Genomic DNA, 283,366 nt, shown 5'->3' with positions numbered 1-283,366 from the left:
GTTTCTATAAAAAATTTGGATGAAAGTTGAGTGCAATGACCTATTTGTTATTTTTGCATACCACAATGAGCTCTTAGCACATTTTTATACTACAAGAAGTTTATTGCAAATCGGTGTAATCACGTGGACTCATTTTATATATTTTTTTTTCCAACTTTTTTATTTTTTTGGGGGAGGGGGTATTTGGAGTATGTGGCTTCATCAAACAATGAACTGTGTTTACCTTATGTGCCACCCTAGAGTAGATATGATCCTCAACAAGCTAAACTTAGAGTTTGCTTGAGTCATGATGCGGGTCTTTCCCAATCAATTCATCTTATTCTACAAAGAGTTTGCTGCACTCAACAAGATTGAAAATCTACTAGTTTGAGTAGCACAACAAAGCTCATTATGACAACTAAAGAGAGAAACCAAATAGAACCTACTCTTCAGTCAAAAATAGAATATTTGACAAATTAATCTGTATATAGTCACCATGGGGGATTTTTTTTTTTTAACGAGTATCCTAGTATTTGCTGATTTGTTAATAGACAAAATGGTGATAACTACCTAGTTCCTCAGACCCAGGCTTCAACCAAAAGGTACTTCAAGATGTTCGGGAATAGTCTGCAGCAGCACTAAAGGCAGAAACCAGAGCAGCCATCCCAAGTACCTGGGTCAAGTTTCGTGTCCTAGCAGCAACAGCTGCCCCTGCTACTGCACCCGCAACCAAGCCATTCACCTGTCAATGGGAAAAGAGAAAAGAAGAAACTAAGCATTATGCTTCATTAGCTCATCAAACTGCCATCCATGTTATAAACATTGTTCTAACTATTATCAGTGTCCTACATAGGCAATCATGTCAGGCCAGAACAGGCAATAGTATGTGGATGGTAGTTCTTGCGACAAACACACCCAAACATTAGAAACTTGAGCTACCATTTCATGAGATTAAACAAAACAAACTTTCAAGACCATAAACTTGCTAATAATTTTGTTTTTGCATAAAATTAAAAGTTTGGGCCCTCTTCAGTAAGAAATTTACTAAGCCATGAACCAAGTGTTAATATGCTTTTGGCCATGAAAGTATAAAATAAGGTGCTGAAGGACAGAATAATCATGGAACATATATCCTATAGTAATTTCAGTCAAACAATCACCGTTATTATTACTTTTGATTGTGATCATTAATTAGTGGGAAACATATGTTTACTCCCTCTCCTGCAGGTCATTCCGGATCCTTGCCTTTTGAAGATTCCTTTTCTTTAACCTTGAAAAATTAGAGGCTCAATTTCCTAAAATTCGGCACATGAATGACGCAAGAGACTCTTATCCAAATGACTGCATGAATATGATGGGCTTGCCTATCAAAGGCCTACCACATGCCAACCACACATAACAAGGTTTGTAAAGTAAACATCTCCTCGTTGAAATCTATAACTAAGTCTCAACAAGACATAAGAGAAGAATCATAATGATGATAGTCTCTTTTAGCCCTCTAGAAGTTGCCAAGGGCAGAAATTCTGTTTTCAGTCCACATAAAAATTTAGTGTTGCATATTAACCATTGGCATTTCTAATTATTTTCACATGTCAATACCCAATAATGAAGCTACAGCAGAAAACTCATGCCAGATGCCCTAGCAGATGTGCTATGACCAATGCTATTATGGATGTTCCTTATGTACTAGTGATGAAAGTCAGGACCTTACCAAAAGAAAAAACTGTGTGCAGTGCATTAAAAAAGAAAAGAAAAAAAAAGCTCATATGATATTTATCTAAGTACATACAGAAATTAAAAAAGAAGACTCCCAACCGAATGAGATGACCTCTTCTCTCGCTGACCTTTTCCATGATAAATAAATCTCAATTAGAAAGAAAGAATTCTAAAGGATTTTACATGAACTTCCTGTATTTGGTTCTCTTCTCAGCTCATTTAACCTTTACCACTTTGTGTGTTTTCCAGCTTTTCAATGAATGAGAGGTAATATGCATGCCTGATTATGAGCCCCCATCATGCTGGAAATTTAGGTGTGGAGAATTTGAAAAAGGAAGAAAATGGAACATAAAAATGTTGGGAATCACTGAAACTCAACAGTAAGGCAAATGTTAATTTACCTTTCAGACAATTATTGCCTCACACTCATCACATAATAAGTTTTGCAAAGGAACTCAAGCAATTTGTCCTTAGGATACAATACTGCCTGGTATTAATGGCAGGTTACAAATTCTGAACACCAATCTAAACTAAAAATTGTGTAACAGCAATGTCAATTTTAAGTAAAATGAAAGTGAAATACCAAATGAAGTAGCACTCACTATTATAAAAGAAACGAAATGGTGCATTTCAACCATCATAACTATTGAAAAATACGACACTTATTGGCAGTTATTTGAGTTCAAAAAATTAGAAAGAAATGACATGTCTGTTTAACGTCAAAAAGACCAAATTTTGCAACAAAGTGCAAATTATGCAAACTTCACACTTGGTCACTGGGTGACACCAATGGCATGTGTCTATTCTTATAAGCCAATTTAATCCTTGTGACATATCCACTTACAAAGCACCAAAAGTTCCCCTTCCTTTCAAATGTGGTACAAACACTAAGAACACAAGTGGAGGGAAATTTTCATAAATATTATTTGAAAACTTATTTTTTATTGAAATAATCTAACACATCAGACTACCTAAAGAAAAGGAATACCAAATAAAAAAAAAATAAGTTCATGATATTGCTCATTCATACACAGCCTCTCAATGTCTTCATTAAGTAGTTCAAGATTCGAATTAAAGAATCTTCCTTGAAAAATTAGTGTCACCCCACGTGGGTATAATATTTTATGCACCACGATCTCCTATCATAACTAAAGGAGGATTCCATCCTCCCACAGAATAAAGGCCTAGAGAGTAAGTAATCTAATGCATATCAACAATGTCATCATGAAGCATTTACTTATCAAAACATTTTAGACAATTTTCGATAATGAATGTGCGAAAACAGAATGTATACAACTAACCCAATCGTTCCTTCCCCGGTATTCTTGAATTCCATAGCGAGAAACAGTATAAATTCCAGCAACAAGTCCTAATGCCCGAATTTTAAAGTGTTAAACGCAACAAACATGGCTGAACGAACTCAAACACTACCAAACAACATACTCAGAGAAACCATGAGTTTAATTACCACATTGAAAGCCGAATTTGCCGACTGTCTTTGCCTGCGTATAATTATTACCAATCAACAAAAATCAAACTTGAAGAACAGACCATATGCGCCTCAATTGAAAGAAACATAAAAGGAAAATCACGTACCACAAAAGAAGTACGAGCAACTCCAGTGAGTCCTACAAACAAAAGGAACTAAAAAATTAGAAGTAGGGAAAAAAAAAAAAAATGAAGAAGAAGAAAATTTAATTAGAGAAGCACTGAAGCAGTGAGAAAAATTACCCAGTTTACGAGCATCGTACGGACCGATACACAAGCCCCATAGAGCACCGGCCTGAATATATATACATAGGATTTCAATGATTTTAGTGTAGCAAAGAATTTATTGACCCAAAAACATATCGGTGTACTTGTTTAAGAAAAAGATCGAGTTTTGGTACCGTTCCGACGCGGAGGATGGAATCAACGGCGAGGGAGGAGCAAGGAACGACGCCGTGGAGCTCGTCTTCCATCTCTCATTTCCGATTCTTCCCTCTTCTCCTCTGATTTAGCAAAATCAAACACGAACAGGGTTTCGTCCAGTTGTGCGAAGTACCTGATTCTATCCTGAAAACGACGTTGTTTTTAAAACGCGGACAATTCAGTATACATACACGATTTGGGCTGGAACTCTGGACGGGCATCTTTCTCGAGGTGAAGCCCAGCCCAAGTCCATCTAATATTCCATGTCAAAGAAAACGACGCCGTTATTAAAAAACCTAAACTCTCCATCCAAACCCTAGGTGGCGCAGGCAGTGAACATTTTTATAGAATAGAGAGGATCATTCACACCCGCGGCTTCTGTGCCTCTCTCTCGCTCGCTCGCACGGTTTGTAATTGATCGAGTGAATCGCAGCGAAAATGAGCCGCGGGGCAGCAGCGGTGGGGGCGAAGGGGAAGAAGAAGGGAGCGACGTTCGTGGTCGACTGCGCGAAGCCGGTGGAGGACAAGATCATGGACATCGCCTCACTGGAGAAGTTCCTCCAGGAGCGCATCAAGGTCGGCGGCAAGGCCGGTGCTCTCGGCGAATCCGTCACCGTCACCCGCGAGAAGAACAAGATCTCCGTCACCTCCGACAGCACCTTCTCCAAACGGTACAAGAAAATTGCAAAACTAGATTGCTTGATTGCGATTAAATCAAATTTGTTAGATTTTGCATTCTTTCTAACCAACCTTCGTGTTTCTCAGGTATCTCAAATACTTGACAAAGAAGTACCTGAAGAAGCACAACGTGAGGGATTGGCTTCGGGTTATTGCTTCCAACAAGGACAGAAATGTTTACGAGTTGAGATACTTCAACATCGCCGAGAATGAGGGCGAGGAGGAAGAATGAACATCTGGTATTCAGTATTGAGGCCTCGTCTCTTTTATATTTTTCTCTGCTGTTTGATCTATCCAGTAGATGGGATTGTTCTGTGATTTTTTTTTTTTTTTTTGAAATTCTATGATCTCTTCAAAATTTTGTACTGCTAATTCTAGTTATCGCAGTATTAGATCTGGTTGATGCAATATGCGTTTCTTTCTGGAGTTTTGACCATGAATGCTGCTAACTTGTGTTGTTAAGGATTGTGAGTTTGTGTCATCCCATTCTCTATTTTTAGGTTCTTTTTAGAGAGATGTGTTGGCATGGGCATCCTCTATGTGACTTTTTATGTGTTGGCCACTTTCTATTGCATGACATTATGCAATTGGAGCCACAAGGAAGGCATTGTCATAATAGAAGACATCACTGGATTTATGGGATTCTTGTAATGGAATATCATTCTGGGAAGGCTTTTAAAGTTACTGTGGATCAAAACTAATTAGTGATTCATCACAAATTTAGTGGTGATTTTAAAATTCATGTCCCTAAGTGAGAGTGGGAGTGTGTGTAGCATTACTCATTTACACAATCCTTGTTTGTCTAGTTCGTTTTTTTTTTCTTCAACATTTCCATATGCGTCCATGTTGGTGCCACGGGTGTTTAAGTAATAAGAGTTAAACGACACGAAGACCAATAGAGAAACAACTGATTGAGGTAGGAATGCTATCAGCATGGCGTCCAAAGGCGCCTATTTAGCCACAAAATAGGCGCAAAAGTTAGTATTTTCCGGCCGGACGGGGTGAGAGGAGAGATTATGAGATAATTGGGGAGATACGCAATCAACTGTCAGCTCCAGGTTGGAGAGGGCAAGAAGCACAGTGGAGGAGTCTCTGCAGATGGCACTAGGGGTGGGCACGGGGCAGGGCGCAGCGGTTTTCCGCCCTTTTTGGCCCCGCCTCGCACCTCTATGGGTTGAAGATTTTCGACCCACAAACTGCACCTAATAGAGACAGTTCGTGCGGGGCGGGTATTTTTGAGTGGTATTTAAGTAATTTTGATTTTGTTTTGTAAAAAAAAATTCAAAAAAATACTGGTTTTTTTAATAAAAAAAAATTAGATTTATATTTTTTTGTAACAGAATCTTATGTATGCAAAGTAGAACTTTTGTTTTTGGGGATTTCATTCTGTTTCAGAGCCCTTTAAATTTTGGTCCTTCAACATGGTAACATGTATCTTTCGATCGTTCCTATTTCCATATAGTAACGTTTTTCATGAAATTAGTCTTGTAAACTAAACCAAAAGCCTCATTTCAATAATTAATAGAAAGTTTTGTTTTCTTATAAAGATAAAATTCTAAGAAACATGATTTTTATTTTCTCCCATCAACAAAGCATAATGAATCAATGATAAGAGTAAAAAGCTTTAAAGCTGTAGTATTTCATTATTCCATGTCTTCAATTTTCTTGTCTTTTTCAGAAGTAATGAAGAGATTATTTCAAATATCAAAACAATGAAAATATGTACAATTTAACATCCCATGAAATTGAACCATAAAAATTGTATTTTCCACACAATGAAATGAGTCCAGTAGTTAGTAAACAACTAAACATGCAAAAAAAATAATAGTCCACTAGTTAGTAAATATGCAAAAATATAATAGTGAACCAAAACAAATTAAAACAAAAGGAAGAAGATGAAGAGAGAGAGAGAGAGAGAGAGAGAGATTCCATGCTCTAGCCTTCTAGGAAGCTCCATAACTTGCAAGGCTGCAACACAAACAAACAAATCCTAAAGTTTCAACATAACCAAAATGTCCAAACGAAGCTAGTAGCACACATAAAATTTAAGTTACATAAAAAAAACTAAAAGATAGTAGTAGAATGCCAGAATGCAACTTTAGTCTTCTTCACTCTCCACTCCTCAGTCTTTACGTCACTAATCCCCCTCAAGCAAAATATTGATGTTCTTCAAAGTTATTTTTACAAAGAATGAAACCAAGAAAAAAAAAAGAATTACATTCTCGATTGAAATCAATAATTAGAATTTATAAATAGCAAAATAAATGAAAAAATGAATAATAGAAAGCTTACCTAAATCAAGCTTATAACTTTTAGCATCTTCAACCATCTCTGTGTCACTGCTTAGGGGTTTTGAACTTAACTAGTTTTGTGCACATACCAATGCTTCAATTGTATTTGGGGCCAATAAACTTCGAAAAGGAACCAACACACGCCCTCCAGTACTAAATGCTGACTCTGAAGCAATTGTTGTAATGGGAATGACCAATACAATACGTGTTATCTGGGCAAGTACTGAGAATTTGGTTGAATTCATCTTTCACCAATTTAAAATATCGAAATTTACATTTAGTTTTTCAACCTCCTCCATCAAATATCGATCTATATCCGATTTGCAATGAATATCACTTTTAGAAGTTAGGTACTTATGAAACCTATTCATGAAGTGAAGCGAAATGTTCTCAGTTTCTTCTACATTGATTGAGGAACCTTGAGGAAATGCACTATCATGTTCAACTTGAGATGAACTCTCTCCAACATCGAAGTGATCATATAATTGCTGAAGGTTGTGCTTCAATTTTTTCACAATTTTATTACATTGCTCCTCACTAAGAACATCTTTGAACCAATATTCTAATGACCCTAACTTGGTTCGTGGATTAAGTATAACAACAATAAACATCAACACATTAACCCTATCAAGATCCCCCCAATACTTATTGTACTTCGTCAACATTTTCTCCACCATAGAACTCAATATATAATCACCACTCTCACTATAAGCTTGTAAATGCATTTGAATGCCACAAATTTCTTGAAAATACATATTACATGTCACATACAAAGACCTTGAAAGTTGCATTGTAACTTCTTAAAAAAGTTTGAGAAACTTGAGAAAAATCCTAATACGAGCCCAATCATCATAATTAGGTCTCAAACATTTTTTACCTCTTTTTTCATCAAACAACGAAGAAACATAATTTCCATCGTGCTATTCCATTAGTTCAAAAGCACTTTGACATTTTTCAGCACCTTCCAACATCTTAAATGTAGAATTTCATCTAGTTGGAACATCAAGGCATAACAAACCCTTGAAAGTAATTGTTTCTCTTTCTATACAAGTCTTAAAGTTCTCAAATCTTGAAGGAGAAGACTTCACATATTTCACAGCACTTCTAACCTTCACAATTGAGTCATCAACTTCTTTCAAACCCTCAGACACAATTAGATTTAAAATGTGTGCACAACACCTCACTAAATCATACATATCTAACTGTGACAGTGAAAATGTTACTAATACCCCACTGAATCATATATATCTCAATCTTTTGTCCAATGGTCTTACCTTTATGACTAGGAATTAAACAAAAATTTAAAACCCTTTTGTGCAAGTTCCATTCACTATCAATCCAATGAGCAGTGACACATGTAATTAAGGTTCTGCACCGAAGTCCAACAATTAGTGGTAAGACAAACATGGGCACCAGTTGTCAAAAACATTGCCCTCAACTTTTCGTTCTTAGGCATAAAAAGCTTAACACAATCCATCATTACAGTATAACAGGAAGGGATTAAAAACCTAGGTTCAACTGTCTTCATGGACTCCTGAAATCCATCACCTTCCACAAATCTAAATGACAACTCATCCATGATTATCATCTTAGAAATTGCTACCCTTATTTTTGAAGCATTATATTTAGCAATCACAAGATCCCCCTCCCCCCCCCCCCCCCCCCCCCCCCTCCCACTCCCACTCCCACTCCCACTCCCACACCCACTTGTCCTTCTCTCTTAGCCTTAAAACTTAACTTTGGTTGGGACTTATCAAACCTATCATAAATTTTTTTGCAGCTTCTCCTGATATGTTGTAGCATGGATGGAGTATCATGGCTTCTAGGGTGACAACTAAAGAAACCCCCACAATAATTACATTTTGATTTAGGATCCTCGGGATCACCCTCCTCTAATTTTGTAAAATGTTCTCAAACCGTTGATGTAGACTCAATTTTTTTAAATTTTGGTGGGAGAGCTGAATTAGGATTTTGAGGGCCAATAGTTGCTGTAAATCCAACCCCAACACATTCAACATTATCATTATCAATGGGAGGCATGGTACTATCCAAAAGACTAGGCCTAGATGAAGTAGAACTAGAACCAATGGTCTTATGACTCTTATTACCACTACTTGAATTACCATCCATGACTTGAATCTACAATAACTGGGGAAAAAAAAAAAAAAACTATAATCAATAGCAGCTAGAGCATAAATTGATAAACATATGCCAAATGATATGATAAGCAGGAGATAAGATTAGAAGCAGTTTCTGATCTTCAAGTTAATCGAAAAAAAAAAAAAAACCACAAAAAAATAAAATAAATTCAAGTGCACAAAAGCTCTCTAATTTGCATGCTAACTGTACAAGTAAAGCCTTCATCAAATGCGATATATGGCTTGTGTTTACAATGAAAAGAGAGAAGAAGGATTACTGAGAGGGCTATGGCGAACATATTACAAGAATCTCTGCTAATGACCATCCAATGAACATATTACAACGAACGTTATCTGCTTTTTTTTGGGTGTCCTTCGGCTCATTTTGAGGCAATCAAGTTCTAGTGGTGCAGTAACATTTAGGCAGAACATCTCGAGAATCCAAACAAATTGTAAAGTTAAAAAAGCCAAGCAATCACCACAGAGAAGATTGGTGAAAGACATGAGAGGCCAGGGCTGTTGTTATATGCATAGAACTTTTTTTTTTCTTTTTTTTTCTTTTGTAATACCTGATATAGCAAGTTCATATAATATGAAAATGTAATATACAATCTAAACTCCATACATTCATAACAATCTTAAACTCTCTAGACTCATAACAAGAACAAAATATTTGATATATTTTGCTCTATCAAATCTTACAGTCTTTCTAAGCACTCAAACAAAGACAACCACCTAGAAGAAAAAAAAGAAAAAGAAAATAGAAAGCATATAATACCTGCAAATGCAAACCTGAACAAGATCCGTGATTCCGTGAGCTTTGATTCTCTGAAAATACCTGCAAACCCAAACAATGAAGTGAATGAACCACCGAACCAGCATGAAAACCAATAAACCACCAGAAAATGGAAGAGTCTAAACCCTAGAAATTATCAAAACGAAGAAAGTAGGGATTGAGGAGTGAGGATGGAAGGAATCCGGACTTAGGGCTTTGGGTCTTTGGTTGAAGATTGAAGAAGAAGAAGAGGTGAAGCTTAAAAAAGGTTGATGAAGAAAAAAGATTGAAGAAGGTTGAAATGTTGAATGGTGAATCGGTGATGAAGATTGAAGAAGTGGCACTGAAGAGTGAAGGGTGTGCACTGTGTAGCACAACACAGTGAGGGAAAAAAGAAAAGTGAAGGGCTGAAAGTAGGGGTGTACAAACGGAGCGGTTATAACCGCTTTAAAATTGCTAACTGCTTATAACCGCTAATCGCTTTTAAAAGCGGTCATAAATAACCAATAACCGCCTAGGCGGAGGCGGTTAGCGGTTATAGGGTTTGGGAAAAGCGGTTAATAACCGCTTATATATATTAAAATATTTTAAAAAATTAATAAAAACCCTGGAACTGGGGAGAGGGGCGTCATTTTGGGCATTCAGCAATGCCCAAAACGACGCCGTTTTAGAGATTATATAAATTCATATTTTAGGTTTAGGGTTGGATCAGTTTCTTCATTTCATTTTCCTCTCTTCACCTTGCGCCGCTCGCCCTGTCGCCCAGTCTCTCGTGAGTCTCGCCTCCTCTCTCGTCTCTCCTCCGGCCTCCACTCTCCAGCGCCGTTCGGACCTCTTCGCTCATCTCGTCTCCGCCGCCACTGCTACACTGAAAGGTTCTTTCGTTTCTTTCGTTTCTTTTCTCTGTTTTTTCTCTTTGATTTTTTGTTTCATTCGTGTGCCTTATCTGACTTCGATTTTAGCGGTTTTGTTCTAGTTTTTGATTGGGGGATTGCTTTGAATATTAGGGTTTGATCGAGCTTTGGAGAAGTATGAAATTTTCGGAGGGGTATCTAGTTTTGGGTGAAGATCTTTGTATTTGTGGTAAGTGTTCTAGTATTGGGATTGCTTTGAATATTATGTTCATGTGTTTTTTTGTGGGAAGAAATTTCTTTCTTTTTTCCTTCTATTTTGGTAACCCTGTAGATGAATTCATGCCTTATGTATGTGATTGATTATTTAATGGGTTATTTTCAAAACGTACAGTTAGGGTTCATTTAGTTGTCACAAATGAGAATTGAGATTATGTGTTCTTCTTTTGTTTACCAGTACAAGAATAGATAAAACTTTGCGATTGTTAGAATTAGACCTGAGAAATGAATATATATTTTTAGAAAATTATTGCGGTAATTTGATCTGAGAATAGTTTTTAAGTAAATAGAATGAAGTGATTTTATTTTATTTCCTTTTCTGTTTACTGGATTTTGGAAGATATTATTTCTTCATTTTAGGGTTTATATTTTTCATTTTGGGTTGTTGTTTACTGCTTAGGTCAGAATCATTTTTTGTTGGCATTCAGGAGTTGGAGGAATTTGTGAAAAGCTAGGTAAATGTTTGTAAATTTACTAAATTAGTTGAAACTTTTCATTTGTGCATTTTATTATTTATGAAACTTACTTTTCAATTAACTACCACTTCTTGTTTTGTAGATGACGATCAATCAAGGACCGAAGTGGACTTTATCTAAGTATGTTAGTACTTAGTAGTTTTTGGACCTTTGATATTGGATTTGTAAGGTTATTTAGATTTGTAAAGTTTTGAATTTTGTATTTGGATTTTCCAATGTTTTAGATTTGTATTTGAATTTGTAATGTTTTGGATTTGTATTCGGTGGGTTTTGGATTTGTTATGGTTTGTATTTGGATTTGGATTTAGAATTTGATTTTGATTTGGATTTGATTTTTTTTTTTTTTAAAGATTTGGATTTGTTACTAATTAGAAACTTTTGGATTTTGAATTTTTGATCTCAAAATCTGCACTAAAATGGCCCAAAAAGTGGTCAAAACAGGACAAAATTGACCCAAAACAGGCACTAAAACCGACCCAAAATGGGCCCAAAACCGGCCCAAAACCCATCTTCAAAAGCGGTTATATAACCACTGGTTATGTAGTCAATAACCGCTAACTGACGGTTATTAAATAACTGCCTCCGCCTAGGCGGTTAGCAAAGAAGGTTGGTGAAATACAATAACTGTTAGGCGATTAGCGGTTTTAGCTAATAACCGCTGGTTATAACCGCTTTTACACCCCTAGCTGAAGGGCAAAGGGCGCTAGGATTGAATTAGATTTAGGTTTTCTTCTTCTTCTTCTTCTTTTTTTTTTTTTTCCCCCTTGATTCAGGGTGGGGCGGGGACCCGGTTTTTTTAAAACACTAAACCCACAACCCGCCCCGCACGGATTTGTCATATTAAGACCCTAACCCATAAAAAAACCGAAAAAACTTAGTCCTCTGTGGGGCAGGACGGGGCGGGACTAGTGCTGTGGGTCGGGGCAGGGATTGCGGGTTTTGCACACCCCTAGATGGCACCATTCAACATGAAATGATTTTCATGCTTCTCAATGATTGGTGCGGGCAGAAAATATTAGTGAAATGATTCATGTTCAACTTAAATCTGTTAACAAAATTGGCAATAGGATTAACCGCTTCAAGCATTTGCAAGCAAAGTAAATTAATTAATTTTTTTTTTTTGTGTGGAAATCAAATACAAAAGGCAAGTAAAAAAGAAAATGCATAATTTCCAACCCATAGCTTTCTTGCAATTTGCTCATGAAAAGAAAAAAATTGCAATAGAACATGGAGTACGAATAATCTAGACTACAGTCTATTAAGAAAGCAACCTACTATCATAATTCTCTTTGCTCCTTGCACTTCTTTCTTGCTTGGTTTCTCCTCTAAATCTACTTACCCATGCCAGTTTAACACCCATTAGCACACACAAAAATGACTAACAGCAGCGTAATTCTTATGTGCAAATCAAATAAACTCCTCTTTAGGAGGCTACTATATGTCAAAAAGTGAAACCTATGACCCTCTAAATGTTGTTCTCAAGCATGAGGTAACTCTAATAGGACTGGACCTATGGTGCTGCCATCAGTTTTTGCCCTTGGTATCTTTGTAGACTCTTAAGATCTTGTAGATGTCTAAATTTTATGTCCACACACATTTCTTATAGTTTTTAAAAAGGATTTTGCAAAGAACTAAAATACATGTCCATAGACATTTATGCAAAATTCACAAATTAAGCTTGTTTGGCATCCAAGCTAGTCGGTCTCCCCACATGATTTTTCATTCTTTCTTCCATTCGGATCCAGAGTAGGAAGCATCATATCTTTCCCCTGTAACCATTTTTCTCATTCTATTAAAAAAAAAACTAGTAAGTCTTTTGGGAGCTACCGAGCTAACACCTTAAATTTTTTAACACCATAATGAGATAATTGGGAAAAAAAAAAATGATATCTTTAAGAGTTTATCAGTGACAAGGGCTTTGTAAAAGCAACTACATACTTAGACAAGTTGGCCATCTACAAGCTATATAAGCCGCCAGAAATTCACAATGTAGTGTCTGACTACATGCTTAGTTGACGAAGTTTTCCTCCACGATTGAAGAAAATGTTGAAGACAATAAAAAAAAAAAAATACAAATAGCTAACTAGCTAAGGACGACGTTCATAAAATTTTATTCCAAAAGGATTGAAAATAATTTTACTCGTTGAAATAGTATTTTCGACGGCCGGACCGGCGACAAGCCACTTTCAAAATAGACAAAATGGTTATCGAAAATCCGCTAGTCTCCGGAAGATCGAAGATACTCTGATACTTAAGTCAGTACATTATTTAACAAAATAACTTTTGGACGGTTGTCAGAAGGCGTGCTTGGAGCCGTATGATCAATGATGCAGTCATTTTCTATGTGGTGGGGTTGTGCAACTATTTTCCACCTTGGGAAAAATTTGAGTATTCCGCCTTTAATTTCTCACCTAAACATTTCTCATCCAAACAAAAAGATTGACCCATTCAAATAGGGTGTAAATTTGGTCACCCCATTGATGAAAACCTCAATAATATAGGAAAGTCAGTTGAATGCTAAATGAGCGATAGGCTGTACTTGACACCGACAAATTTTAGGGGGTCTCGTTCAAATCAAGAATGATACCGACAGTTATTTGTTAAGGTGGAGGGTGGGATAAAAAGTACACAATATGAGAGTAATGACTATACTTTTACCCCCACTTTGTTAATGTGATATTATTAATTACTTCTTAAATATTTTAAAAGAGAAATGTTAAATGTTATATTTTTATCCCACGAGGTTAAAGTATCGGTCCCAACTAATTCTTAAAATTTTTATGAGATAAAAATGTAGATTCTAGTATTATTATTATTATTATTTTTTAATAATGGCTAATCGAATGACTAATTCGTAGTATCAAATCAACAAAAGTGAGATAAAAATATGGTTAACAATATTTTTCTTTTGTATAATATTCTACCATACAAATGTTAGGTTTTCCCAAGACTTTTTTTTTTGTTCAAAACATGGTTCCACACCCATGTGTCACGTTCAATGCTTGACTTACAATTACACCAAATTAATTTTAAATTTTGACCTCTTTCAGAACTCTTTACAATACTGAAAGCCGACACAATTTTCAAAACGTTTTGAAAGCGAGAAAAAGAAAAAGAAAACAAAAAAGTTGACATTTTGGGGTACCACAAATGTGACTTGTCGGAGATCTTGCAGATTATTCTAAATTCTCATTCTATTGTTTATTTATTTTCTTTAACTTGTTTACGTAGATCTTAGACTTTTTATTTTTTTAAATGAAGTCTAAGACACGTTTAAAAAAAAAAAAAAGACACCTTCACAAAACACCTCTTTTTTTCTTTTTCTTTTTTTTTTTAAAAAATTAATAAATAAATATTGTTCATGTTTTTGTGTAGAAATTATCTTTATACATTTTATTTTAGGTTGTGGAGTGGTTGATAATTACATGTAAGAAGATAAACGTCAATGGTTGAAAGTTTTGGTAGGAGTGTATGAACGTTAATGGCCCTTGTCTACACGTATGGTCAAGGGCTTGTTTTGGCAAACTTCCTTGCTTGTTAAACACATAATTCCATTGTCAAATGAGTAACGTTATTTTATTTATTTTTTGACATGTTCAAGTAAGAGGGAGATGAGAGATTTGAATTAATGACCTTCGCTTCATAAAGCGTGGTTCCTAACCGATTAAGCTACCATTTGGAGGCAGTAACGCTATTTAATAGACTTATTTATAACTGTCATATAACTGAATAATGTGGGAGTAAAAATTAGTCATTGAATCAGGGTTTTTTTTTTTTTTTTTTTTTTTTTTTTTTTTTTTTTACAACTCCTGATTTTAATGTCACGTCATCCAATTATACGGCAGTTGTACATGAGTCTACTAGATAGAATTACTCTTATCGAAAATATTAGTTATTCACTTTTCAAAACAAATCAGATTTTTTTTTAAAAAAATAAAATAAAACACTTCCTAAAAAATAGCACAAAATATTTTACGGTAAAGTCCACATATCCCTTTCAAACTATCACCTAATTAACAATATCTCTCCAAACTCTCAATTTGGATAATGTCTCCCCCCAAACTACCAAAAATTATCAACGTACGTTCCCCCAATGATGAAAATACCCTTAATAAGATAATAATAATAATTTTTTAGGGTTTAGGTGTGGATGTTGCTAATTACATATAAAAAATAAAAATAGATGGCGTGTGGTCCCTCGTTGATGCCTAACTCATTATGATGGTGGTTACCTTGGTGGCTCCTAATCTATTTGGTGACAACCGTATGGTACCCTGCCTGACAGCCAAACAGTAACCTCTACGACCATCTGACAACTCCAAGGTGGTGGCCCTAGCTGTTATTGGTAGCCCTGCGATAATCGACAACACGGCAATTTGGAGGTCGTTCTGTGGCCAACAAGGCCATATGGTTACAACCATTGTGGAGCAGCAACTTGTTTTTATTTTTTCTTTTTATATTGTAAAAATATTTCTCAACCTTTTGTTTTTAATAAATACTCTTAGAAACTGTACCAAATAAATTTTATTTTTGTAAACCTCACATACGACATGTTTTTCAAATATAACTTGCACCAAATCAATTTTCAATATTTTTGCCTTTTTCAGAACTCTTTTCGATTATCGAAACTTAAAACAATGAGTAATGCAACATATCATCCTCTTGTTCCTCTTTTATCCTTCCAAAACTTTTTCAAATCAACAAAAAGAAAAAGAAAACAAAGTTGAGAGTGTTTATATAGGATCTGGCTTGTGTCCAGAGAAAATTAAGCAAAAAACATTGGATTTTGCAGAAGAACCACCATATGGGTATGGAATTTTGTAGAATAAAGTTCAAAATTTTGTGACTCCCATGGTCTTGGACCATGTTCTTGCCTTCATCAACCAACTTTTATGCATCTCTCTCTCTCTCTCTCTCTCTCTCTCTCTCTCTCCTGAGGCCACTCTTTTAACTTGCTCGAAAAGAGTCACTGTCGTCGCTGACATCACTTCCAGTGCCGGAGCGGCAATGACTCCTTTTCTCCAAATCGATGTTGTGGGAGATTTCTACTGTTGACATGAGCATCCAATGGCTCAAAATTTTTTTAGCTTCGAGGTCTGCAACTGTTTGTTTGAGTTTATATATGAAAGAAAAATCGGAGAAATTTAAAGGAGTGGGTATTGGATTAGGTGACCCATGTTCAACTCCATTAATGTTTGCCACCAAATAAATTATGGTACACCGTGCACCCAATTGAAATTTTTTTATATGAGTCACAAAATTTCAAGCCAAGACTGAAAAATGCATAGCAGAAGTGAAAGAACAGAGTAGGATTAGACAGTTTTAAGGAGGTAAAGAATTGTGTCTATGAGAGAGAGAGTACTCTTCAAGCTTTTGATGAAGTCTTTTGGATTGAGGCGCGGCAGGGAGGGAACAAACTCGTGTAGTGGGTGAACAGAGAACACAAGATTTCACTGATAAAGATGGACGGAAGAGAGAGGTTTTACGGAGGAGAAAATTAAGGAGAAACAGCGATAGAGGGAAGAGAGGTTGACAAAAATCTTGCAACAGATCTAAACCCTTTAGTTAAATCTGAGCCGTTTAATTTTCTTACAGCATGTGTGCTGTAGTTTAAATTACAGCACACAAGCCGGATCCGTTTATATATATATATATATAAGAGATATAATATATTGTCACTTTTAGACATAACTTCTGACCACCTTTACCCATATGATAACTTTTACTTTTACTTTTTTTTTTTTTTTTTTTTCAAAAGTTAATTTTTAAATGATGTGTCACAATCTCACGTGATCTATTATTTTAAAAAATGTGCCACAATCATATAAGGAGCTCATGCATATGGGTCTTATCATGCATAAGTCCCGTTAATATATTTTAATTGTATGAAAATCGTACAAAAGAGAGTTGTGAATCTTATAATATTTTGGTTGCAAAGTTCAGAGTTTCGCGTATAAGTCATGGACAAAATCTGAATTGTAACCCCGGCCAATACAGAGTTGGCGTTGAATAACTCAGAGATCTGGTAGGTTATTCTGGGATTCTCATTGAATTGTTTATTTATTTAGTGTAACTTGTTTACGTAGATCTTAGGCTTTATTTTTTTAAATAAAGTCTAAGACACGTTTCAAACAACATGCCTTTGACTAAAAAAGTAATTTTATATATATAAAAAATAAAATAAAATATTTTACTCTTTTTTTTTTAAATAAATATATATAATGAAGAATTAGTACAAGAAATTATAACAAAAAAACAACAAACAAAGCAAATTATACAAAACGATAAAATCAAAGAAATTCAAGATCATGACAATGTCAAACAAAATTTAGTTGATAATGAATTATTCATTAATCTTATAGATAGAATAATCTTTCAAAAATGATATGTTGAAGTTACTTTAATTATTAATACTGAATTTCAAATTACAACTATAGCATTATTAGATTCAGGTGCAAACATGAATTGTATACAAGAATGAATTATACCTACAAAATATTATGAAAAAACAACTGAAAAATTGCATCAAGCTAGTGGAACAAGATTAAATATAGAATATAAAATACCTAATGCTCATATATTGTAATGATGGAGTATGTTTTAAGACTACGTTTATTTTAGTAAAAAATATCACCTCTAGAATAATACTAGGAAATTCATTTTTAGCATTACTTGATCCTTTTATAAAAACAGAAGAAGGAATTAGTACTGAAATTATGGGAAAGAAAATCTTATTCAGATTGATTTTAACTCTTATGTCTAAAGACATTAATATATTAAAAGATACTTTCATATTGCAAGATATTAATGTTATTTCCAAACAAATAAGAAACAGAAAAGAAAAACAAATAATGTTCTTAAAACAAGACTTAAAACATCAAAGAATAGAAGAACAATTAAAGGATTCATTATTACAACAAAAAATTAGAAATTTTCAAGAAAAAATAGAATCAGAAATTTGTGCTAATATTTCAAATGCTTTTAGGCATAAAAAGAATCATGTTATCCAATTACCTTATGAATCAAATTTTGATGAGAAAACAATATCAATAAAAGCTAGGTCTATCCAAATGAATTAATAATTAATTAATTATTATTATTATTATTTTTCGGGCGTTGAGGTTGCTAATTACATGTAAGAAAATAAGAATAAAAAAGCTAGCCACTAGTGGCTGACTTGACTCATGATGGCAGCAACCACCGAAGTGGCCTCAAATCAATTTGGCGACTACTGTCTTGCTGCCAGACGGTGGCCACTAATTAAGGTCATTTTGTGCTTCGATGGTGGCTTCCACGAACGTCTGACAAGCTCGACTGGCGACCCAACAATGACTGCCTTGACTCATGATGGCGGCGGCGGCCACTGAAGTAGCCGCTAATCTATTTGGCCACTATTGTCATGTGGCCAAACGGGGGGCACCAGGATCGTTTGGCGCATTGACAGTGGCCTCTAGGAACGTCTAGCAGGCTCGACAATTGCCTTCAAAATCGTCTAACGGGTTGACTGTGGCTACCATGACTCATTATGGTGACATCCACTGAAGTAGCCGGTAATCTATATAGTGACTATCAGGGACGGAGCTGGAAGCTCTTACAGGCAGGGGTTATGGGCCAAAAAAAATTTGTTGGAAAATGCCAGTAGGCTAAATTTTTATTTTTTTACCTTATAATTTTTATTTTTACCTTTTTTTATTTTTTAAAATTTAAGGGAGGATGGTTATACCGGCCTCCCTAAATCTGTCCCTCGTAACTATTGTTTTGTGGCCAGACAGTGGCCACCAAGATTGTTTGGCGCCTCGACGGTGCCTCCATGAATGTCTGCCAGGCTCGACAGTGGCCTCCAAGACCATCTCGCGGCCGGCCTCCTATACTGTTTGACGGCCTAGCAGTGGCCTTCAAGACCGTATGACGACCCCATGGTTGCCACCAAGATTGTTTGATGACCCCAAGGAGGCTGCCAAGATTGTCAGATGACCTAGAAGTGGTCATCAAGGCTATCTGAAAGTCCCGTTGTGGCTGCCATGGCCTTTTGGTGGCCTAACAGAATCACAAAGGTCGTCTGGGGGTCCTGCAATGGCCACCATGTGTCACCATATCGCCACCATGGTGGTTGCTGCCGCTGTGGAGCACCGACTTTATTTAAAAAAAACTTGTAAAAATATTTCTCAGCCTTTTGTTTTTAATAAACACTCTTCAAACTTTAAAAAAATATTATTTTTTAACCCCACACACAACATTGTTTTTCAATTGTGGCCCATACCAAATCAATCTTTACGCCTTACATTTCTAAAAACTGTTATACCAACCGCGTGCATAAAACAAAAAGAATAGAAAGTCGAGATTTTGTCGTACAAGTCATAGACAAATACACGTTACTTGTAACTCCAAATAAAGTTGGTATTGAGTAACTCCGAGATCCTGGATCCTGTACATTATTAATCTGAATTTTCATTGAATTTTGTTATTTATTTAGTCTAACTTGATTAAGTATATCTTAGACTTTATTATTATTACTAAATTCCAAAGTAAAATGCTGCCATCTAATTATTGGAGCTTAGTTAATCCCATGATAGCGATTCCATTTATTAAAGACCAGGGGCGGAGCTAGGATTTAGGAGTTGGGGGGGCCAAATTGAAAAAAAAAATTTGGAGGGGCCAAAACTATAAAAATAACAAAATTTAGGTGTAAAATTAATTAATTATTTTTTTTTTTAGGAATTTTTTTTTTTTGGGGGGGAAACCCCTGGCCTTGGGGGGGGCCAGGCCCCCCCAAGGCCAGGGGTAGCTCCGCCCCTGTTAAAGACCATCCAAACAGCCTATATGCTTCTCAAATAAGGGTTTCATTTCCTTCATTTGCAGCACATCAATGTAGCTGAATCACCTTGCGGCCAAAAAAGGACAAAGATTTTCTTTATTTTATTTGGAATAGAGAGAAGCTATTTCATAGTCAAGATTTAATGTTGTTGAATTTAACTGTATAAATAATGACACATAACCATATATATATATATATATATATATATATATATGTTGACATGTCATTCAAAAAATTGAAATGATGTGTCATCATTAATACTGTTAGATGTAACAACATTAAATTCTGATCATGAAATTACTCCTTGAAGATGATCATATTCCTATCAAAAAGTGCATGTAATTTTAGAGGCCATCTTCTTGTGGTCTAGTCATATGCAGGGGTGGAACTGCCCTTGGCCTTTGGGGGACAAATGTCTTCCCACAATTTTTGAAAATATTTAAAATTTTATCTAAATTTTATATATTTTTATGAGTTCGACCCCCCCCCCCCCTAAATTAATTGTTTACCCTTCAAAATTTTCTTTTTTAAGTTTTATCTCCTCTCGTATCAAATCTTGGTTCTCTCCTTGCCATATGCAATATTACCTTAAATGGCTTGATGAACAAATTAAGAAGCGGCTGTCAATTATTCAAAGACTTTGAATGGCTATTATTAGGGGTGGAGCTACGTTTAAGCTTGGGGGTTCCATGGCAACCCCAAAATTTTAAAAAACCCTTATAAATATATTACTTTCGATATTCTGGCAACCCAAGATTGCAGACTTGACAGATTTCTACTCTAATGTAAGGTCGCTTTCTAGTAGCTAGCTTTGAAAAGGATCATAGAAGATACATAGCTTCAAAATAATAAAGATGGTTATACAAGTAGGAGTGGGCAAAATCCTAGCAAACCCGCAATGCCCGACCCGTCCTACCCCGTGAAGACCAAATTTTAGGTTTGAAACCGTGGATCTAGGTACAAAATTAGACTACCCATGCAGGGCGGGGCGGGTCACGAATATTAAAATTTTAAAATTGCGGATACCCACCCCGCCCTGCATGTCTAACACTAAAACTAAAAGACCTTAAAAAAACCCTAAACTACCCACTCCTAAAAAAACCTAAACTCCTGAGTCCCTGGGTCGCATAGCCTCAACCCCTCAATACCTAAACTACCCGCTAATGATGATGTTGTTCTTCTTGGCTACTCATTGTTCCTCTTCCTCCTCCACCTAATGAGAAAAACCCAACCACTGTTCTTCCTCTAAGGCTGATCGGAACCTCATTTGTGACAGACAATCCATATTAGAAGCTCCACTCTCTCCAAAAATTTACAGAACCCAAATATAAAAATGGTTATTCTTCAATTCCTCTTTTTTCTGGCTTCTGTGCGTGAAACTTTTTCTCTTTTGTTGAAAATTCATCTACTGTGTGCTGTATATGAGTGTTGTGTATATTTGTTCCTATTGTTTTCTCAAGTGAGTTATGTTTGTGAGTTTGTTTTGGTGGTGGTATAGTTGGGTAAGGGTTAATTGCAGCTCGATCTAGCCGGTCAAGGAAAGACTTGGTAATTACTAGTTAGTATATGGCAATATTAATCCAGCCATGAACAAAATACCTGCCCCGTCTTGCTTCAACCCGCCTTGCCTAGCCCGAGACCTGGCGAATATTGCACACGTTTTTTTGTTCTTTATGTGGTGTTATCTTTTTTTTAAAAAAAAATAATAATAAAGATTTTTTTTAAAAAAAAAAAAAAAACAAAAAGAAAAAAGAAAAAAATAGCATAAGGCACTCTTAAGTACACATGAATTACCAAAGCAGCTTACAACAAGAATAGAAAACCCAACAACCCTAAAAAACTCAAGCCCTCAATCCCAAAACCTTCGGGAGGCCTCAACGCTACACTACATGCGCCTTGCTTTTTTTTATTATTATTATGTGATTTAGCTCATAATTTGTAATATGGGTAGAACTGGAATTTTTTTTTTTTTCGAACCCCCACTCATACACACACACACACAAAAAATAAAAAAATCCCCTAGCTATCATGCTAATACGTGTTACTAAATTGTGAAAGAGTTATAGACGATTTGTAGGTTTAACGTTACTCTTGTATTAAAACTTTGACTTTAATTAGGAAAATAAAATTTTGAACGAGTCATATGAATTATGGAATATTATACTACAGTCCATGATGAATGAGCTGGGGTACTTTTCTATGACCTACTCCTTGACCATGAGCATGAGCCTACAAATAAGAAAATTACAAAAATTAAATCGGATATGAATACAGACCAAGTCATGATCCTGTTACGTGATTTTAACATTACATGTTTGTTTTTTTTACTGTCTAACCTATATATATATATATACCTGATCGATCATTGTAATTCCATCCAGTTCTAACCATTTCTTCCGGCCAGTTCCAATCTTGATTCTCAGTTTTTGAGGTGGAGAGATGAGTTCTGCTTCTTCAATTGCATCTTACAAAAGGTATAGAAATGCTTAAATCGATCATTCCTTATGAGCCATCCTAGCTAGGTGTTTAATTAGAGAAATATTATATATATATTCTTTTAATAATAACTGTTTAGAGTAGAAACAGCAGATTTAATTTAGTTTCTATGGTCGTTGTATTGTCTAATGCCCTTTTGAGCAGTTTTAATTGCCATGCATCTTCAGTTTGATTTTACACACATATTTTGATAAAAAGTTTTGAAATATAACTTTCTTTTTCCATTGGCAAGTGAGACTACCACCTAAATAGGAGCTTGGTCCAGAATAAGAAATGATTTTTTTTTTTTATATATTTCTTGTACATCACATCAACAAGGATATTTCTTTTTTTGCTCCTACAAGAAGAAGACTACGAAAAAAGAAAGAAAAGGGAAGGCTAATATTCTAATGCATCTCTTTTTATTTATTTTAAAATTTCTTTGTATTCTTTTTGCACATGAGCAATTTACTCAGACTATAGTTCTTTTGAGAGAAAATTACTTAATTATTTGATCCATACAAAGTGTTAATAGTTGTACCAAATTGATCCTAAGGGTATCAAAAATATCCTGAAAATTCGTGGAGTAAATTATTAATTGGTCGAAAATGGTAGATATTGCTCAACCGTTCGACAGGAACCGTTAATTAAATGAACACGTGGATCTGCATTATAATCGATTGTTGAGTGACACGTAAGCATAATAAATGTCGTTATAAAATTTTAGTTTTACTCTAAATGAAAAATTAAAAATAAAACACAATAAGGGGTTGCCTTTCACAAACATTTCTGATCACTAGATGCGGGGTAGTCAACCACCCCTACGGAGGGGTGTTGCCAACCACTCCCCTTGGAGGGTTGCCTCTCTTCTGGGGAGAGGTGGCCTCTTTTTTTAAAAAATAAAAAATAAAAATGTTTTTTAAGAGTGCTTTTTGTTTATTTCATTTGAGGGTGAAATATTGATTTTAAAATGATAGCAAGTGATGAGTCATTAGACTTATTATGTGTCAATCAACGATTAAGTTAGTTGTAACTTTGGATCTACACGTCCATCTAACGGTTTATGTCAATCAATTGGATGGCAAGACAATTTTAGACAGACAATTTATACCATGAATCTTTAATGTTTTTTTTTATACCCCATAGTTCAATTTTATATAAATAAAACCCCAAGAATAATATAAATAGTACTATTTCCTTCTTTTAATGATTTCCTGAACCGATGGACGTCCTTGATTTTCAGGCTAGAGGGGAAGGTGGCAATTATCACTGGGGGTGCAAGCGGGATTGGAGCAAGCGCTGTGCGCATATTCCACGACCATGGCGCCAAAGTTGTCATAGCCGACATCCAAGACGACCTCGGCGAAGCCATTGCCAAGAACCTAGGCGACGATGTCTGCTACATCCACTGCGACGTATCAAAGGAAGACGACGTCAGCGATCTCGTGGACGCAACCATTGCCAAATACGGAAAGCTCGACATCATGTACAACAACGCCGGCGTCCTAGACAGCGCATTTGGGGGCATTCTGGACACCACGAAGGCAGACCTGGACAAATGCATCGGCGTTAACTTGGTCGGAGCTTTCTTAGGAGCCAAGCACGCTGCGAGAGTCATGGTGCCCCAACGCAAGGGTGTCATACTGTTCACTGCCAGCGCTTGTACAGCAATAGGAGGGCTTTCAACTCACTCTTATGCCGCGTCCAAATACGCTATATGGGGCCTGGCCCGGAACCTGGCGTCGGAGCTTGGGAAATACAGCATAAGAGTGAACTGTGTTTCGCCTTTTGCCGTGCTGACCGGCATGAATTCGAAGGGAATAGATGCAGATGATTTTGCGAAAATGGAAGTTGCGGTGAGCGCGATGGGGAACCTCAAGGGAGAAGTACTTAAGGCGGAGGGCATTGCGCGGGCTGCGCTCTTCCTGGCTAGCGACGAAGCCAATTTTGTTAGTGGACTCAACCTTGTGGTCGATGGTGGATTCAGTGTCGTCAATCCTACCCTCATGATGATGGCTGATCAAATTGTTTCATAAAACTATTTTTCGAGAGGGGACCTGATAATTGCATAATAAGTTGTGCACAACCTGTCGTGCACCCAGCTTTTTCCTTTCGAGAGACTAACGTTTTTCATTTACTGTTTTTGCTGCTGTCATAAAAAATAAAGGAAAACTGTTTTTGTTTCGGTATTTATTAATATTTTCAGATAAATTGATCGACATGACCGACAATAATTCTGTGAAATAATTAAGAGTATATATAATTTACAAGTAAGCCGTTGTTTGATTAAATTGAAAAAATTAGATTTTGTACTTAATTTTAGGCTTGTACAAATCGAGCGTTTATAACTTATAACCACCCCATAAGTACTAACTACTTATAACCGTTAACCGCTTTTGAATGCGGATATAAATAATCGCTAACCGCATAGGGCGGAGCGGTTAGCGGTTTTAAGGATAGGGGCATGCGGTTAATAGCCGCTAACTGCCTATCCTTATATATAAATAATATAAATATTTATTTTATATATTAAATATACAAAATAACTTCGATACACAAAGTTATACTTGGGATCACAATTTATTATCAATATCTTAAAATCTGCAAAAAGTTCAAATCACTACCTTTGAGCCTTTAAATCTAAGATTTTGGTGCCTTGTTCAATTTTTTTCAAGGTCCTACGGTTCATCTTTAAGCTAACAAATTAAGGGGGTTTGATGGAAATCTCATCGGCCAAATGAGTTTTTGAACTGGTAAGCTTGTTATGCAATTTATACCATTTTCTTTTTTCAAGTTCATTTATGTATATGGATACATAATTTTTTACACTTTTGTTGGTATATATTGTTTAATTTTACAGGGAATGGAGGATTATAGTACCTTTGTCAATGGATACGATATAGACTCTTTCGATTACTTATTTGATAAGTCTATTTTTTAAAAAAAAAAAATGAAAAAAACCGGCCCAAAAGTCCACATATAAAAAGCGCTTATCAACCGCCAGTTATAGGTTTTAATAACTACTAACCACCTAAGCGTTGCGGTTGCGGTTGTTAAAATTCAATAATCGCCTTGACGGTTGCAATTAGCAATTATTGTCACTGCAACCGCTTGTACAACCTTACTTAATTTAACTATGGAAAAAGTTCACATATTCCCCTTAAAACTATCACTCAATTGACAATATCTCCACCAAACTTTTAATTGGGACAATGTCCTCCACAAACTACAAAAAAATGGTCAATATCTCTCCCAAGACCAGCAAAAAAACAAAGATGACCTTAAAATTTTTTCAATAAAACAAAAATACCCCTATAATTTTTTTAAAAAATAATTAAAAAAGATTTTTTTTAATATATTTTTTAAAACGAAAAATTTTAATTTCTTCCCTTTAATCATTTTATCAATTAATATTAGTTTGTAAAATTAATTGTAATAAAAGATGTATTACCCGGATGGCACCCAAAAATAGATGTATAATTGTATGCCTATTTATGTCTGCGAAAAAAAATGTAATGGAAGGTGAGCCTTGCCTATTTTTACTATTATATTTTTTATTAGAGATATCCTTTATTTATATATTTATCTTTTCCCTTTTGTTCCTTTTTTCCTTAGTTACGGCCTTTTGTGGGGATTGGTCCTTTTGGACCCATAGGATTGGGGCAAACTCATTTTCAGGCCTGTCAATGTTTTGAACAAGGTTGGGCCACTAATAACAAAAAGCCTGACATAAAAGAACAACCCAACCCATGATTCATGATGAACAACACCCTTGCCAGCTTCGAGAATTTCTTCTTAGAAAATCATGGTTTCAAAATTTAAGAATAATTTAGAAACATTATTTAAAGACAGATGAGGTTAATTTTCTGAGGATTTTTATTGGCCCGGTTTGCTAACCTCTTCCCTTTTTGAGAGATTCTCAAAAATACCCATACACCCATACACATCTCTTATCTATTTCTTTTTCAAATTTACCACTAGATTAGGAGTGAAAAGGTGGACGGTTAATAACTGTCTTAAACCGTATAACCACTTTTGTAAGCAGTTTGAACAAAAATATTAACCGCCGCCTATGACAAGACGGCTAGCGGTTTTAGGGTAAGCGAATGAGGTTACAAACCGCTAACCGCCTACCTATATATATATAGGTTAGAGGCAATAATCGTCTTTTCACCCCTAATTAGATTTATAGAACTCGCATTGAGTCCCGCAAACTCAATGATGAATATACAAATTTATTGTATGAAAATTTGTAAGCGATGATTAGGAGGTAAATGTCTAACATGTTCATTTCCTTTTTCCGTTTTCTTCTTTGAAAAAAAAAAAAAAATCAAAACATTAATAAAACACAACTTACAAAATATTAACAAAACATTTAAAACTCTTTTAACTTTGATGTCACATTAAAATATTTTTTTAATTATAAAACAAAAAATACTTTTAATAAGATTCATTGAACACACCCAATTTTGTAAGACTGTTAAAAAAAAAAAAAAAAAAAGAAGCAGTAGAATTGTGAGAATAAGTGAGATAATCAACATCGCCTACAATTATTTGTTCAAAGTGTAGAGAATTTGAGTGATTAATTATGATAAATTACTTATGAGACACACATGACTGAATAAGTGGTTGAACATTCTAATTTTCATTTGAGTCAGGACATGTTAGTATTATTGTGCAATTGTTGTGCAAAATATATAGTTATGCAGCACATTACATTAAAAGAACCAAAATTTGAACCAAATTTACAGTGGAATTTTTTATTGAATAGTACTAAGATTTTATTGATGTAATATAAAGTAGAAAAAAATTTAAATTTTTTTTGTAAGAAAAAATAAAAATATTATGTATTATTTTTTTTTTTAATCCAAAACTTAATTGTATGAAGATGTAAAAAAAAAACAATATAAAAGATATAAGTGTATCATTTCTCTTAGGTAGTGGTATTTGCTTATCACTAAATGTAGTGAATCTCTGTATTGGATAAAATAAACAAAAGGATGAAGTGTTTGAAGGTTCATGTGAGTGAGGTTATCGTTAGTGGTGGTGCGAACGGTAATATTTGGAACTGTCAATCTAGTTAAGTCTTGGAAAAAAGGAAATTAAAGTTACAAATTATTATTAAGGTTTAATTTTAGGGTAAATATATCATAAATTTTTGAGTCAACGCGTGATTCTCACTTTTTAAAATGGGATAATTGCACCGTTGGTCCCTGTGGTATACCATAATTATTTTTCACTCCCTATGGTTTAAAAAGTTCATGGGAGGTCCTTATGATATGCAATAATTACAAATCGATCCCTGGCGTCAAATTCTGTTAAAATTTTTAACAGATTCCGTCAAATGCCATGTCAGCGCCACGTGTCGTCATCTTATTGGTGACACGTGGCGCTGACATGTCTAATTTTAATAAAATAATATAAATTTATTTAAAAAGTAAATAAAAAATACTTATTTTTTTTTTTAAAAAAAAGAAAAAAACAAAAATGGGGAAAGGGGGTGGCCAGGCCACCCCCAGCCCATAGGGGTGGCCGCGCGCCACCCCCAGAGGCCGCCTGGGGTGGCGCGCGGCCACCCCAGTGGCCGGGGGTGGCGCACGGCCACCCCATGGCCATTGGGGGTGGCCTTCGGGCCACCCCTAGATCTACTAAGGGTGGCCCGATGGCCACCCCCGGCCACTGGGGGTGGCCGCGCGCCACCCCCAGAGGCCACCCTTAGTAGATCTAGGGGTGGCTGGGCTACCCCTTCATCTTTTTTTCTTTTTGTTTTTTTTTTTTGAATTTTTTTGAATTTTTTTTATAAAAAAATAAGTATTTTTATTTATTTTTTAATAAATTTATATTTTTTTATTACGGTAGACACGTGTCGCCATCTTATTGGCGACACGTGGCGCTAACGTGGCATTTGACGGAATCTGTTAAAAATTTTAACAGAATTTGACGCCAGGAATCAATTTGTAATTATTGCATATCACGAGGACCTCCCATGAACTTTTTAAACCATAGGGAGTGAAAAATAATTATAGTATACCACAGGGACCAACGGTGCAATTATCCCTTTTAAAAATTAACTTTTACTGCTTAAATTTTTCGTAAGATTTTAATATAAACAATAAATTTCATAAAACAACTGCAGTACTAGATGAAGGGGAAGTGGGAAGAAGGGAGAAAGCAAAGTCTCTCCCTTTTTATGACATTTTTTTATCCACCTTTTTAGTCATAATTCTTATTCTGATTCAATACTTTATGGAACTTTAAAAGAAAGAAAAAAGTTGCTGGAAATGAAGATTCTGAAGATATAGAAAAATTGGAAGATCTTAATTCTCATATAGAAATTAAGATTTATTTGTGGGAGTTTTTATGTAATGGAAGTTTGGTTGAGATTTTTCATGTTGATTAGAAGGTGTATTTTTTGAGATTTTGTTTGGTCAGCTATTGTATTTTTGGTGTCTTTTTTTTTTTTCGGACAATATAATTGGTGAGTAGTAGTTTTGTTATATTAATGATTACAATTATTTTATGAAAATGGTAGTGCTCTTTAGGTGGCTGATGCTTGATTGAATTATATTATCAGATTTGTGTTCCTGGCCTATTGCTAGTGCATACATGTTTATGAAAATGCAATGCGCAATTTGCATGAATGGGCTTTATTTTAATAATTGATGGCCAGTTTCTTTTAGGTTAAGTTTATCACACAGTAGGATTCGCTAATGATAATTTCATTTAACACCAAATAAACACAACATTGTGATCAATTTCAAAGAAAATGAAAAAATATATATATAAAATAAAAAATTAAGATACCGGTGATGATCAGGGCAGCGGTGCTACGGCGTTGTTGGAGGGAGTCGGTGTCCCCAACCAAAGTAGAGAGAGAGAGAGAGAGAGAGAGAGAGAGAGAGAGAGGAGTGGCTGGATCAATTGAGAGAAAGGGCATATATTATATCTACAATTAATTTTATGGACGGTTTGAATAAACAGTCCATAAAATTCCAGACGGTTTGAACCAAACCGTTTGGAAATGTAAATTTATGAATGCTCCAAACCGTCTATAAACTTATAGACGGTTTGGTCCAACTGAAGTCCCAATTTGCAGTTGAATTCCATCACTTGCAATGCCACTTGGGCTTTTGTTATACCGGGCTCCTGCCTTACACATATGGTCGGGCATTTAGCTGCAATCACTTGGCCTTCATAATCTCATGCAATTATACCAATACCCAAACGTCTATTTTTTGAATCAGTGGCCACATCCCAATTTATTTTATACATACTAGTGGAGGGAGCTTTCCATCTTTCAGGGACAATAGCTCCAAGAATGATCGAAGGCTGTACTTCTAAGGCATTAACGTTTGTAAACTCTTTTAGGGAGATAGCTGCTTCAGTGATCAACTTGTTTGGATGACTGAACTCCTCCCCATGCATCACAGTGTTACGACGGAACTAAATTTTACGGTTTATCACTGCAAAAATATCCAACTCTTCTTTCGTGCATCTGTCCATCATACTCCATAACCTCTACAAAAGTATTATCATTCACTATGCTCTTTTGTGTCGTAATATTACAAGCACCCCATACATCTTGTGATGAAGTACACACCCAAATGATATGGTAATTCGTTTCACTCTCCATCTTACAGAAAATACAAAGGGAATCTAGAACAATACCTCACTTTTGCAAATTTGCTTTTGTAGGAAGGATATTTTTGCATGCCCTCCATAAAAACATTTTAATAGAATTTGGTACCTTCATGCCCCATAATAGCGTCTAGAAGTTGCTCGTTTCAGAACGTATAGAAACATCCCCTTTTTGCCTTTCGATAGGATCCGATAAGCACTCCTTACAGTGAAATTGCATGTGGTGCTGCCCCTCGAAAACGAAATATCTTGTGGACAATATCTGCTCAACGAAATCTGGGAAATAATCTCAGCCTCTTGGGTCCAGAAAATATTTTTTAACAATTTCACATTCCAATCCCTAGTATCTTGGTCTATGAGTTCTACAAATTTGGCATGTTCTGAAAAGGATCTCCTTGTCGATTGAATAGCATAAGTCGTAGGTAATGGCAGCCATTTATTGTGAAATCTATACAATTAATGTCTTAAGTGTGGCCTGCACACATGTGAATAAGATAGCGACTAACACTTCAATAAAGAAAGTGCAATAATGAATATAAAATATAACATAATTAAAGTCTTTCAATTATTGTCAAATCTATACAATATCATAAGTCTGACTTTATTAATTGATCATAAAAAACATTTCCAAGCTAGGTGGCAGTGATAAGATTTTAATTCATCAAGAATGGCATTATTGCATGTTGAGATTTCTTTTATATATATATTGTGTAACTTATGGCTAAACTCCAGAGTCATGGTTGAAATCATATTAATTAACGTCTCCAAGAAGTAGCTCAATCGGCTGGAGACTACGCCTCATGAAGCGGAAGTCACTAGTTCGAATCATTCCTCCCCCTCTTGTGTGGACATGTAAAAAAAAAAAAAAAAAATTAACGTCATGAGGTCCAATATGCAAGGACAGAGCAAGAAGCTCTTGTGGCCAGAGGCCAGTAGCCAAAAATATTTTGTAGTAGGAACCGGTAGGCTAAATTTTTATTTTTTACCTTTTATTTTTTTTTAGAAACTTTATAGTTTTTTTTTTTTTGTTGAGAAATTTGGGGGGGGGGGGGGGGGGGGGCATGGCCCTCCGTCCCTGCCAACATGTGCAATATTTAATTAAATTGAGAAATAAATTACAGAAATAGAGTTCGAACTTAAAACTTTTACTTTGATATATACCAAGTTAAATAACCACTTGAATCAAATGTTGGCTGTAGACCGACAGGCCAAACCTCCTTCCGTGTGGATGCATGGAGTTGCGCATGCCCTTCAAACCCATGTGCTATTGGAGCAGTACTAGTGTTATTAGCCGTAGAGAGAAGAACATTGAAAGGGTGAGCAAGAAGAATAAGTAAAGGAAAGAGGATACTTTTGTGGTAGCCGTGGGCATGCATGGATAAGCAACAGTTGGATTGGCAGCAAGAAAAGAAGGTCTTTGTTGTACGTGTCACGTTGTTATCCATTGCAAACCTGCTGTTGGATGGCAAAAAACGGTAAAGGACAATAATTAGCAACAACATGTGAAGATATATAGGATTCTTTGTGAATAGAAGTTTAATTGTAGAATTTGTTGTATGTAGAGGTTTGTAGTTGATTGTGTAGTTTTGTTTGTACATGAAAGGTTGTAAATAACTGCTTTGGATTTGTAGCTTAATTTGGTTGTATATATGTAGTTGGCTGGATAGTGTGTAAAGGTTGGGAGGTCTCATGCACACTCCAACCATGTATTTGTCCCTTGTGCTTCTGCCCACATGACACTGGCCATGGATAGTGCCAAACTACCCAAATGTCAGGATTTTGCTAATAGAAAAATGTAAATTTAATCAATATTACTTTAATATTTCTCTTCACGTGTAGGCTTAAACTCTATTTTAATAGTTAGATGAAGCCTAACACGTGAAATATTTAATTGAAATGGAAGGTAAATAAAGAAGTTAAGGTTCAAATTGAAAATTTTTTACTCTGATACCATGTTAAATTACTAGCTACTTGTCTTAAAATCTTAAAATAATAAGAAAAAATAAATTTAATTATTTAATCAATACTTTAATCATTTCTTTTTATATTTTTAAATATGTTAACTTGATCAGTATCCAAGTAAAAGTAGCCGGCATTTTTCTTCATTTCCAAAAGCAGAAGATGCCTATAGCTTGATTCCCTCGTCGGTTTATGCACTAATAGACAACAATTATTCCATTGGTTGCATGGTTTAAAAACTAATTTGTATTATTACCTAAATATTGAAACTTGAAAAGCTTTATATATATATATATATATATATAGGTTGCAAAGTTGAGAGTTTCGCGTACAAGTCATAGACAAATACACGTTACTTGTAACTCCAAATAAAGTTGGCATTGAACTACATTATTCTGAATATTCATTGATTTATTTATTTAGTCTAACTTGATTACGTATATATTAGACTTTATGATTATTACTAAATTCCAAAGTAAAATGCTGCCATCTAATTATTGGAGCTTAGTTAATCCCATGATAGCGATTCCATTTATTAAAGACCATCCAAACAGCCTTTAAGCTTCTCAAATAAGGGTTTCAGTACCAGCATTTGCAGCACATCAATGTAGACAAATCACCTTGCGGTTAGAAAGGGTCAAAGATTTCCTTTATTTTATTTGGAATAGAGAGAAGCTATTTCATAGTCAGGATTTAATGTTGTTGTATTTAACTGTATAAATGATGACACATAAAGTTATAAACTATATATATGTTGACATGTCATTCAAAAAATTGAAATGATGTGTCATCATTAATACCGTTAGATGCAATGATATTAAATTCTGATTATAAAATTACTCTTTGAAGATGATCATATTCCTATAAAAAAGTGCATGTAATTTTTGGGGCCATCTTCTTGCGATCTGGCCATATGCAGGGGCGGAATTGCCCCGGGCCTTTAGGGGGCAGATGTCCCACCACAATTTTTGAAAATATCTAAAAATTTACCTAAATTTTATATATTTTTATGAGCTCAACCCCCCTAAATTAATTGTTCACCCTTAAAATTTTTCATTTTTTTGTTTTATCCCCCTCGTATCAAATCTTGGTTCCCCCCTTGCCATATGCAATATTACCTTAAATGGCTTGATGAACAAAGAAGCGGCTGTCAATTATTCCAAGACTTTGGAATGGCTATCATCAAGGGCGGAGCTACGTTTAAGCTTGGGGGTCCACAGCAATCTCAAAATTTTTGAAAACCCTTATAAATATGTTACTTTCGATATTCTGGCAACCCCAAGTTTTTTGGCAACCCATGACTGCAGACTTGACATGTTTCTACTTCAATGTAAGGTTGCTTTCTATTAGCTTTGAAAAGGATCACGAAAGATATATAGCTTCAAAATAATAAAGACGGTCATACAAGTAGAGTGGGCAAAACCCACCCAAACCCGCAAAACCTGACCAGACCCGCCTCGTGAAGACCAAATTTTAGGTTTGAAATCACGACTCCAGGTGCAAAATCAGACTACCCATACAGGGCAAGGTGGGTCACGGATATCAAAATTTTGAAATCCCGGATACCCTCCCCGCACGTCTAACACTAAAACTAAAAGACCTAAAAAAACCCTAAACTCTCGAGTCCCTGTGCTGCATAACCTCACCCCCTAAATACCTAAACTACCTGTTGATGATGATGTTGTTCTTCTTGGCTGCTCGTTGTTCCTTTTCCTCCTCCACCTAATGGAAAAACCTAGACATTGTTCCTCCTTTAAGGCTTATCGGGACCTCAATTGTGACAAACAATCCATATTAGAAGCTCTACTCTCTCCAAAAATCTATAGAACCCGAATACTAAATGGGTTTTCTTCAATTCCTCTTTTTTTTGGCTTCTGTGCGTAAAACTTTTTCTCTTTTGTTGAAAATTCATCTTCTGTGTGCTGTATATGAGTGTTGTGTATATTTGTTCTTACTGTTTTCTCAAAAGCGTTGTGTTTGTGTGAGTTTGTGTTGGTGGTGGTGCATGTTGTTGGGTAACGGTTAATGGTAGCTCTAGCCGGTCAAGGAAAGACTTGGGTAGTTACTGGTTAGTGTATGACAGTATTAATACAGCTATGAACAAAATACCCGCCCCATCCCACCCAACCCGTTCAACCCGCCCTGCCCAACCCAAGACCTAGCGATTACTGCACACGTTTTTTTTGTTCTTTCTATGGTGTTAATTTTTTTTTTCTTTTCTCTTTTTCAATATATTTTATAAATAAAATATATTTAAAAAAAAATGGCATAAGGCACTCTTAAGTACATAGGAAATATACACATGAACTACCAAAGCAGCCTACAACTAAAAAAGAAAACCCAACAACCCTAAAAAACCCAAGCCAATCCCAAAACCTTTGGGAGGCCCCAACGCTACACCTCATGCGCCTTGCTTTATTATTATTATTATCACTACAAAAATTTTCAATTTTAGTAACCTAGGTTTACTAACATGCAAAAGCCTTTTACACGTTAATAAACTACAGTAACGTGAAATTAGTGGCGTGATTTTCACGTTCCTAATCCCATAGTTACTAAAATAATTTTAGTAACGTCCAAATAGAGATCACGTTACTAAATAGTAACGCATAAAAAAATGTACGTTAGTAAATATATAGTAACGTGCAAATTAAACGCTAGTAAACATAGTAACGTGATAATTTACGTTGAACGTTACTAAGTCTAGTAACGTGCAAAACTGTTGTACGTTACTAATTTTAGTAACATGCAAAAGTGTTCCACGTTATTAAAGATATATAAAAAAAAAATTAAAAAAATATTTTAGTAACGTGCACCACTTTTGCACGTTACTAAATCCATGTAAAAAAAATTTAAAAAAAATAAATAAAATAATGGACGTTACTAAGTTCCAATATAAAAAAATAAAAAAAAAATAATAATTTAACTTGTAACGTGTTGTATTAGTGTCAGCACGTTACTAAAGTATATATCAAAAAAAAATTTTAAAAAAAAAAAGAAAAAAAAAAAAGAGAAAAAGAAAAAGAAGAGAAGAAGAAGAAGAAGAAGAAGAAGAAGAAGAAGAAGAAAGACGACGCAGATGGCTGGGTCCTTCCTAAAAAAAAAAAAGAAAAAAGAAAAAAGAGACCGAACAGAGATGGCTAGCTCCTTCCGGTGTAACTGAAAACCAAAAAAAAAAAAAAAACGAAGAAGAAAGTGATGCTGGCTCCTTCCGGTATACCTGAAAACCACAAAAAATAAAAATAAAAAATAAAAAAGGAGAAAGTGACGCCAGCCAGCTCCTTCCAATGTACCTGAAAACCAAAAAAAAAACAAAACAAAAGAAGAATATTCTATCACCAGTTCATGCCCAAATACAAAGTGACGCACATATATTTGAAATCAGATCAAAAAATACATTTGCTTCAAAAAAAAAAAAAATATAAGAAATGAAGGTACTCAAGGGCGAAGAAGCAGAAGGTTTCTCATTCTGTCTCATACAATGCAACCTTCATAACTGAAAAAGAAAAACACAAAAATAAACCAAACAAAGAAAGAAAAAAACAGATAAATATAAATATTTATTTAATTAGCAAACAAAACAAAGCCAGACAAAACAGAAGAACCAAAAGACGGAACCAAAGAGAAAGGGAGGGAGGGAGAGAGAGAGAGAGAGAGAGAGAGAGAGTGAGAGAGTACCTCGTGGGAGAAAGCAAGGAAGCTTGGAACACATGGGGAGAAAAAATGGCTGGAATTGGTGTTTTAAAAGACCCAAAAAGGTTGGAATTGTTTCATGTCACGCGTGCAGATGACTAGATAAAATTTAGATTTTAGTAACGTGCAAAACCCTTCTGCACGTTACTAAAGCGTAGTAACCTTATTTCAATCATGTGATTTTCAGTTACTAAAATAATTTTAGTAACGTGGAAATCATCACCACATTACTATTTAGTAACGTGGAAAATTTACACGTTACTAAAATTTTAGAAAAAAAAATAATTAAACTTTCGGATGAGGCGCGCGCGGGACACGAAATTTTCTTGTCCGCGCGCACCATACTTCCCCCCAAAAGGCTCAGTAGTCACGAGCTTTTTTTTTTTAATTAACTTTTTTTGTATATATATATATATATATATATATATATATATATATATATATATATATATATATATATATATATATATAATGGTATTTATTCTTAATTTCATTTATATTTTTTAAAAAAAGAAAAATTACTTTTCTTTTCTTTTCTTTTTTTTAAAAAAAAATTAATAAAAAAAAAAAAACAGTTTTTTCTTTTTTAATTTTCGTTTGTTTTCTTTTTTCCAAAAAATATTGTTTTCATAATTATTAATTATTTTTTCGTTTGTTCTTTTAAATCAAATTCTTTCTCGTTTTTTAATTTTTTTTTTTTTTTATTTTAAGTTAATTTTGGGTTTTTTTTGAAAAAAAAAAAAAAAAAAAAAAAAAAAAAAAAAAAAACGTCTTTTTTTTTTTGGTTGAATTTTTTTTTTTCTTTTTTTCTTTATATTTTTTTTTCGAATTTATAGATATTTTTGTCTTACTGAAAAAATACATTTTTGCCTTATATAGTTTGTTAAACTAACATATTAATTAATTATTAATACTTACTATATAACATATATCTTATAGCTAGTATATACTAACTATAAAATATAGTTTACTTAAAAAAAGAAAAGAAAAAGCTATATATATATATATATGTATAAAAACACACATGTATCACATTACTCATGGTTTACAGATCAGATTGGAGCAATACGCTTTGATCGATCAGATATTCTATCGATCTTATGATCCTATCATAATCGATCGGACTAGTACTTATTAGGATCGATCGGACGTTCGATCGAACCTTTACTGTGTTAAGTATGATTGATCAAACTCTATCACGATCAATAGATCATTCGATCATTCATGATATTCGATCATTCATGATAGATCTATAAGATCAATAGATCATTCGATTGATCATGATAGATCAATAGGATTGATAGATCATCCGATCAATCATGATAGATTAATAGGATCGATAGATCATCCGATCGATTATGATAGATCAATAGGATAAATAGATCATCTAATCAATCATGGTAGATCATCAGATCGATCAATCATGGTAGATCAATAGGATCGATAGATTATCCAATCAATCATGATAGATCATCCGATCGATCATGATAAATCATCTGATCAATCATGATAGATCATCCAATCGATCCATGATAAATCATCTGATTGATCACGATTGATCAATAGGATCGATAGATCATCCAATCAATCATGGTAGATCATCCGATTGATCATGATAGATAAATAGGATCGATAGATCATCCAATAAATCATGGTAGATCATCCCATCGATCATGATAGATCAATAGGATCGATAGATCAATATGATCGACAGATCATCCTATCCATCATGATAGATCATCCAATCGATCATGATAGATCAATAGAAGCGATAGATCATCCGATCAATCATGATAGATCAATAAGATCGATAGATCATCCGATCGATCATGATAGATCAATAGGATCAATAGATCATCCAATCAATTATGGTAGATCATCAAATCGATCATGATAGATCAATAGGATCGATAGATCATCCGATCAATCATGATAGATCATCCAATTGATCATGATACATCTATAGGATCGATAGATTATCCGATCGATCATGATAAATCAAAAGGATCGATAAATTATTCAATCAATCATGGTAAATCATCCGATCGATCATGATAAATCATTTAATTAATCATCCGATCGATCATGATAAATTATCCGATCGATCATGATAAATCAATAGATGGTAGATGATGATAGTTCATTATTATTTAGCGAGGTGTTAAATTTGACACGTCATTAATAATTTAAATTTTAAAATTATTTTTTTATACCAACTTAGTAACGTGCAAGAATTTTGCATGTTACTATTTTTGTAATGTGCAAGAATTTGAACGTTACTAATTCAATAACGTGCAAACAATTTGCGTGTTACTAAATTTAGTAACGTGCAAAATTAGTCAGGTTACTAATTATTTAAAATTTTATTATTTTTAAAAAAATTATATTGACACAATATTTAGTAATGTGCAAATTTTAGAACGTTACTAAATAGTAATGTGCTAAATTTTGCACGTTACTAATATAGTAACGTGGAAAATTTTAGGGTTACTACTTTAGTAATGTACCAAATTTAATAACGTGCAAATTTTGCACGTTACTAAATAGTAACGTGCAAAATTTAGCACATTACTATTTAGTAACGTGCTAAAATTTGCACATTACTAAAGTTTTTAGTAACGTGCGAATTGTTAGCACGTTACTAATATTAGTAACCCACCAAAATTTGCACGTTACTAAAATCGAAATTTGTTGTAGTGTATGTGATTCAGCTCAAAATTTGTAATAGGGGTGGAACCGAAATTTTTTTTTCGAAATTTGGTAACACCTATTGATCCTGAATTTTTTTGGCTCCTTTCCAAATCTAAAACTATTGTAAGGCTCATTAAACACACCATATTATGCATATATACGTACATATAGAGATAGGTCGAGTTGGAAACTAATTAACTGGAAATTAATTAACTATACCCTTTTTCATTTTTTTTTTCTTTTCCTTTTCCAGGAACTTGGCAAACAATAGATTCAACGGATCCATCCCCAAGTCCGATCCATATCGAAGAAAAAGAAGTTGAAATTAGTGTAAGTTAAATGGCACTGAAATTTCAGTTATTATTTTTGGTAGGCATTGTAACAGTCTCTTGCATTAGATTATGTCTAACTTATAAATCTATTTTTTGCAAACTGTTTTTGTGTTATCTTTTTATTTATTCATTCATTGTAATTTTGTTTATTCTCAGGGTAAAAGGCAATTGTCTCGATGAAATGGTGCATGCACTAACAGTTGAAACTCCACCGCCATTGATGATGATTAATTCCACCGCAACCGAACGCCCCTTCACCTTTTATTCTCAGGGTAAAAGGCAATTGGCTATCATGCTAATACGTGTTACCAAATTGTGAAAGAGTTTATTGATGATTTGCAGGTTTAACGTTACTCTTGTATTAAAATTAAACTTTGACTTTAGGAAAATAAAATTTTGATCGAACGAGTCATATGAATTATGGAATATAATACTATACAGCTTGCCCATGATAAATGAGTTGGGGTTTTCTACGAACTACTCCTTGACCATGAGCATGAGCCTAGCTACAAATAAGAAAATTAAAAAAATTAAATCGAATACGAATACAGACCAAGTCATGATCCTGTTACGTGATTCTAACATTAAATCGGATATGCATGTTTGTTTTTTCTACCGTCTAACATATATATATATATATATATACCTGATCGATCATTCTAATAACCGTGCTTCAATTCCATCCACCAGTTCTAACCATTTTCTTCCGGCCAGTTCCAATCTTGATTCTCAGTTTTTGAGGTGGAGAGATGAGTTCTACTTCTTCAATGGCATCTTACAAAAGGTAAATAAATGCTTAAATCGATCATTCCTTATGAGCCATCCTAGTTAGGTGTTTAATTAGAGAAATATTATATATATATTCTTTTAATAATAATTGTTTAGAGTAGAAACAGCAGATTTAATTTAGTTTCTATATATAGTCGTTGTATGGTCTAATGCCCTTTTGAGCAGTTTTAATTACCATGCATCTTCAGTTTAAATCACTGATTTTACACATATATTTTGATAAAAAAGTTTTGAAATATAACTTTCTTTTTCCATTGGCAAGCAAGACTATATACCACCTAAATAGGAGCTTATCTAGAATGAGAAATGATTTTTTTTTACGTCTCTTATGCATTTTTAGACATTTTTTTTTCTAAATTATTATTGGATCTCGTAGGACCTACAAAAACTCACTTATATAATCCTACAGATTCAATAATTAATTAAAAAAGAACTGTACAATATATATATATATATATATATATATATATAACATGTTTCATTGAGAATATGCTTCACAGTATTTTACATATCTTTTGCTCCTCGCTCATCAAAATAAATAAATAAAGAAAACATAGATTACACAATACATCTATTGTTGACGAAAAGAAATTTCATGTATTTTGTTCTCGGTGTTTTTTTTTTTTTTTTTTTTTTTTTTTTTTTTTTTTTTTTATCTAATCTATATAGCTCTCGTTCTTAATTGTTAATTAGAAACTCTTTTGAATTTTTAATTAGAAACTCTTTTGAATTTAACTAGAAAAATGTTATTTTGCATTTTTGGGAGCCGGAAAATCAATGGAGTAAATTATTAGTCGAAAAGGGTAGATATTGTCCAACCGTTTGACAAAAACTGTTAAATGAACACATGGATCCATGTTATAATCAATTGTTGAGTGACATGTAGTATAACCGATAACACACCACCGGTGAATGTCGTTATAAAATTTTAGTTTTACTCTAAATTAAAAATTAAACATAATAAGGAGCCACCTTTCATAAACATTTCTCACTACATGCAGGGTAGTCAACCACCCTTATGGTGAGGGGGGCCAACCACTCCCCTATGAGGGGTAAGTTGCCCCTCATCTGGGGAAAGGCAACCCCTTCTTTCTTTTTTTTTTGTTCATTTCATTTGAGGGTAAAATATTGATTTTAAAATGAGAGCAAGTGATGAGTCATTAGCCTTATTATGTGTCAATCAACGATTAAGTTAGTTGTAACTTGGATGAACACGTGCATGTTTATGTCAATCAATTGGATGGCAAGACAATTTTAGACAGACAATTTATACCATGAATCTTTAATATTTTTTTTTTATACCCCATAGTTCAATTTTATATAAATAAAACCCCAAGAATAATATAAATAGTACTATTTCCTTCTTTTAATGATTTCCTGAACCGATGGATCGGACCTTGATTTTCAGGCTAGAGGGGAAGGTGGCAATTATCACTGGGGGTGCAAGCGGGATAGGAGCAAGCGCCGTGCGCATATTCCACGACCAAGGCGCCAAAGTTGTCATAGCCGACATCCAAGACGACCTCGGCGAAGCCATTGCCAAGAACCTAGGCGACGATGTCTGCTACATCCACTGCGACGTATCAAAGGAAGACGACGTCAGCGATCTCGTGGACGCAACCATTGCCAAACACGGAAAGCTCGACATCATGTACAACAACGCCGGCGTCCTAGACCGCCCATTTGGGAGCATTCTGGACACCACAAAGGCAGACCTGGACAAATGCATTGGCGTTAACTTGGTCGGAGCTTTCTTAGGAGCCAAGCACGCTGCTAGAGTCATGGTGCCCCAACGCAAGGGTGTCATACTGTTCACTGCCAGCGCTTGTACAGCAATAGGAGGGCTTTCAACTCACTCTTATGCCGCGTCCAAATACGCTATATGGGGCCTGGCCCGGAACCTGGCGTCGGAGCTTGGGCAGTACGGCATAAGAGTGAACTGTGTTTCGCCTTTTGCAGTGCCGACCGGCATGACTACTGCGAAGGGAATACATGAAGATGATATTGCGCAAATGGAAGTTGCGATGAGCGGGATGGGGAACCTCAAGGGGGAAGTACTTAAGGCGGAGGGCATTGCGCGGGCTGCGCTCTTCCTGGCTAGCGACGAAGCCAATTTTGTGAGTGGGCTCAACCTTGTGGTCGACGGTTGATTCAGTATCGTCAATCCTACCATGTTGATGGCAATAATGCCTCATCAAATTACTCCATAAAACTATTGCTCGAGTGACGTACGTTTTTTTTTTTTTTTTTTTTTTCCTTTTTCCGGGATATATTTGTGGCAATTTTTTAGCGGCAACACCAAAGTCGCTCATAAGGATCACTCATTAACAGCGACCTCTAAATATCGCCGCTAATGAGATATTTTTAGCTGCAACTTTAAAGCCGTCACTAAAAAGTTCGCCGCTAATATGCAAATTTCTTGTAGTGTGTGAGCATCGAGAGATTTGTCATACTAAGCAGTCAGGTAATGGGGTTGCACATTTGCTTGCTAAACAAGATGTTTTTCTTGATTCTGATAGGATTTGGTTTGATTGTTTTCCAAAGTGTATTCGAAAAATTGTTGCATCAGAGCTTTCCCCTCTGGTTATATAAAGCTTTATGCTTTTGTTTGTTTCATAATATTTATGGAATTGGTATCTTCTTTTAAAAAATCAGGGGCATAAAGGTTATTTCACCTATTTTGACGTTTGATTTAACACTAAACCCTAACAGATGTAAAACATTGCATCAAATTAAAAGTTCGAGAGGTGAAATTGAGAGTTTTAAAATTTTAGAGGGTCTTTTCAAAACGAGTAAAAGTTGAATGGAGTTTTTATTTTATTTTTATTAAAATAAAAATAACTTGGCCTTCATAATCTCATGCAATCACTTGGTCGGGCATATGGTCGGGCATTTAGCTGCAATCACTTGGCCTTCATAATCTCATGCAATTATACCAATACCCAAACATCTATTTTTTGAATCAGTGGTCACATCCCAATTTATTTTATACATACTAGTGGAGGGAGCTTTCCATCTTTCAGGGACAATAGCTCCAGGAATGATCGGAGGCTGTACTTCTAAGGCATTAACGTTTGTAAACTCTTTTAGGGAGATAGCCGCTTCAGTTATCAACTGGTTTGGATGACTGTTCTCCTCCTCATGCATCACAGTGTTACGACGGAACTAAATTTTACGGGTTATCACTGCAAAAATATCCAACTCTTCTTTCGTGCATCTGTCCATCATATACTCCATAACCTCTACAAAAGTATTATCATTCACTATGCTCTTTTGTGTCGTAGTATTACAAGCACCCCATACATCTTGTGATGAAGTACACACCCAAAGGATATGGTAATTCGTTTCACTCTCCATCTTACAGAAAATACAAAGGGAATCTAGAACAATATCTCACTTTTGCAAATTTGCTTTTGTAGGAAGGATATTTTTGCATGCCCTCCATAAAAACATTTTAATAGAATTTGGTACCTTCATGCCCCATAATAGCGTCTAGAAGTTGCTCGATTCAGAACGTATAGAAATATCCCCTTTTTGCCTTTCTATAGGATCTAATAAGCACTCCTTACAGTGAAATTGCATGTGGTGCTGCCCCTCGAAAACGAAATATCTTGTGGACAATATCTGCTCAATGAAATCTGGGAAATAATCTCGGCCTAGCTCTTCGGTCCAGAAAATATGTTTTAACAATTTTACATTCCAATCCCTAGTATCTTGGTCTACGAGTTCTACAAATTTGGCATGTTCTGAAAAGGATCTCCTTGGCGATTGAATAGCATAAGTCGTAGGTAATGGCAGCCATTTATTGTGAAATCTATACAATTAACGTCTTAAGTGTGGCCTGCACACATGTGAATAAGATAGCGACTAACACTTCAATAAAGAAAGTATAATGAATATAAAATATAACATAATTAAAGTCTTTCAATTATTGTCAAATCTATACAATATCATAAGTCTGACTTTATTAATTGATCATAAAAAACATTTCCAAGCTAGGTGGCAGTGATAAGATTTTAATTCATCAAGAATGGCATTATTGCATGTTGAGATTTCTTTTATATATATATATATATATATATATATATATATATATATATATATATATATATATATATATTGTGTAACTTATGGCTAAACTCCAGAGTCATGGTTGACATTGAAATAATGAATCATATTAATTAACGTCTCCAAGAGGTAGCTCAATCAGATGGAGACTACGCCTCATGAAGCGGAAGTCACTAGTTCGAATCTTTCCTCCCCCTCTTATGTGGACATGTTAAAAAAAAAAAAAAAATTAACGTCATGAGGTCCAACATGCAAGGACAGAGCAAGAAGCTTTTGTGGCCAGAGGCCAGTAGCCAAAAAAAAAAAAATTAGTAGGAACCAGTAAGCTAAATTTTTATTTTTTACCTTATATTTATTTTATTTTTTAAAAAAAACTTTATAGTTTTTTTTTTGTTGAGAAATTTGGGGGGGGGGGGGGGGGGGGGGGGGGGGCATGGCCCTCCGTCCCTGCCAACATGTGCAATACTTAATTAAATTGAGAAATAAATTACAAAAATAGAGTTCGAACTTAAAACTTTTACTTTAATATATACTAAGTTAAATAACAACTTGTATCAAATGTTGGCTGCGGACCGACAGGCCAAACCTCCTTCCGTGCGGATGCATGGAGTTTCACATGCCCTTCAAACCCATGTGCTATTCGAGCTGTACTGGTGTTATTAGCCGTAGAGAGAAGAACATTGAAAGGGTGAGCAAGAAGAATAAGTAAAGGAAAGAGGATACTTTTGTGGTAGCCGTGGGCATGAATAAGCAACAGTTGGATTGGCAGCAAGAAAAGAGGTCTTTATTGTACGTGTTACGTTGTTATCCATTGTAAACCTGCTGTTGGATGGCAACAAGCGGGGAAGGACAATAATTAGCGACAACATGTGAAGATATATAGGATTCTTTGTGAATAGAAGTTTAATTAATTGTAGTATTGGTTGTATGTAGAGGTTTGTAGTTGATTGTGTATAGTTTTGTTTGTACATGAAAGGTTGTAAATAACTGCTTTGGATTTGTAGCTTAATTTGGTTGTATATATGTAGTTGGCTGGATTGTGTGTAAAGGTTGGGAGGTCTCATGCACACTCCAACCATGTATTTGTCCCTTGTGCTTCTGCCCACATGACACTGGCCATCGATAGTGCCAAACTACCCAAATGTCAGGATTTTTTTTTTTTTTTTTTTTTCTAACTATCATTTGTCTTAAAAGCTTAAGCTAATAGAAAAATATAAATTTAATTAATCAATATTACTTTAACATTTCTCTTCAAGTGTGAGCTTAAACTCTATTTTAATAGTTAAATGAAGCCCAACACGTGAAATATTTAATTGAAATGGAAGATAAATAAAGAAGTTAAGGTTCGATCAAACTGAGAATCTTTGACTCTGATACCATGTTAAATTACTACTTGTCTTAAAATCTTAAAATAATAAGAAGAAATAAATTTAATCATCTAATCAATACTTTAATAATTTCTTTTATATTTTTAAATAAGTTAACTTGAGTATCCAAGTAAAAGTAGCCGGCAGTTTTATATAGCGAGTAGCAGAAGATGCCTATAGCTAGATTCCCTCGTGGGTTTATGCACTAATAGACAACAATTATTCCATTGGTTGCATGGTTTAAAAACTAATTTGTATTATTACCTAAATATTGAAACTTGAAAAGCTTTATATATATATATATATATATATATATATATATATATATATATATATATATATATATATATATATATATATATATATATAAAGCTTGTAACTCCAAATACAAGTCATAGACAAATACACGTTACTTGTAACTCCAAATAAAGTTGGCATTGAACTCCGAGATCCTGGATCCTCTACATTATTCTGAATATTCATTGATTTATTTATTTATTTATTTAGTCGAACTCGATTACGTACGTATATCTTAGACTTTATGATTATTACTAAATTCCAAAGTAAAATGCTGCCATCTAATTATTGGAGCTTAGTTAATCCCATGATAGCGATTCCATTTATTAAAGACCATCCAAACAGCCTTTAAGCTTCTCAAATAAGGGTTTCAGTACCAGCATTTGCAGCACATCAATGTAGACAAATCACCTTGCGGTTAGAAAGGGTCAAAGATTTCCTTTATTTTATTTGGAATAGAGAGAAGCTATTTCATAGTCAGGATTTAATGTTGTTGTATTTAACTGTATAAATGATGACACATAAAGTTATAAACTATATATATGTTGACATGTCATTCAAAAAATTGAAATGATGTGTCATCATTAATACCGTTAGATATAATAATATTAAATTCTGACCATAAAATTACTCCTTGAAGATGATCATATTCCTATAAAAAAGTGCATGTAATTTTAGGGGCCATCTTCTTGCGGTCTGGTCATATGCAGGGGCGGAATTGCCCCTGGCCTTTAGGGGGAAGATGTCCCACCACAATTTTTGAAAATATCTAAAAATTTACCTAAATTTTATGAGTTCGACCCCCTAAATTAATTGTTCACCCTTAAAATTTTTCATTTTTTTGTTTTATCCCCCTCGTATCAAATCTTGGTTCCCCCCTTGCCATATGCAATATTACCTTAAATGGCTTGATGAACAAAGAAGCGGCTGTCAATTATTCCAAGACTTTGGAATGGCTATCATCAAGGGCGAAGCTACGTTTAAGCTTGGGGGTCCATGGCAATCTCAAAATTTTTGAAAACCCTTATAAATATGTTACTTTCGATATTCTGGCAACCCCAAGTTTTTTGGCAACCCAAGTATTCAGCAACCCGTGGCAGTACTGCAGACTTGACATGTTTCTACTTCAATGTAAGGTTGCTTTCTATTAGCTTTGAAAAGGATCACGAAAGATATATAGCTTCAAAATAATAAAGACGGTCATACAAGTAGGAGTGGGCAAAACCCACCCAAACCCGCAAAACCTGACCCGACCCGCCTCGTGAAGACCAAATTTTAGGTTTGAAATCACGAATCCAGGTGCAAAATCAGACTACCCATACAAGGCAAGGCGGGTCACGAATATTAAAATTTTGAAATCCCGGATACCCTCCCCGCACGTCTAACACTAAAACTAAAAGACCTAAAAAAACCCTAAACTCTCGAGTCCCTGTGCCGCATAACCTCACCCCCTCAATACCTAAACTACATGTTGATGATGATGTTGTTCTTCTTGGCTGCTCGTTGTTCCTTTTCCTCCTCCACCTAATGGAAAAACCTAGACATTGTTCCTCCTTTAAGGCTTATCGGGACCTCAATTGTGACAAACAATCCATATTAGAAGCTCTACTCTCTCCAAAAATCTATAGAACCCGAATACTAAATGGGTTTTCTTCAATTCCTCTTTTTTTTGGCTTCTGTGCGTAAAACTTTTTCTCTTTTGTTGAAAATTCATCTTCTGTGTGCTGTATATGAGTGTTGTGTATATTTGTTCTTACTGTTTTCTCAAGAGCGTTGTGTTTGTGTGAGTTTGTGTTGGTGGTGGTGCATGTAGTTGGGTAACGGTTAATGGTAGCTCTAGCCGGTCAAGGAAAGACTTGGGTAGTTACTGGTTAGTGTATGACGGTATTAATACAGCTATGAACAAAATACCCGCCCCATCCCACCCAACCCGTTCAACCCGCCCTGCCCAACCCGAGACCTAGCGATTACTGCACACGTTTTTTTTGTTCTTTCTATGGTGTTAATTTTTTTTTCTTTTTTCTTTTTCAATATATTTTATAAATAAAATATATTTTAAAAAAATGGCATAAAGCACTCTTAAGTACACAGGAAATATACACATGAACTACCAAAGCAGCCTACAACTAAAAAAGAAAACCCAACAACCCTAAAAAACCCAAGCCAATCCCAAAACCTTCGGGAGGCCCCAACGCTACACCTCATGCGCCTTGCTTTATTATTATTATTATCACTACAAAAATTTTCAATTTTAGTAACCTAGGTTTACTAATGTGCAAAAGCCTTTTACACGTTAGTAAACTATAGTAACGTGAAATTAGTGGCGTGATTTTCACGTTCCTAATCCCATAGTTACTAAAATAATTTTAGTAACGTCCAAATAGAGATCACGTTACTAAATAGTAACGCATAAAAAAATGTACGTTAGTAAATATATAGTAACGTGCAAATTAGACGCTAGTAAACATAGTAACGTGATAATTTACGTTGAACGTTACTAAGTCTAGTAACGTGCAAAACTGTTGTACGTTACTAATTTTAGTAACATGCAAAAGTGTTCCACGTTATTAAAGATATATAAAAAAAAAAAATTAAAAAAATATTTTAGTAACGTACAACACTTTTGCACGTTACTAAATCCATGTAAAAAAAATTTAAAAAAAATAAATAAAATAATGGACGTTACTAAGTTCCAATATAAAAAAAAAATAAAAAAATAAAAATTTAACTTGTAACGTGTTGTATTAGTGTCAGCACGTTACTAAAGTATATATCAAAAAAAAAATTTTTTTTTAAAAAAAAAAAAAAAAAAAAAAAAAAAAAAAAAAGAGAAAAAGAAAAAGAAGAGAAGAAGAAGAAGAAGAAGAAAGACGACGCAGATGGCTGGGTCCTTCCTAAAAAAAAAAAAAAGAAAAGAAAAAAGAGACCGAACAGAGATGGCTAGCTCCTTCCGGTGTAACTGAAAACCAAAAAAAAAAAAAAACGAAGAAGAAAGTGATGCTGGCTCCTTCCGGTATACCTGAAAACCACAAAAAAAAATAAAAATAAAAAATAAAAAAGGAGAAAGTGACGCCAGCCAGCTCCTTCCAATGTACCTGAAAACCCAAAAAAAAAAAAAAAAAAAACAAAAGAAGAAAGTGACGCACAACTATAGAAGAAGAATATTCTATCACCAGTTCATGCCCAAATACAAAGTGACGCACATATATTTGAAATCAGATCAAAAAATACATTTGCTTCAAAAAAAAAAAATATAAGAAATGAAGTTACTCAAGGGCAGAAGAAGCCAGAAGGTTTCTCATTCTGCTCATACAATGCAACCTTCATAACTGAAAAAAGAAAAAACAAAAAAATAAACCAAACAAAGAAAAGAAAAAAACAGATAAATATTAAATATTTATTTAATTAGCAAACAAAACAAAGCCAGACAAAACAAGAGAAGGAAGCCAAAAGACGTAACCAAGGGAGGGAGGGAGAGAGAGAGAGAGAGTGAGAGAGTACCTCGTGGGAGAAAGCAAGGAAGCTTGAAACACATGGGGAGAAAAAATGGCTGGAATTGGTGTTTTAAAAGACCCAAAAAGGTTGGAATTGTTTCATGTCACGCGTGCAGATGACTAGATAAAATTTAGATTTTAGTAACGTTTAGAAAACCCTTCTGCACGTTACTAAAGCGTAGTAACCTTATTTCAATCATGTGATTTTCAGTTACTAAAATAATTTTAGTAACGTGGAAATCATCACCACATTACTATTTAGTAACGTGGAAAATTTGCACGTTACTAAAATTAAATTTTAGTAACGTGGAAATCATCACCACATTACTATTTAGTAACGTGGAAAATTTACTAAAATTTTAGAAAAAAAAATAATTAAACTTTCGGATGAGGCGCGCGCGGGACACGAAATTTTCCTGTCCCGCGCGCACCATACTTCCCCCCAAAAGGCTCAGTAGTCACGAGCTTTTTTTTTTTTTTTTAATTAACTTTTTTTTTTATTCATAATTTTCATTTATATTTTTTAAAAAAAGAAAAATTACTTTTCTTTTTCTTTTCTTTTTTTTTTAAAAAAAAAATTAATAAAAAAAAACAGGTTTTTCTTTTTTAATTTTCGTTTGTTTTCTTTTTTCCAAAAAATATTGTTTTCATAATTATTAATTATTTTTTCGTTTGTTCTTTTAAATCAAATTCTTTCTCGTTTTTTAATTTTTTTAATTTTTAATTTTTAATTTTAAGTTAATTTTGGGTTTTTTTTTAAAAAAAAAAAAAACAAAAAACAAAAAACGTCTTTTTTTTTTTGGTTGAATTTTTTTTTATTTTTCTTTTTTTCTTTATATTTTTTATTTCGAATTTATAGATATTTTTGTCTTATTGAAAAAAATACATTTTTGCCTTATATAATTTGTTAAACTAACATATTAATTAATTATTAATACTTACTATATAACATATATCTTATAGCTAGTATATAACTAACTATAAAATATAGTTTACTTAAAAAAAGAAAAGAAAAAGCTATATATATATATATATATAAAAACACGCATGTATCACATTACTCATGGTTTACAGATCAGATTGGAGCAATACGCTTTGATCGATCAGATATTCTATCGATCTTATGATCCTATTATGATCGATCGGACTAGTACTTATTAGGATCGATCGGACGTTCGATCGAACCTTTACTGTGTCAAGTATGATTGATCAAACTCTATCACGATCAATAGATCATTCGATCATTCATGATAGATCTATAAGATCAATAGACCATTCGATCGATCATGATAGATCAATAGGATTGATAGATCATCCGATCAATCATGACAGATCATCCGATCAATCATGATAGATCAATAGGATCGATAGATCATCCGATTGATCATGATAGATCAATAGGATAAATAGATCATCTAATCAATCATGGTAGATCATCAGATCGATCATGATAGGTCAATAGGATCGATAGATCATCCGATCGATCAATCATGGTAGATCATTTGATCGATCAATCATGGTAGATCAATAGGATCGATAGATCATCTGATTGATCATGATAGATCAATAGGATCGATAGATTATCCAATCAATCATGATAGATCATCCGATCGATCATGATAAATCATCTGATCAATCATGATAGATCATCCAATCGATCCATGATAAATCATCTGATTGATCACGATTGATCAATAGGATCGATAGATCATCCAATTAATCATGGTAGATCATCCGATTGATCATGATAGATAAATAGGATCGATAGATCATCCAATAAATCATGGTAGATCATCCCATCGATCATGATAGATCAATAGGATCAATAGATCAATATGATCGACAGATCATCCGATCCATCATGATAGATCATCCAATCGATCATGATAGATCAATAGAAGCGATAGATCATCCGATCAATCATGATAGATCAATAAGATCGATAGATCATCCGATCGATCATGATAGATCAATAGGATCAATAGATCATCCAATCAATCATGGTAGATCATCAAATCGATCATGATAGATCAATAGGATCGATAGATCATCTGATCAATCATGATAGATCATCCAATTGATCATGATACATCTATAGGATCGATAGATTATCCGATCGATCATGATAAATCAAAAGGATCGATAAATTATTCAATCAATCATGGTAAATCATCCGATCGATCATGATTAATCATTTGATTAATCATCCGATCGATCATGATAAATTATCCGATCGATCATGATAAATCAATAGATGGTAGATGATGATAGTTCATTATTATTTAGCGAGGTGTTAAATTTGACACGTCATTAATAATTTAAATTTTAAAATTATTTTTTTATACCAACTTAGTAACGTGCAAGAATTTTGCATGTTACTATTTTTTTAATGTGCAAGAATTTGAACGTTACTAATTCAATAACGTGCAAACAATTTATGTGTTACTAAATTTAGTAACGTGCAAAATTAGTCAGGTTACTAATTATTTAAAATTTTATTATTTTAAAAAAAATTATATTGACACAATATTTAGTAATGTGCAAATTTTAGAACGTTACTAAATAGTAATGTGCTAAATTTTGCACGTTACTAATATAGTAACGTGGAAAATTTTAGGGTTACTACTTTAGTAATGTACCAAATTTAATAACGTGCAAATTTTGCACGTTACTAAATAGTAACGTGCAAAATTTAGCACATTACTATTTAGTAACGTGCTAAAATTTGCACATTACTAAAGTTTTTAGTAACGTGCGAATTGTTAGCATGTTACTAATATTAGTAACCCACCAAAATTTGCACGTTACTAAAATCAAAATTTGTTGTAGTGTATGTGATTCAGCTCAAAATTTGTAATAGGGGTGGAACCGAAATTTTTTTTTCAAAATTTGGTAACACCTATTGATCCTGAATTTTTTTGGCTCCTTTCCAAATCTAAAACTATTGTAAGGCTCATTAAACACACCATATTATGCATATATACGTACATACAGAGATAGGTCGAGTTGGAAACTAATTAACTATACCCTTTTTCATTTTTTTTTTTTTTTCCTTTTCCAGGAACTTGGCAAACAATAGATTCAACGGATCCATCCCCAAGTCCGATCCATATCGAAGAAAAAGAAGTTGAAATTAGTGTAAGTTAAATGGCACTGAAATTTCAGTTATTATTTTTGGTAGGCATTGTAACAGTCTCTTGCATTAGATTATGTCTAACTTATAAATCTATTTTTTGCAAACTGTTTTTGTGTTATCTTTTTATTTATTCATTCATTGTAATTTTGTTTATTCTCAGGGTAAAAGGCAATTGTCTCGATGGAATGGTGCATGCACTAACAGTTGAAACTCCACCGCCATTGATGATGATTAATTCCACCGCAACCGAACGCCCCTTCACCTTTTATTCTCAGGGTAAAAGGCAATTGGCTATCATGCTAATACGTGTTACCAAATTGTGAAAGAGTTTATTGATGATTTGCAGGTTTAACGTTACTCTTGTATTAAAATTAAACTTTGACTTTAGGAAAATAAAATTTTGATCGAACGAGTCATATGAATTATGGAATATAATACTATACAGCTAGCCCATGATAAATGAGTTGGGGTTTTCTACGAACTACTCCTTGACCATGAGCATGAACCTAGCTACAAATAAGAAAATTAAAAAAATTAAATCGAATACGAATACAGACCAAGTCATGATCCTGTTACGTGATTCTAACATTAAATCGGATATGCATGTTTGTTTTTTCTACCGTCTAACATATATATATATATATATACCTGATCGATCATTCTAATAACTGTGCTTCAATTCCATCCACCAGTTCTAACCATTTTCTTCCGGCCAGTTCCAATCTTGATTCTCAGTTTTTGAGGTGGAGAGATGAGTTCTACTTCTTCAATGGCATCTTACAAAAGGTAAATAAATGCTTAAATCGATCATTCCTTATGAGCCATCCTAGTTAGGTGTTTAATTAGAGAAATATTAAATATATATTCTTTTAATAATAATTGTTTAGAGTAGAAACAGCAGATTTAATTTAGTTTCTATATATAGTCGTTGTATGGTCTAATGCCCTTTTGAGCAGTTTTAATTACCATGCATCTTCAGTTTAAATCACTGATTTTACACATATATTTTGATAAAAAAAGTTTTGAAATATAACTTTCTTTTTCCATTGGCAAGCAAGACTATATACCACCTAAATAGGAGCTTATCTAGAATGAGAAATGATTTTTTTTTACGTCTCTTATGCATTTTTTAGACATTTTTTTTTTCTAAATTAATTATTGGATCTGTAGGACCTACAAAAACTCACATATAAATCCTACAGATTCAATAATTAATTTAAAAAAGAACTGTACAATATATATATATATATATATATATATATATATATATATATATATATATATATATATATATATATATATATATATATATATATATATATATATATATATATATATATATATATATATATATATATATATATATAACATGTTTCATTGAGAATATGCTTCACAGTATTTTACATATCTTTTGCTCCTCGCTCATCAAAATAAATAAATAAAGAAAACATAGATTACACAATACATCTATTGTTGACGAACAGAAATTTCATGTATTTTGTTCTCGGTGTTTTTTTTTTTTTTTTTTTTTTTTTTTTTTTTTTTTTTTTTATATCTAATCTATATAGCTCTCGTTCTTAATTGTTAATTAGAAACTCTTTTGAATTTAACTAGAAAAATGTTATTTTGCATTTTTGGGAGCCGGAAAATCAATGGAGTAAATTATTAGTCGAAAAGGGTAGATATTGTCCAACCGTTTGACAAAAACTGTTAAATGAACACATGGATCCATGTTATAATCAATTGTTGAGTGACATGTAGTATAACCGATAACACACCACCGGTGAATGTCGTTATAAAATTTTAGTTTTACTCTAAATTAAAAATTAAACATAATAAGGAGCCACCTTTCATAAACATTTCTCACTACATGCAGGGTAGTCAACCACCCTTATGGTGAGGGGGGCCAACCACTCCCCTATGAGGGGTAAGTTGCCCCTCATCTGGGGAAAGGCAACCCCTTCTTCTTCTTTTTTTCGTTCATTTCATTTGAGGGTAAAATATTGATTTTAAAATGAGAGCAATTGATGAGTCATTAGCCTTATTATGTGTCAATCAACGATTAAGTTTGTTGTAACTTGGATGAACACGTGCATGTTTATGTCAATCAATTGGATGGCAAGACAATTTTGACAGACAATTTATACCATGAATCTTTAATATTTTTTTTTTATACCCTATAGTTCAATTTTATATAAATAAAACCCCAAGAATAATATAAATAGTACTATTTCCTTCTTTTAATGATTTCCTGAACCGATGGACCTTGATTTTCAGGCTAGAGGGGAAGGTGGCAATTATCACTGGGGGTGCAAGCGGGATAGGAGCAAGCGCCGTGCGCATATTCCACGACCAAGGCGCCAAAGTTGTCATAGCCGACATCCAAGACGACCTCGGCGAAGCCATTGCCAAGAACCTAGGCGACGATGTCTGCTACATCCACTGCGACGTATCAAAGGAAGACGACGTCAGCGATCTCGTGGACGCAACCATTGCCAAACACGGAAAGCTCGACATCATGTACAACAACGCCGGCGTCCTAGACCGCCCATTTGGGAGCATTCTGGACACCACAAAGGCAGACCTGGACAAATGCATTGGCGTTAACTTGGTCGGAGCTTTCTTAGGAGCCAAGCACGCTGCTAGAGTCATGGTGCCCCAACGCAAGGGTGTCATACTGTTCACTGCCAGCGCTTGTACAGCAATAGGAGGGCTTTCAACTCACTCTTATGCCGCGTCCAAATACGCTATATGGGGCCTGGCCCGGAACCTGGCGTCGGAGCTTGGGCAGTACGGCATAAGAGTGAACTGTGTTTCGCCTTTTGCAGTGCCGACCGGCATGACTACTGCGAAGGGAATACATGAAGATGATATTGCGCAAATGGAAGTTGCGATGAGCGGGATGGGGAACCTCAAGGGGGAAGTACTTAAGGCGGAGGGCATTGCGCGGGCTGCGCTCTTCCTGGCTAGCGACGAAGCCAATTTTGTGAGTGGGCTCAACCTTGTGGTCGACGGTGGATTCAGTATCGTCAATCCTACCATGTTGATGGCAATAATGCCTCATCAAATTACTCCATAAAAGTATTTTTCGAGTGACGTACGTTTTTTTTTTTTTGGTGGCGATGTATATTTGCGGTAACTTTTTAGTGGCGACACCAAAGTTGCCCCTAAAGATCACTCATTAACAGCGACCTCTAAATATCGCCGCTAATGAGGTATTTTTAAATGCAACTTTGATGTCGTCGCTAAAAAGTTGGCCGCTAATATGCAAATGTCTTGTAGTGTGTGAGCATTGGGAGATTTGTCATTCTAAGCAGTCAGGTAATGAGGTTGCACATTTGCTTGCTAAACATAATGTTTTTCTTGATTCTGATAGGATTTGGTTTGATTGTTTTCCAAAATGTATTCGGAAAATTGTTGCATCAGAGCTTTCGCCTCTGGCTATATAAAGCTTTTATGATTTTGTTTGTTTTCATAATATTTATGGAATTAGTATCTTCTTCTTAAAAAGAAAAAGAAAAAGAAAAGAAAAAAAAGAAAAAAAAACATTTGAATGGGACTTCAGAATAATCTGCAAGATCTCCGAGTTACTCAATGCCAACTTTGTTTGGGGGTTACAAGTCACATTTGTCGTACGCCAAACTCTCAACTTTGTTTTCTTTTTCTTTTTGTCGCATTGGAAACGTTTTGGAAATTGTTTCGGTTTTTAGTATTGTAAAGAGTTCTGCAACTGGTAAAAATTGAAAATTAATTTGGTATAATATTTTGTTTGTTTCGACGTAAAATATTTTCAACGAAATTATTTTTTTAAAAAAATAATTTTTTGGTGTTTGTCGTACGAAAAAATCATCAACGGAGTAAAATGAAATCCAGCACATTCGGCCGCCGTCGCCAGATTTCGACGAACTAGATTCCGACCAAACTAGCCGGAGTCTAGTTTGTCGAAATCTGGCTATTTTGGCTGGATTTCGGCCTTATTGGTCAAATCCCGACCAATTTGGCCGAAATCTGGTCTACCGGAATTCAACTGTTTTGGCTGGATTCCGACTTTACTGGTCAATTATAACTGTCATATAATTGATGTGATAGTAAAAATAGCCCTTAAACAAAGGCTTTTTTTTTTCTTTACAAATTATGATTCAATTACTAATATTTATTGTCATACTATCCATTAATATGACAATTATAAAAAAATTTACCAAATAACAATTGCTCGTTATGAACTATATATAGAGAGAAATGTTGTTAATGGTGCTTTTATCTCACTTTAATTTTGTTGGAGTAATGCTACATATCACTCTTTTATTTTTCTTTTGTCATTCCAAAATTGATATGACTCTTAAATTCATTATTGGATCAAAATTCAATAGTAGTCTATCATAAATTCAATGGTTGAACAAATTTCTCTTTATATATAGTTTTCATTTGCAAAAAGTTGAATGAAATAGGTGCTATATATTCTACAAGAAAAATGTTAGGTTTCTCAAGATTTTTTTCTAAAAATTTGGTTTCAAACTGATGTGTCATGTTCTCATCACTTTATGCCTTTATTTACTAAAATGACAAATCACATGAGAACATGACACATCAGTTTAAAACCAAATTTTTGAAAAAAGTCTTGAGAAACCTAGCATTTCTCATCCTACCATATGTTTAAGTGTTTAACGAACTTAAATATGTACCAAAAACGAATTGATTTAGATGAACCGGTGAAGACCATAATATCCTAAAGAGACCATAATATCCCGAAGGCAGCAGTGTGCCAGTGTGTCTCTCAATACTTGATAATGTTGAACGATACAGAGAAGGAGAACAGTACTTCAGCAGTGTCAACGGTTGAAAGTTTTGGTATGGGTGTCTAGGAACGTTAAGAGTAATACTACATATCACCTTTGTGTCCTTCCTTTTGTCCTCCCAAAATTGATGTGTCCTTTTAAAATCACCATTAAATTTATGATAAACTACTATTGAATGTAGCACTACAAATTAGCCATTAGATCAACCATTGTTAAAAACAATAATAATAATAATAATACTAGAGCTTAAAGATTAAATATAATCCTGACCAGTACCAATCAGTGCATAACAACCAAATTCCATACCTTACTCATACGTGTAGCAACCAAGCACCCATATGTATCATGTTGAATCTAGAACGATCAACGACCCAGGAAAGTGAATGTGCAAGAAGTCTAAGTGTCATGCGATTCAGATCTGAACACGAGAGACGACGGAGGCTCGGTGGTTAGACGGTCAGTGGCCACCATAATTTTCGAGTTGTGAAACGAACAAATCCCTTGGAGGACCATTTTTTTTTTTTTAGTCGTATATATATCATGCAAGATCTACGGTGAGGAGATCTGCAAATGTATTAACTATTAAGAAAAAGGCAGAAAATAAAAGAAATGAAAAATTCACAGAATCGTTGGATCGAATGATGGCATTAACCTATTGCTCTGATACTAAAAAAAAAAAAAAAAAAAACTGAAAAGAAATTAAAATAGAGACAAGAGAATTTTCACGTGGTTTGGTGGCTACCAACTGTCTAACCACCGAGCCTCTGTCGTCTCTTCGTCTCTCGTGTTCAGATCTGAATCGCATGACTCTCAGACTTCTTGCACATTCACTTTCCTGGGTTGTTGATCGTTCTAGATTCAACATGCATGATACATATGGGTGCTTGGTTGCTACACGTATGAGTAAGGTATGGAATTTGGTTGTTATGCACTGATTGGTACTGGTAAAGGTGGTGTAGTTGCTGTAGTTTGAATATATATATATATATATAGTAAGGTATGGAATTTGGTTGTTATGCACTGATTGGTACTGGTACAGGTGGTGTAGTTGCTGTAGTTTGAATATATATATATATATATATTGATGATGTGAGAATGGGTAGTCAGGTATACTCTCGGGAAGATGAAATGGTTTTTTTAAAAAAAAAAGAAAAAAAAAAAAAAAAAAAAAAATTCGGTTGAAAAAAAAAAAAATCAAAAGAGGCCGGCCAAATTGCCAACCTTATGCAAGTCCTTTGTTGGCCCAATTGTTTGGTCTTGTTAGTCCAATTATTGACCGAGACTCATCGTTTAGTCTTTGTGGTATTGTTCAAATCCATACCTATTTTAGCTCATAGTTGTCTCTTATTTTGGCCCATAGTTGGCCTATCTTTTTGACATTTATGATATTATTTAAAACTCATGCCCATTTTAGTTCATAGTTGGCTTTAATTTTAGTTCATAGTTGGCTTATTGATATTTAAGGCGCATCTACAATCACCGTCGCCGACCGCCTCCAGTCATTACCGTCGACTGTTGTCGATCGTTGTTAAAAAAAAAAAAAAAAAAAAAACTTATTGCAAACTTAAGCTTCTAGAATCCATAATCTTTGCATCTTAAGTTTAAGGGAGGATGTTAGAGTATATTTGGATTACCCTGAAGTTAGGAATTTGGTGATAATTGTATTTTCTTTGATAAATATTAGATTACCTTGAATTTATAAATTTAATAATATTAAATCACCCTAAATTAAGGGATTTGATTATGATTATATTTCATTTCTAAGCTCTATAAATAGAGCTTTTTGTATTGTACACTCATCAAGTAAATAAGAGTATAATGTAATCCATTGAACTTTATCTAATGGACATAGGTCATAAATCAAAACATGTAAAAATTCTTTTGTCTCTATTTTATTATTTCCACACTTTATCTTTATTTTCTTTTAAATTTATATTTTCTTTCAAAAACTGTATTTTTATTATACAAAAAAATCCAACGGTTACTTGGGACTAATACTTTTTAACGTGTGGGATAAAAATGTAACTTCTAACATTTTTCGTTAAAATATCTAAGAACTAATTAACGGTATCGCATCAATAAAGTGGGGTAAAAGTATAGTGATTGCTCTTATATTGTTTACTCTTTAGCCCACCCTCCACCTTAACAAATAACTTATGAGAAAGGCTGCTGGTATCATTCCTGATTTGAACGAAAAGCTCTACTTTTGAAAAGGCTTGTATCTCCTAAAATTTGTTAGTGTTAAAAGATGGTAGGACTTAGAAGTCTATTTACAAGTATAGCTTGTCGCTCATGTAGTATTCATCTGACTTTCCTTTATTATTGAGGTTTCATCAATGGGGCGCGCATATTTACACCCTACTTGGATGAGAAATGTTTGGGATACAAATTAAACTCACAAGACCAAACAATTGATCAAACGACTCCAAGCCTGTCTTGCGACAAGCATCCAAAAGACCATTTTCATAAAATCTCTCATTAAAAGGGAATTCCTCTCTAAAATTGGAGACACTCAGATATGCCCTTTTTCAGTGTAAATTTTTTCCGTTAATTTTTTTTTTTTCTATTCAAACATGGGAAAGGGGGAGGGGATCAAACAATCCAACCGAACCACAACGGAAAAGGCAGCAAAATACAAACACAAACAAGTAACAGTAGACAATGGTAATTATCTATGATTTCAGAAAAATCATAAACGAGCCGGGCTTTTCCTGGGGCCGCATTAGGCGGTTTTAAATGGCAAAAGGACTCAAAGAGCCCCAACCAAGAAAAACAACAACCACCGAAAGATGGATGTTGCTAAAGAACCACTGCCAAAGACCGGAGAGGATCCGTTGGTGAATAACGAAACCCAGTTACAATAATCTCCTCTAACAGATCAGCTTTCAAAGAAACTGTGAGATTATAACCCAAACCACAGAACAAAAGCAACAAAACACAAACAAAAGTACCAAAAGAACCCACAAAAGTGTGGGAAAACAATAGAAATACAACAAAACAATAGCAGCGGCGGAGGAGAAGCTTGCACTAAGATGGATGACCTGCTACGCGTCGGCGCGTGAAACCCACTCGCCAGCGAGTATGATCTACTCGCGGGCGCGTGTGGGATACGCTCCGGCGCATGCAAGCCGGATGGAGACGAGATCGATGTCGGATGGAAAAGCGGTGAAGCCGAGGAGCACTGTGGTATGGCGCGTTTGAGGGTGGGACTTCTAGAAATTGATAGATCTGAGTTTGAAAAACCCAAATCCAAAAATTTCAAGAAGAAGTTGGATCTGCCAAAGGGAACAGTTGAGGGAAGCAAAATCCGACAAGACGGTGGAGGAGGAGCCGATGATGCTATTATTGAAAGGGAAAACCTCAAAAGAGGTAGATAAGGCCTCAAAAGAGGCAGGTGAAGCCTCGGAGGAGGCTGGAAGGGGAGGAGGAGGTTGTGAAGTTCACAACCTCCTCCTCGGTAGCCATGACCAACAGAGAAGCTTGCTTTAGGAACATGAGAGAGAACGGAGAAATTTTGTCAAACAATATACTATCTTAAGCATCGGAGTGTTCTCGGTCTCTCGAGGACTAGCGGATTTCTGGTAATCCTTTTTTTTTTTTTTTTTGTAGATGGCTCGTTGCCGGTCCGACTGTCAGAAATACTATTTCAACAAGTAAAATTATTTTCAATCTTTTGGAATAAAATTGTATGACCGTCCTTAGCTAGTTAGCTATTTCTATTTTTTGTTTGTCTTTAACATTTTCTTCATTCATGGAGGAAAACTTTGTCAACTAAGCATGTAGTAGACACTACATTGTGAATTTCTGGCGGCTTATATAGTCTTGCAGAAGGTCAACTTGTCTAAGTGTGTAGTCTCTTTTACAAAGCCCTTGTAGTCTATATATATATATATATTAGAATATAGACTTTCTTATGGTTCTAAGACTTTATTATACTTTTAACTACTTTTTTTTTTTCCCTAAAAGAGGCTCAACTTTCTATCATCTAAGCAGCACCTTCGGGCGGGATCCAAATGAGATACTAACCGAGCTTCCTTGTTACTATTTAAGAGTATTTCTAGTAAGTTCACCGAAATAACTTTTTATCTATTTTGATAAGTTAATTTGATGAAAATACTAACTTTTGTGTATACATAGTCTGAATGAAGGTACAATCGAGCCTCTAGAAACTCCTTTATATAAACACTTCTTCTTGACGAGGTCTGAACAAGGGTCTTGGACTCTTATTGGCTCCGTTTGAAAACTTCTTACCCTCCCCTCCCCTCCCCTTGGGTTTATTTTTTTTTGAATGATTGAAAATTAAAATTGATGTGATATAAAGTTGAAATAATTTATATGAAAAAGTGAAAAAAAAAAAAAAAAAAAAAATTGTATTGTAGTGAGTTTTTTATTTAAAAAGTAATAAATAAGTGTTGAGATAATATAAAAAGTGAAAAAAAGTTAAGAATGTTTTGAAGTTAATATTTTTTGGGAGAAGTGAAGGGAAGGAGAGGGGAGAGGAAATGGGTTTTTAAACGGGGCCATTATCTTGCACCCCATCTGGACGGGACTTGAAGGTTGTCTGGAAGATCATCGTGCAACTAAAAAGTCATCCCAATTCAACTCCTAATACATCAAAAACTCCTCTAAATTATACAACTCATTATAGTCTATCATGCATGTAAAAATATTAACTTTTTACATAACATTCCTCCATATTTGAGGGGAAAAAAAAAAAAAACACCCTAGTTTTTCTTATTTCCAACAATGCCACCAATGTCACAACTGAGTAATGGTAGTAACAATTTTATTTTATCGTCTTTTTATACTCTTAAAATTAAGGTGACTTTTAAAATCACTATTAAATCAAAATTCAAACACCAACAACTTCTTTACTACCAAAACTACAAGCAACAAGCACAACATCTTATAAATGAGATTCAAAGAGAGTGGAGAAGTACACCTCTTGAAATCTCTCTTCCTTGAATTTCTTGCAGATACTCCTACTTATTTCATAACTCTCTTTTACAAACCCAAGAGTTTTGTTGTAAAAACTCAAATCTAACAACCAGGGCAGAGCCAAGCATTTGGGATTTTGTGGGGGGGGGGGGGGGGGGGGTAAAATTAAAATAAAATAAAAAAATTAGAGATAAAATTTTAATTTTTTTTAGGAAAATCTTGGGCATTGGGGGGGCTTGATTGGGGCTAGCTTTGCCTATGCTTACAACCTTCTTAACCAAAAGAAATCGGTTGTGATATTTTCTTCCACCGGATGGGTCGGTTCATAGCCTAATTTTTTTTACTATTGTTCATGTTGTCGATTTGGATGGGTTTCTTAGCTCAACAGACGAGTCTACGTCAAATGCTACGTCGTTCCAGCACCTTTGTAACACATGGAGATCTCCTCTAGTTTGAATGAAGATATTGGGTGTGTTTGGTAAAGATTGCTGAGTTAATTTTTTTTTTTTTTTGAGTAATCGTAAGAAATGATTGATGCGATATAAAATAAAAAGAATTTTTATGGAAAAGTGAAAAAAATTTTGTATTGTAATAAATACAATGTACTTGTAGTGCCATGGCGAATGTTAGGCCAATTCTAGGCCTTCACGTATAATTCATTCCCCCCCCCCCCAACGGGGTCACTGCATGTGACTTAGTGTGGGTCTTTTTTTTTTTTTTTTTTTTTTAACTTTTCTTTTTCTTTTTTCTTTGCCTTTTTTTTTTTTTAATTTTTAATTTTTAATTTGAAAGTACGGGTAAATTTGAAATTTTAAAAAAAAAAAATCGGGAGCATAAATGTCATTTCACCTATTTTGACGTTTGATTTAACACTAAATCCTAACAGATATAAGACATCGCATCAAATTAAAAGTTTGAGAAGTGAAATTGAGAGTTTTTAAATTTTAGAGGGTCTTTTCAAAACGTGTAAAAGTTGAGTGGAGTATTTATTTTATTTTATTTTAATGTTTAATGTTATTTATAGAAGCCTTTGACAACTACAACTAATCGAAAAGCACCTTGACCGAAAAAAGATAAAGGTGGTGAAGGATCACGATTCTTTACAAATTCATCCTTTACAAATTCAATAAAATTGTATATTCTCAAATGACGTGAATTCATGCCATTTATTGCATCGAATGACGTAAAAAATACTTCCTATTAGAAATATGAAATGTTACTAATAAAATTGAGTATATTTTCATCAGGTTCTTGCGCTTTACATCGTGAAAAAGCTGTGAACAAAACATTGTCTTTTGATTTACTAAAAAAGAAGCGTATCTTCAAAAGTAAATAAAAAATCTTTTTGAATGAAATTTTTTTGGATGCCTCAGTAATATGTCCAATTTTTAATAGGTATAATTTTTCAAGCCGTTCGAATGGTGAAAGGATTAAATGGACTGGCTATGGCCCAAATGGTTATTGGAAAACTAACCTAAACTAGAATTTGAGAGATATATTTTTTTTTTTTCATCTCCCTCCTTTTTCCGCTCTCTTTTCAAGCACTAAATAAGAGTTATTGCACTATATCTTTACTATTTAAGATTCTCAAAAATTTGAATGTGTAGCGTTAATAAGGTTTCATTAAAAAGGATCATTATAATCTCGTCCGTCAAAACTCAAACATTAATAGAGAAGTAGATTGTAACTTAGATATCATAATTGATACTTTAAATGCGTCACTTGGCAATCCTTGAACCACTGCTTTTGGTGTCAGTTACGTCTTATTTTGCTAGTGCGACTTAAAAGCCTAATTATATTTTGTAGCCATTTGAAAGTATACTTACTCATATTGGTTAAATTATGTGGATTTGATTTTGTCATTCCACAGTGCTGGATTTGTTTTTCTCCCACTACCAAAAAAAAAAAAAAAAGCAAATTCTGGACGGTTTTCTAAAAATGCAAAAAATCCGTTCGGGAAATAAAGTTGCGAAATGGATTTCTAGACGGTTTGAGCAAAACCGTCCAGAATTCCAAATGGTTTGGACTAAACCGTCTAGAACTAATTATGAACGGTTTGGGAAAACTGTCTAGAATTATTTCTAGACGGTTTAGGACCAAACTGTCCAGATTTTGTAATTTTTTTTTTGTCTGGATTTATTAGTTAATTAATTTTTTTTTTTCTGTCGGGATTTTTTTTATATATATATATTAATATAATTAATTATAAATAATATTATTTTCATTATATTAATTTTCGTCAACGACGGAGAAGACGGCCGGCCAAATCTAGCCTAAAAAATGCCGACGGGTTTATCGACGACGGAGAAGATGACCAAATCTAGCAAAAAACACCCAAATCAAATCCAATCAAAACCAGAGGCAAGGTTCATGCAGAAGAAGCCCCACAGGTTCACGCGGAACCCACCGCTGGCAAGCTGGGGCCCCATGGCTCCGACGGTTTTCAAGGCCATCAAGGAGAAGGATTGGGTCTGTCCTAGGTCGATCTTTCCAGTGGGAATGAACATTAAATCGACTTGGGAGCTGGAGTAGAGGAGCTGGAGGGTGCTGTCGTAGTGGGAGAAAACTGATGAAGAAGAGGCCGATGAAGAAGAAGCCTTTCCCCCGTCGACTTCCTCCAGGTAGTCTGCGTTTGTTTGGGAATCAGATCGGCTCAATTCAGGGGTTGGAGGGTTAGGGTTTTGTATTTGTTTGTTTACAATGCACAGAATATTGGGGGTGTGATTTTGGCTGGAAAATTTTTTGGCTTTCAAAAGAAACAGACGGTTGTGATTTTGGCTGGAAAAAAATCGGATAGATGTGGTGAGATTTGGGGGCATCACACGAATTGATGACATAGCATGAGAAAAAATATTTCCAGACAATTTCAAAAGAAATCATCTGGCACTGAAACTTTATGGACGGTTTGGTAAAAACCGTCCATAAAATTCTCTAGGAATAACATTTACAGACGATTTCGGAAAAAAAAGAAAAAAAAAAAAAAAAAGGGTCTATAAATTTACAGACGGTTTAGTTAAAACCGTCTAGAATTTTATAGAACGGTTTAATTAAACCGTCTATAATAAATTTTTTATAAACGATTTTCAAAAAAAGGGACTGCAAATTTTGTTTTCTAGATGGTTTCTAAAACCGTCTATAAATACTTCTTTTTCTTTTTCTTTTTTTGGTAGTGTGCACGATGTGGTTCTATATATGAAGTCTGTGTTCTACATTGCAATAAGCATTCTTGGATGAATGGCAAGTGGCAACCCTCGTCTCAACCACTACTTCACACTCTAATCACAAATCACCTTTTTTAAATTCAATACGACACGTTTGGAATTTGGATCCTCTCCATTTGAAATGGAAATGATTATTTCTATTTAGTGTAAAAATGATGGTGTAGTTGTCTTTTCACATTCTATGAAAAAAGTAAAAAGACACTATATCTTTACTGTTACACTAAATAGAAATAATCTTCTCCATTTCAAATGGAGAAGATTCTTCTTGCATGTCTGACAGGTTTGTGCATCAAAAATTATAAATAGCAAGAATAAAAATTGTAATTAATCCTACAAACTAACCATGTTGCTGACTTAAATTCAAAAGGCTTAATTTGATTTTTCATTTTAGCCTTTAGACAACTTAATACAGAAATTTTCGAATTGTTAGTTAAAACTTGTTAGAATACAATCTAAAAGCTTTGAACATATTCCGGAAAATGACTGATCGTGAAATATATCAACTTGTTCATGAGATATTATCATCTGTCATTAAACAAAAAAAAATAAAATACTGTATTAATATATAAGTTGCTCAAATATTGACTGACCAAATTAAAATATATTTTATATATATATATATATATATATATAGATACCTGTCCGAAATACTCTTCATCGCAATGACGTTTCATCATTTGTCTCCTGAACTTCATCGGTACAAAGGGACCATCTTCTTCTTTTGGTTGTAAAGCTAACGGAAGTCGACTATGAGGAAGAGGGACGAAAGGAAATTTATTTTATAAATGATATCTCATAATTAATTGTCGGAATTTTTTTTAATTTAAACAAATAATATAAAATATTCTTTTTTGTTTTTCTGAACAAAAGATGTCTCTTATATAAATCCTTAGAAAACTGAGATCAAAGAGTATGAATATAGAGTTCCCTGCAAACAATATCATAGATTACATTTGAAATTTCTTCCAACCATGTGGCATGTAGTATCTACGACATGAGTGGTTTCTCACGGGCTAAACCATGTGCTACTAAATTAGCCTTCCTTTTGACATGTACAAATTTGAAAGACCTCAGGGAACCTAAGTTAGATTGAATATCTTCCACAAAATGGCCATAGCTAGCAAAACAAGGGGCATCAGTGTTAACTTCCTTCACAATCTGTAGTGCATCCCCCTCCATAATAACATCAAAATAACCCAGCTTTTTGCAGAAATTTGTAGCATATAACGCTGCAATTGCCTCAGCAGCTGTAGAATCCGTGATACATGCAATAGTGATGCTACGGGCACCCAATACTAGCCCTTTGAAATCATGTGCAATCATGCCCAGCCCTACTCTCCCCTTGGCTTTATCAAGACCAACATCTCAATTAACTTTAATAGTACCTGATGGTGGAGGTTGCCAACATACACCATCCTGAATGACATTGTTGTTCCGTGGGCTCACCTCTTCCCTTGCATTTGATCTATTGAAATCATGAAGTAAACTAGTTGCTTCTTGAATGATAAGAGTAGGGTGTGTTAACTCCCAGCCACCATGCACAACCATGTTGCGCCTAAACTAGATTTTTCGTGTTATTATCGCCCACAAGTCCACTTCTTACTACACAGATCTCTTCAAAGCCAGCAAAGTGGCAGGAAGTTGTTAGAGTTACACAAGTGGTGGGCAGCAGGGTTTCTGCATTGATGAATCAGAAACTAATGGAAACCTTTACGGTAGAGGAGATCAATTCAGCTCTGCATCAAATGGCACCTCTCAAAGCATTAGGACCGGATGGATTCACCGCTTGTTTTTACCAACAAAACTGGGAAGCAGTGCAATTAGAGATATGTAATGCAGTGCTTCATTTCTAAATACTGGTTAGTTGGATAAAAATATTAATGCCACACACATTGCCCTCATACCCAAAATACGAAATCCAACCAGTGTGACAAAATTCCAACCAATTAGTTTGTGCAATGTGATATATAAGCTAATTGTGAAGGTATTGGCCAATATACTTAAAGTGGTTCTACCTGATATAATTTCACCTACTCAAAGTGCATTCATACATGGTCGGTTGATTATTGATAATGTATTAGCAGCATATGAAACCCTTCATTCAATGCAGACACGCTTATGGGTCAAGGTAGGCTTCTTGGGCTTGATATGAGTAAAGCGTATGCTAGGGTGGCGTGGAGTTTCCTGGAAGTTGTGATGAGAAGACTGTATTTCTGTGATCAATGGTTCAATTTGATAATAGAGTGTGTTCAGATTGTCTCCTATGCAATTATTGTTAATGGCCAACCAATGGGAAGTATATAACCAACGTGGAGAATTCGCCAAGGAGACCCATTATCGCCTTATCTCTTCCTTTTATGTGCATAGGCACTTAGTTTCCTTATCAATCATGCAGAGAGGGGTGGGACAATTATTGGTGTCCCTACATCCAAAAGAGGCCCACGCCTCACTCACCTCTTTTTTGCAGACAATAGCTTGATTTTCTGTAAGGCTAACTCGGTGGAATGGAGGCGCATGCTGAAGATTCTAGAGAAGTATGAAATCACTACAAAAACACCTTCATTTTGACGCGTGTCTACAGTACCCGTTACTGTAGACACGCGTCCAAATTGACACGTGTCATTTTAGACACGTGTCAATTTGTGAAGCCGTCCAAAATGGACACGTGTATGACATACACGTGTCCATTTGGACACGCATATGCAATACACGTGTCCATTTGGACATGTGTATTTCATATACGTGTCCAAATGGACACGTGTATTAATACACGTGTCCATTTGGACACGCATATGGAATACACGTGTCCATTTTGGACGCGTGTATATAGACACGCGTCCAATTGGACACGTGTATTCCATATGCGTGTCCAAATGGACACGTGTATTAATACACGTGTCAAAAATTTATTAATTCGCCAAATATATATTAAAAAAAAAAATTCTGTGTTGTATTAATTATTTAAAAAAAAAAATCAAAAAAAAAACTCCTTACATTATTAATCATACAAATCTAATCCAAAAATACGGTGTAGATTACCCTAACCTAATTTACATATTGTACTATATGCTATATGTAAATTTGTTGGTTGGAATTTATACTTTTTAGGTTCCTTATTTATATATATATATAGTATACTATTAAGCACGTAAACCCTAACCTAATTTACATATTGTACTATATGCATAATTATACAAATTTGATGCTAAATATATAATTAAACTAAATAGTTTAAATTAGGGTTTAGTTTTGTACACCATCTACGTTTAGAAACCAAAAAAAAAAAAAAATTAAACATAACAAAGTTAAAAAACCTATAATTAATACTATATATATAGATATGCATGCATGTAAACGGTTTAGAAACTATATACAGTAACCTTTTTATTTATGTCTATATATAGTAAATGCAATTATTTTTAGAGTTCTGCGCTACATAATGAATTAAATACTTATAGTTTAGTCCCTCGTAAATTTATGGCTATATATAGTACATACCCTTAGGGTTAGGGTTTATAGCATATAGTATATACACTTAGGGCTAGGGTTTATACCTATATATAGTATATATACTTAGGATTATGGTTTATCGATATATATAGTATATACACTTAGGGTTTGGGTTTTAGGGTTTATAGGTATATATAATATATACACTTAGGGCTATGTGTTATAATTTTATTGATTTTACGTTTAATGAATAATAATGTCAATATATTTTTCACGTGTCATTATTGTACACTTTTAAGTATATATATATATATATATATGTTAAATCATGAGCAGTTCAAAATTAGATTGTTCCGATATATATATATAGTTATAGTTATAGTTATAGTACATTTACTTAGGGTTTAGTTTTATAGCTATATATATATATATATATATATATATATATATTATATACTTTTGGATAGAGGATTAGGGTTAGGGTTTATGACTAGATATAGTACGTACCCTCATGATTAGAGTTTATAGCTATATATAGTCTAGCACTTAGGGTTAGAGTTTAATTTTATGGTTAGGTTTTAGTTTTTATTTTTTATGGTTTTAGGTTTTAGTATAGTACGTACCCTTAAGGTTATAGTTTATAGCTATATATAGTATATACACTTAGAGTTATAGTTTAATTTTTTGGACCATTAAATTATTATTTTTTAAATAATATATTTATTTCTATATATAATTATTTTTTATTATATATATAGATATATTTATTACTTTTTAAATTAAATACAATTTCTACTATGGGGGACGTGTATTTTAGGGTTAGGGTTTTTTTCTATATATAGTACATACAGTTAGGGTTATGGTTGTTTGCTATACAAAATACATACACTTATGATTAGGGTTTATATGATGAGTTATATATATATATATATATATATGGTGTACTTATAAGTACGTTAACCCTAACCCTAAACTGACATATTGTACTATATGCATAATTAAACCAACTTTGTGAAGCATATATGTAGACCCAAAAAAATAATAATAATAATTAACATGAGTTCATGCAGTGCATGTACATGCAGTACATGCATTGCATGAACTTAGGGTTGCATGGGTTTATATAAAATAGATATAATATATATATATATATATATATATATATATATATATATATATATATATAGCATGTGGAGACGTGTATTTATAAACACGTCTCCAACTGTTTGGCCGGATGCCGCGCGGGAATTCTCCCGCGCGCCACCTGGCCAAACATTATATATTATATACGTAAAACTAATTAATAATATAAATATATATTATATTATATAAATTATATACTTATATTTATATATAAGAAATGGGTAGCTTCCAGAGGAAGCTACCCATTTCTTCTCTCTCGCTCTCTCTCTCTCTCTCTCTCTCATTTCTTCTCTCTCTCTCTCTGTCTCTCCGGCGAGCTCAGCCGGCCGGTGTGGTGAGCTCCGGCGTCGTCACGTCTCCCTCTCACCGACTGTCTCTCTCTCACCGATTCCCTCTAGCTCTCTCGCTCTCTCTCTCTCTCTCTCTCTCTCTCTCTGTCTCTCTCTCTCTGTCTCTCTCTTTCTCTCTCTTTCTCTCTCTACTGGGACGTCCCTCCGGCAGGGGTTGGCTAGGCCGTCGGTTCCCTTTCCTCCGGTCGGGTCAGTGGCTCTCTCTCTCTCTCTCTCTCTGTTCAGTCGCCGGTACTGCTCTTAATATATATTGCAGATAAATTTAGTGTTATATATATATACATTTGCTAACTTTTTTTTTCTTTCTCCATAATGTATATCCGAATATGCAGGTATATATATAAAGAAGGAGCCCTAAATCCACAACCTACCGTCGACAGTGAGTAATTTCCCCTTAAATTTGTATTTCATTTTTTTTTTCAACATGTAAATGAAATACTGATTGAATATATATTGTAATAATTTTTATTGTAATAATTTGGACATTTGTTCTTGATTGATAATTGTAATAATTTTTGGACTGTGTTATATTTTATTTTTTCAATTTTGCTGAATCAGTGTAAGCTTAAATTACTGTTTTTTTTTTTTTTTTTTTTGGGGGTTTTCTTGGAGTAGGTATTTCATTTTTGCTATAGTTTGTGTTTTTTTTTTTAACAATGCTGCATGTATTTTTGTGTTAGTACAGATTTGATATTTAGAAATTGTGTAGGCGTTTGTATTTTTGTGTCATTTAGTGTTATATGTATTTTTATTTTTTTGAAAGCCATGTTCTTTTTTGCCATGTTGTGTTTTTTATGTTTTTAATTTTTCCTATCCTAATTTTTTATTTGAGAGGTTATATATATATATATATTTTGAATGTGTTATTATGGATTACAATGTTTTTTTGTTAGTCAAACAAAATCAAACAATGTCCGATATTAGTTTAACGTTATAAACCAACGATGACACTTTTGAAAATAATAAATGGGAACAACCAATAAAATGGGTTTGAATAAAAAAAGAAAAAATATTAAAATTGACCGTCTACTTTTTAAGAAATACTTAAACTCCAACCCTAAACTTTATATCTTCAAATCATAACCATAAAACCAACACAATAATAAACCCTTAAATAAACTTTGAATCCTACACGTTCTTAAAAAAAACCCTTACCCTAAACTCTAAACCCTAAATCGTAAACCCTAAAAAAAAAATTCCTACACTTAAAAACCCTAACCCTAAACCTTAAACCCTAAACCCTAAACCCTAACAAACCCTAAACCCTAAAGCGTAAAAAAAAATATCATACACTTTCTAAAAAAAGAAACCCTAACACTAAAAACAAAAGTCCTATCCTTAAACCCTAAACCCTAAACCTTAAAAAAAAAAATTATCCTACACTTTCTAAAAAAAGAAACCCTAACACTAAAAACAAAAATCCTAACCTTAAACCCTTAAAAAGAAAATTTCCTACACTTTCTAAAAAAAAAATTCCTAACACTAAAAACAAAAATCCTAACCTTAAACCCTAAACCCTAAGAAACAAAAACCCTAAACCCTAAACCCTAATCCTAGATCCTTTAAAAAAAAAAAAAATTCCTACATTTTCTATAACCAAACCCTAACCTTAAACCATAACGAACCCTATATCCTAAACCCTAACAAAAAAAAAATCCTACACTTTCTAAATTTATACCCTAAACCCTAACAAACCCTAACCCTAAACCCTTTAAAAAAAAAAAATCCTACACTTTCTAAATTTATACCCTAACCCTAAACCCTTTAAAAAATAAAAAAAAAATCCTACACTTTCTAAATTTATACCCTAACCCTAACAAACCCTAACCCTAAACCCTTTAAAAAAAAAAAAAAAAATCCTACACTTTCTAAATTTATACCCTAACCCTAACCCTAACAAACCCTAACCCTAAACCCTAACAAACCCTAACCCTAAACCCTTTAAAAAAAAAAAATCCTACACTTTCTAAATTTATACCCTAACCCTAACCCTAAACCCTAACCCTAACAAACCCTAACCCTAAACCCTAACAAACCCTAACCCTAAACCCTTTAAAAAAAAAAAATCCTACACTTTCTAAATTTATACCCTAACCCTAACCCTAACAAACCCTAACCCTAAACCCTAACAAACCCTAACCCTAAACCCTTTAAAAAAAAAAAATCCTACACTTTCTAAATTTATACCCTAACCCTAACCCTAAACCCTAACCCTAACAAACCCTAACCCTAAACCCTTTAAAAAAAAAAAAAAAAAATCCTACACTTTCTAAATTTATACCCTAACCCTAACCCTAACAAACCCTAACCCTAAACCCTAACAAACCCTAACCCTAAACCCTAACAAACCCTAACCCTAAACCCTTTAAAAAAAAAAAAAATTCCTACACTTTCTAAATTTATAACCTAACCCTAACCCTAAACCCTAACCCTAACAAACCCTAACCCTAAACCCTAACAAACCCTAACCCTAAACCCTTTAAAAAAAAAAAAAAATCCTACACTTTCTAAATTTATACCCTAACCCTAACCCTAAACCCTAAAAAAAAAAAAAAAAACCTAAACCCTCCTAAACCCTAACAAACCCTAACCCTAAACCCTAATCCCTTACAAACCCTAACCCTAAACCCTTAAGAAAAGAAAAAAAAAAAAAACAAAATCCTACACTTTTTTTTTTTAAAAAAAAAAAAAGCCTAACCATAAACCCTAACAAACCCTAACCCTAAACCCTTTAAAAAAAAAAAAAATCTTACACTTTCTAAATTTATACCCTAACCCTAACCCTAAACCCTAAACCCTAAACCCTAACCCTAAACCCTAAAAAAAAAAAAAAAACCTAAACCCTCCTAAACCCTAACAAACCCTAACCCTAAACCCTAAACCCTAAACCCTTACAAACCCTAACCCTAAACCCTAAAAAACCATAAACCCTAAACCCTAAACTCTAACAAAAAAACTAAAACCCTAAACTCTAACCATAAACCCTTTAAAAGGGAAATAAATTCGTACACCCCATGTTGCGTGACATGCTCAACTTTTTTACACGTTTATTTGTTTGACGTATGATTTGTCTTGTCCTCTTAACCCTATACAGAGGAATATGGACAAGTCTTGGATGTCAGCACCTAGGGGTACGACAACGTATAACGACGGGTGTAGGGCGTTTGTGACATTTGCCGTTCGTAACTGTACGGCCGTCGATGGAAAAATTTACTGCCCATGCAAGTATTGTCGAAATAACCAGCGTCACACTCCTGATTACGTTCTTGCCCACCTGACTGGAGGTCGGGGGATGAATCCGGGATACCATTTGTGGTATATGCACGGTGAGACTACGACTGGATCCGCTATTCCTGGTCAGTGTTCGAGTTATCACAGTGGCACAGAGGCCGCTGACCATAGCACTGAACATGGTGAAGTCACAGAACAGGAGGGTGTCGCTGTGGAACAGGATGATAACATGCACGCCATGTTGCGTGACGCCTTCGGCGTGCACGATGTTCCTGAAGCCGCAAGTACTCTTCCGCAACAAGTTGATGAAGATACGTCGTGCGAGGACGCATTGAAGTACCAAGAGCTGTTAAAGACTGCCGAGAAGCCCCTTCACCCTGGTACAAAGCACAGTAAATTGAGTGCTACTGTACACATGTACAACTTGAAGTGCGTTGGAGGTATTAGTAACAAGATTTTTTCAGACATTCTGGAATTCATCAATCAGTTGTTGCCTCCTTGCGATGAGGCATTGCCAGATAACACGTACGAGGCGAAGAAGTTCCTAAGTGGCATGGGTCTGGGGTATGAGAAGATTCCGGCGTGCCGTAACGACTGTATGTTATTCTGGAAAGACAATAAAGAATTAGATTCATGTACCGTATGTGGAGAGTCTAAGTGGAGGGCTGATACACATGTAGATGATGATGGTGAGATCATATCAGCGAGAAAAAAACGCCCGGTGAAGATCTTGAGGTGGTTTCCACTCATCCCACGGTTGCAGAGGTTATTCATGTCTGAGCATACTGCGCCCCATATGAGATGGCATGCAGAAGGCCGCACTAGGGATGGCGTATTGAGGCACCCGGCCGACGGTGAGGCATGGAGATCGTTCGACATTTTACATCCAAATTTTATGGCAGAGAGTAGAAACGTCCGGCTTGGTTTGACAGCAGATGGATTTAATCCATTTGGGAACATGAGCACATCTCACAGCACATGGCCCGTAATGCTTGTGCCGTACAATTTGCCACCTTGGATGTGCATGAAACAGTCGTCCTTCATCCTTTCCTTGGTTATCCCTGGACCGAGCTCACCAGGTATGGATATTGATGTTTACCTTCAGCCATTGATTGATGAGTTGGTGGAACTGTGGAATGTAGGGGTACGAACATTCGATGCTTCAAAGAAGGAAAATTTTATTATGCGATCTCAGTTGATGTGGACGATAAACGACTTGCCAGCGTATGCAGATTTATCAGGTTGGCCTAACAGGGGTGCGAAGGCATGTCCTTGCTGTATGCAATCGACGCGTTCTATACGCTTAAAGAACGGGTGCAAATTTTGCTATATGGGGCACAGGAGATATCTGCCGCCTGAACATCTGTGGCGGCTTAACAGGAGGACATTTGACGGTACCGAAGAATTTGCCAGCGCACCGATTGTGCCATGCGGATACGAGGTTCTCCAACAGTTGGACGGAGTTGCGTTTGGAGATGAGACCGCGGGTAAGAAGAAGAAACGGAAGAAGCGGAAGAAGGGTGCAGGGAGTTCCGATGTTATATGGAAGAAGAAAAGTATATTTTTCAGATTGCCGTATTGGAAAGACAATTTGCTTCGGCACAATCTTGATGTTATGCACATAGAGAAAAATGTCATGGACAATATACTTGGCACTATTTTGGATATAAAAGGGAAAACGAAGGACAACTTGGCAGCTCGGTTGGACTTGCAGGAAATGGGGTTGAGACCTAAGTTGCATCCGTTCACGGCCGCCAACGGTAAAACGTATATTCCCGCTGCCTGTCACACAATGTCTAGAGAGGACAAAGAAAATTTTCTGAAGGTTCTTCGAAATGTTAGGGTCCCGGACGGATACGCTTCGAACATTTCACGATGTGTTCGGCTCAAGGACCGTACAATTTCTGGCTTGAAGAGCCATGATAGCCACATACTGATGCAACAGCTTCTTCCAATTGCACTGCGTAAGTCATTGCCTGATAAAGTGGTTAGACCTCTTGTGGAGATTTCTGCATTTTTTAGAGGCATATGCTCAACAAAGCTATCACAAGAAGATATGGACCGACTGCAGGGTGACGTCTGTATCACTTTGTGCAAGCTAGAACAGATATTCCCTCCAGGGTTTTTTACCAGCATGGTCCACTTGGTTGTGCATCTTGTGCGCGAGTGTAGACTAGGCGGACCCGTGCAGTATAGATGGATGTACCCGGCAGAGAGGTAAAATTCGGCGTAATATGTAAATAAATATTTTTATTTAATTGTAATCCTAATTGACGACAATTAAATTGTCGTGTATGTGTTTAAACCAGGAGTCTGGGGAATTTCAAAAATAATGTGCGCAATAAAGCAGCTCCTGAGGGGTGCATTGCGGAGGGGTACATAGCGACCGAGCTGGTAACGTTCTGTTCAAGGTATCTGAATAACGCACCAACATTCCACAACAGACCTCAGAGGAATCCTGATGGATCCAAGGGAGCGGGCACGCGTGTTACCATGAACCGGTTGATAATGCACCAGATTCATCGTTATATTGTGTTCAACTCTGAAGAGTTTCACAATTTGCGGACGTAAGTAGTCCTAACCTTATATTTAGCAGAATTCGAGTAAAAGTATTAATAACAATTATTACATAATTGTATACGCTGAATGTAGGATGCACAAAGACGCGCTTAGGCGATCATGCACTAGGGGTCGCATTACGGAGGCTCTTATTGAAGCACAACATCATGAGCAGTTCTGCGAATGGTACCGTGCATATGTAAGGAAATAGTTGTAAATTTTAAATTGGATAAATTTATGCGGGTTCAGGATTATAACCCAATGTGATGTTTACTATTTGTAATTAAAACATAGGTCGATGGCCTGGACGATCAACGTAGGGAGGAATTGGGCCACAAGTTGGTTATGCGTTGTAGAGGGCTAAAGGAGACAGCGGTGAAGTACAACAGGTACGTGGTAAATGGAAAATTATTTCGCACGCTTGCTCATGATGTGGGAAGGAGGACTCAGAATAGCGGCGTCTGTGTTCCTACCGTTGAAGGCGAAACGTACTACGGACAGTTAACCGATATATTTGAGGTCGAGTACTATGACAGGACTACGTACGTCTTATTTAAGTGCAATTGGGCAGACCCCACAATGGACAGAGGATTCACAATAGACGAGTATGGCCTAGTGTTTGTCAACTTCAATCACCTCGTCCACAGGGGAGAACAGATTCAGGACGAGCCGTACGTGCTTACATCTCAGGTGGATCAAGTATTCTACGTAGAAGATGGAAGGAACCCAAATTGGGTTTGTGCGGTTAGGACCAAACCGCGCAACGTGTACGACGTTGGACAGGGGGATGGGAGTAATGAGGATGGTACAACCTACCATGAGTGCGTACCGCTCGTACTAGCCACTGCTGACCTACCAGATACGAATGACGAATTCGAGTACGACAGGCCCGACGTAGATCCTATTGAAGCTCCCGTGATACAATGATTGATGTATTTGTTGTGAGTATAATTAGCTTGAACTCAATACACTTGACTGATATATATATTGCTTGTACAATTCGCTTGTACTGAATACAAATTTTTATTAATTGTATAAATTTCGCTGTTCTTTAGTATGTTCATTAAAAATATATTAAAAAAACATATTCTAATTAATTTGTCTGCATTTGTTCGCAGGTATTGATGGACCAGAGACCCCCTCATTATGCGTATCGGGCACCTAGCCCACCCGTGCCCCTCATGACCACGCCCACTGTTTCGACGGCATTGTATTCTGCAGCGTGGCCACACCACCCAGACGGGCCTTATAGACCATTGTTGCCGGGTACGGTGGCCGTGCCCACGTCAGATCACGGACAGAGCAGCACAGCTGGACCTTGCAGCTCTCCATTGTCGGAGCTGCCGACATTATCTCAGATAGGGTTCACCCAACCGGGTAACGCATATCGATGGTGGCTGCGAGAAGGGATGGGGTCACAGGGTTATGCGCCGTACTTTCCGTATACGTATAGTGGACCTATGACGTGTAACCCTGATAGTGAGACGCAGGATGTAGGATTTCCACTGTCACAGACCGGGGAGATGCAGATGCCGGCTATGGGGTTGGGACAGATACCGGCACAGGCGGCGATGCCTGGCCAGATTTTGGGGCCGAGACAGATGCCAGCATCGGGGGCGAGTCAGGGCCCGGGCCCGAGACAGATGCCAGCATCGGGGGCGAGTCAGGGCCCGGGGCCGAGACGGATGCCAGCATCGGGGGCGAGTCAGGGCCCGAGGCATGTAGAGAGCCAGATGCCTTTATCTGGTGAGAGCCAGATGCCACTTTCCGGTGAGAGTCAGATGCCACTTTCCGGTGAGAGTCAGATGCCACTTTCCGGTGAGAGTCAGATGCCAGATGTGGGGGGGAGCCAGAGTACCCATGAGGAGGACGTTGCGATGTTGGGTACCGATCAGTTGGCCCCCGGTAGTCCCCAGGATATGGATTCAGATGATGATCAGCAGAATCCACAAGCCGGAGGGGTTGGGGAGGAGGTTGCGGGCGACCCAGCGACCCAGCACATACGGATTGAGCAGATTCGGTTGATGGGTAAGTACATATTTAGACATCCTTAAAACTCATATTCTCTTACCAAATTTTTGTTTTTTTTGTTTTGGTTTTTAAATAAATAAATATTTGATTAGAAATTGTTTATATATATATATATATGTTCTTTAATCTTATGATTAAATTTTTAACATTAATGTTGAATATTTCTTTCATTAGGGTACAACCCAGACGGGACCATTTATTATGAGGTGATTGACGACCCAGCGAGAAACTGGGTCCTCCCGAGGGGTAAGAAGGTTGTATTGCAGTACAATGCTGCTATACAACCTGTAGGACGGGCCTGCAATCGATTTCGGCGGGCTGAGGGCAAGATGATCAGGAGTGGGTCCTACATACACATGCGGGACGAATGGGCGAAGGTAAATAGGCAGATTAAGCAGGCAATGTGGGACGCGCTGATGGTATGTCTATGAATATAATTTAATTATTTATTTGAATTAAACTTGAGATTAATGTATTTCTTGAAGTTTTTAAACCTATAAAAATGTGTTGAATGTGCAGGAGGAGTTCTATGTACCTGTATCAGTAGACGCGCGCAGGGCACAACAGGAGGCTTTATGTGATATTGGCCGTAAGCACCGCTCGTGGAAGTCGAGGTTCAAAACCAAACTACGTATTAGAGACGGTGACACGCCCGAGATTATCCGTGCGAGAATGCCAGACAATTTTTTTGGCAACTATGACGCAGAAGATGTAGAGTTCCTGCTGAGAGATTGGTGCCGTGAGCAAAAAATCGTATGTAAGCCAAGAAAATGTTGTGGTTTTTTAATAACAGTTTATTTAATTTTAGTTTTAATTTAAGTGTGTCAATGCTTACATTTTTATTTTCATGTTAAATGCGTAGGCAACCTCTGAACGGATGAAGAGGCTGCGTGAGCAGAATGACCTTCCTCATTGTACGGGATCTAAAAGTTATGCCAGATTTAATCACGAGGAGGTATGAAAATATATATGTTTATGTTATATATATTTGTTGATAATTGTTTTTATTTTTATTTATACTATTTTTATCGCTATCTGTTTCTTATATATGTCAACTGCATGACGACAGACATGTACATCTGGCACGCCCCCCACTCGCGCCGCGTCGTTCGTGAAGACCCACACAAGGAAGGACGGCACTCACGTGAACGAACGTACACGGGTCCTATGCGTATGCTACTGATTTAATTTACTATTATTTTTAAAATTATGTGTGATTTGTCATTATTCAATATATGACTTGTTCATGTTGACGACGTACAGGAGAGGATGACGCAGAGTTTATCCAGTGATCCAGCCGCCACGCAAAGCGTCTCCGCAGACACGGTGCGTTGGGCACCGAACGACGCTTACGAACAGGCGGTTGGGAGGCCTGAGTATGCAGGGAGGGTTCGGCAGGTTGGGCCGAACGTCACACCTGTTCGGGGGACATGTTTCTCATATAGGCCTCGGTCACAAGGGGGACCATCTCAGGGCACGTCTCGGGATTGGGCCGAAAACACTCGGAAGATGGAAGAGATGCAAGCGGAGCTACAGGCTGAGCGAGCGAGGAATGACCTGTTGGAGCAGCGCCTGCGACAGGTTGAGGTCTTCATGTCCTCCATGGGAGCATCAGCACCATGTCTTGGTACGCCTTCACCTGCACACGTAGGTAGTACGTCGTCTGTTAGTAGTGCATCTGCAGGTATGATTTATACTGTGTGTAGGAAAAAATTACTTTCAATTTATTTTAATTACCCCTTTAATTTTGCAAGTAATATTATATACTTTAATTGTCTATATGATTTGCAGGTAATTCGACAACGGTTGGTACGTTGTCGCCTGTTGGACGACGGCTGACCCAGCATTCCATTGTCGCTACACCTTCGCCCGCTACACCATTCCTTGCTCAGCAATCGCCGGTTGGCGATAACACGCCTGGGACGGTACCTCCTCATTCGCAGGGACGCCCTTCAGATTTGTAGATATTTTGTGTAATTAATTTTTATGTGTAAATATTTGCTTAGTTAACGAATACGTTATTAACTTATGATTTGTGTAATATTATTTTGTGTAGTTTTTCTGTAAAATCAATATTTTGTTATTTGTGGTCGGAAATAATAAAATTTGAAATAACTATTAAAATTATTATACCAAATAATTTTAAATAACCAATACCAAAACTAAATTGAAGAAAAAAAATCCAAATTGGGTTTTTTATTTAATTAAATTTTTAATTTAATTAATTAATCGTATTTTTAATTTAATTTAAAAATACAATTAAATAATTAAATTAAAATTTTATTTAAATGAAAAATTCAATTTGGATTTTTTTTAAAAAAATATAACCAATTTGACACGTGTATCTAAATACACGTGTCAAAACAAGTTGACACGTGTATTGAGATACACGTGTCAAATTTGACACGTGTATCTCAATACACGTGTCAAAGTGTTTTGACACGAGTATTTAAAATACTCGTGTCAAACGGTTTGACACGTGTATCTTAATACACGTGTCAAAACACTTTGACACGTGTATTGAGATACACGTGTCAAATTTGACACGTGTATCTCAATACACGTGTCAACTTGTACACTTAATGTCGTGCACATTTGACACGCGTCTTACGCGTGTCAAAGTGCACGTGTCTAAATGTTTGACACGTGTACAGCACTGTACACGTGTCAAAATGCACGTGTCAAAGTGCATACATTTTTGTAGTGAATGGCTTCGGGCAAAAGCTCAACATGAGTAAAACATCTATTTTCTTCAACGGGAATACCAGCCAGGCAAAGAGATAAGAGATCACCTCCTTATCTAGAATCCAAGCTATTAACAGATATAGGCCCCGTTTAGTAATCCCCTCCCCTTCCCCTCCCCTTTCCTTTGTGAGAATTTTTTTGTTGTGTGAAAATAGAAAGTGATTGATGTGATATAAAGTAGAAAGAATTTATATGGAAAAGTGGAAAAAATTTGTATTGTAGTGAATTTTTTTATTTAAATAATAATAAAAAATTATTGATGTGATATAAAAAGTAAAAAAGAAAAGAATGTTTTGAATTTGATGTTTTTTGGGAAAGGTAAAAGTAAGGGGAGGGAAGGGAAGGGGAAGGGGAGGGAGTTATAATACCTACCTTAGTTTACCTGCCTTGGTTGGAAGGTCCAAAGTTTAAACTTTTCAAAAAATAAAAGATAAAGAGTGGCAAAGAATCAGCAACTGGAGAAAAAATCTTTTGTAATTTAAAATAGGGAAAATTGCATCGTTGGTCCCGGTGGTATGCTATAATTATTTTTCACTCCATATGGTTTAAAAAGTTCATGAGAGATCCCTGTGGTATGCAATAATTACGTTTTACTCCCTGGGTCGATTTTCCGTCCACAATTTTTACGGAATCTGTTAGCCCTACACGTCAGCGACACGTGTCACCATCTTATTTGCGACACGTGTCCATCTTAATAAAAAAAAATAAAAATTTATTAAAAAATAAATAAAAATACTTATTTTTTTTAAAAAAATTAAAATTAAAAAAAAAAAACAAAAAACAAAAAAGGGAAAGGGGGTGGCCCAGCCACCCCCATAGGGGTGGCCGCACGCCAGCCACCCTCGGCGGCCTCTGGGGGTGGCCGCGCACCACCCCTTTCCCATTTTTGTTTTTTCTTTTTCTTTTCTTTTTTTGTTTTTTTTTTTGTTTTTGAATTTTAATTTTTTTAAAAAAAATAAGTATTTTTATTTATTTTTTAATAAATTTTTATTTTTTTATTAAGATTGGACATGTCAGCGCCACGTGCCACCAATAAGATGACGACACGTGGCGCTGACGTGGCATTTGACAGAATCTGTTAAAAATTTAACAGAATTTGACGTCAGGGATCAATTTGTAATTATTACATACCACAGGGATCTCTCATGAACTTTTTAAACCATAGGGAATAAAAAATAATTATGGCATACCACAGGGACCAACGATATAATTTTCCCTTTAAAATATCCTAATCCTAATAGTCGTGTAGACATAGACGTAGCATATAATAATAGTCCAACTTATAATGCTTGAAAAGCATTAAAATTTGGTAGTTGTGCTTGCATGAATGCTTTTAAATTTTTGTGTGCTTTTTAAGCATTAAATGACTGTCGAAATAGCTAAAAAGCTATTTTGGTGAGGCAATTTGATGAAAACACGCAAAAATATTCTCCAACAGCTTCATTATTATAAAAAAAAAATTTGGTTCGTGAACAGTACTCACCAACAATAATAAGTATTGTTTACTTACCAAACCATTAAAAAACTATAAAAATTTGGTCATTTCTCTCTCATTTTTTTTTTCTCACGCATAACTCTGTTTCATTCTACAATGTTTTTGTCACGCCCCCGTTTTGGGATATAAGGGAAACGCGAACTTGAGCTATAAAACATCTCTATAATTTAAAACATATACACATTTTCCCAGGAATAGCACATGGCTATATTTCATTATAAGAATATATACATAGTAGTTCTTTAATTATTACATCTCATTTCTAGGAATTCAAAATAAATATGTACAATACAAAAGTTAGACCGATCTTTATCGATCTATTGCTCTTAGGGGTAGGGTCTATGACATCCATAAAGAAAAGACTTTGGTCTACAGTATCATCTGAAAAGATTGGGGGAAAAAAAAAGGGTGAGTTTGACAACTCAGTAAGGAAAACACAATAACAAAAGTGTAATTTTCTTTTCAGGAATTCTAAATAGAATTCAAATAATTTAGCAAATAAAGAAACAGTTAAATGACATACAATTGTAGAATGGTGCATGAATCATTTATGCTACGTGTAAGTTTTAACCTCCCTTAAAACCAGGATAGAATTCAAGATAAAAATCAGATAGAGAGAATGCAATTAGATTAAATGTACAACAATCCAATGTGTAAGTTTTATCCACCCTTGGTCCAATATCCGCTAATTAACCATGAGTGGCGCTCGTTTGGCTCGTCTCAAAAGACGACTATGAGCCCATCCTGTCGTCACAGGGGAGAGCCGTACCGGGTTGGGAACTTCCTTAGGTGAAGGCCACCCCGGCTGGTAGCACACACTTTCGTGCTTCTGTGTGTTTGCCATGCTACCCTATGAAACTATGAAACTGTGGAATCCGGATATCCATGACATGGTGCCGCGGGGGTAAAACTGTGTGCACGTGAAACATGTACTATGAAATCAACCTTTGCTCATATGTAATATATGCCTTTGAAAACTATGATTCATAACATATACTATGATGACATCCTTTGATCATATGGTGCATATGTAACACATATACTATGATATCATCAACTTTATTCATATGGTGCACATACTTTGAAAACTATGATTTTACATGTATCAAATATAAACGAAGTATGATTACATGAGATTCCAATCACATCATATGACAAGAGCATTATTATAATGGTGATATAAAAAGACAAGTAATATTAAAAGAGTTTAAAGAATTTAGAAAATCCCCAACTTTTTCTTTTAAAAAAAAGTTTTATTAAAACTTTGCCGGGGTTTTGAAGTAGTGTTTCCCTTACCTGGACTAGCCATTAGCATCAAGGTCGAGCTTTCACCTATTTTCTTCTTTTCTCGGTGGACCGAAGGAGAGTGAGGGGGAGACTTCTATTTTCTGTTCCTGGAAATTGAGAGAAGAGAGTTGCTGCTGTGTACAGAAATGAACGAACCAGAGAGAGAGAGGAGTTCCAGTTTCTGTAGAGAAACAGTGAAGAAGAAGTGCAAGTGATCGAAAGGGCTGCACCTCAATATATATTAGCTTCAATGGTGGAGATTGCATGGATCACACTCATCCAACGGCTGGGGCTGCAACTTGGGCAGCAAGTTGTGATGAAACATGGCAGATTGGGAGAGCTGCACGTGGCGTTGGGTGACCACAGCGAAGGGATAAGGCAACGTCATATGCTGAGGTCCTCTTTGTATTAAATTAAGGCGTGTAAACTGTTTATCATGTATATGTGGGTTGGGCATCTCGTGAAGGTGAAGGCTGGCTGGGTTTTTAAAACATGTGGGCTGATGTATATTGCTTCATATGGGCTGTGCTAGATTCATGAATTTATAAAGAAATAAAATTGGCCCACAATTGTTAGAAATCAGTTTTCGTCCATAACAGGGGTATTATTTTGCACGGCTGATTTCGTATCCTTAATGAAATTCAAAAATTATGAAATTCGGAGGGTAGCTAAAAGACTTCGAGACAAGCGTTTTGGATTTTGAATCAACCAAAACGGAGTTCGTTTGACCCTATTTTCATTATTCTAAAATTTAAGGTCCGTTTAAACTTTTATTAAACTAAAACAATAAAGGTTCATTAGTAAATGAATATTTATTTTCATAAATATTCATATTTTAAAAAAATACGGGGTATTACAGTTTTAGGCAAACAGTGTATTTGTTTTCTCTTAAACTACCATATTTCCGCACTTTAGATATCCAGTGACATACAAATTTCTTCTTCATATATTAAGAATTGAAGGGGCATGTTTTGGTGACAATTTTTTTAAAAAATGTTTTTAAAAACATGCTTGCGTAGGTTTTTTAATTCAAATTCTACTCAAGTTTTACCAAACTTTTTTCAATTTTGTCTCGGGTTCTCTAAACCATCTAAACATAATTTTAAAAAACAATTTTTTTTTTGTATTCACAATTTTAAATATATTAAATAATAATGTAATGTAATACAATACAAAATTTTAAAAATATGACAATTAGAACAAGACAAATATTAAAAAATATGGCCGTTAGAAAAATACAAAAATTCAAAAAGATTAAATACAAAAATAATAAAGAAATCATTAAAAAAATATTATTTAAATAGAATAGTGATAGTAAATAGTTAAAATGGTGAGACTAGCGGGGTGAATTAAAAAAAAAAATTTAACTTTTAACTATTATAACTAGTAAAAAAGTAGTTTTTGACCATTTTATGCTCCGTTTGTTTCGACGTAAAATGGTTTCCGTCGTAAAATAGTTTCAGGGAAGTTATTTTTCAGAATACCATTTTCCGTCGAAAGCATTTTCCGGTGTTTGGCACGTACGAAAAATCGCAAATATTTTTTTATATTTTTATTCAGTCATATTAACTTATAAAAAACAATTTTTATTCACAACATAAAAATATTAATGTAAAATAATATAAAAATCATCGATGACGAGATTCGGTCACTGACCGACAAGATTCTGACTATTTTTACTTGATTTCGGCCAATATAGCCAGAATTCGAGATAAAGGCCGGAATCCGAACAGTTTCGTTGGAATCTGGGATAGCCGGATTCCAGCGAAAGTGGCCGGATTCCGGCACAAAAGGCCAGATTCCGCCATCTGGCCAGATCTGGCCAGAGAGGCCGGATCCCGGCAGGCTGGCCGAATTCCGGTCAGATTGGTCGCTGGAATCTGGCTGACCGGATTCCGGCGAAGGTGGCCAGATTCCGTCGCCAGATTCCAGCGACATTAACCGGATGTTGGATTCCGATACCGGCAATATTTTGATGGTGGTCGGCTGCTTAAACGTGAAGGTCGACTGTTCCGTTTAAAATAGATCGACTGCGTCTGGCGTCTTCGGAAATTGATTTACGCTTTTAAAAAGCATAAATCATTTTCCGAAATTTACTAAGTATTTTTGGTCAAACAGAAATCATTTTCCGGTTGACTATTATTTTCGCCCCTACCAAACACCGGAAAATGCCGAAATCGTTTTTCAGAAATCATTTTACGCCGAAACAAACGGAGCATTACTTATCTTCCATTTCACCAACCTTCTCCAATTATTTTTGCTATTTCTGTGTTATTTTTTTTTTTCGAACTTCCTGCTACGTCTGTTCATCTCAAGACCCTCTTTTACCATAGTTACGTCACAATATTTTTTCAATAGGCCAAAAAAAAAAAAAAAAACTCGAGGTATTTCTAGCTAGACCAATTGAGTTAGTAAATTAATGGGATAATTGCACCGCTGGTCCCTGTGGTATGTCATAATTATTTTTCACTCCCTATGGTTTAAAAAGTGCATGAGAGATCCTTGTGTTATGCAATAATTACAAATTGATCACTGACGTCAAATTCTGTTAAAATTTTTAACAGATTTCGTCAAATACCACGTCAGTGCCACGTGTCGCCATCTTATTGGCGACACGTGGCGCTGATATGCACATCTTAATAAAATAATATAAATTTATTAAAATATAAATAAATATACTTATTTTTTTAAAAAAAAAAAAGAAAAAGAAAAAATGGGGCAAGGGGATGGCATTTATAGTAGAATTTCTTTCGATTCTTTTAATATTATTAAAAAAAAAATTACTTCTTATTTATTTAAGGGACATATAATAATTTTATAAATTAATTTTAAAGAAATTCTTTTAACCTTATCCATCATTAAATGGCATCCCGTAATTTTTAAATTTGTAGGAAAAAAAAAAGGATCCAACAAAATCGCGTGGTAGTCTCGTTAAATACTCGAACTAATTAAAAGAATTATATATTTAAAATGAAAAACTCAAATACAAGTCTATTTGTTTTTTATTTTAATAAATATATTAAGATTTCTTTCTCTACACCTGTCCCATCGCCATGATATTTCAATCAGAACTTTATGAATTGTGATAAGTTTACAACTTATATATAAATATTGTATATATTCAATAGATATTTTTTTTAAAAAAAAAATCAAATTATTAGATAGGTAGAAGCCATATTTAGAAAAACAAATTTAATAATTAATTTAAAAAAATTAAAATTGTACAAAAAAATTATACAAAATTTATAAACATATCAAATCTTTATTCTCATATTCTCTGCTAAAATCCGTCCTTTGATTTTTCTGCAGCACGTTAAAAGAACAAAAATCTGAACCAAACTCTGACTCTCTCTCTCTCTCTCTCTCTCGGTACTCTGAACCAAAATCTGTCCTTTTGATTTCTCAGTTGGTCAACATGATCATTTTTTTTTTTAATTTTTTTTGAAGCAAATCTTTTACTGCCGGTCAATATATCATTCACCTGCAGCAGTAGCATACTGGGTGAGGCTCTACAAATATTATTAAAAATATATATATATGAGGCTCTACAAATATTATTAAATATATATATATATATATATATATATATATATATATATATATATATATATATATATATATATATATAAAATAACAAGCGATTATTTTATTAGTGTTAGACATTGCGTCTAATGAAATTTTTTAAAATTTTTAATAAAATTTGAATCATGTAAATTTAGCCATCCACAAGAATCTTTAAATTAATTTTCATACTAAATAAAGTGATTTATAATTTAGATTAACCAGAGAAATTAATTATACAATCTTTTCTTTTAAAAAAGGTGAAAAAATAATTTCAAATCTCCTATTAACTCAATTATTTATGATACATTTACCCAATTTTTAATTTGCAAAAAAATACTGGGACTAAAAATTATTTATTTTTGGGGCTAACAAAAAACAATTAATATATTTAAAACTCAAACTCAAATACAAGTATATTTATTTTTTAATTCAATAAATATATTAAGAATTTATTTGTCTACAAAGGTCCCATCGCCATTATATTTCTCATATACTCTTTTGACCAAAATCTGTCTTTGATTTTCTGCAGCAAACGCTAAAAGATTCAATTTTTTTTTTTTTTTTTGTTTTACAAAACATACGAGTATTTTATCGATTAAAAATTACGAGTATAAAATTTTTATATCATAAAATATAAAGTTCTGCAAAATTATAAACATATGTTATAAAGTTATAAAGTCATAGATTCAAACAAAATTCTTAAGTGTTATCTATAACTTTCATCTTCCGCTAATCAATGTACAAAAATAATTAAAGAGCATATTTGTTCTGAGCAGACTAAATTTAAGACAAAGGTAGTCAAATATCCTAGAAAAATTTACTTAAACCGGCCGTGAGAAATAACTTCTCACAGTGAACTATCTAGGTTGTGAGAGATAACCCCTCACACCGAACTATTCAGGCCGTGAGACATAACCCCTCACACCTGACTAACCTTCATCTTATAGATCGTCCATAACGACAGATCTATGGAAAAGAAAACTCTTATTCAAATAAAAAACATAATCACCAAACAACAACAATAGTCATGAATGATATGAATGACACAATACGAAAGTAGATGGATACATAACGAAGATGTTAGAATTGCTGATTTGGTCAAAGAACACTTATAAACAAAAGTAAAAATTAAAACGAGAGAGAGAGAGTAGTAGCGGAGAGTAGAAAGAGAATGAAAGAAGAGGAGAGAGCAGCCTCTTGGATCTGTTTTTTTAAAGTTTTTTTTTAAAAAAAGAACCAAAATTTGAACCAACTTTATAGTGGAATTTTTGATTGAATAGTATTAAGATTTTATTGATGAAATATAAAATAGAAAAAAATTTAAATTTTTTTGGAAGAAAAAATAAAAATATTATGTATTCTTATATTTTTTTATTAAAAAATAATTAATGTTATATAAATAAATATATAATATTTTTAATTTAATTTATATATAAAAAAAAAAATTAGAATAGTTTGTGAAAGTGTTGTACTATCGCTTACAGTCTCACTGGTCTCCTCCAAAATCTGTCCTTTTGATTTCTAGGTTGGTCAAGAAGATCCATTTTTCTGAAGCAAATCTTTGACAGCAGACCAAAATCTGTCCTTTTAAAAAAAAAAAAAAAAAAAAGTTAAAATGGTTGAAATTAGGTAAAGAGAAAGGGAAATGCTCTAGTTCCCAACTTTTTATCCCAAAAAGTGGTTCCCAAATGATGTGTCATCATCCCATGAGATGATGACACAAATCCCAAAATGATAAATCACATGAGATTGTAACACATCATTTGGGAACCAAATTTTGGGAAAAAAATTTGGGATGTGTAGCACTCCTCAAAGAGAAATGATGATATGTTTACGGCTCTTACATTTATTTATTTATTTTTAATTTTTAAAATAAAAAATATATATAATAGCCATGTCATATTAGTTCTGAGACAGTTGTTGCATAGATAAACTGACACGTGTAAAATAATATAGTAAAACTTTAGTTTTGAAAAAATTAATAAATGAAAATACCATTTCGATCTTCTTTTATAATACAAATACCTCCTATGATAAAATTAAAAAATAAAATAAAAATTTTAAATCATAAAAATGTATAATATATTTAACCTCAAATTTTCAAGTTCAATTATAATTTTATTAAATATTTAACTACATTTTTTAAAATCACGCTTTTAAAACTGAAGGCAAATCTAAACGGATTGTAAATAATAAATAATCACGGCCGTACGACGCCAATAACCAGAGAGTGAAGCTGTGAAGCCGTTCTCCATCTTCAGACCTCCCTTGCCACCCCGACACCCCGTGCTACGCCTTTCCTCCCTACACCCAAAATCGGCCATCTGAGAGCTCCTCAATCCGACTGTTCAACGACCCACCATCTACAGACGAACAACCGGCACCACCTAAAGCCAACTGGCAACCGAAGACCCACCCTCTACAGGGGTAACGTTTCCCTCTTGTCCTTTTGATTTCCTCTGTCTAATTTCCCTACACCGTGTTTGGTTACAGAACCAGTTTCGATTTTTTGTTGTTGTTGTTGTTGCTTGGAATTGACTTGCGAGCCTTTGGCCATAGTTGGAACTTATTTCATTTCATTTTGTTTTCTGAATCTTCGAATCAGCTTGTTTAGAATATTTTGCTTAGTTTCCTCTCTGTGAAATCTGTATTAAAAATTAGTTAGTTTTGGTATTCGATTTTCTTGTGGGGTTGGATTCTCGATGGGTGTGGCTGTTGTTGGAGGTTTGATTTTTCTCTCTAGTGGTTGGGTCATTCTGTTTCGGTTTAGTTTTGTAGTTTTGTTTTTGGGTTGAAATTTCGGATTCTTGACCGTGAGGCATCGGCGACGAAGGTTTCGGTCAGTGCTGGGATTATGAACTTTGTTGGGTGCTGGTGGGCTTGCAGGGCAGTACTGGTTTGGGGGCAGGAGCCGTGTGTCTGATTTTCCTGGGGTCAGGGAAGTTGGTTCTTGGATTGGTGTTTGGGAATTCGTTTGCGAGGATTTTTGAGTCGGTATCCGTTTTACGAGCCTGGCTGTGAAGGCTTACTTCATGCGTCCATGTTACGTGATGAATTCATTGTGTCCAAAGCCAATTAGCCATTAATGGACGTCCGGGGTTTGGTTGAGATAAGAACCAAGAAGGACGTTTCAGTAGAATGCATCAGAACAGCCGTGAGGAGGGATTGGCCCTTGAAGTGTCAAAGCTGTTTTTATTATTCTTTCTTTACAATTTACCTATCGAGGCCCATAACAATCCGATTGGAATTTTTGGGGTGCTTTTGCTTTTTGCTGGGATTGAGTTGGCTATGGCTTGTAGGGATATGAACACAAAGGAAGAGTCCTTCGTGATGTTGCTCTGTGCAGCGTTTTCTTTGACAGGGTCTAGTGCTGCTTTGGGTGCGGGATTTTGCTCTTCTTGCTACTGAAATTGAGGCAAATGGAGTGTTCTAGTTTTGAATTTCTCAAATCTGAGTGTAAATCTTCGATCGATAATGAAACTGCTAGCATCATTCCCCAGAAGTTTTGTTTGTTTAGGCTGGACGTACTGGGAGATACTTAAAAATAGAAGCTTTAGTGTTTGATTTCTCCTTGAAGGACAACATTAAACCGAGCTATTTTGATGACTACATAATTGGAATTAGTTTATGTGGGACCTTCTTTTGGTTAATCAATTCCACCCTTTGGTTTTCTACTTTGAATGTTTGTCTATGTATAAGAGCTTTGCAAGGATGATTTTTTTTTGATAAGTAAGAGCTTTGCAAGGATAATCTGTATATCCAATGCTTGTTATGACACATATCATGCATTTGATTTATATAACGTAATCTGCCCGTCTTTCTTCTGTTATTATAGCGCATGGTTTACATATTATGTGTGTTGGCCTTTTTAGAACTTAGTCTCAAAGGAGATATGTTAAAATGGGTTTTTTGGACCGGTGCATTTGAGTTCTTGTGATGTTGTTTGGGTGGATATTAGGGTTGAGTAATGATACCTAACTTTTTGTTCTCTTTTGGATAGATTTAAGATAATAATGTCTGCAAATAGTGATGCATCTAGTGGACCTCCATTATGCCACTGTGGAGTTCCTGCTGTTTTAAGAGACTCGACAAATGCCAATTTTCATGGCTGTGTTAACCAGGAGGTAATTTTTGAAATTTATTTATCTTTTGTTTTTCTTTTATGGTTGGTAATTTGTGACAATTATTTTATTTTTAATTTATCATGTAGAAACCTAGTGATTCTGATTTTTTTGATTGGGCTGAGCCCGAAATGTGCCCTTATGGAAAAAGATTGGTGGAGGGGCTGAAGGACAAAGAAGAGGGAATGTGGGCTGAAATTGATAGAGTTGAAAAATTGATGGAAATAGAATTGGCAACATACAAGGCGAATATGGAGGGTCAATTTGCCCAATTCCGGGCTAGGGCGTTAGAGTTGTACCAAACTAGGGAGAAATTGTACAAATTTAGGGAGAAGATGTACAAATCTAGAGAGAAGATGTACCAGATTGCCTTAGTTATTGTTATTTTGCTTATGTTATTTTATGTTAAGAAATGATTGTTGTATAACTCTTGACACAACTGCAACAACTTCTTTTCAAATTATCTATTTGATCTGTTTTCTTACAAGGAGGTCCTAAATATCTAATGGTTGATCTTAAAAAATGTTGTTAGAATTGTACTAGTGTTGTACAAAAGTTGTAAACGTATAGCGGATCAGTGGTAGTAAGATGATCTTAAGATGACATTAAGAATTGTACCCTTTCATGTAGTCTTGGGAGCACCCAATTTAGGAATTGAACCATTCGAACTATGTATGTGAGTGTGTATGTATGTATGTGTATTTGTATTACGTTGTTAGTATGAGATATTTATAGAGGTATTTTTATTCATGTTACACTATCTACCACAGGTGGGCCACTATAGTTCTGCCCGTATTAGAGATCCAAATTTTGTGAACCTTATGGCAGGCAGTTTTGCCAAAATATGGTTTGCAATCATAATTGCAAGAAAGAGGTTGTAAGAAGCTTCTTCAGTGTTTCAGTTGTTTTGGTTTTCATAAAAGTTTTAAATAGGGATACAACCAAGAGAATAACAATTAAAAACTGGAAAATTATAATGATAACTCCTAGACTCTAACACTAACAAAACTTATTAATTCTAAACACTATTGAATATTATATATCTTATCTTAAAATACTGATAAGAAAATTAATCTAAAATAAAATCTAATCCCTATTTAATAGCATTTTACCTTCATATAATTTCTACTTTATCATCACTTTATTTCCTTAACACTTTCCGAGCCTTTAAACTTTGAGAAATGCAAAAGGTATCAAAATGATGTGAAGCTTATTTATTGGTATCAATAACATTTTTTTTAAAAAAAATTAATTGTTTTGATCTTTTCTAATGAATTTTAGTACCTATCTATTGGTAATAGATTTGATACCCGTATAATTTTTCTAAACAAACCAACATTTTGTGGACAATGATAGTTTACCTTTGTTATTTTATTGTAACAAAATTATGGTTTAGATAACCGGATGCATAATTTGTTGGAGAAGAGTTTTGACTCGTATAGACAATGTAAGGTTTTGACTGTTTGAGTAATGTTATACATTACCCTCATATTTCTCTCGTTCTCCGGTCTTACGTGGCATGATCCCCCCAACTAAAACCCTAATCTCTATGCATCAAATTGTATAAAAGACCGCACCAAATAAGCTTTGGGGATGGGAGGAGATGGGGATCCCATCCCCACAGCTTTCTTGGACATAAATTCTAGAGGCTGGTCCACTTTTGACAATGTTTTTTAAGGTAGTATTTATATTTTAAGGAAAAAAGCAAATGGATTAACAAACAATTCAAAAAACTCAAAAATTATTTATTTTTATGTCACACATAATTAAAAAAGAAAAAGAAAAAAAAACACCATTTAGCGTTACTAAATGAACCGATTTAAATTGCTATCAATTTTTATTTTTATTTTTGAAAAATAAAATAAAATCGTGAAACTTCATTCATTTTGCTCATAATCGGCTATGAATAATTTTTTCACTGTAATTCAATCCTTGTCCAGTCAAAGATAGCTGCCTAAAGCGGTTGCAATTATTCCCTAATAATTACAATCGCAACTGTTTATACTCAGTCCAATAAAGTAAGGTTTTAAAGAAATTAAAAATCAATTTGGCATTGGTTCTAAAAAAAAAAAAAAAATTATCTAATTTTACTTATAACAAAAAAAATTCATCTAATTTCTGAAAAATATCAACGGTTCACCGAAGTCAGCTCCTTAACATGTTGTACTTGGCGATGAATCCAACGTTACCTAAATTCAAACCATTTCCGAGGTTTCATCAAAACAGTAATTTGCCTTCAGCTCTAATATTGGATTTTATGCTACCTGGATTGAAGCAATGGAATTTAATTAAGGGCGTTAACCTCGATCTTTGATGATAACTATGCAAGAGTGATTTCAAAAATTCATATTTCTTTGGCGCCAGAAACCAAATTCATATGGACTTTCTCTATCTCTGGTCGTTTTACAACCAATTCGGCTTATCTTGCCATCAAGAATCACAGCACAGCTCCTAAGCCCTTACCGGTCTCTTCATCATGTTGGAAGGACCTTTGGAAGCTGAATCTTAACGATGGGTTGAGGCTATTTCTTTGGAAAATTGCATGGAATATTCTTCCAACTAGGGAGAGATTAAATGCAAATTTTCAATCTTCAAACAGTACTGCTCAATGTCCTTTATGCAAAATTGGGCAATGTGATCTACTAAGAAAGTCAATCGAAGTACAAACTTCTGTGCCTCACTGTGGCACGTTGGGTTGCAGCCAGAGTCAAAATTGGCCGCATTCCCTTTAATCCTCCTCCTATTCCATCAATTCCAATTGTCGGCGGGAATGATCTACTCTTTGTTTAGCTTGAAATAATTTTTTTTTTTTTTTGAAGAAAAATTACTAATTTCATTGATAACAAAACATCAACCAAAGTAATAAGCTCTACAAAATCAGAGACGAAGACTTTGATAAAACAACCTCCCGAACGCCGTCAAGAATATAACCTAACCAAATACTTTGATTAGTATTGTGAGAACTTACTTGTGCTGGAATATGTGCAGCCGAATTTGCCCTTCTTTTGTTATGGTAGGTTTTCCAACTAAGAAAATCGACAAGAACTGCTTGAATGTCCGCAATAATATTTCCATACCTGCTCCAATTCTCACATGTACGGTTAATGGCATGCACCACAATAAGAGAATCTCCCTCCAAAATAATTCTTGTAAATCCCCAAATCCTGCAAAAATTCAACCATTTGAAACGCCACCATAGCCTCTCCAACCACCGGTTCAACTGAGATATCTACTTGTAGACAGAAAGCAGCTTGTACCTTCACTTGAAAATCACGCACAATACCTCCATAACCCAACCTACCATTTTTTTCATCAATGGCAATATCCCAATTTGCCTTATCGTATCAGGTGGAGGTGATCTCCACATAATCTCTTCAGCACTATCACTCGTAACCTCAGCATCATGCACCAACGTAACAGGTTGCATATCAGCCTTGTAATCTGCAATGTGGTTTTTTGCTATGAGGATCAGGTCGTTTGGGTGAGCAAAGTCCCCCTCATGAACAACTTTATTTGTTTTAAACCACAATTGCCTGGCCCCCTCAGCATACATATCAACTTCGTCAGGTCTAAACTCAACAAACAAGTACTCCAAAACCTCCACAAAAGAGTTACCTGAATCCTGATGTAGAGCACTTCTAAATCTTTCCTCCAGAACTCCCCCAAACATCAGAGGTTGAAGGATACGACCATAACACATGAAAAATAGTTTCCTGTTCAGATTTGCAGAAAATACAGGAAGTATCCAAAACCATGCCTCTGGATATTCCCTTATTGATTTGCTAAGGGAAATGTCTTTCTAATAAAGAGCATGCACAGTGTCTTTATTTTTCCTGCTCAAATTGCTGTTAATTATCTCTATGTTGTTTTTCATCTGTCCAAGTTATTTGTTTTTCTACTTACTTTGATGAATTTTGGCTAGTATTCCATTAAAACACACTGGGCTTGTGTTGACCAAAAACACTCTGTATTTTAATTAAGCAAGTTTTGGAGTAGTAACTTGAACTACTAGTTTCATGAGACTGAACAGATATATTGGTTCCATATATTAATTTAGACCGGATGGTGGTGGTCTGATTGGTCAGGTGTTATTGCATTGCCGTCCCCACAGTGGCTGTTGTGGATGGGTTAATAATCATGGTTTTAGTCCTAGTATGGTCTGCAATATTGGTCGTCAATTGTTTTAGATTATTAGTTTATTTTTTATCATTCATTTTCCTACTGTTATGGGCATAATTCTTTTGAATATTCAATTAATTGGGGCATTTTCTATCTTCACTTTTATAGAGATAACCTGGTCATGTTTTAAGAATAATAATTATCTGTTATAGTATTCTTGCTATAGATGTTCGTTACTATTATCTAAGAAGCCGTTTTTGAGATATGTGCAAATTGTTGATTCTGAATGTTGAAATTTAATAGTTATAAGACAGAATTTAATTTTCCTTTGGATGGTCTCTAAAAATAATTTTTATGGTCTAATCTAGGTAGAAGTATCTAAGAGTTGCTAAGGAAATCAAGGGAAGAGAATACAACACCGAAAAACTCCCCAACAAGATTTTGTTACAAATCTTTTGAGAAAGTGTTGGAAAATTTTATAAAGCATTTACTTACGTGATTTTTAATTATTTCAATGCCAAGCTTTTATTACCCATAAATTATTATTCAAGAATTTTATGCATAAATTACAGTTATGAGTAATTTATGATTAAGAGTATTTTAAAGTTATGATTTATACATAATTACAGTTATGATTAAGAGCACTTCAAAGTTATGATTCATGCCTAATTACAGTTATAATTAAGAGCATTTGAAAGTTATGATTATGAATAGAGTATTCTAAAGTTTATAATTTATACATGAATACATTTTTGAATGAAAAGATGATCTAAAGTTTAAAATCTGCATATGACTATTGTTATGAAAACGGCTCATACAGTTTTAAAGTAAAGTGTACAGTTATAGCAGAGCTTACAGAATTACAGAAAACGTTCATGTGCAGTAATTGTTTAATCTTGAGGCACTATTACAGTTATGATTGGTACCATAGAGGGTAGCATGTCAAGCATACCAAAAGATGGTGTGTGCTACCGGCTAGGGTTGGCCTTCACTTAGGGAAGTTCCCCAACTCAGCGACTCTCCCCTGTGACGACAGGCTGAGTCTATAGGTCCTTGGGACAAAAGCCAATATGCTTCGCTCACGGCTAACAGCGGTGTAGAGTTAAAAATGGGGAAACTACAGTTTTTGAGAGAAAATAAATGAAAAGAATTTACCTGATTATTTATAATTTTCTTCTGCCATTATTTTCAATTTCTGTTATAATTGTTAATTATGTTATTTTATAGCATGTTTTATTTTCTTGGTGTTATAATTTCTTTTCTGAGTTGTCAAACTCACCATTCTCCCTTACAACCCTTTCAGATGAAGGTTTATATCATAGTCATGAGAGCGGGGGTTCCGATGAGACTCTTCGTTATTAGCGACCCGCAGATATGGCCGTATCAGTGGGAAACTTGGACCCACTGCACAGTCGATTAGCAGAGGGTGTAGCTATAAGTAAATAGTAGCAGTTTAGTACATGGGGACTCCACCATTGACACGGACCATAGAGCAAATAGATTGATGTAGTACAGTTTTATTTTGTTTATGTAACTGTACACCTTACCGTCTTTTACTTATTTATGAGGATATTTTAGCAACTATGATTGTTAGCTTTTGTAATTACCTCCTTACTTTTGAAGTGTAATGAACTATTAATTCCAGTATAATATTTTTGATACTGTTAATGATAATAGTATAAATATTTCTATTATTTATGTCTTGGGCTTCTTTGTCTTGATTTTTTTACGTAGACTCACTTAGTTCGCGTTCTCAAAACAGGCGTGGCACTATATTTGTAAAATTGATATCCTCATCCATATATCCCACCCGTATAAAATTTTCAATGGTACGACAAACCTCTTCACCAATAGAGCCCCAATTTTGTTGGAAAAAAGCCGCATTAAAACTATATATCCGGACCTGAAGACTTAAAAAGGCCCATATTCAATAAAGCAATACTAACCTCCTCCATGGTGCATGGCTGTAAAAGAGCAGTGGTCATAGCAGGCGTGATGTTCCTTTTAATACCCGAAAGGCACCCCACCAGTCCTTCGAGTCTTTGAGCATAAAACAAGTTCTTAAAATAAGACAAAAACGCACTTTCCACTTCCTTCTGATCCGAACAAACCACTCCTTCAACGTCTTTAATATTCTTTATAAGGTTACACTTACGCCTTTGGTTCAGAGCAGCATGAACAAATTTTGAATTTTTATCACCGTGCTGCAGCCACTCAAGTTTTGACCTCTAGCGCCATTTCAAATCTTCAGTCTGCAGATGGTGAAGTTGTTCCATATCCGACTCGTCACCCACCTCTTGAAGAGCCCCCAGTTCTTTTGTCTTAAGCCCAATAAGATAAGCTGTAGTGTCAGCATTTCTTTTTCTCCATTGAAGACACGCAGTCTGACTATTAGTTAGTTTTTCCTTCAAAGCCCCCCCGCAAATCCCCACGATCGATGAGATTTTTCTTTCCATACCTGCTTCACAATCTTTGGAAAACCTTCTTTCTTTTGCCACCATGCTTCATATCTAAATCTCCTTTGTCTACTTTTGTGGCCACTAGTCCACCCAAGTAAAGAGACAAATAAAGGAGTATAATCTGAGGTTCGTGTAGTTAGGACTTCCACCGAAAGCTTAGGAAACTTTGTGGCAAATTCAATATTGGCAACCGCTCGGTCCAGACGTTCATTGGTAAAATAGCAATCATGGCGTTTGTTGGACCAAGTATAACGAGAACCAAAAAACACAATATCACAAAGTTGACAATGCTCCAAAGCATTTTTAAAATCCGCCATTTGAGTATCCGAACGAGTTGCTCCCCCCGTTTTCTGACTCATCAAGGATTTCATTAAAATCTCCACAGCATATATTTAATGGCATCCTTGCCAATAATTAGTTCAGAAATCAATTTTCCCACCATATAAGATCTACCACAAGAAGCAAGCTTTGGCGTCCCCTGATCAATCGCCTCCACCCCCACACTCCCTTCCTCCGAGAGAGTAAACTTCTGCCAAAGGTTCGAAAGATCCTCCGCCATTCCTAGCTCCCAACAGAAAGTTCAACCTGAATGAAAATGAAATACCCAATAAAGAAAGTCCACCAGAACGACTATGAGACACCAATAAAAGAAAACTAACAAGGCCGAGAGCTTCTTCTCAATCCCAAGGGATGAGAAAATTTTCCTTTCTACACTCGGGTTTCAGAGAAGCCCTGTTTTATAAGCCATTGGCCTAGTCATGGCCGTAGACCTCATTTGGTTTGTGGAATAAGCCCCTAAAATAGAATAGAAATAGTCATTCTTTTGTTTGGTCGGGGTCTATTCCATGTGGGAATAACTATTTCCTTACGAAGAGGAATACCTATTCCTCTAAAAAATGAGAGGAATGGCTATTCCTAAAGGAATAAACTACATTTTCCAGAAAATGTACCACTTATTGTTTTCTATTTTCTTTCATTTTTTTTTTAAAACAAAAAGAAAAAAAAAAAAACCCATTTACGGTGGCCTGGCCACCCACTAGTTTTCAATTTTTTGTTTGTTTGTTTGTTTGTTTTTTTTTTATATAATTTGAGTTTTTTTTTCAACTATTTTTTAAAAAAAAATAAAAAAATTAGTGGGTGAGTTTTTTTTAGTAATTTTGATTGGATTCCAATTAAAGTATATAAGTTGTTTCCAAACTAAAGAATATGAATAACTATTTCATTCCACTATCTTTTATTCCTGGTAATAACTATTTCATTTTTCAATAGAATATTCATTCTGCAAACTAAACGAGACCTAGTGTTTATAATCTCTTTTTCAAGTTTTTTTTTTTTTTTAGACAAAAAAAAAAAAAAAAAAGTCAAGCCACTGACGTCGCAACGGAGATATTTACATATTTTCTTATAAAAAAGTAATTTGGTTGCAAATGAAAATATCACGAGAGATCTTTGCATATTTAATTATTTATTCAGGCTAAGATCTTTTACGTAATTCAATTTCACGTGATTCTTGTTTCCTCAATTGTTTCCTTTTCTGACTTGGACCACAACAAAATAATAGTTTATTAATAGTAATTTGCTTCCAATTAGCAAAACGACCTTCTCTCAAAAGACAAAAAAAAAAAAAAAACAAAAAGACCCCATCATAAAAGTTTTGCACTTTCTTCTTTTTATTTCGTACTTCTGGAAAGACATTTTACCCCGTTGTCTCCGGCGCTCCGGCCACTGATTGGGCCTCAGGCGACCGTTTCGTTCGCGGTTTAAGCGGTGAGTGCATCCGTAATCTCTACTGTTTCATAATTTTTCATGCATGTAGATTTCATGCTAAGAATCAAAGATTTTGCATATGATTTCGTTTGGCTGAAGGACTTCATTAAGTTAGTAGCTTGGAGTTTTATTTATTTTGGTGGGTACTGAAAATGGGATTTGAATTTCTATTCAAAGAGGTTATATTGAGCTTAGAAGTGGCAGTTGATAGCCTCATACAGTGGCTATTGAATTGGAGCAACCGAGAGACAGATTTGGTTACATATAGAAAGAAAAAGAAATGCAAAACCTTCAATGCATACTACCCTTTTGGTTTGCTTGATCTAGTAACATCCATGTTGTAGACTTTTTTGGGTGCTCTTTCACCAGTCCCTTGATTTTTTTGATTTATGGTCATTCTTACTAATTTGTAGCTAACTGCTTTTGTCTATCAGATCTTGTTACTGTTTTCTTGGAGTCATAGATGTTGCATGCTTGAACTGTGATTCAGAGCTTTTTTAGATGGCCTCTGCACATAAGCAAATTGTAGAAAACATAGCTGGTGTTTCCAGCATTCTTGGGCTTGAAAAATGTGAAAGCTACTTGCTATTTCCTGGTGAAACTACCCTTGGGGATGGTTTTCGGGCCTTATTATATTTTCTAGGTCTGGCTTACTGTTTCATTGGATTGTCAGCTATAACTGCTCGATTCTTCCGCTCTATGGAAAATGTTGTGAAGCAAACACGGAAAGTGGTAGAGATAGATCCTTCCACTAATGCTGAAATTGTTAGATATGAAAAGGTGTGGAATTACACGATTGCAGACATTACCCTTCTGGCCTTTGGGACTAGCTTTCCTCAAATATCATTAGCCACTATTGATGCCCTACGAAACATTGGTGAACCGTATGCTGGAGGTTTGTTTTATAACATTGTTTCTTTCCTTTGTAGAAATAAGAAAATAGTTCTGGAATTTATGCCAACTTACTGGACTATATAACTCTTCAGGATTTGAAATTTATGTTGCATATTCAAGGTCTTATTTTCCTGTACCATACTTCTATGCATACCTCTTCCAACTGATTTATACCATTCTCTATTATTATAGGATGACAAACTAGGTAACAGTCCACTACATCAACAAGCTGTTTATTTTTGAAAATGTGAATAAATTCTCTTCAGATGTCCAGCATATTTGAAGAAACTAGAAATCCCTCTCTTCCCCCCTTGGCCTCTCCCCCTCCCCAGCTGTCCTTGATATTTGTGTTTGTACATGTATGACTCTAAGAGATCTTATAATTTGCTTCTGAAAAATATGATCCCTCAAATTCCTTTCCTCCATTCCACCACTCAATAAGGGACTGCACTGAGATAACAGTAATGATGAATGATGTCACTATGTGATTTATTTGTCTTCCTCTTTAAATTGTCTTCATTTTTTACTCAGTATATGCATAACATTTGTGATGAATACTTTTCCTAGTTTACATATTTTTGACATTCTGTATAATATGTAGGTTTGGGTCCTGCAACACTTGTTGGTTCTGCTGCATTCGACCTTTTCCCCATCCATGCTGTTTGTGTTGTAGTTCCAAAAGCTGGAGAGTTGAAAAAGATATCTGATATAGGAGTTTGGCTAGTGGAGCTCTTTTGGTCTTTTTGGGCTTATATATGGTTGTACATAATATTAGAGGTAATTTAAAGTAATTTTATCCATTTTGTGAGCCATCGTGATTTTTTTTTTCCCCTAGCCACAAGCATGTTGTACAATATATTTCTTCAGACGAGTTCTTTTTTAGCTCCTAAATTCTTTGATATGCAAGTAAGTGGTTCTAATATATGCTCCCATGTGTTTTGGCCAATGGCTATATGTGCATATGCAGTGCCATAAATTGATTTCACCTAGGCCATGCTAGCCTATGCTCTCAATTATTGGCCATCATCAAAACCACTCATAACTGGTGATATTTGAAATTATAGCTGGGTTCCATTAGAGGGGTACAGTATCAATAGGCATAGGAGGTGATGATCTGGTTGTCTTCTTTTGACCACTCTCCATGGAATTGGTATTTTTTTACCTAAAAAATGGATGATTACTTTGATTGTGGCTGACATGTATCAAGAACTCTGTAAAGGAAAGACATAACATCATGCTGTAGGTATGGACTCCAAATGTGGTTACCCTGTGGGAGGCCTTATTGACGGTACTGCAATTTGGATTGCTGCTGACTCATGCTTATGCTCAAGACAAGCGTTGGCCCTACTTGTCTCTTCCTCTGTATATTCTCTGTCTGTTTATCTTTTATAGTTTATAAATTTTTTTTCCATTATGGGACTTGTGGTCTTCTTTTGTGTTTTGGCTGTAGTCAGTGAGTTTACTCTGGTTGGACTACCTTGATTTTCTGCCTCTGAGTTTTTCTGTATGTCCAGGGAAAGAACTGAGAGGCCAGAGGACTGGGTGCCGTTGGAAGCCACATCACGCAAGTATGAGGGCAACGCCTATAATGAGTACTCTGAGACAAATTTTGGTGAAGATGAAATCAGGGACATTGTTGATATTTTCTCCATTCATTCAACAAATGAAACGGGTATGTGTCTGACATGCCTAAATGTGATGAAATATTCTAATTAAGGTAATGGAAATTTATTGCCTGAAACTTTCTAAAGTTTTTAATATGAAGGGGAACCATTTCTTCTTACTTTTAACAAGAGAAATGTGACTTATTTTGGGTGGAATGGTTTACTAATACTGCAATTTAGGTTTCGTTTTTCTCGTAAATGATCTAAGATTTGGATTTGATTTTGGAATGGTTATAGGATATGATGATTTAGGTGCAAGTCTTCTTTTCTTTCTGGTCTGAGATCTGACTGGTTGTTATTTAGGAAAAAGATGAATGGATTGAAGGGTAATGGAGTCATTTATTTTGACAAGAATGAAAGATGTAGCTTAATATATAGTCCATGTGTATTACATGGATTTTGTACGTTATAGAGGGCTATTGCCAAGTGTTTTGTAGAGCCAGGTCTACATCAATCAACATTGATTTTCATTGGTACAGTACCAATCATAATCATCTAATTTTTATTTGATATTAGAAGCATTCACTTCTCTTATATTCCGCCAAGAATAAGGCTCAGGAACTCTTTTATTTGATAGGCGTTTTGGGTATTTGGTGTCATTTGCTTACTTGTCCAATTTTTTTGCTTTGCTTTGTTAGGGTATTCAATGGCCTAAACCTTAGAAGGAGAAAATTGGAAACAGATTTTTTGGATTGTGTCTATTGTAAGAAGAGCATGAAGATAAAGAAGGATGAGTAGAAGCTCCTTCCAATTAGGGATAATATGACTAGGTCTGGATCAGTGTTGAGATGCATGTTCATTTATCAACAAGGTATTAGGTTTTATGACATATGTCGTCTATTTTGATGAAATTGTGAATAAATTGTGTCTTTGTTAGTAAATACACATGAAATGGAAGGTACTGCAAAATTGGATTAAAGTTCAAGTATTCAAAAGCCATGAAAATTTGTGAGGGAAAAAGAATGAGGCACGATTACTTCTGTAAAACAGTGCTTTGTTATGCATCATAATGTTCTGGGACTTCCTATTTGTCCAGCATCTTTTAAACCAAAATTTTGATTCCTCCATCTGAAAGTTTATGTATGCAGGTCAAGCGTATCAAAAAGTGCCTGGAACTTATGATGTTGCTGAATGCTCCAACAATAATGTCCAGAACAAGAGCAATTTAGAAGATTCTCATGTGCTCAAACTTTGGAAACAGCAATTTGTGGATTCACTCACGGTATCATATTTCATGCTTTATATGTTGAATGCTTTTAAAACCATCTTAGTTTACATACTGTTCTTCTTTTCCCTTCAACAGAATTAACCAAAGTACTTTTTGGAGTGTAACTTCCTTTGAATCATCTTCTTATTTGATTATTTTGAAAGAGTGTATAGAATCTTACCTCACTGATTTAAACATCTAATGCCCTGCCTTCAGCTTTCATATTTTAAATTGCTGGCTAGAGATACAGCTCATTTGAATTATATTAGATTGGTTTGGAACCTGGTACTTTTGTTTAAATCCATTAGTTGGGTGATCACAGGGATGTGTAGATTTGACTTTTTCAATTTACTCTACTGAAGTATATTTACGTTTAATTTTTTAGACCTTCCAAGTATCATCATTATTTTCTGGTGAATAATTATTAGTTCCCTGAACAGTTGGAAAGCACAGAATCAAGAAAACTGAACAATGTCTATCTGCGACTAGCAAGAGTTTCCTGGCAGTTGCTTCTTGTACCATGGAGACTTCTGTTTGCTTTTGTGCCTCCTTATCAGATTGTCCATGGTTGGATTGCCTTCATCTGCTCTCTCCTTTTCATCAGTGGGATAGCTTACATTGTAACTAAACTGACAGATCTTATAAGTTGTGTCACAGGTTTTCTTCCTCTCTAAACATAAAAATCCCAGCTCCCTTTATGTGGTTGATGACAAATATAACTGCTTAAAATAAAACCAACATCCCTTTTTTATGTTGTGTTTTTTCAGGAATAAATGCATATGTCATAGCATTTACAGCATTAGCAAGTGGAACTTCGTGGCCAGATTTAGTGGCAAGTAAGATTGCTGCCGAACGTCAGACAACAGCGGACTCTGCCATTGCAAACATCACTTGCAGGTGTCACTCTCAATTCCAATTTCAGGCCTCTTTTACATATTAATATTAGGATGTGGGATAGAAACCTGATTCTTTCAAGGAGGACGTTTCTGGATGATATTCCAATGGTTAAACTGAAGAAATTTTCTATCCTTCCAAGTTTCTTTTAAGCGGTTGAATACAATTCACCAGGGTAGACATTACTTGTTAAACGTCAATTATGATCATTACTCCTCATCTCATGAGAACCATCAGAGACAATACTGTATATAATTGAACTCTATTCTTCTCTGTTGGTTCTCATTAAAGTCTATTGTTCTTGCCAAAAAAAAAAAACCCTTAAACCACAATGTGACTATTGGTATTTGAGTGATGTGGTCAAATAGTACAATTAGTCAATATGAGATATACAACTCTAGACGGTACTGCTCCCATTTCATTCTTCTCTAGAATTGCGTATTTTAGTTTGATTTTCAAACTAAAAGTTGTAGTTTGTCTCTTCTCTTCTCTGTTTGACCCTTTTCAGTCCAAGGGGGGAGGGGAGAGTAAATGTTGCAAGGGTCCATGAGTAAAGACTTTCAATTCACTGGCCAAGCTAGTGGATGCTATTCTAATGCAGAGGCAGTGTGGCATTTGTCAGCTACTCATATTGCTCTTTACCTTTTTCTTTTTGCAGCAATTCGGTGAATATATATGTTGGCATCGGCATTCCGTGGCTGATTGATACGGCTTACAATTTCATTGCATATAGAGAACCGCTGCAGATCAAGAATGCAGAGGGACTAAGCTTCTCTTTGCTTGTTTTCTTCTGTACTTCTGTAGGATGCATTGGTGTGCTGGTATTTAGGCGTCAAACATTGGGAGCAGAACTGGGAGGGCCAAGGCATTGGGCCTGGATTACTTGCGTTTACTTCATGTTGCTTTGGATTATTTTCGTTGTGCTGTCTTCCCTCAAAGTTTCAGGCATCATATGAAAAGATATCATCAATGTTTCTTTTCTGTCTGGTCCCTTTTCTTATTTCTGGGACAAAACTTGAAAACTGCCACAATATGCGCAGCTTTCTGTGCTGGTTTCACCCTCTACATTAAGTGTTACCACAAGATCAGAATCCTATTGCTGGATGGCGGGCATTGATAATTTTGATCAAGCCGGGACAAATGGAAGTCCACCATTGCCATTCTTAGAAGAATTGTCTGAGAAGATATATGTTTCTTTTGATTCATCAAAAAAAGATATATGTTTCTTTTGATTCATCAAAAAAAAATATGATTCTGTAATTAAGATATGTGACAAGACATAAATATATGACAAGATGGTCGAAAGGTTTGTAGAGTAAAATTGCTCTCTATTTTTTTCTTTTTCATATTGTCCAACAAGAATAACATACACTTGATGCTTTTTCTTCAAAAGATTTAGTTTAGTGGGTGAGGGAAATTCAATCCCAAGAGATACAAGATATATAACAAAGTGCACATTTAAGGCCAGTGCAATAGCTAGGGGTGTCCATAAGAGGTGGCGAAATCATAAATGGGCTTTTCGCTTTTTGTCTCCGCTACTACTTTTGAATAGTCAGAATGATCTCCGACTCTTATCATGATAAGAGAAATGGTAGACGCACACTCATCCGGCACTCCCAACCTCTGACTTGGAGATTTTCACTGTTTTATTTTTATTTTTAGTGTTAAATACATGTCTGGTCCCTGAGTTTTGAAAACTGTATTTTTTAATTCTTGAGTTTTAATTCGCATCACACATGATACTTCAATTTTGGGAAATAACCGAATTAGTACATCAGTCAAGTTTTTCGTCCAAAAACTAACGATTACGTGTCAATTTTTTAAGTTGACACGTGACACTATATAAAAAAAATAATTCAAAATCTTTAAAAATTAATTAAAAAAATAATAAAATTAAAAAAAAAAAAAAAAAAAAAAAAAAAGAAGCCCCCATGGGCAAAAAAACGATCTTGAATTATTTTTTTTTTCTTTTTTTTTTTTGTCAACGGGTGGCCCAAAGGAGTGGTTCGGCTACCCCAAACCGACCAAGGGGGTGGTTGCCCCCTTGTTTTTTTTTTTTTTTTCAATTTTTTTTTAATTTTTTAATATATATTTTTTAATTTTAATATATTTTAATTAATTTTTAAAGATTTTTAATTTTTTTATATAGTGTGACGTGTCAATCTCAGATGTTGACACGTGGCAGCCCGTTAGTTTTTGGACGAAAAATTTAACTGAGGTATTAATTTGATATTTTTTCAAAATTGAGGTACCATTTATGATGCTAATTGAAATTCATATATTAAAAAATAAAGTTTTTAAAACTCAGAAAAGAAAAAAAAAAAAAAAAAAAAAAAAAAAAAAAAAAAAAAAAAAAAAAAAAAAAAAGTGTTTAAGCCTTACTTTTAACAATCCGCCAAAGAAGCTCTGAATTTGAACTGACGTTAATTGACACAGAAAATACAACTTTGAAAGAAGGAAAACGTGAAACAAGAAGTTTCTTCAATTGATGGGCGGAGCTCTTCTTCTTTCTTCTTTCTTTCTAAAGAAAGCCCAATGCTATACAGACACCCCCTCTCCTGTTTAGCGAAACAAAAAACCCCTCCTGTTCGACAGAAAAGATGATGTGTTGAAAGCTAGAAGCTTGAAAAAAACTCTCTTATCAAACTATGACTGTATTTTTCAACTTAGAATTGTTTTTGTTCTCTTTTTTCCAATTTGTTTTGGTTCATTGCATGAGATCTGCTCATCTGCTGTTGGCTCTTTTAGTATCATTCCTATCGGCAGCAGAGTACCCGAGGGAGCAGCGGCAGAGTTCTAATTGCGCCGATGTGTTCTCTAATGCAAGTTGTCGCACTATTGAGACATTTACGAGATTAATTTAAGAGGAATATAAATTGCTTCTTATTATATTTGTTAACATAAAAAGCGGGAACTTTTTAATTCAGACCATTTAAGACCAAAGACCTGCAGAGATATTTGTTCATCCTCTCCAACAGTTACCAGAAAGTTGAGTTGCTGATTTTATAGACAAACAAAATTTGCATCAATTTCAAACCATGATGTAACTTCAATATAGGATACACAATAATGTAAAATAATTAGAAGGGAAAAATGCAAAATTGGTCCATTTGGGGTGGCCTTTTTTTTATGCTTTGGCTCTCAAAGCATGAAACTTTGAGAGCCAAAGCTTTCTTTGGAAGAAGGAAGAAAACAGATTGCACAAACGGATAGAGAGAGAGAGAGAGAGAGGAGATTTCGTTTAATCTCATTTCACCTTTTTTTTTCAAAGTCATGTCTCTTCCGTGTCGGTTAAAGTTAGTTCAGCATCAACCTTTCTGGTGGGTTGGGAAAAAAAATTGTTAGCGAAAGGGAGTATGAGGTTGGGAGTGCGGGATGGGTGTGCGTCTAGCATTTCTTTTGATAAAAAATAATTTTTGCCTGATCTCTACCTTCAAAATGTCGGAGGTAAATTTAGGTGGAAGAATGGAACGACTTAGGGAAAGGAGGTGGGTTCAAATTTCTTTGGAAACGACGAGTAACCTCCGCCTACTGTCGGAAGCTGACCCGCCGCACAGGTTGTTGACGGATCAGCGGTTGGGATGCCAAAATTCTGCACAACCCTAGCAATGGGACCAAGGAGACAGCTCTGTCCAACATGCAACAAGAGTGGAAAAAGAACCCATGAGCCATTAGACATATCCTCTCCAATCAACCACGCCTAGACCGGGCTCTGTATTGACATGTTCTCTCTGTCTCGCTCTCTCTCTGCAATTGGATGCCAATTTGGTGAAAGGATATCCTGTATAAATTATTACTGGAAAACATATTTAAAAGGAATTAATATTGAAGGACTGTTTCCGAGGGTTCAGGCAGGAATTCCGTGGTCCAAGCTGTGGTGGATGAGGCTAGGCCAAGCTAACTTTCAAAATCAGGTCACCTAAAATTCAATGTACATTCATAAATCAATAATTTAAAGGAAAATGTTAGATTTACAACACCAACACAACAAGAGTATAACACCCCCTCACATGAGGGTGGGGGATGTTGTGCACTTATTGTGATGGTGTAGTGCAGGAATCAAATCCCCGTTGGCTATTTATAGTGCTTCCATCTTACATGTATAAACATGTGAGTGTATGAGAGGTAAAACTACAAGTTATATAGAATTTCATTCATTGGTGATTGAACCATATATTTCTATGAATATAAAGAATGAGAAGCAGAGCCAAAAGGATCTGTTATTCACAAGAAGGCACATGAACACATAAAATGTTTAGAAGGGCAAAACTAGCCATCTCTAGAACAATGCAAAGTTTTCATATTCAATCATTTATTTGGCAGCCAGAAAAGTACAAGGAACAACGCTTTTCAAACAAGCCTACTCCAACATCTATCAGCTACATCTTGGAAAATTATAAAGAAGCACAAGCAGCCGACATCCCAGAACAAATGTTTCCCTTTCAATTTTTGCAGGTCATTTTCTTGCTTAAGCCAGGGCACCCGTACAAGCTGTGGCGGGAGCAGCTGCAAGCTGTTTTGAACTGTATTTCTTGGTAATGAATCTGCAATTAACCGGTGATGTAAAACATCAGTACGCTGGAGAGAAATTAAACTGACATGATTCAACTTCAATTAAGCCCACTAGCTTTCCAGGACAACGGAAGTTAAATCACTAATGATCCATACTCTTCTTAGAAACCAAAGGTATACCATGAAATAGGATTCAATTATGAGAGCCACAAGGTATGGCAGGTTTATCAATGCCAAGGAAACGTGAGATACTATTATTAGTGCAAACCAAGCATTATGGTCAGTAAGTTACCTGAAGAAATCCCTCCACAACAACTCATACGTCAACCAGCTCATTCCAGTATCAGGTGAGCCACCATCATTCCGGTTTGAGGAAGCAGAAATAGTTCTAGCAATCATATAATATCCTTGTCAGATAGTGAGTACATAAAATATTAGTTTAAAAAATTACAGCATCATCAAAAAGAAAGCTAGAGTGAGACACACCTGGTAGCTGTTTTCTTGAGCTCATCAAACATAGAGCGGGGAGAGAGGCATCCCATGGCTAGCCATGGAGAAATTTTGCATGAAAAGTTAGCACCATATATGCTGTCATTGCTGCCATCCTTGGTCCCCTTGTGTGGTTGTGCTTGGCACTCAGTAGCAAATTTTTGAAGCCTCTGAAGTGCTTCAGTCTCACCTCCCACCATGGAAGCATGAGCAGCTGGCTTTCCATCCTACAGGACATAAATGACAATAATGTAACCGAGTTAGATTTCTACAGAAATAATGATTATTGAATACTTGTGGCACTATGCGTCATGAAAAACAATAATGTCTGCAGTTTAGAGGAGCATGCTAAGCAAAAAGGTTGCAACAGAATAATAGAAGCAAGTCAACATAGAAGATCTAACATGTTGGTGAAGAAAAATGTTAAGGGATGAAAAAATTTAAAGTCATGAGTTTGATGCAAATGCACCCAACGCAAGCACATCCTATACAATTATAACAACTACTAATGCTGTGGGAAAAGTATGTGTTTAATTTAAAGGCAAAAGCACAAAAATAAAGGAGCGAGATCTAATAAAAAAGTAGAGGATATAAGGCCATCGTACCCAGAGGAGTACCATGTATTTTGAGACATCCAAGCTTCATCCTTCAGTAAACAGTTTAGAGCACAAGAAAACCTCTCACATTTCAACTCAATATAATCAAGCAACCATACTCTCATTTCCAAGTGAACACGGTCCATTCCATTTTCATCCTCATAATGCATATACTTCCCAAGTTGCATTTGTTTCACTGGGTTTGACCACTAGTTTTGATGCATATTTTTTCACACCTCATAATTATTGTATTCTAGCATTTCATACACCATAGTTAATGACGAAAAAAGTGTCACTTTATGATTCACATTGTATGTAATACCATTCACTCTTTTGTTAAGATTATTAGCATTTTCTGACCAACTACACTATATTATAAAACGTTGAAAATAGACGTCAACCATCAAGCATAAAATTGTTCACATTTTCAATTTCATCTTCTCATTATATCCTGCTAAAAAAACTTATCCGTTTCTCCTTAAATCACAAAATCGACATGAAAAATTCAAATAACAGAAACCATGTATAACAGAAAAACAGAACGGAAGTCCTACCTGACCAATTGTCGCCGATGGGTTAAGCCCCAAATCCACCAATGACGGAATATCTCCGGGCTCCACATCACCACGAGCAGGCATCCCCTTCACTTGATCCAATGCCTCAATAGTCTTCCTGACGTCCAAGCCATTCACTTTCTCCCTAAACCCACCGTAGTTCGCTGGCATATCTTCCAGCTTAAACGGCAAGTCGTCAAGATGGTACAAAGTACTACCCCAGAAGTACTTGATCTCCACACTCTCCTCCTTCATCGCCGCCTCAATCTTTTCCTCTGCCTTCACCTCGTCGTGAGAGACCTCTCCGTGAGCATACACAGCGTCAGCACCTACCGCCTTCGCCAACTCAGCCAAGACCGTCTCGGGCTTCCCAATCCTCACCACCAGGTCCGACCCTTTTGCCTGGAGGTTCTTCCTGAGGTCGGATACCGACTCGATCAAGAATGACGCGCGGTACGGCCCGGTCTTGTCGAACCCGGAAGACGATTTCCCGTAGTCTCTCGGGTCGAAGCAGTACACGGGAAGGACCGACATGGCCTCGTTGTTCGCAGTGTTGAGGCATTCATTGTCGTGGACGCGAAGATCGTTGCGGAACCAAACGATGGCAGCTCGACGAATTCCAGCCCCGTTGGAAGGGTCTAAGGGCCGGCGAGGACCGAGAGAGAGAGGGTTTTGTAGGGGATTGGCTGAGATTGTGGACTTGAATGAGAGTTTGGAGGGAGTGGGAGAGAGGGAGGTGGTGGAGAGAGAGAGGTGGGCGAGGGAGGAGGCTTGGGTGGGGACCTTGACTTTGCTTGGTAGGTGGGCAAACAAGGATTGGATTTTGGGTTGGAGGGTGAATGGGGTGAGGAGGATTGTAGAGAGAGAAAGAGAGAGTGAAGCAGTGGCGAATGGGGGTGCGGTGGTCTGGTCTTTGGAGGGTACAATGGCAAGTGGGTTTTGTTCTTCCGAGGATTTGGTTTCTGGGTTTTCAAGGGTTTGGGTCTTGGGATCCATTTGATTGAGTTTTGGAGGAGAGGTGGAGAGAAGATGGAGTTGGAGATAAGGGATGGTGTCTCCTCCGCTGGTCTGGTTTGCTCTTATTTGTCGCTGTTGTTGTGCGGGAGATTGTGAAGGTTATCTTGTCATAAGAGGAGGGTTTTAAAGCAAATTAGTTGCAGGCATTTGTGTCTTAGTTTATCTATTTTGTCCAACTTGTGGCTGCACCTAACCTTTTTCCACTAACTTTCAAGTTTCAACCCTCTTAGCCTTCGGTCTTTAATGGGTCTTGGGTGTTTTTGAGAATACACCTTGGGGTTGGTAGGATTCAGAACATAGTATGCAGCGATTTTTCTTGGTAGGTACCATTATAATACGAGCAATTATACAAATAATGTTGTGTGACGAAGAGTAATTAGCTTAATTTATTCTCAAAAATGCCTTAAAAAGTAAGAGATGTGCATGATTTATAAACTTCACAAATTAGGAAAATTCCGGCAATGTGGGACTCTTTGATATGCTCCTTCAGTTGTGGCATTATGGCCAAACACGTGTACAATAACAAAGGAAAATCACCCAACAACCCTGTGAATTTGCTCTGATATCATATCAAAAACAAATTGACCTAACTCATCATCAAAAGATAGACTGAGAGATGAGGGATGCTCATGGCTTATAAACTTTACAAATCAGTGAAATCCTGATAATGTATGACTTTTTGATAGACTATACATCAATCTCAATGAACTGAAGCATCAATAACAATTAGCCTTTGAATCCATCTTTGTTGAAAAATAAATAAAATTAAGGGCTGATGGATATTATCACATCAGCTGGTGTGAAATATATCACTTCAGCTAGTTTGAAATGGGTGTGAAGTGTTAAGAGGAGTAAAATTTCTAAATACACTTAGACTGCATAACTGCAGATTTGTTTATTCAAGAATTGTTGTTCGACTGGCAAATAACCATTTGGGTAACTGTATTTCGTATACTTTGAAAGCATATGACTGCTGGAATTTTGGCCACCTAAAGTTCATCACCAGAACAAGATTCTTTCCTTCACTTCATTTCCTGGTCACCATTGGAAGCTTAGATCGTGGGGAATAATGAATATGGCCCAGCTTAGCTAGGTGGTTGATGGTTTGGTGCAATGTCAAACATTAGTTGTGAGACAACAATGATACTGGCTTCATATTTTCTTTCGTCTGGATGTGGAGACAGTGAATTATATGAGCATCAAGGTGGATATATATTGCATTCATAATGCTATGGCTTTAATAACTCCACATGTATTGACAACCCACCCCGCCCCTCTTTTTTGGGCAGGAATATCTGAGGAGGGGGATTTCTTGTCTTCCCAAGCAAGAAGTTCCTTCTCTGCCCCTCTCTTCTTTGGGGACGGATTCCCTCCAGTTAAAACCAAATGGAGAGAAGTCGGTCATTTATAAGTGGAAGGCAAAATTGTCAAATAAAATATAAAAAAACAATTTTACCCTCCACTTATAAAGGACCGGCTCCTCTCCAGTTGGTTTCAATTGGAGAGGATCCAAATCCCTCTTTTTTGAGGAAGAAATAATAAAAAATCTAAATCTTACGATTCGACCGGACAACTAGTGCTATAAGGAGGCTTTTTTTGTTTGCAAAAGGAATTTTTTTATTTTTTATTTTTTTTTTACCTATCTAGAAGTGTTACATATAGATAGCTTTTGAGACATTTTATCATAGACTACCGTGGACCATGAACCACTTACCTTAAAAATAAATAAAATTTTCTACACTTTTAAAAGCTATGATGCACTTTAAAAAGCTACATATGTATATGAGGATATGAATCCATATGTATTATAATTATGGGAAAAATACTGTTCTAATCCTTGGGGTTTTAGCATTTATGTTTAAAATATGTCAAATCAATTAATAAAATGTAATCCCTTATCAAATTATTCACTCCATCCTATTCCTGTTAGATGTTTTGATGTTGGAATCTCACGTCCTATCCAATAGTATTATGACACGTGTATATATTGTACAATCAGCTTTACTATGTCAATGTTGATTCTCACATCATTAAAACGCCACACAACTAAATACAATGACTTGTTGTGTCGTGTGCGCATTACGCACCATGCGCATTGTAACATATTGTGTACATTAGTACATACATTGACTTATTGAGAATTTGAGACCATTGAGCGGGACGATGGCAATCCCATTTCTCCATCGTCACTGAAGATCAGCCACCAATAAATGGACAGGATAGTGGGCTTCGCACGTGCGCCTGCCACTGCTATCTTACGCCCCCCATCAACATGCGCCTCCAAGAAAAAAATCAACGGGTTGAGAGCAAAACTCAGCGATGACAATGACCCATTACTCCAAACTGCTATCAATGCCGCTTCTCTTCGTTTCCAGGAGACCCGTCGACCAGGTAAGCTCATAACTCTCTCTTTCTCTTTCAGACATTTTATCGAACATATGACTGAGGATTTAAGCAATAGGTTTGTATTGTCGTATGGCATTAGCTACATCAATTACAATGTGTCGTTTCTGCATTTTGTGGGGCCTTCTCTTTTGTTAGATTATAGGCCGCCATGTATATTTTCACCACCCAGTAACATGTTTATGGACTATTCCGGGCCATTTAGATGAACCTGAGCAAGTTATTTTAGTAGCTGTTGGAAAGTCCCACATGGTAAAGTGTGGTTTTTGCTAGGCAGTTTTTTACAAGGTTGGTCTCTCCTCTTCATAACCTGACCTTTTGAATTGAGAGTTCTAACTATAATCTGTCTCTCATCTAGCCCCCCAAAGGAGTGCTCAGAACAATCAACTTTGCATGAATGCATTTATATATGAAGAGCAAAGTTTATATACCCCACCAAGAGATTCTCCCTGAATACCAAATTGTTTCATTTTTCTCCATGGCATCTCTTTCAATTTTTTTTTTGTTTTTTTCCCCAGGGATAACATTATTCTTTGACGTTTCACGTGTTATAAGATGTTTTCAGTAGAGGAATATCAATGTGATTATTGCTTGCATATGCAGAGCCTCTTTTTGTAGATCCATATGCGGGTTGCTTTGTTCCTCCTGATGTTCGGATGGATATGAATTCATGCTCGCACCACTACTGCCTTGCAACAAAGTACATCGATGACAAGTTGCTTCAGACAGTGAACCATATTGATGGACTCAAGCAGGTATATGTTTAATCAAAATAATGGTTAATTGTGTGGTTTTCACGTCTGCGAGGTTTAATAGATTTTATTCTTATATGGGCAGGTTGTTTTGTTAACAGATGGCATGGACACTCGGCCGTATAGGCTTAGTTGGCCGACTTCAACCATTATATTTGATATATCCCCCGACAGGGTATTCAAAGGAGCAGCAGAAAAGCTTGAAGGTTTGTCTTGTTTAGCCAATATAAGTGGCTTATGATCTTCTTACAAAACTAATAATCGTATTCACTTGAATAAATATTTGCTTTTAGTTTAGAAAATTGTAGTCAGCCCATCAAACTGTGGTTGATTTCATCTGGATCCAGTTGCTTTTGTATGTCTTGGAAATATTTAATGTGTTACAAGAGCATTACAATTTTTCATGGACATCTCATGTCATTCTTGAATCTTAGTGAGCTCTGACAAATCAAGTTTCTTTAATACGCCTGCTTATTTTGGGTTTTAAAAAAAGAAAAAAAGAAAAAAAAAAGCAGTTCAACATCTCTGATTTTGTTAAAAACTATTAGGTGTTGGGGCAAAAATTCCAAGAAAGTCCTTATTCCTTCATGTTCCATTGGAGTCCTCTAATATACAGCAAAGTCTCCGTGCCAAAGGATTCAATGGGAATCAGCCAAGTATATGGGCAATCCAGGTGATTAAGGCTTTTAATGTTGGCAACAATAAACAATTGAATCATTTTCACCAAGAAACTAGATATTTGGGGTGCTTAAGTAGGTGAGACAGTCATTTTTGTTTGTTATTATAGGGGCTGCCTATGATGACTTTGGCAAGTTTTGAAGAGGTGTTATTTATTGCAAGTAATTTGGTCATAAACGGATGTTTTTTCTTGGGAGAATTGCCGGCCTGGTTGACAGAAACTGATATTGGAAACAAGGTCAGTTTGCTTTATTCGATCTGAATAAAATGTAGTGTAGTTTCGACTGCTTCGCTTCCTCAAGAAAGACACCATCTCTTTTCTGGTGTTTTGCAGTCAAGTACAAGACAATGGATGGACAAACTATTCATGAGCAATGGCTTCCGGGTGGACATGATTAGCTACGAAGATGTTGCAAGGAATTTAAGCAAGCAATTAGCATCAGGACAGTACAAGAATATACTGTTTGTAGCAGAACAATTGCGGTTTTCTGATGATCAGGTGAGACTGCTAGTTTCCCACTACAACAGTTCACGGTTTATTGCAGAATAATTGTGGTTTTCTGGTGATCAGATGAGGAGAAACAAATCATGTTTTCTTCCCTATCGTTTTGTGAAAAGTCTTATTATTCCAAGCAATTGTTTTTCTTTTCTTTATTTGTATTTTTAATGAATTTTCTTTTCGAATTATTCCCAAAAAATTTACTTTGTTGTGTTGTTGCCTCTAGTTGTCTGAATTTTTCATGATCCCAGTCTTTAATCTGAGGCTAAAAATATTCTGAATGCTGACTTCAGCTCTCAAATATTTGCAAAAATTAATTTATAATGAATTCCTCCTTTGTATGTTTGCCCAATAAAGCCGCAGATATAATAACAAAAATACAAAACATAGAAGTTTCTTTTCAGTGCCAGCTTTTATTTTGTGTCTGAAATCGTTTGCTATCATATAAGTTTTGCAATGATATGGGGTTAATAGAATTTGTTACTGCTTCCCAAGAACACCAAGTTTGCTAACTGAATTCGATATGCTTACGTTATGTAAAATGTTATGGGCTTGAGTTATCTAATGGATATGCATTTTCATTTTCAGATGGAAACTTGGAGGAGAGAATTTCAAAGGGTGGAGGAGCAAGGGGATGAAGAAGGCTTCGAAGAGCTCTAAATGTGGATAATTAATGTCTTGTTGGAGCTACAAGAACATACATTTTTTTTTTCCTCGTAGATTTGCTTTTTATGCTATGCCACCACGCTGTAAAGCATTTGGCTTTGCATTTTATGAATCTTGCCTCTTGTATAGATTTTATTTTCCTTTTTGTGATTATTTTTTTCTTTTTTCTTTTTTCTTTTTTTCTTTTTTTTCAGGGAAGGAAAATTCCATTATATTAAAAGAAAATTACACGGGGTGCCAAGATTTACCAACACAACCAGTAAAACTGTAAAAGCAAAACAAAGGGTTTTTAGTTTTTTACAAACATCTAGTGCAAACCAAAGTTAAACCAAATAAAACTGGAAATGGGTAGAAGCCTGGTCTAATAATTTCTTGGCACAAAAGCCAAGTGAAGGGCCACCAATGATGGTTGTTTTTCAGCTGAAGCCAAGCAGACTAAGGCGTCAAGGTAGCTGCCAGCGCGAGGAGGTAAAAGCTTGTGCTGGTGACCTATAGTAAAATTCACTTTTGAAAATTAGCTTGCAAGGAGAGAGTGTCAAAGAGTTTATATATACATAGTTAAGATTATATTTAAGCCATCTAAGACACTGACCAGATGTCCACGGTAACTCACTCTATCAACACTGACCAGATGGTAGTCATTTTTCTCTTGACAGCTCCACTCATTTATAAGCATTCAATGATTTAACATTATGTCCATACATAATACAAAAACATTTTAATCCAGCTTATAGGTAGTCTCCTCCGTGAGTGCCGCAATCCATTCAATTCCATACTCGATGTTGTAGTTGGCTATAATACCAAATAATACAAACTTCAAGTAAAACTCATTTTAATTATATACACATGGTTAAAATTACACTTAAGTCATATGAAACATTTAAGATCGTAACAGAGACCAGTGGTGAGGACATGCGAGGAAAACACGCGCCGAAGAAAGTAGGAGGGGATAACGGAGGTGAGGCGGGGGCCGGTAGGGGAGCAGGGAGTGGTGGTTGTGGTGGCACGAAATGGGCGGAATCTTTAGTGAAATCGGAAGAAGAAGAAAAAGAAAAAGAAGAGAAAGGAAAGAGAAAAGGTGAGAAGTGAGGAAGGGAACTGGGGAGAAAGGAGGAGGCTGGAGGAAGCTCCAAGTTATTTTGGATAAAAATATATTTTGAAATGGAATTGGACAGTTTCCCACTTTGCTCTCTATTCACTAATTTTATACATATTGCACGTGACCTCCAATAAGCATGAAAAATGCTACCCACGTTATCACTCACATTTCTTGACAGAGTTTTTAAAATTATTATTAGATCACAATTCAATAATAATTCATCACAAATCTAATATCATAATTTTAAAAATTACATTAAGGAGTCTGAGTGAGAGTGTGAGTAGAATTACTCAATAAACATCAACCTCCTAGTTAGCATTCAGAAAGACAAAGCTATTGCCATTTTGAAGAACAACTTCTTTCTATCTTATTTATGGCATCCGATACAATTTTTTTTTTTAGAAATGCTAAAAACTACATTTTTATTCCATAACTATTTCACAATACTAATGTGATAGTCTAAACCATCCTTTTAATCAATCCCTTGTTTTTATTAAAAAAAAAAATCAACAATTGGTTAAGACTGTCACATCAGCATTGTAAGATAAAAATGTGGTATATGAGACCTTTTTAAAAAAATAAAAATAAAAAATTGAATCCAAATTACCGATTTCCCTATTCTTTCCTTCAATCGGTTAACATTTTCTTTTTATTTTCTTCTTCTTTTTTCCCGAATATTACTATGGGAATTGCTAAACACTCTCGAATGCACACTCCCTGATGTACTAATAAAAATCACCGTTGAATTTTCGATTGATCACTATCAAAATTCAATTGAGTTTCATTGCCACACTGGAAAATGTGTACTTGAGAGTATATGTGTCATTTCTCTTTTACTATTAGCATGTCTTTTTTTATTTTTTATTTTCTTTCTTTTTTGAAAAAATTTATTTTAGCCCCATGAACTATCACCACATTTTCATTTACACCTCCAAACTTTAAAAAGTGGCATCAAGGCCCATGAACTATCATTACATGTTAAATTAGACACTTTTGTATTTTTCTATCCAAAATACCCTTGAAGTTATAAAAAATTAAAAAACAACCCTTTGAGAAAAAAAAATTAAGGGAGCCAATATGAAAAAGGGCTACCTCTTTTTGGCATTTTTTAGTTTTCCCTCTTTTTTGTGTAATTTTTTAATATTATTTTTTTTGGTGCCAAATGGTAATTTTTTAATAACTTCAAAGCCATTTTGGAGAAAAAAATGAAAAAAAAAATAAAAAAAAAAAAATGTCTAATTTGAAAAGCAATGATAGTTCAAAGGGCTCTAATATCACTTTTTAAAGTTTAGAAGTATAAACGAAAATGTGATAATAGTTTAGAGGCTAATGTATATTCCCCTATTTTCTTTTTCTTTTTCTTTTTCCCTCCAGGGTCATTAGCATCTAACTGTTATTGCTTTGTCCATCCCATCTAAGAAAGGAGTTCCTTTGGCCACTTTTGCACCTATCTCTCTCTCTTCCCTCCACTTCATCTCCTTCCGAAACCCCCACAACATTCTTGTCTGCACCCCTTTTCAGGGAATAATTTATATGGTATAGGACAAATATGAATTTTTTTCCACATTCCTAGGTCTGCACTCCTTTTCACTTGAGGTCTACTTGTCTGGTACATAAAAAAAAAAACAAAGGTCTACTTGTCTGGTACTAATCCTATGCTTGAACGCAATTTACAATGGCGTACATAAAGAACTTAGATCCAGATGAAAGGCAAGCTCCAGCTTTGAGACGAACCCCTACTCCAGATCATGCTAGATGAATAGAGAAAAAGTCTAAAACAAAATCATGCTTGTTCTTTTACCTCAAACCCGGCCTTCAACTCTCATATATCATTAAAAAAAAAAAAAAAAAAAAAAAGGCTATTCGTCGTGTTAAGCTACAAACCCATTGAAAATTACTCCTATACATACATAAATCACGTATTCATAAATGAATAAAAAAAGAAATTCTTAGTTTAATTTTGTATCTACACAGAGGGAGAGACATAGGGAGGGGTGACACCACTTGATTGCCTAGAGTGATCACCAAAGAGTCAACGTTATGCCCACAAGCACAGGCCAACTACCGTACCGGCAACGGATAGAGTTTACCATAAGACCAACAAGCTCAGCGCAAGAACAAGACCTGTAGCCGCTACCAGAATCCACACCTCACCTTCAAGATCCATTAAGCTAAGCCAGCTACCAAAAGCCCAAGGAAAACCATTAAGGCTAACCACAAGAAGCACCACCTAAATGTCAAATGAAATGGCCCCTAGAGAATCTAACTTTCAGACCAGCATTAAATAAATAATTTCCACAAACGGATTCAGCAGCACTCACATGGCAGTAATCTTGAATTTGGCAGTAAGCAACTTGGACTTGACAGTGAAATAATGCTATTGTTGATTTAAAACAGGAATTGCTGGACGTGGTCTAACCACATTCAGCACACCTCTTGCAGTTGCCTGTTGAGAGAGAATCAAATATTGACAGAAAATTCTAGGGCTAATGTTAAGAGTATCTAGAGGGAAAATTCATAAGGGCATACCTCAAAAAAGGAATTGAAGTTTAGACGCAAAAGAAATCGTCGCAGAAATGGAGCTCGTTGACTACCAGCAAGCCTGCTACTGCGCAATATAGTGTACAGGGAGTTTGACTTCTTGTTAAATTCCTGAAACAAAAGTATGAAACCATTAAAATCACTTACAAAAAGTTCAATTGGTGAAATCTTGGAGAACGTGTTATTTGGTAGACACAGTGGGGCCTGCTCTTGCAATTGATAAATTTAATATAATTTTTTTAAAAAAAATGCTTATATCCATTTCAATAGATCAAAGAACCCCGTACTACCTTCAGTTGGGTTGTGTTACGGAGCCCTTACTTCTTGGACATTAAGTTTGTGTTATATATAAAAGAACACAGAGCACAGCACATCTCCAGTTACGAATTTGTAGGCAAACCTTTTCCCATTGGTTTTTTGATTTATATATACAAAGCATGATGCATCACCATGATCTGCCCCAAATGTGAGCATCACAGCCATTGGTATGTCTAATCTTGTCCTAATAATAAGTTCTGTAAGTACACTCAAACAAACATGGACACAGAGGAAAGGGAAAGAGAAATGGAATAGTGGGATGGGCGCAGCAGATTTTTTATTAACACAGACAAATTTTGGAGGTCTCAACTCCTCTGCAATCATAAGCCTACACATACTGCATCAGCCAGCTCTCAGTTGAACAGGTTACAACTTTTAATGTGCACTGGATTTCCAGTGATTTTGCTTAAAAGAAGCACAAAATTTTCATGATATGCAATGGTCATATCTCTCATGTCACAGCTGCAAGGATTGCAACAATTGCAGGTTTTCCAACTGGATTATCTCAAGAGAAATCAAAAGAAGATGAAATATCCTATAAATAAGCTAAAATTATGAAATGCAGCTTCTCAAAGAAAATAAATGAAGACTGAAAATTCTTCCAATTTTATGTACAAACACCTACTGATTGCAGCAGCAACTGATCAGAAGTGAAGGTAGTAGAATCACTAGAAAAATCTGAGGCACAAGCTGATCATTTTACACATCTTGTAATAAGTAAAAGTTTAAGACAACTGGGCCGACTTAAATTGATGGTTCAAAATCAAGGCATGCAGAAAACCTTTCACTTATCTATTTCCAAATATATGTTATTATATGAATCCTTATTTCTGTATCTTCATTTAGCAATAAACACTACTTGCAATATTCATACATTATCATATAGAAGAAATACAACCAAGGTACCTCTGTTATATGTTCCAGTTCAGATGTATTTGAACTGCTTTCTTGGTTTTCTATATTCCAACAAAACTGCAAGCACAGTTTCATAATACCATCCAATATCCTTGACACAGATCCAATATCCAAGAAAGATTGAGAAATTAAAGCTGATAAATACCTGCACGAAATTTTAGGATAATGTAAACATTAGGCTATAGACAAAAACATAGGGACAGAATATAAAACTGACGATCAAACTATCAACAACAACACTAATGTGGAATAGAGCACCAAATTAATCAAGCAAAGAGGGAAAAGTCGAAGCTGCAGTCATGAATAAGATAACCACAAATGGTTGGAAGAGATGCATATGCAACTTCTTTTTAGTATATAGCACGCTTTTTCACTCTCTGTCTTCAACAATATCAGTAGTCAATGATATCTAACTGAAAAGTGAAAAGAAATGAGGAAAAAACATAGAACTGCACACATGCGATGAACGCCAACATGGCATTGCCTTTTCCAATTAAGGTTCTTTCTCAATTATAACAGTAACATGCCGTAACCAATTCTATTGAACATCTTTATGTTATTAGTGATTCCATACATTTTAGACAATTTAGCAACCAAGAGTTTCCAGAATAACATACAATATGATAATTCAGAAGCAAGACAAATCGTTCATTTTACATTTTTACTTACTCTTGATGAAAGGCCACAAGTTCAGTAAAGTCATGAGAATCTTGAATATGAGCTTGCAAAACATTCCATTGAGATTCTATAACATCCACCTACAATAGCAAACATGAAACTTTTAGAACATAAACAGAACTCATCAATGATCAATAAGCATAGAAAAACCACAACATTCAAAAACACTTATTGACTCAAAGAAGAGAGAGCATATGATTTACTTAGTTCTTTTGTTTTTCTAAACAGTTACCAAACAAGAATTGGACATTCAATTCTCCATATTATTCTAAGAGCAATAACAACTGATATGAAAAGTCTAAACATCAAAAGTAATTTAATCAAGTACCCAGTCAAACAACTTATGCAGCATATTGATATAGAAAATAGATAAGAAAAGAAATTATATTGGTTACCCCATTGTCCTATTTACTGCTAATCTTTTTTCATAGCTAGTTCATGCTACAATAGGCAAAAAATACTTAGGATACCACAAACTATGGTTTCTATTGGTGTGCATACAGTCCATATGTAAGTAAAAAATCAATATAGCATCTGATACTTGAGACAATTGTACGGGTCATTGTTTACAATTACTGTGTATGTCATACTATGAATCTGGGTCGGATGCTGTATCTATGTATCAGCCCATACCTCACCATGACCCTTAATGCCCATATTGAGTAAACAGCTTAGCATATACATGAATAACTTTTTCATATTTCCTTTTTCTGTACAATACAGTAAATGTATTAAAATGTTAAAAACAGTACACAATACTATTCCTGCATGGTTTATTCCAATATCTAAAAAGACTAACATACAGAAATGAAACTCAGAGGCATCAACAATGACCTGGATATAAAATTGAAGATTTCTGATCAAGAATGCCATATGTTCTCTAACACGCCACATTGGTCTAAACCGCTGTCTTCGCTGCTGAGATACTGGGCAATTTACACGGTCATTCCGTTGTTTAGCAAAATCTGTGTGATCTTGATGCGTCACAGAGGCCCATGATTTCTCCAACTCCATTTGTGTCCGCTTGAGCCGCAGCAAATATTGAAAGACCCTGCGATACCTGGAGCACACTAATTGTTAACACGTGTACAAGAGGATAGGTTAGCAGTAATCCAGTACTTCTGCAGCTAAAGCTCTTTATTTCAACAGGATCCTTTTTTATTCCCTCCTCTAGAAGACAAAATTTGTAAGCTTCTTCGACAAGTTCCAAATCCATCAGCTAAAGTCAAAAGAAAGAAAGAACGAAAGAGAGAATGGCATCCGCAAGTAGCAGGGCAGTAGAATCTTACTTCGAGAGCACTTCTTGGGTGAAAAACAACTCTAAGGGCCAATCAACAGAGTATTCAAGAGCAATGCCATCCCAGCCATCGAGGGAAATTTCAGAAGCATTTGACAAAGCAGAACGTGGGTTTCGATCTGTATGGTCATTTGCCTTTGGTGCATCTACTTGAGAGGATTTGACTGTGAATCCAAATGAAGGCATCCTAATAGTAGATATATGAATGAGAACATGATGTTCAGCAAACTTTAGAATGATGTAACATGCCTGATAGCAAAATGGCTAAACAAACAAGCTTTAAGATAAATTACGCTATGAATAGTCTATATTGGATCTAACCGCAAGGATACTCTAGAGAAGTGTTTGTCTTCCTCACTGAATGTCTTCAATGCAGCCTGCATTGTGAGTAGTACCTAATAATTTGTTTTCAAACCATTAGTAATAAATTGGGTAAATTCACTTTACACCCCAAACACACCCAATTTGCACTTCAACCTCCAAACTATGACTCACTGCAACTTGGACTTACAAACTATCAAAGTATACTGAGTTACCCCATATGTCAGATTTGGCCGTTAGTTTGGATGGACAATGTCACATGTGACTAGCACGTGAGTCTGAGCCATTTTTACGCATATATTTTTGTGAATGATAATTTGTTAGAAGGAGAAAAGCTCATGTACACAAAAAGTATAGAAGAGAAGCAACCATCCTATTAGGGTCGAAAATCTAAAAGGTTAACAAGATCTACAAGATTAGAGGAGGAGAAATTAGGAACAAAATTTACAACACAATCTAAAAGGGCACTCAAGAAAGAGGATTTTAGTTGAATCACATTAGACTCGTGGTCCTCGAAAAGACATCGATTTTTTTTCTCTCCAAATGCTCCACAATAGTAAAGTAGGGATGACTTTCCATATGGCCTCTTTGAATTGTCCCCTCCCTTGTGTCTTCCAACAATGAAGTAGCTCCACAACATTGATAGGCATTACCCATGAGACTCCAAATAAGGTGAGAACCAAATGCCATATCTCGCTAGTAAACTCACAATAGTTTAGGAGATGGTTTACGGTCTCTTCACTCTTCTTGCAAAGACAACACCAATTAACAAGAGTAAGACCCCACCTCCTAAGGTTATCAATCGTAAGTATTTTACCCAAATCCATCGTCCAAGTGAAGAAAGAAATACGAGGAGGAGCCTTCATCTTCCAAACGCTCTTCCAAGGAAAAAGGGAAGACTCACCAGGCTATAATATGTTATAATAGCTCTTCACTTCAAACCTATGATTACAAGCTAGGGACCACAACATTTTATCGTTTGCCTCTCTCATAAGGGTTTTCAAAGAATACAAAAGATCGAGGAATGAAACAAGGGACTCAAGCTCCCAATCCTAGACCGCCTTGAAAAAATTCAGGTTCCAATGGACAATGCCGGAATAGTCCATGTAATCCGACACTAAAGCCTCTTTGTCCCAAGCTATAGAGTAGAGTTCTGGGAAGAGGGACTTGAAAGCCGTCTCTCCACACCACACATCTTGCCAAAAACTAAGCCGAGATCCATCCCCTACCCTGTAGGAGACCAAGTTTGAAAAACGCCCCCAACCATTTCTAATATTCCTTCAAAGACCCAACCCATATGACGCTCGAGTTTCCTCAAAGCACCAACCCCCTTTCTGGATCCCATACTTCTCCGCTATCACCTGTCTCCATAAGAAATTCTCTTATTGTGCATATCTCCAAAGCCATTTACCCGCAAAGCTTTATTAAAAAACATGACGTTTTTCACACCCAACCCTCCTCTAGGAATTGGGGAGCAAACAGTCTTCCATTTCACTAGATGGAGCTTACGCTCTCCATCAAAGCCATTCCAAAGAAAGTCCCTTTGAATGCTCTCCAATCTTTTGGCTATACTAGCTGGTAAGTGGAAAAGGGACAAGTACATAGGTAAGATGGAAAGCGTGCTCTTGATAAGGGTTAGGCAGCTACCTCGAGACAAGTAGATCTTCTTCCAACTAGCCAATCTTTTTTCCATTTTCTCAACTACCCCATCACAAATAGCTTTTGACTTGAAAGGAGCACCCAGGGGAAGACCCGAGTATTTCAATAGCAGGGACGAAATACTATAATTTAGAATGCCAACCAATTCTTCTTGATTTAGTACTTGACCCACCACAACTTTCTGACTTCCGAAGATTGATCTTCAAACCTGAAATAGCCTCAAAACACAGAAGGATATGGCCCAAATAAAGAATATGGTCTCGATTTGCATCACACATAATAAGAGTGTCATCTACAGAAAGAAGGTGAGAGATCTTCAAAGAGGTTGTGTTATGGAGTTCAACATGGAATCCAGATAAATAGCCCCCACTCGTAGCTCTAGACAGCATCCTACTAAGAGCCTCCATGACAATCACAAAAAGGAGAGGCGACAGCGGGTCCCCCTTGGCGAATACCTCTGGAGCTTGCAAAGAAACCATGAGTACCCTTGATCAAAATAAAGAAACAGATTATGGAAATACATGCAGATATCCATTGCCTCCCTTTTGAACCAAAGCCAAGGAGTCCTAACAAATAGGAGAGGAACTCTCAGTTGACATGGTCATAGGCTTTTTCCAAATCCGTCTAGCACAACACACTTGGAATTCTAGATTTCAGCCTACTGTTCAGACATTCATTGGCTATAAGTATTGAATCTAGAATTTGTCTCCCCCTATAAGAGCATTATGATTATTAGAAATGAGCGAATCCAACACCCATTTCATTCTAATAGCAAGGACCTCAGCCAAAATCTTATAGACACTTCCCACCAGGCTAATTGGTCTGAAATCCCCTACTTCCAACTGTCTAATCTCTTTAGGAATGAGCGCTATGAAAGTAGCATATGCCCATGTATGAAACGACACCATTTTAGTAATGGTGATTTAAAAAATAAAAATAAAAAGAACGAAGCGTGGCAACCCCCGTCTGAAGCAACGGGATGGCCATGCAGCCACCCCTCTATTCAAATGGGAGTAACCACGTTGTGCCACCTCTTTTTTGTTAAGGGTGGCCATGCATTTACCCCTCTATTCTTGCTTCAAATTTTTTTTCTTTTTTTCAAATCACCATTACTAAAACGTTGTCGTTTCACCAAAGGGCAAAGTAGTCATGTCAAAGGGCTCAAACACACATGCTCGCCATGTGTGATGTTTTTCATCCAAACTAACGATTAAATCTGACGTAAGTTAACTTCGAATATTTTTGTAGTCTGTAGGCTCGAGTTGCAGTGAGTCGTAGTTTAGAGGTCGGCGTGCAAATGAGGTGTTAGTTTAGGGGGCATAATATAATTTATCCTAATATATTTGAAAAATATGCAAAATGAAACAATGGACACTTCAGCTACATCATTGAGTATAATCACATGCATTAGAAATCATCTCATGCTAACTTACAAGCTGAAATGGGACCATAAGATCAGCTTCAGCAGTTGACTGGCGAGGAGGTAAACGCATCAACTGGCGACTCTCCTCAAGAAAGCACTAGATAAACCATCATGTTTTGTAAACAATTAGATACCCACAAGAATTCAATTGAAATTGCATATATGTCCATCTGTATAAGTATTGTGCCTCATGAATAGTAACTTATATTCAACCACATACGTATTAGATACAAGCTATGTTTATAAACAACAGAAATCCAGGCACAAAACAAGCAAAACAGGTTCCACTACCTATCATTTGTAAAATTCAAAATTCATAGATTTAAACTATCATATTTTAGTATAGAAGAGATAAAAGCAAACATTGACTACAAAAATTGTCCTTGTCCCTTCATGGGGTTTAAACAAATCCAAATCAGACATATGGAAAAAGATTCTCTGCTTTGCACAACAATTTCACAAAGAGCATACTCTTTCTCTTGAAGGCTACATGTGCATATCAAAACGCAACAATCATAAAGCATATACATGAACTAAACACGTCAGTTCTATATATGACGCAGCAAAATTCAGCTGATCACAAGCCCCAAGATAAAACATAGAATATGATATCTGTAAGAGAAGTTTGAAGAAAGGGACTAGTGACACGATATTAACCTCCCCATCATAACATCAATAGCACAAATATCACTCGTAAGAGTTTTCCTTCAACTAAAATGCAGAAGGGAGAAAAAAACAGATTTTGAGATATTGTCCATCCTTACCTGGAAGAAGTCTCCTTTTGCTAAAAGAAAATAGTCTTTTAGGGCCTTCAGGTGACCATTCAAGTCAGCACGTACAACCACAAGCTGCAGAAACAGACGGATACTTTTAATAGCTGCTTCATAAGATAAAAGTACAAAATTTTTGTCCGATTCCAACCTGCCAAAGATGACTGGCTGCAATAGTTCGAATCGAGTCAACAGCACACTCAAATGATCTTTTATGAAACTCAGATGATTCCTGCACATAATGAACCAACTACTTACCATTTTAATTCACTATTCAATGCTGCAGGGGGGAATTTGTTCATGAGTAAGGATATATAAAATCTGCCAAATCAGTTCAAGAACTACAGTTAAGAATGGATATCATGTTGTGTGGTGAACAAATATGGTCCCACCCTCCCTGAATATGGCTATCCATCAAAAGATGGTTGAACATATGTTACAGGGTACCATAGAGCAACAAACCTTCAGGCCCAGAAGCATAGCTTCAATCTTATCAGCCTCAGATTGTGGAAGTAATTCTTCTCCTATCAGTTTAGTATCGATTAGAGGTTCCTTTTGAAAAGGAAAACGGCCAGTAAATCCTTGAACTTTCTGAGAGCCTCTTGACATCTGCTGATGATATATAGCATCCTGAAACCGAAAGGTGGGGCTTGGATTTCGAAGAACCCTGATGGCTTTGCCAGCAAAAAGAACTGATTCTGCAACACGCATATGGATATGCTCGGGCAGCATATCCTGCAAAGTAACATGGAAAGATTAATACTTGGAAAACCAATAAAGTTCCAAAGTTCAGTGCATGCCTCAGCACACTAAAAAGAGAACATAAGACACAAAAATTTGGTAAGTTAAGAAGACTTCAAACAAAAAAAGGAAAGAAAACATTGCTGTCTCCTAAAACCACCGCACATCCTTCAAGCCCACAGGAAGTGTGCAAGATGTCATACACAGATATCATGCAGATGCAATATAAGTAGCAGACACTCTTCATGCAAGTCTTTGTTTCATATTTATAGGAACATGATCTGGAGTCCCCTTTCCTTTGACACATAGTAAATCTAATGCCATGTTTAGCATAGCCTTAGTGACAATAATATATAGGGCATAGTATATCAAAATATAGGACAGCATGTAGAGTGTACATGTCTGATATAAACATCCTTATCATGACTGTGACAACATCCATTGACAAGGAATGATGTTAATGATCTAAGATACTCGGTAACAATTAACAAGTACAAATGATCTACATAATGAAAGTTATGTGCATGTCTGCGATGACCAATTATGACTGCTCATAGTGTAATCCAATGCCAAAGCTATTCAGTTCCATTAAGTAATGTCTTTGCAATATGCGAAGGCAAACAGCAATGATATCCGCAGCATAATATCAGGCATTTCAAATCTTATGGTATAACCATTAGTGCTGCTCTGGCGCACACCACTAGTTAAAGATAACGGTGCAAATTCCAGTGACAACAGCAAGGACAATAGCCATTGCCATCAGGAAACAGATTACACCGAGAAAGTGAAGGATCTAGCCAACATATAATAATCGGTCAATAACATCATCATCATCCAAATCTTATCAAACTCCCACCAATATATTAATTAAGTGGCGATTGTAAAATAGGAAACAAAACCAACATTGCAAGATACACAGTTGCAAAAGTACCAAAGAAATATGAAATCCCAAGTGCCAATCTGTTAAAGATGTATCATCAGTTGATAAGTGCGCAAACTTCTCAGACGTGTCTGGAAGAGACGAGCCATGCTCTACATCCCTATCCTCCTGCCTGCAGAATAAGAAAATAATATAATTAATCGCAGGTTTATAACTTTGAACTCAAAACTATAGTCTTATTGGCTAGAAGAAACATTAACATCTTCAGTCATTACCTTCTAATGAAAAATTCTCCATGCTGGTCTTGAAGAATCCCATAAACCATCCACGCAGCAAGTTGGTTATACATGACCTGATGCCCGTGCCATAGAAGCCTATGCTTTTGGACATACAACAACCAATAAATGAAGAAATATAATCAGCTCAGAATTCATTTTTCCAGTCGATAAACAAGCTGCTTGTATTTTCCATACATAATATAGAGAAATGGCTTGTATTTAAAGTTATGGAGATCTGAGAACATATTTCAAAGCCTTCCTAACATTAAGAAAAATTACTAGAAACATTAAACACAATTATCGTCATTGTGAAATAAATAATACGTAATCAATTTCCAATTAAAAAAAAATAGAAAAAAAGTGTATACCTTTGAATGCAAGTCTGCAACTCAGGCACTCCACAGTGGCACCGCTTGTGTAAGAGGTTAAGAAGCTGACCTCCACGAATATCATCACGCTCAATCTCCACAACCAGCTCATGCAGAGGCGGCATGAGAACAAAAAACTAATAATAAAAAAAAATTGGCAATAAAACTAATTATAATAATTATAATAATTAATACGGTAATTCACCAAAAAAAAAAAAAAAAGGCGAGAGAGAAATGTGTTTCAGAGATGACCTTATTGAGGCCTTGAGTCACTGTTGCCAAGATCGGCACGGTCTCGGCCAACAGTTTCTGCTCAATGTGTAGCACAGCGGACCTGTAGACCGCCAGTATTTCCACAATGCCATTAGCAATGGCTCTGCGGTACACGCTCGGTTTCGCCTTCGACGAAGGAAATTCAGAATCCCTCGGCGAAGGAGAGGAATTCGCGGACCTTATCCAGCTCAGATTACGAGACTTGGTGGCGAAGCGATCGAGCTCTCTGTAGTAAAAACCTAAGGTAATAATCCTCTCGATAAGATCCCTGCAATCACGGCAAAAAAAAAAAAACGATTAAAGTTAAAAGTGAAACATTAAATGTGAGTACTGGATGCGAAATTGAGGTTTTCGGAAAACTGGTTACCGATCGCTGCGTTCGACGAAGGAGATATCGGGAGCGAGCTTGAAATGACGGTCGTCGGATTCAGAGGCGAGAGATGAGTTGTGTTGTTCTCGCTCGTCGATGATCAGGTCGCCGGTGTAGCCCAAGAGCGCGAGTAGAAGCTCGTGAAGCATTGCTGCTGTTTTTGTTTTTCTCTATGGTTGAGATGAATTGGCACACATGGGCACGCACGCACTCAGTGGAGACAGGGTGAGATAGAGAGGGAAACGAGCGTTTGAATTTGGGTGTTTTAAAGTGCACGGTGAAGGGCGAGGACTGAACTCGCCGACTGGCAAGGCCTAGGCCGGGGGAGGTTAGTGGCAATGGATGTGATTTTGTGCGACGGGGTATGGTCTTTTTGGAAAGTAGTTTTTGTCGTCATTGACGCGCATTTCCGCCGCTACAGCCTACAGGATTAAAATCTCGACCTAATGCATATTTTGTTTTGTACCCCATTTTTTAGAGTCGTCTCAACAAATTGGAAAAAATACACTTTACTTTTTCAAACTAATACTTAATTTTTAATGTCTCCTTAAACTAAAGATTGCTATTTTTTCTTATCCTTCTATTTTGAATATCAATTATTATATCTGTATAACTCACACGTGAATCACGTGTGAGTCCTACAAATTTAATGGTTAATTTTTAACATAAAAAAAAAATTCAAATATATTAAATAGCATGTCTCTTGTAATAAGCCAGTGTCATCAATAACAGGCAGATATTGATGGGGAGGATTCCTCCGCAACAACCACCACCACTACAACGACTGCAACCCTTACAAGGACTTTGATCACAGAGTGGAGATAAAAAAGACTGAAGGAGAAACATTATGCATTACGCTCATTTTTATGTCGATTTTGTTGCCTATGTTTATGATGATCCAATTAATTTCTTGGAAGATTGCAAAGTAAGCCTTGTTGTAGAGAGCATTAACCTTGATAAAAATAAAAAATTAAAAAGACTAAGGTCTTTTATGTGATATTGCTTACTTGGGTGAATGATTTATATAGATGAGTGCATATGATTGTGTAAAACATTGTCAGTCCTAAATGTCGTTTGTTAGGTTCATTTGGTGTCAAAATATAAGTATAAAATTATATAGATAAACTCTAATTCAACCCATTCAATTAAAAGGGTAAAACTCAACAACTTTTCTTGCTAATTTTGTGTCAAAAATTACTTGTCTTAATTGTCTTACTAAGTAGCTTTAGCATAGTGATCACACTCTATAGACTATACATCATTAAATCTTCCAAATGCACAAATCGTGTAAAAAATTACCGGTCCTAACTGTCTTACTAGGCAGCTTTAGCATATTGATCGCACTCTATAGACTGACTATACAGCATTACCTCGTCCAAATGCAGCCACCGTCCACTGTTGTGCTTAATTGAGAGGTAGGAACGATCTTTTATTAAGGCATGTAAATAGTAACTTGTGTCTGCTAGACTACAATCAGTTTAACAAGACACTGGAATTTAAGGCGAAAAATCAATTACTTAAAAAAAAAAAAAAAAAAAAAAAAAAAAAAAAAAATTACAGCTAATGTATACCCGCAGATACATGGATTGAAACCTCTCAAATTCTCACTTCCTTGAATCTTGACTGCCTTAAATTACCAAATACTCGAACAAATAATTTCACAGATACACCTATCGAATTCTATATAACTAATTATTTCTCTTCCTTGTACTTTTGCTGTGTTACCCCATTCTTCTTCCCAAACATGGAAAACTGGGAACGACTTTAGATCTTTATAGGAAGAAAGGAATCAGAAAACAAAATCCCCAACAAACGGGAGGGAGGGTCTCAGTTTTTTTTTACCTTTGTGGTTTTGCCCTTTGTCGGCTTCATCTTTTTAGTCGTTTTGCCACCATTGCTTTTACTCTTCTTCATCTTCTGTTTCTGCCCACTCCGTTTGTGATCCTCTGTATTTTCATGAGGATTCACTTCCTTGAACTCGATTGGCTTTATAATTAAACCAGCTTTCTTTACCACCTGCACAAGAATCGTTCAAGTTGAGAAATGAGAAATGCAGGCAAATAAATTACACCCATCAATCAATTCAAGGAAGAGGAGGGGAAATGGGTTTATACGGTAGCACAAAAATTCTTCATTAGAGGTTCTCTTTTCAGGTGGTAGTTCACTTTTTATAATACTTTACTCAAACAACGACGACTCTACACGACAACTCAAGGAGATAATGTTCTCCTATGAGAACTTATTACATAGAAGACTCTTTAAGTTGACACAGATGCTCTCGCAAAGATTGATGGGCTTTCAGTCCTAACCGGAAAGAGCATCTCCAGCAAAATAGTTAAATGATTCATAATAGTCAAATTTTCTTCTCCAACAGAATAGACAGAATAGAATTTTTCCTTCTGGTATGAATAATAAATAGGGTCTTCAGGAGCCTATTTACTATTCACACTACAAAGAGTTTTTTACTATTTTCTCTCCCTCCTTTTCCATCTTTCACTCTCTCTCCCTCTTTCTTTCACACTCTTTCCAAACAAAATAATATTTAAAGAAAATAGATAGTAGAATAGAGAATTTGTTGGACTGTGTATATAAAAATGAGTAGATAAAATAGAAATTTGTACTTTTTCAATAGTTATTTTGGTTATTCCTGCTGGAGGTGCTCTGAGGATTGTAACTGAGTGGACCCGATCAAGATTCTCTGTAATACTAGACTAATTTGCAGGCCTCCAATAGCTCAAATTTTATGGCCACGTTGCATAGGAATACATAAAAATGGTTGTGCCATCGCTATACAGAAATAGCCATTAGGAATAGATTTAAAAATAGTCTTATCTGACATCTCCGTAATACTAGACCAATTTACACCACGTTACGTTGGTGTAAAAACTTCCCTTGAGGCCATCTACACCACCTCACACCTAACACTTGTTAACTCATGGGAGAGGGAAAAAGGGTTTTTATATCGTAGCACAAAACTTCTTTTTTGATGAATAGTAATAAGTTTTATTGATGTAGTTCACAGGACTTCTTCATTGAAGGCTATCTTTTCATGTGGTAGTTAACTTGGTTAATTATCTTCATAGATGCAAAAAAAAATAAAAAAATAAAAAAAAAAATCTTCATCAAGGTAACCAATCTGCAATGGTATTGTAGTGAGGCACTTACTTCAGGCCGATTAAGAGCTCCAACAGCTGTTGCTGGGTTGAATTCAGGTCCAATTGGCATGCGGATACTCTGCTCAAAAACTTCCTTGGATGTGAAAGGGTAAGGCAATGTTTTTGTAAGGAGTTTCTCAGCCTGCCAAATTCAAATACGGAGAAAATGTCTAATTTAAGCAGAAAAGGGAACAATAAAGCAGACTTGTGTACATAAAAAGCCGAATAACAGAACACCAGGACTTAATTAGAAGGGCAACATGAGAAAACTTAAACATCAATGCACCAGACAACAGAAAATGATTGCCTGAAGTACTAACCATATATCTACTTCAATATGATAAAGAGAACTCACTCTTTGATTTTCAGCATTTACCCATTTAAAATAATCATTTTCAGAAACGTGTAAAACTGTAGATTTTAGAGATATTATCATTTTCAGTGACCATTCAAACAGTGAATATCCATGGCTGGTGACTGCTTAATTTTAGATGTTATCTCAAATTTCTAGCTGGCTATTGGAGATGCATTTAAGACCACAAACCTTTACATCTAACTTCTCAGAAATAATAACATGTTTGAGATGTGCATCCTTCCTCTTCTTAAGAGCTTCTTCTCGCTTCCTCTTGGCATTCTCATGTTCTTTCAGCATCCAAGAAGGTAAGCCTTTCTTTTTCTGTACATGAGTCCACTGGCCCCAGCCAGGAAGTAAAACAGGCTTTTCAGGTTCAGGATTTTCCTGGTTCAGAACCTCCAGTTTATCATTCTCAAAATCTTCCTCCACATCATCCCCCGCAAAAGCTTGACGAATAAGCTCTGCTTGAGAAGGAAGTTCATAAGATGGTTTAGGACCCAAAGCAAGAACCCCATCCACCATCTGTCCTTCACTCTCTGTATCACTATTCTCACACAGTTCCTTTACATGTTCCTAAAACAGATGAATAACAAAAAATTCAGCATGGCACCCAGTCATAAAAATAGTGCAAATATTTAAAAGATAAATAAACAAATAAATGATTAGCAAAGAGATCATACTCTTCGAATGGGTATACAAAGAAAGCACCAGTTTATGCAAAACTTGAGATAGTTCCATAAGTAGCGTATGGGTTTCACGGATATTTCCCAAATTCCACCAAAATTTCTAAATTTATCCATTTTTTAATCTTTGGATTAGTATATAAGAAACATTAATTTGAATTCACCCAACACAAACATCTCTATTGACTCAATTCTTCAAGAACCCATATGGAAAATCAACATCAACGAGAGAGACGGTGAGAGAGAGAACACGGAAAGGAGAAAGATTACTTCAACCAGAAAATCTTCATTTTGGAGAGAGAGAGAGAGAGACTCTGTTTCTTCTTGATTGTAGAAGGGAAGAAGATGAGACTTAAAAATAAATAGGAGAGGGGTGGGTGTGGGTGTGGGTGTGGAATACCAGTTCACACAATCCATTTTTTTTATAAGATAAGGCGAGGTGGCCATGTTATTTAATAAGATCTTCACATAGATGGAACTAGTAACGATAAGAAGTAAAAAGAATATCCAATCCATTGTTATTGAATAAAAGAACAGTCTGTATTTTACGCTTGAATGGACCTTCTTGTTCATAAATCAAAAAATGTTTTGATTCTCAATCATAAAAACTTCTGTAAAACAGTACATGGAGGTACCAATAAAAAAAGAAAAAAGAAAAAAAGAGTAAATGGAGGCATTTTAGGATAAATAAGATTCATGGTATCCTTCTTACTACCAATTCCACAGAATTTCACCAAAAAGTGGATCAATTTGATAAAAAATCATTATCAACAGAGATGTGTTATTTCTAATACGTAACCAGTAAGTTTGCAGGAAATCAACATCAATTTCAATCTTAAAGGACTATTTATTTCTGAAGACAAACAAGTAAGAATTTATTCAGACGATTGAATCAAAATATTTGAAGTTTTATCCAATGCAGTTAGAACCGATCCTACGGATAATGCCAAGTGGATCTTTTGGTATATGTGATTGTTACGGAGTAGGCTACACCCCAGAATCTCCTATCAAGAGTAATGATAGAGCTTCATTAGACTGGAACCAATCTTAAAGTTCAGCGATTTGTGAATGTTTTAGAGTTTACTTTATAATAGGTCCACAATATTTCCTCAGAGAATAAAACACTAATTTTTTTTTTTTTTTGATAACAACGGTGTCCCCACCTTCGGTGAGACTAATCCCCCGTAGGGAGCTAGCGCAGCAACACTAATGTTAATGTTGTCAGGCCATAAGCTGGATTGATCGCATAAATGTCGCATGGTGGGTTATGTCATCCTTTCTCAATCTCTTAATTTTAGTTGTTTGCTGGCTGACGTGCCCTTGCAATGACATTATTTGCTTTTGCAATGATTAGGAAAATCTGATCAAGGATGTTATTTAATGCAGTCAACTTCCATCAACAAATAAAGAGATCATACCTCTAAATCTTGATTATGTTCAGGTGCAACAGCCTTTGGGGGCTTTTTGCTGTTGGCATCCACTTCATTTCTGCTTTCCATCTGCTCATTGTACACATTATGATCAGTAAAAGAAAACTTCCAAAAGAAAGAAAATCCTTACTTCCCTCCAAAACAATGGCGGCAAAACTAACCTTTCTCCATCTGTCCGATGCAAAAATAGCAACTTCATATGTTGTCTTGGGACCCGGGTCTCTAACAATATCATCAAAGCTCTGTGAACCATTAAAAAAAAATATTTCACACTTGCGGATAAAGAAATATAAGTCTTGGAGAAAGCAGGAAAATTGCAAGAGAAATCCCATTACCTTAAAAACAGAATCCTGACGAATCTCAGAATCTTCATGAGGTAAAACAGAATCAATTTTAACATCATTCTGCAAATCATTACTTCTATTGTTCCCCACATCAACAAAATTTTCTTTGGCCTCCAAGTCATCTTCACTTTCACTATTAGCATAAAAGTTATCTGATTTGGTTATATTTCTCGATTCTGGAGCATGCATTTTAGCTGCAGCACCAAATACCCTTCTACCACTTGAAGCCTTTATCTTTGGATTTTCTGCCCCACTTGAATCCTCCATCTGCCTCAAAGATAATTCAAACTCTTGAAGAGCAAGTTTAGCTTCTTCATCAGCTGCCTCCTTTCTTTTCTTGAGCCCACGCTCCTACCCAAAAGCAAATTAAAGAGAAATCATAACTATGTATACATTAAAACATAGCACATGTCAACGGCTTACACTACAAGGTCCAAAGCAAGATCCAACTTAAGAAGAGTAAGGGCTGATGGGGACAGAACAAGCAGAAATATGGAGTCACACTGTTCTTTTATGAATTTGATCCTTTTCATGTGGCCCCCAGACTTCTTAAAAAGCAAAATAGCAATGTGCTGATAGAAAATATGCTGCAAATTTCTTAATCTTTTGAGGCATCAAGGGGTTGGATTAGAACCAATAGTTTTAGGTCTCCATGGAAGATATAATTTACACCACCAGCGAAAGAATATAGTACAACTTCTTAAGAAAACTAACAAGAGAACAACAAAGATTACCATGAAAGGTAAAGAAAGCAATCCTGATTTAGGCTCTTCATCCTCTTCTTCTAATATCTTGAGGGTCTTCTCTTTCGCTTTTTCTAACAACTTGGATGTCCTATCCTGGTTTGAAACAGCTGAATTTTCATCTGCATCATCCTCATCACTAGTGTCATCACTACCACTGTTGCTGCTACCGTCTTTCATAGTGTTCATTTTTCTTGTCAAAAGAGCATGCTGGTGGAGCTGTTCGGATATAGCAGCTCTAGTACCCTCATCTTGAGCCTGCAAACCACGCCGTAGAACGCGAGTTGCCCATTTGGACGTGTTTTTGTGTTTAAGTGTCATGCGTTCCTGCATCAATTTGGAAATAGAATAGATTTACTACTCCGGTTTAGTTTTTCAGCATAAAAATTAACCCAGAGTGTATTACATGTCATCTATCTACAAAATTATTAACAACAATGGTCACCTCTGCCCGTTTGAACTCTTGCTTCAATGCCAGCTCTTTAGCAGCTTCTGGATCCATTTCAATCTGTGCGGCTGCTCCCTTCATTCTATCTTTCTTCAACAAACGATGGTATGTTTTGGATTTGATATTTTTTATGTGCTTTGCCTTCATTTCATGACGGAAAAGAAGGCTGCGCATTTTAGCAATACGATTCTGCCGCTCCTTTTCATCTTCCACAGATACCTGCCAAGCATGATTGAAAATGAGAAACATTCCCCACCAACCAAAAAATGAAAGGCAAAATTGAGCTTCACACAGGCACAGATCAATAATGTCACAAAACAAACATCACAAAATCTGTAATTCAAAAGATCCTCCCAGAAAATCTGAAGCATCAAAGAACCTAGCTGATATTCATATGTAACTTTACAGGATTAACTTTTCTTTCTTTCTGGACGCTTTTGATGTTAATTTTGTTTTCAAATGCATATGCTTACTTTAGAGACATTTTGTTTACTCCATGCAATAAAAGCCACCCACAAATCAGGCAGTGATATTTTTTTAATAAACTGTTATAGGACAATAAAAATGAATAAAATTGAAGTGGGTTTGTGGATATGCTCCATCAGTAACCATTGGACATATAATGATAAAATCCAATTATTTCACTAGAGCGCATAAAAATGATTTCAATGCTTTCATTTTATTAAATACTCATGTTTGCCAATAATCTCCCACATGTCCATTCACACAGGTGACATCTTTACTTCGATAATTTCCACAATTGTCTTCAATATAACCAAGTAGATAGAAAAGCTTCAATAAAATATGCAACTTCAAGAATTGCAATTACATCCTAAAGTTGCAAATGCTTAGGCAGATCAGTAATTTTTACATAACTGTACCACAAAAGGAAAAACACTTTTTTAACAGTAGAGAAAGGGGAAGGATTATTATACTATACATGATAGAACACAAGATTTATTGAACAAAATATATATATATATATATATAACTTCCATACCTTGTTTAATTCAAGAAGCCTGGAACCATCTTTCCTGTGAGCTTCCATAACATTGTCATGAGAGATTAATGATGCCATTTTCTTCTCAAATTCAGTTCTAGGTTCAAATTCAGAAGCAATTGCTCCTACAGTTGAAAAACCTAGGTCTGTATCTTCATCAAAATATATGGTAGGTGCCTCCCTGTTCCTCTTGACTATGGGCTCCCACTTGGTAATCTCTTTCTGTGATATTTTATACGCTGTACCCCTCTCCACCTTCTCCCGAACCGCTTGTGGAAGCGGAGCTTCAATAACCTCAGATTTCTTCAGTTGATCCATTCTCTTTCTAAGTTTGCCAAAACCAGGTTTATCTTGAAGAGGACCTAGAAGGTCTTCCATCCTAATGCGGCCATCACCATCCAAAACATCACGACTAGGATTATACTCAGACTCTGGATATCCCTCAGATATAACAACATTGTTTTTCTTCCTCTTTCCTGTGTAAAAAAAGTTGAATGAAATCATGTTACAATATCTGAAAGGATAGATGGATGACTTCTAGCAGCCACAAGAATAATCCCTAAATGCCCCGTTTGGAGCACATTTCAATTAAAGTAATTATGGAAATTTTTTCGACAACGAGGCAAAACACAGGCAATCTTAATCCTTGAAGATTTAATCTTTCAGAGGTCTGCCCTCTGATGGTACAGTTCTCTAACTCATTTGGATGCAAGTTTCTATCAACACAGATACGTAAACACCTACAGAATTTCAATTCTTTTCTAGGTAAGAAAATAATTTATTAAAGAAAAGACAATGACACTGCATATAAGCTACATCCTCTCAAGAGATATTTTTTATTTATATAAACCTGAAAAGGTGAAACACAATGCCTAGGCATGAATTATCCTTGAAAATACCAATCTTCAAAACTTATATATTGAACTATCAGCTTCCATCATAAAGAAAATCCTACAAAGTTTTTTCAAGCACAGGCCGTTCAGTACAACGATAATAAAGTGTTCCTTACACGCCACAACTCTTTTGAAATTGCTTCAACACCAATGAAGTCAAAGGTTCGTAATTACTTATCAAAAAAACCAACGCCGCAGCTGTGATTGAGGGCTTTATCTCTGGTTTTTCAGTGGGGGCTAGGAGTGATGATCTTGTATCTGTATCCCATCTCCTTTTTGCTGATGATACCGTCATTTTCTGTGGCACTGCTCCAGACAATTTTAGATAGCTGAGATGTGTAATCCTTTGCTTTGAAGTTGCTTCTAGGTTGAAGATTAACTTAGCTAAATCGGAATTGATTCCTGTGGGTAACGTGCCAAATGTGAGTAGCTTGGCTCGTAGTCTAGGTGGTAGGGTCTCATCCTTACCTATGAAATATTCAGGCCTCCCTTTGGGTACGAAGTTTAAGGCTAAGTTTATATGGGATTCTATCATTGAGAAAATTGAGAGAAAATTAGTTGCATGAAAAAGACTTTACATGGCTAAGGGTGTTCGAGTAACATTGATTAAGAACTCTTACCAACCTTGCTACCTATTTCCTTTCCCTCTTCCCTATCCCAGTTGGTGTTTCAATGGCAGGGTCACCCCAAAGAGGCAATCTGGAAAGTTATTCCTGCTCTCTTAATATGGAGCATTTGGAAAGAAAGGAATGGGCGTCTCTTTGAGGATAGCGAGTCTAATGTGCTTTTCGAAAATCCTCATTTCTGAGATCTCTTTTGGATTGGGTTATTGTAAATGTCCCTAATTTTGACTCAGAGAATATGGTAGATTTGATTTGTTTTTTAAATTGTAGTAGCCTTTAGGGTATTCAATGCTCTTGTATACTTTTTGTCTACAAGGGCTTTGCCCTTTTCTTTCAATAAAATTATAATTATTCATATAAAAAAAATCCCGGTTGGTGTTGCTAATCGGTTAGAAAAATTGCCGGAGGGATTTTTTGCAGGGTACTGTGGATAATGAGCCTAAATTCCATCTTACTAATTGGAAAAAGATTTGTACTCCTATTTAGCTTGGAGGGTTAGGGATCAGGAGCTTCACTTCTTTCAATCAAGCTTTGTTGGGTAAGTGGTTATAGAGGTTTGTTGTGGAGAGAGAGGCTTTTTGGCATCGGATTGTAGATAACAAGTATGAGAGTTTGATGGGTGGATGGTATGCTAAGGGGGTCATTAGAGCTTATGGGGTGAGTCTTTGAAAACACATTAGGAGAGGGTGAGATGTTTTCTCTAGTTTTACTAGTGTGGAGGTTAGTGATGGCTCTCGGACCAGGTTTGGCATGACATATAGTGTGGAGATCGTCCTTTGAAGGAATCCTTTCCAGATTTATTTTGCCTTACAAGGAATAGGGGATGCAATGGTGACTAACCTTAGGAGTGTTAGCAATTATCAGGTTCATTGGTACATTAATATCACCAGGCTGATGCATGATTGGGAGGTGGACTATGTCTCCTCTTTCTTCAATGTTTTGTATTCCACTAGGGTATGCCAGGAGGGCGATGCCGCGATGATACACTTTGTTGGACGCCCCAAAAAAGAAAACCTTCTTGAGGTCAAATCCTTTTACATGGTTTTTCTTCCTAACGTTGACTCCCCTTTCCCTTGAAAGAGCATTTGGAGGACTAGGGCTCCTTTGAGGTTGGCTTTCTTTGCCCAAGCTTCCCTTGGGAAAAATCTCAATTTGGATAATCTCTGCAAGCATCACATCATAGTGATAAATTGATATTGTATGCATAAAAAGAGTGGGGAAACCACTTATCATGTTCTTCTTCATTGTGATATTGCGAGAGTTGTGGATCATGGTATTTCAAATGTTTGGGATAGAGTGGGTTATGCCTAGACGGGTGGTGGATCTTTTGGCGTGTTGGAATAGAAGGGTCAGCCGGAACGATGTCAATATTGTTTGGAATGATATTTCTTCCTTTCTTTTTCTTTTTTTTTTGATAAGTGATATTTCTTCCTTTTTAATGTGGTGCATTTTGAAAGAAAGGAACGCTTGAATCTTCGATGATCGAGAAAGAACAAAGTCAGATCTATGAACTTGTTTTCTTAATCCCTATTTGAGTGGATCTCTACTACTGCCTTTCTCCATGTCTCTAGCTACGCTGATTTTTGTTCTCTTTTTTCTCACTCTTGATTGCTGTGTGTTTCTCTTGTATACTTCTTATGTACTTGGGTTACGCGCCCTTGTGCTTTTAATGAATTTCCTTTCCTAATTAAAAAAAAAAAAAAAGAGACCTCAAGGCATAGATGTCTAAGATTAACTTAGATACTTGCATGAGTGAAGCACATACATGCATAGATGCCTGCATCCATGAATGCTTACAAACATAGTTATTAAACCTAGGTAAGCCCATTCGATCGGATTGGTGAATTGGTGATCCAAATCTCTCAGTTGCATACATGTATACACACATACATAAACCCATATAAATATACAAATATTTATATGGGTCAGGGTCATGTTAAACCTAGTGAACCACTAGACAATGTTGCACCACTCAATGACTTTTCATTGCATCAATATCTCACCACACTCGAACCCAAAGACAAGCATCTGGTTAGCATTTGACTACACTGTTCAATACACACCTCAAACTTAACTAATTAATATATCTTAACACGCTACCTTACCTTCAAAAGCCTCACTAGGCATTCCAGTGATTCCTTGCAACATCCTCGCATGCCTTCCATCATCCTCCTCAATCTCATCATTATTGGCATCTTCACTCTTGTCCCTACCATCATCATTCTCATCGTCATCATCTGACAGTACATTCTCATCCTACATAAGAAATAAAAAGAGAGAAGTACAAATAAATACACATGTTAACGAATGAACTGGAAAGCTGTACATTAATTGATGCTATTCTTTTTTTTTATATATAAGTAAGAGAATTTCATTAAAAAAACGTAAGGCGCCCCTAAGTACACAGGATGTATACTACTGATGCTATTCTGCAATCAAAAAGCAAGACAGTGAGGACTGGGGAGCAATATAGTTTAGTTGACCTAAGTTTGGGAGGCTGCTTCTTTAATGCAAGAGTAAGGCTGTGAGTAAAATGTAGCTTACAGCTGCTGTAAGTATCAAAGATGTGCTCTTCACAATGCAAGATAAGAGTCTCAGCCAATCATGCAACAATTAATTGAAATTTCTTTATGCACGCTAACTTCCTCGTATAAACTTCTTTATTTTATTTACCTTCACCTGCTTTTGTCTATTTAAATCTACCCAAAGACAGGTTACTAATTTACAATATATTTTTTTTAATGCATATACAACTTTACCCTGAATGCTCAAATTGACTCACATCTGGACAAACTAATCATTTCAATTCTTCCATATACAGAAAAATTTTACTTAAATTTCCCAATTACTTTTCTGCATTAGCAGATACAATTGCAAAAAAAATTAAAAAAAAAAAAAACTTTAAAAAAAAAAAAAAAGAGAGAGAGAGAAGAAGAAGAAGAAGATAAAATAAAACAAACGGCCAGCACATTGAAATCTCAAATAATTTCCTACATTCCATCAAACTGTGGACTTCCTTTGTTCAACTTTCTTATTAGAACTCAATTTCATAATCACAACTAGCTACCAGATTTTGAGACCATATGCCTGGCAACACTTCTAAAGAATAATATGCAAAGAAAGCAAAGATTTACAAAAGATCGCAACTTGAGAAGCTACAAATACATAAAACTGGATTAAAAACTTTCACACATAAGCCCAAATAACAAAAACCAATAAAAACCCTGATAATATGTAGCAAACAACTAACAAAACCTCAAAAAGCACACTAGTTTCAAAGGACAAAAACTCCAGTGAAAAAGGGTCTTTTTAGGAAGGGTTTTCTTAATCTTCCCCCGATTGTTTCTGTCCCCCCCGTTTTGCCACGGGAGGTTAAGGACGTCGGGGTGGTTCGACCTTCCTCTCCTCCGAGTGGCTGCATCTCTCCTTGTTCCATTGAGGGAAATGGATTCTCCCAATCTCGAAATTGGCCTGTCGGTTTTGACCACAACGGGGAGATTGTAGTTTGGGGGGAGGAGGAAGATGATTATTGGGATGGATTGCCCTTGGATTGGGCATTGGAAGGGGATTTTGGGGAGGAGGCCTTGGCAATTAGGGATACCATAGAAGAAGATTTTCAGCGGGAGAATATGATTGCATGCCAAAAGTCTAAAGGAAAAAGGGAGCTACTAAATCTGCATAGCTCCATCAATTATGGTGATGCTAAAGGTCCCTCTAGGAGTAGGAAAGGCAAGGCACACTTGATGTAGGTTTGTGTGCTTTGGTGGGTGGGTGGTGGGTTGTTTTGTTCTTAGTTGGGTGCTATTGTAGTTTGTTTCAGGGGTTTTCTTCGTTTTCGGGGGTTCGGGTTTTATTGGTTCTATTGGGTTTTTACGGGTTAGCTTTGGTTGTTCCTGTGTACTTAGGGGCGCCTTACGCTTTCATTAATAAAGTCTTCTTACTTATCAAAAAAAAAAAGTTTCAAAGGATAGGAACATCAGACAACACAAAACTCCAATATAAACAAACACAAATCCATGATATTTCACAAAACTCTTAATGATACAGCAATACAAAGCACACAAAACTCCAATATAAACAAACACAAATCCATGATATTTCACAAAACTCTTAATGATACAGCAATACAAAGCACCTCAAAACGATTCAAATTCCACAATGCAAAGCACCACAGCACAAATTAATAGAGAGAGAGTGAACCTTGTAATTTTCAGGAAGCTCGTACTCAAAGTTCTCGACGGGGTCGAACCGGCGGTTCTTCTTGGACTCCTCTTGGGGGACCCCCTCCTGGTACTCGTAGACGTCCCCAGTGTACAACTCTCCCTCATCAGAATCAATCTCTTCATTTCCCTCGCTGTTCGAGAGGAATTTAGGGTTTAAGTGGTCGAGTTCTTTTCGCAGCAAATTAGGCAACCGAGGACCGCTCCTCTTCCTCCCATCGCTTTTCTTGTCCTTCTTGGATAGGGTTTTAGACTCTGATTGCTTTTGCTTTCTCTTCTTATTCGATTTCTTCTCCATGTGCTTGGGCTCGTCTCTAGCTTTTCGCTTTGTCTCCGCCATGGCTATGTTGGAAGAGAATAGTTATTCTCTGGTTAGAAACCGTATAAATAGTATTTTATTTTTTGGATGAATGGAATTTTATAAACGAAACAAAACAGTACAAAACTCTCCAGCATCAACACTGGACCACACTACAAGTGTAGTTACAAACACTACAACTCAGAAGAAAAAACAAATAGAGCTAACCCAATTCTCTTTTCAACCGACACCTGACCAACAACTGCAAAGTCTGCTATACAAACTAAAACAGCAACATCTTGCTATACAATAAAAACGAACTAAACATTTACACTATCAGCCAAGTATATTAATTGGTAAACCCCAACTCAAACAGAGAGTTAAATGCTTAGTTCACCGAATAATTAGTATGGCCATTCACCGAATAAGAATCTATTAAAATAATTAGTATTCTATCAGCTAAGTATATAAATTAGTATTTTATTAAAATGATTAGCATGGAAATTCACCGAATAAGAATTTCAGTCAATTGCTATAAGCAATTTGTGGAGGCCGACCCCCTAGAAGTGGTCGATCTCTTTTATTTCTCTGTTTTTCTTTTGTTTTTCTCTGACATCAGTTGATAAGAACAACGGTTCTTACCATCTGATATCAGAGCAGTGCTTTCTTGGGAGGTTTTGCAGTGCAGTTCCGTGTGCAGTGGGAGGAGTGCGGTGCCGTGTGTGGTGCTGATGTGTGGCAGTGGGCTATTGCTCAGTCGTTACCTGCAGGGCTGCGTGTGGTGGTTGGAATGCCCTGCCTGTGTGTGGATATCCGTCGAAGAGTGCGGTGGGAGAGCGGCGCTACTCCGGTGGATGAGTGGTGCTGTGTTGTTCCGGGGAGGTGCTGGTGACGGGCTGAACGACGTTCAGTGCTGCTCCGGTGCCGCAGTGGGAGTTGTTTCTCCGGTGACCGGCTGCGAGGTTAGGAGCACGACTGTGGTGCTACAATTTTGTTTTGAGAATTTGTGAGTCGTGCGTTAGGTTATTTTTGTGTGGAAGAAGAGGGCTGTTTGGTTTCAGCACTTGGTAGGAGTTCCTATTCCAGTGCATGGATAGGTTTATTTCCGTACAGACTAAGAAGAATAAAAAAAAAAAAAAAACTTCCCTTACAAAGTTATAATCCCTTATCTTTCATCATTTTTTCAACCATGGCTTCAGATTTTAAAAAGTGCCAATTTAAGATAATCTATGTTTTAATTTCAATCATCTTGATAAAGTTCATTGAGTCTTACTTTTTAACAAAAGTCACCTTAAGGGAAAATGGACTTGATCACATCTGCTATAATTTTTTTTTTTTTTTTTTATAAGAACAAAATTAGAGTTAATTAATGGGATAATTGCACCGTTGGTCCCTGTAGTATACCATAATTATTTTTCACTCCCTATGGTTTAAAAAGTTCATGGGAGGTCCTCGTGATATGCAATAATTATAAATCGATCCCTAGCATCAAATTCTGTTAAAATTTTTAACAGATTCCGTCAAATGTCACGTCAGCGACACATGTCGCCAATAAGATGGCGACACGTGTCTACTGTAATAAAAATATATAAATTTATTAAAAAATAAATAAAAATACTTATTCTTTTAAAAAAAAAACAAAAAAAAAAAGCTGAAGAAGCCGGCCGCCCCCAGCCACTGGGGTGGCTCCGCGCCACCCCCTGCGGCCACTGGGGGTGGCCGGCCCCTTCAGGTTTTTTTTTTTTTGAAATTTTTTTTTTAAAAAAAAAAAATAATAATAAGTATTTTTATTTTTTTAATAAATTTATATTTTTTTATTACGGTGAACACGTGTCGCCATCTTATTGGCGACATGTGTCACTGACGTGGCATTGGATATAATCTGTTAAAAATTTTAACAAAATTTGACGCCAGGGATCGATTTGTAATTATTGCATATCACGAGGACCTCCCATGAACTTTTTAAACCATAGGGAGTGAAAAATAATTATGGTATACCACAGGGACCAACGGTGCAATTATCCCTTAATTAATAGACTGTTGTTATAATTTTCTGTTAAATTCTGTCAAAATTTTTAAAATATTCCTGTTTAACGGAAAATTATAACGTTTTGTTGAAATTAAAAATAAATAAATAAATTGAAGACCGATACCCTAAATTGACAATTTTAAAGTTTAAGGTTATGATTGCAAAAGTGATGAAATATCAAAAGTGATAAATAAAGTTTTTCAAAAAAAAAAAATTACATATATCCCTTCTACTCTACTACCACCTAATTTAGTAAATTGGCCCCTCAAACTAAAGATTGCGACTTTGTTCGGCAAACTCTCATTTCTTTTCTGTAAAAAGGTTTTCACAGCATTCTACGTTTTATATCACATCAATTACTTTTTAACAATATTTTTTACTTTTTCTTATAAAAAAATCAAAAGTTCTCCATATTTTATATCATATCAAATAACTTCTTATTAATATTTTTTTAAAAAAAAAAAAAAAAACTACCAAAAGGTTTATCAGACATACCCTGCATCATTATCCCCCAAAACTATCAAAAATTTACAATGTGCCCCATGTCTTGTAAAAAGAATAAAATGACCTTAAAAATTTTCTATAAAGCAAAAATATCTCTATAAGTTTAAAAAAAAAAAAAAAAGATAAAAAGGAAATAAAGAGCTTGATATTACCAATAAAGAGCTTGATATTACCAACTTAAGTAAGTACATCATGGCTTCCAGTAGCAATATTCCACTAAACGATAGAATAAAAAAATGGATTCAAAATTTCTTGAACAATTAAGGGAATTAATACAAGGCTTTGTTGCAAGAACAACCAAATGAGCTCTAAATAGTCGATGGGTTAACAAAAATCGAGAGTCGCTAGAAGTTTGATCATGAAGGGTGCAAGACGTTAGGTCATACCAAAATCGAGAGTCACCGGAAATTCAATTTCAAAGAAAGCAAGAGTATGGAGCTCCACGCATGAAATTGAAGTTCTCATCCTGCGATGACGGAGATCCCTTGGGATGGTTATCTAGAGTAGAGTGATTCTTCAAATATCACCACACACCTGATGATTTAGAAATGGAGATAGCATCAATTAATCTAGAAAGGGATGCTATATAGTGATTTGATTAGTTGTAGCTGGCCATGGAGAGCGAATATGGGATGAATTTATGGAATGACTCATTCTCCAATTTGGTCCTTCATTGTCTGACACGTGGACGAAAAGTTAGCGAGGTTTTGACAGATATCCATTGTGAGTGAATATCAAAGTCGCTTTAAGCACCTTTTACGACTGAACCCAGTAGCGATTTGAAAAGCAATTGGTGGGGACTTTAATTGAAGGACTTCAGTCAAAACTCCAACGCTAAGTTAAGGCCCCATGATCAAGGACAATCATTGTAAAAGATTTTGCCTCTACCTTCATTTTTTATATTACGTCAATAATTTTTTATTACTATTCAAACAAAAATACCCACTACAAAACAAAACTTTTCACTTTTTCATATAAATTATTTATACTTTATATCAAATCAATCACTTCTTATTACTATTTAAAAACAAAACTTACCTCAAAAACCTTTACCAAACAAGTCATTATAATTTTATCCCATACCCCAATGATATATAATTTTAGTGTCATATAATTTCAGGTAGCCTATATATATTCCCTCGGGCGGACAAACATTGGTCGTTGGAGGGTTTCGGCAACCCCAAAATTTTTAATACTCCTATAAAAATATTATTTTTTATATCGTGGCTCCGTCAAATGTTTAATTTTTAACCCTCATATGATAGGTCTACTCTTATGTCAAATGCTTTTAATTTTAAAAATGATTTTTTATTTTTACATGTTTATAGTAAACTAGGAGAATTTTGTATTCGAAAGGAAATTTATCTTTTAAGATGATTTTATAAAAATGTAATTTCTATATACAATTATGACTTAGTATAAAATTAAATTTAAGACTTGTATATTTTTATTTTACATAAACATGTGTCCACACATACATACATATGTATCTATTTACTTAGGGTCCGTTTGGGTTTGCGATTTCAAAAAGTGCGATTTAAAATAACGATTTTAAAATGTGCGATTTGAAAAAAGTGATTTTTAAAAATGCAGTTAAGCGTTTGGCAAAATCACAGTTTAGCCTTTAAAATCGCGAATTTACCTTTTAAAATTCTGCGTTTTCAAAAAAGCACCATCTTATCTGCGATTTGAAAAAGTAGATTTTCTGCGTTTTCAAATCGCAATTTTTAAAAACGCAGTTCCCAAACGATCTATGTTCTGCGATTTGGTTTAAAATCGCACTTATTATCTACAAAATCGCAATCCCAAATGCACCCTTATTTATTTACTTAGGTTTAGACCACACACACACAAAAATAGTGGTTCCACCCCGACCTTCCTACATTTAAAACTTTGTCAGTAATGGATTTTTTCTTTTTTGGTAAAAACATTTATTCATCAAAAGAGCAGGGTTAATGAAACATTAAAATGGGTGGACTCATCAACAATAAACCCAAATCGAAAACGACGCCAAAAACTATATAACAAAAGTTATGCATGGTATTGAGTATAGAACAAATCCCATTACTCCAAAAAGAAATCCCACTTTATCTTTTGTGGATGGAATATAATTGTTTTTTTTAATGTGTAGATGAAATATAAAATTCAAACGGTCAAAATTATGGTTAAAAGTCAACTGGTCTGCACTACACTTAAAGGTAAGAATTTATTTTGAAAAGTTATATTGATGGGCATGTGGAAAAGCTATACGCGAGAACTAGTCAAAATTTTAATAAAATCCTTTTTTTTAAAGAAAAAAAAAATAGCTACTAACTATTAGGGCATAATTTCAAAATCAATTTATTTAGTTGACCTAATTTATAAATTACTCAATGTCATATTAAAGTAAATTCAAAGGTTTATGGGGTATGCCAAAAAAATAATTTAGTCCAGAAGTCAAATTCTGTTAAAATATTTGACATATTCTATTGGAAACCACGTCAGCACCAATAAAAAGTTGACACGTGTCACTAATAATATTTTTTAAAAAAATATATATTAAATACAAAAATATATAAAACTATTTTTTTAAAAATAAAAAAAAAATGAAATGGCTGCCCTTTCATTTTTTTTTCCTATTTTTTATTTAAAAAATAATTTTTAAGTTTTATATATTTAATATATTTATTTTTTTTATTAATAGTGACGTGTGTCATATTTTTATTGGTGTTGACATGACACTTAACATAATCTGTCAAATGTTTTATCTTTTAATCCAATTAAAACTATTATATATTTTTAGGAGTATGCGATGGAATGCATGAAACACATAAAACCTCGTTCAAAAAACTTTAATTGAATCTACTCTCTCTATGCGTCAATCTAATTATGGAGTGAACTAACTTAAGTGTGATTTGAAAACATGAACCTTTTTATATTTTTAAATCGCAGGTAATGAGTTGTATTTTTAAAAATGCACGATTTTAAAGGCTGAACTGCGATTTTACCTCATGTTCAAATTTTTCTTTTAAAAAACATATTTCGAAATCGTTATTTTTTTAAACCCCACGTTTTGAAACCGTTAAACCAAAAGGACCCTCTCCATTCTTATAATTGTGTATATATATATCATTCAACTATAATATTAGGATTAGTGGAAGTATTTCACATTTTGACAAAATAGTGGATAATTAATTAGGAAGTGATTCTATCCGTCTTATAATTAATATTTAAAGTTAATGTATCTAATAAAGTATATAAAATTAATATTGACACAACTTTTAAAAAATTTAAATAATATAAAATTATGTATACCATTATAGATACACCAACTTTACATCCCAACCATAAATTTCAAGGATGCTATTCCGGCTGCATAGCCTCTCTGTATGGTCTCTGTGTAGCTCTGCTACTGAGTAAATAATGAAGTCTATCTCGTTTTTGTGCATATACTGTATATACATGTGACATGCTTAGAAGACCAACATTTCTTTGTTTTGTTTCATTAACTTTCCATGCTTTCTGCATATGAGTTCTCTCAACGTAAACGCATAGGGAATTGGCCTGAAAAGTAGTAGACAAGTTAAAGTAAAAAGAAGATAGAAAATCAAGACAGAGTGACTGCATTACCTACAACTGCATGCACTTGGGAGGCTGACTTGGTAGGTTGAAGAGAGCCAAGGGTGAGGAACCCATGTTGGAGAAGGGGAGCACGTGCAAAGGGTTCACTGGCATTTGAGAGCCAAGAGCATTGCACGTGCCCTGCTTCTCCAACAAGGAGCTTCACACCCATCAAAGACCACATACGTTGAAGAATGGTGATTGTAGTTTAGTTGATTAAAAACAGAGGAAGGAGCTCTGTATTTATAGGTGCAATTTAGAGAGAGAGAGAGAGAGAGAGAGAGAGTGAGATTTAATGACAGCAATGAGTAAATTCGAAGTGTGGGTGTGGAGAAACACCTCTGCCAAGCCATGCCATGCCATGATGCTAGTAATTGAGGAAATTCAAAGCTGGGGATATCTAAGGAGACCCATACAGATTCCTGTCTGGTCTTATATTGCCAAAAAGGCCAGGGAACTTTTGCTCTAAAACCTCTTTTATTAGCAGAGAATGCTAGCCTTTGGATCAAGAATCTCTGGCCATGATATATGTCGGGTCCCACCAGCATGTGGGGGCCCTCCAAGATGACCTATTGGGGGTGGGGCCAAAGTGTAGGAGGGTGATCAACTTTTACTTTTAGAAAGAAGTGGATGGTGCAAGCAGGGGGGGAAGAATAATGTAAGAGTGCACGTAGGCTTTGCGTGTTGGGCGCAAGTTTTTGAGTGGGGTATGTGCTAATGTGCGTCTGTGTGTGCGTGAGTTTTTGAGAAGCCTGGGGAGGGTTCCTAGGCAGATATGATTCCCTAGATGCACTGCAGCACTAGGACTCTGCTTTTTCTCCCCAAAATTTCTGGTGATTTCATGGATGGGACTCAAGAATTTCAAACCTTCCTGATAGCAGGCACTAGCTAGCGTGGAGTAAGCTGAGTGACTGACTAATAAGCTTTTGAACATATAAAAAGCCACACCATCCTTTCTCACAAATGTTACACTTCACGCTTATTTATTACATTTTATATTACGTGAGTTAATGTATCGTATTTTAAATAATTTTTTATATTAGCCACTTCAAATACGTTTCATCAACTAGTGTGAAATGAGTATGATAAATGACTAAATGAATGTTCAAAACTAAGAAGGGAATGATCCACCGACCCCCTGGTTCTATCCCTGGGAGATTCAAATACGTACTCTTTTTAATACTCACAGTATGTGACCTAGGTTATTTGTTTTCTGGTGTGGAAGGATGTCAGCTTCGCACTAAATCCTATTATATGTATCCTAACACAAAAATGTTTGGAGTACTTCAACTTTTATTGCAATTTTTTTATAAACTAACGTGACAGTCCATAATTGATAAAACGACTAAGATTATATAGTTGACAACTCAACAACAAACTAATTAAATTGACAAGTCAAATTTATAAAGAAACTTGCTATAGGAAAAGCTATAGTATATATCCCTACCTGCACTCATCATGAAATGATCAAATATACAAAAGTAGTTATAGCTACTCAAAGTAGTTCAAGCCTCTTAAGCAGATATAATGATGGTGTTTAATAACCATTTTTACGAGCTAGTTTTACATGCATGTTTTGGTTGAGAAAGTGTTTTGATGTTGCATAAAAATGAAAGTAGTTTCGAGTTTTTTGTGAATGCATGTTTTGTGTTGGAAGTTGTTTGTAAAAGTTTTTACTTTTTCAACTCCATAAATGCGTTTTGTTCCTATAGATCAAATAACTACAACTTTTATTATAAAGTCATTTATAAGCTTAGTGTCAATCCATAATCTGAGTGTTAAACCAGATTTTTTTTCTTAATTATAAACTACAGACCACGTCAGTTTGTAAATAACTTTATAGCAGAAATTGTAGTAATAATAGAATACCCGACTATTGCACTAACAATAAATGTCCACTCAATTGTAAGTGGGAAAAATTGCAGTCGTGCGAAAGTGGTTTACTTGAAACCTTTTCAGAACGTCAATGAAGGTTGCACACACCCATCATTATTGTCTACTGCAATCTTCATTGCCATGGAAGATTTGTAGGTCAAAAAATAAAGAAGAAGAAGATGGAGATGGACAATAATATTGTCTGAATGCATGCTTAATTAGCTCTATCTGTTGCATGTTTATCAGAAGAAGAGATCGACATAATATTAATACACTAGCTAGAATAGTATAATGGGATATGATGGATGAGATGCATTAAAGAGTCGGTGAGGTCCATGACGGTACAATTTTATGCAACTGTTATCAGTCTTGAATCACCATATTTGTCTTGTAGAAGAAGAACATAGATTCTGAATGAGGTCATTGCCAAATCTAGGGACTTAAATACTGGCGTGTGCACCATATATGCTGCAGTAAATGCTTTATTTGGTCATACACTCCTATATGTTTTCAAAGGCTTTTGAAACTCAGACATGGTCTGATGGTACCAAGAAAATAAAACCCGACCACACTTGATGATGCATACGTTTGACTTGGCTCAAGACTCTGAGGAACAGCAACGAAACAAAAGGTACTTTGGAAGTGCATTAAAATAGGGAGAGAGGGTTTTAAATTATTTCTTTTTTCCGACCCACCACCAATCATATCTAATGCTGACAAGAACTTTGCTTCTTTTTCTATAATTTTATGGCATCAGTTTTAACAGGTTTGTCAAGGAAGGTTATAAAGAGAAGAAACAAACTGTGACCTCTTGGGTATCTTAATTAGCTCTATAAATGACCTTTTTTTTTTTTTTTTTTTCTTTTTCATCTGGTAAATAATCTATAGTTTGTACGTTGAAAATTCAGTCTATTAGTAATTGAATAAAATTGCTATTATATCTGTTTGTGTTTTTTTTTTTTTTTTTTTCTCAAAATTAGCAAATGTACCCCCATAGAAAATATTTTCTCACATATGAAGCCCATCAAAAAATACTTCTCACCTTTACATCACATCAAAATGTTATTTTCAAATAAAAAACTAAAAACACTTTCCAAAAAATGCCCTGTTAATCATTTTACAGTCTTACTTGTATGCTGGTGTTTGTAGTTTTGTAGATAACTTGTTCAAGAAAATGTAAATATTAGATTTGAGAACTGACATGAAGAAATTTGATCTGGCCAACTTGAAGATAAAAGCAGAAATTTTACCATAAAATTAGGACGAATTTCCTACGTTTGAGTACTCCTCATAATTCATTTAAAACCTTTTATGTGCCTGAGTTACTTCCCAAAGCCCAAAAATTTAGGGTGTATCATCATCATGCTGGCATCTGGACAGTTTGCTAAAGAAAAACTGTAAGATATGACTGATTTTGTAGTTTCATCTGAGGTGAGCCTCGTTTTGACAATTTTTTTTTTTGGGTCTAGCATTAACAAACAACTCCTTTCACTAGATTGTTTGATAAAACATTTTAGATGATGCTTTTTGGTTGAGAAAAGATGAAAATAATTTTGAATAATTTGTGAGTGTTTTATGTTTGGAATTGTGCTAAAAAAAAGGAAACAATTTTCCAAAAAGCATTATCAAACGAGGACAAAAAAACTCACAAAGCACTCAAAATTACTTTCAGCATTATGTCACTGCACAACAATTTTTCAACCATAAAGCAAAAAATACCTTCTAAACTTTTTTATCTAACGGATAAAAAATTCCTTCAAAACTTAAGGATTATATAACCACCCATGAATTGTGTATCAATTTTGGAAAATATTGGAGGTGTTACAACTTTTACTACAACCCTTAAAAACTCACGAAATATTTTGCATGAGTGCCACGTCGTGCCATGTAGGTGAAAAAATCAAGCAATAAAATTTGACAGGTAAATTTAATTGTTTAGAAGCTGACGTGATAAGCAATACCTAGACTACCATGTCTAGTAAAAAGTGTAATACCCTAACAGCTCTCTTCAACTTTCTTCTGTCCCACAGAAACTTCCAAGCTGAAAATCACGTCATATATGGCACATTTACAACGTACATTTGTACAAGCTGAAAATCACTTCTTTTCAAGTGCTCGTGATAGCAACTTTCTTTTTGTTCACTAAAGAGGGCAAAAGAAAAAAAGTAACCTCTTTCCGAATATACATGATTAAAGCATTACTGCTGGACAACTGGTGAACAGGGAAAGATAGATATAAAACCTAGCTAGCAAATCATAAAAAAAAAAAACATGGAATTGTGTTTCATCACTTGAAATTGAAATCCACTTGAACAACATAGCGCATCCTAATCTGCTCCACATTGTAAACTATGTACTCGTTGTACAATAAAGCACCCTGCAAGAAGCATTTAAAGGAGATACTACAATATAAGCTATCTATCCTTATAATTAAAGTGCCATTCACAAAAGGTAATCCAGTCACCAGAAAAAGGGAAAAAAATAATTGTACCTTAGGCCCCGGTTGCACTTTAGGTTTTCCTAGGGGAACAAGAACACCATTCTCAAGTTCCTGAGCTTCTGTGAGATCTGGTGCAGTACTTCCTACACCTTTTGTGCTGCAAAATCAAGTTTTAAACCTCATTGACTTAAAAGCCTTCAATACGATAGTCTTGACCTTACAAGTGCTGTTTCAGTTTGCAAAAGATATCAAAACTAGTATTTATCAAGGGTGACATTGGTCCCAAATGTTACTTCAAAAATTGCAAATTTCAAAGGTTTCAGGTTATGGAAATTCATCTAGAGAGCAAACCAAGAACCCAAGTGTGAAGGTAAATTTGGATAAGTCTATTGTGTACTGAACTTTAAAAGCATGTATGGAACATCAGCTGCAATGGGTTGATTGATGAGAAATGAATTTCACCATTTATTCAGTTTAAGCATTAGCAATAATACGAGGACATCTTCATAATTCAACCATTGAATTAAGCAATTCCACTTTGTCAGAGCAAAGGCAGATTGGCATGATTCCAGTGTTTTGAAAACAAATAGAGAAACAAACCTTAACTTCCCCTCTGGCAACTTATCAGCATCATATTTTGCATCTGAAAGCTCTGCCATGTCACCCAGTGCTACCTGAAAAGTATACAGTTAAACAGTAATATGAGAACATTAAATAGTTGTATGGATCTGAAAAGAGGATGTTACTCCAACAAGAATAATCCGGGAAGAATAGACCAACTAAGAAAAAAACATACATTCCAGACAAATGGAACACATGCATATTACTGCAATATATATTAAGTCTAACACTTGGAGATATGGCTGTGTTCCACCCAAACACCCCCAGGTCTTTTAATATAGTAATAATGTTTCTACAGGACAAAAAGACAACCTCACACAAAAGCAGCACGCCAGCCTTAGCAGCATGAGTAGAATAGCAATAATTTGCACTTTTGGAGAACATATCAGCAAAGTAAACCCCCTTCCCGAACATGTAACCTGTTACAGGCGCTTCAGGTGGAGCTATGCGCAAACCTGATGGTTTGTCATTATACAAGTTAGGCTTAGATTTTTTGCAGTTATTGATGGAAAATTTCATAATACAACACGAGTGTGCAAGCAGGCACACATTTGTTACTACAACACGAATCATATGAGAAAAAGAATGACCTTGGGATAAAATGCCAGTCCAGTTCGTGAGCCGAGAACCATGCCATAAGAGCATCCTATTTTTCACGGAGGAAAACTGCTTGCAGGAGTAACTGGCAGTTAAATTAGGCTTAAAATGCTAACACATATTAAGGACATATCAGAACTTAATGAAACAAATCAAAAGTTTCTAATGTCTGCAACATAAGAAACATTTTATGAGAAGCGCTTTTTATGTTTACAGATAATGCATTGTCACCTTTTTGAAGTGTTCAGCTTCCATCTTTCTTGATACCCTGAATATTTGAACAATATCCACATTGTAGTTTGAATGTGTTTTTGCATGAGTGTTCTGCATATATTTTGCAATCTGATGACACATGGAGTAACAAAAAATATGTATCAGAATTAGATAACAAAGTTTCCTGCTAATAAATCAACTCATGGCTATATTTAGCTGTTTATTATACTTTAGCTGTGTATTATATTTTTGGGCCATTCTTCCAAGACCAGTATTAAAGGTCTAAGGAAAACAACCCCCCCCCCCCCCCCCCCCCCCGCGGTCGTGAGGTCACCAGATAAATAAAGACATAAATAGAAGTTTCCTTTTCTATCCTTTATTTTTTTTTTCAATTGATAAATAGGTTATAGGTTTTACTATTCAAACTTCTGAGGCTATATAACCAATGATTACCAGAGAGAATTCCTCAGAATCAACTTCAACCGATGTCAGCTCACAATGAAGGCGTTGGTAATGAGAATACAAAGGGTCACCCTACAATGATGGCAGAAACGTAAATTAGTTAATTAGGCACCTCACTATGATCTACAATATGTAAAGTTGTAGGTATCCAATAGTATAATACTGACATAACAAAAAGAAAAAACTTTGATTGAAAAGAGGTAAAAGTTTATTTAATGCCACATATTGATCACTTCAAAAACTTAGTTGACTGCAAAGTAATCAATATATTAGTACTCCTTAAAGGATGTGATATTTTTCCTTGATATAAAAGAGAAAAAAGAAGCAACAGAAATAGAATATCTTGGAAATGGAATAATGAAAATTGTTAGAATGTAGCTAAATTTTAGAAAACATGCGCACACACACATGCATATATATATATGAGAGAGAAAGAGAGCCGTTCATGCATAAATCATTTACGTACTTCAGTCCAAATGAAAAGTCAACAGTAACAAATTATTTGATCGTGAATTGCTATTTCTAAAAAGGTTAATATCACTATTCTCAATCAACTAATAATTTGAGACGTTGAAAAGACAAACCTACTTTGAATTGCTGCAACCAACAAAACAACTACAGAAAATAATAGAAAATGCTTACACAGACAACGAAGTTGGACATTCAATGGTGCATTTTAAACTTGGAAGTCTCAACTTTTATGGAACAAAAATGCTCCAATGTCTTAAATGGAATGGGGTGAAATAATAAGTAGGAGCAATTGCTCTTTACGAATATTAGAATGGCTTCTTAAAAACATGCAGATATGACTTCAGAAACTTTCTAGATACACAGCCAGTCAATAAAGAAAAAAGAGACAAGTGATACCTCTACCCCAACATCATCCTTCAATAACTTCGTCGCAACCTCAATTTCAGCTAACGCTTCTACCTTCAATTAGATGCAACAAGTTCATTAAATGAGTACCTCTCAGAATCTATAGCAGCTTAGTAAATTTCCACATACAAATAGAATCTCAGAGATAGGCTGAAGGAGGGGGTTTGTACAAAGACATTGTATGATATCCATGTAATTTTCTTAAAGATAGGGTACTGAAGTTGTCAAGAAAATAACTAAACCCCAACGTAGGCTTCCACCCACTGCGCACCCCAGAAGAGAAGAAAATGAAGTTAACGGCAACAATATGGACATGTTAAATCAAAAATGAAAAAGAATTACCATTTCCAACTTGCTTTTCAACTTCTGAGGAGAGTCAATTACAAATTCACCTGCCATTATTTATACTTCCACATTAAATTAGGTGCCATTTTCAAGAACAGGAAATAGAAAACCACCAGACGCCATATCCTTAATATTTTCAGGGTATGGTGGAGAGAGAGAGAGAGAGAGAGAGAGAGAGAGAGAGAGAGAGAGGACTTACGCATTTTTTTAAAGCCAAAGTCATGGGGAATAACAGTGTAGAATTCTCTGCAAGAAACAATATATTAAAAATGGTACAACGTCTTGAAGCTAGAATTCTTGATTTCACACCAAACCCAATAAAAAAGAAAACAAACCCACACGATAAACAAATGTCAGGCATGCAGTTTGAAATGCAAAGCTAATTTAGTCAAGCACTTGAAAAATATACTATAAAAGATCTCTAGCAAAAGGACTTACCCAGTCAATCGTTCAAGTTTTCTCCTATCAGACTGGCCAATCACATCAGCAATCCTCTTCAGGACATCATAGCCCTAGACATCACCAAAGAGAATTAGTTTGTGGAGTGAGAAAGAAGACAAAATATAAGTTATAACACAACTTAAAGCTGCAGCATTAAAAAGTGCAGGAAGAAGAACTGTGCCCAACCCTTTTAAAGTTTTTAGTTGATTTTATGATGATTAATCAATGAAAAGTCCAGCAAATCTTCATGATATCCTTCTTAGTGTATATGCCTTTAAGTATGCCCTGGATGTAATGAAATATTTCTATTTCTCAAGCACATAATAACTAATATATTCTATTATAAATTTATGTCTAACTCGTATATAAACAAAAGGAAACTTCCAAGCATAAGTCAAATAAGACTTACCTTCAAAATTGTTGATTTGCTTAGCTTGCCAAGTGGCAATTTATCAGCATTGTATCCTGAATTGAGGATACAAAACATAACAAATCAAATCTTGGTAGTACTATAAAAGAGAATTCATTAGCATATCAATAAAATATTACAACTTTAAATGAATTCACTGCTTTTGCATTATTGTGATATGCATGATATCCTGTATAAAGTGAATGATTGATCATCTAACCTATTTCCATCATTTGCTGTTTCATCATGCTGACATTGCAGATCAGAGATATAAATTTTGCAATGCGTGGCTCAAGTTGTGTTTCACGAGGTTGAATTCCTAAAGCAAAGTCAGGCTTCTCTTTGACCTGCAATGATTATAAAGTATATAATAGCATGGAAAATATTCTTTCTTTTCCTTTTTTTTTTTTTTTTTTTTTTTTGGTCAAACAGCAATATGGGATTGGCAGTAGGGATAACACTCCCTCAAATCCAACAACTTCCCCCAGCCCCTATCCACAAGGCCAAACCCCCAACCTCTCACTCTTGAACTTCACTACAAAGTCCTGTAGAGAACTAATAATGTTAAAAAAATAGTGTTAAAAAATACATATATGGATGCTGCTTAACATCCCCACCCCCACATAACACCTTTACTCAATGAGACACCCATCATCACCAAGGCATGTGAAAGCCAAGATTGAAATTTATTTCATATATGAGAACAGAAATCAGTAAGGTTAACTCCCTTTTGCTTTTTTCACCGCAGGGGGCTGAATAGGGGTTTTAGTCATTTCTAAAAGAAAAATGGCATTGACCTCAAGCATTCAGCAACTTAAGCAGGGAACATTGTAATCTTAGAATAGGACAACTCACATCTAATTCTTTTTCCTTCTCACTATAATCCATTTCCAACCAAGTATAGCTCTTTGGATGGCAAGTGAACTCTTTACGATTGGACCAATGGTTCTTGGTCTTGGCAAAGAACTTATGTTCAAACTCCTGGATTGCACTGTCTCGTGATGTGTAAGGACCGTGTATCTTGTCTTGACCCTTTATTCCTACTCTCCCCCACCTATTGTAAACCATGAATGTACCACCATCATCAGATTCTGCAAATAAATTTGTAATAATATCAGTAAAAGTTCAGAAGAACTTAGTGCAACACACCAAACATTGGTATATATCGTGATGACTCTGAGAACTGAGAAGCATATGAGATTGTCTGCAAAGGGAGTGCTAAAGCCAGGTAAAACGGAAATTGAGCCTGCTTTTTGTTTTACTAAAATAACAACTGACATTGTTATCATAAGAAACTTGACGAAATGAATCTTAAATCTCCACCCCCAAGTCCATAACTATTAGTGGTTGGCAACATGGGCGCCAAGTGACCCGAATTTATCTGTTCAAAACCCTCTCTAGTTTGGAGAAGAGTGGCTATAGGGAGTAATCAAAGAAAATGAGAAATAACCTAGGTATTGAATCAACTAGAACTATTTATTGTTTATCAATCAAACACAGCAATAAAGCATCACTATTGCCATAAATTCTTAGCCAACACAAATTAATGCTTAACAATGAATTAATCAGAACATATTAGAGTAACCAAAATTTTCTAAAGGACTTGAGAGCTAACCAAGAGCTTGAGTCACAAAAAATTTGTTATTGTTATCTCCAACATTCGTCTGGTTCATCATGGCATCATATATTTCATCACCCTGCATCATAAAAAGCCACCGTCTGTCTGAATTCAGAACCCCGCAAAGCAAAAAAGAACACCCGAACAAATTCTACCGATATTGATTACATTCTACTGTACAAAAATTCCACTCATTCGCTACGCGCTACTATAGTAACTGTTACACTTACCAGTTGTAAAACATGGTAGTGAGCCTTTATGTGATCCGGAAGCCATTGATCCAGTACCGCTGCACCCTTTTTAGTTGTGGTTACGATCTTCTCCTTCTCCTTCTCCTTTTCCTTCTCGCTTTCATTTTCTTTTTCATTAGCTGAAACCACAACATACCAATAAACTCCCCAACTCAATCAGAACCCCAAAAGCACAAAAAGAAAACTTCCATTTCTTTCAGTGAAAAACAATTGGAAAGCAATGCAAATTGTCTTTGCTCCACATTGTACCCGTCTCCACAGAATTCTGAAATCACCTCAAATAAGCTAGATTAAAATTAAGTTGGTTTTTCTTGAATTCCACATACATAACTCTGTACGAATCAATAAACTCGTAAATCCATTTGAGTATTTGATGGTTTCTACATTTCCTAAATTTTCTCAGCAATCAAACACAGCAGAAAAAACTTATTACATAAAAAAGGTTCAAACTTTCCTCCATACCTTCAGGAATTTCCTCTAAATCCTGGTCTTTTGAATCTTCACCGAGCCTTTCTAGAAGCTCTTTCTTGGACCCAGTTGATGAAACGCCTCGAAGAGCTGCTTGTTCGCGCAATTGCCGAATCCCCATCCCTCGAAACTCCTCGACGGCCTTGATTTTCTGGGAACCCCCATTTTCTGAGTCCCTCCCTCTCTTCTTATTTTCCGAAGCATCACCATCGTCTGTAACCGTTGCTCGCTCCTTGTTTTCTTTGCGCAGAGCGGTTTCGAGTCTTCGGACCTGTGAGAAAATCGACCATAAGATAAGAATTGTGTAAATATGAGTGTGTAAGGGGGAGAGCGGGGTAAGACCAGGGAGGGCTTGGTTCCGGTTGTGCTGAGTCCGCGTTGGGCGAGTTCGGTTCGGAGCTCTTCTACTTTGAGCTTGCCTGCCATTTTTACACAGGGAGAGGTGTTCGAAAGCTTGTAGAGAGTGGTGGGACACTATAAAGAAGTCGAGAAGAGTGCGCAGCACGATAGACTTGACGCGGGCTTGGGACCTTTATTTGAACGAGAGCCCAATTCACAGTTTATTCAAAAAATGAACAATATTAATTTAGTCATGAAAAATCATGTAATTTCAAAGATTGTCATGTAAGCTTTAAAAAAAAAAATAATAATAAGTAAATGGAGGGTCGGATCACCCTTGAGGTGACCTACCCCAGGATCCTTGGATGGTTGACCATCCTTTCGAGGGTGATCACTGATCCGGGGGTTGTAAGTCGACCTGAACTCCTTGGATTCGGAGGGTTGTAATTGAGTTGAGTCGAGCCGAGTATTAAATATTAAGATTCATTTTATTTTTTATTTTTTTTAATAAATGTGAGCAAAGTATGAATTTATTACTGAACTAGATAATATGTTCAGTCTCTGTTTATTTATTTTTCGAGCGAGCTCGACCTTATTCAAGAGTTAATTAATTTAGTCATTCCATATAAAATAGGAAAAAATGTAAAATCAGTCCTTATAATTGGCCTAATTTACAAATCGCTCCTTACGATATAAAAAAATAATTCAAAGGTCTCTAAGTAGACTAAAATAATAATTTAGTCCGTGCAATCAAATTCTATTAAAACACTTGACAGATTTCGCCAATGTGCCACGTTAAACCAATATAATAATGACACACATGTAGGTCGTACGTGCATATTCAATAGTAAATTTGTATGTCTCTTATACAAAGATAAACAAATATATATATATATATATATAGAGAGAGAGAGAGAGAATTAAATCAAATATTTTCAATCGAATTATGCATAAAAGTAACGCTTGTATGTTTGGGAACAAAAACAGAATAATATTTTATCTCACTCTTTAAAAAATAAATCAGGTTTTATTTCATTTTTTTATAATTTTATTTTCGAATGTCAAACTATCAAAAACATATTTTTTTAATTTTATTTGTATTAAAATTTGCACATTAAATTATAATTAAATTAAGATATAAAAAAAATGAAAACCCAAATGTACCAAAAAGACTGACGCATGCATGCAATGGCGATAGGTAAGGTGCTGGCTGTCTTTTTGTGTTGGCCTTTTCGTTAATTAGTGAAATAATTCCCTTCTGTGCATGAAAGCGTTGATATTTTGGATGCGATTCTAAAAGCGTGCCATTCTTCTTTTTGCAGTCTATAATTTGTGTGGAAAGCAAGCTTTCAAGTTTTCTTTTGTCACATGCTTTTCTTTTTCTTTTTCTTTTTCTATTATTATTATTATTCGTAACTTAACTTAACCCTTAAGCTAGAATGCTCATACCTAGCGCATGATAACAATATTAAAAACCTTCTAACTTTTCATCTTTCAAAACAATAAAAATCAAACTAAGCTCAATAACTCTTTTTCACCAACTTTAACCCAAAAAAATAAAACAAAAACAAAAGCCGCGAAGATTTCCAAGGGTGTTCAATACACAGCTCAAAACAAGTGTGATATAACTCTTTTACTTGGGAGCGAGTTAATTAGCAGTTTAATAGATTTGAAAGTGTGTTTGAAATTGTGATTTTATTGATAAAAAAAATAAATTTTTAAACTAAATTACAGAAAATAAATCGTTTGAAAATTGCGTTTTTAAAAAATTGCGATTTGAAAATGCATAAAACTGATTTTTCAAATCGCAGGCAAATGGTTTTTTGTTTTTTTTTTGAAAAACGTAAAATTTTAAAGGTTAATATAAGATTTTAAAGGCCAAATTGTGATTTTACCAAACGTTTAATGGGGTTTTAAAAATAGCATTTTCAAATCAGACATTGCACTTTTTAAAATTATAAATCTAAGCGGACCTGAATTGAAAGTATTTCCTTCAATTTAATTTAAAAAAAAAACTTTATTTTCATACACTATAGAGTATAGAGGGAAAAGCCTTAAACCAAAAAGTAATTGTTATAAATAAATAATTAAAAAAAAAAAAAAAACATATATTTCAACCGGTATCAATCAAACACAAAATTCAGCCAAAAAGTTGAAATATATCCATACCAAAACAAACCCATTGAAGCTAATTATCAATTCAAAAGATTCACTGTAACATAACCATGCATTGTAAATCATCTTGTTTCATATAAAAGCTAGAATTCATATATAGATCATGTTCCAAGTATGCTAATCTTATTTGCTTTTTTTGATAATGGTATTAAGACCATCTCACCACAATGGGTGAAGTGACGTGGTGCTTTCCATCAGTCCACGTCAGATCCCCAAATTCACTCAGGTTACCGTCAAGGGGCAATCCCACCTTCTCGGCCAAAATCCGCACCCTGTAGGTCTGCGTTTGACCCTTCTGCGTGAACACCATTTTCCCATGATCGACGGTCACGATAGCACCTTTTGGATTCGTGATTTTTACTGTGTATGTTGATGCACCATTGCTAACATGTGTGACTGCTCTTTTAACCACAACCTCAGATTTGGACGGTGCTGATGCGCCAAGAAATACTACAATTGCAGGATAGTTCAGGTCCCACAAGTTACGTTGTTGGGTCCCGCTGCAATGCACTCGCCTCCTTGATATAACTTTAATTTCTTTGCTGTTGTAACCGGACGCACAAAGAAAATGCAAGTAATCATCCACTGTGATATCATAAACCAAGCCCGGATCAACGGCTTTCTCAGGATCCACGTGTCCAGCACCCATACCAAATGCATTGGACACGTTCAAATCTTTCTCATCTCGCAAAACCTTGCCATCTTTATCGTGTGTGTAAGCCGTGGTCATCATGGCCGATTTGATCATCGCCGGGGACCAGTTTGGATGGGCCCCCTTCAACAAAGCCGCCACGCCTGACACGTGCGGGCAAGACATGGAAGTGCCGGAGATTATGTTAAACGCTGTGCGCCTCCGATCAGCAGATAACTCCGATGGCGGTATACCATCAGGCCATGCCGCTAAGATGTTGACACCTGGCGCAACCAAATCAGGCTTTAACACGTGGGGAGATATTACGTTGGGCCCACGGGATGAGAAACAAGCAATCGCAGGTGCTGGTCCGACTCCCACTTTGGTGTTCCCACTAAAACGCAAGGTAGCCCGTGGGTTCTTAGAGGAGCTTATGTACTCGAGCACGGTGCTGCGCGCTGATTTAGTGATTGCTAGGCCAGGATTCAAATATGCATCCGCGAGTAAACCCTCTCCTAAATCTTCCACGTTGGCAACGACAACCCCGATCCCACCAGCCTCCTTCACCACCACTGATTTTTCGACACGTGACCCTCCGCCTCGATCACACACCACGATTTTGCCACGTACCAAATCCGCATCCAAGGTATTGGGCAAGCAATCAGCAGCGGAAGCACCGTCTAGACCCTTTACTGTAACATTTCCCGCGTAAACCAACGGCACATATTTATCCTTGGGCCGCGCTGGTCGACCTTGGAAGAGCGATGATCCGGTGATGACGCGACCATCCTCGAGCACTAGATCTGCGGGGAATTTCCTATCAATAGTGCTCGCACCAACAGTGGTGATCCAAGGTGCCAAGTTTATGGTGGTCTTAGAGTCGGGACCCGAATTACCAGCCGAAGCGGAAAAGAGAATTCCTTTCTCTATTGCACCAAACGACCCTATGGCTATTGGGTCCCGATAGTATGGCATAGGGCGGCCGCCTAAGGAGGCAGATATTATATCGACGCCGTCTTCTACGGCGGAGTCGATGCCGTCGAGAATATCAGAGGTCGCACATCCTTGGGCTCCGCAGACCTTGTACACGGCGATTCTCGCTTTGGGTGCAACGCCTGTGGCAACCCCATGGGCGAAGCCGAAAAACGACGCGTGGTTGACCTGTCGTCCTGCGGCTGTGGACGCAGTGTGGGTGCCATGGCCGGCTGTGTCTCGGGCTGAGTTGATGAGCTCGGTCTCTTCGTCTTTGGCGTACTGGGCTTGGTATCCTTTGGCGAAGTACCGTGCGCCAATGAGCTTTTTGTTGCAAAGGGTTTTGGGGAATTTTTCACCACCAGCGCATTTACCTCTCCAGCGAGAAGGTACGGGTCCGAGGTTATGGTCATGGAAGTTAAGCCGCTCGGGCCAGATACCCGTGTCGAGTACGCCGATGATGACGTTGGAACCTGAATCGGAGTCATTAAGAATACTATTTGCACCGGTGCCGGTCCCGAGGCCCAAGAATTGAGGTGTGCGTGTCGTTTGGATTCGGAGAAGCCTGTCCGGGAACACGGCGAGAATTTCCGGGCGGTTTATGAGCTCCTCAGCTTGTTGAGGGGAGAGTCTTGCTGAGAAGCCGTGAAAGACAGTGCTGTAAACGTGGAGCAGCTGGTCATGGCTGTCTTGTGTTTGGGCAATGTTCGTAGAATTGAGGCTTGTAAGGGTAGACTTGTACCAGGCTTTGATGTTGGAGTAGTGTGAAGGTTTAAGGTCATTTTGGACACGGACAATGAAGGTTTGGGTGGTTTGGACGTTGGTTTTGCAGAAAACAATGGAGAGTGATGAGAACGATGAGAAGAGCACCGTGAAAACAAGAGGCCAAAGGCGACCCATTTGTGAACAATTGTGTGAGCTAGGGATCCTTTCTAAAGTGAAGTGGCCGGCCGGCCTGGCATGGGTGTTATATATATATAGTGGCCGGATAGAGGTTACGAAAAGCTTAAACAAAAAAATAAAATAAAATAAAACATTTAAGATTTTGATTTTTTACAATTAAACCTGTTGTCCATTATTCATAAAAAAGAAAAAGACATATTTTATATGGGGTCAGGAAGAGGTACTCATGAACTGCAGCGTGAACGTATCAGTGGAACCAATGAGATCGAAGTACTGGACGGTAAAAGGCTGAACGCATGCATGCAATGGAGATAAGTGGCTGACTCTCTTTGTGGCGGTTTTATCATAAATGAGTGCGTTACTTTTGCAGGGTTTGGTTCCAAAAAAAACTTTCCTTTTTGTAAATAAAACAAGCAGCTATAGTAGTGGACCAATATATGCATGCATGGTTGATAGTTGGATGTGAATCATCGTCTACGATTCTGTGTTCAAATGGTCGATAAATTAAGCTGTGATCTCTCTTAATTTGTTGCTGTTTTTATAATCTAGTCATTGAAGTATATCGCCTAATTACAGCCTACAGTTGAAGATTATTGCCTAACTATAGTTAAAACTATGGTCTAGATCGACTCTAGTCGCACTTGAAGCCCTCGTAAAATCTTGGATATATTCTCTAACAGTTTTGTCATCTATTAGACGGTTTTAGGTAAGGCGGTTAGCTGCCTTTGCTAATTTATTTATAATTTTTTTTTTTCATAAATATTTTTATATATAAAACGACGTCGTTTCACATCTAGGTTAAAATTAACCCTTAACAAAAACACGTCTCTCTCTCACTCTCTCTCTGCGCGCTGCATAGCCCTAACACAACTCTCATCTCCCTCTCTCTCTCAAGTGTCCCCTCTCGCCGCCGCACTACCTCCATTGCCCCTATATATCATTATAATTAGTTCTTTCCGCCGGATTCTCGACCTCACGAACAGGCTCCTTGCAAGAAATCTTTCTAGCTTTAAGCGGTTAACAGTGCGATCGATTAGCTGTTAAATAAAAGCTAATTGGCCGGCGGCTATTAAATAACTGCTAACCGCTAGTGGATATCCGATTTTACTAACCACAACCGTCTTTTCACCCTAGCTAATTCACAAGGGGCTAATCCTAATCCGTTGTAGGTAATTACTTTAGCAGGTTTGATTCTAAAAAAAACTTTCCTCTTTTCGAATAAAACCAGTGGGTTCATAGTTGGATGTGAATCATCGATCTGCATGCGATTGTGTTTTAAAAACGATGCTAATTAAATGAAGGTGGATTCGGTAGGTGGATATATATGTGATATTATGACGAGAGTTCCATTTCTTCTATTGCTAAGTGTTTGATTCGTGGTGGAAATCAAGTTATCATGGTCTAATTAATTGGCAGCTTCTTGTTGCATGTGGTTAAATATTCTTGTATTAATTAGCTGGTCTCTTATTATTCCTGTGATTAATTAGAGTATATGTGCTATATACGCACGTCAAGTCATCTAGTACTTGTTCATTTAATTATTTTGCTTTAATTAATTTGAGTGCTTAATGTCACATTAATTGCTGTTATAGTCTCTATGGTGCTTACCTCTCCCAACAGATGATGAATGAGTTGTTGGAGACTTGTTCAAGTAGATAAGCTTCATAAAAACCTTATCATATTTTAAATGAAGATATTCATCCCAATACTTGACAAAAAAACAAAGCCTTCACGATCAATGCGTATCCTTAATTGCTGTTTAACTGCAGGAAATTAAAAAGCTTTGAAGGGGGACTTGGAGGATCGATGCATATATATATATGGAAAATTATGTGAAGGATATTGCGTGTCGAGGTCCCAATATTCTTCCTTTTGCAAAGTGTTCAATTAATGCATGCATGTGGGGAAATTATGCGTGGAAGGACGCGTGTTCGATCTATTCTTGTTTTGCAAGTGTTTGATTCGTGTTGAAAAGTGATTACTGATTATGGTCTTAATTAATTAATTTGTAGCTTTTTTGCTGTGGTTAATTATTAATATACGTATTAATGCATGCATGGTCTATTATTAATTAATATTCTTGTGAAGTTGTGATCATTAGAGATGAATGGGATAGTTTATTTTATACATTCGTCAACTCATCTACTTGTTCATTTATGTTGCATTGAATTGCAATTTCGTAGATAAATAATATAATTTTAAATCAAATTGTAAAAAATTAATTATTTGGATTTGTGTTTTAAAAAAAATAATTACGACGGGGATTTGTAAAAGTAAAAAATTTGAATTTTTAAATCACAGACAATGTGATACTTTTTTGAAAACATTAAATTTTAAAGGTCAAATTACGATTTGTCAAACTCTTAGAACATCCATAGTGAGCTCTCCAAATTTTAGCTAAATAATCTATTTTTATTATTTTATCTATCACTTTTAACAAATTTCATACACCAAACTCTCCAAATATTTCTCTATTTCAACTAAATATTAATTTTTTATTGGTTTTAAGCAACTACTCATAACAAATGAGGAGAGAGGAAGAGTGAAAAGTGAAGTGAAATGAGAGAAAAATGATAAAATATTCAATAGTTCATGAAATTTGTGAGCTAAATTTGAAGTGAAATTCTGACAAGTGCCAAAATAAAAAAATTATAGAAATTTTGTGGAAGTTTTCTTTTTTTAAGTTTTTCGCCAAATTTGAAGTGAAATTCTGACAAGTGTCAAAATAAAAAAAAAAAAAAAATTATAGAAAGTTTGTGGAAGTCAACTTTTTTGAGTTTTTCACCAAATTTTGGTGAAAAATTTGATTTGAAGAGCTCACTAGAGATGCTCTTAACTGCATTTTTTAAAAGATAAATGCTAGAGCATCTACTGTGGTCTTTCTTGAATCATTCTGTGATGACATGACACTTTTTTTTTTCTTTTTTTTTTTTCCCGAAAGAGAGGAGAGGAATAGAGAGTACATGTTTTTTTTTTTAAAATTAAAAAAAAAAGTGTCAGGTCAATATAGAAGGATTCAAGAAAAATCATAGTAAATATTTTAACATTTTTCTTTTTCAAATCACATTTTTTAAAATCACAAATTTAAACTTACCCTAAATTTTCAGTGTTTAATAATGATGCATGTACAAAGAAAGGGCTTGGTTACCCCTTTGTCAGTTTGTTCCGATCCATTAGTTATGAGATTCGAGCCAAATCCTTCACGATTGGTTCGCTTAATTATGTGCTTTTGTTTAAATTTGTCATTTTTGTTCTATCTGTATAATTATTGGTAATTTTTAAATTTCTTGTAATAAAATTGCTGAAAATTTAAAACCTCTATTTCCCTTGTTTCTCTGATCAGAACCCATAACAAGTTCGACATAAGGTGGGTGGCTTTAGGCTGAGATTGGGCCCATGGTTAGTCAGCTATCCATGGTTTTCCCAAAACTCAGCCCGTCGAATATTGGGCCCAATTTTGAGTAGCCCAAGCCCATTAAACCTCTCAACATGAGGCCCATTATAGACCAAGCTCCTCCGAGTTGAAAGGGAATCGTTTTCCTTTCCTGGTTCCTTCTCTGTCTCTCTTTCCCTCTCTCGGGTGTGAGTTAATTTATAGTAATTTTTTCGGTTTTTTAACGCGAAGGATTTTGTATCAATTTGTGATATAAACATGGCTGAGCGACAACCGGTGGATCAGCAGCACCAAATCGATCCACATCTGCAATCCTCGCCGCCGCCGCCGAGGGACGAAATGGTTGCGTGCGTGATGGCACTAGAGGCTGCTTTGCTTCCATGCTTGCCTGCGCGAGAGCTTCAAGCTATAGACCGTTCTCCACACCCTTCTCATCAGAGTTAGTGACCCCATTTTCTCATTTTTATCATTCGCGTTGCTTGTTTTTTGGGTCTTATTTTTAGCATGGGTTTTGCTTTCTGGGTGTGACCCATGATATTGATAGCTATAGCTTAATGCTTTTCATTGTAAAGTAATCATTTTTCTTTTTGGGTTTCTGAAATAGGGTCACCATTTCTTCTTTGTTTCCTTTTGTAAGGTCAAGCATGAATTAGTTAAATAGTTTGATTTTGATACCTTGTGTTTCTAAGGGGTAGTTTTAATATAATGCGGTTTAGCTCTTTGACTTAGAGGGACAGTCTGCTGTGGTCTTGTTCTGATTTATTTTGAATAGCACGGTGGTCTAATTTCCACGATCATAGTTTTTGTTAGCAAGATAATCTTATGTTAGCAATCTTGGATCACATAAGGTGGGAAGTCAGAGCTAGGATTATGGCTAAAGGGCACTCAAGAGGTTAGGTAATCAGTTAGCTCTTGTCTCTAGATGGAATCTGGTGTAATTGATTCTGTCTGGCTTGAGTGACTGTGGTTGCTGGCTGGTTTTGGATGGTTCTTGTGTCCTTGCTGGTGGGTTTTTTAGTGAGTAGGATTTCGCTATTGTTGTTTTGTGGTTACAGAGTTTTCTGGTTGCTGCTTGTTGCAGCTTGTATGTAGCTTGTAGTTGAGGTTTTGCTGCTGTTGCAGTAGCTGCTTGTTGCAGCTTGAAAGTGTTTTGTAGTTTTGATTTTGCTACTGTTTTCAGTAGTTGAGTCTGTGTTTCCTTTTTGGAAGCGTTCCAGTTGTTGCTGGAGAGTTGTACTGTTTTGGTTGGTTATAAAGTTTTAATTCATCCAAAAAAAGAAGAAGATAAATCTAATGTTTCTGCAGAATATGGACGTACTTTGCTGTATCAATTTTTAAGAAGACCCCGTTAAGTTTATAATTGGCAAACATGGATGTGAATAACATAAGGACTTACACCTGTGGGCTTGAGATTGTGTTTCGCTTTGAGTTTGGTGAAGCTCAAGGAACTACACGAGGTTGTAGTTGATATGAAATCTTGGAATCTGGGTGAGGTAACAGTGGAAAGAGATGTTTTGTTTCAAAACAGGACTGCTTTCTGTTTTGAAAGCTGTTGAAATTTTTTCTGGAAAGCCAAATCATTACACCCTATGTAGAGGTGGATGTGGCGAAAACTTAAAATGTTATAGAAGAAAAGTCATGTAGATGTAGATATAGATATAATGGAGGCCTGGAAGGAGTTCATTTTACGATCTATTCAAATGGGTACATTTTGGAGTACATGATTGTGGATCTATTTTTGGACTACATTTTTCCAAAATAGTCTGTTTATGATTAAACTATGGTGAGAGAGGAGCACAGACTGCTCGAGTTAGGATCAAAGGAATGATACTGCTGAATAAATTCAGGGGTTGGAAAATTATAACTAGAGAAAGAACATTATGTATTTAGAATTTATCCAGAAAGGAAAGGTAAGAGTATGAAGCCTGCAAAACCAGGGATGCTATTCTAATCTTGATTCTCCAGTGCTGGTACAAACTAAGATTTATATTTTGGAGTCGGATACCAATTTGTGGGGTTTGTCTTGGATAGAAATGATTGTTATGCGTATGGTATTATAGATGACTTTCTGAGGTATCAATAAGAGTTCAATATGACATTTCCACTCATGCAGCCAATTGATTTTTAATATATTGGTTTGCTGAAAACTGTATGGAAAATAAGTTTTTTTTTTTTTTGGTGGTGGTGGCTGATGCCCAAGAAGGTTTTTAAGCCATTTAGTGTTTTGTAATTGAGTTGTGTTTACTTCTGGTGCTAAATCTCCAAGTTCTTCTACATGCTATCAGCAGATTTGTGGTCTTTTAAAGAGGTGAACAATGATACTTCACTTGCTTAGCTCTTGAAAAGTTTGGTTTAGGGGTGTTTAGTAAGTTAGCATTGGGCTCAAGAGATTTAATTGGGTTGTTGAAGATGTTCTGTCTGTCTAAGAAAACTTATTTCTAGGAAAACTTTTTGACACCTCATTCTCTGAGATTTCAAAAGTTTTTGATTCCTCTAATGTAGAATATGATGTTAATAACAGAGATATTTGCGCCAGGCCTTGCTTTTGCTCAAGTCTTGTATTTCTTTCTATGTACTTAAAGATACTTTTGTCCTGGAAGTATGGGGTCATTGATAGTTTATGATGGATGGTTGTAAATGGATGCCACAATCGAACCGAACAGTCAATTACTAATGAACCATGCTTTCCCAACCCCATCATCATCATGTCAAGGCTGTGGATTAGTGAACCTTAGAAGATGAGCTCTCTTGCATGTTTCAGGATGTAAGTGATTGCGGATATAGCGTACAATGAACTTACAGAAATCTTTAGTGTCTCAAACCTCTATTTTTTACGAATTTCCCTGTATTCTTAGTTTTATCCTTCTGGTTCCCGAGTAATTGTGACAATTTTTTTTTTGCTCTTCTTAAATCTTTGTGAGACTGCATACCTCTAATCTCAGTAACAAATGTATTTGGTTATTCATATTTTGGTGCTTTGTGTGTCTTTACATTAGTAGATGCTGAAAGGTGTTAATTTTGTGACTGACAGTTGATGTGGAAAGGCATGCAAGAGATTTTATGGAGGCTGCGAAGAAGCTTCAGCTGTATTTTATTGGCCTGCAACGTGAGGATCAGCCAACAAAGGGTGAGACACTTAGAAAGGTAACTCACGGGTCATATGCAGTTGATATTGTATATCTCATCCACTGCTCCAGAAAGTATCTGGAAACTTGATAAAGTCATCTTCATCTTCATTGCGTATCTGCTTTTAGCAGGAGATTGCCATGATGGAGGAAGAATTGAAGATAAAGACTGAGATTATAAAGAAGCAGGAGAGACTGATCCAAGGGTGGAGAAAAGAGTTGAAAGACCAGTTGAACAAACACAACAATGAGTTGAAGAGGGTATAGTGTGTAGTTAGTGCATCATGCTCCTGGCTACTTAGCCACTTACCTTAGGATTGTTACTAAAAGCTAATGGTTTCTTTTTCCTTTCTTTCTTTTTGAATTGTAGCTTGTAAAAATCGTCATTAAAAAGATTTATTGAATCCTTAATGGCTATAAAATCCAAGTGTTGCATGGTGCTATGGGTGATTGAATGTAGCATTCAGCAAGACGGAATATTAAGCATTCACGTCCAAGCATTTTAGCTAAAAGAATCACATTTTTCTATTTTGAGGTTGTGGAATACACAAAGGGCAATCAAAGAAACCTGATAGGCTCATAGTACAACAGAAAAGAAACTTTAATGGGTTGAGTCAAAAGCAATCAGAAAAGCTACTACTTAATTCTTTATCAATGGGGGAAGGGAGCTTAAAAATATTACAACTGCAACAATACTCGGATCATTTCTAAAGGCTACTCTTGAAAAAAGAGAATGTACGGAAGTAGAATTGAAAATGACAAGATATGAGATCTCATTCCGTTGAAAACATCCTAGATTCCTAGTTGAAGATGCGATTGCAGGCTTCCCCTATGTGGACGGCAAAAGCAAAGCCCTTTCGTTTATTTCTTTGCATAGGTGATCAACATTGGGTTCTGTTGGGTTATCTTGAAACCTTGGAGTGCCTGCATCGCAGCTGTTGATTGCATCTCATCTCCATACTCCACAAAGGCAATCCCAGGCTTTGTTTCCACCATTCTAACTTCCTTAAAACCGGGATATTGGTAGAACAGCATTTGCAGCATCATGGGAGTTGTCTCATGGGGAAGATTCTGCACGAACAGTATGTTATTTGGTGGAGCAGGCGCCTCTGGCACCATAGACTTTACACCGCCTGGATAGGGTATTTGAGATAGCTGCACCATTGAGAGAGAGAGAGAGAGAGAGAGAGAGAGAGAGAGAGAGAGAGAGAGATGGTAAGAGTTGTTTAAAATAATTAATTAAATACAAATGACAAAAATTTAAAGAAATGGTGCATTTAAAGCATATTGAGCACAGAATTCTTGCCCAAAAGGGCAGAGAACATGCTTACAGGAGGTATTGAACCATAAGCACCAGCATAAGCAGGATTCAGACCAATTCCAGCTTGATTAGCATCATGTTGTTCTTTTTTCTTCTTTCCTGCTACGTTAAGGAAGCAAATAAATCTCCGTAAAAAAAACAATTTATAAGAAAACCAGGTGTATGCGATCAATTAACAACTCTAGCTCAGAGAAACAAACATGGGACTATGGGAGTGTCTGATAATTATTAGATACTCCATGATATGTACTTGATACTTGATGAATTTTCATTTAGAAATAAAAAATTTAAATTTGGGAACACATGGAATACTTCTTGTGTCCTGAACACACATTGACGGCATCTTCAACATTAGGACATAACCTTTTTTAGTCTAAAAAAGAACATAATTAAGTTAAAATATATGAATGGTTTATGCAATGCACAGAGAAAGGCTGCTTGTCTAACTAAAAGTGCAAGTTAACACTATAAATGAATAACAATAAGTTAACGTATAAAGTAGTGCATCCATGCCCTAGCTCATCCTACTCATGGAATTGTCATATTGCCATATCTATATCACATTGTAGCCACATCCTGAATCTATATTCATGACAAATACTTCTAAGAACTGGCTAATAACATAACATAGTCAATGCCTACATAAGGTTCTAAACCAGTAAAGATACCTGAATTGAATACCATAATATCTCAAGCATCATTCCGACTCTTGGTACAAAGAGAAGATGAAAAACAGAATACAAACACACAAGCATCCACTAATGACATAAGTGCTCAAGAAAGCTTTTCTGACAGCGAAAAAGCTCAAGCTGATCGAGTAGAAAGGAAAAATAATGTTTGCAGATACGAGAACAGAGAAGTGGGAAAGGTCTTACCCTTATCATCGTGCCTCTTGCGTCTTTCCCGCGGCACAAAAGTACCATCACCCTTGGCTATTACATCTGATTTTGTCTTTGCATATTGTATTCTCTGTGTTAATCACATAATATCCATCAAATTCAATGGATAGCAAAAGAAAGAGTTCCACATGCAATGGCAGTTTAAAAAAAATAGTAAAACAAAAACAATGCACACAACTTTGTATCTTGGAAGCGTCGATGTTGATGATCTCTTCTCTTGTGGCTTGACTGCTATCCTAGTTAATAATCAACTAAACCATACGAATATGACGAAGTGAAAGAAGAATGCCATCCAAGTTGCCAGCTATTAACTTTTCACATTTAACTGATAACCTACCAATAAGCTGAACAGGAACTACAATACAAGTGCATATCCCCGTAGACAAAAACTATTCAATCGCTGAGTTAAGGAACAAGTATATATGTGCATAGATAAAAATTCAAATATCCAATCATTTAAAATGAGTTAGGCCAGTTACGGAATAAATTGTTGCAAAAAATTCTTTTGGAGGAGGCACCTTAACTTGAGGGAAGAGACAAAGTCTGTTGGGATCATTCAATGTTATGATCTAATGATACAAAGAATAAGGATTTAGAGACATTATATACCATTTGAACATGTGAGGACACACATAACACGGAGGTATTGAAAATAGCTCAACCATAGGAAGAGGAAGAAACCATAGTGCGCTAACGAACTTATTGGCCTAACATGGAGGATGATTTTGAACAGTTTGTAAAAACCTGTCTTCTTTGTGTCCTCACATTGATGAAGAACAACAAAACCTTAATTATGTTTTGAAAATTATGTAATGGGCCTAATAAGAGCATTCCTAATAGCCTCATCAAAATAGCTTTTTAGTTATTTTGGTGAGTAAATTTGATGAAAACACTAAAAAACCACTTCCAGCAGCCTCACCATTTTAACCAAAAAGTTTTGATGAGTAAAATTACTCACCAATTCTGATGAGTAATATTCACTCACCAACCTACTCACCAATTCTGATGAGTAATTTCTCACATGATCAGCATATTTTTTTCCTTTTTTCTCTCATTTTCTTCTCCCATCTCCCATCTTTCTCACACGATAATGTCCTTATTTCATGGACATGAAGGATTCTTTGTAACAAGATTAAAAAGATTAAATAGAGAAAGAATAAAGAATAAAGAAATATTAAAAAATTTAAATGGAATAGTGATAGTAAATAATTAAAATGGTGAGGCTGTTAGGAGAATTTTAAAAAAGTGGCTTACCAGAATAGATAAAAGTGATTTTTAGCTACTTTGATGAGTAAAATTTGATGAGGCTACTAAAAATACTTAGTATTGTATTTTACTAATAGGTATTTAGTAGTTGCTTAGTTATGTTGTTCTCTTGTTCTTGTTCTTTAGTTTAACGTGCCGCCAGATGAGTTCTCAAGAATGTATTGCACGTGGGTCAATTGAAGAAGTTATTAGATAATGGTTTAGTGGGTGGGTCAATCAACTCAGGAAATGGGCAAGCTTCCTGAGCCACGAAGTGAGTTAGTTATCTATGTAATAGGTCAGTTATTTGGGTCAGCAGTTATCTTTAAGTGCAGTGGGTTTGTGGGTTGTGAGTTATTTGGGATAGTCTTTGTATTTAAATCCAGCATTACCATTGAATGAAGTATCCAGAAAAATATATCAAAGTGTTATACATCTACTAGCCGTGAGCTAGATAGAGTAGAGATTGGCCCCTTGAAGTGCCAAAGTGTTCTTTATTTACAAATTATCATCCATCAAATATCCAGGCTCATAACAAATTACACATACAGAGAATATAATCTCACAACCCTTTAACATAATCCTATGATTCTTCTAGCACCTAATCAAAGTTTCATACATTTCAGCAATTTCCATACACAAAAGAACCAATACCCATCAAACAAAATACTGAATTTAGACCTAAATGTAATACAAAACACTGGAATCTTAGAAAAAAAAAGGGGGGGGAGGGATTGAGAACAGTAAAGGAAATGTTACCATGGGCTTGTCGTAGAAAGGAAAGCCCTGCATTTGGCGAAGCGCATTGGTGGCGGAGGACACCCCCTCGAAGACCACCCACGCCTGCCCCTTGTGCTTCAGCGTCTTGAACGCCTGCACCTCCAGTATCTTCCCAAACTGCGAGAACACCGCGTGCAGAGACTTCTTCAACTCTGCGAGACCACCAATCAATCAGAAAAACGATTCGTTTTGCCCGCGCGTTCGAAACAGAAAGTTCTAGAGAGAGTGTGCGTGTGAGTGAGTGAGTGAGTACCTTCGAGCTTGATCTTCTCGTTGAGGTTGTTGATGTATATGGTCATATTCGGAGGGATTTCATTGCCTGTAGTGACCTCTGCCATCTTCGGCTTCTCTCACTCTCTAACCCTATTTTTTAAGGCAGGCTAAAGAGAAGCAGAGACTGTTAAAACGGTGAGCTTTGCTCTGATTGATGACAAATTTAGAAATGGGGAAATAGAGCCCTAGCAATTCCCGGAGAGAGAGAGAGGGACGGGTATTTTAGATTGAGAGCAATTTGAAACGGGTTCGGGTTTTTTTATGTGGCCCAAGTTTGAGGAGTTCATGTAGGATTTCTGCCCATTCAGATATATCAAACTACAGGCCCAGCCCATTTGAGTAATGATTCTATGGGCCCTAAATGATGAACTTCTCAAGCAGTTACAAGTGTGATTAAAGCATGATTAGGATCTTTTACAATTGTTACGATATTGAATCGTTTGTATTTCTTTAAAATTTAACTACCGCTTTAAATTAAATGATTGAAATTCTACTCATTAATCATTTTTTTTTAGCTCAAATTTTATTACTATAATACAAGAAATGTTTGGTTTCATTTTTTCTCTCATCTCTTTACAAGAAATGTGTAAATCCTACATTAAATGTACGAGACTGTGTGAATTTCACACATTCAATAGTAAATTTGTAAAAGAGATGCGTAAAAGATGAATAAAAGAATGACACGTATTTACATTTGTCAGAATCCCTCTTTAAATCTAAAGAGCCAAAAAATGAATGTTATTTATTATTATTATTATTATTATTTTTTTTATGTTCTTTCTATTTCATACTTTTTCTTATTTCCTTTAAACTCTAAGTATATTTTTAATAAAATGAGTTCAAAAGTTTGTTTCATCAACAAAATAAAATATTTAGTTAAAGTAGAAAAATATTTAGAGAGTTTGATGTTTAATGATTTTAAAAAGTGGCTAGCTAAGTTAAATTTAGAGAAATTTTAAACAGTATTGAGCATCCCTAGTGAGCTCCCCAAATTTTCTCCAAATTTTAACTATAAAAATCTACTTTCGTTATTTTAAATATTACTTTTAACAAACTTCCTACATCAAATTATCTAAATATTTATCTATTTCAATTAAATATTAATTTTTTATTGGTTTTAAGCAATCACTCCTAAGAAATGAGGAGAGAGAAAAAGTGAAAAGAGAGAAATAATTATATATTCAATAGCTCATGAAATTTGTGAGCCAAATTTTTAGTGAAATTTTGACGAGAGTTAAAATAAAGAAATTATAGAGAGTTTGTTGAAGTGAACTTTTTTGAGGTTTTCACCAAATATTAGTGAAAATTTTGAAATGGAGAGCTCACTGGCGAGTAAGGATGCTCTGAATGCTCTAAAATTTGAGAGAAAAAAAAAAAAAAGAATGTTATTTCAAACAAAAATATCAAAAGTTTATCAAATCAAAAACATATATATGTTGGTATATCATTTAAATAACTTTAAATGACATTAATCCAACGGGCCTTGATTTATGTACAACCTCACTCCAACTGTTGCATAACTTCAAAGCATATTGGGGTGGAGCTTATACAATGGGGTCCCACTCCAATGTGCTTTGGGGTTGTGCAATAGTTGGGTGGAGGTTGTAATTTTAGAATTTTCCTAAACCATATAGAAAAAAGTTCTATGCACAACTACTCACGTTGGTGAGACCCATGTGAGTGGGTAGATCCCACTAATGATCGTAATCACATATTTAAATCCCTTTCAATGTGTCCGTGTCAAAATCTTGCAATCCAACCTTTATTGGAAGAACACCTTGATAGTCTGACCCCAACCCCTTCTCTATTAGTATGCAGTTGCCTTGGTGCAACCCTTGTGATAGACATAAAGCTTAATATATGTTGACCCAACGAAGAGAATTGTAGTAATATCAACATCTCAAGCATAAAAAAAATGATGTTACGTACATTAATGTCCAATGGCTTTTGGGGATAAGGATGAAGCAAATTGGAAGGTCCCCAACACGAAAGGCTAAGCCTGTTGGAAAAGAGGAAATAAATAATTTGCTTAATTTGCCGTTGAATAGATTTTGATTAAAGAGAAATAAATAATCGTTGACCCAACATTTTCAAATGATATCTTAGTATAATAAAAGCTTATAACATTAATTAATTAATCCCAATTTAACATTCTTCTTCATCCATACCAAATACATTTTACTTGATTTGCTGTTGAAAAATCGAATTTTATTTATTTATTCATAAAAAAAAAATACTGATGATCATCAAGTATATATGAGATTCAAATACATACAATTAATTATAACCTTTGCAGGTGTGGATGGTGTCTTCCTGGTAGGCAATAACTAAGAAGGAAATTAAAAGAAAACAATAATACCATACAAATGGTATTGTTGGTGGTGATATCAGGTACCTAGGGCTCACCTGGGCTCCGGTCCACGGTAGGCCCATTCATCTCTTGGGTCGAACGAGGCCCATTTACTCTTCCAGCTGAGTTGTGACTATGTACCCCATGTAACTATGATGACAAACAGTCAAACCACTCTCACAACAGCGTGTGAAAGGGAATATTTGTTAGCCATTACTTGCATCACAACAACCACGTCTATTGTCTGCTATAAACGCAGGTAAGACAGTATATATTAACAGGATTATTTGTCGGTCATTACCCGCATCACAACAACTATGTCTGCCACACGCCTAGGCATGACAATTTCGTACTAACAAGAATGTTTTCCAACCGAATGGTGTCACGTAGGCCAAGTTCTTATACTCCTCACCCGAGTCCGATCCCTTATAAAGAGGAGTCCACTGTAGTGTGTTCATCACCAAAACTTCCGGCAAGGCACATCTACTTGTATTTTTTTTTTTTTAATCTTTACGTGGGTCTTTTTGATTGAACTACCGCCGTGGGATTAAGTATACAAACAGTTACACAACTATTTGTAATCAGTAGACTTCTCAATGATACGCTTTTGTGTTGTATATGAGTATATCAAGTTAAGCATGACATGTGAACCATCGTATAATGGTTGATAGCAGCTGGAATAATTGAGCTCCCATTTGACCGAGGCAGTCATGGACTCATGATATTGGTGATTTTAAGCACCCAAATGGACCCCATTTCAACTCCTGTAAGACCCTGTATGAATGAACAGTTGTAGCATTACTTTGCTTTTCCCAGCCACCTTTCATGACCAAAAGGCCGTCACTGTGACCACTAACCATGACCATAAACATAAAGAAAGGGACGTTAATGAAAAGAAAGGAGAGGGTGCGGCAGACACCTATCACTGTGGGAGTTTAGTCGGAGAGGAGAGAAGAAGATAAAGGGAGACAGAGCAACAGTTTTTTTTTTTTTTTTTAACGAGTCAATCAATAAAGAACGGGAGATTCGAATTATTGACCTCTGCTTTATGAGACGTGGTCCCAAGCTGATTGAGCTATTCCTTATGGACTTTATTTTTTATTTTTAATATGAATCAAGTGATAAGATAAATACTAAAAACTTTATTAATTTAGATATTACTAAAAATTTAATAAATTATTGATGGCAAAAAGCACAAAATAATAATAAATAAAAAAAAAGTGTCTTATATATCTCTCTTCTCCCTTTAAATTCTCCTATTCTCAGAAAATATAACCAAAAAAAAAAAAAAGTTACAAATTCTTTTGGGTAATTAACCTTAAGAAAATGATTCTTGCGTGCAACTGTTATACAAAAGTCTTACATACATGGAGCGAGTCTCATGTGGTGGGTTTCATCACATGAGTCTCACGTAAGACTCATCTCATATTTTTAAAGTGGTGCACAACTGTTATGTACTAATTATATCTCTTAACCCTGACCCCGAAGTTTCTGTAGCTTTCATGCTTTTGCTTTTTAGTGGTGTGAAATGTTGTGCTTTTCTCGTTTTATATATATATATATATATATATGAGTAATGATTCATTGTCACCTTTTTATACAACTTTTCACTACTGTGCCTATGTGGCAAGGTGGTCCCCCACTTTATTTTATTTTTAAAACTCAAAAAGTAGTAGGGGATCACCTTGCCATATAAGTAAAGTGGTGAAAAGTTGTATAAAAAGATGGCGATGAAATATATATATATATATCAAAAAGGACTCGAAACCTATTTATATTATAATAATTAATTTTTAAAAATTGTACGGAAGATGTAAAATAGACGATCTACATGTAAATAGAACAGAACCTGCCAGACCCTACTACTCCCTTCTCCTTTTCGAGCAGAGCAGCATGCAAGTTGCAGTCTCGAAACAAGGACAGTTGGTGGAGCCCCATTATAAGATTCAGTGGACTGTGAACCACGCAAACGGGACATAATACAGTGCATGCAGGCTGCAGCTGTAGCTACCTGTGGCCTGCGAGCAGCCCAGTGGCATTAACATGTGGTGCGCCGCGGTTTCACCAACTCCTGAATCCAGCGCTATATCAACGTACGTCACCGTTCAGATATTTTGCCATACAGCGCCACGCCGACTGCCATTTCATTCACGGGGCTGCACTTTATGATGCATGGCCTGTTTTTATACCCACAGCCTGGAGAGAGCGCTGTCAAATTATGATTTCGTTTTCAGATCATTTTCAGATACTTGGATGAGATCAATTATTTCTACTTTACGAACCCGGTAGAAACTTTCAAATTTACCTTAACAATTAGATATATATGACATTTTAAAATGTTACTAATTAATGGAAAAAATTAAATATTATATATGTTTAAGTGTAAAAAATTATGTCTAAGTTTTTGGATTGAGTGGTATATTAACTTGAAATATTTTAAGAGTATACAAGTAGTTGTGGTTAGTATTTATTACTTTTAACAGCTATTGTCTTAGATGGTTATTGAATTTTCGTAACTATATATAACTGCTTTTTTTTTTCGCCGTAGGCGGTTAGCGGTTATTAAAACTCATAACCACACTGCATAACTGTAGATTTGTAGAAATTGGTTTTTTCTTTTTACCTATTTTAGTGTTTTCGACCCTTGGGCCCTTTTTTTTTAATGGTATTTTAGATGATTTTAGGTTTTTATTAGGCGGTTAATAACTGCTCGCTTATACACCCCAACTATATTATATTTTCAATAAAAGACTTAATTTTTAGGTCTCAATGTCCTAACCAGAGGCATAAGAGTAGTCGGTGGTATGCAGTGCAGTGAAGTACGTACATAGCACAAGCAAAAGAGGAGCAAAGGTGCACGGCACGAGCAAATCATGCACATAGCATACAAGTAATCTTGGAGATGACTCATAAGATTGATAAAAGCTTCTGTTTGATAATGAGTATAACAATATGGTGATGGATTCACATTAAAAAGATTGAGTCTTATATTAAAAAAGATGTCACAAATGTGAATGATTTATATAAACTCATTATGCTCAAACTCATAAACTTAAGTTTTGAATTTAATAATATTCAGATATATTATATTAGGGTTTTTCCCTAAAATACTTAATTCTCATGTGTGAACCTCCCTATTAATATAAGATATTAAAAGGAAAGGAGAATCATGACTTTTTCTTCGGCCTAAAGCATAACCCAATTAAATTGCACACAATTTGCTTTCTTTGTTTTGTTATATATGTTCCCAAAGCACTTTGTCTCCAAATGATAGGACCTAAAAGATATTGAGAAGATTGGCATGGAATTATGGCGACCTCCAACTTGAAGGAAATAATAGAACCCAACAGGCCAATTAACATTGCATGAGAGGAACTTGTGAAAAAGGTATTCATTGAACATAACACAAGACCCCTGTGAGCCGAAAGCGAAGCACTACAGCCTGGGCATACCAATTCAACAATTAAAAAATATATTTGATTAAAGCTCTGCAAACGCTATAGAAAATTGAGAACAAGTGATAGATGCCACACATATTAAAATTCTTATTATTCTTTTTGTGAAGAATATATATAAGAGAGAAGGCTTCCTTACTTGAGCAACAAGGAGTTGTATACTGCTACGAGAGCAGGGGCGGAATTATTAAGAGGCCAGCTTGGGGCTTCACTCCCCCTAACCTCAACATATTTTTGCAATGAGAAATGATCCATATACTCATTTCTCACAACAATCTCACAACAAGCTGACGTGACAGGTAATATTTTATTATTTTTTTGTTTTGTTTTGTTTTCTTTCTGTAAAAATATAATAAAATATTATTAGCCACGTCAGTTTGTTGTGGGGCTGTTATGAGAAATGAGTGTAGGGATCATTTCTCTTTTGCAATTTGTTTCTTAATTAAAAGAACACTCTTATAAATCTTTTAAAATTTAAATTTAAATTTTTATCCTCATAATTTTTTATTTTTAATTTAGCCCTTAGATTCTCAGATAACCTAGACTTTACATTTTAGATTTTGAGGGAACTTAAACCTTTTCAAACACAAGGCTTCAGATTAATTTTCTGCTTTTTTTCTTTATTAATTGGTCACCCTTTAAATAGGGGACTACATAACTACACAACCCAAACTAAAAGACATGGAGATAAACTATTATTCTAACTTGGAGATAAGGAACTCCTATAAAGAATAATATAAATCTACTATTAAATAACTTCTGCACTGTGATGCTACAAATAATTAAAAGACTCTGACATAGAAAAATAATTATAACTATTTTTATTTAATTAAACTACGGCTATTCTAAAATAAGATACAACAAAGATAACTGTAAAAATTTCATAGAATATGTGCTTGTGAGTCATGTCAACGTCTTCTAAATACTATAGAATTTTACTTTTATAACAAGATCCACAACAATATTAGTTAGTAGAGCAATGCTTAGGAGAAGCATTTCTTCCGGATATCATTAGCCTTAGTAATTTGTGCAGTTATTATGAGAAAGTCTATGTAAACCTAGTTGCTCAAATAAAATTTGAGTTGTTTGGCCACTCATCCGAATAATTGAGTCTCATATAAACTATTTTACGATAACCATTCATATTTCCAACTAATTGCTATGAACCACAATCCTAGGCAGAAAATCTGTATCCCACATAGCTAGTCACTTACATGGTGGCTTCACCATGTTTTTCTAATTTTTTTCTTTTTAAAATATTCTTATAATCTTCAGAGAATTAAAATTTTACCCTTCATTTTATTTTATTTTTTATTTTTTTTTAGTTTTAACCCTTCCAAATTTCAAATGCTATGGCTAATTTGTCTTTGGGTTAAGAGTTAAATTATTAGGGCCATTGACTTAGCTAGGACTCCACTGGACCTGTCACGATGCGTCGACGCCAGTCACGCCACGCCAGTGGAATTTGCCAGGGCTTCCAGAACCAAAGAAAACCCAAGCCGCCTTCAACTCCCCGTCGACGGCCATGATGTGACATTGCTACGTATATCAACGGCCATGCTTTCCCAGCGTTTACGTCGACCTTTCGTCGTCCCAGCTTCTTCACGTGCTCGATGTTGACTGAGGAAAGCAAAGAGAAGTTAGAAACTACACCGCACTCAATCTCAGTCCTTCTCAACCGTCCGATCACCTTGGTACCCAATCATTAACGTTGACTAGGTAAATCTAAGGGTTCAAGTTGGACCGTTTCTAAAAGTTGAAGAATTAAACGCAAACGGCTCTCTCCGTTAACGGCCAGGTGGCGAAACACGAGAGGCCCCAGAAGCTTAGACGCGTTCCGGTCGGCACAAGTGGCCGGCATTTGCCTCTTTCTCTCTCATTTCCTAATTGCAACGATTAATTCAACTTTAATCAAAATTACAAAACAGAAATAATAGTGAACGTTTTGAAATGGTGGCCCCCATTGCTTTGCCCTACTATGCTTCTCGTCCCCTATATAATGCCCTCGCCTCCTTTGCTTCAAACCCACATTATATTTTGCAAATCTCTCGAGAAGAGGTATACTAAGAGATTTCTCTCTTTAGCTGCTGTGGAAGGTTTTCTTTTTCCTCGATCGGTGGAAAATTTGCTTCCGCGGCAGCGTAGTAGATTTTGAATATCTAAGATTTGATCATATACGATGGCTCGCTCTCTCTCCAACGCTAAGCTTCTCTCTGCTCTCGTCGCCGATGGATTCTCTACTGCTATCAACAGGTACTGCAAAAATTCAGTCCCTCTCTGTGTCTTGTTCAGGTTCTGTTCTACGCGTTGTTTGGTTGCCAAGAAAACACAGGAAAAGAGTTTTTTTTTTTTTTTTCCTCCGATTTTCGTTTTTTCATGTTCGGTTTTTTATTTTTTGGCATCCAAACAGATCCAATGAAATTCTTTCCTTTCGTTCTTCTCTAGTCATTAAATTTAGCTTTACTATCTCTAGAATTTTTAGCATATTCTTCCATATATAGTTTTTTCCAAGTTATAATTATGATTTTCGAATTCAATAGTTAATATTTTTTTTTTATATCGGTATTTAGTATTTTTATCATCTCAATATTTAATTTTTTTTTTTTTAAAAATAATCTAGGAATTTTTCTTTTCTTTTTTTAAGCCAAGAAAAAAGAAATCAAGTATGTCCCTACGTTTCGCTTTGAAATCATTAATCGTATTTAACTTTCGGCGCATGTCAGAGAATGGCTTAGATCCGTTAATTAAAGTTTTAAATTTTGCGTTACGTATTTTAATACGATTTTGTATGTACAGACGTGGATACGCAGCGGCGTCGCAAGGAATAGCTGCCAGCGTGGCAAGAGGAGGTTCAGGTTCGAGGATGGTGAAGAAACCCGGGGAGGAGCCGGTGGGCTCCACCGAGAAGGTCGCGTGGGTCCCTGACCCCGTGACTGGCTACTACAGACCCGAGAACCGCGTGGCCGAGATCGACGTGGCCGAGCTTCGTGCAGCGCTCTTAAACAACAAGCACTAAAATGGGAGAAGTTCATTGGAGGCCAAGTAAAAAAACAAAAAAACAAAAAAAGGAATTAGGGGTGGCTCTGACGTGTCAGCATCTAACGGGCCTAGAATTCTCTGGACTTGGACTTGGCCTTGGCCGATGATTGTTGTACCTCCTCTGTGGTATGGACTAGATAGTACTAATGATGTAACATTTCGTTCATTCGTTCCTTGAGGAGTGGGTTAATGATATGATTAATTCAATAAACGACTCCATCTGTTATTTTCTAGAACACACTTTTATTTCATCACGTGACTAATTTATTTTTAAATTAATCAATTATTAAAAAAAAAAATTATCAAAGGATAAATTGGGACTTCAATTCTTCAACCTAATGAAATCGTGACAAAAATGAAGGGTTTTTTTTGCCAACTAAGAGTACTAGTAGCAGATGCCCCATAAGTAGTTTTATTTCTTAAAATAAGAAAAATTTGAAAAAAGTTGCAAAATAACAGGTTATAACAGTTACCCTATTTTAGGGTCTCATGCTTGGGAAGCTACAGTGCTTCTCAATACATTGGGTAGCACTATAGCTACCTAATAACTTATTTTAATAAAAAAAAATATCTCTCTCTCCTCTCTGGAAAGAACATCTCTCCCTTCTCTCCCTTCTCTCCTTAAAATACGAGAGAACAAGAAAGAGAATAAAAAAAATAAAAGTAGGAAAGAGAAAAAAGAATAAAATAAGAGTAAAAAAATAGTATTTAATTGATATAGGGAAAATTAAGGGAATCTATTGTGGGGTGTTTTTTTATAGGGAAAAAAATAGTGGTTTGGTTCCCTAAATTTTTCCTAAAGTAGGGAAAATGGTTAGGAATCTGCTGCTAGTGCTCTAATAAGAAATTGACAAGTTAACTAAAACTCAAAAAATGAAATGCGATCCAACCTGAAGAAAAATATCCCAAGGCTCCAATTGAAAGAGCACCATCATCGCTCCAAATTCGCAGACCCAAGCCGAAAAACCACCGCCACTGGGCCGTGCGGCCACCCCCGGGGTTTGGGGGTGGCTTTCAGGCCACCCCTAGAAAGCCACCCCTAAATGTATCTAGGGTATGCCCGAAGGCCACCCCAGGCCCTGGCCCTGAGTGTGGTCGCGCGGCCACCCCCAGCCATTGAGGGGTGGCCACGAGGCTACCTCTGGTCCATGAGGCAGTAGCACGACCACCCCCGGCCACTGGGGGGTGGTCGCGCGGCTACCCTCAGTCCATGGGGCAATCGCGCAGCCACCCCACAGACCTGGGGGTGGCCTCCCGACCACTGGAATGTGGCCGTGCACCTACCCCCCGTCCATGGGGCGGCCGCGCCGCCACCCCGAGGTTTGGGGGTGGCCTTCGGGCCAATCCTTCTTTTTAGGCTGTCATTCACCGTCGCCCGGGTTGTCACTCACCGTCGCCCCAGGTCGACTTCGACTCCGACTTCGCCGGCCGGCCCATTAGTGGCGACTGCGGTTGTGGTGGCAGCAGTGGCGAGTTGGGCTAGGGATGTGGTTTCAGCGGGCTGCGGTCCGTTGCTTGAGTTTTTTGTTCATTTTTTTTTTTTTTGTTCATGAATTGGGTATTTTCACCCTATTGTGCTTTGGTGTGCTAAACTGACATGTCAAGTGTTCATTGATGGGCAAAAAACTCTTATTTTCTGCCATGACCTTATAGAATGAGCTCTCATAAAATGAAAGTATAATAGTCTCTTGCCTTATTTTTAAGATACTTCTCAACCAAAACCACAAAGTCGAGATTTGGGTGAAGAATGTTAAGGAAGATACCTCGAATTATGCGGTTGGCGTCGCCGATGTTACATGTCCCTTTTGTTTGTTGGTTTAATACATACCACACATAAGAAGCTTTAGGATAACATTTAAGGCACAACTATTGTTACGTTGGCAGAGTTGTGGAATTGAATCAATTGATTAAAAATTGGAAGGCTATGTATGATATTAAGTTGTGGAATGCGTCAACTCCGCCTTTTTTCCATTATTAAGAAAGAGTTACGTTTACACTTTTATTTGATTGGATTGATGTATATGTATATATATATATATATATATATATATATATATATATATATATATATATATATATATATATATATATATTTGAATAATGTTAAATGTTATCTTATGTTTTTGTACCCTTTTGAAATTGATGTGACTTATAAAATTGTCATTGAATTTATAATAAATTATTATTAATTTTGATATTTTAAAAGTTACATCAGTTTTAGAACAACACAAGAAAACATGGGTTACATTCTTCACACCCAGTGATGTAACGTGTTTTAAAATACTTAAAATGTCATGTTAGCCGGAAGGACATAAATATTGTTAGTACTATTTTCAGTACGGTGACGTGTCACTTTTAAATGCGCTCTTTTCACAACCTACAAGACAAAAAGATTAAACACATTTTTGTAGACAAATTTCAGGGAATATGAGAACATAGTAAAAGTCAAAGAGTTTTGATATTTGAGGTAGCAGCCTATTTATAAGCATGTAGTTTTGGTACACTGGATATGCTATGATTAGAGTTGAATTCGGAAGGGAGAGTCCTATTTAGCTACGACCGTTTCGATATGAATCCAAATAGGTATCCTATCCTGTAGGACCCGTACCGTGCAGGATATGAGGCAATCCCGAATCGTGTAAGGTTAGATCTTATATACTAGGGAGTTTAGTTCGGGTAGACTAGTCTCTTAACTGAGTTTGAATAGGCTTTTTATCCTATATCTCGTGGGATACGATCATCCCGGAAAATCTAGGATAGAGACCTTCCGACACCTTTCTAGGGATTATGGATCAGGCCTATCTCATAAATCTCGATTGTAATATCGGGATAAAAGTCCCATCATATTTCATCCATATCACCTTGTGGTAGTCCCGAGAAATCCGTTTCCAAGACCAAGTGGATAAGGGCATTCCGCGTGCTTTATTTTCGTGTTCTCGGACAGTGATATTCGAGACTCATCAACTGTGTTTATCCTCGGTTTTAGTAACCGAGGATATTCATAAAATTTGTAAGGAATGTTCGAGGCAGTCATGATAACCCGATTTTCATGGGTCTTTCTTCGGGTCGGATATACCGATTGAGCCCAAGCTTTATATACCGCACGCTTTTAAAACATGTGGTTTGCGAAATCAAATTATTCGTCATTTTCTATTCTTAGTGTAATATGGCGTAATCAACTATACACGCATGATTGAGCCCCCACATTCCCACTAAAAGAAAATCTTAACTCTATCCTCCTCCCCACCAAACGGCTGGCGTGTGGTTTGATTAATTAAGATTCTATGGCCTAGAAACCAAGCTTGGCTGCCAGCTGCTCATACTATAAAATACTCCATAATTGATGAGATGGGATCCGGTTAACTAACCGATTTGCAACACGTGGATTGGCCTTTAGTCACCCTTGTTAGGTCTTCGTCTTCGTCGAGGTCTTGGTCTTATCCCTAATTGAATGGTAAATGTTTGCTGGTTACGTAATCTAATTTGTCGGATTTGAGGTTGAGTCCAGTTTAAGTTAGAAATAGATTCGTTGAAATCAGAACATGTATTCTTTTATGTCCTGCGACCCGGAAAGAAACCCTTGGCAAAAAATGCTTATCAGACAAAAATAAAAAATTGTTATTTTCTCTAGTTAAAACAAAAAGATTAAGAAACGACGGGACTAATCCTCCAAATAATTAATTTGATCCCATATTCCCCTATCCAGACATGCCGTATTAATGTTGGAAGCTAGATGCGGTGAATGATTTGCCGACACCTTAAAAAGAAGACAAATTGTGACGCCAACTGGCGACTACAACTACTACTTTTCAACAATGAAGAACCCAGGAATGAGGAGGAAGTTTCTAATACAATTCCATGCATTTGAACGAGCTTGCGTATGAAAGTCATATATATATATTTAAGGACTTTATATGTTTGAAAATGAAGAATCAAGAATACAATTTCAATAGGACTTTGTAGCCCAAAAATAAAGGGGGGGAAAAAAAATTAGACATGAAGAGTCCTCTCAATGAAATTAGGGGGGATAGAGAATCTAATTTACGGTCAAAATTTTGTTATGTTAAATTTAACCATACACATAATATCACATAATTTAAATATGGTGCTATACATCATTTAAAACTTTAGTAGAGAATGTTAAAATTTAGTTCGTTCGGTAAAACATTTTAGAGGGTATTTTTCTTCTTCTCGATTGCAATATGTGACGTAAAGGTGAAAGTAATTTGTAACTATTTTGAGTTGTTTGTTAAAAAGCAAAAAGCTGTCTAAAAAGTGTTGTCAAACAAGTAAAATCTCAAAACAAAACTTGAAAAACAATTCAAAGCACCAAACACAAAAATAAATTTCATATTTAGGTTGCATTCAGGAACACTTTCTAAGGTATCCTACAAATATTAACAAACATACCCCCGATTTCTAGCTTTTTAAACTTTGCAATATAAAACCAATTATTGTGATGCTTTGGTCACCATCATACCCCTACTTGTCAAAGGATATGACATTGACAAGGCCTAGGAAACTCCTACGCAAGCCCAAAAGGCAAGACAAGGCCAAGGAGAAGCCTGACTTTGCAGAAATGCATGACAAGGCCGAGAATGGAGCTAATATCATCCCAAGTCATTGAACCAAACTTTACATTTATTCAATTATGCTTTGTTGATGGGAGAAAATAAAAATCATGTTTCTTAAAATTTTATCTTATAATTAATAGGGCTTTTAGTTTAAAAGGTTAATTCTATGAAAAATGTCCTTAAATGAAAATATGAATTTAATTTTTTATTTAAAAAACCAGTATTTTTTTGAATTTTTATTTTTTACAAAATAAAATCAAAATTACATGAATGCCACTCAAAATACCCGACCCGCAATACCCGCAATCCCCGACCCGCACGAACCCACCCCGCACGGTTAGTCTTTATCAAGTGTGGTTTGCGGGTTGAAAATTTCCAACCCGCAAAGGTGCGGGGCGGGGCCAAAAAAGACGGAAACCCGCACCGCCCCGCTCCATGCACACCCGTACCCAATAGGCAAGACAAGGCAGAGGAGAAGCCTGACTTTGCAGAACTGCATGACAAGGCCGAGAAAGGAGCTAATATCATCCCAAGTCATTGAACCAAACTTTATCATCTAGTGTGTTCATAATCCGGAAAAGCAGTGCGTATTTATTTTGGACTATATACGTTTAAAGTATCTGCAGTAGAAGCAAAGCACAAAACCATTGATGCGTTCTGATCTTGATGTCTTTGTCTCATGGTTGAGGTCTGTATCAATGGACAGTGCCTGTTCATATTATAAAGAATTTGCAGAAATTTATCAAAATTTTGAATGTTTAGCAAGATGCTATTGTAAATTATTTTCAAATGGGGAACTGGAAACCAAGATTAAGGTTCCAAGGCTTGAAAATGTAACGAATAGAGAGCATCATCAACAACGGATACACCAGTCACCAGTGTAATCTGATTTTAGAGGAGAACCAATCTCTGTATGAGATGGCTAGAACTAGAACTAGAAGGAAGCAGGTAAAGTCCGATGCAAATGGCTAATGGGCTGAAGGCAAATATCTGGACCCCAAATGCAGTAACTGCTGCTGCAACAAAGGCAAGCCGAAAAAGAAAAAACAAGCAAAAACTGGTGCAACAATGGCACTTTTTAGCTAACGACCTTTGTTTTTCCTGGATCGACTGTTGACTTTCAAAGAAAGCTGCTTCATAGGTGAAGTTTCGATCTCTACAGCATGTCATAGCAGCTCGATTCTTTGTCTCTTAGCTCTAAACATGCTCAAATGCTAAACCTTCACTTGGTTAGTCATATGATACGATCCTAAGTGTTCTACATGGCTTAAGTACAATTTTAACTATGCGTATATAAATTCTTAGGCATCTTCTCTTATAAACCGTTTTCAAAGGTTAGTTAAACCTGATACTTAGGCTTATATCATCCTGCATCCGACAAGCTACATCTAATTCTTTCTTGATGAGTAGAAAACTAGAAATGTCATGCCTTCCAATCATACAACATTGGTAATATGAAAAATCCCCTGCTTTTAGAAAGGCTTTTTAAGTTTTAAATGAAGGAGCCTCCACTCAACACTAACAGCAAAGAAGGTAGCTTCTAATTCAAGTTGTATAACCAGAAGAAGAGTACGCTCATTTCAGCTCTATAGTATGACTCAAAATTCAGTCCATTTCATCCTATAGACTGCTAGAAGGCGACTCTACATAAAACATGCATATTTCAGTCACTGCACCATTTCTTATAGTGTCCTGCTTGTCATTTACTTTAGTTTTTTGGTCTCCAATCTATATAATCATTTTCAAGCATTTGTGCTGCTTCCTTTATCTGAGCTTAAGACAGTTACTCTTAAAATCTAGCATTAACATGATGCAGAGATCCTTTGAATTTACAAACCCACTGTAACATTCATCATCAATTCCATATGATCTATATATGAACCTAAAGATTTCTTACGTCTTAGATGAACAAAGGTAACTCTTAGCAAGCAAGATGCAGGTAACATAGCAGATGGGTTAGCTTCATTGAGAGGCAAACATGTACTAGGAACCACGGATACTTTAAACTAACAGCCATCTCCCAAAGGGCATACTTCTTTATTTATTTCTATGAAACTAATAGCTTCTTAATTAGTTTCATACCAAGGAGAAAAAATCAATGAAATTGACCCTCGTCAAGATAAAACAAAGAGTAATGTTATTTAGTAGACTGTTATACGGCTGTCACACAACTGAAATGACGTAACAGTAAAAATCAGCCTTTGAGTCAGCAAGAACTTGTAAGGACTAATTTTCATTGTCACGTCATCCTAGTCGTGTAGCAATCTACTAAATAGCATTTCTCTAAAAAAAATAAATAAGAATGGAAAAAAAAAAAAAAAAAAAAAAAAAAAAAAACCCTCTTTCCTGAAATGATTCCTCCAGTAATGCAGGCAATGATTCCTCCAGCAATACAGGCAGTACTTCTCTAAAGTAATGTCAGTATTTTGATGTTCATTTCATATCATGCATTACTTCAATGATAATGATAACAAGCCATCAACACCATCACATCCATTTAAGCCTCATCCAATTAAGGACTTGAAATTTTTATGTAAGAGTTGAAACCTAAAAACTATAGAACATGTGGGGATTCGTTTGCTGAACATCATCAAATATAACAGTCAAACAACCCTTGACGAATTTTTGGAAATTGCAGCTATTTGTAGCACACCTTTTCGCTACACTAAACTCCAAGCCGCAGTTCAGCTAAAAACTATCTACATAATCACAAACTGATCACGAATTGAACTGTACCCGAAATACGACCCATGAAATTTAGCTACTAGTAGAAAACTTGTCTCTAGTCAAAAAAGAAGTACTGCTGCTAGGTTGTTTCCCTGATTGGGCAGTTTCCGTCAAAACACTTTGGAAACAATCAAGCAAGACCCATAATCAGCCTATTATTCAACCAGCATGTACTACACCATGATAAATCCTAAAGGCCTCCATATCTGCTGATTGCTAAGGATTCCAATCAGATCGTCGATATGGCTAAGCTATAGCCTATAGGCATTTGAAAGCTGTAAAAGAACTCCACCTTTTGAGGCAGTTTGACAACAAGTTCTCTCCAGTGTTTCAAATGGAGCTACTCCGAATATAAAATCAAATTCAATTTGGACAAATTCCTATTTCCTCCCCAAGGCACAAATATCTCGCTAGAGTCCATACGAAGATTCCCATTTAACAAGAAAACAGCCTCCTCAACATGTTTCCGTTCTCTCCTTCAACCATCATAGTTTCAAAAAACAAGATCACAATCATATTCCCTGAATACCAAAGTAACTGCAGTACCTACCTAGTAATTGTCGTTTGCAGGTTTCTCTCTACATTCTACAAATCAAGTCTAATGAGAAGACATACAAACAAGCACAAAATTTAAAGTAAAAGCTCAATCTTTGCGAAGTAAAATATCATCAAATTCATTATTTGCAATAATAACCGAAACCCATTTCAATTAATCTCATTTGAACCAAAACGCACCATCCAAATCCCACAAAGAACATCTTTTTGCGGTTCCAAACTCCCCCTTAAGAAGAAGAAACAAAAGGGTTCGATTTAAATTTCCTTACTTGACCATTAACGCAATCCAACCCACACCCACACTGCGGGCACTCGAAGAAATTATCAATAGGAAACGACGCCGAGGCAATCCCCACAGAGAGCTCAAGGTCGTCCCCGTTCCTCACCACCTCCACGATGTTTAGCCACAGGAACAAGACCTTGACGCTGACACCAGTCAAGCTGGTGAGCCTGTTCTTCGAGATATAGCCGCTGATGGTGGACTTGTAACTCAACTGGTACGAGCCCTCGAGAGAGAAACTGCACGAACCGTTGAGAAAGGCGCGGAATTTGCCTGAGTTTTGATCCAGCTCGTAGCCCAAGGAACCCTTGGGGATGAGACCGATGGGGAAGTTGAAGTCCTCGAGGGCTTCGTACACCGAATTTGCATCGTCGGTGATGGTTGCCGGGGAGGACGTGGCGACCGCTGATAGGAAGAGGAAAACGGTGAGAACTGTCGTGAGAGACATGTGGTTTTGCTTTGTGCAAACTTTTCTCTGTTTGGTGTGGGAAAATTTGTTGTCTTCTGGAGAAAAATAAGTACTGTTGGGTTGTTTTCGGATGCAAGAAGAAAAGATGGTGTAAAAATAGGCTACGTGGACAGAAATTAGCTACGATGTCGTATTTGGGAAGTTATTACCTGTGCCTGTGGATGATAACCAACGTGCTGCGTCCTGCTTTCTGGGCAGAGCACCAACAGCACGTGGTCGCTGTTTTGGTCAAACCAAAACCGCAGGCACAAATTCAAAGCTACCAGCCTACTATAAGGTATTTTTTAGTGTTTTTTTTTTTTTTTTTTTTTTTTTTTTTGTGTCAATTTAAAATGACATAAATATAATAAAAAATTAAAAAAATTATATTTATGTCATCTAAAAGGATATAAATGTAATTTTTTATTGCATTTATTTTATTTTAGATAGACACTGAAAGAACACTAAAAGGAACTCTAGAATTTCTCACCTACAATAAAGTTCTAGGATATTGGAGTACCCAATATATATATATATATATATATATGAGATAATTGCACCATTGGTCTTTATAGTTTGCTTAAATTACAAACCACTCAGATAGTATTAGCATGAATTCAGAGATCCCTGTGGTTGGCTTAATTTACAAATCGATTTTTAGAGTCAAATTCCGTTAAAAATTTGATAGATTCCGTTAAGTGCCATGTCAACCAATAAGATGGTGACATATGTCCATTTTAATAAAAATAAATAAATAAATATATTAAAAAATAAATAAATAAAACTTATTTAAAAAGAAAAAAGCGCAAAGGGTTGACCTGGCCACCCTAAGAGGGTCGGGGGGGTAGCCACGCGTTTATTTATTGATTTTTTTAATATATATATATATATCTTCATGAGATTGTTATCGGACCTGAGCAATTACTATGCCCAAACAAATGTGCTTCCTGTTATAATTAGACACCAGTGGCGCATAATTGCCTAACCAATCTTTTGCATTAATAATTATGGTGCTAAGTAGCCTAAGTTAATCCTACAGTTTCATTTCGTGTTTCAAATTTTATTTTGTTATGTCTAGCGTATATGATGCAAGTGTGGAATTGTGCAATGTGAATATAATAATCATTTTTCACATAATAATAATAATAATAAAACAATTTCAGAGATCAAAGATAAATATATCATGCATGAACATCAAGACAATTAAAGTATACAGATTGCCAATCTGGTTATTGGTAATCATATTATTTATGTTAAAGCTCGAACTAATTTACTTAAGCTCGATCACTTAAGAAGATGACACAAGATTAGACGTGGGCTTAATCTTCCTTCCTTTCAAGCTAACACAATCAAACCCACATCCACAGGTAGGGCTCTCCTCGAAATTACTGACTGCAAAATCTGCGGAAGCGATCCCAACAGAGAATTCAAGCTCATCATCAACAAGAGTCACTTTCACAATCTTGATCCAAAACAGCAGTACCTTAACTTTGACGCCACTCAAGCTTGTGATCTTGTCTTCGGCTATCACTCCCGTTATCGTCTTCTGGTACTTCAACTTGTAAGAATCGATGGAAAAAGTACAGGTAGCGTTCAGATACGCTGAGAATTTACCTGTTGAACTGTCCAGTTCGTAGCCCAATACGCCTTTGGGAAGAATGCCTACTGGGAAGCCATATTCTTCAAGAACTTCGTATGCCGTCAACGTGTCGTTGCCGGCCGCCGATGGGGTTGGCAAAGAGATCAGAAAGAAGAAGATTAGGCATAGAATAGCCATTGGAGACGTGGGTTTTGGTTGGAAGCTAGATGGAAGCCATGTGTGTGTGTGTTAGAAGTTAGATGGAGTAGTTTGACTGTTTGGTTGCGTTGTAGAGGGAATATATATATATATATAGTTCATGCAGGGGGGAAATATGTCAAAGAAAATTGAATAAGCTGAAGCATATTCCGTTTATATACCGCTGAGACTGAGAGTCCGTCTCTTTCGAAGAGGCTATCAATTAACTTAATTGTATGGTTTACTCAAAATCTCTCAAAATCTCTTAATTGTATGGTTGTTGCTAGTAGGATATATACCAATTGGTAAGCTTTTACTGCTGCGTTTTACAAATTGATTAACCAGTTATTATTCAAAAAATTAAGCAAAAAATTTAACTAATTAATTAGTAATTGATTTGTCAACTATATATTCTTAATCATTTTATATATCATCGATTATATATGAACGTTCACGTCAATATATTGTAAGAAATTTTATGGATGCTGAAAATGTCCTTTAAAAAAAAAAAAAAATTAATATATAACATCCCAATTTATGTTTCCCAAAATAAACGAAAATGGCTTAGAGAAAAAAAGAAAAAGAAAAAGAAAAGACCATAAATTATAAAAACTAAGCATTTTTAGAGTACATGATCAGTCGCACACATACAAGCTGTTGATGTGAAACTGGCCTCTCCTTAATGTATTTTCTCGCCTAAAAAGAAGACAGAAAATCATTGGATTTGATAGAGTCCAATCCATACCCACAGTGCGGACACTCCACAAAATTCTCCACCGGAAAGTCAGCCGAAGCAATTCCCACAGAGAACTGGAGCTCGTCGCCGTCGCGAACCACTTCCATAATGTCGAGCCACAGCAAAAGCACCTTGACACTCACACCCTTCAAATTCTTGATCCTGTCTTTGGATATCACGCCCTTTATGGTGGACTCATACTTGAGCTGATATGAATTTTCAAGGGAAAAGCTACAGCTTCCATTGAAGTACGCAGAGAAATCCCCTGTTTTTTTGTTTATTTCGTAGCCGGTCACCCCTCTGGGGAGAAGGCCGACCGGAAAGTCGTTGTCTTGAAGAACTTCGTAAGCCGAGGGCGTGTCATCGCCAACCGCAAATGGGGTTGACAAGCAGATGATCAAAACGAAGAGAATTGCACAGAGAAACGACATTAAAGACATGGGTTTTGGCTTGGAAGGCAAACCCATTCTTTTCCTGATCTTAGTTTGTGTTTGGTTATGCAGAAAATGGAGTGAGCAATTTGGGATCATATAGATGGAGATCGACCTCGATCACCTCAGTGCAGTGCCAGTTGATTCACGCAACTTGGTTGAGGCTGAGCATTTTTGTCACAATTGTCAATCAACACGCTTTGATTGCCATTTGCCTCTTCTCTCTTGCATGGCAGTGATTTTCAGAGCCTATACTCTTTCTGCTAACTCCATAGTGTGCCGCGTGTGGCTTGGTTTGACATCTGTTCATAATTCCATTTCCGGAATCTTAAACGAGTGCTCAAATCCAAAGTGTTCTCGAAATTTATTTTAATTTAGGGCTCAGAAAATATATATTTATTCTTTTTGGATGTTTTGAAATAGCTAAATCAGTCTAGGTGGTTTACACGATTTACAAATAAATCAATCTGGTATCAAAATAACTCAGACATCTTGACGTATATATATACCAAAACAACAATTTATTCTTTATAGTCAAATTCATTCTACTAACTTAATAAATTTCATTAGTACGACACTAACTTAAATAAGAAAATATTTTAACTTGATGAGATAATGGGTTCCACTTCATGTTAAAATTTGCAAGTGCTCTCTCAAATCTGACTTAATCTACTAAAAAAAAAAAAAACTCGTTAAATATGTTAACAAAGGGTTTTTCTGATGCCTTTAGAACATTCTCAATAGCTTATGCATTTTTATATGCAAAATGGCCAACTAAAACCTACTTTATCTATTTTAACTAATGGATTTCAAAAGGTACCATACATTCGATTATCTATTATTTCAATATATCATTTAAATGTTATTTTTTTTATTCTTTCTTTATTTTAATTCTAAGACATTTTTTCAACGATAACGATAAGTCTTCTTTTTTTTTTTTTTTTTTTAACATGGTCATTTTTTTTGGGATAATTATTTACTATAAAGTCATCAATCCTTTTGTTCTCATTTAAGGTGGTTCGCATGAGTGTAACCTTAAAATGACAAACATAGATTTTGTCATATGGACATACTCTGAAATACAATTTCTCATATGTGTGAATAATGCAACTTCACATGCATTACAAATGCATTTTTCATTTGATTTGCATAATCGGATCGAGAGACTTTTTAGTAAATTGATTAGCTATTTTAGCATAAAGGTGAAAATGGCTAAGTCATTAGGAATACTTTTATGACCCGCTGAATAGCTACTACAGATAACAAAATGTTGAAAATGTGGGGGGGGGGGGGGGGGGGGGGGGGGGCAAAATGATAGAAAGATGCAGCTCATAAAACGTCCAAAAGCTAAAGGAAAACTGCAGAGGCAACATCTGTGCGCACGCATGCGTAGATAGTTGGAAAGCAGATGGTGACGCTTTCCCTCAATATTCTAAATGCACTTCTAACCGTCTGATCCATACATACTTTGCAAACAGACAAAAACATGCACATAAAGATGTCTTAAAAGTTGTTAACAAAATCAAATAAAGTGTTCAAATGCCCCCCAATAAGATTTGTGTAAATTCTACAAAATCATCGTCCAAATCTATATGATTACGGAAGTATGATTACGGAAGAATTATAACTGTCTGAGATAGTTTTCGGTATTATATGAACGGCACGTTTTTTAACATCGAAAAACAGCTCAAACTAAAAAAATCATTTCGGAGTATTAACACTTGGGTTTTTTTTTTTTTTTTTTTTATTTATTGACACGTCATCTAATTATATAGTAGTTGTATAAGAATATACTAAATAGAACTACTCTTAAGTCAATATTAACATATGTAAGTAATTAGGAGTTTACCAAAGGAATTGTTTAATTTGTTATAATATTAATTAATTTTTTAAATTCAATCTTTTTTATTAGCTTAAGTTTTTAAATAATTGATAATTTAACACGGTAGCTTAACATAACACATAATTCAATTCCTATTTACATTAAATATTTCATATATTAAGTCCCAAAATAAATATTAAAATATTAATTCAATAATTAAATTTATCAGTTTAAACTTGACGATGATAGATTTATTGCCATCTACCTTTTCTGAGAGAGTGATGGACTTACAGTTTACACCATCGATTGACTTATATTTTTATTGAAAAAAAAAAAAAAAAAATCCTGGAGCATTGAGGCTCTGGATAGATCTGATGGAGAGCATATATATATATAGGAGCATAGCCTCCATCTATAGTAAAATGCATTTCTTTGTATTTATTGTGAACGGTCCCACTTAGACCACAAATCCGTGGCCTTTGAATAAGTGCAATTTTGCAATAATTGAAGTTCACATGATTTTGACAACATAATGCGTAGATGTGGCTATTGAGGTATGCTTCAGATTAAGATAAAGAATATAAAATTAAGAAGAATACAAAGTCTTGAATGAAGAGGAAATAATAAGATTAGACCATGACCCTAAACGCACGTTCAGATCAAATTGTGATCTTGATAACTGTAGTCCGTAGATAATATTTTCAAGCAAGGGAGGAGATAAAAAGATTAGATCATGAATCTAAAATGGGCGGAAAAAGAATCATCTCTATTTCATATTTAAGATTTAAAGTTAATGCATCTAACAAAGTAGATAATGCCTGAGTCACCATTTTTCATTTGAATAATGCTACTCTTCATACTCATGACACACCACTTAAAACACACCATGTCAATTTGAGTGTGATAAATGCGTATGAAAAATAATATTACTCTTTTCATTCAAGTCTAAGAGTAATGTTATATACTATATTTTTATTCTCCAAGGTTATCAAATATAAGAATGCTCCATCTAAAGTGCACAAAATTTCACATCATAGTCCAAATTACACTCATCAAACCTCGTGAACTTGCATCACAACATTATAATAATAAAAAATAAAAAAATAAAAAATAAAAAATAAAAAAAAAAAAAAAAAAAAAAAAAAAGACCCTACTCTAGCCCAAGTCAAATCACCTCTAAATTCTTCAGCATGGAAAGTATGAAAGACCAAAGTTTCTTGTATTCCCTGAGTTGATTTTGGTTCTTTTTTTTTTTTTTTTTTTCTTCAGAAATTCCCTAGCGGATTCAAACAGGATGTAAATATTGTATTTAAAAGCAACATCTTGTACTATTTCAGATAGATCATATGCTGCAGTTCCACTATCTGTGCCTGCAATCTTGATGTTCCTTTTAACCAAGCACTTCAAAGTATTTTTGTTATGGAGATCCAAAGGCTCATCACTTGCAAAGTATCATCCTTTGATTTGATCATTCCAAATAATGCCAGATCATCTTTAATGGTTATTTCTCAGTTTAACAACAAAGCTACTAGCCTCTCCGGTCCCCCTCCCTCCCTCTTTCCTTTTCCTCCTAATTTTTTTTTTATAAGTAAGAAAATTTCATTAAAAAAACGTAAGGCGCCCCTAAGTACACATGAAGTATACACAGGAGCAACTCAGCTACGCCTAACCCCCATCAATTCCTTTTCCAAGTCCCCCATCCACACCATATCAAGAAATATTATAACCTATGATTAGTCATAAGACATTACACCTGGCATAATATGGTAATAACAAAGGTCAAAAGCAGCCCTTCAAGAGTGCATCAATATCATGCATCTAGTAATTTACTTCCTAAATTGGTGCATGCCACCTTGATGCAACTTATCTGGTTACTCTTACTCAGATCTCAATGGATAGATAACATGTTAAATCACCACTTATCCAAAAAGCATACTCAGATCCCAATACATAAGTGACATGTTACATCACCGCTTATTCCAAAAACTTAAGCTTATAGGAAATGATAAATTTAATCATTTAATTAATTCTTTAACACTCTTTTCACATGTTGACTCAAACTCTCCTTCAACAAATGAGACCCAACACATGAAATATTTAACTGAAATAAGGAGTGAATGATGGAGACAAGATTCGAACTCAGAACCTTCGCTTTGATACCATGTTAAGTCATCATTTATCCTAAAAGATTAAGCTGATGGAAAAGAGTGAATTTAATCCTTTAATTAATATTCTAACACTCATCTAGGTTCAAACTACCGCTAATAAGTGAGGCCCAACGGGTAAAAATTTTATTCCTTCACTACTTCATGAATGATCAATAAATACCTTGACATTCGCAAGTAAAGTACACCATGGAAGTAAATTTTGAAATGAAATGTCAATACGTCCCAATTATGATAACCGTGCGTTTTTCACCAAACTAAAACAATGAAAAAGAAAATGGAAAATATCATAGACTCGATAGTCAAATGACATATGAATGCTTATTATAAATTAACCAAATCTGAAGTAAACCTCATTGAACGGTTTTATCCTAAGGCCTGTGTAACTTCAGTGTGCATCAGCATGTGACCATCAAGTGTGCATCAAGTCATACTCATAAGTAGCTCATATTGGGATGCTTAGAAGAGTTGCCATGTAAGGATAGTGTCGCATTTGCATCTATAGATCAGAAATCAGCCCAAGGAGATCAAAGTAAGATGTAAAAGCGAATCAACTAACATGGCTTGAAAAAAATTAATACACAAACCAATGCATAACTATGAAGGTGATACATACAAAATAAAATATGCAAATTCCCTAACACAATCAGAGGACAACAATTGACAGGCTTTATCTTTAAGCAAATATAGTTAGCAATGAACCACTATGAACGAATACCAACTGCAGATAAGGGGAAAAGATGGAGGATTGTACATACAGTCATGCATTGACTCAGCTAACATCCTTCAGTCTTCTTATCAAAACATCCAGAGACTTCTTTTTTGGGTTTGGCTTGGCCCCCCGTGACCCAAAGGTTCCAAACAGCCGATCTGATTGATCCCTCAACTTCTCTAAAATCGTCACGACTTTCCTATAGTCCAAAGTATTGTAACTCCTAGCCCTGATTACTGGATTCATAAAATTCTCTGGATGATCGCTCAAAAGTAAATTAACCAATTGCCTTGATTCAGCAAGTGCCTTTTTCAACTGATTTGCATCCCCTTCTGAGAAAATAGGAGCTTGATTATCCGCAAATGATTCCAAAAACCGGATGTCAACATCAATCCCAATGATCGCATTTAGATTAAACCTCTTAACCGAGTCCCCACATAAAACTCCAACAATATTCTCGGAGATGTGAGAAAGAACATCTTGTAAAACCCTTTTAAGGACCTGAGCCGGCAATATCTGCTGAGCAGTCGAAACCAGAGTTTCCAAATATATAATCACCTCATTCACATATTCATTCCCATTCTGTGCAGGCTCATCAGTCATCCAATTCACGTTCTCAATCAACGTCATGAACCCATTAACCTTGGCTTTCAGCAACCCTGAGAGCATATCCTCGGCCTCATCACGGGCTTTGCCCAATGGAAACTGTCTCCTACCCCTCTCAGCCATTCTCAAGGGAATCCCCGAGAGCTGCGCGGCATGACGGAAGAAGAAATCACACGCACGCTCCATGACAGCCATATTCGCCGCCATCTGCATTGCCTGCGAAACCCCATGAACAGACGTATTGATCAGCTTCAACAAAGCCTCATCCAAAACATCACTCAACAGCCTATCCAAGTACTTCTTCACCACATCGTAAAAATCCAGCTGCCCTCCATACGACATGAAACTCACGGAATCCTCCACAAACGACCTCACGATTCGACAACAATCAGGCACTGTGGCAGAGAACGGCGCCACGTAAGGAAACGCCGGCACAATGTCCGACGTTTGGAGCTGAAACGACAGCACGTTCATTGAATACTCGTACTCCTTCTTCATCAACATCTGCTCAAACTTATCTGCCGCGAGGGCTTCACTAATCTGTTTCCGACAATCGGACAACAACAATTCGTGGTACTTGTCTCTATGTTTGCTCAACACATCTAACAAAGCATCGACTGGGTACCCATACCTCCTCAGAGTCACTCCCAACAAGCTCACATAGTCCTTAATCAACAGCAAGTGGTTCGCGGTCTGCATCCTAGAGAACTGGTCCTCTAACACCGAGCACATTTTGCTAACGGCGGTCTCCCACAGATTCTCGACCTCCATTTTTGAAATCAAACCCCCTCCGGTCCTCAAAATCCTATCCTCCACGATGAAGAACCCGGCGATTTGCGCGAAAAAAGTTTGGTGAGATTCGAGAAACGGAGTCATAGACGATACCTGAAAGTCCGACGTCAATTGGAGCTTCCGGTTCTCGAAGTAGTACTTCTTGAACCGGTCCTCGAGCCCTAGGGTTTGGTGTATGTGATAGCCTCTGTACAGAGGGGTCAAATCGAAGCCGCTGGTACTGTCACCGTGGTCGTCCTCCTCGTCGTCTTCTTCTTGGAGAGCGTAAACGCAGTCCCGGAGGCTGAGCCGGCTCTGCTCCTCGGCTTGGCGCTGCTTGATCCGGAGATCCTCCTCGCGCTGGCGCGCCGAGGAGGCTTGGCCGATGGCTAATTGGCCGAGGTTCCGGCACACCACTCGGATCTCCACCAGCCAATCGCCGAACTCTTTACTCACCTTCCTCTCTATGTGAGCCCGAATCTCCGGAATCTTCTTCTCCAGCATTCTCCTCAGAGTAGACGACGGCGTTTTGTCCAAAAGCTCAGTCTCTATGGAGTCCAAGCACTTCAACGCCATGTAGAGGTTGCTGTTGGACAGGTGGTGGTTGGATCGCGCACAGACCTCGATCAAGCGGATACACGTGGCGAGCGACTGGAGCGCGAGATCGACGTTCAGCGAAACGGTGCGGGTCTCGAGGAAGGCGTCGAGGGAGGAGAGGAGTGGGCCGGCGACCGACTGGAGCCTGGAGTTGGAGTCGGAGAGAGCAGACTTGAGGGATTCGACGTCGGAGAGGAGGGACTTGAGGTCGTCGACGGCCAGGATGAAGTCCTGGTAGTGGGCCTTGCAGACCTCCTCGATTTCCGACTCCTTGGATCGCGCGAAGTTGCGGAGGTGGTGGTGCAAAGTCTCGGGCTTCCCCGACGAGAAGGCCTTGCGGATGAAGGGCCCCAAGTCCTCGTTGTTGCATATGGCCGAGGAGAGCAGCAGCTGCTCCAGCTTGTCCGCTGACTCCGCGCCGTTCTGGGCGGCGGAGGCTGGACCCACCTTCCGGCGTGACTTCGTGGAGTTCATCGTGGTGCGCGTGGATGGTTGAAAAGCCGTGGAGATTCGGATTTATTAGGTACAAGAGAAAGTGGGGGAGGTTGGGAGTTGGTAATTTGAGGGGCTGACTGAAGGCATTTTGGTAATTATGACGCGGGTGATACTTTCACTTGCTTGGTCGCACCGGGATGGCGTCTGTCTGAGACTTTGTGAAAGAGTTTTCATTGGATTGTGAATTTCATTTGGACGGAGGAAATTTAGGATGCCCGGCTACAGGTGGTCAATTGATGGAGATATTACTGTTTTTTTTTTTTTTAAAAAAAAAAAATCATTTATTTATTTATTATTATTATTATTATTTTTTAAGAATAAAGTTAATCTTTCCATTAATCAAACTGGAGTACAACCAACAAAAGGTTACATAAGTTACCACCAAATTAGTGTATAATCAAATTGAGTAAAAAGGTTCAGACCAATACAGACAAATGCTACAAATAAACCTAACCAAACAGCAAGAACTAGGTTAAAACACCACAGAGCAACTTGTCAAAAACAGGAAATAACACCCAAACAGAACTGCCGTCAGAAAGAGCCACCACTAGAGACGGTGCGTGTACCCATGCGCCATCCTCGGAAGACACCCTACAGCAATCATTCACCACAGGCCACCGGGCGCCACCAAACACGGCAACAAGGATGAAGCGTGGCCATCATGCGCCTTCCAGGGTGACAAACACCCTGACGCGTGATGATCACGGAAGGCTAATATGATCGTAGCAAGCGGCTACTAGACCAGAGAATGACGGTGAACAAGGCTGAGGGGCGCGTGTCTAGCAGAAAACGATGGAAATGCACAGATCTAGATCTCAAGACTGGTCTACTGAAGCTCGGCCAAAACATACCACCAGCGACAAGTGCAGACCGGTCGCTCCTCTTCGGTACTTCTCGAAAGTGCCTTCCTGCTAAAAACCAAAGAAACTAAAAAAAAAAAAAAAAAAAAAAAAAAAAAAAAAAAAAAAAAAAAAAACGTCTGTAAAAAAGACTAAGAGAGATACAAACACCACCGGATCTAACCAGGGGGACAAAAACTTCACAGCCCTAAAGACTGTGAGACTCTAACCTCCACTGGAATAACCCATGAAGGAGCAAAAAATCACCTTAACCCAAAAAGGCTAAGCGAAAAACCAGAGTCGAAAATAGGGAGGCATGAGGCCTCTCCCCAGCAATAAAAGATACGAAGGGTTGGAACTTTTGGGTTTAGAGAGAGAAGCTCTCAAACACGGGTATAAATTATCCAATGGAGATATTATTGTTGCCACAGTCGTTACATATTTCTCTTTCTTTTGTAGAAAAAAAAAATTGATTATTTACTGCTCTTGACATAATTTTTGTCCAATTTTACTTGCATGACATTTTATTTTTAATTTTATTAAATACTTTAAAAGATGAAAGAAGTGTCTAGAAGAGCTATATATATAAACAAAATGAAAGAAAATAAGAGAAATCCAAAAAGAAGTTACAGATCCAATTACCCCATCACGGTAAGTAGTGTCACACTAGTTTTTGTGTCTTTACCTTGATCAATGGGTACGAGAAATTGCCGGAGGGAGAGGAAGAGAAGCCAGAGGCGAGAGGTGGCTGGTGGTCAAGAGGACGAGCTCCTAGTAGGGATCTTGGACCTCTTACCTCCAGGCTACCAGATGAAATTGTAAAGCATTTGATTGAGTGATTTTGGTACTTTGCTGGAGAGATTGTCCAGAGGGTAAGATTTGTGTCTTCTTTTTTTAAGATTTGTGTTTATGGGCAGGTGACTGTTGATTTTTCTATGTGGGAGTTATAAAGTTTTCCAAATGTGAGATAATACATGTTTTTGTTTTAGCAAAATATCGTGTTCCTCGGCGTTGATGTTTATGTGGGAGTTAGAAATGCACTGATGTTTTGGTATTAATGGTTGTATTCTTAGGCGTCTAATTTTTCTTAATGGAAGTTAAAGAGTCTCTCAAAGAATAGATAATGCATTTTTTTTTACTTCCAAAATTTCAGTAAACTATAATTGAATTTGCGCCTTATTATTATTATTATTATTAGAATATTACATTTAACCCCATAAACTATCAGCCGTTTTGGAAGTAGCTCCCAAACTACTAACTCTTTAGACTCTGGCCCCCAAACTAAGGATGTACAAGTGGCTACGGTTAGCGGTTATTGGCAAAAACCACTAACTGTAACCGTCTAAGGCGATTATTGAATTTTAACAACCACAACCGCCTCCGCCTAAGTGGTTAGTGATTATTATGTTTATAACCGACGGTTTGAAAACCACCTTTTAATTTGAGCTTTGAGCCGGTTTTAATTTTTTTTAAATAATAATAATAATAATAATAATAATAAGTTTTGGACCTTTTGGTACAAAATTAACAAATCTAAAACACAAATCCTAAATATCTATTAAAAAAAAATATATAAATCCAAAACACTACAAATATAATTAGCCAAATACAAACAAATCCAAATTCAAATCCAAAATATTACAAATTCAAATAACCAAATGCAAACAAATTTTTAATATATAATTTTTTTTTCAATATATATACACACACACATACACACCATTGCCACGTGTCATTTTTTTTAATTAAAGATAAAAATAAAAATAAAGGGGGTGGCCGACCACCCCATTTTGGCCAAGTAAGTGGCTCAACCACCCCCAATACCAGTTTGAGGGTGGCCGAACCACCCCCAATAAGTAAAATGGAGGTGGCCGAAACCATCTCCAAGAGGCTTGGGGGTGGTTGAGCCACCCCAAACAGGCTAGTCTAGGGGTGGTCGAACCACCCCCAATGGCCAAACCCTAACCCTTTTTTTTTTTGCTCTTGAAGGTGGTCAAACCACCCTCAGACTGGCCGGTCGAACCCTCCGCCAACCACCCCTAAGAGCAAAAAAAAAAAAAGGGGGGGGGGGGGGGGGAGGGGGATGGTTAGGGTTTGGCCCTCTCAATCTGGCCTTGCAGATCTTGCAAATAATGTTACGGAGCTTTCTAACGCAAATTTGTGTTGCTGCACATCCACGTGGACTCGCGAATTTGTACATGTTGGTGTCGCAGATCAATTGTGGCTCCGCAGGCATTCTCAATTTCTTGAAATCCTTTTTTTATGATGAAATATATATATTCTAGCTCATTGGCCCCTTCTCAACAAATTATGTTAGCCCTTACCCAATTAAATTGTTTTGCCTTAACCAAATAAACCTAAAAAAAAAAACCCTCTACAATCAACAGATTTGCTATAGACATCAAAAGCCATCGTCAAGCACTTAACGGGGCGTCGGTGCCCTTCCAAATTCCAACACAGCCAAACAACTTAAACAAAAATATTTCTTATTTAATAAAAAAAATAAAAATAAAAATAACTAGAACATCAAACAAGAATACCTCTTCTTGTCTTCTCCATCCCTCTCCTCCATATCCTAACAGTTTTGTTAGCCGACCCCCACCCACGAAATTCGCCTATCACCACTTCTAGATTCATCATCTTTCTCCTACACAAGAAGCAACCATCCGACCAATCACAGCACCAGAAATTTTAAGGACAAAGCCAACAGACCCATCACCCCAGCCAGCACAATATCGCTTTGTAAGTTCTCAAATCTGAAATCCCTAAAAAAAAAATCATTTTTTTCCGATCATATATGATATATGGTGAAGAACTGAAAAAGAAGAAAGAAAACTGAACGTGAAGAGGAAGACAAGAAGAGTTTAGACTAGAGAAAGAGAAGAAGTCGGGGAAAGGAAATCAAAAAGTGTAATTGTATTTGCCTTTTCAGTGTTTCTCCATATGCTACAGTAGACCGATGGACAACAAGACAAACAAGTCAAAAAGTGTCTGCAATATTTTCCCTATAAATTTCAAATCTCACATCCACATTAAAAGAATTAGGAAAAGCCAAAAGTTCAAAACCCCTACTTTTACTCGTGAACCGTGAGAAGTTGAGAACAGTGAGAGTGAGCTTGATTATTTTTGTCATTTGTGTTATTGATAAATTATAATAATGTTTAAAGTTGGGAATCAAAAAAGTCGACTAAGGAGAATTAATGGATTAATTAAAAAAGAAAAAATTGGTAAGAGTGAGAATTATTAAATAGCTTAAATAATTTGTTTAGTGATTATTGAATGCCTTATTGATGATTTTATTATTATTATTATTATTAGTTTTTACTTTACAATATTATAAAATTTTAATTTTGAAAATTGTTGATTTAATTTGATTTTTACGACACAAAACAACAAGTAATTCGCAACACAGAAGTGGTACGAAACCACTCTACGCAAGTCGCACTTTTTTAGGTTAATTTTCTAAGCTCAATTCATAATATAAGTGGTATTATAATTTGGATATTATGGTTATTAAATATTTAGAATATTGGTTATTATAGTTTATAAGTCTAAACAATTAATTGGAGAATTTGACACGTGAAAACTATTATATTCAATTTGTTCTTTATTTGAGTTTGTTAATTGCTATCTTACAAATATTTTTTATTGCTTTTCGAAAGATTCTAATATAACCATGTAAATTTATTTGTAAATGATGGGAAAGCCAAATACAATACTTGACTTTTTCAAAAGAAAAAATACACAAAGTTCAAATGCCAATGTTGGTGATGCATCATCACCAACTTCTAATATCGTAATTTCTGAAAATTCTTCTAAAAAATCTCGAAGAGTTGACGTCAATGAATTTGATATTAATTCATTGGAGTTTGATCCTGTATTGCGTCGTCAGATATGGGAGTATAATGTTAATCAACGGAATGAAATTCGACGAGCTTACATTAAAGCTGGTGCATACCAAATTATCCTCACAGAGTACCCAAAATTAGAAGATCCAAATCATCTTCATAACTTTCAACCTTTGTGGTTCAATCTATTTCCTTGATGGCTTGAATATTCGCGCAAAAAAGATGAAGCATTTTGTCTACCATACTTTCTCTTTAATAAGCCATATGGACATCATAAGCAACGTGTATTCACTATAGATGGATTCAAGAATTGGAAGAAAGTTAGAGATGGAAAAAATTGTGTTTTTCTCAATCATATAGGAAAAGATCCTAATTCATTTCATAGAATTGCTGAGAGGTCATACGAAGACTTGAAGAACCAGTCTCAACACATACAAAACGTGTTTGAAAATTTCACTTTTGAACAAATTGTAAACAATCAACTGCAGTTAAAAGCCTCAATTGATGTTGTTCGAGTGCTTGCATTTCAAGGTGTTGCTTTTAGAGGTCAAGATGAAAGTGTGGATTCAATGAATCGTGAAAATTTTCTTGAAATATTGAATTTAATGGTTTCATATAATGAACAGATTGCTGAAGTGATAGCTAAAGCTCCAAAAAAATGCCTCGTATACATCACCAATGATACAAAAAGAAATTTTACATATTTTTTCAACCAAAGTGAATGATGCAATTCACAAAGAAATTGGTAATGCAAAGTTCTGCATAATAGTTGATGAAGCTCGTAATGAGTCAATGAAAGAGCAAATTGCTATAGTTTTAAGATTTGTCGACAAAAATGGTTTTGTGCGGGAACCCTTTTTTGGGCTTGTTTATGTCGCTAATACTACGACACTAACCATACAAAAGGGTATATATTTTGTATTGTCTCAACATAAGTTAGCCATTGAAAATATTCGAGGGCAAGGATATGACGACGCAAGTAACATGCGAGGTGAGTGGAATGGGTTGCAAGCTTTGATTTCAAATGACTATCCATATGCCTACTACATTCATTGTTTCACACATTGTTTGCAATTGGTATTAGTGGCGGCATCAAAAGAAGTTATTCTTGTTCATCAATTTTTCACTAATTTGAGTTCTATTGTCAATATTGTTTGTGTCTCATGCAATCGATTTGAAGAACTGCGGATTTTCCAAACTGCTGAAATTGCTTGCTTGATTGAAATTAATGAGATTAAGAGTGGAAGGGGACTTAATCAAATTTGTACTTTACAACGAGTTGGAGATACTCGTTGGAGTTCTCACTTGAGATCAGTTTCTAGCTTGATCAAATTTTTTTGTCCACCTTGTGAAGTTATTCTTAAAATCATTGATGTGGGAACTACTTCTTCCCAACAAGCAGAAGCAAATTCTGTTTATCAGGTAATGACTTCATTTGAATTTGTCTTCATCTTGCATCTCATGAAAGAAACGATGCAGATTACTGATCATCTATGTCAAGAATTGCAATCAAAATCTCAAGACATTTTACGTGCCATGAATCTTGTTTCATCCACTAAAGCATATATCCAACAATATAGAGATGATAAATGAGATGATTTACTTACCAATGTAAAGTCATTTTGCTAGAGACGCAATATAGATGTCACATATATGAATGCTCGTTATGTTGAGAGACGAGGTTGATCTCGCCATCAACAAGCCGACTTTACATTTGAGCAACATTATTGAGTGGATTTTTTTGTGCTTCTATAGATTCTCAATTGCAAGAATTAAATCGCCAGTTTAGTGAGCATGCAGTGGAGTTGCTTATTCCCGGCTCGGCTTAGCTCTTGATCCTCGAGCCACATGTGAATCTTTTAGAATTGATGATATTTGTCAATTAGCAAACAAGTTTTATCCGCAAGATTTTACTGATCTTGAAAAGGAACAGTTGAAATAGAATTTAACCATTATAAGCATAATGTAGTTGAACATTTGAGTTTCCAAGCACTGTCAAATATTTATGAATTGTGCCAATGATTGGTTAGTACTGGAAAATCAGCTATCCACCAACTAGTTTTTCGAGTTATTGTACTTGTACTTACTCTTCCCGTTTCTACTGTAACTACAGAACAAGCATTTTCAGTCATGAATATTGTCAAAATTAGGCTTCGCAACAAAATTGAAGATGAGTTTCTGACGGATTCTTTAATGGTGTACATCGAAAGACAAGTTGCTGCAACAATTAACATAGATTCAATCATATAGATGATTTTTGTGATTCAAAAAAACAGCGGATTCCATTTTGATAGGTGTTTTGGATGAAATTTGATGTATTATGAAGCCCTTATTTTCTATAATTTCTTTTGTTTAATATTTATTATTTTTGGTTCAAAAATGCCTTGGATCCTGTTCAAATTACTTTCTAGTTTCGTCCCTGTCCATATGCTTGCAAAGGAGATAAATGGTGAGGTTGTGAGGGTGAATCAGATTCACTGGCCAACGCTTAAGGCGATAATTGAACCGAGTCGAGTCGAGCCGAGTATTAAATGTTCAAGTTTAATTTGTTTAATTTTTTTTCGAATGTGACTCAAGTTCAAGCTTCTCATCGAACCAGATAATTTGTTCAAGTTTTGTTCATTTATTTGTTTAACGAACTCGAACTTGCTCACGAATTACTCAATTTATTTAGTCATGGTTAAGATTTGAGTTAATTTAGAGAAATTAACTCAAATCTTAAATTGTCTAATCTCAATTTTATATGTTTATCTTATAATATATTTATACATTCATATACACACAAATGTACTTATATCTATATCTAGACTTACAATTACAATAATTCAATTTATATATATTACATTAGGAAGAACATTTTATTTTTTATTTTTTTAAATACTTAACATGTTCTCGTTATGAAGTTAAAAATAATATTATAAAAATAATACAAATGAAGTTATATGAGCTTATACGAGCCGAGCCTGAATTTTTTGTTCAAGCTCTGTTCATTTAATAAACGAACCGATCCTGAACTGAGCTAATCCGAATCGAACTCGAACATGTTCACAGGTAGTTTTGCTCGCATACGGCGAGTGTGTACCCCTTTTGAGCAAAAATTATGTAAGGTATAATTATTGTAAAGATGATGATTGAATTCGAGATGATCCCTCAAGTCCTTTATATATGGCATTCTTGGCCTTCTAGCATATTCCATGGTTGGTGTCCGTTCACCTGACGCCCCATTTTCTCTCCAATCCGTTAGAATGGCCACTGCAGGGTGTGAGAAGTCTTCATGATGTAGACCAGGGACAGATCTTATGCGGGTGAGGAGGAGTTCTAGGATGGTGCTCCCAGGTTTGGGTAGCAGACTGAGCAATGGTCTTGGATTCACTGGGTCTTGGGCCCCCGGGTGGACTGGGAGTTCTGGATCCTTGGCCTCTTAAGTGGGTTGGATGCAAGTGATCTAATTGGGCACATTCTATGATGTGGGCTTTAGGTAATTCCTACGCCCTATAGGAGTCCCTTACTTTTCTTAGATGATTAGTAAATCTATCCAGGGGAATTGGAGTGTGGAGAGTTCACAGTGGGCCTTAGTTTGTTGGCGAGTTAAACCGTATTCGAGCTCCTCTACGATTCGAGGGAAGTGATTCATTTACGGGATAATTGTACCGTTGGTTCCTGTGATATGCCATAATTATTTTTCACTACCTATGGTTTAAAAAGTGCATGGGAGGTCCCTGTGGATTACAATAATTACGTTTTACTCCCTGGGTCGATTTTCCGTCCACTAGTTTGACGGAATCTGTTAGCCCTACACGTCAGCGCCACGTGTCGCCATAAGATGACGACATGTGTCCATCTTAATAAAAAAAAATTATTAAAAAATAAATAAATAAACTTATTTTTTAAAAAACAAAAAAACAAAAAAAAAAAAAAAAAAAAAAAATAAGAAAAAAGGCAAGCCAAGGGGTGGCTGGGCCACCCCTAGCCAATGGTGGTGGCCGCGCGCCAACCCCGGCCACCTCTGGGGATGGCCACAGCCTCCCCAGTGGCCGGGGGTGGCGCGCTGCCACCCCCAATGGCCTGGGGGTGGGTGGCCTTCAGGCCACCCCTAGCCACCTCTGGGGGTGGCCGCGGCCTCCCTAGTGGCCGGGGGTGGCGCGCGGCCACCCCCAATGGCCTGGGGGTGGGTGGCCTTCCAGCCACCCCTAGATCTACTAGGGGTGGCCCGATGGCCACCTCCGGCCACCCCTTGGCCTGCCCTTTTTTTTTTTTTAATTTTTTGTTTTAAAAATAAGTTTATTTATTTATTTTTTAATAAATTTATATTTTTTTTATTAAGATGGACACGTGTTGCTGGCATGTAGGGTTAACAGATTCGGTCAAAATGGTGGATGGAAAATCGACATAGGGAGTAAAACGTAATTATTGCATACCACATGGACCTCCCATGAACTTTGTAAATCATAGGGAGTGAAAAATAATTATGGCATACCACAGGGACCAACGGTGCAATTATCCCTTCATTTACGACCTCTTCTATAAAATTTTGAGAAATGCTAGTGTACTTAAAAATTTACAAAGAGAGTTTTACTAACTGATGTGGCATCATGCATAAGATGAAAATGCCCTTCAAATTTAAAGAAAAAAACCTACAGCCACGAAAATGCCCATCGCCAGGAAAAATCCAGCTCGCCGGACAGCCGGTCCTCCAACGACGTCGGAAAACTCCCGGCCCCGAGGTCCTTGACCATTGGCCGCCAGCACACCCCAGAGCCCCGATGGGATCGGAAACTCCCATCCAGCCAGAACCTTGACCCCCCGACGGCTGGATCTGGATAGAGACGGTGAGGCCCCCCAACGACCGGATTCGGATCTCTGTTTTCTCTCGCTCTCCGTCTTCGTGCATCCTTTGAGTGATTCGGCCGAAAACCCACACCCATCTGGGACTGCGGGTTTCCGACGTGTCAGGAGCTCGCTGGTGTTTGGGACTGGGTTCAACCGAGAAAGGGTACTTTTGTCTATTTGTTTTGAATAATTTTACTATTAAATTGACGTGGAGCCTCATATGAAGTTCCACATCAGTTTGTAAAACTCATTTTTTAAAAAATTTAGTACACCTAGCATTCCTCATGAAACTTTCACACAACCCACACGCATTGGGTATGTAGGTCCCACCCAATGTGCGTAAATTGTGTGAAAGTTGTAAGAAAATCTAAGGTGTGTTTGGTAACAGAATTCTAAAAAATGAATATGATTCTTATTTTGTTTTTTTCAAAAATAAATCATATTTTATTCAATTTTTTTTAAAAAGCCAAACCTCAAAATTTGCGCATCAAATAAGAATTGTATTCTAATTTCAAAAATCTAACACCCAAACGCACCCTCCACTTAAGTTTGTTTCAGATTTTCCTTTCTTGGGCCTATAATTTGTAAAAAATTGAAATATGTGTCGGTTAGATGCATACTTGATTATGGGATTCCGTTCATCAATGGCAAAAAGGGAACGATTTGTACATACTCAGAGGCTTAACGCGTTGCTCACTTATTGTGTGTTTGGAAGTAATATGTACATGGCTTTGGATATAGGGATGAAATCAGGCTTTACCCTGGGCCTTAGCCTCCCAATTTTTATTTTCAAATATATAATTTTATAGTTTTAACTTGAAAAAATTAAAATATTATCGTACACATATTTTCTTTAAAATTACTACCTAATTGTTAATGTCTCACATAATTATTAATTGTGTCAATGTCTACGTTAAACTACAAAAAAAAAATGTCAATGTCCCCCAAGATCAACAAAAATACAAAAATGAAGCTAATTTTTTTTCGATAAGACATAAATGTCCTTATAAATTCAAAAAATTAAAATTAAAATTAAAACTAACAAAATTTTAAAAATAAAATTATAAAAAAAATTTAAAATAAAAAATAAAAACAATTTTTTTTAAAAAAAAAAAATAAAGGAAAAAATTAAAAAATTAAAAAATTAAAAAATTAAAAAATTAAAAAACTGAAAATTAAAAAAATCAATTTTTTTTATTAAACAAAAAAATAAAAAACCATTTTTTTTTAAATTTATTTATTTATTTTTAGTTTTTTCTGTTCTATCTTAGAATTTTTAATAATTTTTAGTTTTTTTTTTTTGGTAATTTTATGAAGGGTATTTTTGTTATTGAGGAGACATTAACATTTTTTTGGTAGCTTAAGGGGGACATTGACACAAATAGGGTTGTACAAGCGGTTACGGTTAGCGGTTATAGCCAATAACCGCTAATTGCAACCGCCTAAGGTGGTTATTGAATTTTAACAACCACAAAGGCAGTTAGCGGTTATTAAATCCTAAAAACCAGCGGCTAATAATTGCTTTTTATATGTGGACTTTTGGATTATTTATTTATTTTTTATTTTTTTTAAATATAAAATTTTAATTTTTTAAAAACTAAGGGCTTATCAAATAAGTAATCGAAAGAATTCATGTCGTATCCATCGATAAAGGTACTGTAATCATCAATTCCTTGTAAAATTAAACAATATATACCAAGAAAATTAAAGAATTATATATTCATATACGTAAATGAACTTGAAAAAAGAAAACGGTATAAGTTGCATAATAAACTTACCAATTCAAATACCCATTTGGCCGATGAGATTTTCATTAAACTCGCTTAATTTGTTACCTTAAAGATGAACTGTAGGACCTTGGAAAAAATTGAATAAGACACCGAAATCTTAGATTTAAAGGCTCAAAGGTAGTGATTTGAACTTTTGCAGATTTTAAAATATTGATAATAAATTGTGATCCCAAGTATAATATTTGCTTGTTATTAAAGAGAATAAAAATTTTAGACCGGATGAAAGATTTTTTTTTTAATAAAATTAAATACATCACCTTTTTATATCGAAGTTATTTTTTATTTTTTTTATATTAAATATGTAATATAAATATTTTTATTATTTATATATAAGGGTAGACAGTTAGCGGTTATTAACCGCCTAGAACGAAGCAGTTAGCAGTTATGCGATTACACAATTGGTAGTTTAAGAAAATATTAACAATAAATAGTTATTTAAACGTATGTGTACTTCTCCTAAACTTTTTTTTTAAATTTTGCCCCCTCATATAATAATTTTTTATTTGGCCCCTGCTTGGATTACTATGGTAACCCACGATTGCTTAATATTTCTTTATTTTTAATAATGTAATTTAAACTTCAAAAGTTATCTTGTAAAATTGTAAATACACATTGATATTATGAGATTACCCCTCTCTCGTGATAGGATAACCTCAACCGCCAGATTCCCTAAATCATTAATTACCCACTCACATGCCACGTGTACGGCTGACGAATAGATTCCATCAATCCCCGTGGACCTCAGCATTACGGAACCACTGCCGAGTCCCAAAACCCTAGCCTCGTCTGTCCCTCTAAAAGCACAATTTGCTCGTTTAGCAGTCGTGCCGAGCAGTAGCAGCAGCCATGGTAGTCTCTTCCCCTCCAAAACCCTAACAACGCAGAGCACCATTTCTTCTCTCCCTCCCTTCGTATAGATACTCTAACTTCCTTCACTTTTGCAGGGTATCGATTTGGTCGCCGGTGGCAAGGTCAAGAAATCCAAGCGAAACGCCCCCAAATCGGACGATATTTACCTGAAGCTCCTCGTGAAGGTCTTCCCCCCCTCTCTCTCGCTGCGTATATATATGTGTGTTTTTGTTTGTGTGGGTGTCTATGGAGGATTTGATCTGTGGTTGACGTGAAATGCTGATCTGTGAACAGCTGTACCGGTTTCTGGTGCGGAGGACAGGGAGCAAGTTCAATGCGGTGATACTGAAGAGGCTCTTCATGAGCAAGGTCAACAAGCCGCCTATATCTCTCTCCAGATTGATTCGTTTCATGAAGGGAAAGGTGCTTCTCTCTCTCTCTCTCTCTGTAGTTCTATTTTGGTTGCTGAGAAAACTTGAGGAGATAAAAAAAGAAGAATTGTATATTTTGTTTGGTGTTTTTGGTCTCAGTGGAGTATGGGCATATCACTTCTGATCTCACAAAGTTTAAAAAACCATCTGTTTGGTTGCTGGGAAAGCTGCTTGGTCATATGTTTAATGTGGGGTTGATTTTGGAGTAGAAGAACTTTCTTTATTTATTTTTAAATATTTAGGTAAATTTAGTTATAGATGGTTGATAAGATTTGATTTAGCATAGAATGTGGGTTAAGATTTGAAATTTATTGATATTTTGATTACTTATAAAAAAGATTTGAAATTTAATGTTTTCGGTTCTATTCTTAACTGCTTTTGTTGATTGGGATTGTTTCTTACAGTTTATGATAGATATGGTTTTGGGTTTGGTTTGTAGGAGGGTAAGATTGCGGTGGTTGTTGGGACTGTGACTGATGACACTCGAGTGTATGAGGTACCCTTGCTGAAAGTGGCTGCCCTGAGGTTCACAGAGACTGCAAGGGCTAGGATTGAGAAGGCGGGTGGAGAATGCTTGACGTTTGATCAGCTGGCTCTCAGAGCCCCTCTTGGGCAGAACACGGTATTGCCTCTTGTATTTCCTTTGCTTGTTTTAATGTTTAGACTTGCTTAAGCTGAATAAAAAAGGATAATGGAAGGACATTATGGATCTTTCAAAATTTTACGCAGTCTGTAAACTTGTCCTTTTGGGTAAAAAAAAGTTGGATGGGTTTCTTTGGAAAGTCCAATAACTGAGTTATTGTTTGTATTCAATTGATATAACTTCATCAATCCAATCTTATTGAAAGGATATACTAATTAAAACGTATGCCATGTTATATTTTAAGACTCACTGATTTTTATCAAAACGCAAGGCATTTTTTCTATCAACGTTCTTTTTGGTAAGTGAGAGGATTATGGAAAATGATCAATGGCAAATGCTGCAGGTTCTCCTTAGAGGTCCTAAGAATTCTCGTGAAGCTGTGAAGCACTTTGGGCCAGCTCCTGGTGTGCCACACAGCCACACAAAACCCTATGTACGTTCAAAAGGAAGGAAATTTGAGAAGGCTAGAGGAAGAAGGAACAGCAGGGGCTTCAGAAATTGAGTTGCTGAACTCATGCGTAAAATCAAACGTTCTTACTGAATCTATGACGTGTTGCAATTATGGTTCCCTTTTTATGTCTTTCTTTCTCATCCTCTCCATGGAACACATGTTATCTTTAGCAGGTTTTCTTTTGCATTTCCCTATTTTCGATATGGATATATTTTTCTTGTAGAATTGAAATCTGCTGGATATTTGAAGGTTTTTGGGGTTGCTTCAAGTGTAACGGTGCCGAAACATGATTTTGAATAGTTTTAAGCTGAGATTATTATGCTCTAAATTATCTTTGAGTCAGGCAATTAATGCTATTATCTGTGGGTAGCTGATGTTGCCTAGACAGGTCAGTTTACTGTTATAAGCAATAGAGTGGTGATCCTCACTTTCAGTTTCACTTACCGGGGAAATTGGTTAGTGTAAAATGTGTTTTTGCATTTTGATATAATCAAGTGATCCTGCGAAACGAAATGGAGGATAGCTCTTCTGCGGAGGAAAGATGGTATCTGTTTGTATTATGTACGTCAGATTGACTAGTGTTCGACTGATGTTTTTGGATATGAAACCACCGAGCTTTGATGGGTGTGTCATCGAACAATATATGGACATTAAACACCTTGGAGGCCAGGCGGCTGAAACAGCCAATTGAGATCTATCTTGATATTCACGGGCTCTATCTGTTAATGCTTTTTAGAAGATTATTCGGCTTAATTAGTCTTGTTTTAAACATTATTGGACATCTCTTCTGATGCATGCAAGTTTTCTCTTCTTCCATAAGATCTCAAGAATATGTTGCTGTCAACACGAATTAAACATACACAGATGCGAAATCTATGGTCTGGAGTGAAGGTAATCACCCTACAACACGAACACAGCAAAGCGTAATCATGTTGATAAAGATATTTAATTTCCATTATTTTATATATTAAACCAAACACACACCCTCTGAGTTGTCATTCAGAAATGTGAGGGTAAAGAAGGAAGTCTTTGCTTATTTAATTTTCAGGCCAAAAGCAAACAGATACACAAGGCCTAGCTCTAACCTCTAGGAAGAGTTAACACTCTTTCTTTAAGAATCTTTTTCACCACTTGAGAACGCGTTGATAAATTCATATATGTGTGCGCTGATCTCCTCTGCCTTTTCTTCGTTGATAAAGTGAGCTACTCCTTCCATCACAACTATGTCTTGCAAATATGGCACGTCTTTCTTGAAGCCACCGTTATGTACATATTCCTTGATGCCTGGGATATTGTAGACGATGTCTTGGTCGCCCACAATAAACTTCGTTGGCACTTTGATTTGTAATCCAGTCCATGGCGCTGTGAGCTCCCAGGTTCTGCAAGATGAGAAGAGAAGAGCAATGTTCCAGAGTCTCAAGCAAATAGATCATTCTCTCATATCGACTCATCCCAAACTAAAAACTGCTAAACTATGTCACGACAGCATACAGTGATTGTGGTGTAAGGTATAGCATTACTCTTTTTATTTTGTGCAAATTAACGCTTAAGAATGTGTTACTGGAAAGTCCTGCTTTCTCTTCTTCTTCTTCTTCTTCTTCTTCTTTTTTTTTTTTTTTTTTTTTTAAAAAAAAAAAAAGAAGATGAGATAATACACGTACACACGAAACTACAAATGCAGAAAACAAGAAAAGGAAAATTACAAGAAAATAAAGAAGACAACAGCAAATATAGAACAAAAAGTGTCCTTAGTAAGATTCAAGGTAGAGAGAGCCTTTCCACAATTTAGAAGGGATGTTACGTGAAAGATTTATCAAACACGGAATGTGATAAATTGTTAAGTTATGAGAGAACCTAGATCGGAACTTAGACTATTTAGATTATGAGGGAACTTAGATGTTAGACATTTTCAAACACAAGGTTTGGAATTAATTCTGCTTCCTTTTTATTAATCACTAGCGCATATAAATAAGAGAATTACAAAGACATAGAATAAGAGATGAACTCATACCCCTACCTAAGATAAACTCCTAATACAAATAAATTACTTGGAGATAACTCCAATTCTAACTTGAAGAAACCTACTATTAAGTGACTTTTGCACCATACGTGTTGTAGAATTTTACGTTCATAACAATAAACAAGCAGAAAAGCCGCCTGTAGCATTGGTTGTAGTGGTCCATGGAGGAATGTTATAATGTCAGCCATTTACAACCCCGTGCTCTTACTTCGTTTCATTCTTCTTCTATATCGTCCCTTCTTTGAATCACTTGAGCTCCAATGGCTTTCTTTCAGTGTACCAAATTAGTACCCCCACTCAAGATCCCTTCGAAGAAGACTCCGCAAGTTTTACTGTTGCGGATTCCATAGATTCCTTGAATGCTTCTGAGAACCCGAACCCATCTTCATCAAATGATGAAGATGCTGACTCCGAGGTTGATCCGAATATACAGAATCCCACCGAGGCGGTTCCTCTGTAAAGGGCGCAAAATGTGCATAGGTATGTGAGAGGATCATTCGCCTTGAAGAAGGATAAGCTTACTTAATTATGGCTTCCACAAAAACCTGAAGTCCGGGTTTGAAAACCCAAAATATCAGTTTTAAAAACCCTAATTTGTTATCCAAGGCGTGGGGCTCCATTTTAAAGGGTGCAGGTATGGAGAGTAGGCGTGTAGCGGGAGAAGATAAGGGTGGCCGATGGTGGAATGTGTGGCCGGTGGTGGAGGCACTACAAAAAAACACGCTACTTCTAGGCGTTTTACTTGCTGGCATTTATTCTAAACAATAGATTAAAATAATTATTATGAAAAATGCTAGGGGTACTAAATCTTTTATCAAGAGATGGGTATCAAGATGATGTGGAGCTTATTCATTGGTACCTGTAACATTTATTTTTATTAATTATTTTGATGATCTCCAATGAATAAGCTCCACATCATCTTGGTACCCATTTCTTAGTAAAAAATTTAGTACCCTTAACATTTCTCATAATTCTTATACAACAGAGATAATAGTGTGTTTGGCAACACTTTCATCTCCCTCTCTATTTTTCTTTTTTTCACTTCTTCCAAAGAAGTCAAATTCAAAACATTCTAACTTTTTTTTTTTTTTTTTTTTTTTTTTTTTTTTTCCACTTTTTATATCACATAAATCGTTTTTTTATTACTATTCAAATAAAAAAAAAATCCACTATAAAACGAAACTTTTTTACTTTTTTATAAAACAATTTCAAATATACAAAACCTTTTTACTTTTTATATCATATCAATCACTTCTTATTATTATTCAAACAAAAATTTCACAATTCAACCATTTACCAAACACACCCAATGAGTCTTGAAAATCTCATGAGGCAGGTTAAAATAGTTTTTAAAGAAATCTTCCTAATCTTGGTAATCCATAGGCTAAGCACCAGGAAATTTAGCCTAAAATCTTGAAACCCCTGCCCTCTCTCATTTTTACTTTGGCTCCTAGCTGATCCCTCTCAGTTTCAAAATCCTTCTCCCTAAGAGCATTAGAAGTTGTTCTCCTTAACCTTTTTTCTCAATTTAGGGAACTAAACCATTTTTTTCTTCTCTAATTAAATACACCATGCAATAGCTTCCTTTGTCATTTCCATATACAATTTAAATATTATTTAAATTAAATGATAAGAGAAAAAGAGAGAAAAGATAAATTTTTTAAATATTGTTTCAAATGAATGAGGGAGCAATGAGAAAAGAAAGATAAAGTTTTTTATATTAAAACAATGCTAAAAGAACCAATTTTGCTTCCCTAAATGTAGGGTAAAACTTTTTGTTCTCTTGATGCATGCATGTTTCCTTAGTTTAGGGAACAACAAGAGAATTTGAATCAACGAATTTTTTAAGAGTTTTTCCTATATATAAAGAAGTGTATGAAATTTAGAAAAGATGCTGTTAGTGCTTTAAAGCTCGCTTTCAATAAACAATTAACCCTAACCCCCACAGTTTCAAAACCTTTGTCGCTAAAAGTCTATTTTTCTTGGTGATGGCGCTTGCTCGAAAGCAAGTAATTCTAAGGCAACCCCTCTGCCCACTTCATCACCATCAGCAGTACCTGCCCATTGAAGCAACCTCAACAAATTATGCACCACGTCGTGTATATTCACCACCCTCAACACCTTTCGCCCCAATATCTCAAGCCTATCCTTTAACCACACTTTCCTTACTCTCGAACTCGCAAACGAAAACATGCGCACTGGCACCGCCCTGCTGTCCGCTAACACGTTCAAGCTCGTCTCCACGATATTGTACACGATTAGAAGCGCAAACGCCGCCCCCTTTTTTTTTTGTTTAGGTAAAAGAGCATTAATTAGATGCGGGTATCAAAAACCTTGATTTGTTACCCAAGGGTGGAGCTCTTAAAGGGAAAGGGTCGATGGAGTGTAGTGGGGGATTTGAGGGCGGTGGTGGAGGGAGCTAGAAGAGCATTAGATCGCTCTGGCTTATAATGGCCATGTGTAAGTAGATAATACCCATAAAAAAATAAATAGAAAGAAGCATGAAACTTACAGGTTACTTGCTCGATAGTAGTTCAGTCCTCCAGTAAAGCCTTTCTGGTTAAATTTGCTGGCATAATAATTAATATCTTCTTCTGACAACCAAGAAGGCAAGGTTTCTGGAGTTTGCAATCCTCTAAATCCTACTTCTTTTGGTACACACAAAGGAATCGGGCCAAAAAGTGAAAGCAACTTCTTCATTAGTACTCTAGTATCGACACAAGCAAAATCTTTTTCAACTTCTCCAGGTTCCTGCGGCGGATTTTAGTAATTTTATGTAAGAAGAGTCACATAATTAAAGAAGAGAAAACTATGGCTACCATATATATATATAACAACACCAACAAGAATCAAAAGTGCGCAAAATCTCGGAAATATACACCCAAGAAGTCGATCTCCAAGGGACCTTCATATAACAAATCAGGGAACCGCTTAACCCATCTCCAACAATATATTGCATATTCCTTGGAGAAATGCTGCGAGCAATTCCAAGTATTTACTCTCAAGTGCACATTTTTTGTTGTGAAAATCCCAGTTAAATTTTGGAAAAATTATTATTGAATTTTAATTTAATAATGTTTTCACTGCTATGTAAGGAAGATCGAGTGCAATATCTCTCAAGCCCTTGAAAGTAACATTTATATGACTCAAAGACACAACAGAGCTAATTGTGCAACACCCAAATCTTATGAACGGAAACAATTAAATATATTGGTCAGTTGAGTTTTATCACAACAACAAAGATTGCACTCCTCAATTGCTTTCGGCCCTTCACAACGCAAAAGGCACGTTTGGATCTCACATATTATTGCAAAAAAAATAAAAATCATTTGAGATGTAATAATAAATACATTTTTAAAAACACATATTTTAAAAGTTATATTGTAATTTATCACATGTTTAATTGCATTTTTAAATCATCTTTCAAATTGCACGTAATAAAATCTTTTTTCTAAATCAAAAGATTTTAAAATCTGACGCAGAAGGTAGGACCACAACCAGCGCTAGCCAGGCCCAAACAAAGCCCAAGGAAATCAACCAAATTAATCTACCTGAAACCTGCAAAAATAATAATCATCACCAAACAAAGCCCTGAAGCCATCCCCAAGATTTATCGCCGGGTTCCTGGCGGAAAATGGCACGCTCATGTTGACAACAGCTTTGACCCTGTCGGGCCTAAACCAACAGAAGTACCAAACCATCATAGCTCCCCAGTCATGGCCGACCAAGAAAACCTGGTCGATACCCAGATGGTCAAGAAGGCCGACGAGGTCGCCGACGATGTGGAAGGCCGTGTATGAGGCTGCGGAGGGCGGGGCGTCAGTGTCACCATATCCGCGGAGGTCGGGGGCGATGCAGCGGTAGCCGAGGGAGGAGAGGTAGAGAAGCTGGTGGCGCCATGTGTACCAGAGCTCAGGGAAGCCGTGGAGGAAGAGGACCACTGGGCCGGTACCAGTTGATGTTAGAAATAATCAACATATTATTTAATCTAACATGCGCAGCGGAAAACGAATAAACAGGATTCAGGCTTACCTCTAGCCATGTTTGCTCAAGCGTCTCCACGATCCATCTGAAGAACAAGAAAGATTATTTGATGGATCTTCTAACCTATGCCTATTACTTGATGGCTGTACTGATGGTGTACACAGGCACTCTATTTATAGGCTAGGTTAGGGACCCTCAAAATGGTAAACACCGTATTTGTTTCCTTCCATCAAGGAAACAATATCGTTAATTGATTTTAAAATCAATTAACCGATTCCATATTTACGGTAATCTAAATTAATAGAAATAACCATAATACCGATTCCATATTTACGGTAATCTAAATTAATGGAAATATCCATAATGCCGTATATGTTTATTGAAAAAATAATAAACAAAGTAAATACCGTAAATGTGATATAAAGGCCACAACCAAAAAGGAATAATATATTACATTCTCCCACTTGGACTTTATAACACATGACCATATGGTATTAGGTTCTTTAGTTTTGGCCAATCTTTTATGGAATCCTCCAACTCAGTTAAGAAATGTTTCACACGAATCATGGCGGTAAAACCATTATAAAATTAGGTCGTCCCTTCCATGTATCACGATGTAAAACACTCCTTACATGAGTACCTTATGGATAATCAAGCTTTATGAATGAACTTCCTATAAGTCATTCGGGTCCAACTTTATTTATCCTCATGGATAAAATAACAAATGTGCACAAAAAATCTTTATTACAATAACTTTATGTCTATAGACCAAAAAGAGACAAACCAAGCGAAAATGAATTAATGAGTCTCATATATTCCGCATGACTTTATTCTTTCTTTACCGGTAAACTTTAAGTCATGGGATCCGCAATCATTAATTCAGTACTTATATGCTCAATAGACCCTTTATGTCTCTTAATGTTATCTCTCGTACTGAGATACTTAATGTCGATTTACTTCTGCTTCTACTCTTTATTCTTATAAAAGAAGATTATAGTAGAATTACCGCAGAGTATCTTTATGGTCTAACTGTAAAATCGACAAGATTGAGACTTTTAACAAATGTCTCAACCATCATGCCTGTGTACCAAATTCATAGCACGCTAGACTTTTAGCTTTCTTGGTAGACGTAGCAACTATAGTCTGCAAACTGCATCTCTAGGATCTATCCTTCAATAAAAAGATATATACCTTAGAGTAGACTTTCTACTATCTACACAATCAGCAAACTCAAATCTAAACAACTAACCACCTTCAAATGGAAAGTGTATCCTTAGGTTAAGTTGTTCTTCTTGGTTCCTTGCATATACCGCAAGGCTTTATTTGCAGCACTTTATTGACTCAATATACTTATTGTCAGTCATATGGTTATGTATAATGCAGACGCTTAAAACTTTTCATCTGCCCTTATTCCAATACCTTTTGGGATATTAATCTGTATTTAATTAGTCCCTCTTAATTGCTACTGAAGGTGCAAATCCTTCATTCTAAATTTTTTCCAAAACTTTTTTCAATGTAGGCCTTCCGAGACAATGTTAATATTCTTTATGTCTCTGTGAATCTCTATGTCAAAAGACATAAGAGGTTTCACCCAAATCCTTCATTTCAAAGTTTTGTGAACTTTATGTAGCAAACCTAAATCACCACTTGCAAATATAGGACTAGAAAGATTACTGTACTCCCACTGACCTTAAGGTATATATACTAATCAACAAGGTTTTCTATAAACAATAACCTTGTAAAAAGTATCTTACCATTGAGAGATCCATCACAGCCCATAAATAGAATTCTTTAATTTGCAAGCTTTCTGACTGTTATTTATAAAACCTTTTGATTGTTTCATGTAAACCTCGTCCTTAAGATCCCTATTCAGAAAAGTTGTTTTCGCATCCACTTGATGTAGCTCTGGATCAAAAATAAGCTACTAATGCTATGATCATCTTGATGAACCATCCTTAGACACTGGAGAGAATGTTTCACGATAATCAATGCCTTCCTTATGAGTAAAACCATTGGCTACGAGTCTAGCTCGACCCTTCAGCCATGGACTTAACTCTCACTTCATGGCACTGAATCTCAATGAGGAGTTTTCTCCATTCATAGCATGTGAAAACAAATTTGGATCATCTTTATGTCCAACGTCAACATCAGACTCTGGGAGATATACAACATAATCACTAAGAATTGTTAATCTACTTATTCTATAGGATTTTATTAATTCTATTTCCTCTGCATTTTGCAATGGGAGAATAGATTTTGAACCTGTTCTGTATGAGTTGGTTGTTCTAGAAGTGATTGTGGCTCAGGATAATCAATCTGATTTTCCTGAATACAATCAATCATCCTCTATGAGGAGGAGATTTGGCCAACTCTAGTGCTTCCTTAAATTCCAATTTATGTGAATGAGCACTCCCACTAGGTTCCGTATCCTCTAGAAATTTTACAATCAACAACTCTAGGCTTATATGAAGGATAATAAAACATTAAAACCCTTTAAAGTTTACTAGATAGCTTATAAAAGATCCGCTGATTGTCCTTAAATCTAATTTCCTTAGGCGAGGATTATAAATCCTCTCTTTAGCAAGGCAACCCCATATGTGTAAATAATTTAAACTAAGCTTCCATCCATTTCATACTTTAAAAGGTGTCTTATGGACAACCTTAGATGGAATACTGTTTAACATATACACAATGGTCTTCAAAGCTTTACTCTATAAGGGTAATAGCAGATTAGTATTACTAATCATTTCCATTTGTGTGTACCTACCTTAATACTCTATGCCTATATTAGATCTTATGATCTTCATATTGTTTCTCTTCTTCTTCCTTATAGATATTGAAAGCATTCAATACCCCAGCTTTAATATTTAGAAGATAGACATACATAAACTTTATATGGTCATCACTGAAAGAGATAAAAATATCTCTGACCATTTAGGCAATGAGTATGGAAAGGTTAACATATTTCAATGTACATGATCTCAAGAATTTTAAAAGGCTCTCTTTGGCACCTCTAATGGTCTTGTTGGTATGCTTTCCCTTATGCAATCCACACAAGTACCAAAGTCAGTAAATCACCGACTTTTATTTTCTGTATGAAGATATATTTCAATCTCCAAAGCCATAACAAGAGCATTTTTAAATTCTTAAAGACTCTACTTTACGTCAACATCACTATGCAGAAATAAACAAATAATTTTGTTTCAAAAATTGGGACGTAGGTCAATTTTAAATAGACTTTAAATAAACCCCAACCAATATTCCACCAAAAAATAAGAAAAATTTCAAGTTTAAAATAAAATTGAAATTTTTAATAAGCCAAACTAGAAAATAGATTTCAAAAAGATTATGGAATATAAATCAATTTTTGAGGTCAAAATTATAACTGAATTTTAAAATTAACCTATAGATCCCAACAAGCTCAAATTATAAACACGTGTTATCCATTTTAAAAAGGACTCTGCATTTGTGTTGACAATGTGGATTGTTAAACCATAATCAATCCACAATATATTTGATTGAGTCACTAAAAGAGATTCATGACATACTAGATATGGAGATTATCTTTATTTTAAGTCATTTCTTATACTTCATGCAATCTTTCTTTATATGCCCTTAATTTTTCTTATTTCATGAGAAATATGTATCTTGATTGCCATAATACTTTATTGGCACCTTATTCTCATGCTTTAAGTGTTGGACATGATTGCATTTATTGGTCCTTCCTTTGACATGAATAATCATGTGAACACTTTATAAATTCTCTCATATCCTTGAACACACATGGTTAGAAGTTTATTTACTAACCATTTATCCTTACGTGTGTTACAAGATAAAATTCTACACTTAGAAGAGAGAATTCAAAAAATTGAAATAGACCAACAATGACTCAAAAATCTCAATCTTTAGGGACTTAAGCTAATCTATAATATCCTTCATTCCCATAATGGGATTATAAACACTTCAGAAACTGTAAAAGGTTTGTCTTTAAAGCTTTTTCTATTGGGGTGCTGGCCAAGTTTTGTTTGAACTTACTAAATGTTCATAAACAACCTTTATAAAACTTTGGCTCTAAAACATTCAGGAATAAATCCCTGATGACTTTAGTGACATGAGATTTCATGAACATCTAACTTAAGTGATTAAATCACTCCCACCGTTCATGCTTAATAATCTCACGTGGCGTACTTAATTCCGCGGGAGTAGGTGGTTTGTCCACACGGAGTACCAAAATTTTTAACACCCCAAATGAAAAAGCATATCAATCATTTTTCCAGTCAGAAAAATATTATCATAATGTATTGGAATATAAAACCACCAAAAGGTAGAGTAACAGGAATAGCTGCAATAACCCAAAATTAAAATAAATACTTTAATGCTATGAAGTAACTTTATTTTAAATTAGCCAATGCCAATTTAAATAGTAAATTTCAACCTACCTTTGGGCAAAGGTTGCATCACGCATGAAATTTACTCTTTATTGATAAGACTAATAAATTTAAATATTAATAAATAAAATTCTTCGTACCTTTGGGCAACCGAAAGAAATTTTACTTTTAATACTAAATTTGTTATCTCATTCTAATTAAGTCATAAAAATAAAAACTTCCCTTTGGGGATAGGTAATTAAATTTATGAGTTAATTACAATACGATGTTAATTTTTCTATATGAAGTTCATGTGTACGATCCTTATGCAATTATTACAAAATTAGGATGCTTTGGCTCTCCCAAAATCATAATAATCACGTTGTAATTCATGAACATCTAATAAATCTTTATGAGGTTCATGCGTGTGATCCTGATGTAATTATCATACAAAAATGGGATGCTTTGGCTCTCCCATAATTATTATGATAATTACGTGTGTGTAATCTTAATGCAATTGTCATTCAAAATTGGGATGCTGTGGCTCTCCCAAAATTATCATGATAATTGCTACTTCATTAACATCTAACAACTTTATAGATGCCCCCTTAATGGCCTTAGGAATATAACAAACCAATACTTAAATGGGGTAAACAGCATTTTCCAAGGTGCAAGCAGATGAGCTCCCAGGAAAGTGAGGGGGGTCACACCGGACACACTTAAATCCCAAGACTTTCCTTGCCAGAACTTTCCCCGACATTGCATTCTTAGATATTTCTGTAAACACACCAGTATATATGGTATTGTTAATTATTCTTAGGTCTAGGCATCAAACAATTTATATTTAAACAATATAAATTTAAAATATATATTCCTCAATTCATGTATTAAATAAACAATAATTTTAATACACAGTACTGTAAATAATAAAGGGAATAAAACTTTAATATGAGGATATAATAAAACACATGGCCTAATGGTTTAGTAAGTGGCCAAGGCTCTTTACACCTGGTGAACCCAGGTTCTAAACACCATAAGGCCTAAATTCCCCTTTTAAAAAGAACTTGATGGGTTACTGAAAAGGGTTGCTGTATTGGGCTGACCCAATTGGGTTAACCCACTTAATTTGGGTTGGGTATCTGTATTGGGCTACTATATTGGGTTGGGTTTTTGGGTCACAAGACTCCAAATGGGCTACTGTATTTGGCAATTAGGTCAACCCACTTAATCGGGTCAGGCCTCTGGGTCTATGTATAGTGCTGGCACAAACTAGGTCAGCCCACTTAAATGGCCCAAAACTGCATGGGTTTTAAAAAACCCTACCCGAAAATATATCAAACCCAAAAACTTTAATGGGTCGAAACCCTACCCAGTCACCAACCAACCCGACCCGTAATGTTCCAGATGGGTTGAAAACCCTAAAAATGGAACCCTAGCCGCCACCCCTTTATGAAAATACCCATATCAAGATTACAACAACTCAAAATTAGGCAGTATATCACAATACACAGAATAATGATAAAACAAAAAATAGTTATATCAAATTTATGGGTTTTCACAAACAGTACGTGAACAACAAATATTCACAAAATAATCGCTAATGCGTTTCTATCATGTCACAAAAGACGAAATATTGCTCAAACAATATTGACAAACAGCAGTGAACAATACCAAATAGAATATACTTGATTCAATATTGATAACCAATAAAAAATACTTGATTCAATATTGATAACGCATAGTAAAATTATATGCTGAGCAAAATAGCATAGAGGCTGGCTCTGATACCACATGTTAGAAATAATCAACATATTATTTAATCTAACATGCGCAGCGGAAAACGAATAAACAGGATTCAGGCTTACCTCTAGCCATGTTTGCTCAAGCGTCTCCACGATCCATCTGAAGAACAAGAAAGATTATTTGATGGATCTTCTAACCTATGCCTATTGCTTGATGGCTGTACTGATGGTGTACACAGGCACTCTATTTATAGGCTAGGTTAGGGACCCTCAAAATGGTAAACACCGTATTTGTTTCCTTCCATCAAGGAAACAATATCGTTAATTGATTTTAAAATCAATTAACCGATTCCATATTTACGGTAATCTAAATTAATAGAAATAACCATAATACCGATTCCATATTTACGGTAATCTAAATTAATGGAAATATCCATAATGCCGTATATGTTTATTGAAAAAATAATAAACAAAGTAAATACCGTAAATGTGATATAAAGGCCACAACCAAAAAGGAATAATATATTACAGTTGACGCTACGTGCATGTTTATCCCATTTGTGGGTACTACTGTGTGCTCTATCTTTTCCATCTTTGATCTCTCTCTTTTACTCGCGGTACTATTTTCTTCTTATTCTTCGGTTATTTAAACCTATAACCGTTGTTATGTTTAAACTTGACAAAAATAGAAGACATGAATATATAGGTGGTGGTTGGAAAGCATCTTTTCAGCATTGTATTTGGAAAGCGTCGAGAGATGGTTGGGTCATGGGTGTGCCATTTTTTTTTTTTAAAATTTTATATATATATATATATATATATATATATATATATATATATATATATATATATATATATATATATATATATATATATATATATATATATATATATTTACTATATTTAGAATTGTAAATTGTAATTACGGGTGAATTTGGTTTTTGAAATTATATTTGGATTGTTTAGAAAATTTGAGATAAAATTGAAAAAATTTAGATTAAACTCAGTAGAATTCAAATTTAACAAAACAATCCTCCAAAAAGACCAAATTAATACCCCAGTCAAGTTTTCCGTCCAAAAACTAAAGGCCCGCCACGTCACTGCCACTTAGCACCATTATGAACACGACACCTATTCCTTCCGACATGTCACCATCCACATAATTGTCAAATCCCCTCAAAATCAGTAAATGACGTCGGTGTGTGATGTGGAAGTGTGTGGGTGATTTGACAATTATGTGAGTGCTGACATGTCGGAAGGGACAAGTGTTGTGTTCCTAGTGGTGCTAAGAGGGCAATGACGTGATATGAAGAGATATTTTATTGCACACTTTTCCATTGATGTTCGTTGGGTTTATATATAATTAAGTGTTTGAGATTAATACAAATTAGGAAGAGATACATGATTGAGGATATCGTTTCCTTTTTTTTTTGAAAATTTCTAGCCGTTGATTGATTGTGGTTGCCTTGTTTGTGTTAGCCGTTGCTTGATCTGAAGAATATGATGCTGTTAATTAACCAGAATCAAGCCTATACGGATGGCATAATTTTAGGTATCAAGTGAAGGGCATCACCCTTCAACACAGCAGAGCTTAATGTTCAAAATCCGGATGAAGAGTTTTATTGCGTTCTTTTATTAAATTTGAACAACACATCTCTTGCGTAGGTAACATTCTTAAGACGCAGATCGAAACAAACAGGAATTTAGAGTGCCACTGTGGCCAATGGCAATCAGAACTTGCTGATAAATTCATATATGTGCGCGCTGATCTCCTCTGCCTTTACTTGGTTGATGAAGTGAGCTACTCCTTCCATCACAACTACATCTTGCAAATTTGGTATGTCTTTCTTGAAGCCACCGTTGTGTACATATTCCTTGATGCCTGGGATATTGTAGATGATGTCTAGCTCCCCCACAATGAACTTCGCTGGCACTTTGATTTGTAATCCAGTCCATGGTGCTGTGAGCTCCCAGCTTCTGCCAGACAAGATGAGCAATATTCTTATGGCCTACAATGGCCATGTGTAGACTGTGTAGTAGATAATACCCATAAAAAAAATCAATGGAAAGAAGCATGAAACTTACAGGTTACTAGCTCGATAGTAGTTCAATCCTCCAGTAAAGCCTTTCTGGTTATATTTGCTGGCATAGTAATTAATATCTTCCTCTGACAACCAAGAAGGCAAGGATTCTGGAGTTTGCAATCCTCTAAATCCTACTTCTTTTGGTACACACACAGGAATCGGGCCAAAAAGTGAAAAGAACTTCTTTATTAGTATTGCAGTATCGACACCAGCAAAATCTTTTTCAACTTCTCCAGCAGGTTCCTGCGGCGGATTTTAGTAATTTTATGTAAGAAGAGTCAACATAATTGAAGAAGAAAACTATCTATGGCTACCATAATATATAACACCAACATACACCAACAAAAAATATGCAAAATCAGGGCAACATATTACAAACACCCAAGAAGTCTCCAAGACATAACAAATTAGGGAGCCGCCTTCACCCATCTCCAACACAATATTTCATATTCCTAATATGACTCAAAGACACAGCAGAACTGATTGTGCAACACCCAAATCTTATGAGCTAAAACAATTAAATAGATTGGTCATTTGAGTTTTATCACAACAACAAAGATTGCACTACTCATTAACCCACTCCTCAATTGCTTTCAGCCCTTCATAACGCAAAAGGCACATTTGGATCTCACATATTAAAAATCAAGTTCCAAAAATCAGAAAAATCTACATTTTCAAATCTCAGATGATAGTGCATTTTAAAAACACTATTAAAGTATTTATTAAATAATTAAATTTACCTCTTCTTATTAGTTTAAGCTTTTGAGATGAGTGATGATTTAACATGGTATCAGAGTTAAAAGTCCTGAGTTCAAACCTTGACTCCATCATTTATCTCACATCTCAATTAAATATTCCACGTGTTGGGCCTCACCGATAAAAGAAAGTCTAAGCTCACATGTGATGAGCTTAAACTTTTGAAACAAGAGTTAATTTAACAAACACATATTTTAAAAGCTAAATTATAAATATTTAACTGCATTTTAAAATCGCATTTCAAATTGCAATCGTAAAATCGTTTTTCTTAATCAAAAGATCATAAAACCTGCAAATCCAAACTGACGCAAAAGCTAGCTAGGACCAAAGTTGCAATTATGAACCAGTGCTAGCCAGGCCCAAAAAGAACCCAAGGAAACAAACCAAATTAATCTACCTGAAACCTGCAAAAATAATAATCATCACCAAACAAAGCCCTGAAGCCATCCCCAAAATTTATCACCGGGTTCCTGGGGAAAAATGGCACGCTCATGTTAACAACAGCTTTGACTCGGTCGGGCCTAAACCAGCAGAAGTACCAAACCATCATAGCTCCCCAGTCATGGCCGACCAAGAAGACTTGGTCGATACCCAGATGGTCAAGAAGGCCGACGAGGTCGCCGACGATGTGGAAGGCCGTGTATGAGGCTGGGGAGGCCGGGGCGTCAGTGTCACCATATCCGCGGAGGTCAGGGGCAATGCAGCGGTAGCCAAGAGAGGAGAGGTAGAGAAGCTGGTGGCGCCACGAGTACCAGAGCTCAGGGAAGCCGTGGAGGAAGAGGATCCCTGGGCCGGTACCAATTGACGCTACGTGCATGTTTATGCCATTTGTGGCTACTACCGTGTGCTCTATCTTTTCCATCTTTGGATCTCTTTCTTTCTAGCTGTACTTTTCTCTTCTTGGTCGGGCAATTTTGGGTTTGCTTACCTGCTTTACCTCAAAAGAAGGAGCATCACGTGGTGCATGCAAGGCTTCATTGAAAGGCTAAACTGCATTGTTTTGTGGGACCCGAACGCACGTCTCAGTATTGGATAGTATTCTATCTATCAAACAAGGCCAAGGTTTGCTTGGTGGGCAATGATTCCTCACTATCAGTGTGACGTGTATGAATTCAAGCCAAGTCACATGTTAGAAAATATTTGAGGATATGATATTAGAGATTTATTATTTGAAAAATTACACATATTTTATTAAATTCCTTTTCAATTATTAATGTGTCATCAAATTATCAATTGTGTCAATATTTTCCTTAAACTACCAAATAATATTAATGTGACTCACAATAACAAAGATACCTTTATCAAATTATAAAACAAAACTAAAAACAAAAAATTATTTTAAATAAAATTAAAAAATTACAAAAAAAAAAAAACAAAAAAACAAGGTTTTTCATTTCTTTGAAAATTTATTTATTTTAGATTTTGTTTTATATAGTTTTCAGTTAGGGCACCCTCTTGGAATTTCATTTTTCTCTTTTTTTTTTTTCTTATATTTAAAAAAATAATAATTTTTTCAACCTTTCAAAAAAAAAATCAAAAAATTGTTTATTTAGTTTATTTTTTTTTTATTTTTTCAAGTTTATAATGATATATTTGTCTCATTGAAACTTTTAAAGGTTATTTTTACTTTTTTTTTGGTTACTTTATAGGGTACATTTTTATTTTTTGGTAGTTTAGAGAGGAACATTGGCACAATTAGTAGTTTGTGGCCACATTGTCACATTGACAATAGAATAGTAGTTTAAGGAGAGTATGTGTGCTTTTACTTTTATTATAATTATTGTTATCTTCTATAAATTACTATTAAATTTGATTAATTTGATCATAATCATATTTGAGGATAATCAAATTAATGTGATTTGATGACCATACTTATCTACTAAATTTTCCTATCTCATGTATTGCGAAAACATTAAGGAATAAGAAAAGCTCTTTAGGCTTTGAGCTTTATACGTAGGCCATAAACTAAATCACGTAAAACTTTTGTCTCAATTTTATTTTATTTTTGCTATTGTCTTTATTTTTTTATTTGTTTTTTTTTTCATGGTAGAGTTATAGGCTAACACTAATGTTCGATCCAATGATACTGTGAATCTTTTTGTTATTTTGTTTTATTGTCTTCTCCTTAGTTTGCAAATCTCCTCATCATAGATTTTGCATACTTGAATTTAACTGGAAAAGAGGAAAAAGGAAAGGAAAAATACACATAACCCCCTCAAATTACAACTTCATTGTCAATGTCCCCCTAAACTACCAATTGTGTCAATGTCTTCCCTTAAACTACCAAAAAATGTCAATGTCCCCCTAATGACAAAAATACCCTTCATAAAATTCTTAAAATTTAAAAGAAATTAAAAATCATTAAAAAAAATCTAAAATAACAAAAAGTTATACAAAAAAAAAAAAACTGTTTTTTTTTTTTTTTTAAAAAAAATTATTTTTATAATTTTCAGTTTTTTTTCTTAATTTTTCATTCTTTTTCGTTTTTTAAATTTTCCTTTTTTTTAATATATATTTCTTTCCTTTTTTTTTTTTTATTTAATTTTGTAGTTTTAGTTTTAGTTTTTTTTTTTTTTTTAAGATTTTGTAAGGACATTTTTGTCTTAAAAATTTTTTTAGGGTTATTTTTGTATTTTTGTTGGTCTTAGGGGGACATTGACAATTAAATGGTAATTTGAGGGAGATATATATACTTTTCTAAAAAAAAAAAAAAATCTAACTTCACGTCAGAACTTGTTTTTGCTTCTCTTTGTTTTAGAAAAAGTACACATAATTCCTTCAAATTACAACTTCATTGTCAATGTTCCACTCAAACTATCGATTGTGTTAATGTCCCCCCTTAAACTATAGAAAAATGTCAATATTCTCTCTAATGACAAAAATACCCTTCATACAAGTATTAAAATTCAAAAAATAAAAATAAAAATAAAAAAACTATTTAAAAAAATCTAAAATAACAAAAAGTTATACAAATAAAAAAAAAAAAAAAAAAAAAAAAAACAGTTTTTTTTTTCGTTTGTTTTTATATTTTTTTTTCAGCTTATTTTTTTTTAATTTTTAATTTGTTTTTTCTTTTAGTTTTAGTTGTTTTTCAAATTTATAAGGATATTTTTGTTTTATTGAAAAAAATTTATGGTCATTTTTATCTTTTTGTTGATCTTAGGGAGACATTAACATGTCCTGATAGTTTATGAGATATATTGACACGATTAATAATTTGAGAGGAATATTAACAATTAAAGGATAGTTTTAAGGATATATATTTTTGTCTTTTGTTTTTCTTCATTTCTCTTTTTTGTTTGTATTTTGTCAAACAAGTGGAGCCGTGTGCTTGAGTTGGACACAAGCTTTACTCCAACCCACGCCGCCTTTGTCTCATTCAGAGACAAAACAAACCAAAACCTTTTGTTTTGTTCTTGATTTTCCTTTTGAGTTTATAAAAATAATAATAATAAAAAAAAAAATTCAGAGCCAGAAGGGATAGTAATTTTTTGTTTAACTCAGGTGAAATGACACGTGTGACTTGTAACTTATTCTCATTTGTTAGTTTTGAACATTATGCTGCATGGAAAATCAAATTTGACTAAAGCCTTCCGAAAATACTTTTATTTTGATCAATGAAAAATCAAAATTATCCTTAGTAATTATTAATTAGTAGAACACGACTATTTTCTGTTTTAGAAAAAAGGAAAAAAAAAAAATAGTCTTATTAGATTTTTGGAGTAAATGCAAAATCAGTCCTTATGGTTGGCTTAAATTATAATTCGCTTATTATGATATAAAAAATAATTCAGAAGTCTTTTGATAGACTAAAATAATAATTTAGTCTTTACAATCAAATTACATCAAGATACTTCATAGATTTTGTTAATGTGTTACGTCAGCACCATAAAATGAAAAAAATATTTTGATGCACACTTTTTCATTGATGCTCGTTGGGTTTATATACAAAGTGTTTATGAGTGGAAATTAGGAAGAGATCATACACGATTGAAGATATGGTTTCTTTTCTTGAAAATTTCTAGCCGTTGCTTGATTCGATTGTGGTTGCCTTGTTTGTGTTAGCTGTTGCTTGATCTCAAGAATATGATGCTGTTAACCAGAATTAAGCCTATACGGATGGCATAATTTTGAGTATCAAGTGAATTGAAGGGCATGACCCACCCTTCAACACAACAGAGCTTAATGTTAATCATCGGGATGAAGATGTTTTATTGCATTCTTTTATTAAATTTGAACAACACATCTCTTGCGTAATTAAGACGTAGATCGAAACTTAACACACAGAAATTTAGAGTACCACTGTGGCCAATGGCAATCAGAATTTGTTGATAAATTCATATATGTGCGCGCTGATCTCCTCCGCCTTTTCTTGGTTGATGAAGTGAGCTACTCCTTCCATCACAACTACGTCTTGCAAATTTGGCACATCTTTCTTGAAGCCACCGTTGTGTACATATTCCTTGGTGCCTGGGATATTGTAGACGATGTCTAGCTCCCCCACAATGAACTTCGCTGGCACTTTGATTTGTAATCCTGTCCATGGTGCTGTGAGCTCCCAGGTTCTGCAAGATGAGAAGAGCAATCTTATGGCTTACAATGGCCATGTGTAGACTGTGTAGCAGATAATACCCATAAAAAAAATCAATAGAAAGAAGCATGAAACTTACAGGTCACTAGCTCGATAGTAATTCAGTCCCCCAGTAAAACCTTTCTGGTTAAATTTGCTGGCATAGTAATTAATATCTTCTTCTGACAACCAAGAAGGCAAGGATTCTGGAGTCTGCAATCCTTTAAATCCTACTTCTTTCGGAACACACAGAGGAATCGGGCCAAAAAGTGAAAAGAACTTCTTCATTAGTATTGCAGTATCGACACACGCAAAGTCTTTTTCAACTTCTCCAGGTTCCTGCGGCGGATTTTAGGAATTATGTAAGAAGAGTCAACATAATTGAAGAAGAAAACTATCTATGGCCACCATAACAACACCAACATACACCAACGAAAAAGAAGCAAAATCTTTTGGGGTTGCCAAAACCCCCCTAACTATTAAATTTAAGGTAGTTCCCCTGCGCCTTAACCCATCTCCAGCAGTACTATATATTTCATATTCCTAATATGAGTCAAACACAAACATGCACCCGATCTTATTTACTGAAACAATTAAATGGGTTGATCATTTTGAGTTTCCTCACAACAACAAAGATTGAACTCCACATCAATTCACTCCTCAATTTCTTTCAGCCCTTCACAACACAAAAGCTAGGACAAAATTTGCAATTTTCAACCAGCCAGACCCAAACAAAGCCCAAGGAAATCAACAAATTAAATTAATCTACCTGAAACCTGCAAAAATAATAATCGTCACCAAACAAAGCCCTGAGGCCATCCCCATTATTTATCGCCGGGTTCCTGGGAAAAAATGGCACGCTCGTGTTGACAACAGCTTTGACTCGGTCGGGCCTAAACCAGCAGAAGTACCAAACCATCATAGCTCCCCAGTCATGGCCGACCAAGAAGACCTGGTCGATACCCAGATGGTCAAGAAGGCCGACGAGGTCGCCGACGATGTGGAAGGCCGTGTATGAGGCTGCGGAGGGCGGGGCGTCAGTGTCTCCATATCCTCGGAGGTCGGGGGCGATGCAACGGTAGCCGTGGGAGGAGAGGTAGAGAAGCTGGTGGCGCCACGAGTACCAGAGCTCAGGGAAGCCGTGGAGGAAGAGGACCACTGGGCCGGTACCAATTGACGCTACGTGCATGTTTATGCCATTTGTAGCTACTACTGTGTGCTCTATCTTCTCCATCTTTGATCTCTCTCTCACTTGCTGTACTTTTTTCTTCGATTTTATGGAGCCAAGTATGGGTGTGCTTACCGTAGAGAGGGAATAAGGTGGTCGGCGCTCCTGGTCGGCGGTGGGAAGGCGATCTGCGTGGGCGGTGCTTCGATGGGTGGCGGGGGATGGCTGTCGGTGACTCGGTGGGATGAGGGAGGAGGGAAAAAAGGGAAATGCTACAATTCCCACCACTATCCCACCCCAATCCCACCACTCCTAAGTGTAAGAAGTTGAAAATTGACTTATTAAATAAAAAAGTAAAATCACTTTAGTGTTGGTGGGATTGGGGTGGGATGGTGGTGGGAATTGTAGCATTTCTCGGGAAAAAATTGGGGGAAAGTTTTTTGGGGGAAGAAAACTGTTTTGAAAATTTTGGGGAAATCGTGTGTTTAACAAACGCTGGTCTTTTTTTTTTTGTTAAAAAAGAAATGCCACGTGGCAAAAAAGTCGGACTCTAGTGTGATAAGGGTGAGCCGGATAGACGGACTCTGTTGAGTGTATTGCATAGTTTGTTTACAATAAAATACTTATTGTGACATCTTGTTCATTGTTCTGTTGCAATAAACTTTCTTGGAGGACCAGCCCCCTCGAAGTGGCTAGATAAACTTCCTTGGGTTCTATTGGTGTGATGCAATTGTATTAATCCTCACCATATATATATATATATATGATATATATAGGTCGGCCTAAGAAAAAGGCTGTTGACATTTTTCGCTTCCCTTTGTTGACACGGCCAGTGACTCGTACCGGTTATTAATAATAGCTGAATTGTGCATATTTTATTTTATTAGATTAAGAATAAAAAAGAAGCTATTTTGTAGAAGATCTAGAAGAAAAAGAAAAATAAAAATATTGAAAGCAAAGGAAATCGAAGAAAGCAATCAGGGAAAAAGATTTATTAAGTGTTCTTGAGATTATGTTTAATGTTTTTTAATGTTTAATAATTGAATGTTGGGGATGATTTTAAATTTGAGAAATATTTCATATTGCCTAGTTTTTTATTCGTTTTCATTTTTATTTATATCAAAATGCTTACTTTTTGTTTAATTTGTTATGATTTGAATTTATAGTGAATGCTTAATCTCTCATAACATGTCATTAAGATCAAGTCTTCGATCAAACCCATGCTGAATCAAGTTTATTTTTAATTAGGGCTTAATTGTTTTGTCTTTCGACTAGAAGAGTTAATTTTCTACCTAGTTGAGAAAAAAAAAATGTCTCAAGAATACATAATAGATTACTAGGCGGATCCCTAAAGCCTTAGTATTTTCTATTAATTTCCTCAAATCTTATTTTTATTAATTTAGTTTAGTTTAGTTAATTTAATTTTATCATCTTTTTATTGCTCAACTTTTTAGTGGAAAAACAACTCAATTTACTTTTTTGTATGATAATAGAAATTTTGCTTAGTCTACCATTTTATGTGGAACGACATTGTGCTTATCAATAATTTATCACTTGCGAAAGCTTGCACTCTTTTTGGGCTAGCAGTTATAACCAGTTGGTAACGGGCAATCGGCAAACCGGTCATTACTTAGTATCTATCATTCTTTATGGAATGACTTCGTACTTATCGATAATTTATCACTTGCGAAAGCCTGCAATTGAGTTTGCACTCTTTTTGAGCCAGCAGTTATAACCAGTTGGTAACCGGTAATCAGGTACCAACCGGTAATGGGCAACTGGCAAACCAGTCAACCGCTTTGGTACTCGGTTGGAAATAACCGATAACCGGTTCTACCAGAACGGTTACCGATTTTAGAAAATATTAAAACCTGTTATAACCGGTAGCCGAGTAGATATATGTATATATATTTATTTAAAAAATTAAAAAAATTAAAATTTAAGATTTTACACTTTTACACCCCTATCTTTTTCTCTTTACTTTCTACCACACTCTCTACAGCATTTGTTCATCTCCTAGCTTCTCGATCTCTGCCATATTTAAGCATTTCAAATTTCAAAACCAAATTGCTTTGTTTTTATTGTGCCAATCAAAACTGGTTTAATAAGATATACCAGCATTTGTTTTTATATTGATGCCTTCAACCTGATATTCTAAGGTGAATAATAGGTTGAAAAATACTTTTCTCTCCTGATATTCGTAGTTAATTTATAAGATAAAAGTAAAGTTACTCGTGTGTGTATATATGTATCTAGAGAGTCAAACACTGCCACAGCTACAACTCAGAGTCAAGATACCAGGAAGAATTCTAAATCTGAATATATAGATATGGATAGTTGAAGAAACGATGTATATATATATATATATATATATATAGTTGAAGAAAACAGAGGAGTTCCTCTAATTTTCGTTGCTTGTTTTTATTTTTTGGGGGCAGATTTTGATTTTTAATTTTTTTTATTATTATTTTTACTGATTATATTAAATTTTTATATTAATCTTTAGTACCCGGTCTGGATAACTGGAAACCAACCGGTAACCGTCAGTTATTAAATAACCGACTAATTGGTTACCGGAGCCGGTTGGAGATTTTGGCCAATTATCTACCCTTGTTACGATTACCGGTTTTAGTTAATAACCAATAACGGTAACCGAGTTTTTATCTCTAATGACTCATTCCAACTAGCTTTGCCTATCGTACGACTTGATGCGAGTATAATTGTGATATTTGTATTTCGCATTAGTAAAATAGAAAAAGAGATAATTTTATTTATTTGTTTGTTTTATTCCAAGAGAAATAATAGTTAATATACATCAGCCCATTAGCTTAAGCTTTGACTAGAAGTCGTGTCATAATATGTATATCATTAATAGAAAAAAAGAAAGACTTGCATCCTATGTATTGTGTGCAAGGAACGTACACAAACCAAAGCCTATAGTAGAACACGTGCCCTTAGATGAAACTTGATTTTCCAATTATTGTTCACAACTAATTCTACATTTTATTCTACTAATGATGCGGTACAAGAAGAAGTGTGAGATTAAAAGCTGGAAAGAGGGAGAAGCTAAGAAGCAGAGAATAGAAGTAAGAGAAGAAGAAAAAGTAGCAGAAGAAGCGAGAAAAAGAAGAAAGTTCAAGAGGAAGAAGAAGACAAACAGGATTACACGCGTGTGATCGGTGACAAACAGGAATACATTATTTGCAAATCAGAACGTAGAGAAAGCTCCTTGATTACCAGGAGAACATAAAGAGATCGAACTTGGTAGTTTTTAAAAAGGAAAATGCAGGAGATCTCCTGGCCTCCTTTCATGGGAATTAAAACTTGTTGATAAATTCATAAATGTGTGCGCTGATCTCCTCTGCCTTTTCTTGGTTGATGAAGTGAGCTACTCCTTCCATCACAACAACGTCTTGCAAATTTGGCACGTCTTTCTTGAAACCACCGTTGTGTATATATTCCTTCATGCCCGGAATACAGTAGACAATGTCCAGGTCGCCCACAATGAACTTTGTCGGCACTTTAATCTGTAATCCAGTCCACGGTGCTGTGAGCTCCCAGGTTCTGCAAGATGACAAAAAGTAAGGTTTTACTGCTACAATCAAATAAATTATCTCATACGTACAGGCTAATCTAGCTTTACTTACTCTAAAAGTTTAAGCTGATCTGAAAATTGTGAATTTAAAAAAACTTAAAAAATAGTGGAAATTAGCCTTATTGGATAATAGGCATCTTAAAATAAATAAAAAGAAGCATGAAAAAACTTACAGGTTGCAAGCTCGATAGTAGTTCAATCCTCCTGTAAAGCCTTTCTCGTTAAATTTAGTAGCATAATAATTAATATCTTCATCTGAATACCAAGAAGGCAAGGAATCCGGAGTTTGCAATCCACTAAATCCATTAGGTACACAAAGAGGTTGTGGACCAACAATTGCAAATATCTTCTTCATTAGTATTGCAGTATCGACAGAAGCAAAATCTTTTTCAGATTCTCCAGGTTCCTGCACCATAATTTAGTCATTTTGTGTGAGATGAGTACGTAGCAGAATTCAAGCAGAAAACTATAGCTACCATAAAAACAAGAGGAAAGAAAGTTTGAAAAACCAGGGCAATGAACAGGGGTATTGGATACTCCTAATAACATCCAAATCAAATAAATTATGTTGTCAAAGTGAATGAAAGAGACAAACACTCCCAATACGAAAATAATACGATTTAACCGAACTAATCTACCTGAAACCTGCAAAAATAATAATCATCACCAAACAAAGCCCTGAAGCCCTCGACAAGATTTATCGCCGGATTCCTGGGAAGATATGGCACGCTCAAGTTGACAAGAGCTTTGACTCGATCCGGCCTGAACGAGCAGAAGTGCCAGGCAACGATAGCGCCCCAGTCATGGCCAACCAAGAAGACCTGGTCGATACCCAGATGGTCGAGAAGGCCGACAAGGTCGCCAATGATGTGGAACACAGTGTAGGAGGCGGCAGAAGGCGGCGAGTCAGTGTCTCCATATCCGCGGAGGTCGGGAGCTATGCAGCGGTATCCGAGGGAAGAGAGGTAGAGTAGTTGGTGGCGCCACGAGTACCATAGCTCAGGGAAGCCGTGGAGGAAGAGGACCACCGGGCCAGTCCCTATGGACGCTATGTGCATGTTTATGCCATTTGTGGGTACTATAGTGTGCTCTATCTTCTCCATCTTTGATCTCTCTCACTTTCTCAACTAACCCGTGTGTTGCTTGCTTTACTTCCCAAACGGGTTTCGGCCGGGTTGATCAGAACAGATCTTGGTAATCATACCCTTATAAAGAATTGAAAAACAAAATAATCTAGAAAATGACAATTCGACCGATCAAAGATGTATTTTATTTATTAAAAAGACAAGACTTTCGGGAATCTTGGACAATGTCAAGAAGATGTAATACAATCCAGATTACTAGAAAATGATTAATAGATTTAAAAAGAGAGTGATAGCATTAAATGTTAGGCAGCCTTTTAGGAAGAAAAAAAAAAAATGAAAATATTAATAAAAAAGTCAAATTTGAAATCTCAATATTGGTGCGTGCGGCGCGCGTCCATACCGGCTAATTGTTTTTTAATTGATTTTTATAATCTATACCAGCAATTGGAGACGTGGGTTGAAATCTCATGCGCAAATAACTCACGGGGTTAAAATTTTAATTTTTTAAAATTAAATAAATTAGTAAATTACCCACGTGGCCAATAAAGCTAGTGGTTAAAATTTCAAATCTTTAAAAAAGAAAAAAAAAATGAAAAAATTTCAATTCCTAAAAAAATTGAAAAAAAAATATTAATATTTTAGCCACATGGCTTATTTGCCACGTGGCTAATTGGCGACATGGCAATAATCCACATGGTTAATTAGTGATGCGGCAAAAATTCACGTGGCCAATTACTTACGCAAAACATTTCGTTGTCTGGTACGTAGATTACCCATGTGGCGAAATCGCGATGTGAGTAATCTACCATGTAGCGAAATCGCCACATGGCTACAATACCGGTTATTGTAGCCACATGGCGAAAATACTAGTTTTTTATAGTGCATGTGAAAACTCGTCTCTATTTTATTATTTTACACTTTATTTATTTATTTATTTTAAGTTAATGTTTTCTTTCGGAATACATGATGTTAAAAAAAATGCATCATGTTGCAGATTGTTGCTTGTAGGATTTGAACCATCATTTTTTTTAAAACGCACTATCAATCAAACACGACATCTTCTACGTACGTACTCCCAACTCGCAAGCAGAACATTTTTTTTCAACGATTTTGTTTAAAAAATATATTTTCAGAACAACTTAATTAATTGATGATTAGTATATTCAATAGTTTAAGAGCAATCAACTTTCTTCTTCTTCTTCTTCTTTTTTTTTTTTTTTTTTCTTTTTTTCTGGGGAGTAGTTCAAGAGAAACTTTCTTATCACCACTTTCGGCTTCTCCATTCCGATACAATGAATTGAGCAACTTTTTTATTTCTATTCATTTTTTTTTTTTGTAAGTTATTTCTATTATTTTCGTTTGAGATGATGACTTTGACGAAGCTAACAGTGTCGTCATTGAACTTGTCTTCACGTCGATGCTGTTAAATTGTGTAATTTTATGGATTATATTTGATGCTTTTCTCATGATTTTAGGCCGATTCCATTTTGTTGTTATCATAATACTAAATATTGTACAATAATCCAAGTGAATTTTATTTTATTTTAACAAAAATGCTTGTCTTATTACAAACCAATAAAGGTAAAAAAAATAAAAATAAAAAATAGGGATAAACAAATCATGAAGTAATTTTAAAATATGAAGACTGTTGAGAACAATTGAATAAATTATTGTTAGGAGTGACAAAAAAAAAAATGTAAGTTACATTTATATCTTTTAAACAATAATTAAATTTTGTTAAAATGTTTATTTATTTAGTTACTTATGTTGGTACAGTTTCCGGTATGGTGATGTGTCGCCTGGCGATTCGCTACTGGATTCTGATCAACTACTCCAATCCTGCAAAAATAACAAACAACTCGTCGGGGGTGCCGACTACGCCCACTCCGATGCCTAAGTCAGTTCAAATCAATTTTCTGAAGAATATCTCAATCTCAAGAACTCAGAGAATGCGTGATCTCATACCTGGTGTAGTGGTCTTTATTTATAGGCCGAGCTTGTGGTCTTACCAGACTTGCTCTCTTACTAGAATTCTTGACGTCTAGTTGAATTAGGAGTTTGAATCCTATCTTAGTTAAATCTTATCTTCAGAGAATTTGAATGAGATTGTAGAATCCGCAGTTTGATTGCGCTTGTATCTCTTTAAATTAGATTCCATATAAATAACTACCTTATCCCATTAATCATGGAGTTGCGGTTTTATCCCTGATCTTCTGGGATTCTATCCTCATCACATTCTAAGACAACTGCGGCACACTTCAGCCAACCTCCGAGGTGATGATACCCGAGATATGTTCGCTTCGACTTGGAGATTTCGGGGTATCGCCGCACCATAGCAGGGTTGTGTAAGGCCGAGATGTTGTCGCGCTAAATCGATATTACACCGAGGCGTTATTACCCCGAAGCGTTATTACCCCGAGGCGATATTACCCCGAAGCATTATTACCCCGAGGCGATATTACCCCGAAGCGTTATTACTCCGAGACACAAATACCCAAGATATGTTTGCTCGGTTCAGACTAGGAGATCTCGGGATGTTTTATATACCGTAGCCTGGACCGTTAAGACCGAGACATCATCATACCTCCGAGACGTCTCTATTCCTCCGAGATGTCCTTATACCTGGACGATCTTTTCTTCGCTAGGCGGAAGTAACGTCCGAGACATAAGCCCGAGACGTCTCTGAATCCACGTGTCTATAGGGTTGATTTTATCCCTAACAGTTACCCCCCCTAATTCTCTGATTTTGGAAATAAATGGAAATAAGAGAATTATCTTCTTTCTGCCAATCGAGGGCGCGTCTTTTCAACAGTTCAAACATTTAAACTTTCCGCTTCTTTTTCCAATGATTATGTCAGCTCTGTACCGCCGTCCCTTGTCATTATGAAACGGTACTTTCTAGGCAGCGCTTTTAATTCTGGAATACGGAAGGCGCGCCTTTTCATCTTCAAAAATTTTGAAATGATAGCGCCTTTTGGTATTTCGGACACGTAAGGGAGGGGATACTTAAAGTTTTGAATACTTTTACTGTTCATTCCTCGTCGCTTACCTGTTCTCTCTCTTGATCCCCATTGTTAAACTTTCTTTCTTCTCTGTATTATCTGTCTCTACCTTTTTCCTTTCTTCCATGGCCCCTAAGAAAGCTGTTTCAGCTGCTCCTGCTACATCTCGGGCTTGGACGAAAAGGTCCGACGGCTCTGTGGATCTCTCTCCTTTGGAGAGTAGGGTGGATACTGCCATTTTCGCAAAGCATGAGGGTGTCCTTCGTCTGAACTATGAAATCTCTCCAAGAGTGAAGTTGTTCTATCAGGCGCCTGGAACTCGGGTTATCGACGGCGGCGATGTTACCTTGTACGAGAGGATGTTTCTTGCTGGGCTCTGATTACCGTTTCCGGAGATTGCTCGGGACTTTGTCCTTTTTCTGATGATTGCCCCCAATCAAATTATGCCCAATGCCTGGCGGTATCTGTTTGCCTCTTTCATCCTTTGGAGGCTTGTGTTGAAGAAGGAGATGAAGATCCAGCAATTTTTCAATATCTACAGACCGAGGCAAACTTCAGAGGGGATGGTCGAACTCTGTGTTCGTCACCCGCCTGTCTTCATCAAGCTCAAGAGTGGGTTGACGAACAACAAATTCTGGGAGATGCAATTCTTCAAAGTCTCCGGGGAGTGGGAATGCCCTGAGGGTACCCTTCTGCCTGAAGACCATAGGGTGCCTCGGACCTGGCAACTGCTACGTCCTGATCGAAGCGACCCCCCTTCACTCAGTGTATCCGACTTGGCAGACGTCAAGGAGATAAGTGGATGGTCAGCTGCCAGGGTCAAGGCTGAAAAGTTTGAAGAAGTCGATTTCGACAGCCTTGTTACTGAGGAGAATTTAAGGCAATTTCTCGGGTACGACATCCCGAGAGACAAACAGCTCATTACAAAAAGAGGAGCTGTTAAGAAGAGGAACGATGCCCCTCCATCCCCGAGGCCTGCTGCTAAGAAGAGGTCGTTGAGAAGTTCTGGCGAAGCTCCCGAGGATGTCCCTGTGAAGAAGAAACAAAACATTCCTCTAGCTGCCCTGGGTGCAAGGAGAACTCCCCCTTCGGCTCCGTCGTCTGGAGTAAACGCTGAAGAGGGGTCTGCAAGCTTTCGGGGTTTCATTCCCGAGGTTTTTCCTACACCCGAGGTTATTGCTGCTTCTTCCTCTATTCTAAGGGATGAATCTGGCTTCGAGGCCTCGTATCAGGGTGAACAATGTACAGAGACTTCTTTTGCCGAACCTCCTCTCGGAACTTCGACAACGGATGTCCCGGAACCGGGGAGGTCTGGAGAAGGGGATGAGACTGTTCCTGAAGCCCGAGACATACAAGTCATGCGCAGGGTGAAGCATCCAGCCAGGAAGCGGAAGTTCACAGCCCAGGACCGAATTGCTGAAAAGCTTTTGGAGGCCGAGCGGATGTGGGGCAAGGCGGTTATAAGACCTTCTGATGCCGAGGAAGTGCGTCAAGAGCCTTCTGCTTCGTGTGGTGAATCTCTTGAAGAGATAGAGGAGGAAGCTGGCACCCCCCGAGTTGATCCTCTTGTTGAGGAGTTTGAAGCCGAAGGTACTCCCCGAACTCCTTCTTCGGAACGTCCAAACACTCCACCACCTCCTGAGGAAAATCATGAAACGGGGAATATCACCCCCCAAGCTCCATGTTCTGCACCCATACCACCTGAAACTCATGCTGGGGCACCTGAGGTTGGAAATATTGAAGAACTTAGAACTTCTCGGGAAGCGGTTGGTCAGGATATGCCGGGCGTCGCTTCTGAGGTTCAAGGTACAAATCAACCTGAAGTAACTCCCCCTCTCGGAGTTCCTGAAGAGTCTCGGATTGGCTCCGAGAACATTATTCCTGAGGCAGGCGTGCTTCCCGAGTCTTCTATTAGGAGCGGGTCCCGTGTTGAGGTCCGCCCTTCTGGATTAAGATCTGATGGAACCGAAACGGCTCCAAGTACAGGGGCTGCACCTTCCGTGGGCCCTAGCTCCTCCTCCAGGGTCTCAGCTGGTTTCGAAGTTTTGGGTAAAGGCCTTCTGGGGCATCCAATGGAGGCTATAAAGAACCTCATTCCCGAGGGATATCTAGGAACTGCCGGGGTGTCTTCTCCCGAGAAGATTGCTCAAGGCCTTTTTATCTCTCATTATCAAGTAAGTTTTTGAAAATTAGCCTTTTTATTCTATCTGCGTCTTTGAGTTTGACTTTGCTTACTTTTCTCGTTATAGCTTCTTGTGAAGATGACCGCCCTCTGGCAGAAGTACGAGAATCGACCGGCGCCCCCGCCAGCTCCTGCCCCCGAAGTGCAAGCTCGTATCTCGGGTCTGGAGCACGAAGTTGCGGCATTGAAGTCTCTCATTCGTTCTAAGGACGAGGAACTAGCATCTCAGGACTCAATCATCTCCGAGATGCGCTCTGCCAATGTTCGATTGAGGGAAGAAGTGCTAGAGGCCAACGACTGGTATGCGCGTTCTGTTGCAAGTCTTTCAACCGAGCTGGATCGTGCAGATCAATTGTCTCTTCGTCTGTCGGCCATGCAAAACGAATGCTCCGAAGCATGCAAAAATGCTATGAATGCCGAAGCCGAAAAGGACAAGCTGAAAGATGTGGTTGAAAGACTTGAAGCCGAGAGAAATAAAGCTCTTAAGGCGCAGGATCACTCGGAGAGTCTCTTGATTAGGCTCAGGGCTAGGTATGACACAGATCGGGCAAAGCTGAAGCGCTATCTTAAGCAGTTGAGCTATGTGCCACACCTTTGGGATCATAGTTGGGCTCGGGGGTGCCATTGGGGTTTTGAAAATTTTCGAACCTTAGTAACGAATCCCCAATATAAGTTCGACCCCGCAACGGTTAGTCCGATGCTTGTTGGTTTTCCTGAAGAAGCCGTCTTAGAGATGGATGATTTCGGTAAGGACTTTATGCCTGATGTTCCGAGTTGGGGTGATGACGCGCCAGATCCCCGAGAAGATCCTCTTGGCGATCCTGCAAGCTAAAAGCTGTGCTTTTTCCTGTACTCTTTTTTTTTTTATCAACCTGTACAAAACTTCAAATATGAAATCTTTTGAATGAAACTTTTACCTTTTAATTCTTTCCTTCCTGATCATGGCATTTGGAGGAGTCTTTTACTTTAGGCATTTTTTCTTTTCCGTAGTTTTTCTGAGGAGTAGACTATCTTGAATGCTCTTTTTCCTTTAGATCTTCTAACTTTATCGTGGTGTTTTTTGTAACCTTTGCGGGTTGTTCAATCCTTTGTTGGATCAACCGTTAGGTTTTTTCTTTTTCTGCTCTCGGTGTCAGAATAACCTAGAGGCTTTTCCTGCTCTCGGTGTTGGACTAACCGAGAGGCTTTTCTGCTCTCGGTGTTGGACTAACCGAGAGACTTTTCCTGCTCTCGGTGTTTGGACTAACCGAGAGACTTGTCCTGCTCTCGGTGTTGGACTAACCGAGAGGCTTTTCCTGCTCTCGGTGTTGGACTAACCGAGAGACTTTTCCTGCTCTCGGTGTTGGACTAACCGAGAGACTTTTCCTGCTCTCGGTGTTGGACTAACCGAGAGGCTTTTCCTGCTCTCGGTGTTGGACTAACCGAGAGACTTGTCCTGCTCTCGGTGTTGGACTAACCGAGAGGCTTTTCCTGCTCTCGGTGTTGGACTAACCGAGAGACTTTTCCTGCTCTCGGTGTTGGACTAACCGAGAGACTTTTCCTGCTCTCGGTGTTGGACTAACCGAGAGGCTTTTCCTGCTCTCGGTGTTGGACTAACCGAGAGACTTTTCCTGCTCTCGGTGTTGGACTAACCGAGAGACTTTTCCTGCTCTCGGTGTTGGACTAACCGAGAGACTTTTCCTGCTCTCGGTGTTTGGACTAACCGAGAGACTTGTCCTGCTCTCGGTGTTGGACTAACCGAGAGGCTTTTCCTGCTCTCGGTGTTGGACTAACCGAGAGACTTTTCCTGCTCTCGGTGTTGGACTAACCGAGAGGCTTTTCCTGCTCTCGGTGTTGGACTAACCAAGAGGCTTTTCCTGCTCTCGGTGTTGGACTAACTGAGAGACTTTTCCTGCTCTCAGTGTTAGACTAACCGAGAGACTTTTCCTGCTCTCGGTGTTGGACTAACCGAGAGACTTTTCCTGCTCTCGGTGTTGGACTAACCGAGAGACTTTTCCTGCTCTCGGTGTTGGACTAACCGAGAGGCTTTGGGCATTCTTAGTCTTCCCCTTATCGGGGGATTTCTTCGTCCTGCGTCCTTTCCATGACCCTCCCGGGTTATTCGAGGAAAGAACGCAGATGGGCAATTCAAGGATTTCTGCAATTGTTAATGAGTACTAGAAATGATCATCCTTTATTGAATATGAAATTGTTCGAAAATAGCTAGAAAAGCAATAAATTACATAAAATATTTTTTCAGGTGCTCGGCATTCCACGATCTCGGGAGAATCTTCCCTGTCTCGGTCATTAAGCGATAAGCTCCCTTCTGATGGCATCCTATTACCTTATAGGGTCCTTCCCATACGGGTCCCATTTTGCCTTCCGTTGGATCTTTTGTCATCAAGCTCATCTTCCTGAGTACCCAATCTCCGAGCTGGAACTTTCTGGGCACCACCTGATTGTTAAAATATCGAGCCGTTCGATTTTGATATGCTGCCCATGTGACGTGAGCATCGTCTCTTTTCTCCTGCAAGAGATCCAGGTGTACCTTAACATTTTCATCGTTGAGTCCTGGATTGTAGTGTACTACCCGGAAGCTTGGAGATCCTACTTCAACTGGTATCACCGCCTCTGTTCCATACGTAAGTGAGAAAGGTGTTTCGCTCGTTGGGGTTCTTCTGGTGGTTCGGTACGACCATAGTACCTCTGGAACATATTCAACCCATGCTCCTTTCTTCTTATCCAGCTTTTTCTTCAGAGTCTTTACCAGAGTCTTATTCGTTGCCTCTACCTGACTGTTCGCCTTGGGGTATTGTACCGAAGCATAATGGTTTCGGATACGGAGCTCCGAACACCACTTCCGAAATGGTTCACAGTCAAACTGCTTCCCACTATCCGTGACGAAAGCATGAGGAATCCCAAACCGGCACACCACCGACTTCCAGAGGAAAGTTATGATATTCGCTGTGGTTATAGCTGCTAATGCTTCTGCTTCCGCCCATTTAGTAAAATAGTCCACAGCTACTACCAAGAACTTCCGTCCACCTTTCCCTACTGGCATTGGGCCAACTATATCTACCCCCCACTTTGCAAATGGCCATGGAGAAGTGAGGGGGGTGAGCTTCTCGGGACTTGCTTTCATGATTCTCGAGAACCTCTGGCACTTGTCGCAGGTTTTGACGAGAAGAGCTGAATCTTTCTTGATCGTAGGCCAGTAGTAGCCTGCTCGGATGGTTTTTTGTGCCAGCATTCTTCCTCCTGAGTGGTCTTCGTACACACCTTCATGGATTTCTTTGAGAACATAATTCGACTCGGCCTTGGAGAGGCATTTGAGCAGGGGTTCGGAATATCCTCTTTTGTAGAGTATCTCCCCGAGAAGGCAGAACCGTGCTGCTTGTATCTTTACTCTCCGAGCCGCGACCTTGTCTTCGGGCAGCAACCCATTTTTGAGGAACTGGATAATGTCCCTTGCCCATTTTGGCTCATCTGGTGATGAGTCTGCTTCCATGACCTTGGTTCTCGGGGCTATTGAAGGCTCGGTCAGAACAATAATTTGCCTTCCTGATGCTTCAATCTCTTCTTCTGTCCCCAACGCAATCTTCAAGAACTCATCGGCTCGGATGTTTTCCTCCCGAGGTATCTTTGTGATGACGAACCTTTCGAAGCAGGATTGGAATCGCCGTACCTCTTCCAAATACCTTGCCATTCTATCTTCTTGTGCTTCGAATTGCCCTGGGACTTGGCCTACGACCACCTGAGAGTCGCTCCGGATTTCAATATTAGTTGCCCCCATCTCTCGGGACAATGCTAAACCTGCTATCACCGCCTCGTACTCAGCTTCATTGTTCGTCGTAACGAAGTCCAGTTTTACAGCAAAACAGAACTCTTGTCCTTCGGGATTCTTGAGGAGGACTCCTACTCCGCTCCTGCCCTGTGTGGAAGAACCATCTACACAAACAACCCAGGTTGACTCCTTAGGAAGTTCTTCTGCTTCAGGGATGTTGCTGAATTCTACCAGGAAATCTGCAAGGACCTGTCCTTTGATAGCCGTCCGAGGATGGAATTCGATATCAAATTGCCCGAGTTCCACCGCCCAGTTGACTAATCTTCCCGAGAGGTCAGGTTTTTGCAATACCTTCTTCATCGAATACTCGGTTAGGACTCTGATGGCGTGAGCCTGGAAGTATGGTCTCAATCTTCTGGCTGAAGTAATCAGGGCGAACGCCAATTTCTCGATCCGAGGATACCTTTCTTCCGCGCCATGCAGTGCTTTACTTGTGAAGTACACTGGTTTCTGAACTCCTGAATCTTCTAGGATTAACACCGAGCTTACTGCGGAGGGAGATACTGCCAGGTAAAGATAGAGGATCTCCCCTTCAGTTGGGCGGTTCAACAGTGGTGGATTGGCTAGGTATTTCTTCAACTTCCCGAAAGCCTCCTCACACTCCTCACTCCACACAAATGCTTTCCGTAAAATTTTAAAGAATGGAAGGCACTTATCTGTTGACCGTGATATGAAACGGTTCAAGGCCGCAATCCTCCCTGTCAGTCGTTGAAGTTGTTTCGTTGTTCTCGGGGCCTCCATCTCGAGGACAGCTCTGACCTTCTCTGGATTAGCTTCAATGCCCCTCTGCGACACCATAAACCCCAGAAACTTGCCTGAAGAAACTCCGAAGGCACACTTCGCGGGGTTGAGCTTCATGTTGTATTTCCTCAGAGTCCGAAAAGTCTCTCGGAGGTCTTCTATGTGTTTGTTTGCCCGATCACTTTTAACCAGCAGGTCATCTACATATACTTCAACGTTTCGGCCAATTTGACTTTGAAACATTCGGATCACAAGTCGCTGGTACGTGGCTCCCGCATTCTTCAATCCGAACGGCATCATCTTATAGCAGTAAAGTCCTCGGTCTGTAATGAAAGCAGTTTTCTCCTGGTCTGCTTTTTCCATATGGATCTGATTGTATCCCGAGAAGGCATCCATGAAGCTTAAGAGCTCGTGTCCGGCCGTCGAATCAACCAATAAATCTATCCGAGGCAAAGGAAAGCTATCCTTCGGACATGCTTTATTCAGATCGGTGAAATCTACGCACATCCTCCACTTGCCGTTAGACTTCTTTACCAACACCACATTAGCCAGCCACTCGGGATAATCCACCTCTCGAATGAATCCTGCTTTTAGCAACTTATCTACTTCTTCCGCAACAGCCGTGTTTTGTTCGGCTGCAAAGGCCCTCCTTCTCGGTTTCACAGGGCGGTAATTTGGGTCCACATTCAGCTTATGGACAATAACCGAGGGATCAATCCCTGGTATATCTTCATGGCTCCAGGCAAATACGTCTTTGTTGCGCCTCAAGAACGCCACCAGGTCTTTCTTCATGGGTTGAGGGAGTTGTGAGCCTATATGAATTTTCTTTCCCGAGTCGCCTATCTCGAACTCCTCCAAGGCTTCCACAGGCTCCCCCAACGGTGATTGCTATTTTCCATCCTCCTTAGTTTTCTCCCCCCGACTGTGCTGCCTCGGGGCATCTTTCAAGGACAGATTGTAGCACCTCCTAGCTTCCCTCTGGTCTCCCTTCACTTCTCCAACTCCCTCTTCTGTTGGAAACTTCATGCTGAGATGTGGCGTTGAAGTCACAGCTTTGAAGTCGTTGAGAGCCGTCCGTCCTATAATAGCATTGTAGGCCGAGACCTTGTCAACTATCAGGAACTTCACTATAATGACTTTCTGCCTCGGATAAGTCCCGGCTGTCACGGGTAAATCAATAGAACCGAGAGGCAACACCTTTTCTCCAGCAAAACCCTGTAACTGGCAGGAGACTGGAACCAGCTTTTCTTGCGGAACACCCATGTGATCGAAAGCTGATTTAAACAGAATATCAGCCGAGCTCCTAGTGTCAACGAGGATCCGCCGGGTCTGATAATTTGCTATGGTCAAGGTGACCACAAGGGCGTCTGTGTGCGGGAGCGAGACTCCAGTATAATCATCATCAGAAAACCCTATGACCAGAGGGTTATATTTCCGAGACTTTGGGGGCTTCTGGACCGAATATACTTCAAAATCATCCAGCTGCCTGGCATACGCCTTCCGAGCCGAGTTGGACTCACCTCCTCCTCCGAATCCCCCCGAGATAGTGTGAATGACAGGGAGATTGCCCTGCTGCCCCCCGAGGTCTTCTCCTACTTCTCTCCCTTCTTTCATCCCTCCGAGGTTGAGGTGCCGGCTCTCGGCTTCTTCCTCTTCTTTCTTCTTGTCTCGGTTGATAGTTTCTCCTATCATCCCGATCCTCTTCCCTCCTGGGCCTCGGATAATGGTCTCGCTCCTGTTGATTCCTCTCATTGACGAGGAATCGGACTAGCTTCCCATTCTCGATGAATTTCTCGATCAACTGTTTCAACGATACACACTGCTCGGTCAGATGACCGTGTGAATTATGGAAGGCACAGTACTTGTGAGCCAAGTGTGGAGGTGGATTTCCTGGAATGGGTCTCGGTCTCTGGAAATTCGGATCTTTCTTGAGTTCCATGAGCACCTCGGTGATGGAGGCATTCAATGGTGTCCACTTGTAATCTCCGAAATTTTTCTTTGACTTCTTATACTCTGCGGGGCCGGCGTCCTGTATGGGCTCAGGATTCTTCTTTTTCTTGGGCTTCTCGGTTGACGGCTGCTGTTGTTGCTGGGAGTTATCGAGAAGGGCTCGGAGCGTTTCTTCCTGATTGATGTACCTGTCCATCCTCACCATTAAGGTATGAAGATCTTTCGGCGGTTTCAACGCCAGTTCTGCCATCAGAGGTCCATCTTTCTTCAAGCCTTGGAAAATTGCTTCGTAGGTGAAATCGTCTGGTGCACTCTCTGTGCCTAGCTTTTCCTGGTTGAATCTCCATAGATAGTCTTTTAGAGACTCATTCGGCCCCTGCCGTACAGAGAGTAGGTACCCTCGGGGTTTTCTTCTAGCTCTCCCGGACACGAACTGGGCCAGGAATTTCCTTCCAAGAGAATCGAAACAATCAATCGACCTCGGTGAGAGATTCCTGAGCCAGTCTTGGGCTTTTCCTGACAATATGAGGGGAAAAGCTCGGCATGCCACAACATCTGGTGTCCTGTGCAGGGAGATGGGATTGGAAATTGTCCAAGTTCTCCACTGGATCTTCACTGCCTGAAAAGACAAGGATATCAGGTACCTTGAATCTTCCAGGTAAATCGCAGTTGGACACTTCTTCGGTGAATATTGACTCTTTGTGCTGGAAGAGGTTGTCAACAAGGGACTCCTTCCCACCACGCTTCTGATCGATCGTCTTTGACAGCACGTCATATTTGGCGCCCAGGTCTTGAACCATCTTCTGCAACCTCCTTTCTGCTTCCGTCGGTGGAATCGGGTTGATGGGCTCTCCGTGATCTTCGTTCCGCGACCCTTCTTTCTCTCCTGACCCTTCGGGATTTCCCTAAGGGTTTGTCCCATCGGCTGCATCATGATTGAACGGCAACGGAGTTCAAGCGGCCAGGAGCACAGCATTCTGAGCCAGCAAGTCCTACACATTCTTCTGCGCCTGGGCCAACTGCTGACTCAGTTGGGTTATCCGGGCCTCTGGTCCAGCAGACTCTGCTTCTCCACGAACGTCATCTCGGCTGGTAGGTGGTGCATCGTTTTGAATCGACTTGGAACGTCTCGTAGTCACCATCGCGGATTTGTTTTTCGTAAGAACAATTTATCGTTCCCACAGACGGCGCCAAACTGTTGGAACAGTTTCCGGTATGGTGACGTGTCGCCTGGCGATTCGCTACTGGATTCTGATCAACTACTCCAATCCTGCAAAAATAACAAACAACTCGTCGGGGGTGCCGACTACGCCCACTCCGATGCCTAAGTCAGTTCAAATCAATTTTCTGAAGAATATCTCAATCTCAAGAACTCAGAGAATGCGTGATCTCATACCTGGTGTAGTGGTCTTTATTTATAGGCCGAGCTTGTGGTCTTACCAGACTTGCTCTCTTACTAGAATTCTTGACGTCTAGTTGAATTAGGAGTTTGAATCCTATCTTAGTTAAATCTTATCTTCAGAGAATTTGAATGAGATTGTAGAATCCGCAGTTTGATTGCGCTTGTATCTCTTTAAATTAGATTCCATATAAATAACTACCTTATCCCATTAATCATGGAGTTGCGGTTTTATCCCTGATCTTCTGGGATTCTATCCTCATCACATTCTAAGACAACTGCGGCACACTTCAGCCAACCTCTGAGGTGATGATACCCGAGATATGTTCGCTCCGACTTGGAGATTTCGGGGTATCGCCGCACCATAACAGGGTTGTGTAAGGCCGAGATGTTGTCGCGCTAAATCGATATTACACCGAGGCGTTATTACCCCGAAGCGTTATTACCCCGAGGCGATATTACCCCGAAGCGTTATTACCCCGAGACGATATTACCCCGATGCGTTATTACTCCGAGACACAAATACCCAAGATATGTTTGCTCGGTTCAGACTAGGAGATCTCGGGATGTTTTATATACCGTAGCCTGGACCGTTAAGACCGAGACATCATCATACCTCCGAGACGTCTCTATTCCTCCGAGATGTCCTTATACCTGGACGATCTTTTCTTCGCTAGGCGGAAGTAACGTCCGAGACATAAGCCCGAGACGTCTCTGAATCCACGTGTCTATAGGGTTGATTTTATCCCTAACAACTTATATCTTTTAAAAAAATTTCGTCAAATTTTTTTTAGACTTTATTTTTTAATCATGATTCTCTGAACTTAAATTCTAGCTCTACCACTGCTAATGAAGAGAGGGAGAGGAGCTAATGGCGCCAAGAGTACCAAAGCTCAGGAAAGCCGTGGAGGAAGAAGATCACCGGGCCTGTACCTATAGACGCTATGAGCATGTTTATGCCATTTTTGGGTACAATGGTGTGCTCTATCTTCTCCATTTTTGAGATCTCTCTCTTTTCTTGTGCTCGAGTGCTTGATCTCGCTCTTTGTCGGCTGGATTGGGTTGAGATTTTTTTTTTCCAATAATTTATTTAATTTTAAATTTTTTAATATGCTGAAAAGTCATTTTTCTTTTTTCTTTTTTTTATAAAAAAAAAAATCTCAAATTGTTAGGAACTAGAGAAGTGATAATTACATCCTAAATAAATGGTTAGGAACAGGAAACGTGGGATTTCCTACATGCTAAAGTCAATGGTCGTACTTGGTAGGAGACAGAACTCTCAAAATTTAGGATTTATTGACTTGAATAAAAAAATAAAAAACTTGGATTTTGTTGCTAGTTGATAAAACGGAAGATTTGTGAGGTCAAATACAGGAAAAAGACTTGCCGATTTTCAAACGTGAATCTAATTAAGCATCGTATAATTTGGTATTAAAGCCGGTCATTATGTCAAGTATGAAATCGAAGATAGCTTGTTGAGCATGAGATTAAATGAGTTACGATTTTGTAGTCAAATCATAAAGAGAGCGATATATAGGCCGGATTAAAATGAGCTCGTTTGACAAGCATTTTTCATATTTGTATTTGCCTTTTTTGCCATCAAGCGACAGTAGACTCAAGGACATCAAAGTCAAAAAGGCTTTGCATCTCTCTTAGTTTAATATTTTTTTAAACTCATCCATTTCGAACCTAGCATTTACAGTAAAAAATACCAGAGGCGTGCGGAAGAGGCCATGGGGCAGATGCGCGGTTGAGATCTGAGATCCGTGGAAAAAAACCAGGGTCTGGCTCGGGACGGTCGACTCGGCGGAGGACCTGGCCAAGGCCTATGACGCTGCGGGGGCCCAAGGTGAAGATCAATTTTTTGATGACAGGCACTCAAATGGCCGATTTTCGGGTCTGAGGCGAGAGGAGGGTTTCGGTTCAGTGACATGCGGCAAGGCCGTGGGGTTGATATGCTGCCAAGATCTGAGATTTGTGGAAGAAAACCAGTGTTTGGCTCGGGACGTTCGACTCGGTAGAGGATACGGCCTGGGCCTACAACGCCGCGGCGTTGTCGCTGCGGGGGCCCAAGGCGAAGATCAATTTCTTGATGACTGGCTCTCAAATGGCCGATTTTTGGGTCCGAGACGAGGGGAGGGTTTTGGTTCAGCGATACGCGGTGAGGCTGACGACAACAACGACGGCATTTGAGATGGATGGGTTTAAAAAAATATTAAACTAAGAGAGATGCAAATTTAAAAATATAAAACTAAGAGAGATGCAGAACCTTTTTAACTTTGGTGTCCTTGAATCTACTGTAGCTTGATGGGAAAAAAGGCAAATACAAATATGGGAAATGCTTGCCAAACGGGCTCAATGTCTTGGTATTACGTGTGTGTATAATGTTTAATCATTGAATACTGATAAATAAGTGAAGGAACCACAAATTAAAAGAAGGGCTACCATCGTATCAGTATCGATAGAATGTGTTGCCGTGAATGTTAGTTGCATAGTGTGATGGTATGTTACGATCATAAGTGTCTCATATAACTTAAATACAATCTTAATCATGTTTTTTATTTTTTTTTTAATTTTTTTTTATTATGTGAACCTCCTAAAGTAAGGTCATTTCGTGTACCAATCCTTGAAGGATAAACCAAAAACCTGCGTAAGGTGCCCCCCACATGGATTGGGTAAGACTCGGCTTCAACATAGGCATAGCCACAAGAAATTATATGCACCCAAGAAGATTCGAACCTTAGACCTAATGAGGATGCTACCAAGTCCAAAGCCTTTACCACTTGGGTCAATCCATTGGGGTTATCTTAACTATGTTTATATAAGCTCTTAGGTACCTTCACTTTAGAAGCTAGTTTTCAAAAATGGGTTCCACCTAGGGCTTGTATCATTTCAAGTTTAACATGAATAGGAGTATGCAGGACGAGTTTCAAGGTACACACACAACGTGATGAAGTGGGAAGAGTTGTGATCGAATTGTTTATTCTTTATCTTATTTTTCAGTACCTCTTAAATAAGGAGTCTATCTTAGTGTTGGTTATCCAAGTAATGATCATAATTAACATCTAATAGTTCAATATAGAGTTTATAATTGGTGAAATAGTTAAAAGTTTATAATTTATAAGTCAGCTAATAATTAATTAAATTAACAAATCAAATTTTTTGCTTAAATATTAACCATTTATAAACTGTCACCTGAGCACTCAATAACAAATTATATATATCGAGAACCATATCAGTAGATTAGAGAATAGAGAGAGAAACATAAAAGTATGTTATGTTTGTCAATGTCAAACTTGCATGGTTGGGTTTTGTTTTTCAAATAAGAAATGTTACTCACACTTTCACTCTTATCAAACTTTACAGAACTGTAAAGTAAAAGTAGAGAAAACATAGACGTGCGGAACAAGGAATGGGGAAGAAGAAAATAATCTTCTATTGATTGACTTGATAACTAAATTACATATGAGAATAGTACTTATACATACTCAATAAGCACACGTGTTGTATTAACAAAGTAACTTAATTACTAAGAAATCTATTCTGCTATACAACTCAAGTGTTAAGCTAAAGAATAGAAAAACAAAACTATACAGCTCAGCTTCTATACTCCAATACTCCCCCTCAAGATGGATGGTGGATATCCATAACAGACATCTTGGACAAAAGTTGGTGAAAAAGAGCATTGCCAAGGGCTTTGGTGAAAATATTTGCAAGCTGATGTTGAGAAGGAACATGTAGAGTCTTAATAAGACCAAGTTGAATCTTCTCATGGATAAAGTGGCAGTCAACATCAATGTGTTTTGTTCTCTCATGAAACACTGGATTGGCTGCGATGTGTAAGGCAGCTTGACTGTCACAAAACAAAGTAGCAGCTTGAGGGTGAGCAACAGTAAGATCATGAAGCAAGGTGAAAAGCTAAAGCAATTCACAGCCAATTGATGCCATTGACTTCTATTCAGATTTTGCAGAAGATCTGGAGATAGTGTGTTGTTTCTTAGACTTCCAAGAGACTAAAGAAGACCCAACAAAGACACAAAAACCAGTGATGGAACGCCGAGTATCTGAGTAACCGGCCCAGTCTGCATCACAAAAGGCTTTGAGGCAAAAATCAGAGTCTGTAGAAAAGAGCAAACCTTGGCCAGGGGCTAACTTGATATAGCGCAAAATTCGGTAAGTAGCATCAGGATAAGGCTGCCTAGGAGAGTCCATAAATTGGCTAAGTGTTTGGACGAAATAAGCCAAGTCAAGCCGGGTGATGGTTAAGTACAAAAGCTTGCCAACAAGGCACCTATAAGGAGTAGGATCAGATAAAATTGTACCAACATCCCAGGATAACTTCAAATTTTGAGCCATGGGGAAAGAAATTGGTTTAGAGGCTAACAAACCAGAATCTTGTAAGATCTCTAAAGAATACTTGAGTTGAGAAACAGAGATCCCCTTAGTAGAACGGGCAATTTCAAAACCCAAAAAATATTTCAATTCTCTAAGGTCTTTGAGACGAAATCTGGCATTAAGAGTTTCAATAAGAAAGTTCACAGCAACATTGCAATGTCATCAACATAAACCAACAATGCAATAAAAGAAGTGCCATTATGCTTGGTGAACAAAGAATAATGAGCCTTGGATTGAGTAAAACCAAGATCAATCAAGTAAGTGGAAACTTAGAAAACCATTGTCGGGAGACCTGCTTCAAACCATATAAAGACTTGGTTAATTTACAAATCTTAGACTCCCCCTTAGTCTTGAACCCAAGAGGTAATTCCATGTAAACTTCTTCATCCAAATTACCATGTAAAAACACAATGTTTACATCTAATTGATGTAAAAACCAATGTTTAGCAGCTGCAATGGCTAGGAGTGTCCGAACAGTGGTCATTTTAGCCACGGGGGGAAAAGTTTCATGATAATCTAGTCCTTCACTTTGAGTGTACCCCTTGGCAACTAAACGAGTTTTGTACCTCTCTATGATGCCATCAGCTTTATATTTAATTTTGTATGCCCATTTGCAGCCAATAGGGTGTTTTCCAATGGGTAATTCAGTGACAACCCAAGTATGATTCTCTTCAAGGGCTGTAATTTCTTGAGCCATGACATCACGCCAATAAGCAGATTTAACTACTTGGTGGTAATACTGAAGTTCAACTTCAGATGAGATGGACAAACAAAAGTGTTTAAAGGAAGAAGAAAGATTAGAATAAGAAACAGAAGAAGAAAGAGGAAACAGAATACTTGAGTTAGCAAAATGAGAGGCCTGAGAAAATGATTCGGGTGAGGTGGAGGCCAAATGACAATGATGTTGCTGCAGGTAGTCAGGTGGACGATGGGTTCTTGTGGATTTTTGAGAAACAAGAAGAGGAGGATTAAGAGATACTAACCCTTCAGTGGAAGAAGGAGGATTGGTTGGAGAAGAAAAGATGGGAACATGATTAGGATCATGAGTAACAGAAACAGAATCAGAAGAAACAGGAACGTAGGATGGTGATGGAGTGTCAAAAACAAGAGGATCAATAGGAGAAACAAGAGGATGAAAAAAATTGATAGCATCAGGTGAAGCAGAATGAGAAGAAGGTGATAAAAAATAGCCATTAGAATTTGGATGAAAAAGAGTGGCAGCAAAGGGAAAGATGTGTTCATGGAAAATGACATGGCGAGAGATGAACACAAACTTGGTGTGGAGATTATACAACCTATAGCCTTTAATAGCATAAGGACAGCCAATAAAGACACAAGGCACAACACGGGAATCAAATTTGTTTCTAGCGCGGGACAAAGAAGAGGCATAAGCCAAACAGCCAAAAACTTTAAGATGAGAATAGAGAAGAGGTGTGGAAAAGAGGAGTTCATGAGGTGATTTGTTGGACAAATTGGAGGTAGGAATGCGGTTAATGAGGTGAGTTGCAGTAAGAATGCAATCACCCCAAAAATCCAAGGGAAAATGAGCTTGAAACCGCAAGGCTCTAGCCACATTTAAGAGGTGTTGTTGTTTCCTCTCAACAATAGAATTTTGTTGAGGGGTTTCAATACAACTTAACTGATGGATAGTGCCTTGTGTAACAAAGAAATCATGGATTTGGAATTCAGCACCATTATTGGGTCGCAAACATTTTATTTTGTGCTGAAATTGAGTAGAAACCATATGAAAAAAATGTTGAAGAATTGAACGAGTTTGAGATTTGTGTTTCATCAAATAAACCCAAGTAAATCTACTATGATCATCAACAATAGTGAAAAAAAAAAAATTGGAACCATTTATTAAGGTAGTAGGGAATGATCTCCAAATGTCACAGTGGATCAAGTCAAAAGGAAAACAAGTGACAAAATTGCTAGGTACAAAAGGCAACCTATGTTGCTTGGCAAGAGGACAAACAATACAAGTGTTATTGGAATCACAAGCAATAGATGGAACTAGATTATGCAAATTTGTTTTGGAAGAAGAAGGGTGTCCCAGCCTATAATGCCAAGATCAGCAGGATGAGAGGAAGCTTTGACTGATGTAGAAAAAGCTGGAGAGCTGAAATGAACAGAATCTGAACTTGAAAGTTGAGGACTTGAAAGTTGAGGTTGCAGTATCAAATAGTAAAGGTCATTGTGCTCCTTACCCAACCCAATTGTTTTCCAAGGACTCAAACTCTGTATAAAACAGTGATGATGAAGAAAAATGAGACAACAACAACACTATTTAATGAGCTTGCTGACATATATCAAATTGAAAGTAAAAGATGGCACACACAAAACATTAGTGAGTGTAAGACTTTTTGAGATTTTAATGGTGCCTATGTGAGTGACTGAAGCAACAGCTCCATTTGGAAGTTGAACACTAGTAGAGATGACAGCAGTAATACTAGTAAAGAAAGAAACCGAACAGACCATATGGTTAGTAGCCCCTGTGTCAACAATCCAAGGTGGCCTTTTGAAAGAAAGAGGAAAAGATGTGTGATCAAAATGAGAAGAAGAAACAAAATACTGAGAGTTGAGAACAAATATACCAAAAGTTGATGAAGAACTTGCGGTATTCGGATTGAATTGAGAAACATGTTGCACTGAATTGGCTACAGGTGATGAAGCAGTTTGCTGGTGCTGAATGAATGCCATCAACTGTTGGCATTGTTCAAGTGTGTTTTTGATGACAAAATGGATGACAAAAATTTCCTTTTGATGCTCCTCTTGAATAATCAAAGAGAAGACTTTATTAATTGGAGGAAGATGATCATTCAACAATATCTGTCCTCACACTTTAGCAAATGAGTCATCAAGACCCATCAAGAATTGAAACACATGGTCTCGATTGTGTTTTTCATGAACTGATCGCATTCCTCCATAGGTGTAAGAAGGAACCAGATCATAATTGTCTAATTCATCCCCAAAAGTCCTGATCTTGGTGAAATAATCACTAACAGACAAGTTGTCCTGAGATAGGGTTGTAAGAAGCTTTTGAAGTTGGAAAATTCGGCACAGTTGGTGATGTAAATCACACTTGAAGCAATTTCTTTCGAAACTGAATCCAGAAACCAAGTAATAATCATGTTATTGCATCGAGTCCATGCATGAAACATGGCTTCGTCTTCAGGAGACGGTTTTGGGAGAGAACCTTCGATGAAAGCCATCTTGTTCTTCGTTGTGAGAGAGACGATTATGGATCGACTCCATGTGTTGTAATTGCTACCAGTGAGAGGTTGAGAAACCAACATTGCTCCTGGATTATCCACATTGTTCAAGAAAAAAGGGCTTGAAAAATTTTCAGTCAACGAAGAAGATGAAGATGAAACAGCCATTGATGATCAGAATTGAAGAATTGTAAAAGAAATGAATTGAGAAATGATTGAATTGAAGGATGAACTTTCATTGATTTGTGAAAAGCTTTGATACCATATCAAACTTTATAGAACTGTAAAGTAAAAGTAGAGAAAACAGAGAGAAAAATAGAGACATGAGGAGCAAGGAATGGGGAAGAAGAAAATGATCTTCTATTGATTGACTTGATAACTAAATTACATATGAGAATAGTACTTACACATACTCAATAAGCACACGTGTTGTATTAACAAAGTAACTTGATTACTAAGAAATCTATTATGCTATACAACTCAAGTGTTAAGCTACAAAATTGACTTTTAAATTTACCATTGAATCAAAATTTAAATTTGATCAATTTCAAATCCAATAATGATTTTAAAAGTCACTTCAAAGAGTGTAAGGGTGCATTTGGGATTGCGATTTCGTAAATAATAAGTGTGATTTTAAACCAAATCACAGAACATAGATCGTTTGGGAACTGCGTTTTTAAAAATTGCGATTTGAAAACGCAGATAAGATAGTGCTTTTTTGAAAACGCAGAATTTTAAAGGTAAATTCGCGATTTTAAAGGCTAAACTGCGATTTTGCCAAACGCTTAACTGCGTTTTTAAAAATCACTTTTTTCAAATCGCACATTTTAAAATCGTTATTTTAAATCGCACTTTTTGAAATCGCAAACCCAAACGAACCCCTAAGAGTTAAAGTATGTCTAGCATTACTATTTCCAGATTCGTGCACAATCCATCCACTTGGGAGTGGTAAATACGAAATTACATATATATAAATATATATTAAACAATTTGTTGAAAATAACGGTGTTAGAAAAAGAAAGTTCAATCTTCTTTATAACTTTCATAATTTCAATGATGATAATATACTGGTTTGTACAGAAAGTAGGACCTTCGAAAATAATGACCAAGTTAATTGCAGAGACGAGAGAATTGGTTGAATTACGATGAGATTCAATCTTTTTGTAACAGGTCTATGTGTCAGTATATCAACGGCTGAGATCATACTAGTGTATCAACGGCTGAGACCATACCAGTTTTGGGATGGGTTTTAGCACGTGTGGTAGATAGATAATTGATTGGGCTTTACAAGTGGCCCAGGCCCTAGCGGATTAAGGTAGGGCCGTTTTGTGCGTATAAATAGCTTTGATTCCCAAGTAGAAGTATTTAGACTTTTGGTCTCAAACTAGTTCATTAGGTAAACACTTAGATTTGTAATGGATCGAATTTGATCAATCATATGTAACTCTTTTATCATTTTAATACGATTTCTTTCACCCATTTCATATCCGTTCTTTCCATACATACCCAAAAAAAAAAAAAAAAAAAAAAAAAAAAAAAAACCTTCATAATCCTGTTCAACAAAACAGACTGTAAAAAACTGAAATCCTTTCAATTGATTCAAAACAAATATACCTATTATTAGTGAAGGATAAACTAATATGGAGAATATCAATCAAAGATATACGTTTCGGAGAGCTATTCTTAGTGAAGATTACATTTGTAACTCTAGAGGATATCCTTTGCAGTTCGAACGGTCTTTGCAAACGAGTGAATCTGCTTCCAAAATCAGCCCAGGCAGAATTGCTCGGTTGAATGGGATTTGTCCGGAATAGATAGGTCTTGCAGCTCCTCTCTCATGCAATTTGGACAGCCAATTACAAGTGATCCTTACTCGACGTGGTGGGTAGGAAGTTGTAGATTGTAATGCAGCAAGGGGCCAAGTGAAGAAAAAAAAAAGAAGCTATCCGAACTAAATTACCAAGGAAAAAAACAAATCAAGATCACTAATTATGAGAGTTACAGCACAGGAATCCTGAACAATGTTTCAAAAGACGTGGGACTCTACATCATTGTATCTTTATTTATTCAGGGAGAAAAGAAAACAGGACAACCAAACAGATGCGATGTGGGACGGAGCCCTCAACAGGATACAACATAAGGCAACTCGAGCATAAAGGTATAGAGGAATGTAGGATGCTGAGTAGCAAATGGAGATATTAAAACTTCTTGATAAAGTCATATATGTGTGCGCTGACCTCCTCGGCCTTTTCTTGGTTTATAAAGTGAGCTGCTCCTTCCATCACAACTACTTCTTGCAAAAATGGCACGTCTTTCTTGAAGCCACCTTTGTGTATATAATCCTGGACACCAGGGATAGAATAGGTGATGTCTAGCTCACCCACAATAAACTTCACTGGCACTTTGATTTGTACTCCAGTCCACAGGGCTGTGAGCTCCCAGGTTCTGCAACAAGCAAAAGGAATACCTCGATGATATGTTTCAATATGCTTGAGACTTAAATTGCATAAGGTGTTAACAAACAACCCAAAATACAAAAGCGGAGACGTACATAGCCTGGCACAGAAACTAACAAATTTATTGGGAAACAAGAACAAACTTTGACATGCAAGTAGCAGCAATAAGAGATGATCTAATGTTTGTAGATTCACTGCCTAACAGAAACTGTAATTGCTGATATAAATCACTCACCAACTCCTATGCTAGCCATGTTTCAAATGTAATCATTTCAATTTCAATAAAGATGTAAAGAAACATACAGGTCCATAGCTCGATAATAGTTCAGTCCTCCAGTGAAGCCTTTCTTGCCAAATTTGCTTGCAAAATAACTGATATCTTCTTCTGACAACCAAGAGGGCAAGGTAACTGGAGTGTCACGGAGAGTTACATATCCTCCTTTAGGTATACAAGGTGGGTGTGGATTGCGACATGTAAGAAATTCCTTTATTAGTCTTTCACATCCGGCATGAGAAAATTCTTCTTCAATCTCCCCAGGTTCCTAAAGCACAGATTAACACTGCTTATAATAGATTCCACAATAGAACTGCCCGTAACAGATTCTCCTAAAAGTGACCAAAATATGGAAAATTACATAAGTAATAACCTTCTGCAAAGAGCTTCGCAGTAGGCAACTGATAAAAATGCAGATCAAGTAAACTTTACATTTCCAAGTCGAAAAATCAAACCAGAAAGCATCTGAATAGGGAGATATCTATCATTGGTACGAGATGCATGTGGGTTGTAATTAAGGCCAACAATTTTTTACACTATTCGCCAATACTCAAAGTCAAAGGTGAAGAATTGCTGCTTTAATTTGTGTTTAGTACAACATGGGGTGGCCATTTATGTTTGCTGGTTGAGGTTGTGTCGAGGCATGGTATAAAACCGATAGATTAACTCTAACTCGATCAATTTCGCTAAACGAGCAAAACTCGTCAACCCTAACATGCTAATTTCTTGTTGGATTCGGGTCAAAAATTGCCCCCTAAATGGCGGATTTGGATTGGGTCATGAAATGGGTATAAGACTATACATGTTAACCCTAACCTGCTAATTTCGTGTCGGGTTCACGAACCGTGTAAAAAGTTGACGGCCTTAATTACAACCCACATGCATCTCATTTCTCATGAGTTGTCTGACACAGTGTCATCCTGACCCAATAAAGCCCAGGCGTATGGAATAAAAAATCCAACAACAACCATAATAATTTCATAGGCAGCTCTTGAAAACTAAATGCTCCAATACATAGAACAGCAAAATAAATCCAAATGTCACCAGCATGACAGTTACCAATACAGCTCATAACTGCAATTAATAATTTGCGAAAAATGAGAAATCTCAAAGCAAAACATGCAGAAAAATCAACCGATTACCAGCAATAGCCCTAACAGCATCCAATAAAGACAACAGTTAATAACACAGTAAGTGAGAGACAATCAATTGATCAAAAGGAAATACGCTTTGACCCAAATTAGCGCATCTAAAGAAGAATTAAGCCCTAGGAAGGAACAGCAGTCCATTCTCAAATAATGGAAAGAAATAACAAACACAATTGCCCAAAATAGAAAAATCAAACGATCAAGGATATCAATAACTGAATCACCTGAAACCTGCAAATATAGTAATCATCACCAAACAAAAACCTTAAGCTCTCCAGAGGCTTTCTTAATGGGTTCCTCGGGCGGAACGCCACGCTCATGTTGACCAAGGCCTTGATCCGGTCGGGCCTGAACAAGCAGAAGTACCAGGCCATCACAGCCCCCCAGTCATGGGCGACCAAGAAGACCTGGTCGATACCCAGATGGTCGAGAAGGCCGACGAGGTCGCCGATGATGTGGAACGCAGTGTAGGAGGAGGCGGAGGGCGGCGCGTCAGTGTCTCCATATCCTCGGAGGTCGGGGGCTATGCAGCGGTAGCCGAGGGAAGATAGGTAAAGAAGCTGGTGGCGCCACGAGTACCAGAGCTCAGGGAAGCCGTGGAGGAAGAGGACCACTGGGCCTGTCCCTATTGACGCTATGTGCATGTTTATGCCATTTGTGGGTACTATTCTGTGCTCTATCTTCTCCATCTTCTCTCTCTCTCTCTCGTTCTTGTTCTTGCCTCTTGGTCTTGGTCTGCTATTTGCAAATTGCAGAGCTTAAATAGTCTGGCTTTTGAATGTGGAGTTTCAAGAGAGAAGTGATAGGAGAAGATCATGCAGATTTGGTAGGACTTATTTAGGAGACAACTATTTGTATAAAGAAATGATTCTTTACCACCTAAATATATAACTTTTTACCACTTTATTTATGTGATAAGGTGGTCCCTCATTTTATTTTATGAGAAATGATTCTTTACCACCTAAATATACAATTTTTCACCACCTTGTCTATGTGGCAAAGTGGTCCCCTACTTTATTTTATTTTTTAAAATAAAAAAACTTTAAAGTTAGTAGGGGACCACCTTGCCACATAGACAAGGTGGTGAAAAGTTGTATATTTAGGTGGTAGTGAATCATTACTCTTATTTTATTTTTTAAAAATAAAAAAACTCTAAAGTTAGTAGGGGACCACTTTGCCACATAGACAAAGTGATAAAAAGTTGTATATTTAGATGATAGTGAATTATTACTCATTTGTATAATTGCATTTATGGTATTTGTCTGTCGAAGGTTGTTGGTAGTTTATCAAATGTTAATTAATAAATGAGGTCTGACGCGTGCGGTTGATCAAATCTGATATATGGATGGGGACCGTACGATCGGGGGATTCCTTGAATTTTTCCTTTTCTGTAGAATATTGAGGCGAATGTGACCATGTGAGGCAATTGGAGCCTCTCCAGATTAGTTTTAATCGGAGAAGAGCCCAGTTAGATTTATATTGAGGTATTTTGATAATTTTACACAATTTTTTTTTGGTTGAACTCAACTGGAAAGGATCGAGGTCTTATGTGAAAAGGGTTCGGATGGAATTTTATTTTATTTTTTTGGTTGGAATTAATTGAAAAGTCCAAAAATTTGGGATTATTGTTCACGTAGGTGGTTAGGTAGTCTTAGAGATGGGTCGGGCTCTTTCGTAATTGCATTCTAAATTGCTAGTAATTTGAATAATAAATTATTAAAAATCCTATTTCTTTTGATGAAATATTAGGTCGAGTAATGTTAGAACAAAAACTTGTTTTCATCTTGTCTAGGGGTGTAAACGAGCTGAGCTACTCGTGAGCTTACTCGAGATCGGCTCGAATAAACTCGACTCGTGCTCGAATCGATTATTAAATGAGCTACTCGCGAACACGGAAATTAAACTCGATTATTAAACGATGCAAACTCGTATAAACTCGGCTCGACTCGATTAAAGCTCGTGAACTCGCTCGTATAAGGATCGACTCGTTTATTAAGGCTCGACTCGTATATATATATATATATATATATATATATATATATATATATATATATATAAACTTATTTTTATAATATAGTATATTAATAAACAATATACTATATGTAAGCATAAATTAAGTAACAAATAAAAATGTCCATTGGTTAGTATATATTAATTGGTTATAATTTATTGGTTATATGTATATCAATATCAATATTTAATTGTTAGCTATATGATATAATGACAATCAAGATACTTAATCATATTATTCATGTAATATAATTGGATTATATGACTATATGATCATATAATATATAATATTGTAGAATATGATATGTAATCACTTTATTATATGTTATTAGTAGTATCATTAGATGTCCTCAAGTGATAGTTCAATCGGCTGGGGATCACGCCTTATGAAGCAGAGGTCACTAGTTCGAATATATGTAAGTATTGAAATCTTATAATTATAAAAGATCTTAAAAAAAAAAAAAAATACAGGAATGAGATTAACAAAATCCACATAATAAACCAAGATTTATTTTTGTTCCTAGTTGCATGCAACATAATCTCACTAACTTTTATGTTATTTGCACAATTGCACACATATTGACATATTGTACACAAAATGCTACAATGGCAATGCCGTTTTGGCTTTTTTTTTTTTTTTTAAATAATAATAATAATAATAAAAACACACCCAAAAGGCATTGTGTACAATTTGTGTGCAAATAATATACATCACTTTAATTTATTATTAAGTGTGATAGTGTAAAATTATATATAAGTTGAAATGGTGCATTTTGTTACAAAACAATAAGCAACGACGCTCCAGTTAGGGGCGGAGCCAGAATTTACAATTTGGGGGGGCAAAATTGAAAAAAAAAATGGAAGGGGGCAAAACTATAAAAAATAAAAAAACTAAGGGTAAATTTCTAGTTTTTTAAAGGAAAATCCATGGAGCTCAGGGGGGAGGCTCCCCTGGCCCATGGTTGGCTCTGCGCCCGACTACAGTTGCTAAAGCAGACTTCAATCTTTGTAATTTTTTTGGGTTGTCTGATTGTCCAAGCCAAATCAAGTATGAATCTGAGCCCTTCACTATGAGATAATGGGCTACAGCTATAATCAACTATGAACTATCTACTTGAGCGGTCAGCAAGGTTCCGATAGCTCAAAATAAAGCGTGAAAATGGTTGGCACTGCCTTTCAATAGTTCAATTATTTTATTTGTTTATTTATTTTTTGACAATTACTAAAAAATAAATTCTTTGTTCGAAAGGAATTAGTCTAAACAACAAGTTTTGTAAAGGATAAGGATCTCTCCATTTCACATTTCATTGATATTTGTCTTGCAATAAAATGTTGGTCTTTCCTCAATTGTTTGTTATACAGTTTAAATGTGTAATTATGTATTGAAACGTTATTGTAAAATAGAGGAGCTAATTTTTTTATTTTAAGTAAAAAAGAAGAGCTTATTTTACTACGCACATTTTGGCCTTTAATTTAGTCAAACAAGAAGATGAGAATTGTGCAGTCAAACTAAGAAAGTTGTGCTTTATTATTATTATTTTTTTCTTTAGATATAGAGTTGTGCTTCAATTCAAACAAAAATTTCACAAAACACTATAAATGTTTAAGTTACAATTGATGACACACTTAAATCTCCAAACACCTTTTTTTAAAAAAATAAAAATAAATGAAATTGTAATTATGAAATTTAATACGAAAAAATAAAATAAAAACTTCCTATATTTTCACAAGTAATATAAGAGATTCTAAATAATTAAACATCAGGGAATACGTCATATAAGTTGGTCATTAGAGTTGATTGTTAAGAATCACAATCTAACCTCTGATTTAAAAACAGGTTGGACTGTGAGGCAAAATGATATGAGTAATATTTTTTTGCACAACTTTTACACAATTCTAACAATTTTTTTTAATATTAATCATTAATATTTAATGACTTATATGTAAGAAAACAAATCTAATAATTAAGCATTAAAAAAATTAATTATAGTTGTGCTAGTTTGACACGAATTGTCTTTGTTGAACACGAATAAAGATAGATCGCTTTACGGGACCGAATTTTAAGGCTTGAGTTGGCTTTATTGGACCGAATACCAAAGAAAATTGTTGCAGTTGGCCTCTTAACCCCGAGTTTCAACTTTTAAGGCATGAGTTGGCTTTTCACTTTTAAGGACAGAGATTTTTTTTATTTTTATTTTTTATTATTATTATTTTTTGAAATGCAATCAACGACTCCTGAAGTATCACTGCACTTAAAAATTTAAAACAATTTAACAACGTATTTGGTACATGGTAATATATATTATTAAATTGAAAAAAAAATCTAAATCAAAATATAATTCACAACCAATTTTGTTGTAATAGTTATCCATCGAATATCTGTTCCGCTTAAAAAAATGCAAAATTAGTTGTAGTGATTAGCTTAATTTACAAATTACTTCATGCGATTTAAAAATAATTCAAAGATCTTAAGAATATATCAAAATAATAATTTAATCCCAAAATTTTGAATTATGTGTTGAATCTTGTAACCACCGGCCATAGCTAAATGGGCTAAACGGAATTCATCAACATTACAATTATAAATTTTCACTTGCATTGTTATTAAGATTCAAAATTTCAAATAAGATCATGCTTTTTCAAGTTTTTTTTTGGAAGGTTTTGAAGCTATCATTGGGAAGAATACATATAAAGAAAAAAATAAAATATATAATAATTAAGAAAAAAAAAATAGATAGGATAATAAATAATAAGTTTATATTAAAAAAATAGTAAGTAAAAGCTACGAAATTTAAAAAAAAAAAAAAGTTTATAGTAAATAATAAGTGGTGAGAGGCAGATATGCTCTATAGTGTACCATTAAAAGCTACTCTCTTCCTTTTATTCGAAAAGTTCTCTTGATCTTCTCTGACGTCTCTCTTTGCTTTTATTCATCTCAGAGAATAACTGTAGCATTTAATCCATGGCAGAGGAAAATGAACCGTGAAGCAGAAAAGTGAAGCACAAAAAACGTTTCAAGAGCCCACTAGCTCTAATTAATCTTCTAGTCCACTGAATGGATGCCACGTAACTCATTACTTATCTCCTTGTTTAACTAATTTAAGTTGTCCAAATGTCAGTCTCGAGTCTTTATAGTGTATTCACTCTCTCTTGCTTTTTTCTTCAGACGTGAGTTGACATGGAGGGAGGCTCGAGACTGACATTTGCACGACCAACTCGTCTGACTTGCGAATTAACTTATCATTTAAGCAAACGCCACACACCAGCTCACAACCTATCACTACGCACTTTTACACACTGCCCAATGCCTCACACACTCTGCTCAACGCCTCAACGCATGCATCTCTCGTCTACCAAAATTTTTGCAAGTTTCCATCTTCTTCTCAACAGGTCTCACAGCTTATGCAAGTTTACATCTTCTCAACGGATCTCAAGTGAGACCCGTGAGTCCATGACAATACCTACCATTTCTAAAACACCTTGGCCACAAGTCCACAACTACAAGGTGTGGAGAATCGGCTTTTGACTGATGGAAAGCTTCCCAAGATTCCTCACAACTCTGGCGTTGGTGCTGGCGCCGGTATACTCGACGTCAAGCGCCCTATGATTGAGAATGACGCTTCTAGTTCGATTGTAACGATGCTGGCTTCAGCTCCGTTCCATGAGGTTTGCGTTTTATTTACCTATCCTTTGCTTTTCTGGATTTTGTGTATGAGATTTGTTGGTTGGTTTTAGGATTTTGGTTTTAGGATTTTGGTTTTAGGTTCTTGGTCTACTTGTTTGTATTGTAGTGCTTATTTTGTGATTGTATTTGTTTGAATTTTTTTTTGACTTGGGCCGAGCTCGAGCCGAGTACTCGAGCTCGGGATCGACCAAAATGATCGAGCTCGAGCTCGAACTCGGACAATATATTTTCCTACGCGAGCCGGTCTCGCGCAGGATTTTTCAGCTCGTGTCGAGCTCGGGCTCGAGCTCGAGCTTTACTGTTACTTAAACGAGCCGATCCCGGACAGGCAATACTCGCTCAGGATCGGCTCGTTTACACCCCTAATCTTGTCCCTCCAAATATGATGTATATTTTAAAATTGAGTTTACATTCAATAAGGACGGGTCGTAAAGCTCTCATTTTACAGCATCCAATTATAAGTTAACAACTCATAAAAAACCAAAAATTACAACAAAAATACTATAAACCTAAAAGCACCAAATCCCCTACTTATTACTGTTCTCTCTAATCTCCGCCGAACCCTTGCATCTGCCGGACCCACCTCTTCAGCCGAAGCTTTTGCCATAATCCATGGAGTTGGCCACCGTCGGGATTCGCCCAGACTTGAGATTACTCAAAAGCGAGCTTTGGCAGGTCACGGAGAGATCCGACGTGGTGGTCACTCGGAAGCGAGATCTGGCTAGCCACAAAAGATCCGATTGAAACCCACGCACACCAACATGGGTTTGGGTGGGTCTGGCTTGAAACCCACGTCGGTGTGCATGGGTTTCCAGACAAAGAGAGATCCGACTCTCTGTGGTCAAATCTATGTCGACGTTCGAAACCCACACACATCGGCATGGATTTGTTGGGTCCGGCTGGAAACTCACACTAGAGTGCGTGGGTTTCCGGACAAAGAGAGATCCAACTCTTTGTGGCCTGATCTATGTTGACATCGGTGGTTTCTGGTCAGATCTCTGTGGCCAAATTTGGCGGTGGCCGTCAGCAGAATTTGGCTGTGAGTGGGCCTGAACAGGTGGTGGGTTTAAAAGCGGTTGGGCTATTTGAATGAAAAAATATTGGGTGCTTTTTATGCTTAATGTATTTTAGTCTTTTAATGAAGTGTCAACTCTTTATTTGATGCTGTAAAATATCACTTTTACAACCCATCCTTATAGAAGGAGCTCTCTTTAAATTTACAATTAGACTTAAAATTGATCACTATTGAATTTTATCTAATGATAACTTTAAAAGTCACATCACCTTTACAAAAATAAGAATGAAACCAAAAGTCTTTCTTCTAACATTACTCCTGCATGTCAGAGCAAGTTGTTGGAAATGGAAACTCCTCAACTTTCTCACAGTTTTTTAAAATTTTTCTTGTGGATAAAGTTCCAACAAAAATATTTTTCTTAAAAAAAAAATTGGGTTAGATTTTTTTTATTTTTGTAATTTTTTTTTTAAAAATCAATTATATTAAACTTACACGTGTTTCATCACGTTCTCTAAACATACATGCTTTTTACATGTCAACTTAAAAAATTAAATTAAAAGAAAATTTTTCTACCTAATTTGAAAAACTTTAACCTCCCCTCAACACTTCCTTCGTAAAATTATAGGAAATCCCTATCATGTGAGGGCCGGGGGTGAACACAAAAGTACTATATATATATATATATATAGTAAAAATCATAATACTTAGCAACACTGGTGAGGGATCGAGTCTCACATTTTCGCAACAAGGTGTAGACAAATACATCCTTACTTGACGTATTTATTAAAATAAAAACAAATACACTTGTGTTTGAGTATTTCACTTTAAATATTTTAAATTTTTTTTTTAAAAAAAAGAAAAAATGTATTTTTTTTGTTATACTTATACTCCGTTTTATTTGACGTAAAATGATTTCTGGAAAGTAATTTTGTCATTTTCGATGTTTGGTAGGGGCGAAAATAATAGTCAACCGCAAAATGATTTATGTTTGACCAAAAATGCTTAGTAAATTTCGGAAAATGATTTACGCATTTTAAAAGCGTAAATCATTTTCCGAAGACGCCAAATGCATTCGATCCCTTTTAAACGACACAGTCAACCTTCACATTCAAGCAGTCGACTATCACCGAAATCTTGTCAGTACCGAAATCCAACAACATCTTGCTGGAATCTGGTGGCGGGATCCGGCCATCTTCGCTGGAATTCGGTCAGCTCAGATTCCGGCGACCAAATTGGTCGCATTCCGGCTATTTGGCCGGAATCTAGCCAGAACGGCAGGATTCCGGCCTGCTGGCCGGATCTAGCTGGAATATCCCGGCCAGAACTGCCGCCCGGATCTGGCCAGAACTGCCGGGTTCCTGCCGACTGACCGGGATCTGGCTAGAACAGCCGGATTCCAGCGGTTCTGGTAGATTCCGGCAAGTATGCAGGAGTCTGGCCGTTCTGTGCCGGATTCCGGCAGTTTTGGCCGGAATCTAGCCAACTCAGATTCTTACGAAACTGTCCGGATTCCGGCCTTTATCTTGGATTCTGGCTATAGTAGCCAGAATCCGGTAAAAGTGACCGGAATTTTGTCGGTCAGTGATGTAATCTCGTCTTCGGTGATTTTTATATTATTTTACATTAATTTTTATATGTTTTGAATAAAAATTAATTTTTATAGGTTAATATGATTGAATAATAATATAAAAAATATTTATGATTTTCTGTACATGCCAAACACCGAAAAATGTCTTCGGCGAAAAATATTTTTTAAGAAAATGACTCTACTAAAACTATTTAACGACAAAAATTATTTTACGTTGAAAGATACGGAGCATTAGTTTGAATATTTAACGTGACTATCAATGAAGTGCATTGGGTCACTAACTTCACACTAGCCTTCAAGGCAAAGTTTGACTTTGATAAGCTTTGTTAGGTAAATAAGTTAATAGCCGCCTTGAACTCATGTTTAGATCATTTGATGCCACAGCAACCTTGGTACCAAAAGCCCTCAACTCCCCCATTAATTCCACCATTAACACCAAAAATTCCAAAAATTAATTCAACCTGTCACCACTTGAAATTCAAGTATTCAAAACCCCACCTATCCAACCAACCCCCCTTGGCCCTATCGTAGGGCCACCATTTTTGACCAAATCGATCCCAATCTGGCCGATTTCAAGGGAGTACAGTGACCAAAGATCACAACAATTGCATGTGTTGAAGTTTTATGGGACTTGGATTGGAGGGTGAACCAACCGAAGCTTGTTGCAAGGAGGTCACATGTTGAGAAAGAAGATATCTCAATCTCGAAATAGTCACCATGGAAGCGTTCGAACGCAAAGACTTTTTAAGGGGGGGAGAAATTGTTCTATCCTTAGCAATTTTAGACTATAAAATATATCTCTCTCCATTTCTCTCAAATTATTGGGAGCAGTCTTGTGTTAGTCTTTATCTTTATGTAAGAGTTATAGTCATAATCCTCGTGGGACTATAAACCCTAATTCTAGTTATGTAAGAGTATGACTATAATTAAGTCCTGATTCTAGTCTAAGTCAGTGTTGTAACCTTTATTTAAGTGCAGTATTGACAGAGAATTATTGAGCAAATCAGCATTTACTTTGTAAGGTCTAGGTTCCCTCTAAGAAAGTACTACCCAATTTATCTTATAACAAACTTAATATTTAAGTTCATAACAAAGCAATTTAACTTATTTCTATTACCTTCTAACCAAGCTCAAATAGGTTGCTTTGAGTTGACCCAAGCACGGCCCGTTTTGCCCGTTGTTTGATAAGCTAAAAAAAAATATTTATCTACAAAACTCAATCCAACACAGTCTATTTTACTCGTTATTTGATAAACTAAAAAAAAAAAAAAAAATCATCAATCTACAAAACTCATACAGCATAATCAAACCCTCCAATATAATAAGAAAGATAATACATTCTAATTGGGTTTTATACATTCAAATACGACGAGGAGGTGGTGATATGGACTAAAAAATTTTACTTTCTGAATATACTTTTTTCAAAATGCATTGTCAACTTTCGTTGCTTCGGTTGGCTTGGTATGGAGGAAACGACAATAAACTGAATGACACATGTATTCCTTCCCACAAACATAAACACCACCCGAAAGCAAAATTTGATCTCATATTTTTTGTATTCATTAATTTGTGTTGATGGTCATTTAAATGAGTTCTAGTCTTACTCTCTCCAAAGAGTCCCATGTCGGAGTAAGATAGCTCACCTATGTTGTAAGACTCATGTTTTACATTAGGAAAATAAGGAATAATCTACGTATAGTGAGTGGTTTATAAAGATAGTTATAACTCATGAATGTTAAGTCATATATTGCCTATTTTTATTAAGTAAAATTAGACTTTATAAATGATTCTATAAAATCTTGAATTTGACTAGTCATTTTAGAGTGTTAGCCCAGATTTAACTAACGTTTTGCCTGAATCGTTACAACTTAATATATGTGTTGATGAAAAACTACTTTTCACCCTTTTTTTTTTAATTTTTTTTTTTTTTTAAGTTTTAGTGTAATTTCTTAATTTTAATTGTAAAATAATAATAGTGAGAAAAAAAAAAAAAAAAGATTTTTGTTACTTGACCTGTCTATTAAACGGGTCAAGTGGGTCAACTTAATTGTGACCTGAATTGAATTATATCAAATAATAATTTTATAATTTTGTGTCAAATTTACGAGTGAGGTAAAAAAATGTTTGTTTTAATTACCTTAACCACCCGGAGACCAGTCTGCTACAGCCTTCAGGCAGATGATTCTCTTAACTGCTGTAAAAACAAATTAAGAACAAATTGTTTTAGATACAAATAGAGTCAGGGCAGAAGAGAGTATGCAAAACTCATGGCGATAAAATTAGGAGTAATTAAATTGATATTTAATTGTCTGAATCAAAGTCATTAATTAGCTCCTCTCTCATGCAATTTGGACAGCCAATTACAAGTGATCCTTACTCGACGTGGTGGGTAGGAAGTTGTAGATTGTAATGCAGCAAAGGCCCAAGTGAATAAAAAAAAAAGAAGCTATCCGAACTAAATTACCAAGGATAAAAACAAATCAAGATCACTAATTATGAGAGTTGCAGCACAGGAATCCTGAAGAATGTTTCAAAAAACGTGGGACTCTACATCATTGTATGTTTATTTATTCAGGGAGAAAACAGGACAACCAAACAGATGCGATGTGGGACGGAGCCCTCAACAGGATACAACATAAGGCAACTCGAGCACAAAGGTATAGAGGAATGTAGGATGCTGAGTAGCAAATGGAGAAACTAGAACCCCTTGATAAAGTCGTATATGTGTTCGCTGACCTCCTCGGCCTTTTCTTGGTTTATAAAGTGAGCTGCTCCTTCCATCACAACTACTTCTTGCAAAAATGGCACGTCTTTCTTGAAGCCACCTTTGTGTATATAATCCTGGACACCAGGGATAGAATAGGTGATGTCTAGCTCACCCACAATAAACTTCACTGGCACTTTGATTTGTACTCCAGTCCACAGGGCTGTGAGCTCCCAGGTTCTGCAACAAGCAAAAGCAGAATACCTTGTCGATTTGTTTCAATATGCTTGAGACTTGAGACTTAAATTGCATAAGGTGTTAACAAACAACCCAAAACACAAAAACGGAGACGTACATAGCTCGGCACAGAAACTAACAAATTTATTGGGAAACAAGAACAAACTTTGACATGCAAGTAGCAGAAATAAGAGATGATCTAATGTTTGTAGATTCACTGCCTAACAGAAACTGTAATTGCTGATATAAATCACTCACCAACTCCTATGTTAGCCATGTTTCAAATGTACTCATTTCAATTTCAATAAAGAAGTAAAGAAACATACAGGTCCATAGCTCGATAATAGTTCAGTCCTCCAGTGAAGCCTTTCTTGCCAAATTTGCTTGCAAAATAACTGATATCTTCTTCTGACAGCCAAGAGGGCAAGGTAACTGGAGTGTCACGGAGAGCTACATATCCTCCTTTAGGTATACAAGGTGGGCGTGGATTGCGAGATGTAAGAAATCCCTTTATTACTCCTTCACATCCGGCATGAGAAAATTCTTCTTCAATCTCCCCAGGTTCCTAAAGCACAGATTAACACTGCTTATAATAGATTCCACAATAGAACTGCCCAGAACAAATTCTCCTAAAAGTGACCAAAATATGGAAAATTACAGAAGTAATAACCTTCTGCAAAAAGCTTCACCGTAGGCAGCTGATAAAAATGCAGATCAAGTAAACTTTACATTTCTAATTCGAAAAATCAAACCAGAATGCATCTGAATAGGGAGATATCTATCATTGGTACGAGATTGTTAATGAATCAACCATCATTCCTAACTACAATTCCCCAATTTTATGGGCTATAAATAAGCATGTCTTTTACTCCAACTGAAATGTTGAGTCACCTAAACTAGCTCGCCAATACTCAAAGTCAAAGGTGAAGAATTGCTGCTTTAATTTTTTGTGTTTAGCACAACTAGGGTGGCCATTTATGTTTGCGGGTTCATGTCGTATCGAGGCATGGTATAAAACTACATAGGTCAATCGTAACCCATACTATTTCACTAAACGAGCAAGACCGCTCAACTTTAATTGCCAAAAGTTGCCAGCCCTAAATGTTGGGTTCGAGTTCGGGTTGTGTCGAGAAATGGGTATAAGACTGTACAAGTCAACCCTGACCAGCTAATATCATGTCAGATTCACAAATCGTGTAAAAAGTTGTCAGTCTTAATTAGAACCCACATGCATCTCATTTCTCATTGCTCCCTGAATTGTCTGACAGAGTGTCATCCTGACCCATTAAAGCCCAGGAGTATGGAATAAATCCAACAACCATAATAATTTCAAAGGCATGCTCTTGAAAACTAAATACTCCAATAAATAGAACAGCAAAATAACTCCAAATGTCACCAGCATGACAGTTACCAATACAGCTCATAACTGCAATTAATAATTTGCGAAAAATGAGAAATCTCAAAGCAAAACATGCAAAAAAATCAACCGATTACCAGCAATAGCCCTAACAGCATCCAATTAAGACAACAGTTAATAACACAGTAAGTGAGAGACAATCAATTGATCAAAAGGAAATACGCTTTGACCCAAATTAGCGCATCTAAAGAAGAATTAAGCCCTAGGAAGGAACAGCAGTCCATTCTCAAATAATGGAAAGAAATAACAAACACAATTGCCCAAAATAGAAAAATCAAACGATCAAGGATATCAATAACTGAATCACCTGAAACCTGCAAATATAGTAATCATCACCAAACAAAAACCTGAGGCTCTCCAGAGGCTTTCTTAGTGGATTCCTCGGACGGAAAGCCACGCTCATGTTGACCAAAGCCTTGATCCGGTCGGGCCTGAACAAGCAGAAGTACCAGGCCATCACAGCCCCCCAGTCATGGGCGACCAAGAAGACCTGGTCGATACCCAGATGGTCGAGAAGGCCGACGAGGTCGCCGATGATGTGGAACGCAGTGTAGGAGGAGGCGGAGGGCGGCGCGTCAGTGTCTCCATATCCTCGGAGGTCGGGGGCTATGCAGCGGTAGCCGAGGGAAGATAGGTAAAGAAGCTGGTGGCGCCACGAGTACCAGAGCTCAGGGAAGCCGTGGAGGAAGAGGACCACTGGGCCTGTCCCTATTGACGCTATGTGCATGTTTATGCCATTTGTGGGTACTATTCTGTGCTCTATCTTCTCCATCCTCTCTCTATCTCTCTCTCTCGTTCTTGTTCTTGCCTCTTGGTCTTGGTCTTGGTCCGCTATTTGCGGAGCTTAAATAGTCTGGCTTTTGAAGGTGGAGTTTCAAACTTTCAAGAGATAAGCGATAAGAGAAGGTCATGCAGGACTTGGTAGGACTTATTTAGGAGACAACTACTTGTCCTTATGGTATTTGTCTGACGAAGGTTGTTGGAAGTTTATTAAGTGTTAATTAATAAATGAGGTCTGAAGCATGCGGTTGATCACGGATCCGCAGGGGCGGAGCTAATAAATGAGGTCTGAAGCATGCGGTTGATCACGGATCCGCAGGGCGGAGCTAGGATTTAAGATTTGGGGGGTCAAATTGAAAAAAAAAAATTGAGAGGTCAAAACTATAAAAATAACAAAATTTAGAGGTAAAATTAATTATTATTTTTTTTTTTAAGGATATTTTTTTTTTTTGGGGGGGAGACCCCTGGCCTTGGGGGGCCCAGGCACCCCAAGGCCAGGGGTGGCTCCGCCCCTGCGGATCCGGCTACTATGCGGTACTAAAAAGTACCGCATATCTGCTGTGTTTTTTTACACGGTTGGGATTCAAATAGCCTTCTTTCTTTTTCTTTTCTTTTTTTGGTTCCAAAACCTTCTCCGCTAAAGTACGACTTCTGTTCTTTTTCTTTTTCTGTGACTTCTCCATTAAAGTCTTTTTCTTTTCTTTTTTCTCTCTTTTGGAAAAGCCCTCTATGAAAACTCATCTGCCCAAAAATGGATCCGCCCTATCTACTCAGAACTAGAGCCGTCGATTTTGCCAAAGATCCCAAACACCTCGGCAGGTATCCCATTCTCCCATTGAACCTGTTGGTCTACAGTTGTTCCGGCCCCTGTATTTTGGTACTCAGCATAGAATATGGTCTTAGGCAACTCGACATTGGTGACCCATTCTATCCAGCCCAACGGATTCAAGAACGACCCAATATCAGACTGTATAATTACTGTGGTGGAGTATTCTTTCCAAGGCCTACCAAGGTACGTCGGGGCTGTAACGTTGTCAAGAGGGGAGAAAGATGATTTTTGGATGGAAACGCCCATGTTCTGGTTGGGATCCTTCTTGCCCTGAGCTGTGATGGTGTTGAACTGGTTGGGTAGGGGCTACCTAGGCTGGATGTTGCAGCTTTGGAGGACTACCGCTGCGTTGCCAAAAATGAAGTCGATGGTGCCCGTAATGTCACATTCACGGTAGAACTGACGGTTCGATTGAGAGTAGAGGGTGACCTGGAAGGCGTCTAACGAGTATCTGTAAGCATGGAGAGGCCGGAACCTGACCGAAAGGCAGGTTAAAGAATTTCATGTGTTTTGCAATGAACCCCTTCCATGCCACAGCTGCTCATCACATTTGCAAAATTTTGAATACACAACATCATATTGTTGCTTGGGAACAGTAAATCACAAGTGTTCCAGTCTGTGTTCATAGATCTGCGCCTGCCTTTCGGATCCATTTATGAGTAGATGAGTTTTCGCAGAGGGCTGTTCCAAGAGAGAGAGAGGAAAAAAAAGAAAAAGAAAAGTTGTTTGCATCGATGAAGTCTTACTTTGGAACGGAAAAAGAAAAAGAACAGAAGTACTTTAACGGAGAAGTCACGGGAGTTTACTTTTTTAAACTCATATGTTTCCCATACGAATCTCAACCGTTAAAAAAAACACAGCAGATATGCGATACTTTTTAGTACCGCATAGTAACCGGATCCGTTGATCACTGATACATGGATGGGGATCCCTACGAATATACGATCGGGGGATTCCTTGAATTTTTCCTTTTCTGTGGAATCAGGCGAATGTGACTATCTGAGAGGGTTCGGATGGAATTTTATTTTATTTTATTGGTTGGAATTAAT

General features: G+C 36.3%; 31 protein-coding genes and 2 long non-coding RNA genes across 39 annotated transcripts; 14 read left to right on the top strand and 19 right to left on the bottom strand.

Moving 5' to 3' along the window:
• Positions 1–287: 287 nt before the first annotated feature.
• On the bottom strand, positions 288–3,745 carry LOC133883069 (outer envelope pore protein 16-4, chloroplastic). Its single transcript, XM_062322265.1, has 6 exons — positions 3,585–3,745; positions 3,427–3,478; positions 3,292–3,323; positions 3,164–3,197; positions 2,997–3,064; positions 288–721 (listed from the first exon to the last, which is right to left on the bottom strand). The coding sequence occupies exons 1-6, from the start codon at positions 3,654–3,656 to the stop codon at positions 587–589; spliced, it is 393 nt and encodes a 130-aa protein (XP_062178249.1). The 5' UTR covers positions 3,657–3,745; the 3' UTR covers positions 288–586.
• Positions 3,746–3,932: 187 nt separating this feature from the next.
• LOC133851592 (large ribosomal subunit protein eL22z-like) lies at positions 3,933–4,692 on the top strand. Its single transcript, XM_062288071.1, has 2 exons — positions 3,933–4,277; positions 4,372–4,692. The coding sequence occupies exons 1-2, from the start codon at positions 4,045–4,047 to the stop codon at positions 4,514–4,516; spliced, it is 378 nt and encodes a 125-aa protein (XP_062144055.1). The 5' UTR covers positions 3,933–4,044; the 3' UTR covers positions 4,517–4,692.
• Positions 4,693–10,201: 5,509 nt separating this feature from the next.
• On the top strand, positions 10,202–11,193 carry LOC133851263 (uncharacterized). Its single transcript, XR_009895785.1, has 4 exons — positions 10,202–10,363; positions 10,496–10,571; positions 11,019–11,073; positions 11,177–11,193. It is a non-coding gene; the product is annotated as an uncharacterized LOC133851263 (long non-coding RNA).
• Positions 11,194–22,255: 11,062 nt separating this feature from the next.
• Positions 22,256–24,573, top strand: LOC133851950 (tropinone reductase-like 1). Its single transcript, XM_062288587.1, has 2 exons — positions 22,256–22,383; positions 23,628–24,573. The coding sequence occupies exons 1-2, from the start codon at positions 22,349–22,351 to the stop codon at positions 24,418–24,420; spliced, it is 828 nt and encodes a 275-aa protein (XP_062144571.1). The 5' UTR covers positions 22,256–22,348; the 3' UTR covers positions 24,421–24,573.
• A 14,757-nt stretch (positions 24,574–39,330) lies between these two features.
• On the top strand, positions 39,331–42,105 carry LOC133852127 (tropinone reductase-like 2). Its single transcript, XM_062288804.1, has 2 exons — positions 39,331–39,481; positions 40,895–42,105. Exons 1-2 carry the CDS (start codon positions 39,447–39,449, stop codon positions 41,634–41,636), a joined length of 777 nt encoding a protein of 258 aa, XP_062144788.1. The 5' UTR covers positions 39,331–39,446; the 3' UTR covers positions 41,637–42,105.
• A 10,383-nt stretch (positions 42,106–52,488) lies between these two features.
• On the top strand, positions 52,489–55,326 carry LOC133852007 (tropinone reductase-like 1). Its single transcript, XM_062288659.1, has 2 exons — positions 52,489–52,634; positions 54,126–55,326. The coding sequence occupies exons 1-2, from the start codon at positions 52,600–52,602 to the stop codon at positions 54,925–54,927; spliced, it is 837 nt and encodes a 278-aa protein (XP_062144643.1). The 5' UTR covers positions 52,489–52,599; the 3' UTR covers positions 54,928–55,326.
• Positions 55,327–74,693: 19,367 nt separating this feature from the next.
• LOC133852365 (uncharacterized) lies at positions 74,694–76,693 on the top strand. The gene is made up of 5 exons (XM_062289107.1): positions 74,694–75,194; positions 75,287–75,544; positions 75,630–75,735; positions 75,831–76,477; positions 76,655–76,693. Exons 1-4 carry the CDS (start codon positions 74,695–74,697, stop codon positions 76,461–76,463), a joined length of 1,497 nt encoding a protein of 498 aa, XP_062145091.1. The 5' UTR covers position 74,694; the 3' UTR covers positions 76,464–76,477; positions 76,655–76,693.
• A 46-nt stretch (positions 76,694–76,739) lies between these two features.
• On the top strand, positions 76,740–79,656 carry LOC133852244 (uncharacterized). Its single transcript, XM_062288957.1, has 7 exons — positions 76,740–77,564; positions 77,742–77,986; positions 78,087–78,320; positions 78,430–78,522; positions 78,637–78,738; positions 78,831–79,251; positions 79,359–79,656. The coding sequence occupies exons 1-7, from the start codon at positions 76,946–76,948 to the stop codon at positions 79,529–79,531; spliced, it is 1,887 nt and encodes a 628-aa protein (XP_062144941.1). The 5' UTR covers positions 76,740–76,945; the 3' UTR covers positions 79,532–79,656.
• Positions 79,657–81,990: 2,334 nt separating this feature from the next.
• LOC133883068 (uncharacterized) lies at positions 81,991–83,297 on the bottom strand. The gene is made up of 2 exons (XR_009902810.1): positions 83,104–83,297; positions 81,991–82,188 (listed from the first exon to the last, which is right to left on the bottom strand). It is a non-coding gene; the product is annotated as an uncharacterized LOC133883068 (long non-coding RNA).
• Positions 83,298–88,846: 5,549 nt separating this feature from the next.
• On the top strand, positions 88,847–91,266 carry LOC133851927 (uncharacterized). Its single transcript, XM_062288558.1, has 3 exons — positions 88,847–89,085; positions 90,659–90,782; positions 90,869–91,266. The coding sequence occupies exons 2-3, from the start codon at positions 90,672–90,674 to the stop codon at positions 91,193–91,195; spliced, it is 438 nt and encodes a 145-aa protein (XP_062144542.1). The 5' UTR covers positions 88,847–89,085; positions 90,659–90,671; the 3' UTR covers positions 91,196–91,266.
• Positions 91,267–98,985: 7,719 nt separating this feature from the next.
• On the top strand, positions 98,986–105,104 carry LOC133851035 (magnesium/proton exchanger). Of its 3 annotated transcripts, none has more exons than XM_062287328.1 (9): positions 98,986–99,124; positions 99,798–100,019; positions 100,620–100,795; positions 101,262–101,380; positions 101,533–101,690; positions 102,771–102,904; positions 103,330–103,546; positions 103,657–103,786; positions 104,442–105,104. In XM_062287328.1, exons 2-9 carry the CDS (start codon positions 99,824–99,826, stop codon positions 104,737–104,739), a joined length of 1,428 nt encoding a protein of 475 aa, XP_062143312.1. In that variant the 5' UTR covers positions 98,986–99,124; positions 99,798–99,823; the 3' UTR covers positions 104,740–105,104. The 3 variants fall into 3 exon arrangements, with proteins under 3 accessions (XP_062143312.1, XP_062143314.1, XP_062143311.1); XM_062287330.1 differs by having other exon boundaries at positions 99,559–100,019; positions 104,588–105,104; XM_062287327.1 differs by having other exon boundaries at positions 99,559–100,019.
• A 2,883-nt stretch (positions 105,105–107,987) lies between these two features.
• Positions 107,988–111,098, bottom strand: LOC133851333 (blue-light photoreceptor PHR2). The gene is made up of 4 exons (XM_062287695.1): positions 109,935–111,098; positions 108,782–109,011; positions 108,588–108,683; positions 107,988–108,327 (listed from the first exon to the last, which is right to left on the bottom strand). The coding sequence occupies exons 1-4, from the start codon at positions 110,928–110,930 to the stop codon at positions 108,252–108,254; spliced, it is 1,398 nt and encodes a 465-aa protein (XP_062143679.1). The 5' UTR covers positions 110,931–111,098; the 3' UTR covers positions 107,988–108,251.
• A 1,965-nt stretch (positions 111,099–113,063) lies between these two features.
• On the top strand, positions 113,064–116,116 carry LOC133852164 (O-methyltransferase 1, chloroplastic). Its single transcript, XM_062288855.1, has 7 exons — positions 113,064–113,342; positions 113,958–114,109; positions 114,192–114,312; positions 114,655–114,779; positions 114,894–115,022; positions 115,119–115,283; positions 115,872–116,116. Exons 1-7 carry the CDS (start codon positions 113,162–113,164, stop codon positions 115,941–115,943), a joined length of 945 nt encoding a protein of 314 aa, XP_062144839.1. The 5' UTR covers positions 113,064–113,161; the 3' UTR covers positions 115,944–116,116.
• Positions 116,117–118,935: 2,819 nt separating this feature from the next.
• On the bottom strand, positions 118,936–130,249 carry LOC133852268 (gamma-tubulin complex component 4 homolog). The gene is made up of 17 exons (XM_062288995.1): positions 129,878–130,249; positions 129,490–129,778; positions 129,238–129,374; positions 128,867–128,965; positions 128,643–128,763; positions 127,433–127,705; positions 127,122–127,202; positions 126,965–127,048; positions 126,211–126,297; positions 123,119–123,174; positions 122,790–122,984; positions 122,335–122,560; positions 121,492–121,580; positions 120,814–120,967; positions 119,578–119,700; positions 119,370–119,494; positions 118,936–119,228 (listed from the first exon to the last, which is right to left on the bottom strand). Exons 1-16 carry the CDS (start codon positions 130,027–130,029, stop codon positions 119,426–119,428), a joined length of 2,235 nt encoding a protein of 744 aa, XP_062144979.1. The 5' UTR covers positions 130,030–130,249; the 3' UTR covers positions 118,936–119,228; positions 119,370–119,425.
• Positions 130,250–131,288: 1,039 nt separating this feature from the next.
• On the bottom strand, positions 131,289–145,079 carry LOC133851490 (uncharacterized). The gene is made up of 12 exons (XM_062287932.1): positions 144,837–145,079; positions 143,755–144,116; positions 141,660–141,810; positions 138,039–138,514; positions 137,036–137,257; positions 136,582–136,917; positions 135,839–136,198; positions 135,665–135,745; positions 135,492–135,572; positions 133,580–133,963; positions 133,046–133,177; positions 131,289–131,896 (listed from the first exon to the last, which is right to left on the bottom strand). The coding sequence occupies exons 2-12, from the start codon at positions 144,112–144,114 to the stop codon at positions 131,708–131,710; spliced, it is 2,772 nt and encodes a 923-aa protein (XP_062143916.1). The 5' UTR covers positions 144,115–144,116; positions 144,837–145,079; the 3' UTR covers positions 131,289–131,707.
• An 8,933-nt stretch (positions 145,080–154,012) lies between these two features.
• Positions 154,013–161,322, bottom strand: LOC133851731 (poly [ADP-ribose] polymerase 2). The gene is made up of 18 exons (XM_062288287.1): positions 161,164–161,322; positions 160,816–161,092; positions 160,333–160,472; positions 160,100–160,181; positions 159,340–159,575; positions 158,705–158,831; positions 158,485–158,540; positions 158,073–158,146; positions 157,834–157,880; positions 157,632–157,681; positions 157,281–157,343; positions 156,405–156,485; positions 155,970–156,080; positions 155,732–155,807; positions 155,454–155,596; positions 155,121–155,194; positions 154,572–154,677; positions 154,013–154,457 (listed from the first exon to the last, which is right to left on the bottom strand). The coding sequence occupies exons 1-18, from the start codon at positions 161,245–161,247 to the stop codon at positions 154,368–154,370; spliced, it is 1,917 nt and encodes a 638-aa protein (XP_062144271.1). The 5' UTR covers positions 161,248–161,322; the 3' UTR covers positions 154,013–154,367.
• Positions 161,323–163,473: 2,151 nt separating this feature from the next.
• Positions 163,474–165,838, bottom strand: LOC133851118 (subtilisin-like protease SBT1.5). Its single transcript, XM_062287433.1, has one exon. It carries the CDS (start codon positions 165,836–165,838, stop codon positions 163,484–163,486), a length of 2,355 nt encoding a protein of 784 aa, XP_062143417.1. The 3' UTR covers positions 163,474–163,483.
• A 3,538-nt stretch (positions 165,839–169,376) lies between these two features.
• LOC133852199 (mediator of RNA polymerase II transcription subunit 28) lies at positions 169,377–172,799 on the top strand. Its single transcript, XM_062288901.1, has 3 exons — positions 169,377–169,674; positions 172,267–172,379; positions 172,493–172,799. Exons 1-3 carry the CDS (start codon positions 169,494–169,496, stop codon positions 172,625–172,627), a joined length of 429 nt encoding a protein of 142 aa, XP_062144885.1. The 5' UTR covers positions 169,377–169,493; the 3' UTR covers positions 172,628–172,799.
• Positions 172,800–172,982: 183 nt separating this feature from the next.
• LOC133852198 (U1 small nuclear ribonucleoprotein A) lies at positions 172,983–177,075 on the bottom strand. 2 transcript variants are annotated; one of them, XM_062288899.1, is made up of 5 exons: positions 176,859–177,075; positions 176,585–176,757; positions 174,557–174,650; positions 173,692–173,783; positions 172,983–173,515 (listed from the first exon to the last, which is right to left on the bottom strand). In XM_062288899.1, exons 1-5 carry the CDS (start codon positions 176,941–176,943, stop codon positions 173,222–173,224), a joined length of 738 nt encoding a protein of 245 aa, XP_062144883.1. In that variant the 5' UTR covers positions 176,944–177,075; the 3' UTR covers positions 172,983–173,221. The 2 variants fall into 2 exon arrangements, with proteins under 2 accessions (XP_062144883.1, XP_062144884.1); XM_062288900.1 differs by having other exon boundaries at positions 173,692–173,780.
• Positions 177,076–184,703: 7,628 nt separating this feature from the next.
• On the top strand, positions 184,704–185,933 carry LOC133851969 (indole-3-acetic acid-induced protein ARG2). The gene is made up of 2 exons (XM_062288604.1): positions 184,704–184,936; positions 185,480–185,933. The coding sequence occupies exons 1-2, from the start codon at positions 184,863–184,865 to the stop codon at positions 185,697–185,699; spliced, it is 294 nt and encodes a 97-aa protein (XP_062144588.1). The 5' UTR covers positions 184,704–184,862; the 3' UTR covers positions 185,700–185,933.
• Positions 185,934–193,672: 7,739 nt separating this feature from the next.
• On the bottom strand, positions 193,673–194,493 carry LOC133851575 (uncharacterized protein At5g01610-like). The gene has a single exon (XM_062288045.1). It carries the CDS (start codon positions 194,304–194,306, stop codon positions 193,806–193,808), a length of 501 nt encoding a protein of 166 aa, XP_062144029.1. The 5' UTR covers positions 194,307–194,493; the 3' UTR covers positions 193,673–193,805.
• A 970-nt stretch (positions 194,494–195,463) lies between these two features.
• Positions 195,464–196,183, bottom strand: LOC133851816 (uncharacterized protein At5g01610-like). The gene has a single exon (XM_062288405.1). The coding sequence runs from the start codon at positions 196,081–196,083 to the stop codon at positions 195,595–195,597; it is 489 nt and encodes a 162-aa protein (XP_062144389.1). The 5' UTR covers positions 196,084–196,183; the 3' UTR covers positions 195,464–195,594.
• A 484-nt stretch (positions 196,184–196,667) lies between these two features.
• Positions 196,668–197,706, bottom strand: LOC133852348 (uncharacterized). The gene has a single exon (XM_062289091.1). It carries the CDS (start codon positions 197,347–197,349, stop codon positions 196,780–196,782), a length of 570 nt encoding a protein of 189 aa, XP_062145075.1. The 5' UTR covers positions 197,350–197,706; the 3' UTR covers positions 196,668–196,779.
• Positions 197,707–201,801: 4,095 nt separating this feature from the next.
• LOC133851235 (exocyst complex component SEC15B) lies at positions 201,802–204,553 on the bottom strand. Its single transcript, XM_062287565.1, has one exon. It carries the CDS (start codon positions 204,395–204,397, stop codon positions 202,010–202,012), a length of 2,388 nt encoding a protein of 795 aa, XP_062143549.1. The 5' UTR covers positions 204,398–204,553; the 3' UTR covers positions 201,802–202,009.
• Positions 204,554–208,954: 4,401 nt separating this feature from the next.
• LOC133851507 (uncharacterized) lies at positions 208,955–210,698 on the top strand. The gene is made up of 4 exons (XM_062287949.1): positions 208,955–209,207; positions 209,466–209,770; positions 209,862–210,096; positions 210,190–210,698. The coding sequence occupies exons 1-4, from the start codon at positions 208,955–208,957 to the stop codon at positions 210,696–210,698; spliced, it is 1,302 nt and encodes a 433-aa protein (XP_062143933.1).
• Positions 210,699–216,505: 5,807 nt separating this feature from the next.
• LOC133852138 (large ribosomal subunit protein eL18y-like) lies at positions 216,506–218,427 on the top strand. 2 transcript variants are annotated; one of them, XR_009895897.1, is made up of 6 exons: positions 216,506–216,574; positions 216,670–216,759; positions 216,869–216,997; positions 217,445–217,627; positions 217,992–218,235; positions 218,282–218,427. XR_009895897.1 is itself a non-coding variant. In XM_062288816.1 (5 exons), the coding sequence occupies exons 1-5, from the start codon at positions 216,572–216,574 to the stop codon at positions 218,148–218,150; spliced, it is 564 nt and encodes a 187-aa protein (XP_062144800.1). In that variant the 5' UTR covers positions 216,506–216,571; the 3' UTR covers positions 218,151–218,427. The 2 variants fall into 2 exon arrangements, 1 of the variants encoding a protein (XP_062144800.1); XM_062288816.1 differs by having other exon boundaries at positions 217,992–218,427.
• Positions 218,428–219,210: 783 nt separating this feature from the next.
• On the bottom strand, positions 219,211–230,813 carry LOC133851506 (uncharacterized). The gene is made up of 4 exons (XM_062287948.1): positions 230,737–230,813; positions 223,671–224,073; positions 222,632–222,870; positions 219,211–219,478 (listed from the first exon to the last, which is right to left on the bottom strand). Exons 1-4 carry the CDS (start codon positions 230,802–230,804, stop codon positions 219,211–219,213), a joined length of 978 nt encoding a protein of 325 aa, XP_062143932.1. The 5' UTR covers positions 230,805–230,813.
• A 990-nt stretch (positions 230,814–231,803) lies between these two features.
• On the bottom strand, positions 231,804–234,050 carry LOC133851805 (uncharacterized). Of its 3 annotated transcripts, none has more exons than XM_062288387.1 (3): positions 233,450–234,050; positions 232,298–232,539; positions 231,804–232,186 (listed from the first exon to the last, which is right to left on the bottom strand). In XM_062288387.1, the coding sequence occupies exons 1-3, from the start codon at positions 233,912–233,914 to the stop codon at positions 231,943–231,945; spliced, it is 951 nt and encodes a 316-aa protein (XP_062144371.1). In that variant the 5' UTR covers positions 233,915–234,050; the 3' UTR covers positions 231,804–231,942. The 3 variants fall into 3 exon arrangements, with proteins under 3 accessions (XP_062144371.1, XP_062144370.1, XP_062144373.1); XM_062288386.1 differs by having other exon boundaries at positions 231,804–232,189; positions 233,450–234,048; XM_062288389.1 differs by having other exon boundaries at positions 232,087–232,221.
• Positions 234,051–237,180: 3,130 nt separating this feature from the next.
• Positions 237,181–239,048, bottom strand: LOC133851567 (uncharacterized). The gene is made up of 3 exons (XM_062288031.1): positions 238,392–239,048; positions 237,723–237,961; positions 237,181–237,617 (listed from the first exon to the last, which is right to left on the bottom strand). Exons 1-3 carry the CDS (start codon positions 238,854–238,856, stop codon positions 237,371–237,373), a joined length of 951 nt encoding a protein of 316 aa, XP_062144015.1. The 5' UTR covers positions 238,857–239,048; the 3' UTR covers positions 237,181–237,370.
• Positions 239,049–241,882: 2,834 nt separating this feature from the next.
• On the bottom strand, positions 241,883–243,581 carry LOC133851694 (uncharacterized). Its single transcript, XM_062288231.1, has 3 exons — positions 243,024–243,581; positions 242,559–242,791; positions 241,883–242,354 (listed from the first exon to the last, which is right to left on the bottom strand). Exons 1-3 carry the CDS (start codon positions 243,486–243,488, stop codon positions 242,108–242,110), a joined length of 945 nt encoding a protein of 314 aa, XP_062144215.1. The 5' UTR covers positions 243,489–243,581; the 3' UTR covers positions 241,883–242,107.
• A 20,216-nt stretch (positions 243,582–263,797) lies between these two features.
• On the bottom strand, positions 263,798–264,342 carry LOC133851504 (uncharacterized). The gene is made up of 2 exons (XM_062287944.1): positions 264,043–264,342; positions 263,798–263,977 (listed from the first exon to the last, which is right to left on the bottom strand). The coding sequence occupies exons 1-2, from the start codon at positions 264,340–264,342 to the stop codon at positions 263,798–263,800; spliced, it is 480 nt and encodes a 159-aa protein (XP_062143928.1).
• A 1,788-nt stretch (positions 264,343–266,130) lies between these two features.
• LOC133851639 (uncharacterized) lies at positions 266,131–268,891 on the bottom strand. Its single transcript, XM_062288151.1, has 3 exons — positions 268,277–268,891; positions 266,934–267,172; positions 266,131–266,619 (listed from the first exon to the last, which is right to left on the bottom strand). Exons 1-3 carry the CDS (start codon positions 268,739–268,741, stop codon positions 266,373–266,375), a joined length of 951 nt encoding a protein of 316 aa, XP_062144135.1. The 5' UTR covers positions 268,742–268,891; the 3' UTR covers positions 266,131–266,372.
• Positions 268,892–278,820: 9,929 nt separating this feature from the next.
• LOC133851339 (uncharacterized) lies at positions 278,821–281,632 on the bottom strand. The gene is made up of 3 exons (XM_062287704.1): positions 281,016–281,632; positions 279,618–279,856; positions 278,821–279,294 (listed from the first exon to the last, which is right to left on the bottom strand). The coding sequence occupies exons 1-3, from the start codon at positions 281,478–281,480 to the stop codon at positions 279,048–279,050; spliced, it is 951 nt and encodes a 316-aa protein (XP_062143688.1). The 5' UTR covers positions 281,481–281,632; the 3' UTR covers positions 278,821–279,047.
• Positions 281,633–283,366: the final 1,734 nt, after the last annotated feature.

The sequence above is a fragment of the Alnus glutinosa genome, chromosome 12 (assembly GCF_958979055.1).
Source record: "Alnus glutinosa chromosome 12, dhAlnGlut1.1, whole genome shotgun sequence".
Classification (NCBI taxonomy): domain Eukaryota; kingdom Viridiplantae; phylum Streptophyta; class Magnoliopsida; order Fagales; family Betulaceae; genus Alnus; species Alnus glutinosa.
The sequence above is the reverse complement of the archived record's forward strand: the minus strand, read 5'-3'. Positions and strand labels throughout refer to the sequence as shown.

Excerpts from the sequence above, each read along its gene's own strand:
- LOC133883069 (XM_062322265.1), bottom strand. The coding sequence starts at position 3,656 with ATGGAAGACGAGCTCCACGGCGTCGTTCCTTGCTCCTCCCTCGCCGTT. Across the intron at positions 3,324-3,426 it reads GTACGATGCTCGTAAACTGG|GACTCACTGGAGTTGCTCGT; the intron begins GTAATTTTTCTC and ends TTTTGTTTGTAG. Across the intron at positions 3,198-3,291 it reads TTGCTCGTACTTCTTTTGTG|GCAAAGACAGTCGGCAAATT; the intron begins GTACGTGATTTT and ends AATTATACGCAG.
- LOC133851592 (XM_062288071.1), top strand. The coding sequence starts at position 4,045 with ATGAGCCGCGGGGCAGCAGCGGTGGGGGCGAAGGGGAAGAAGAAGGGA. Across the intron at positions 4,278-4,371 it reads GACAGCACCTTCTCCAAACG|GTATCTCAAATACTTGACAA; the intron begins GTACAAGAAAAT and ends CGTGTTTCTCAG.
- LOC133851950 (XM_062288587.1), top strand. The coding sequence starts at position 22,349 with ATGAGTTCTGCTTCTTCAATTGCATCTTACAAAAG. Across the intron at positions 22,384-23,627 it reads TCAATTGCATCTTACAAAAG|GCTAGAGGGGAAGGTGGCAA; the intron begins GTATAGAAATGC and ends CTTGATTTTCAG.
- LOC133852127 (XM_062288804.1), top strand. The coding sequence starts at position 39,447 with ATGAGTTCTACTTCTTCAATGGCATCTTACAAAAG. Across the intron at positions 39,482-40,894 it reads TCAATGGCATCTTACAAAAG|GCTAGAGGGGAAGGTGGCAA; the intron begins GTAAATAAATGC and ends CTTGATTTTCAG.
- LOC133852007 (XM_062288659.1), top strand. The coding sequence starts at position 52,600 with ATGAGTTCTACTTCTTCAATGGCATCTTACAAAAG. Across the intron at positions 52,635-54,125 it reads TCAATGGCATCTTACAAAAG|GCTAGAGGGGAAGGTGGCAA; the intron begins GTAAATAAATGC and ends CTTGATTTTCAG.
- LOC133852365 (XM_062289107.1), top strand. The coding sequence starts at position 74,695 with ATGGGGTTGAGACCTAAGTTGCATCCGTTCACGGCCGCCAACGGTAAA. Across the intron at positions 75,195-75,286 it reads TGGATGTACCCGGCAGAGAG|GAGTCTGGGGAATTTCAAAA; the intron begins GTAAAATTCGGC and ends TGTTTAAACCAG. Across the intron at positions 75,736-75,830 it reads GCGAATGGTACCGTGCATAT|GTCGATGGCCTGGACGATCA; the intron begins GTAAGGAAATAG and ends ATTAAAACATAG.
- LOC133852244 (XM_062288957.1), top strand. The coding sequence starts at position 76,946 with ATGGGGTCACAGGGTTATGCGCCGTACTTTCCGTATACGTATAGTGGA. Across the intron at positions 78,523-78,636 it reads CCAGATTTAATCACGAGGAG|ACATGTACATCTGGCACGCC; the intron begins GTATGAAAATAT and ends GCATGACGACAG. Across the intron at positions 79,252-79,358 it reads TGTTAGTAGTGCATCTGCAG|GTAATTCGACAACGGTTGGT; the intron begins GTATGATTTATA and ends TATGATTTGCAG.
- LOC133851927 (XM_062288558.1), top strand. The coding sequence starts at position 90,672 with ATGTCTGCAAATAGTGATGCATCTAGTGGACCTCCATTATGCCACTGT. Across the intron at positions 90,783-90,868 it reads ATGGCTGTGTTAACCAGGAG|AAACCTAGTGATTCTGATTT; the intron begins GTAATTTTTGAA and ends TTTATCATGTAG.
- LOC133851035 (XM_062287327.1), top strand. The coding sequence starts at position 99,626 with ATGGCCTCTGCACATAAGCAAATTGTAGAAAACATAGCTGGTGTTTCC. Across the intron at positions 101,691-102,770 it reads TCATTCAACAAATGAAACGG|GTCAAGCGTATCAAAAAGTG; the intron begins GTATGTGTCTGA and ends TTATGTATGCAG. Across the intron at positions 103,787-104,441 it reads ATTGCAAACATCACTTGCAG|CAATTCGGTGAATATATATG; the intron begins GTGTCACTCTCA and ends TTCTTTTTGCAG.
- LOC133851333 (XM_062287695.1), bottom strand. The coding sequence starts at position 110,930 with ATGGATCCCAAGACCCAAACCCTTGAAAACCCAGAAACCAAATCCTCG. Across the intron at positions 108,684-108,781 it reads CTCAAGAAAACAGCTACCAG|AACTATTTCTGCTTCCTCAA; the intron begins GTGTGTCTCACT and ends TATGATTGCTAG. Across the intron at positions 108,328-108,587 it reads TTGTGGAGGGATTTCTTCAG|ATTCATTACCAAGAAATACA; the intron begins GTAACTTACTGA and ends GGTTAATTGCAG.
- LOC133852164 (XM_062288855.1), top strand. The coding sequence starts at position 113,162 with ATGGACAGGATAGTGGGCTTCGCACGTGCGCCTGCCACTGCTATCTTA. Across the intron at positions 113,343-113,957 it reads CCAGGAGACCCGTCGACCAG|AGCCTCTTTTTGTAGATCCA; the intron begins GTAAGCTCATAA and ends TTGCATATGCAG. Across the intron at positions 114,110-114,191 it reads ATATTGATGGACTCAAGCAG|GTTGTTTTGTTAACAGATGG; the intron begins GTATATGTTTAA and ends TTATATGGGCAG.
- LOC133852268 (XM_062288995.1), bottom strand. The coding sequence starts at position 130,029 with ATGCTTCACGAGCTTCTACTCGCGCTCTTGGGCTACACCGGCGACCTG. Across the intron at positions 128,764-128,866 it reads GGAGAATTTTTCATTAGAAG|GCAGGAGGATAGGGATGTAG; the intron begins GTAATGACTGAA and ends CTTATTCTGCAG. Across the intron at positions 127,203-127,432 it reads CTATGCTTCTGGGCCTGAAG|GAATCATCTGAGTTTCATAA; the intron begins GTTTGTTGCTCT and ends CATTATGTGCAG.
- LOC133851490 (XM_062287932.1), bottom strand. The coding sequence starts at position 144,114 with ATGGCGGAGACAAAGCGAAAAGCTAGAGACGAGCCCAAGCACATGGAG. Across the intron at positions 137,258-138,038 it reads GGCTTCTTGAATTAAACAAG|GTATCTGTGGAAGATGAAAA; the intron begins GTATGGAAGTTA and ends CATGCTTGGCAG. Across the intron at positions 135,746-135,838 it reads GTCAGGATTCTGTTTTTAAG|AGCTTTGATGATATTGTTAG; the intron begins GTAATGGGATTT and ends AATGGTTCACAG.
- LOC133851731 (XM_062288287.1), bottom strand. The coding sequence starts at position 161,247 with ATGGCAGGCAAGCTCAAAGTAGAAGAGCTCCGAACCGAACTCGCCCAA. Across the intron at positions 158,541-158,704 it reads ACAGCAAATGATGGAAATAG|GATACAATGCTGATAAATTG; the intron begins GTTAGATGATCA and ends TCCTCAATTCAG. Across the intron at positions 157,344-157,631 it reads TGAAAAGCAAGTTGGAAATG|GTAGAAGCGTTAGCTGAAAT; the intron begins GTAATTCTTTTT and ends ATCTAATTGAAG.
- LOC133851118 (XM_062287433.1), bottom strand. The coding sequence starts at position 165,838 with ATGGGTCGCCTTTGGCCTCTTGTTTTCACGGTGCTCTTCTCATCGTTC.
- LOC133852199 (XM_062288901.1), top strand. The coding sequence starts at position 169,494 with ATGGCTGAGCGACAACCGGTGGATCAGCAGCACCAAATCGATCCACAT. Across the intron at positions 169,675-172,266 it reads TCCACACCCTTCTCATCAGA|TTGATGTGGAAAGGCATGCA; the intron begins GTTAGTGACCCC and ends TGTGACTGACAG. Across the intron at positions 172,380-172,492 it reads AGGGTGAGACACTTAGAAAG|GAGATTGCCATGATGGAGGA; the intron begins GTAACTCACGGG and ends TGCTTTTAGCAG.
- LOC133852198 (XM_062288899.1), bottom strand. The coding sequence starts at position 176,943 with ATGGCAGAGGTCACTACAGGCAATGAAATCCCTCCGAATATGACCATA. Across the intron at positions 174,651-176,584 it reads CTTTCTACGACAAGCCCATG|AGAATACAATATGCAAAGAC; the intron begins GTAACATTTCCT and ends TGATTAACACAG. Across the intron at positions 173,784-174,556 it reads CAAGAGGCACGATGATAAGG|CAGGAAAGAAGAAAAAAGAA; the intron begins GTAAGACCTTTC and ends TCCTTAACGTAG.
- LOC133851969 (XM_062288604.1), top strand. The coding sequence starts at position 184,863 with ATGGCTCGCTCTCTCTCCAACGCTAAGCTTCTCTCTGCTCTCGTCGCC. Across the intron at positions 184,937-185,479 it reads TTCTCTACTGCTATCAACAG|ACGTGGATACGCAGCGGCGT; the intron begins GTACTGCAAAAA and ends TTGTATGTACAG.
- LOC133851575 (XM_062288045.1), bottom strand. The coding sequence starts at position 194,306 with ATGTCTCTCACGACAGTTCTCACCGTTTTCCTCTTCCTATCAGCGGTC.
- LOC133851816 (XM_062288405.1), bottom strand. The coding sequence starts at position 196,083 with ATGGCTATTCTATGCCTAATCTTCTTCTTTCTGATCTCTTTGCCAACC.
- LOC133852348 (XM_062289091.1), bottom strand. The coding sequence starts at position 197,349 with ATGATCCCAAATTGCTCACTCCATTTTCTGCATAACCAAACACAAACT.
- LOC133851235 (XM_062287565.1), bottom strand. The coding sequence starts at position 204,397 with ATGAACTCCACGAAGTCACGCCGGAAGGTGGGTCCAGCCTCCGCCGCC.
- LOC133851507 (XM_062287949.1), top strand. The coding sequence starts at position 208,955 with ATGGGAAAGCCAAATACAATACTTGACTTTTTCAAAAGAAAAAATACA. Across the intron at positions 209,208-209,465 it reads ACGAGCTTACATTAAAGCTG|GAAAAGATCCTAATTCATTT; the intron begins GTGCATACCAAA and ends TCAATCATATAG. Across the intron at positions 210,097-210,189 it reads CGACGCAAGTAACATGCGAG|TGGCGGCATCAAAAGAAGTT; the intron begins GTGAGTGGAATG and ends AATTGGTATTAG.
- LOC133852138 (XM_062288816.1), top strand. Across the intron at positions 216,760-216,868 it reads ACCTGAAGCTCCTCGTGAAG|CTGTACCGGTTTCTGGTGCG; the intron begins GTCTTCCCCCCC and ends ATCTGTGAACAG. Across the intron at positions 217,628-217,991 it reads CCCCTCTTGGGCAGAACACG|GTTCTCCTTAGAGGTCCTAA; the intron begins GTATTGCCTCTT and ends CAAATGCTGCAG.
- LOC133851506 (XM_062287948.1), bottom strand. The coding sequence starts at position 230,804 with ATGGAAAAGATAGAGCACACAGTAGTACCCACAAATGGGATAAACATG. Across the intron at positions 224,074-230,736 it reads CACGTAGCGTCAACTGTAAT|TGGTACCGGCCCAGTGGTCC; the intron begins ATATTATTCCTT and ends TCTAACATCAAC. Across the intron at positions 222,871-223,670 it reads ATTATTTTTGCAGGTTTCAG|GAACCTGGAGAAGTTGAAAA; the intron begins GTAGATTAATTT and ends AATCCGCCGCAG.
- LOC133851805 (XM_062288386.1), bottom strand. The coding sequence starts at position 233,914 with ATGGAAAAGATAGAGCACACGGTAGTAGCCACAAATGGCATAAACATG. Across the intron at positions 232,540-233,449 it reads ATTATTTTTGCAGGTTTCAG|GAACCTGCTGGAGAAGTTGA; the intron begins GTAGATTAATTT and ends AATCCGCCGCAG. Across the intron at positions 232,190-232,297 it reads TACTATCGAGCTAGTAACCT|AAGCTGGGAGCTCACAGCAC; the intron begins GTAAGTTTCATG and ends CTTGTCTGGCAG.
- LOC133851567 (XM_062288031.1), bottom strand. The coding sequence starts at position 238,856 with ATGGAGAAGATAGAGCACACAGTAGTAGCTACAAATGGCATAAACATG. Across the intron at positions 237,962-238,391 it reads ATTATTTTTGCAGGTTTCAG|GAACCTGGAGAAGTTGAAAA; the intron begins GTAGATTAATTT and ends AATCCGCCGCAG. Across the intron at positions 237,618-237,722 it reads TACTATCGAGCTAGTGACCT|AACCTGGGAGCTCACAGCAC; the intron begins GTAAGTTTCATG and ends CTCATCTTGCAG.
- LOC133851694 (XM_062288231.1), bottom strand. The coding sequence starts at position 243,488 with ATGGAGAAGATAGAGCACACTATAGTACCCACAAATGGCATAAACATG. Across the intron at positions 242,792-243,023 it reads ATTATTTTTGCAGGTTTCAG|GAACCTGGAGAATCTGAAAA; the intron begins GTAGATTAGTTC and ends ATTATGGTGCAG. Across the intron at positions 242,355-242,558 it reads TACTATCGAGCTTGCAACCT|AACCTGGGAGCTCACAGCAC; the intron begins GTAAGTTTTTTC and ends GTCATCTTGCAG.
- LOC133851504 (XM_062287944.1), bottom strand. The coding sequence starts at position 264,342 with ATGGCTGTTTCATCTTCATCTTCTTCGTTGACTGAAAATTTTTCAAGC. Across the intron at positions 263,978-264,042 it reads CGAAAGAAATTGCTTCAAGT|GACAACTTGTCTGTTAGTGA; the intron begins GTGATTTACATC and ends ACCCTATCTCAG.
- LOC133851639 (XM_062288151.1), bottom strand. The coding sequence starts at position 268,741 with ATGGAGAAGATAGAGCACAGAATAGTACCCACAAATGGCATAAACATG. Across the intron at positions 267,173-268,276 it reads ACTATATTTGCAGGTTTCAG|GAACCTGGGGAGATTGAAGA; the intron begins GTGATTCAGTTA and ends TCTGTGCTTTAG. Across the intron at positions 266,620-266,933 it reads TATTATCGAGCTATGGACCT|AACCTGGGAGCTCACAGCCC; the intron begins GTATGTTTCTTT and ends TGCTTGTTGCAG.
- LOC133851339 (XM_062287704.1), bottom strand. The coding sequence starts at position 281,480 with ATGGAGAAGATAGAGCACAGAATAGTACCCACAAATGGCATAAACATG. Across the intron at positions 279,857-281,015 it reads ACTATATTTGCAGGTTTCAG|GAACCTGGGGAGATTGAAGA; the intron begins GTGATTCAGTTA and ends TCTGTGCTTTAG. Across the intron at positions 279,295-279,617 it reads TATTATCGAGCTATGGACCT|AACCTGGGAGCTCACAGCCC; the intron begins GTATGTTTCTTT and ends TGCTTGTTGCAG.